The sequence below is a fragment of the Pimephales promelas genome, chromosome 15, assembly GCF_988280905.1.
Source record: "Pimephales promelas chromosome 15, fPimPro1.hap1.1, whole genome shotgun sequence".
Taxonomy (NCBI): Eukaryota; Metazoa; Chordata; class Actinopteri; order Cypriniformes; family Leuciscidae; genus Pimephales; species Pimephales promelas.
The window spans coordinates 20271684-20497677 of record NC_142783.1 but is presented as its reverse complement, the minus strand read 5'-3'; the positions used below and the strand labels follow the sequence as shown (position 1 = coordinate 20497677).

At 37.5% G+C, this 225994-nt stretch overlaps 3 protein-coding genes and 2 long non-coding RNA genes across 13 annotated transcripts; 1 reads left to right on the top strand and 4 right to left on the bottom strand.

Moving 5' to 3' along the window:
• Positions 1-4933: 4933 nt before the first annotated feature.
• Positions 4934-10445, bottom strand: LOC148973559 (uncharacterized). The gene is made up of 3 exons (XR_016146681.1): positions 10350-10445; positions 10159-10257; positions 4934-5053 (listed from the first exon to the last, which is right to left on the bottom strand). It is a non-coding gene; the product is annotated as an uncharacterized LOC148973559 (long non-coding RNA).
• Positions 5023-15185, top strand: LOC120477784 (uncharacterized). 3 transcript variants are annotated; one of them, XM_039669630.2, is made up of 5 exons: positions 5023-5113; positions 9875-9936; positions 10174-10267; positions 10377-10510; positions 10619-15185. In XM_039669630.2, the coding sequence occupies exons 2-5, from the start codon at positions 9931-9933 to the stop codon at positions 14645-14647; spliced, it is 4263 nt and encodes a 1420-aa protein (XP_039525564.2). In that variant the 5' UTR covers positions 5023-5113; positions 9875-9930; the 3' UTR covers positions 14648-15185. The 3 variants fall into 3 exon arrangements, with proteins under 3 accessions (XP_039525564.2, XP_088976452.1, XP_088976451.1); XM_089120326.1 differs by lacking the exon at positions 5023-5113 and adding an exon at positions 9630-9773; XM_089120325.1 differs by lacking the exons at positions 5023-5113; positions 9875-9936 and having other exon boundaries at positions 10144-10267.
• A 540-nt stretch (positions 15186-15725) lies between these two features.
• edaradd (EDAR associated via death domain) lies at positions 15726-25701 on the bottom strand. Of its 2 annotated transcripts, none has more exons than XM_039669650.2 (6): positions 25367-25701; positions 21119-21177; positions 20517-20568; positions 20220-20290; positions 19764-19815; positions 15726-17533 (listed from the first exon to the last, which is right to left on the bottom strand). In XM_039669650.2, the coding sequence occupies exons 1-6, from the start codon at positions 25422-25424 to the stop codon at positions 17157-17159; spliced, it is 669 nt and encodes a 222-aa protein (XP_039525584.1). In that variant the 5' UTR covers positions 25425-25701; the 3' UTR covers positions 15726-17156. The 2 variants fall into 2 exon arrangements, with proteins under 2 accessions (XP_039525584.1, XP_039525593.1); XM_039669659.2 differs by having other exon boundaries at positions 20526-20568; positions 25367-25685.
• Positions 25702-35606: 9905 nt separating this feature from the next.
• On the bottom strand, positions 35607-130524 carry slc8a1b (solute carrier family 8 member 1b). Of its 3 annotated transcripts, none has more exons than XM_039669679.2 (7): positions 130148-130524; positions 127039-128885; positions 57394-57506; positions 52713-52858; positions 51729-51828; positions 45396-45671; positions 35607-40225 (listed from the first exon to the last, which is right to left on the bottom strand). In XM_039669679.2, the coding sequence occupies exons 2-7, from the start codon at positions 128856-128858 to the stop codon at positions 39849-39851; spliced, it is 2832 nt and encodes a 943-aa protein (XP_039525613.2). In that variant the 5' UTR covers positions 128859-128885; positions 130148-130524; the 3' UTR covers positions 35607-39848. The 3 variants fall into 3 exon arrangements, with proteins under 3 accessions (XP_039525613.2, XP_039525623.2, XP_039525649.2); XM_039669689.2 differs by having other exon boundaries at positions 127039-128882; XM_039669715.2 differs by lacking the exon at positions 57394-57506 and adding an exon at positions 57729-57835 and having other exon boundaries at positions 130148-130523.
• Positions 130525-172185: 41661 nt separating this feature from the next.
• Positions 172186-176021, bottom strand: LOC120494789 (uncharacterized). Of its 4 annotated transcripts, none has more exons than XR_016146679.1 (4): positions 175277-176021; positions 174597-174667; positions 174000-174366; positions 172193-172492 (listed from the first exon to the last, which is right to left on the bottom strand). It is a non-coding gene; the product is annotated as an uncharacterized LOC120494789 (long non-coding RNA). The 4 variants fall into 4 exon arrangements; XR_016146678.1 differs by having other exon boundaries at positions 172202-172492; positions 174000-174072; positions 175277-176014; XR_016146680.1 differs by having other exon boundaries at positions 172186-172492; positions 174000-174667; positions 175120-176021.
• Between the last annotated feature and the right edge of the window lie 49973 nt (positions 176022-225994).

Genomic DNA, 225994 nt, shown 5'->3' with positions numbered 1-225994 from the left:
ATTAAGTTTAAATATTTGCCAAGTTCCCCTTTAATGAAAGATCTTGTTCCATGAAGATGTTTTGTAAATGTCCTACTGTAAATATATAAAACATTTATTTTTGTGAGTGAATCCAACAAAATCGCGAACATAAAAGGGCAACTTTAAAGGTGATTTTTCTCAATGTTTCAATGTTTTTGAAACCCTTAGTTTCCAGATTTTCAAATAGTTTTATCTTGCCCAAATATCCAGTGAGCTGCAGCTCTCTGACCTCTGGCATCAACAAGGCATTTTTCACCCAGAGGAGAATAGAATGGCCAGACTGGTTCAAGCTGATAGAAAGGCAACAGTAGCTCAAAACACGTTCAACCTAGAAGCAGATGGGCTACAGCAGCAGAAGACCACACCGGGTGTGCTAAAGAACTGCAAACTGAGGCTACAATTCATGTGTTCACCAAAATTGGACAATAAGATTGGATAAACGTTGCCTGGTCTGATTAGTCTCGATTTGTGCTGCGACATTTAGATGGTTGGGTCAGAATTTGGCATAAACAACAGGAAATCATGGATCTAACCTATCAATGGTTCAGGCTGCTGATGATATAATGGTGTGAGGGATATTTTCTTGGCACACTTTCAGCACTTATCACCCTTCCTGTGTGTTGCTGGCCATGTTCAGCAGGATAATGTGCCATTTCTCAAAGCTCAAATCATGATGGTTTCTTGAAATTTGAAAATGACATTTCACTGTCCTCAACAGTGTATAGTATACTTTTAGCCCTGATGAAGGCCTGAAATGCGTTGGCAAATAAAGAAAAAGACTGAACCGTGAGTTCTAGCATTGGACCGGAGGTACGTGTTCACTTCTACACAACATTCCCGAATCAGGCTAATGTTTAAAATGTCATTTATAATGCTGCTATTGCTAAACACAATACATCATTTAAACCGTAGTAAAAATGAAAATAGTGGTCATTTTTATTACTTAAATAAATAAAACATACTAAAACAATTCTCCTCAGAAATACTATTTAAGAAGTTAAACTTAAAGTTCACTAAGCTCTTAGTGGAAGAAACACAGTTATTGTCCAGCTGGAGAAAGTTTGCTTTGCTCTCGAGTTCTACAAGTGCCCTTGAGAGACACTGCTACCACTCCACCATTCGCACATCCTGTCCGCTGGATATGTGTTAAAATGATGATCTTTTTATGCTTCTCTTCGACTTAAGTTGTGCAGTTGCATTGGGTTTCAAATACCTGCATGAGAATGTGGAGTGGTGGCATTCCGCTGAAGTGTGTTCACCATGCTCAATCCCTGCCGCACCTAGTTTACAAGGATATTACACATTGCCAAGAGCACTGACTCAATGGCCATGCATGTCACTCGGAACCAACAGGAATGTCAGACATGTCTGAATTACCCTAAATTGAATAGACCCTTAATTTGTATATGGATGTCCCTAATGCATAATCTATTCTGCAGCCTGCAGACTTTGTATTATTTTCACAGTGAGTCTTACATTGATTTAGACAGTAACTATAAGTATAGCGCCTTTAAAAAAATCTGCTTAAATATTTAAGTTCAATTACCATTCTTTCAGCATTCCTCCACCTCCCTCAGACCACATCTATTTTATCTCACTTCTGCTATACTCTAATATTGAATAATACATATTCTCATAGCCCAGAAGTATATAAAGGATGGTATGCCAAACGTGTTTACTTTTATCCCTCTTGAGGATTATATGAAATTTGTGTTTCTGGGAGACACTTACTTCTCTATTTGTTGACAAAATAATCATATTTTGCAGATCATGCAAGTGGCTATTAAATGCAACAGCCATTTTGTTATCCTGGCATTGGTAGCTACTAAACGACCTTCTTAAAATCAGGAAAACTATGTAAAAATCCTGACCAATTTCTTTAAAATGATTTGCATGTCATTAATGTGATATAAAATATAACCATATGTACTTAATAATGTAAAAAAATAATAAATTAAACCTGTTATGTTGTAGAGCTCATAACATGGAAAATGTAGAAAGAGGAACCTACTCCCAAATCTAATCGTAACCCATGTTACTTTGTATTACTCAGTACATTGAAAGTACTGTAAAAATAAAGTTCAGACAAATAGTGCTACCAAAGTTTCAAGAAACATTTGTGAATAATTATAAAATACATAAAATGAAATATTTCAAGAAATGGCAATGTTTATTTAAAAATGTGTTATCTAAAAAAAAGTAATCTACATCATGATATTAAATTATGGTCAGAACTTTTCGTAAATAAAATAAACAAAAGCATCTGTGGCATCTTAGTGTTTTTTAAACGATGTAAGTACCGGTATGTCACAACCAGATCAGTGGTATCTGGAGCATTCAGTACAGTGCAGATGGTATGTGCAATGACAAAAATGTGTTTTTCACCATTCAAACTAACAGTTGCCCGACCACATTTTGTAGCACCACAGCGAAAGCAGCCAAAAAATAAACTAAACAATTCACCTCTCAACTAGGGCCATACTGAGTAAAGTGCTCTTTTTGTGCTCCCCTAGATTGCCTTTGGCCGTACTGATTCAGACACCTGTTTGAAGTGTGAAGCAACTTTCATTGTTGAGTTTTTGCTTCCATTGCTGTGAGGTTCTTCCTTAATTAATGGTGAGGCCTTAACACGTTTACAGCTCGAGGAGAGCTTTTGTTTCCCGCTTTCTGGTGAATCTATTTCATTACAGAGATACAATGAGAGAGGCAAGTTCATACCTGATGCCCAGACGCTAAGACTTGGATGTAACTCGAATAAATAAAAGTCAAAGACTCAGCTCCAAAGTCATCCCTTAAGGCGAAAGTACTGCTCTTGCCACAACATGTGCACAAGCTCAATGCCACAGTCAAGCTTCATGCATTAGCCTACGCTAAGCACACAAGGTGCTTTCCTCTCTCTAACACTCTCTTTTGAGGTTCGGTAATACATCTGTGGCTGTTCATGCCAGTGCAGTCAACAGGAGCTTTGCTGAGTACACAGAGAAAACAGGTCATGCACGGGTGAATCTTCAGTTAGATGCACTTTTGGCTATTCTTGAAATCTTTCAAAATGAAACTTCTGCAAATGTTTCACAATGTGTGGAATTTTTATTGCGTGTGATGACAATGTCATTTTTAGTTTTTTTTTTTTAAGAAAAGGATTAGGACGTTAGGAAGTCCATGAACTTTAAACTTAAAAGAAAAAAGAAAAAATTTATTCCTGTTAAATCAGTTTGGTAATGACACTAATAAACTACTCTCTGATCATGATGTAAGATTTTTTTTTTTTTAAATTAATGTCATTTCTTCCATTTTCCTTTTCATTTCTATTATTAAAAAAACTAATGAAAAATGTGTTTGGTGTGATGCTATAATGACAGGAATATTGGGGACAGCAACTCTAAGTCATAAAAAAATATTACAAATAGCACACATAAATACTAAATTAACTAATATATAATTTTTAAAATAGTGAATAAAAGTGTAAATTTTGCATAAACAAACTTTTTTTTAAAATGTATAGTCCAAAAGTCTAAAAACTGTAAATGTAAAATAGTAAATAATGACATAGTAATGTTTAAAGGTATTATAATAGTCAAAAATAAAAGGCAGATAATCAATTAAAGCCTTTACTGTTTATATATATATATATATATATATATATAACTTTATTTCCCTATATGGAAATAAAGTCAAGGCTGTTTATAGAGTGAACGCATCCAATTTCATTCCATTCATAAACTTTCATACACTGTAAGCATTCACAATTGCTGAACAGTTTAGTGTCCATACATATCTGCATTGACATATAGTCTTTTCTTGAAAGCTGTGTTCTGTTATGAATAGTGGCTAGGATGAAGGGATCTATTTGTGTTGCCAAGAGCTTGTGGTTGCAAGGTGGGTGACTAATACTAATACTTTTCAAAGCATGCTTAATATATTACTTATCACTTAGAAATGTGGATGTACTACAGTGAACTGAAACAAAAAAAGAACTCTTACAATAAAATCTTTATCGTATTCCAGAACGACAAATGCATTGCATTAATTATGTCTGTTTCATTGGACATCTTTTTCAAACTTTCAGTACTATTCAACAAGACATCGGTTTCCTGTTGGAGGTTTGTGGGTTAATTTAACTGAATATGCCTCAGTAGTGCTGAGAAATCTGAACAATCACTTCCGAAATACTTTTCAATCTGGGTTAAAGGGATAGTTCCCCTAACATTCTGTCATCATTTATTATTATTATTATTTTGAAGAATGTCTACTTTTCTGTCAATACAATGCAAGTCAGTCAGAACCAATGTTCAAGTTTTTTTTTTAAATATCTTCTTTAATATCACACAGAAAAAAGAAAGATTTTTTTTATTTCAATGTGAACAATCCCTTAACTGAAACTTTCAAAACTTCCAGCTGAAACCTTTCTGTAGCCCTATGCATTCAAATGCATTTTTAAGAAAGAACTGTGTGAAGGGAGTAGGGTGTGTGGCTCAAGACTGAGAGGCCAAACCCTTGCAAACACAACAGTTTTCTTGGAATATTTCACTTTTGACAAAACACACTTAAATCATTTTTTTTCTTTCTCAGGGAATGTTTATGTTAGGTTTTTAATGATCTGACTGAAACCAGGGCTGTAGCTATACCCACGATTTGACATTTGGTCCCCTCAAATATTACATATTTGATCACATCCTCAACTAAAACATAGTTCAACTCAGCATATATATTTCAAATATGAGATTGTCTATTATATGACATTAACAAATGCAGGTTTTTCCTTTGTCTACCTGATCAAAGTTCTCCATGACGCAGAAGACCCCCCCAAAAAAACATCACAATTGATTCGAAACATACAAGAACATTTAAGCGCATAATGCCACAAAATTACATCTAAACAAACAACCCTAGGCATCACTTTAAAACTTACTCTCTGTACCTGTAGTTTCGGTGTGTGTGGTTGTCATGCTGATGTTGCAGAACCTGTTTGGCGGCTCCAAAAGCATAAATCTGATGGAAACCCCATGACAGAGAGGATGAGAGCCACATTCACCTGGAGAGTAGAGGTGTCAACATTAGAGATACATAGCTAAAGATACATGAACGACTTTAGGTAAGTGTCTCACTCCCCACTTTTCGGTTCATTGCTGCTCATGTAAAACAGACAGAATCAGAAAGAACATCATTGTGTAATTTATCATCCTGCTCATGTTTTTGTGTTCAGGCATCTTTGCCTTTAATGTAAACTGATGGATTATTTACTATGGGGGAAAAAAAAATTGAATATTGAAGCAGCGCCTTTAATAAGTGTTTGCTGTGGCCTTTGCCCAGGTTGTTATAAATGTGAGTCGATTGAGGTTTTTGTGATTAACACTAGCTTAGAAACTAAGAGCATTCACAAAAATTTCAACAGGAGAAACATTGTTATTTTGCTGAAATGTTTAGCACTTATTCATCCTGCATCATGTGCAGGCTATATAATTATAAGTATTATGATAACAAATATAGCTTTTTAGCATCAGTTTTTTTTTTTTACAGAAACAACACATTATATGATTTCCTTTGCTGATTAAACTCAAGGCTTTACTGAGTAATTATCATTCTGATCTTGAGACTAAAAATCTAAAGACCACATAGCCATTCCAATCATCCACTCTGAATAATGTGCTTTAGACAAATCAGATAAAATTGGAAAACAGACTTTTAGCAGATTTCATCTTAAAAGTGTGCACGTGCACAAAAGTTTTCAGATTTATAAAGCCATGCATATGCCAGAACCTGTGCAAAATTCCTTTATAAAAACCAGTCAGTGGAAATACATGCTTCTCCACCCCGTCTATTACCATATAGCCATGCATGGAGCAATGCCTAGTTTTAATTCGCGTTTTTATACCATCGCATTTTGGCTTTTGTAACTCACTGTATTGTGGAATGGACATTACGTCCTTGGCCTGTCTCCGGTTGGTCCAAAATGCGTCAGCAAGACTTTTATTGGGGCTCCGTAAATTCACTCGCATTAGCGCTGTGTTAGCATCATTGCATTGGCTGTCTGTGCGGTTTAGAGTGGAGTTTTAAACCCTAGTCTTTGTTTTTAAGTATCGATCTAAACTTCTATCCCTACATAACCCTTCTCGAGCTCTTCGCTCCGATAGTCATAGATTGCTCACTGTTCCCATGAGCCAGATTAAAACAAAAGAGGAGGACGTGCCTTTGCTGTTGAGGGCCCTAAACTCTGGAACAGGTTACCAGTTCACAGATTACAGATTTTTAATCTTTGCTCAAAACTCATTCTTTTTTCATTGCCTTTAATGTTCCTTATTTTTGCATTTGACGTCAGTTTGATTTTCTTTTGCTATTTAGTTTGAAAATTGTCTCTGATTTTATTTGTGAAATTCGTTGTCTCCTTCTTTTATTTTATCCGATGTTGTAAAGCACATTGGTCAGCTGCTGCTGTTTTAATGGTGCATTATCAATAAACCAAACTTGAAACTTACTATGCATATAATTTCCATATGCATGTTCCCATCCACATGATACCATGTTCGTCGTACAAGACATCAGGAAAACATGAGCTACATGAGATAAATGCCATTTGTGCGGTCAAATAACATTGTTTTTTGTTATTTTGTTTTTTGTTTTGTTTTTTATCTTGTAATATATGTGGAAAATTGTGTACGCACATTCCAATGCCTTTTTTGAGCATGCGTAACGTCTATACATCAGGCCCCTGGTATTTATCTCCTCATCTTTCTTTCATCTGAACAAACTGGTTCTCCTCATTCTCCACAGTCCATCCATTCCTAAAGCATTCCTGACAAAAACCACACGCACACAAAAGCATACAAAATCTGTGAAAGGGGTCATGAACTGGCTTTTTAAATTTTATTATATTGTCGTCTAAGGTCAACTTTTCGCTTGGTTTTTGCATTCAAAAACATCAAAATGAATAAGTAATAGGCTATTTTGTGCCCTATTTTTGAGCCTAACTGAAAAACACTCGTTTTTTATGGGCGTCTCGCACTTCGGAAGTAAACGCCCACTGCTGTGAGTGGATAACAGTTTTGCATATTATAATGAGTTTCAACTCACCCGTCGGTCCACTTGGGGGAAATTTAGAAAACGTCCAATGTTGTAAAATGGCAACCGGAATGATTCGCTTATACATGTTTGACCCAGAGTCTGTGTGTTGCACAATTCCTGTCAGATCCAATATAGATGGCACAGCACCGTTCTTTACTCTTAATCGGTCTGTAAATCCAGTCTTGTTTACAAAACAACAGTGGTGGTAAGTGCCAAAGTAAAAATACTTCGTTACTTTACTTAAGTAGTTTTTTCGGGGATCTAACAAGGACGTTTTACGATGTACTTTACTTGAGTATGTTTTATTTATAAGCTCTTTGCCAGCATACGCTCACATAGCAGTCAGTTCGCCATTGACCGCAGAAACAGGTGAAGGTACAGCTGTCGCTGCCAGCAACGATCCCAAGGTTTCCGACAGGGATCACCCATGGCCATATATCAATGATATGTTCGAATTCACTGAAGTCAAGGGAGATTTATATCGGCTGAAATGTCGTCTTTGCCAGCCACCGATGAATAAAATTTCAGCATTCAAAACTTCATCATCAAATCTGAGAAAAAAGCATTGAGTTGAGTTGACGTTAAAGCAGCACTAAAGAAAATTACCTTTTTACCTTAAAATAATGTTTCCAAAATTGTTTCAGCGGTTCATCAAGACGTAACAGCGTGAAAGGCACTTCTGCCTTCGCTTTGTGGTCCCATATCTGCTAGAACCACATTATATAAGTTTGCCAGATCAGGTCGAATTTCTGTAGTTCGAATGAGAACTATAAATTTGACTTTACGGCAAGCGTTACAATTGGACAACGTTCACTCTAAAGCGGGTTCTGGATACACAGTGGATAAACAGGACGCGCCAGAAGGCTGCGGTAGGCTACATTTACGACAGCGATAGCGGACTATGCCGCTTCCAACCTGTAGGGCGACCGGAGAGGAAAAGTTCTTTAGTGTTGCTTATGTTACTATTATTAGCCAATTGATTTCATATTGAAACAGCTAACAAAATGCCTTGTAAACAGCTAGCTCACAAATTCTTAATTGTATTATTATCATTTGTTCAAATAAAACATTGCATATCACTCCCAAAACAATTGATCTGCTTAATTCTTGATAATTACAGTTAATTTGAATATTTACTTTTTACTTTCGGTACTTTTTAGTACGTTTGAAATGGGATACTTTTGTACTTTTACTCAAGTGATGTTTGAATGGAGGACTTTCTACTTTTACTGGAGTAATTAATTTTTTTATTTAGATATTTATACTTTTACTCGAGTATAACTTTTGAGTACTTTTACCACCCCTGCAAAACAATCCTCAGTGAAATGAAGCAAACAGATGGACAATGTTTTACCTCATCAGCTGGAACGTCATGAAAAATAAAGTTTATCCATGCAGTTCTATTGGAATCCAGAGGAAGCATATGCAGCGACTGTCTTCCACAACCAGGCACTGCACAATATTTTGTATTGCTCGTTAGCTTTTTCATCCGGTTTGTCATCACGAGGTACCTATGTTATTTAGCTAGCTATGCGTGTAGTTATGTGAATTGTTGTTTCTAATGTATTAATATATAATTTTGGAAATTTAAATTTAAATTAAAATTTTTTGAAAAAAAAAAAAAAAAAAGCTATGCGTGTAGTACGCCAATCGGTGGGCGGGCTTTGCTGAGGCTGGTGTCAATAAAAGCTTTTATTGGACTAACAAGGACGTTTTCAGTTCTGATTCTGAACCTTACAAGATTTTCTTACAATATGATGACCTCTTAGATGTCAAAAGCTCAACGAAAATTTGATTTCTCAGTTCATCACCCATTTAAAGACAATACCATGTTAAAAAGCATTTTATTTTGAGTAATAGGAGATTAGACTAGCTGTGTTTTACACTCTGAAATCTGAAAACTTTGGCCTGTAGATTATATATTTTGCAGGACTATGTTAGTGTGAGATTGAATATGTCATGATTGTCATAAAGTCACATGACATGTGCCCATGTGATTGGCTGCCAGGTTGCAAACCTGGCTTTGACTTTACATGGCAAAGGGAGCATTTTTTTTTTTGTATCTTGTCTTTAAGAAATGTGGTTTGCCAACAACATGGAAAAGTATCTTCCTGTTATACACATTTTAACAAACATTCTAACTATGAGGTGAAGTCTAGTCTCGTTGAACATCTGATTAACTAGAACTGCATTACAGCTGATTACATCTTTTGGAAAAACTGGAGGTGGTTCCTAACTTTTCACTGCCACTTCCTCTTTCCCTTCTTCAAAGCGCAATGTTTGTTGTTTTTTAGTAAATATTAAAATAATTTATTGATAAAAAATGCAACTATCAACTATTTTTCATATTTTAAAAACCTGTAACAGTGGTGCTTCATATTATCTTTATTCCCAGTCAATATGCAAGGCTACTGAAAATGATGCAATATAGATGTAACAAGTGTCTAAAGGAGTGTGGGAAGGGGTTAAAGATGCTGCAAGGAAGTGCACACTTATGTCCATTTATAGAGTAACGATGTCATGAATTTGGTGTGTAATAGCTGGTTTGTTCTGAATCAGCAGAGGGTTCTCTTGCTTTGAGGTGTGAGATAGCCTCAAATTCCGATAAGTCACTGTAGCCTACTTCCTTTATATGTTCCTAAAAATACTAAAATAAAATGCTTGGTTGAATGACTTTAGGTCAGTCATTTCAGGTGAAAATTTTTAATTTTAAATGATATCTTCAATTGAATGCTCGCTCGCATAACACCATTCCCGAATGATAACATTGTCTTGTTCTTTTTTGTTTTGACAGATCTCCTGAAAACTGGTTTTCGTGACATGTCCAGTTGTATTTAAAGGAGCGAAGACATGATGGTAAGTACCCAGTCTCCAAAATAGCAATTTAGAGGTGCAATATTATCCCTTTTACCTAGATTTGTTTAGCCATGTCTGATTCAATGGTTAAGTCTGCTGGATGTTTCAGCATGGCTAATAATCATTTACAGCACCTTAAATTACATTTTTCCTGAAGCATATAATATTAAGTGTGTTTATGAGATTATAAACAAAGCATTTTAATATATGGTAGTAAGTTACCTTGTTCATGTGCAGAATGGAGAAACAAAGAGTGTAACTCTGGAGGGCACAGAGAAAGGAGGTGCCATCATCACAGGAAAAACAAATCCAGAAATGAACCTGCAGAAAGGTAAATAACTCACATAAAGTGAGCATGTATCCAATATGTTGCCTCAATCATACAAGTAAACTTCATAGATTCTGTAACATACCTTATCCGCTCTTTTTGTTTCTTCCAGGACATGAGCTTGTTTCTGCAACAATTCATCTGGAGCACCTTAGTAAAGATGATGTGCTAAAACTGATCAAAATCATTGAGCCCTATGACAACAACCTTGAACTTAAGACAACAAAAGACTTAAAATCAGGAGTGGTAAGCAATCTTGTGAATTAAAAAAAGAGAGAGAAAAAAAATCAAGCTAAATCACTGAAGCTATCATGTCTTCATCTCATCATATCTTCATCTCTTTTTCCTCTTTAGTCCCTTGGTGATCTCCAATTGAACAGTGAGGCAGGATTTCAAGCACCAGGTGTTCAGGTTAATGGACTGAATGGACAGATAAATGCCCCAAGCCTCAAGGGTGCCATCTCAAACCCAACAGTAAATGCAGAAATGCCACAGATTGATCTAAAGAATGCCACACCAAACTTCAGCCGCCCAGCGTTCAAAATGCCAACTTTTGGCATGTCTGCACCAAATCTCGAAGGAGCAGGTCTGGATGGCAGATTAGAAGCACCTGATGTCAGTGTCTCCACCCCTAGTATAAACACGCCGGATGTTTCTATTAATGTGGATAAACCTGAATTGAAAACCAAAACGTACAGGTTCAAAAAGCCCAACTTCAATCTACATGCTAAAAAACCAAAGGTTGATGGCGATGTGAATTTAACCACCCCAGACCTTAACACTGACCTAAAAACCCCTAAGCTAAGTCTGTCAGCCCCAAAGATTAATGGAGAAATGAACACCCCTGAAGTAGACATGACCTGTGATCCAAACCTTGACATCGAAACACCAAAAGTAAATGTTGAACCTCCATCTGGCAAGTTTAAATTTCCCAAATTAAAGAAAGCAAAACCTATGAAAGTAAAAGTACCAGAGGCAAGTGTTGATGCAAATCTAAACACACCAATAGATGCCAATGTATCAATACCCGATTTGAGTCTCTCAGCACCAAAGATAGATACAAACACAAATGTTAATGTAAAAGCACCTGATATAGATGTTAAAGCTCCATCTGGAAAGCACAAGTTCTCAACTATTAAAATGCCAAAGCTAAACTTACATAAATCAAAGATGAAAACTCCAGAGATAAATGCAGGGATACAAGCATCAGACTTAAACATGTCGGCTCCTCGGGTAGATATGAATCTGCCAAAAGCTGAACTGGAAGGACCGAATCTAGATGTCAAGGCACCAAAGCTCAACCTCTCTGCACCGGATCTAGACATTAAAACTCCAGCTGTTGATGTGCAGGCACCAGATATTGACATAGAAGCTCCATCTGGAAAGCTTAAGATGCCGCATGCTAAACTGCCTAAAATAAACCTATCTGGGCCAAAATTGAAAGGTCCAGATGTAGACCTCAATGCAGAGGGAGATCTCCAAGCACCGAACCTCAACCTCTCTGCACCGGATCTAGACATTAAAACTCCAGCTGTTGATGTGCAGGCACCAGATATTGATATTGACGCTCCATCTGGAAAGCTAAAGAAGCCATATTTTAAACTGCCTAAAATAAACCTATCTGGGGCAAAAATGAAAGGTCCAGATGTAGACCTAAATGCACAGGGAGGTCTCCAAGCACCAAACCTTAACCTCTCTGCACCAGATCTAGACATTAAAACTCCAGCTGTTGATGTCGATGGCCTCAATGCAGAGGGAGGTCTCCAAGCACCAAAGCTCAATCTCTCTGGACCGGATCTAGACATTAAAACTCCAGCTGTTGATGTGCAGGCACCAGATATTGACATTGAAGCTCCATCTGGAAAGCTAAAGAAGCCACATTTTAAACTGCCTAAAATAAACCTATCTGGGCCAAAAATGAAAGGTCCAGATGTAGACCTCAATGCAGAGGGAGATCTCCAAGCACCAAACCTCAACCTCTCTGCACCGGATCTAGACATTAAAACTCCAGCTGTTGATGTGCAGGCACCAGATCTTGACATTGAAGCTCCATCTGGAAAGTTAAAGAAGCCACATTTTAAACTGCCTAAAATAAATCTATCTGGGCCAAAAATGAAAGGTCCAGATGTAGACATCAATGCAGAGGGAGATCTCCAAGCACCAAACCTTAACCTCTCTGCACCAGATCTAGACATTAAAACTCCAGCTGTTGATGTCGATGGCCTCAATGCAGAGGGAGGTCTCCAAGCACCAAAGCTCAATCTCTCTGCACCAGATCTAGACATTAAAACTCCAGCTGTTGATGTGCAGGCACCAGATATTGATATTGACGCTCCATCTGGAAAGCTAAAGAAGCCACATTTTAAACTGCCTAAAATAAACCTATCTGGGTCAAAAATGAAAGGTCCAGATGTAGACCTCAATGCACAGGGAGATCTCCAAGCACCGGACCTAGACGTGAAAGCTCCAGATCTCAGTCTTTCAGCACCCAAAGTGGAGGGCAAATTTAGTGCTCCAGATGTGGATCTGAACTTGCCAGATGCCAATATCGAAAGTCCAAATGTAGATCTCAAAGCCCCGGACATTGACTTAAATGCTCCTAAAATAGACATTGATCCCCCCTCTGGCAAAATCAAGCTACCTCACATGAAGTTTCCCAAGTTTGGTATTTCAGGACCTCGGGTTAAAACACCAAAATTAGATGCACCTGATGTAGATGTGAACATCCCTACAACAGAACTCAAAGGGCCTAATGTAGATGTTAAAACACCTGATCTTAGTCTTTCCACACCTAAAGTTGAAGGTGACATTTCTGCTTCCTCTTTAGACTTTGGTTTGCCAAAAGCCAATTTAAAAGCTCCAAGTGCGACCATTGGGGGGAATCTAGAGTCACCAGATCTTCCCACTCCACATGTAGACTTAAACTTGCCAAAAGCGGAGCTTGAAGGACCCGATGCGAACCTAAAAATCCCAGACGTTGACATTAATGGCACATCTGGAAAATTTAAGATGCCACATTTCAATTTGCCAAAACTGAATATGCCTGAGCCAAAAGTAAAAGGGCCTGAGCTGGATACTAACGCAGATCAAGATCTCTCGGTTCCCAAACTTGAAGGAAAATTAAATGCACTTGGTGCTGACCTAAACCTGCCCGATGTAAATGCAACTTTACCAAAAGCTGAAGTCAGTGTTCCCAGTGTAGATGTCAATTCCCCAGACTTAAAGACTCCATCTGGAAAGCTGAAACTGATTACAATCAAGAAACCAAAAGTTGACCTTTCTGGTCCTAAAGTGAAGAGTCCTGGGATTGACTTAAATGCAGAATCCCCTGATCTCAGCATCTCATCTCCAACAGTTGATACAGATGTCAAAGTCCCAGATGCTGATATGAAGCTTGATGTAGATGTACCCACAGCAGACGTTGACTTCACTGCTCCAAAAGGAAAGCTGAAATTCCCAACATTCAAAAAGTTTAACCTGTCTAACCCAAAAGTCAAATCTCCTGATGTTGACATTGATGCTGATCTAAGTGGGCCCGATCTAAACCTATCTGCACCTGGGATTGGTACTCCTGATGTTGACATGAGCCTACCCAATGCTGGGGTTGATGTAGATGTTCCCACAGCAGATGTCGACTTAACTGCTCCAAAAGGAAAGCTGAAATTCCCAACATTCAAAAAGTTGAACCTGTCTAGCCTGAGAGTCAAATCTCCTGATGTTGACATTGATGCTGATGTAAGTACACCAGATCTAAAGCTATCTGCACCCGAGGTTTGCAGTCCTGATGTTGACTTGAGTCTACCAAATGCTGGGGTTGATGTAGATGTTCCAGGCATCACTGCTGAAGCTGAGGGCTCCAAACGTGGGATAAAATGGCCCTTCAAATGGCACAAATCAAAGAATGGGGATATAAACATCAAAGCACAAGAAGTAGATGGTCCCACTTCAGAAATAAAATTTGACAAAAATATACCCATCTTCAAGCCTCACAGCTTGCCAGCCAGCAACATTGACAAAATCTTGAAAGAACTCAATAGAGCAGTTGACTACAATACTGACCCAGCAGAAACCAGTACTGACGAGGCTGCCTCGGTCACATCAGTCCAGACAAATCTGAAAGCTTCATCTCCATCTGTTGGGGTCAATGAACAGACAGTAGCTGTAGATATCCTGGAAAGGCTGAGGTTGTCTAATGCACGTACCTCAAGCCCAGATTTAAGCATATCTCCAGAACCAAGCAGCCCTACAAAAGTGAACAGAGGAACATTTAAAGTCACAAAGCCTGATGCTGATAAGGACTATCCAGTAGTTGATACTACTAGCAAGGACGATGACGACAAGATGACCATCAGCTTGAACAACATGCTTGGTTTATCAAATTAAACTTCAAGTAAAACCTCGTTAGTGTGGTTCCATATTCACTGCATATGAAACCAATGGATATGTAAAATAATGAGCCCGATCTCTTGAAAGTTCGCATCTATAGCGCGAATGTAATTTCTTGTGCCATTTATACGGCAAAACTAGTTTTTGCGTGTATATGGTACACGTTTTTCGCGTGCATATGATACGCACTTTTTGGTGTATAATAAGTACAAACTCCCCACCGCCCTTCCCCCTAAACCTACCCAGGGGTTTTTCAGTGTGTAGCATATGCACGCAAAAACCATTTTTGGCGTATAAATGCCACGAGAAATGACAATCGTGGTATAGATACGCACTTTCATGAGACTGTGTTGAAAATAATATGTAAAAGAAAAAAAAAATTACAACTGTTTACTTTAAAAATGAGTATTAATGGAGAAGCATTAAAGAATTTGACAGAGATGTAATTATTTTTATATTCAGTTAAATACATAATTGTATAATAAACTCTTTAAATGTTTAATGATTGTATTGTCTCAAAATGTATGTATTGTGCATGTATGTAATGTATGTGCATGTATGTATTATCATATATATATATATATATATATATATATATATATTTTTTGTTTACACCTCTTTCCATTATTTTTATAATTTTACAAAGTATTGAGAATAAAAAAAAACACCAAACAAGTCTACATGATCTTACATCTATTAAAAAACAAATAAAAGAATTGTGGCATTCTATCTTTTTAATTAACCATGTGCCTACCATATATTCAAAAGGCACAATTCTCTTAAAGTACTTTAATAAAGTTTATCATTTGAACAAAACATGGCTAATTTATTTTAATGCTTACATCCGATTTGATTATGTCACACTGTTATGTGTGATGCTTATAATATAAACTTTAAAAAAAAAAGAAACTCTAAGGATATGAAAAATGGATGCAGTACAGCAGTAAAACATCTACAATTATTTGTTTAGTTTTCGCCACTTCTGACATCAACTATGCCTTTAGTTCATAACGTATTGTTGATGAAAAAAACATTTTGTACCTATTGACAAACATAATTTTAACAAATATTTAGATACCGTGTGTATAAATGTTTTATTTATTTTTTACAGAGAACCTCTGATACACACAAACAGATGTGGCTTTAAAATTCAGACAAGAAATTAAAAGCTAGGTAGAGTACAGAGCACAAAACCAAACACTTCTTAAAGACAAAGAGAATCTTGTTTAGAAGAGGTAATGTTGTCAAAACCTTCCTTACTACCTGCATTGTGACTGATATTTGACCATGAATTCTGAAAACGCAAAAAGTAGCATTTTTTTTAAACTATCAAATATTTTCGATATTTACCAAATTTAAACCAGCTCAGACTGTAAGTTCCATCAACTTCCAGATCCATGGTTCTCTGCAGTTTTACTGCAATTTTACTGCTCCTTTCTCAGAGACATTCTAAATCTTTTTTAAAGACTCTAAATAGGGCAAAAAAATAATTTAAGTGCCGTTCATACCAACCGCGATACTAAATTCAAGTGCTCAGTAAGCAGTGCAATGTGAATTTGTTTTATATGTAACTTAAATCTAAATTTTTAATCTTTAACCGACTACACACGAGCAGAACGAATTTTAGTGTACCGTAAATAGTCAGAAAAACTTTTCTTACATCTTGCATTCAATTCAACAAATGGTTAACAAACAAAGCCAATATTCAAAGCACACCATCCTGTACCATATACCTGTAGCTAGGACAATAATTAAATCAATCCCAAGGTTAAACTTTTTTTTTTTACCTCATCAAATCTCATCTTTTATGCTGTTTTGCTTTTTACAGACTTGAATCAACTCCAAAATAGCTGTAATCTATATGTGATTTGGCATCAATCAAAAATGATGAACCTCTAACCTCATATTTTCCTGGGATATAAATGCCTAATTGCAATAGTAACTTAATAGGAAGCTGAACTACAGCTGAAATGAAGGAGATTCAGTTTTTGTGTCCTGACCAGCCACACATTTGTGAGTATTTCATAGGCTATTACTAAAATGCAGGCAAGACTAAAGGTGAGAAACCATCTCAAATGACTCAACATCACAAATGTTATTACGGACACTTCATAAAACCACCAACAGTGGCACAACACACAGATGGCTGTTTCTATTAAAAAATAAATTAAACAGTGTATGACTGGATTGACAGAGACTTTCCAGTCACACCTGAGTGGTCTTTCCATTTCCTCCTTAAGTGCTGAGGCGTCACTGCTTATATTTGTTGCTCACCCTTCAATCGCATAGCTAATATATGTATTTCAAACATGTGAACCAATCTGTGACACTTGGAGTGATGAAATCAAACTAAACTAAGTCCAGTGTACAACCTTGTAAACACTGTCTATGCACCACCACTGTTCAGTAGTGTGTGTTCTGACCTGCCGTCCATCCCTGCAGTCATGGATTTCAGATTCGACGAACAAATTTCATTCATTAGGGTCCAGTTATTATTAAGTCCCAGCTAATGAGCCTTCTGCCAGCGCGAGGGCCAGTCGTTCTCCAACCACCTCTGGAGCAATCGGAGCACATCGATGCGCTGGTAAAGTTGGCAAAGTTCGGTGAGCTCCGTGACAGGTTTTTGGTTGTAGCGCAGGAGGAACTCTTGAGTGGGACTCTGGTAGGTGGCGCCGTGCGTGCGCTGCTCTAGAAGCGTGAGCTCGTCGTAGCTCATCCCCCAGCGGCTTGCAAAGTTCTTCCAGTTTTTGACAGTGCAGTGAGTTGGATCCAGCTTCAGCCTTAGGGTGTACAGAAGGTCTTCGTCGTCCATCAGGTCACTGATTTTGGGTGGAGGGGCAGAACACAAACATTCCTTGCAGGACTTGTGTTCTTTACTAAAGTCTAGAGAGTGGGGAAAGACAAGCAGACATTATGGGATATATCTAAAATGTTAATTCAACAGTAACAATACTTATATCTACATTAGTTAATGAACTACAATGAACAATATTTCTACTTCATTTATTAAAATGAGACAATGCTAATTTCAACATTTACTAATTTATCTTTAAAATCAAATCAAAGGTTGCATTTATTAACATTAATTAATGCACTGTGAACTAACATGAACATACAATATATTTTTACATACAGTAACAATAACACATGAATGCTTTTAAAACATATGTTAACCAATGCATTTACCAATGTTACCAAATGAGACCTATTGTAAAGTGTTACCATTATGTATAATATCTAAAATAATCTTTAAATAATTTTGATGCACGATTTCAGTTTCTACTGAATTCTAAATTTATTGTTGAAACTTTAGTGTGAATGAATGTGTTACACCAGCGATTCCCAAACTGTGGTCCGCGGACCACTAGTGGTCCGTGAGGGTACTGCAGGTGGTCCGTGAAAAGGCAAAATAAAATCTAAAATATTTTACCAAGAAATTCCCATTAAAAAGAATATGTAGGCCTATATTTATATAAAATGTAAATTAAATTGTCAAGCTATTGTGTGATTACTAAAATAGGCTAGTGGCACTCGGCCTTGGCGTTCAAGCTCCTTGTCGTCAGAACCACAACACCGGATCGGTGGATAGCAACAGGTTAGGTGAGCATTTATTTAGTTGTTTGTTTTTTAATATAGGTCTATATTAGACAGACGATACAAAGAGGAAGGGAAAGATGTGGAGGGTGACAAAGGAGGATATTACGTTCATATCGGGCTGGCAAATAGACTCCAATGGCTTTTATTGACAACTTTATTTTTTAACCTGGAATAACATTAGGCCTACTGTGTTTTCTTTAAATGTGTAATGTTATAGGGCAGAAGCAAATATGTTCTCATTATCAAATCACATGCATAGCTTTTATAGGCAGTTTAGGCCTTTTATAAAACGAAATGTTTATAAATGGAATGAATAAGGCCTATTATTATTTTAATTTCCAGTTCTCGTTAGTTTACATAGTGAAATGTTTTGCGGATGTGCTGTTAAGTGGACAAACTCAAGCCTACTTTTTGAGGACTTGTAGAACTCTGAAGATTAACGTTAGTAATCCCCTAAAATCGTGTACTTATTATTGTATAGATTTGATACTCCATTGCTATGGAAATAAGCCTGTTGTTCAAATGTACCTAAATATATTATGTAATATAATATGTAATATCATAATATGTGTATTATGAGGTGGTCCGTGAAAATTCTTGATTACAAATAGTGGTCCACACACACAAAAAGTTTGAAAACCCCTGTGTTACACAAACAGTCGATTACTACACAGGAAAGCAACGTACATTGTAACCAAATCAGCAGATTTTAGAGATTTTTTTAATTGGCTAATTGTGCATGCTCATTTGCTTGAATTAATTTAGATTTACCTTTACCTCATCATCTAATGCTCACTTAAAGCTAATCTTTAAAATCCCCCTGTAGTCAATAATTTGATCCCTTAAAACTCATCTTTGATATTTATTCCTGAAAAAAAAAAAAAAAAAATTCTTCATGCCTTACTCTTTGACGTGATTGGTTAAAAGGTAGTTTGTGACATCAGAAACAGCGATTTTTGAGATTTTTTCCTGTCTTTGTTTCATTGCAGTTTTAGGGAGAAAATACTCAGCAATGCTGTTGACTTATGAATTTGCACATGGCTTGTAAAACATTACATAGAAATATAAACAACTTTAAAAGCTTGATTTTCACCATAAACCACGGGGACTTTAAAAGGAGCACTATGTAAATTTTGCGGAAGAACTTGGTAGCCGGCACTATTTCTCTCCGTTTATGTACTGTATAGGACGAGTAACGCAGGTACTGGCCTACTCCGAAGAGGTTGTTTGTTGTCCTGCCCGGTCTAAATATAAACCCACATATAAACCCAGTCTGAATATAAACACTTAATAAAGGTTTACCGTAGTGTTTCAGGATAAGATAAAAACATGGTTTGGAATATACATTCATGTTGTACTTGCTCATTAGGTAAATTATGAACAACAACAACAAAAAAGGTACATACTGTATTTTGAAACAATTTCTTAAACACTGTTCATTTTACAAATTTGTTACACTATATATGTTGTGATCACTTGTAGCATATAAAACTAATAATCTACCATTGATTCATACCTGATGAAACAGATGCCGATGGAATAAATTCTGTACAGTCATTTTCCACAGGCTGGGTGAAAAAGAATAGATGTTAAGGCTTATGTATAAAATGAAGGCTCTATTATCACACTTAGCACAAATACATTAAAATAAGGGCTACAGAACAAGTGAACTCACACCCCTGAAGAACACTCAACTGAAACATATGAAACAAGTAGGGGGAACAACCGCACAGTCCCGATAAGTGGAATAAAATGTAGCCTTTGGCATTTACACAAAAACCACACTTCTTACACAGCCCACATCACACAACGGTTCAAGAATCAGTACACCACACAGTGTGTAGTTTGCATCTATAAATAAGGATGTTGTCAGAAATGAGTACGTGACTTCAGCAAATAATGATAGCAAGCGATCAGACCCAACTATATGCAAAGAAATGATATCAGGCAACTGAAAGAACACATGACTCACCTGTCGTATTCGGCCCACCGCTGACGTCAGATAACCAGGGGGAAGAGAGCTGAGCTGTAGGGTTACAGGATCTGTAGAGAACAAGAAGTCAAATTTCTATGAATAAATATGCTGATCTTTTATTAACAAACAAAAATTCCAATTGAACATGATTAAATGGAAAGTGTGGAGGCTCCTTAAAAGGTCACCACTCTGAATACCTGAACTGAGATCAGCAGAATTGATTCAATAAGCAGACACAAAATAAACATTCAGTGTATGACAGAAGCAGCAACAATAGAAATAAACAATAAATACCTCTGATACCTTGTGGATCAGTGACCTGAACAGGGTAATTTGACCTTAGAGACTGAAACACAGAAAAGAAAACATCAGCAAAGACCCCCCAGAGGTCAAACTTGCATCACACACATCTGAATCAAGACCTTAGAGGTAAACAATACACCTTTGTTTCTCTTTCTACATGTTGGGACACATTTGAAGAGAGGAGGTGCGTACAGTGGAAATTAAACTTTCAGATGTGTGGATAAACGAGCAGAGAACATGCTAGAACAAACCTCGGAGGGCGTCACACAACAAGGCAAGAGTGTGGGTTTCAAACCTGCTGCTCCCATCCAATGCTACTTTGATATCATGTATGAAAATCATGTCTAACCTACATAATCAGTGGCATTTGATCACAATATGAAAGACGACAATGTTTAGAACTCGTGTAGTCTGTCATAACAAACCAAATCTAAACACTACATATGATTCAACCGTGTCAGTGCAGTGGGTATTACCCAACGTCATCAATCCATAACATTCCACCCAAATCTTTTTTTAGAGTAAAGTAAGACTTTTACAAAAAAAAAATCTAAGGCTTGTTTTTGACAAAAAACAAACAAACATAGGCCTACCATCTCTGTAATGAATGTGCTGGGGTCAGTGTCCTCCACCGGTTCAGAAGCCACTCTCCCTGCAAAAATCCCAAAGGTCAAACACGCATCACATCGACATTGGCCCGTCAGTGTCGCATGTTAGACATGATCACACTGAACAACAACCCATTTTCCATTTGTGAATATAAATAAACAGAATTTGTGCTAATATATATTTGGCACGAAAGAACAGATTCAGGTTGAGACAAACAGTGATGATGCAAGAACAAAATGTGATCAGTGGCGAAAATCATAAATTCCATATATCTAATTTTCAAAAATGAAAAGAACCCGTTATTGTTTTGTCGCAAAGGCTCCTTTAGTACACAAGTTACTTGCCGGATTCCACAAAGCCGAGCAGCAGCAGATCACAAACACTCCTGAAAAATAAGAATTACGGAACCAACAAACAGCATAAAGAAAATGAGAAGACTGCTAGTAAAAATGACTAAGTGACAGTAAGAGGAAGGAAGTGTGAGAAATGCGTGTCAGTTTGTGAAAGCCTCTGTGCATGTGCAATTCAGTGGCAACGCTGTCATGTGGCAGATTCAAACAGACAGACAGACAATGATGATGCCATTCAATGTGATCGCCCCAATTTGCTATGCCAAAACAACGCTGAGCTTGCCTTGAATGCTACAGCAAGTAGCAACAGTCAACTAACCAAATTTTGAATGGTGCTTGCCATATTAAATATTGATTAGCTTTGTACAGTCAAGAAATGGTTTCATTTTAATGTCTGGGGGGAATTGTGTTTGTACTACCGGTATATTTTTAGAGTTTAAGCCATCATGAAGTAAAATTCATTCTACATATTATTTAAAGTATGTTATTGATCTTATTGTGAAAGATTTATCCATGCAGGCATTCTAGTTTTACCTTTTTTTAACCTGTGTAATGACAGTTTCCTCTGGTGACATGAAGGACTACTCTAATCATTTGGTCTGGAAAAGCCCCTCCCCTTTCTTGAGGCCCAACTTAGCCCCTGCTGCGATGATCTTGATCTGAATGATTATTATTAGGCTACTTTTATTATTAAACTAATATTACAATTAATTTGGCCCGCAATTATTTCATTGCGCATGACCGTAAAACCAACGAGTTGAGTTGCAATAAAAATACAATTTTGATTACTAAATTGACTCATTCAAAAAAATACCTTGTCAAATAATTTAAGACGGTATATAATTAAGTTATACAAAACAAAACATTTTGTAGAATATTTTATATTTCACTTTCTATATAAAGTGAATAATTGGCTGGGGTTGAGAGACTTAATAACTTGCACTTTCATGATTTAAAATGCAAATCAGAGCCTGACCGATTAAGGATTTTGAAGGCCGATACGATACAAATATTTTTTGGTTTTAAAATCCGGTATTCCGATATATCGGCCAATATATATATTTTTTTTACAGAAACACGCAACAAAACATTAACAGATTTCCCTAACATTAGTTACTTGTAGTTATTTATGAGTTTTAACTAAAATAATATGATAATGCATTTTAAAAAGAAACTTGTTTCTTTTATTGTCACAACAGAACAGACTGATGATAGTGGCATTAGCAAGCTTTATGGTTAACTAGTCTATGATGAGCCATAATTTAGCAATGGATAATGTCATACTGCAAATTGTAAAACATACATTTTCAATATAACAGGCAAGGAGAGATGATGCGTCTCATTGCTATAACTGTCACGCGCTTTTAAAGAAATACTTCAGTCACATTGTCAAAAGTTAAAAGGACAGTCAGTCAACTACACTATAACAACTTAACGTAACTACTACTAGCTAATTCCGTTTCACTCTCGGCTTATTTAACAGCAGCAAAACTGGACATGATAGTCACAAATTTTGTCATGCTTATTTGAGTTAAGAGAACTGATGGGGATGTTCTTATAATTGTAATTCAAGCAATGTATGTCTCGCGACCAACTCAACGAGTGTTGCCAAAAGGAACGGTGTAGAGTGCCCTCTGGTGGACAAACTATACAACTCCAACACTCATGACATGGTTCAAGCGTGTTTCGTCCGTTTTTATTTTATTTTTGAAATATTCATTTATCGGCCATTATAACTGCAGATACCGATAGTTTGGAAAATGCCTACTATCGGCCGATAATATCGGCCTGACGATATATTGGTCTGGCTCTAATGCAAATATTTCCAATATTGTGACGTGACATTGTTCTTTAGCAACAAATGCTTGCAATTGAGCAATTGTTAAGGGGGTCCTCTCAGACTTGTAGTTCGAACAAGTTCAGTATTCCTTCAAATGAAGACAAACGCTGAAATGCAAACCATGATAATACGCAAACCAGCAATAATTAAACATACTTTATGTATTTAACACAAATATACTTTATGCATTTAATCTCACTTTATTAACCAGTGTATTTGCTGCTGACTTTTGACGATCCATGAATTAAGCATAATAATCAGATTACAATAACATTTGGGTTTAATTTTTGTTTTTATTTCTGAATTAAGTTTGGAATTTTCTTCTCATGCACACTATACTTCTGTGATCTAAACTGAAAGGTTTGTTTGAGCCCTATTTTTTACAGTCTATGGTTTGAGCTGAGCTCTCTACTGTACAGGCGTGCTTTTGCATTATTCATTTCACTTTTGGCATGAAAGGTTTATATATATATATATTAAAAAACAAAAAGAAAAACAAACAAGCCAGCGAGCCCAGTTGAGAAAAAGTAACATAATACATTACATTAATTTTTTAGGAAGTAACGTAATATTGTAATGCATTACTTTAAAAAGTAACTTCCGCCAACACTGACCCAGTATGATGCTAGCCCTGAAGTGATGACCATTGGGTCAATAATAGGCACTTGAAATAGTCCAAGCTCCTGCAAAATAAGTAGGCCTATCTAAAGCACTATTTTTACTTTTATCATTCTTCTCTTTTTCAAGATAAAGCATAATAGAATGCAACTTATTATACAGAGTTATGTTAAAGGGACAGTAGACACAACTTCAGACAGAAAAAAATTCTGTTTCCTAAGGTTGGTGAGGGAAAAGATCGATCATGTAGACTGGCTATCACCCCAGTGTCTCGCCTACACCAGACAGTGTGCGTTCATGACCACTGTCGCTGCTTCACACGAAAGACAGGCAAACACAATTCAGAGGAATAAAGAGGTTCCCAAAAATGGTAGGAAATAATATAAAGGGTATTTTTCTAAGAAATCCATCAGCTGAAACAGGATGCCGGGTGTCAGATGTGAAACGCACTTTTAATGTAACGATGGTGACTGCAGAAAGTACATGCAGGGGGGAAAAAAAACAAGAAACAAACTCTGATGTAAGCATCAAACCGGAAAGAGTACCTAGCACCTTGAGCTGATAATATCTCTGGAAAGATATTCACTTATTCTGCCCCACTAACAAAAATACCCAACACTAATAATAATAATAATAAAAAAGCTTATGCGAAGTTATTTGATATCAGTATGTGCTACAAATGTGTTTCATCCTTCACAGAGGTGGAGAGAGAAACTAAAACTCATGGACAGATCTATCTAACGCACAGGTGCCACATTTAGCCCCAGTCATACTGTAGACGAATCCAAACCTGTGCAGCCTGCATCTATTCATGAGTGTTTCTGCTCAGCCAGGGAATGCAGAGAGCGTGTAGCTGCTTGCTCGGGATGCACTTGAACAGATAAAATGTAAACCACATCATAATATAATCCTGCAGGGCAAAACCCTCTGCACAGATCTTCTTATGAATGGCCACCCATACACTAGCAGAAGCAACACAAACAAATACTGTAGTATAAACCCGGTCACCTCTACATACAAAGAAGAAAAGCCTTTAAAAATCCAAACAGCAAGTTTTAGTAACTAAAACAAACAAATAATTAAAATTAAACACGGCATCCGTATTGCTGAAGTCACGCCATAGCTGTAGCATGATAAAGTCCACCTGGGTTGCACTTGATGCGTCCTCCTTTTACTGTATATAACCTAACTTACTGCAAATGCATTTGTCTACTTAAAACAACCAAAGACCTTAGTACTTATAGTATCGTTTGCTACAGCATTAATAAGAAAAACTGAAACCAAGTACTGTAGGCCTACTTAAAGACCGCGAAAAAAACAAGAGAGAGAAAAAACAAGCGTCCATCACTTTGCCACTCGTAAGCACATGTTTTCTCCAGAAACAAAGAAAGATTAGTAAAAATCAATCACGAAGATTTACTTACCAAATGGCTCGCTAAACGCCTTCAAACTCGTCATGTTCACTGCGATTGTTTCAAACATAGGAAAAGTTCGCTGAGGACCTTTACACGATAACTGGATGAAAATGTTTCGGGACAACACTGGTGTTTCCTTCACCTGTGACTGAGCGTGTTGCGCGTGCTATCCTGGCAGATAGGATCTACACAAAAGCCTTCAAACTACCCGAGCCAACTTTTCTTGAACAGCAGCATAACAGACATCTAGCACTTGTGTAATGACGTGAGCTATAGGAGAGCGCTTGAGCATGTCTCTCCCACTCAAGGAAATTGCGTCTGTGCGCGAGCATTTACGACACAGATAACGCTATTTCTCACCTCTGCCGAGGAAAACAAACGTGAAATTTCCCATAGCTAAGGTCATGAGTTTTTTTTTAAATTCCCACAATGTACTTGCTTTGTATAACAGTAGCCTATCTGCCAAATGTAAACAATGCATTGGTAATGAATATTTTTACAAGGTTTATCAATATCTCAAGTGCCACGACGAGGATATAAAGATCGGATCAATGAAATGCAATTAAAATATAATTACCTTTTTATTTTTATTTTTTTTGTAAGTAAAAATAAAATAATTTCTTTGCAAAATGACTTCTCAAACGCCTCGCCTAAACTTTCAAAAAAATATTTGAGTTAACTGGGATAATTTGTGAATAAACTTTTTAATACTAACTTTTTTATTTTTAACTTAATTTGGAAAAGGGGAAAAAAACAAACAATAGGAGCTAGGCTAAAACGAGCCCGCGAACATGTAACAGACAAAATACAGTTTCTTTCAGTTATGACAGCTAGCCTACTTACATTTTATTGCTATTACTATAGGCCTAAATTTGTCTGTCAATTTAAACTCGTTGCATGGCCTAACTTGCTGGGTGTATTACCAAAAATAACCTCTGACCCATTATGTGTAATACAGCGGTTGGAAAAACCTTCCTCAAAAATAGGCCTACTAGTTTCAGTTTGTGCGTATAGCCTACTTTTTTAATTATACTTTTGAGGACAAATCTCCTCACATACAGTGGAATATTTAATGACAACAGACTTGTGAGGACATTTTACTCTAAAAGGCAATATAAATTGGCCAAAACAAAATATCAAATATCATTAACCAGATAAATCAATGGAAGTCTATGCAACATCTTCACTAATAGTGTAAAAAAACATCTGTGTGTGGTTCAGGTAAACCCTATGTTTTGGGGATAAAATATCCCCACAAAGATGGCAATATCCGAAATCTTTTTTGGTCTCCACGAGGAAAACCACTTCAAATCATATGAAATTAGGTATTTTGAAAATGTAACAATGCAGAAAGTTTTCAATGATTGGTAGGTTTAGGGGTGGGGTTAGAATACACAGTTTGTACAGTATAAAAATCATTATGTCAATGGAATGTTCCCATAAAACACGAAAACCCAACGTGTGTGTCTGTGTATTCCAGAATGTCACCACTGTGGGTCGCTATAACCCCATGGTAAATAAAAATAAAAACATTACTTGCCTTATACAGTAATAATAATAATTTCTGCTAAGAATGATAGAGGGAATTGCTGGGCTCTTGGTTGATTATCTGCAAGGATAACATTTTACAAAAGTACCCAGAGAACAAACAGGTTTGACTAATCAATCAGAGTGATTGATTTGAACTAAATAAAATTAAAAGTAGGGTTTTAGAGAAGTGCACATGCTATGGTCACCCATGTTGCATGTTATTTTTCAAATTGTATTTACATTCACATTTGGAGCTCTGCCCATTTTAGGAGAAGCTAATTCAAATGAAAATGTGTGGCAGGAGAATAGTGATCTATTTACAGAATAGTGTCAGAAAGGAATAGTGTTCTTCACATGAAGAAAAGTGACAATAGTGCAATGGTGTTCCATTTACAAGATATGACAGATCACAGACGGCTCTGTCATACAGACAGGTCACAGACATGTTCTTACATGTAGAATAGTGCAAAGCCTAATAGCATTCAACTTATAGAATAGCAAGTAGAGCAAAATAGTATAGGGAACGAGCACAATATGTTTTGCATTTAGAATAGTGCATACTAGTGCTCTATATACAGAATAGTGACAAAGCAAGATCATACTTTGTGCTTAAAGAGCATCTCCGCAATAATGAGTAAACAACATTTCCCTGATTCCCCAAGCTCATTTATGACACAGTTTGGTTATTCCATCTCTTTCCTCCCCTCATCCTCTATAAATGTTAATGTTGGCTTCACTTCATTGAGGTGAAGTATTAGATGTATCCATGTAGAAAGAGGACATTAATACACTTCTTGGAAAGCACCAACCAGAATGATTAGCTGCTCGCTATGTACTAAATGCTCCATTGTTTAAAATGGCAGGCCATTGTGTAATATACAGCCATGCAATGGCCTGTTTTCATTCTTGAAATGGTCCGTTAAACAGCAGAGGGTTTGAGAAGAGGGACAACCTAAATGAAAAGCGAGTGGCTACTGTTAATCATAATCAAATTTAGCACTTCGTCTGGGCTAATTACTACTGAAAAATGAACATTATCTCCAATCATTTCTTATTCATGTGTATTTTCTTAATCATTTTTCATTCATTGAATAATGAGGGAGAGTTACTGCAGAGAGTTACTCATTGAGAGTCGAACCTGCAAACTTCGGGTTAAAAGTCTGACTCTCTAACCAAATTATTACAGTGACATATATGACAGAAAAAAGAAAAACGTGTCTGTTTTTCTGGCCTTTGTGTTTTTTCAGTGTCAAGTCTCTGGTCTTACATATTCAGTGCTGTGAGATGATGTAATATCTATCTATAAGTTAAGTGTGTGTGTATGTTTGTCTGTCTAATAAACATTCTGACATCAGAGAGGGTTGTGCTTTAAAAATTGTGTTTTAAAAATAAACATTCTGTCAGCTAAACATTAAGTCAGCTACACTGTTTACTTCTGAATATTAATAAACAAAAGACTCATGATGAAAAAAAAAACCACCACAAAAAATGTTCGATATATAAACTATCATCCACATAAGGCGTGACACGGTATCAAGTATCAATATCAACTTTTGAATATATATACTGTATATGAACTTTAGGCTATAGCCTAGGCCATTGCTTTTAATAAGGCTACACTCTAAAAAATGCTGGGTTGTTTTAACCCAATTTTGGGTCAAATATGGACAAACCCGAAATGTTGGGTTAAAAATGTAATGTAAAAATTTAACCCAACGGCTGGGTTAGTCCATATTTGACCCATAGTTGGGTTAAAACAACCCAGCATTTTTTAGAGTGTATTATTATTATTAATACTATTATTATCCTTCTTATGTGCAAATAGCATTACTGTAATAGCCAACATCTTGCTCTTTTGTCTCATCTTTCTTTCTTTCTTTTTTTGTAGCCTAACTTATAAAATGTATCCAAAAGTTTGTTGGATAGCTTTTCCTAATTAGTCAGTGGCTATATACAGGGCAGGCTATATACTGAAGACATACTGGCATACGGTCTCTGGCGCTGATTTCTGAAACTTGTTTGACTCTTGCTAATGTCCTCTTTCATGATGTCCAGGATGTCTTGAAACTGTTGTTGATTAATTCGAAAATATGAATAAAATTCAAAAGACGACAACTCTCTAACCAGAGTGACGGATTCTGCCAAATCCTCTCGTCTTTTAAGGTTATCGTGCACCCAAAAGCGCCTGTTTTTCTTTTGATATTTTTTTGTAATGTAAAGCAGCAGCAGGTCATCCATTTTCGCTACTTTGGTGTGGACGCATATATAGTTATCTTTATACTGCTTAGAATAAAAACCGTTGTCGGTCGTTGATGTGGACGCATATATTATCTTTATAGTTATTGTACTTGGTGTGAACGGGCCTTAAAACTGCATCATCGTTTGAGAATACCTCCGTTTTCACAGACCACACTACAACGAGAAAATGTAGTTTTTTTAAATAGTATCCACTTTGGAGAGCAAAATCTTTCCAAAAAAGATGCGTCTTTGTTGACTGAAACGCCACCTCAGTGTGGCCAGAAGGCCAAAACGGAGAGAAAAGGATGCAATTTCACACGAAAACATATTTGTGTGGACAAGGCCTAAGACGCACTCAAAGCTGAGATATCCCCTGGAATGAAATAAAAAATGTGTTAATGTTTTTATTATATTACAGCATAAGTAGATAAGGACACTTGTTTCTGCTATACCATTTGCAATTAAAATTCCTTTGAGGTGCCTCCACAGCTTCCGTAAAATTGTCTCAGTAACAAGCGAAATCCTTTTCCACTGTAGAAAGAGGAAAACCTTGTCTAATACGTATTAAAACACAATCGACACTTCTCTCCTAAATTAGTCTAGCACAGAACACATAGCAGGAAAAAAACCAAACAAAATAGAATATTTGTTACAAGTGCTTAAGAATGCAACATAACAGGAGGAAACCTTACTGCTTTGTTTCAAAGAATGATTTAATCTATTCAGAATGAGTAAAGAGTCTTTTGTAAGTTTGTATGTGATTTGGTTGAGCACAAGTCACTGTGGCAGGCCCTCTAACGTAACTCTCGACAGGGCTCAAAGACCACTGCCCTGCCATTTACGTGACATTTAAAAACTCTTTATGCGATCTGACGCTCCGGTCTGAATGATAACTGTTTAGAAATGCACACATTCAAGCACATCATTAGTGAACATCATCTCTGCTGATTCATTTGAATGCCAAACAATAGTAGAAAAGCTCTTCAAAGCAACAAGATAATAGTAAATGACAGAGAAAAGAGAATGACTATAATAAAATGTGTCTGCTCGCTAGCAGACGCTCTGTCTCATAAAGAGCGTTTTGGTCTGAAAACAGCTGATTATGTCTGATTCTGACATAATTGCTTCCCATCAGACCATTTTAAACTTTAATGAAAAGCATTTAGGCAGACTGTGTGGATGTGTGCGTGTTTATGAATATTTTGAATATTCTGCCTCTCATACAACAGCGCTTGGCCTAAATAAGAAAAAGACTAGGTTTTTAAGAGAGCAGAAACACAGCAGATGCTAATTTTTGTTGGATGATTGATGAATCTGCGTTCCGCAGTGTCCTATCTACGTTACACTGCAGTGCATTACACACCGGCTAAAGCTGACGGCAATCCCGGGCACAGCCTCGGGGGCTTCCTATGTTTTCACATGATGCACCGTGGGTTTCAACTAGATGTTCTTCTCAAACGAAAGGCTGCAAAACTCGGCTAGCACGTCATCAAGAGCCTCGATAACACAGCAGACTACTTCCATGAAGGCATACAATCAGTTGTCACGCTACTATATATCTCCCAATAATATGTTTTAGTAAGATGATATTTAAAGGTACTCTATGTAACTTTTTTGTCCAAAATACATCATCAGTGCTTCTTCCAAAATGTGTTTTTGTCTGATTCACTATTAAGCCTATTTGAAGTGTTGCTCCGGCTACTTTGACGTGTGAAAGGTTGATATGGAAATTGCTAAATATCGAACCTCTGGGGAATCACCGTTTAAAAAAGAAACCGCTGAACAGAGGAGAGACAACTGGCAACATGACAGAGTTCGTAATAAAACAAGAACCAACATTGGCTTGGCTTTTCATATAATGAAATACAATGATAATTGAGAGACAAGTGTTCCTCTAGAGCCTGATTTAGCAAATTTGATACTCACATTTTCACATGATTTTTCTTAAAAATTATATATGGATAATCAAGGAAACCTAAGTTGCATCAGTCCATTAATTCTTCATCTATCAAGTTATTCTTACGTTTCTAAAAATCAGTATAGATTTAACAGCAAACAGACATGTGTACCACAATGTATTTAGAATTATTCTAAATTATAAGTACAGTATAAACTATTAGTCAGATAGATGGCATGTAATACAGTAGGCTTTATAGGGTTAATTTACAGCAACAGAAAGGAAAACTTTGGTAACACTTCATTTTGATGGTCCCTTTTGAAAATTCTGTTGACTATAAGCAACATTGCAATTACATGTCAACTAACTCTCATAAGAGTATTAGTAAACTGTCTGCTTAATATCCAACAGACATTCTACTGACTATAAATAACTTTGCAACTACATGTCAACTTATTTTAACCCTACCAGTCTACTAATACTCTACTGACACTAATGAGAGTTAGACATAGACTGTATATAGGTGCAATATAGTCAACAGAATGTTCAAAAGGGACCATCAAAATAAAGTAAAACATGATTTTTTTTTGTCTTGAATTTCAGAATGCTCAGTTATACTAGCTCAGTGCTGACTCAGTTGTGGCAGTTTTTTTGTGAATTGTAAAGATTGTGGGTGATTGGTTATAACTTTATTAGTGGCATGAGAGAATTCGAATGAAATTTTTCTGAAAGCCATTTTCCACCAGAGAAGGTGAGTCCAAGTACAGTCCCGCTAGAACTCATTACCTGGACTACAAATGGAATCCGAGTTATGGAGTGCTTTGTGTTCACAAAGAGCACAAAGAGCTTTTCAAGATGAAATTCATGGACTGGCCCATGGTCACCCGATAAATAGAAGAGAATAACAGAAGGAAAAAAAAGATTGTGCAGTTCTGCAAATCTTTGCAGTTTGATAGGTGCTAAAAAAACACCAGTGCATTCAAGGTACTATATGTGCTGTGCATCCAGCTAATATTTGATTAACAAAAGGATCCCCATTAATCATCATATAGCTCTGTCCTCTTTCTCATTCATATTTAGAGAATCAGTTCATTGACATTTTTTTGTAAAAAAACTTCACTAATCAAATCATTTTCTAATTAATTTTATGCAGTCTTGCCTTTTTTGTTGAAGCTAAATATAAATCCTTTAAATGTTGTTTGTTGTTTGGTGGTGTTTGTTTTTTGTATTGTAAAATCTTATTACAAATGGTGTTTGTTTTTTGTATTGTAAAATCTTATCATCCCTAAAATGTGTTTCTGTGCCAGGTAAATACCATCTTAACGTTGCATGATCTTGTTGGTTATAAATTTGTATTGTCCCCTTAAATGTGTTATTATTTTAATAAAATTTAAAAGATTTACTCAAAGAAACAAATAGCCATAGGGCCTAATTCCTATTATTTTAATAAATTTTAATTATTTTAATTATAATAATAATTTTAATTATTTAAAAAAAAATTAAATATATATATATATATATATATATATATATATATATGAAGTGTTCAGATGCAAAAGCCTCTAAGTGCCATTTGAAATTTTCTTCTAAAATGATAATTTCTATCAAGCTTGTATATTTAAGTTCAGTAATTTCACTTAAATGGCAATGAAGATTACCTATTAATTGTCATTTAAGTGAAATTACTGAACTTAAATATACAAGCTTGATAAAAATGATCATTCTAGAAGAAAATTTCAAATGGCATTTAGAGGCTTTTGCATCTGAACTCTTCATATATTTTGCAAACACTCAAAGCCTACATTCAAAAAAATGCTGGGTTGTTTCTGTAAACAAATTGTTGGGTTGATTGTGCTGGGTCAGAATGCTGGGTTGTTTGTGGCACTGTAAACACATTCTTACTGTAGGTTGCTCATGCTGGGTCAAATGAGTTGTAACGGGGTCATTCACAAATAAACAGCTGGTTGGGTTATTTTGTAACCCTGCGGTTTTTAGAGTATATTTCCATGAGGTGTGAGTTGCTGAAATGCTGTCACATTAATAAAAACTGCCGTGATATTTAAAGGTTAGCGGTCCATTGTCAGTAGTGATGCATAATGAACACATATCAAAGTTACTTTCAAACCAAGCAGCTTTCTGTTTGTCAGCGGTGAATACGCTACTTGAACATGAGCTTAATCTGAGAGAGGAACTTTTTCGCTCACACTAAACTCCAGATGGTGCGCATTTCTATCAAAATGACTAAATTTTGCTGGAAAATGTTAAATATATAACATACTGAGAGCACCATGAGGTAGGGTAGGAAATGTTTTTCATGAACTCTTTTTTTATACTGTTTGAAATGGTTAAAAACTGGTAAAGGTCCCACCAGGTCGATTCTATTTATTCTATCATCCCTGCACTGATTAACTATTAAGTCCTGCAACGATAACAAAGTATTGCTACTGAACTATAAGGCCCTAAATGGTTCAGCTCCTGATTTAACCGATCTTATATCACAATCCATCACGCTCTTTAAGGTCACAAAACTCTGTAATGTTTTCATCTGTCTCCTAAACTCTGGTATAGCCTTCCTGAAAATGTTCGGGGCTCAGACTCACTCTCCCAGTTTTAAATTAACCCTAGATTAAGTCTATTTAGTCAAGCATTCATAATGCATCTCATTACATTGTACTCCAATTATGTCAGATCAAAAGCATGACTAACTGCTTTAAGGGTTATGAACAGGAGCAATGCTAACTATTTTTCATTTCCACCTCAGGATACCAGTCGCCGAATGAACTTTTGCTGCTTTCATGCAATGTTGTAACCGTAATTACGAGATGACAAGCCGTGGCGTTTTATTCGGAGCTGTTCACATCCTCAGACTCGGATTTATGCAATTCTACATTTACATTACATTTACATTTATTCATTTAGCTGACGCTTTTATCTAGCCTGGCAAGCCAGACCTACATCAAGATGTTAGGGTCTGGGAACTTATCATTGACAGGGCTCAATCCGAGGGGCGGGATAAACAGTTTTCTTTCAAATTCTCTCTGCACTCAATTGGATAGCGCTACAGCCAATCAGAGCAAAGAAGAAGGTGATGTAGTCAGCGGAGCAAGTTGATATATTAAAGGGATACTCCACTTTTTTTGGAAATAGGCTCATTTTACAACTCCCCCAGAGTTAAACAGTTGTGTTTTACCGTTTTCGAATGAATTCAGACGATTTTCTGATATTTAGAAGAATATCTGTAACCAGACTGTTTCTGGTCTCATTGTCTACCATATATATTTTTTCCTACTATGGAAGTCAATGAGACCAGAAACTGTCTGGTTACTGATATTCTTCTCAATATCAGAAAATCAGCTGAATTCAATGGAAAACGGTAAAACTCAACTGTTTGACTCTGGGGGAGTTGTAAAATGAGCCTATTTCCAAAAAAAGTGGAGTATCCCTTTAAACTTTTACCGTATCCAGTCCATAGCTGTCAACATTGAACATTGAAAATAAGGGAGATTTCCCAGAATCCGTCCCCAAAATAAGGGATTTTTTTGTTTTTTACATGACCCACAAACTTTAAAAATAAAACACTAATCATTAAAAGTCTAAAGAGTTTATAACTAGCCTACATATGTGTGAGAGAGAAATAGACAGTATGTGTGTGTGTGTGTGTATGAGAGAGAAAGAGACAGTGTGTCATTAAAAAAATAATATCATAGAGAATGTTTAAATACTAATATCAGCTTACGAGGGAAACGGAGGCAGTGGTGCTTCGGAGTGCTGGAAATGATTCGGGAGTGGTCCGTGCACCTTTAGCGATCAGAGCGCGCGCTGACACGGAGTAAAGCATTTATACTCGACGACACAGCACGAGTGCGGCAAAAATGACAAGTTGATCATTTCGCCATAGCTTTTTATCCGAGGATGAACGACTTCAAACCGAATATGTCCGAGCTTGCTCTGATCGTCTCAACTCGGTCGTCATTATGTTAAGCCCGCCCGCCGACTCTATACACCATGTGATTGGCCCGGCCAGAGTTGGGTTTTTCCAGCTAAAACGTCTATGGGGAGTTGCTAGACCACACTTTGCTGCAAAATAATTTTTGCTGCCACTAGGGTGCGTCTAGATTTCTAGACTATAGCTTTTATCCAAAGCGACTTACAATTGCTATATATGTATGTCAGAGGTCGCACGTCTCTGGAGCAACTAGGGGTTAAGTGTCAACTAGGGGTTAAGTGCAACACTTTCAAAGTCAGCACTTTTAAGTTGTTTAAATTCATTATTATTGCAATGTTATTTTCTTTGAGACAGGAGGTATTTTAACGCCAGACTATGCTCTGGTTGTGAGCTTTCATATGTTTTGAAGGAAGCGTGGCTTTAGAGACACTCTGAAGGGAAAGTGGGTTGATGGATCTTATGATTTCGAAGCTAGCTTGCTATTGCTAGCCTCTCCAAAGTTGCCTAGCCTACCTTTAAATATAAGTTCAGTAGTGCTGTCAGTTTCAAATTAGTGTCCACAACACCATTACCGACAACAGCTTTTAAGTGTGTGTGTATTCAGAAACATAATCATAAAAATAGACACACTGCAGCCATTTAGCTCTAAACAGGATATCCCAAACTTTATTTCCTGTGTAGAGGTGTACTAGGGGAGCAATCACAGTTAGTGGACGTCCATCTTATTAGATTGAGTGCAACACAAAAATAAATCAAAACAAACCAAAAAAAATCTCATATTTAATTATTCAGATCGAAATTAAAACAACCTAACGATTGAAACAAAACAGCGTGAAATAAAGCGAAAAGTGAGAAAGAAGAGAGAAGAGAAAGAGCGTGAGGAGGAAAATAGAGTCAAGCTCATGACAAGAGGACTGTGTAAGACACACTATGCCACAAGGCCACACACACTTGCATTAACATGACTCTCAGCGTTGGCTTGTACACACACAATGATTTGAGCCCCTACAAGACAGATAAGAGAAGCCTTCATTTAAATCTGCTATTACGTTACAAACAATACATTCAGTCCTGCTTTGGCATGAGAGCTTTCTGCCATGTTGTTTACACTGCAAAAAAAAAAAAAAAAATCTGTTTTGTCCTGGTTTCCTGTAAAAATATCCTCAACACTATTTGACATGTTAAATATTCAATTGTTATTTTCTCTTCTTCTGAAAGCTAAACCTCTTTAAATTGTGTATGCTTGAAACAACAAACGATTATTTGAGATATAGATATTCTCTTATATCAGACATGCAAATGTATCTCGTTTAATGGATTTTTAGATATTTCTACTGGAAAACAAGACAAAACGACTAGTTAAGGACAATATTCTTTGCTGTATAAGTGGATTTGCAAACCTTTATACATGCTATAAATTTATACATGATAAATAAGTGAAATGTAGACATTTACACATATCCTCATTGATCATGAATACCACATAGACTGCCATTGTTTACAAAATACAGCCTACAGAATTTCACTGGACACATTAATGCAAGATGTAAGTGAGGCCTTGGATTGGAGAGTTAGAGGAGAGAGAGAATGGGAGGGGAGGAAATAATATTATTTAAAGATTAGTATTAAACCCCTGAAAGGCTAGAGACCATCTGAGCAGTGAGGAAGAGAGAGGGGTTTAGGAATGTAAGACATACACAAGGCAAACCCTGACACTTCACACACATTCTCCTAATGTTTTACAGACATTTTCCAGATGGTTCACTGATTTTTGCAAGATGCTATACAGACTCGGAGCAGATAAATGGCGGATATGTTCCCTTAATTCTTACAGATATCACACACACACACACACACACACTGCTCAGCAAATAAACAAGAACAAAACAAGCTCTATGCAACAATCAATCCAAAAGGCAATATTTGTCATTCTGAAGTTCTTAAGGGTCTCAAATAAATACATTGTATTCTCTCTGTGATAATGGCAGAGCGGTGACTCTGCCTTCATTCAACTGTACAGTATATACATACACACCTGAACGCTTCAACGACAAAATATCTCATACCGTTAAATAATACATCCACTGCAACATCCTTGACATATTGCTTCCTTTGTTTGTACATGTGCTCCTGTACCAAACGACAGATACTGCCTTTTTAATAAACATGAGCAAGTAAAAAAAAAAAAAAAAAAAAGAAACATTCAAATGAAACTTACGGACAGGAAAACCAACCGAACAAGCAAACGAAACAAAAGTCTGAATATCTATACTGCTTTCAAACCTCTGTCGACTACGTTAATGAAGGGGATTCTGCGTACTATATACAGACAGGTTAGCATCCATGCATTGTCAACACGAAGCACATTAACATTCCAAATATGGACATGGCAAACAAGGGGGCGGGGCTAGGTTTCACACACACGGGGGAGGGGGTTTTCAATACAGCCACACCCTGATTTACAGACTGCAGAGCACAGATGTACAATTGCTGACCCTTGCTCTGCCAAAGCAAATACATATACAGTATAAACCGGACAGACCATGTACACTTTGAACGCCCCGTTCGGAGAGACGCACCTGCGGTCGGTTGGTGTGACGGCCAGCGAGCAGCACGTACGGCGAGTCATTGAAAATCTTCACGGCAGAACTTGGTATGGCTGTAATTCACATGGTTTCACCGACTCCAACTTCATTTGTTTATTGGTTGGTTAAATAGATAATAGGCTTCAGGAAAAAGTCTTTTTTTTTAATCAATGTCGTTTTTTTTCCTTCATTGTTTGTAGTGTCTTTCTTGTGGATCTTAGTATTAGCAAGCAACAGCGGACCATCTTCACCAGGGACTGAAGGTCATCATCGAAGCGAAGGTTTCCTATAGAAATGCCCTAAAGCTGGTACAATATTGTTTCCTTTCATTAGAAATGTAAAACCAAATAAAACACACGCAACGAAAAAGATAAACAGCTATTCAAGCTATTTTTTTTCTTCTCTTTCAAAATCAAGCCACTGAAACTACAAACCCCCAACACAGAATTCCGTTAAAAACGCTCTTTCGTCACAGGAAAAGGTGTTCAGATGCAGTAAAAGAGCTGTAGGCTGGATCCCTTCAGTACAAACACCTATAAGAAATGTCACCAAGGCCTCTTTATCCTTGCAAGGACATTTTTTTTTTTTTTTGGTGTGGGTAAAAAATGTACGATTCGAAATACAAAACCCACTTCAGGGGCTGTGTGGCACACTGCAGTTCTCCATTACAAAGATTTTCCCTTTGGCAAATTTGGCGCAAAATACACAATTATCTACGTCAGATCTACTCCGGAAGCGTGATTTTATTTTCACTTAGAACCACTAACATTGGAAATCAAACTTTTGGAAAGGACAGTGAAAAAACTCCTGCAATTGCGTTTTGAAAATTTAAAACGAGCTCCTTTTTTTCAGTTTGTTTGTGTTAGACCATGCTATCCTATAAGAAGTTTAAAGTCAAATTCAGATTAGTTCTACAATTTCTGCTTTTAAAATAGACCTACGTCTAAAATCGTGACTACTCTACGAGATTTGCCTTACAGCTCCGTATGCAGCGAATCTACAAAGTACAAAGAAGTAATCTCAGCAGGGTTGGAGGGAAAGCGTGCCCTCGTAAACTCCACATAGATGAGTGACAGATGAGTGTATGGGACATTGAGGCATTTAGCAAAGTTACTAAGCAAAAGTCTTCCAATTTTACATGCTTGTTAATTGTGTCCGAGAACAAAAATCACCAAAAATATGGCCACTGGTTTTGCGTTTTTTTCTCGTAGTGCGTGTCCATAAATGTATGCGCGTTGGTTTGGACGGAAAGTAACAGTCATAATTGTAAACTCTTAATGTGATGTTGGCAAAAGCATGTCACATGCTGATTATCTCACTACACTGACCTCACATACTTTCCATTGATTGCATAAATTAATAATCTAATCTTTAACGAACCGCGGTATGTTCATATTAGAGAATTCAGGATGTTCCTTAACCCGAGCTCATTCAAATAGCACTTTACGGTCTTTGAGAACGTCAGATCAAGGCTTGAATCGAAGTCTTGCACCAGTGCAGCTCTTGTTTCTGAAGCTTTAGCGCCAGGAGAGATTGGAGCTGGCATACTGCACTGACTTTATTGTTATTCTCTTTCTAAATTGAAATGAACTGCACCGGTGCAAGAGATGGATTAAAAACTGGCCTTCACAACAATAAGTTACACAGAGCTGCTCTTGAACACGACGAAAGCCGTTTAGAAGGATGCCCAAGCCGTAAACGAAAGGCAAAATTTCAACCCTTTCGGTTAGGACTGCTCAGATTACATAATCTGTAAACACATAAAGTGGTGTCTCTGAAAATTCACCCAAGTAAATTTACCGCTCGGTCCACATTGAGATAACAAACCTATAACACACAGCCACATTAACCCTTAGTTCCATGGCACTATGAAGGGAGCTTACAGATTCCACGGTCCCACGTGGCTTTTACACTGGTTTGGGTTAAAAAAGCACAACTACAGTAGTTAAAGGTAGCAATAGTAGCTTTCATAGTCTAGATTTAATGTTTGAACACTGTGGTCAAACCCCGTCCAATCAGATGCAGTCATTTAGCACACACAACAAACAGAGGAAAGAAGAGGATGAAGGAGTGGCGTGTGGAGAGAACAGAACAACAGGCCGATGGTCTGCGGAAAACGATTCTCCACATGAACCCGAAAGCGAGTCCACCGCTGTTGCCTTCTTTAGTCTTTTCCCTTTATTTGAACCTTTAGTCTTTGTGTATTTTCCACAGAATGCATGAACGTGTGTGTCACTGTGTGAAGGTGTGTAGTTCTGAGAGTGTATGCATGTGTGAGCGCGTGTACGTGTGTGTTTAGAAGCCCTTGATGTGGCAGTAAGCCTCAAGAGAGGAGAACAGGATGTAGAGGAGCCAGAGGCTGACGAAAAGCATGGTGGTCAGCACTTTCGCAGTCCGCGGACCCCCCAGCTCACCGCCGATGTCGGGCCGACGGCGGTACATGAGCACCGCCACACAGATGAAGGCGAAAATGGTGAAGAGGGTGACGGAGAAGGCCAGGCTACCCGGCTCCACCTTGAAATCGCGACCCTTTGAGTTGTGGTAGATGGCGGCGATGGACCAGGCCACTCCGATGCCCAAGAAGACGTTCACAGCATTGCTGCCGGTCACGTTTCCGATGGACGCGTCGGCGTACTGATCCTGTGTCGCTGCTACTTTACTGGCAAAGGTGTCTGAGAGGAAGATGATGAGGAAGGCAGGATAGGGGGGGAAAAAGGAGATAGATGGGGAAAGAAAGATTTTATTACAGTAAAATATCTTGATTATGTTGATTCATTAACATTCTGAGGGATTAAATAATAATAACTTAAAGGGATAGTTCACTCAAAAATGAAAATTACGTCATTAATTACTCACCCCCATGCTGTACCAACCCAGTAAGACCTTTGTTCGTCTTCGGAACACAAACGAAGATATTTTTGATTAAGTTTGAGAGGTGGATCACTGCTACATACACTCCTAAAGGATTGAAACTTGATGGCCCAGAAAGTCATTGAAGAAAATTTTTAAATATTCCAAGTTCAACTTTAAGTTTATCAAGCGACGCAAATACTTTTTGTGCGAAAAAACAAACAAAAATAACGACTTTATTCGAATATTCCTTTTCTTCCTTGTAGGCCTGAGACGAGAGTTCAAGAGATTTCCACGACGCATGCGCGAGAACTACGTTATTTTTCTACTACTTCTTGTTCAGTTATCGCGCATGCGTCGTGGAAATCTCTTGAACTCTCGTCTCAGGCCTACAAGGAAGAAAAGGAATAGTCGAATAAAGTCGTTATTTTTATTTGTTTCACAAAAAAAAAAAGTATTCTCGTCGCTTGATAAACTTAAAGTTGAGCAACTGTAGTCACATGGAATATTTAAAAATGTTCTTCAATGACTTTCTGGCCCGTCAAGTTTCAATCCTTTAGGAGCCTATGTAGCAGTGATCCACCACTAAAAATTCATCAAAAATATTAATTTTCATTTTTGGGTGAACTGTCCCTTTAAATAAGTCAATAAACAAGTATAAATAAACAATACCAATTTTTTATGTTTTAGAAGGAGTCTCTTCCGCTCACCAAGGCTGCATTTATTTGATCCAAAATACAGCAAAAACACTAATATTGTGAAATAGTTTTACAATTTAAAAGAATTTTTTTCTATTTAAATATCTTTTAAAATGTAATGTATTCCTGTGATGCCAAAAATTTTCATCATTACTCCAGTCTTCAGTGTCACATGATCCTTCAGAAATCATTCTAATATGCTGAGTTCTGCTCAAGAAACATTTATTATTGATATCAATTCTGTATTGTCAGTAAACTTTTTCCCTCAATTCTTTGATGAATAAAAAGTTCAAATGAACAACATTTATCTGAAATATAATAAGCTATAAATAATAAATAAAAAATACAATCTATTTATTTACTTTACTTGTTTCGAAATATTTAGTTAATTTATTTTGGACCAAAAGTAAATAAATCATAAATCTAATGAGAATTCTAATTGAGTGAGGTTTATACTTAAAACAAGAACAAAAAAACAAAAACAAAACTCAAGACAAGAAGTATTTTTTATATGAGTAATTCATCTTGTTCGTCAAAATATGTTTAAAAAACATTCCAGGAAACAAAATGATTATTATTGTTACTATTTTGCAGAGCACAAACAAGCATAAACGCATAGTACCCATCTCCTCTCTCACTCATCTCTCCTTTTTTGGTGAGAATTTTTAAATGTTGTAATAACAGCCTGGTTAACCTCTGATCTGAGTTGAAATCAGTGAGCATTTAAACAGTGTGGTGTTTCTCGGTCGCTATATTTCTCTGACAGCGGAAAAACCGTTCTTTCTGTCTGGGAAGGCCTCTGCACATAGTATACACTGCATTTCCTTTTTTAATTTTCATCTCTCTCTTTCGTTATGCTAATGTAGTTCATAACACATGACCCTGCTGAACTGCTTTTGTTATTACTCTTTGCTGCCTGTGGTCACAAAGAGCCATTTCCCTAATTTAAAGGTCTCAATATCCTGCGGATACACACTCTAATATTTACACATTCTACAATTATATTCACACACAGATTATGATCAAGTAAAGACATTTATAATGTTACAAAATCGACTATTTCTAATCTATTTCTAATCGACCTCGCTGTTTTTAAACTTTTTTTATTCGCCTAAGAATTGTCGTGTTGAAGCTTTTCGAACAGCTCAAAGTTGTCATCTGGTAATTGCGGTAATTTCGACGTGACATGACTGCAGCACTCAGCGTCTGTCTAAAAGTGAAGGTTAGAAACGTTCGGTGGAAGAACAGTAATCATTTAAGGGCTTAAAAGGCCAAAATTGACGCTGCAGTATCTCAAGACAGTATTATAAAGTCAAAGCTGGGTTTTACCGTAAAATACTTGACTCTGAAATAACATTTTCCTTCTCGTTATTCATCACTCTACTGTTATGTTGTTGTAAACAACAGCATGAACGGAGCCGTTTCCATGGCATTAGCAAGGAAATTCTCAGTTAAGGCTCAGCTAACACCCAGTCTGGTGTAAAGTCCTGCCAACGAGCCTGGCATGTGCGGACGACAACTGCCGCTAATGTGGGTGTCATGGCAATGCATAGCTTCATCCCAGAAAGACGCTTGGGAGCAGTTAATCATTACGGAGTTAAATGGATCAGCGTTTCCAGACTGTAACAGACTTTGAAACTGTTATAAACCTCATATGCTTACATTTGCACATGGACACAAACTTGACAGAACGACCACACATATCAAATGAGTTACTTTTTCTCATGTGGCTCATGTATTTCTGTGCTGGGAAATAAAAAGTGGACTAAATAATATTTAATCTAACGAGAGAAAAATCACTTTAATTAACCTATTATCGCCACACATTAGCGTGATTGCATTCAGAGGATGCACGTCACTCATCAAACCCATTCATTTTAAATTCATCAAGCAAGTTAATTAAAGATACTCTAACTATATGCTGAATCTAAAAGCTTTGTTTTCTGTTCTAAAGCATTGGTGAACGCTGCCTTATCAGTCGGCGTATGTCCCTCGCCTAGGTTCTGGTCGCACGCTTGGTTAATTGGAAGTTCAGTTGTTTTCTCTGTACTACTGGCTTTTATTTCTCACTTCTGATTGACACATTTGTCATTTTGTCAAACTTAGCAGAAAACAAATCAATGGATATGGTTGTAAACTCTTCAGTGGAACATTTTTTTTGTGCCTCATCTACCTTACCATTGACTTGATTATTGACCTGTAACTAGTAAAGAGTGCAAGTATGATGTCTGAGTATGGTGTCTGAACCAGCATTTGTGATTTCATTAATCAAACTTAGTATCACAGTGTTTTAGCTTTAGCCCCTCAAACAAACTTTTCTCTAACCCTAAGAGAATGACAGTTTCCTGTTAGCAAGTGATTTTAGCTGATAGGGTACAACGTAAATGATTTTAGCTGATAGGGTAAAATGTGTCTAAAATGTGCTTAAATTAAATTTTCTCCTAAAACAAAACCCACTACAGTACTTTTCTCTAAACATCTGTAGTACTTCCACGAGTGCTGCCACTATATATATATATATATATATATATATATATACACACACACACACACAGTATATGACAAATACTGATTGAGTAATACAGTTCATGTAAAAAACAGTGTACCATTTTAGATTTTTATTTCAATCACGTTTAGTGTTTCATCAATCTATTTTAATATAAATATTATTCTGGAAATAAATCCATTCATCTGCTCTACTTCTGCTGCAAAATGCAAAATTTGGGCAAGTTACAGGTGTATTGATTATAACCATAGTATTAGAAAATGAAATAGGCCTATCGATAACACTGCTAGATTATAATTTTTAAAAGAGAACATTTTAAAGGAATATGATTGTTTTAAATCCAATCATAGTGAATTATGTCGGCATTTCCACGTGAGCTGCATCAGCTGAAGCTGCAGAGTGAATCAACAGCACTAAAGTAACTAAAGCGCTTTGCCATATAAATTAATAATAAACTCGACCAAATCCTTCCTATAAGAAATGCAAATGCACCATTGAAATTGATATATATATATATATATATGAAGAGTTCAGATGCAAAAGCCTCTAAATGCCATTTGAAATTTTCTTCTAAAATGATCATTCTTATCAAGCTTGTATATTTAAGTTCAGTGATTTCACTTAAATGGCAATAAAGATTACCTATTAATTGTCATTTAAATGAAATTACTGAACTTAAATATACAAGCTTGATAAGAATGATCATTTTAGAAGAAAATTTCAAATGGCATTTAGAGGCTTTTGCATCTGAACTCTTCATATATATATATATATATATATATATATATATATATATATATATATATATACTGTATACAGTATGTAGGCCAACCCAAAAATGAAAATTCTGCCATCATTTACTCATCCTCATGTCGTTCCAAACCTTTATGACTTTCTTTCTTCTGTGAAACCGAAACAAAGATATTCTGAAAATGTCTGTGGGGTTTATTTTGTTTCTTTCTTTTTTTTTGTCCACACAATGAAAGTCAGTGGAGCCCAGTGTTGTTTTGGACCCCATTGACTTAAATTGTATGGACAAAAAAACATTATTCAAAGTATCTTCTCTTATGTTTGGAACAACATGATAGTGAATAAGGACAAAACTATAATTTTTGGGTGAAATATCCCTTTAAGGATGTTTCGGAAAATGACTGATTAAGAAAAAGTTGCCCTTTTGTGTGTATGACATTGTCAATGTATAATGACTTTTACTGGAAAGAAAGATGCAAATGTGAGAAAATGATTTTCTGCAGTGAGATGAAAAGAGCAAAAGGGCGAGAAATGGAGGATGAAAAGAAAAAATGGAGTGAGTGAGGTAAAGAGGGAGAAGAACAGCATTAGAAAGAGAGAGAGAGAGAGAGAGAAAGATGGGAATGCTTTTGCTTTCTGCTCTCTCAGCATTTTCTCTACGAGTAGCCCAGTGTGTCTGGAATACTAAACACAGTGAACATGCCCTGCACTTCCAGGAGACACAATCTATTTAACGTCTGTGTGTGAGAGTCTCCTCTGTACATAAATATTGAGCTGTTTGTGTGTTTTTCCTGTTTTAAATAACAGTTATCATGACTGATGAAAGTAATATAAGGGGGTTCAATGTAGCATGGAGCTTTATTCTGCATAATTATATGATATATCAATCATAGCCCTGTGCACACATGGATGCACACGCACACATTCTCCTCATTCTGAGATAAATGGCTGTATGTAAACATAAACATGGGTGGCTGAAACACAAAAATCAGAGGTAAGTTTTTTCTTTCCCGTCTCCCACTTCCCTCTCTCTCTCACCTGGCACTGAAGTGCCCAGCGCAACAAACACCACGGCCGTGACGGAGTCTTTGAGCCCAATGGTGCAGCCGAAGTGGGATGCTAGATCTCCGATGAAAGCCGTCAGGAGGCCGATCATGACGATTGACACCACGAAACATGCCCACCCGTTCCAATAGTCGGTGGGCGGGACGAAGGCGAAGAGAACTTTCCAGAAGACGGTGAGGAAATGCATGACGTAATCGAAGCAGGAGGGGAGCTTCTCCTCTCCGCATTCTTCATCATCATCATCCTCACCTGCAGGAAGACAAGATAATGACCTTATACAAGGTGAATAAACATATTCAAGTTTTGCCCCATGACTCATCCTGTACCATTTGTGCTAAAACAAGCAAGACATATCAAGGATTTACATTGAAGGAGGAATCTGGGATACTATTTATAATATAAATAACCAGAATGTCACATTTTGACTTGGGCTAATAAGGGTGGGGTTTAAGGGGTTCCCCCTCGGTTAAAAACGATAGATAAAGCCTCCACACACACAGCCTTTTATCCATATGTAGAGCACACAGCATGTGTGTGTGTGTTCAGTGAGGTTCTGTTTGATATTCTGTTGGTGCAGCGTTTCCTTGAGAGCGTAAAGAGAGCAGCTTACACACGCCCACACACTGCTCTCTGACAGGTGAGGCTGTTCCTTTAAAGTGTGATTAGATGCTACAGGATGTTCAGGGATCTCGTCTATTCACAGCAGCAGGTGAAAGCAAACGGATTTAAGCCTTTTGGCAGTGGATTTCGTCATTGTTTCGCTAAGACTTTCTATTCACAGGCTAAAACCTGATTACACACTGTGATTTAACGGATGATTGATCAAGTAGATCGTTAGATTGGGATACATTCGTTGAGACAGAACATTCATATATGATCATTTAAAATATGCAAAAATGTGTGTATGTTGGACTGTTTCATTACAGCCCAAGAGTATTAGGTCACAATGATGTTTGCTGTCACTGCAGTACATGCGTGTATATATGGACACATCTGTGGCAAAAAGACAGAGAAGGTCAACATGATGCTTTATGTGCTGTCCACGAGTGAGTCTGAAGGGTGTAAATGATTTTCAGATTGCTTTCAGACAACAGTAATACATGCATACATGACTATGCCATTGACAAATGGCATTTAAAAAACAAACAAACATGATTAATGTTCTATATTGTATACTCACTGTCTATTATTGTAGCTTTTAATTGTATATTTTTAGTTTTCATTTTAGTTTAATTTGTATTAATTTAGTTTAGTGTGCCTATATACTTTTGTTTAGTTTAAAAGAAATTCTATATATCTTTAATTTGAGTTTTAGTAATTTTAATAAGTTAAAATTTTAAATTTTTATTTAATATTTTACTTCTATATTTATATGACCCAAACTGACCTAAACCCTTAAATATATATATATATATATATATATATATATATATATATGCTAGATCTCCGATGAAAGCCGTCTAATTTAACAAAACCATTATAAGTGAAAGAGGTAAGGGGATATATATATATATATATATATATATATATATACATGCCATTATCCCCTTCCCTCCTTTACTTATAATGGTTTTGTTAATTATAATTTATTTATAAAAAAAATTCTTCATGAATAATTTTCCCAATTAATGACATCCCCAATTGTCCCAAAGAAAGGTTGGATCATAATGTAGCTCAATTCTGTGTCCTTTTTTGTGCCCAGTCCATAGATAAGTAAACCCTTACACCCACAGTTCTGATGTTGTGTTGACTCTCTTTATCTTTCCATATAAATTATCTCGCTGTGCAGCAGCGAGTCTGACATTTAGCAAAGCTTTTAAACTTTAAACTCTTCAATATTACTGCCATTAACTGCAGACCTTTTCCGCTTCTTTGTATCTGTGTGCATTTGTGTATTGTGTATATTTACGTGTGTACATCTGCATGTCCTGATAAAAAGTCATGGAAAAATCTCTGTTCCTTCCTCCGCGGCATTAGGAAAAAAAGTATCCAGTGTTCCATTTGTCATCAGTCAATGACATCTGTAAGGAACCAATGGGCTCTATGCACAGCGGTACATCCGGTGAAGGTCTAAGGATGCTGGATAACTTCCGCCGATCGTAAAGTCCAATGCTATACCGAGAATTTATTTTGGTTTTTATACTCTATATACTAAAGAAACGTTAGTCACAAAAAACAGACAAAACAGACACCCCTCATTTTATTTATGCGTCTTTGTTTATTATATTAAATAAGCATAACTATAAAATTACATCTAAACGTATTAAATTTTCGTTTCAAAGACGGGAGGAGAGTAAATTTTGAAGACTCTGCCATAATCTTGTTTTCCTCGGTTTTCCTTTGCTTTAAATCTCCCCAACCGGAAACTGAAGAGTAGCATTGTGTCGAATGCGGAACTTATTCGTGCATATTGCCTATTAATGCAAATTTGATGTTAGATAGGATGATTGCATTGCTTTTTTTCCAGTATGAAAGTAAATAGTGCTGCCAAGATCCAAAAATGAAAAAACAAAACAAAATTATTGTATAAATAGTCTATATGACTTAGGCATTTGAAAACGCACATTTAAATTCGCTGCACTGTGATTTATTAAAGGCACACAAGAACTATGAACATGTATAGTAGCATTATTTATTGAAAACCTGGCCTGACACATCTTGACACACCAAATTTGAAAATATGTAAGAAAATATGTGAATTTGTATGACAATTTGAGAGGTGTAGTGGAGGATAAAAACTACAAATATATATATATATATATATATATATATATATATATATATATATATATATATATGAAATAACTAAATGTTGTATGAAAAGACTTGGTCTGACAGCAGTTGTGTAATACTGGTGATTACAGATTACAGGTCAGATCTAAAAGAACACACACACACACACACACACACGCTTTTAACCTTGCTTTGCCCCAGAGCACAAATTGGCACACTGATAGGTGTTCATGTGTGAATCACTAAGTCACCAACACCTGATCCACACAAACACACACACACAAACACATGGCTAGCAGCAGCAGCAGCAGCAGCAGCCTCTCATCAGTGATCATCAGTCACTCTTAGTCCGTGCTGCGAGTGCTAATTACTTCAGAGAAAACAAACCCAAAAAATAAATAAATCCCTCTCTTGTTTTTCTCTTTCTCCACCTTCATCTTCATTTCTGTCCTTTGCACAAATAACGAAGACTCCTTCGCACGGCTGTAAGTGTCTCGTGACACTTACGTGAGGTGAGGATGTAAAATGGAATTTCCCAAGTAGCACAGTTGCCACCAGGGGGCGCTTTACAGCAGAGATATATTACTGTATGCTCTTAAAAATAGGTTCTTTATTGGCATTGATGGTTCCATGAAGAACCTTTAACATCCATTTAACAAAAGTTCATTTATAGTGGAAATAGTGGATCACCTCTTCTCTCACAGTGTCTCAAATGGATAAATAAAGGATTCAGTCTATCTAAATCCTGCCTTTCCGCAAGCCTACCCTGATTGGTCAGACGGTCAAGCCTGTTGTGATTGGTCTACCGCTCACAGCGCGTGTTGGAAACAAAATGCATATCTGAATTTCAGCTTCCTCAGCGCTTGTATTCTTGTATACATACATAGTGATACGAACAGTAACAATGGTGTCGGTTTTTCGTATCAGTTCAAGCCTCAGTTCGAGTCTCAGTCCTCATTGGATTCGCAATGCTCAACACAAACCAACTCTCAACAACTTTTTGGCAAAGTCCATGTGGGCTGACATGTGGCTTTTACTGAGGATTGGCTTTATCCAGGCCTGATTGGTGGAGTGCTGCAGAGATGGGTTTTCTTCTGGAAGGTTCTCCTCTCTCCACAGAGAAACGCTGGAGTTCTGTCAGAATGACTGTTGAGTTCTTGCTCTCTCCCTGACCAATGCCCTTCTCCCTCAAGCGGCCAGCTCTAGGAAGAGTCCTGGTGGTTCCAAACTTCTTCCATTTCTGGATGATGGAGGCCACTGTGCTCAGTGGGACCTTCAATGCTACAGAAATTGTGCCTGTGCCTCAATACAATCCTGTCTCGGAGGTCTACATACAATTTCTTGGACTTCATGTCTTGATCTGTGCTCTGACATGTAGCCTACTGTTAAATTTGGGACCTTATATAGACAGGTGTGTGCATTTCCAGGTGGACTCCAATCAAATTGTAGAAACATCTCAAGGATGATCAGTGGAAATAGGATGTACCTGAACTCAATTTTGAGTGTCATGGCAAAGCCTGTAAATATTTATGTATGTTTTTTCGTATTTAACTTTTGATAAATTTGCAAAGACTTTAAAAAAAAACTTCTTTTATGTTGTCATTATGTGGTATTGTTTATAGAATTTTAAGGAAAATAATGAATTTAATCCATTTTGGAATAAGACTGTTACATAACAAATTGTGGAAAAAAGTGAAGCGCTGTGAATACTTTCCAGGTGCACTATAAATGTTTACTGAAGGTTTCTTTAGGGAATACAAAATGGTTTTTCTATGGCATTGCTACAAAACCCTCTTTTGGAACATACATGTACCATACATGGCCATATGTTCAGTACAATCACACACACTTACAAACAGTGAACAAAAAAAATCATTCTCCTGAACAAGGTCAGACTAAATCACAGGAAATAAAACTTTGGCAAACTAGTACTTGGTACAACGAATACTGTACGGAAATATGCTAAAAAATATTTTAGTGTCAACATAGTACCAACGTATCAGTGCATTTGACATTTCAAGTGAAAAAAAAAAGTTTATTTGATGTAATCTATTAGGGCTGTCAGTTAAATGTGTTATTAATTGCATTAACGCAAACCCATTTTAACGGCGTGCGATTAACAGTCTTTTTGGCCTAGCACGCTTCATCATTTTTTTCACATACTTTTGAAACAGGACGCGACATGTGCGCGCCAGGGCTATGAAACCCATTCATTTCAATGGCTTGCGCCGTGCAAGGACGTTTTGAAAGCGCAAGCGGATCTAACTAGACCGGAAACAAAACAACAGGCACAACACACACAATTGTTTTGGCTTGGGCTTTTTTCCCATCGGTCATCCCCAGGGTGTATACCATCACGTAGGCTATACCATGACTTCTCCCGCCTTCGACTCTGCCCTGAAGCCTCATCCTGGCTGGTCACTGGCTCTACATCTACACATTGCCTTTAGAATATTAGGTATTTAAAAAAAAATATGTATTGCATATTATATACTGTTTTTTTAATTAATTTATTTTATAAAAAATATGTATATTTTAAAACTTTTAAAAATGAATACGTTAATACGTTCTATTTCGAATAAATTTTGCTTATAAAAACTAAATGTAGCCTTAATGAGCATAAGTACCACATATTAAGTAAAACTAAATAAAAATAATAAAAATAAACATAATTTCTAGTTTTTCTACTTTTTATTACCTTTAGATATGTACCTTTCATGAATCCTTCTTATTTAAATAATAATTTGCATTAAATTTGCTAACTATTTTATTTCAAGATTATATACAATGCGGCAAAACATTACTGCAACACGTATGGTCTTTTCTGCTTTCAATTGTGCTTTGTAGGGCTATCAGTTAAACACGTAATTAACGGCGTTAACGCAAACCCATTTTAACGTCAGCATTTCTTTCACCCTTTTATTGACGGGCAGTGTTACATTGTGTGAGAGATTATTTGCTCCAAATGAGAATGTTAGTGTGAAATTGAACACAGTATACATGTACGTTTTGTTTTCAATAATAATAATTAAAAAAAAACATTTGCACAAAGCAAGCCGATCCACTTTTCCATGTTGATAAGACATTAAAATTAGAAAAAAAAGAATGGGACAAAAAGAAATCAAGAGACATTTAGAATAGATAAAAATGTGCGATTAATTGCAAGTTAACTATGACATTAATGCGATTAATCGCGGTTAAATCTTTTAAACGTTTGACAGCACTACAATCTATATAACCCATGGATGTCTAATCCTGGAACCCTGCAGAGCCTAGATTTAAACTTAATTAAACACACTTGAACCAGTTAAGCGAGCTCTTCAGGATTACTAGAAACTTCCAGGCAGGGGTATTGATACTGAAGCGGAGCTCTACAGGAAGATGGCCCTCAAGGAGCAGGATTGATCACCCTTGATATAACCCAGTTGAAAACAAAGTGCTAAACAGTGGCATTTAACTAATGCAGGGACTTCTGGCAACACTTATAAACGATTAACATTTCGAACAAATTATTCTTTTTTAATGAATCGCTAAATCTGACCTGCTGTTGCTCTTCACAACCCAAATACTCACCAGCACTGACTGTGATGGCCTCAATAAACTGGTCCCTCCAGCTGTTGGTGCCAACCAGAAGAGCCAAGTTTGTCTTTTTAATCAGCTTATCAACAGTGTTCTATAGAGAAGAGAGAGACACAGCAAACAAAGAAAATGTACGGCTTCATTACTGTCCAGTGCAACTGAGAACAAGAATAAACAAACATACACACACTTCAGACGGGGCGGGCCACAATCCATCGAGTGCTTCTGACTGCTCTCTGGTCTGCCCCGCTGTGAAGTGTGTGTGGGATCGGAGTGTGTGCATGTCTCAGCATGGCTAGTGCGTGTGGGCTGAAGTGCAGGCGTGTGCATGTGTTTCGTCCTGAAGTGTGTGGAGGCGACCGATGAGATGTCAATGTTTAAGATCCTCGACCTTCCCTGACAGAACGAGAGTGTTTCTATAAGGAACTAGAAGGAAACTTGTTTCTACAGAAAAACAGGCATCTACAGACTTGCAGTCGGATGTATTTTTAATTCACGCTGTATGCAACCTATAAAGTAAGTGATAAATGTAGGTTATCGTATACTAGCAACTATTATCAATGAAAATCATCCACAAATCATAAAAAATCCAAAGTTTACAAAGTATACTGCAGTAGAGATCTTACCGGGAGATCTGTTTTGTATTCATATGATAATTGGCTATTGGTAGATTTATGACAGTATTGTTACTTAACCTCAAGTTGTTAAAAACCTGTATGACTGACTTTGTTCTGCACAACACAACAGAAGATAATTGGACACTCGTGAATTTCAATGAATAGAGGGATAAACATGTAGACATTCTTCAATTATCTTCTTTTGTGTTTCACAAAAGAAAAAAGTCATACAAGTTTACAACCACATGAAGTTGAGTAAATGATGACAGAACTGTCATTTTTGGTGGAAGTATCCCTTGGTTGATTTAATGGGATTATGAATTAATGAAGAAAGTGGGAACTGTGTAGCAAAATAACTCACCTTGAATTCATAAGATTCCTCGATGATAACCTCTAGTTTGGGGTGATCTCCGAGCATTGGCTTCCCCATTTCAGCGATGCGTCGCTCCTCATCATCTTCCCCTGTCAGAGGCTCCTCCTCTTCCTTCCCCGCCTCTTTCTCCACCTCTGAAAACAAAAGCACAAGTCAGAGAGAAACAAACCCACCTTATATTTCTTTGTGGATCAATAGGTTTCTGTGGCTAAACTGGATTGTGTAACAAGAATTTGGCTCTGCTGGGGAAAATCCTTTAAAAAGTCAAAATCTCAGATCTTCGTTGGTAAATTTAGAAAACAGGGTACATTTAATAAATCATACATTTATAACAGAACACATACAGACCACTGTGACACTGTATATATGAGAGCTGTGTCAGGGGCAGGATTTTTCCTTCATTTGTTTCAGCGATGAAGCTTCTATGGGCCCTGGGTAAGTTACTGTGAGACATACACAGAGCCCTGATCATGTGACTGGGTTTAGCCCAATCAATCACCCACATTCACACACACACAATGAAATGAGAGGGTCAAAAGAAAAGAAGCAGATGCATATCGACATGGGGGTATGATGAGATTTGGAAATTAAGTAACAATAGAGACATGCACATGCTGATGTGGACAGAAAAGGAAAAGGGCGGGAAAGGAGAAAATGACAATCCTTTGGGCAGCAACATGGTAATTAACTCCTATCACATACATTCTCTTTTCAATTTCTCTTTCTGTCTCATATTTATTTCATATTTCCTTTCAGTTCACAAGCTCAGCTGGCATTACCATAACAACTCAGCAATAGTCATAAAACAATGTTATGATGACAACATTCCCAAGCTCAAAACAAACATGAGCCTCATAGGCAGAAATGGCAGCATAAACGAATTAAATATCTAATGGAACAAATAAATCACAAGCCACAAATGAACCCAGAGGCATTAGTGGAGGATTCCAGCATAAGATTCACTGTCAGATTAATGGCAGAGCAACTCGCTCCTGTAGCCTAAACAGCCTCTCTCTCTCTCGATATTTTATGTTCATCCGTTCCAGTGTAATCCGTTCATCTTTATTCTCAGACGGCAAGTTCTCCTTTTTAGCGAATAACTTGCTTTTCCACACTTTTCTGCCAGTTGATTTGTGAGATAACAAAATACACACATCACCATCTCTTTCAGTTTCTGTCCCTCTGAATGCAGATCATTTTTCCACACTGTGTTTAGTCTTACATGTTATTTCACTATCTCCTCGGTTTTAGGATGTAACAGTCTCTCAATCATTTTTTCTCGCAAACGGTAGTTCTATTTTGTTTGTAGTATCTGTAAAGAAGACACAATAAATTGAAAATAAGAACTGATTGGTCAAATTGTATTGGCCCTGTTTGAAGTAGTAAGTCAATACAAAATTGATAGCGTATAATGGACTGACCAATAACTAGTTAAAGAAAATTGAAGAGGAACAGGCAGAACAATAATTGGGTCTTACAAATATCAATAATTGGGTCAGAGAGGTTTGAGTGATGTCATGCTTAAATTATGCTGTCACTCACATTAAATATTAAAATTCCAACTATACAGAACACAAATATAAGAGCTAATTTTACCGAAATACAACAATATTAAAGGGCATGGAATGTAATTTACTATGAAAAAATAATTAAATATAAAATTTTTTGATATTACTATAGATTGGTATTTTAATATACCAATCTTTAAAATGTAATAATTTATAAAATAAATACAAATAAAAATGAAGAGATTTCTTATGCGAGGTGGGAAAAGTTCCAGAACTATTTTTTCTAATTATTTTTAACCAGCTGGTAATCAAAGTAATACATTTACTATTTCAGGCCCACTGTAGATCTGTGTCCATCACTGAGATGTGTAGCGTGGCAACCACAGAAAAAGAAAAAAAAAAGCTAAAAGATGTGGCACATCTCAGAAGTAAAAGTAAAGACAAATTAAAAACTAATTAGTCACATTGAGATTTTGTGAGTAGCTTCAGTAATTGAATGAGATGCTGCAAATTTTTCATATTCTGTCAATAGATGTGACACAACATTAAGATGGAGTCAGGTTCATGTAATGTGATATTGATTTAATTGGCTGATGTTCTCTCTCTCTTGTTTTGTCCTTGAAAACAGAGCTATCATTTTCAGTCTACAGCTTGTACACACGCACACGTACACACACACACACCCCTTTCATTCTCATCCAGCCATCTCTTTACTGTCCTTTATTTTTCTAGCATCTCTTCTTTCTTTCATAATAAGTAATCTCTTTTCTATTATCTTCAAGTATGAAGGTTTTTAATCATCCAAGGTACTCTCAAATGCCTTACAAACAAAGCTAATCGAATGCAAATGGACTCGATTATTAATTATTTTGAAAACGTTTCACCACTCATCTGAGTGTGTTAATCACTGATGAAGTCATATGGTGGTGTAGCAAAACATCATCAAAAATGCATAACCAAATCCAGCTGCATTTCATTGAATTCTACCTGATGTTCCTCTCTCTAATTTGCTCCTATTTTCCATGTTTTGACCTTTGGATCCCTTTTAATGCATCTTATATCACTTAAGCTAAAATACATCATAAACCAAAATCATTAAATATATTTTTTATATTTTTAATATGCATATGATAAAAACAAATCGAAACACATCAAAATACTGAAGTGCTGGGAAACTGAACCGCTCTGCTTCCTGGAAAAGAAATGTTTATCTAAATGTGAGATGAAACACACTCAAACAACCTTGGCTTTGAAGACAGCTCACAATCTCATGCTCGGAGTCTTTTCCAGCTCCCCTAATCTCTCCTCATGATTTACAGCACCGGATCTGAACTCATTTGCTAGCGTGCTTTAACATTTCCTTTGTGTCTAGTTATGAGATTATTGCAAGGAAACGAAATGAAACAATTCGCTTTGAAGCTTGCTTTCTTTCTGAAGTATATTGAAAACACCCTATATGGTAAAATATAAAAAGATTGTGTAAGAGCAGATGATGATCACTATATAAATAAAAGGGTCATATCATTAAAATGTAAGTGCCCTTTCTAAATAAACGTTTTGTGTAGTATATGAACAAACTGCAAGCTTCAGACTATAAAGACCATATACTAGTATTCAAAAATTTTGGGTCAATAAGATTATTTTTTTTTTTAAAGAAATTAATTAAGGCTGTCAAACGATTAATTGCATCCAAAATAAAAGTTTGTGTTAACATAATATATGTGGGTGGACTGTGTATAATTATTTTGTATATATATATAAATACAGAAGTATTAATTTTAGGGCTGTCAAACGATTAATCGCGATTAATCGCATCCAAATTAAAAGTTTGTGTTTACATAATATATGTGGGTGGATTGTGTATAATTATTTTGTATATATATATATATGAAGAGTTCAGATGCAAAAGCCTCTAAATGCCATTTGAAATTTTCATCTTTAATGATGATTTTTATCAAACTTGTATATTTAAGTTCAGTAATTTCACTTAAATAACAATTAATAGGTAATTATCATTGCCATTTAAGTGAAATTACTGAACTTAAATATACAAGTTTGATAAAAAATCATCATTAAAGAAGAAAATTTCAAATGGCATTTAGAGGCTTTTGCATCTGAACTCTTCATATATAAATAGACACATGCATGTATATTTAAGAAAAATGTATAAATATATAAAATATTTATACATAATATAATTTATATTTAATTTTATATACAGTATACACATGAAAATATTTCTTAAACATATACAAGCATGTGTGTGTATTTATATATATAAAATTCTTATACAGTGTCCACCCACATATATTATGTAAACACAGACTTTTATTTTGGAAGCGATTAATCACGATTAATCGTTTGAAAGCCCTAAAATTAATACTTTTATTCAGCAAGCATGAGCATATGAGACTGAAGACTGCTGAAATGGCTGCTGAAAATTCTGCTTTGTTATTAGAGGAATAAATTACATTGTAACATTTCACAATATTTATGATTTATTGTATTAAAAAAAAAAAAAAAAACCCTGTGCCTTGGAGAGTTCTTTCAAAAACAACCTGATACCAATCTTTTGAGCAGTGGTGCATATTGAAATAAAACTGCAGATACGGCTTGTTCTAAAATCTTAATATGTTAATATGCATTTGACCGCCCACATTTAAACATTAACAGGGCTTAATGTTTTATTATTAACAGGGCTTAATTTATATTCTTGCTACTTAACCTTTTCAGATACTATTACTGGCACATAACTAAAGACAAGAGTAAGATATGAAGGAAATCTAGCAAAACGTTGTTCTGATCCTGGCAAGGTCATTGCTAAAATAAAAAAAAATGACAGGTGAGTTGGTGTTCCCTCACTGGACGTATCAGGGCCGATTAGCCGCTACATGATGAATGTTGAAAACTGAGTCTTTACTATGTTTTTGCTGTAAAAACAAGCATGTTTTAATGCATATGACCCCTTTAAAGTATATGTATAATGTATGTGTGTTATTATGCGAGTAGTTGCATAATCAGCGAAAGCAAAGAAAAGTCATTAGATTAGTAAAACAGCAAACAGACACCAGGAGAGAGAGAGAGAGACAGAGAGGGTGAGACTCTGCCCAGAGGGAGAGAAGAGTAAAAAGCGAAGGAGACACTGTGAGAGGGAAAGAAACCTCTGTATACTGTCCATCCTCTCCTTCTCCAAAGTGGCGTCTGTAGCTCTACGCAAAAGCTGCATTGCTTATCGTATTCCTCTCGATTGAGAACCCTGACTGCTATCGTCTTCCTGCAGAAACAAGACAACAGGAGGGGGTTGGAATAATGCATGCATGATACACAAACACACACACACGCACACACGGGGACTGGGCTGCAGGGCTGTCGATGGTGTAGCTTGGCCTGTAGTTGATCTCGATGATGATCCAGAGGACTGGTGTTCAGTGTGTGTGTGTAAGTGTGTGTGTGCTGTATGTGTGGTTCCTCGCCAGACTCAGGCCACGCCCCCCACCTTCCTTCTCATTGGTCTCTACGAGCTGAGGGTCTCCGATCTCCAGGAAGAAGCTCTTGTTCTTCTCGTATTCTTCGTCATCAATTATCCTGACTTTTATTGTTTTGCTGGAAGGGGAGAGAAAGAAAAAGAAGGGGAGGAAGAAAAGAGTGAGGAAAAGACAGGCCAAGAGAAAAAGAAGAAAGAAAGATAAACGGCATGCAGTCATGCAGAGGCAGACCGTCAGAATAAGAGGATGATGCAAGAGAGACAGATAGAGAGAGAGCAGCCTCATCAATTCTGACTGTGTCTAAATACACTCACAACCACAGATACAATCAATATTCCCTCTTATTTTTGTACTTGAAAAATTATTCAATTAAATGATCGCTGTTTCTCAATTCCAAGAACGCAAATAACAGACTTGCCTTCTCGTGGAGACTGGTCTTGCCAGGCTACCTCGAAAGAACGAACTTAGAAGGACGCAAGGACACAGAACGCATCCTTTTGTGAACTGAGATGTGCTGCGATCTTGTTGCTCAACTGACCGTCACAGCATATTATAAGCCAAATTACAATAAATGCAACATAACATAAACAAAAATGCTTCACGAAACAAATTCCGCTTCGCGTCAGTGTCCTGGATCAGCCTGTCGGGTTGCTCTACATTATCCCTTACATAATGTATGTTCATTCATTCAACAACATTTTCTGGGTTTTCTCAAGTTTTTTTCTCACTTTTTTTCCCGTCATCTGTACTGGAGCAACACCCGGCTCGGCATGCTCAGAGGAAACATTGAATACAAACCTCCACCTCCAGGCTAACATCATCATCATCATCATCATCAGAACCATAAACAAAATCTTTCATGCACAGATTTAGACCACTTGCTTCCATGCTTGCACAACCTTTCTCCAAGAGTAACCCCAGCGCAGAACATTACAACCAGAAAATCTCCACAGCAAATCATGGTGTACATTGTTTAACATATATATATATATATATATATATATATATATTTTTTTTTTTTACCAGAAAAATTTATTTATGAAAGTCCGAAGACAGGACTGCTAGGATAATCGCATCCAAAATGAAAGTTTGAGTTTACATAATATATGTGTGTGTAGTGTGTATAATTAATTTGTATATATAAATACACACACATGAATGTATATAATTAAGAAATATTTGCATGTATATACTTTATATATATTTATGCATAATTAATATTATATATAAATACAAATATTTCATCTATAAATAATTTTTTTTTTCTTAAATATGCATGCATGTGTGTGTATTTATATATAAAAAATTATTATACACAGTGCACCCACATATATTATGTAAACACAAACTTTCATTTTGGATGTGATTAATCGCGATTAATCGTTGCCCATCCCTGGCAATAAGTGGAACGGGAATTTTAGAATAACACAAGAGTCATTTATTATACTATTACGCTATATTCAACAACAACAACAACAACAACTCGTTCTGTGTCATGCCATTATACAATTTCTACATCATTGCACATGGACAGAACTTTCCAGTTTCGTTTTTCAACCCCAGCAAGTGTTTACGTGTCCTCTTGAACAGAAGAGAAAAAGGTTTTAACCAATTTCAGCCAGATTTGGCCAATTAATTCTGATTGGTGTGGTTACATGTGACTTTTCCAATTGTGCTACTAGTCCAATTACAAATATATTATCCATATAAACACAGCTAATGAAGAAAAGGCATGAGAAAATGAAGCAAGAAAGACAGAAGTGTCCTCAAATGCTGGCAAATGCTTCAGGGAAGACTGATAAACACAAACACTATCTTTCTGTCTTGCAATTTTATGTTTCTTCATTGGTTGTCACAGAAACAGTGTTAGACAGTTTCCAGATCTGCACTGTATGATGCAGTAAGCTGTTCATGTGTGGGAATGGCCCTCTCCACTCCTCATTTGAATGTGGGTTAGGTTCAGCTGAGGTCACAACTCACGGCAGTGCGCTCACGCTACATCAATTAGTCATAGAACTGCTTTTACACGCACACAAAGGTTTTAAAAATCACAGCGCATGCCGGTTTTATTATGCGTGCATGCGTGTGGTGTTTTCCTATTTATTCTTTGTATGTTTTGTTCTTGTCAAGTGATTTTGACATCCATCATCTAATCTCATTACCCACCTAAATTCTCCCTCTCTCATTTCAAATGATGCATCATATTTATAACTGTATTGGACAATGTTTATTATATCTGACAGAAAACAAAGTGATCTTTTAAGTGTGTGTGGTGTAGATGAGATGTTAATTAGAAGTGTTCTTGAGCTCTGTGAATAGTGCAGATGTTTTGAGATGGTCCTCACTGCAGAACACAAAATCCACATTACATATACCTAAACCTACCCATCCCCACCCCTTGGTCCCTAACCCCACCCCTAATCCCACCCATCTCCACCCCTTAGATCTGGATCCAACTCCGCCCCCTGGATCTCGTGTACTGCAATTAGATGCAACTGGAAGTTTTTATCATTCAACAAAACCAAGACAACAGATTCACAAGCAGTCAACACATCAGAACTCAGTGCAAACATGTTAACAGTTTAAGCTCTGGGTGAGACAAACTGTGACCATGTGACACAAAAACACCTGCTAAACCCACTGGCAGAATATCTACACTTTTCACAACCATGTTGTCTACACCGCTTTTCAGTGGCGGAACAAATCAACTGCTGTTGAAGAATCTTAAGCATGAAAGCAAAATAAATTATATTCACAAGCAAGTGACTCTAATGAGCCAATTCACAAACAACACTTAAAATAATGAACCGATCGTTCTATAACAAATCAGTCAAAAAGACTCAAATAATGTATTGGTCTTGAGTCAGTCTGACTAATCATTCACTTCATTGACTTACTGAGTCACAAAACATCTTTATCTTTAGGTTGTTCAAATGACATGTAGGTAAAGAATAATATTAAACTACTATTTAAATATTTATTTTGCCCTCTAACCTTGAATCTAACTTTCAAACTAATCTGTCTGCATTTTAAAGGGGTGATGAACTGAGAAATCAAATTTTCCTTGAGCTTTTGACATCTAAGAGGTCATCATATTATAAGAATATCCTGTAAGTTTCAGAACTGAAAACGTCCTTGTTAGTCCAATAAAAGCTTTTATTGACACAGCCTCTAAAAACGACTCGTTTTTAAAAGTGGGGAACTATGACGACAAAGAGGATAAAACACCACCCCCACAGAAGATGATCAACGCCTGCTTCACCACGGCAGGTTTAGCCCCGCCCACCGATTCGCGCATTACACACATAAGTATCATACATGTACATGCTTACCTCGTGATGACAAACTGGATCGCTACCGAGCAATACAGAATATTGTGCAGTGCCTGGTTGTGCAAGACAGTCGCTGCATAAGCTTCCTGTGTATTCCAATAGGACTGCATGGATAAAATTTATTTTTAATGACGTTCCAGCTGATGAGGTAAAACATCGTCGTCTGTTCGCTTCATTTCACTGAGGATTGTTTTGTCAACAAGACTGGATCTGCAGACCGATTAAGAGTAAAGAACGGTGGTGTGCCGTCTATATTGGATCTGACAGGAATATTGTGCAACACACGGACTCTTGGTCGAACATGTATGGGCAAATCCGGTTGCCATTTGACAACATAGGACGTTTTCCCCCACGTACACCGACGGGTGAGTGAAACTCATTATAATATGCAAAACTGTTCTCCACTCGCAGCAGTGGGTGTTTACTTCCAAGTCTTCAGTGCGACACGCCCATAAAAACCGACTGTTTTTTAGGTAGGCTCACAACCAGGGTACAAAATAGCCTATTACTTGTTCATTTTGATGTTTTTGAATGCAAAAACCAAGCGAACATTATAAGTTGACCTCAGACAACAATATAATAACATTTAAAAAGCCAGTTCATGACCCCTTTAATGTACTTCAAGACATTATACGTTTATTAAGCAATTTCCTCATGTAAACCATTGGCTCGTTAACTTAATGTAAGGTTTCTCAGCTTTTACTATTCTCATGGGCCTGACCTGACACACCACACACACACAAAACTTGACACGATCGACGTGAAGACTCACACACTGAAGCCTCTTGTATTCAGTATAGCATTTCTCTCCTAGCTTGCCGTTACAGTAGATGACAGTGGCTTTATGCGTGAGTACGTTCCCCTCTGAGAGCGCTGTCTCTCTTCAGCAGCTCAAATTTGAGCCTGCAGGAAATCAAAGCATGTTTTAGATTAAGCCAAACGGGCAGGGGCTTGTGGGAGACGCTCAAGGTCTTGAATCTCTGATCAGGGCGTTATATAAAGCTGGTCCAATTCAAGACTGTCCAGAAACCAAGCACTGCAACATGAGACATCACACATGTATCTCACTTATTTAAGACACAGTTGGGAACAATGTAGCAGATACATAAATGATATGACACTATCTGATCATTAATATACCTGCATTGCAGTAGCTTTGATCAGAAGAGATCCTGACACACACACTTGGCACAATCTCTTTCACACGGCTCCTTAAAATACATATATGGCTCATAAAGCTCATCAACCACTTCCTGCTTGAAATGATCTTCAGGTCGATGCTTCTAGAGGATTCGCATATAATAATAATAATAATAAAACTTTATTTTATATAGTGCCTTTAAAAGTAGTATCTCAAAGCACTTTACATAAAAAATAATGGAATTAGAAAGATACACAACAGTCTAGGCAATAAAAACTAAACAAGCAATAAAATAAAAGGCAAATATAATAACAATCACAGTGATCACACTATAGGTTTCAAACGTTTCAATACGTTTCAAACCATTGGTGGGACAGTGAGGAAGCTTAAACTCACACACTCTTGCTGCAGTGCTTGCAGATAATCGCCCGTCGCTGGTGCATTACAGTGCGTCAGTGACTGCGGTTGATGTGGACATATATCTCTGGGTCCGATCCATGTTCAGGTACCAGTTTTAGGTCATTGCAGCAGGACTGGAATGAGATCCAGACCTATTAGCTTAATTTATATGCCAAACCCACACACAAACAGTTTGACTTACATTAGAGTCCAGAAACATTTGCCAGCAATTAGATCTGTGCTTAGCAACCGCAAAAAGAGCCAGAATAGAGCCACTTTTCAACAGCGATTTACCAAAGGCCACATTACATCGAATGTGTGTAAGAAAGAGAGAGAGAGAGAGGGAGAGGGTGAAGTAATGCAACCTCTTTAAAATTCAGATCATGTCTACTCCTTAACACAAGGAGGAGCCACATCAAATCAATATGAGCTGACTTTTGTATGTGTGTGTGCCCGTGTGTGGAGGCATATGGGTGTGAGCATGTTTAGAATGAATGAATATATGGTATTTACTCTTTTTCTTGTGCCATTGGGAGAATCAGTAAGAATGAATTCCTGTCATGCAAATCATAGACTGTACATGTCATGATTGTAGTCTGTGTTTCTGTCTTGTTCCATGTTTAGCAGCTCCCTGTTATGTTTAATGTTTATTAGTCTCTCCAGGTGTTTTCTATTAGCCACACCCTCTTGTTATCTAATTTAGCCAGTCTGCCTCCGTATTTAAGCCCCGTGTCTAGTTTCAGTCTTTTGGTTTGTCAGGTTTACCAAACTGAGGTTTGTCAGTTCTTAACGTTGTTTGTTTTGTTCCTCCTGAGTCTGTATTTGTGTAGTTTTTAGTTTATTTAATAAGAGAATGCTGCATGTGGATCCTGCTTCCTCCTCTGCTTCAACCAACCGTGACAGTATACAGCCTTATAACACTGAGATACAGACACCTGAATCAGCTCCTTAAAACACCAGAGCACCTAACTATCCACCTTATTCTGCTCTAAACAATGTGCGCTGCTATAACAACGACTCCGGTTACCAACTTCCGGTTCGTTTCTGGTCTATGCGTTTTTGCTCTGTGTTTCAGATTGTGTAATGTCCCCACATCGCTAAATTAAATCGAAAAAAAAAAAACAATCATCCAATGTAATGTGATCTGATCAAGTTATTTTTTATTAACGCACAGATAAAAACAAAATGAACTTTTTTCTTTTCTTCATAACTTCCAAAGGATAGCTGATGCATGACTGCACGATCTCCCAAATCCAGCAATGAACATCCGACAGTTTCTATCACACAACTACTGCAGATAAGCTTAGGCTGATTAGCTTGACTCTTCTCTACCTCTGCTTTCAAAGATGTATAGTCTATATTTCTTAGTTCTCAGGCCTGTGAGGCAAGTAGGCTACATTATACGCAGAGTTTCGGTTCATTTATGAGACCAAAGTCCAGTTTGCGTGCAGGGGCGCCTCTGTCATGATCATCTATTCTCATTAATTGAATGAAACATTGAAACATTAATTGAAATTAAGATACAATAAATAAAAAACGAAATTCACTTAAAAAAAAAGACTTTGTGGTTTCTCTTTAAGATCGGAAAGTTTTAAAGTCACTTTCAGAGCGGTCATTTGCGTAATGGAGAACTCTCACTTCCGTAACATTGTTTTTTTTTGCTCATAAATGCGAACACAAAAAATAAAATAAAAATAATATTTTATGTTCTGTGGAGGCCGACCCTTCTTCATCGGTTAGTAGGCTATTACATTTGTTTTGCGCAGTGTAATTCATAGAATTACTAAAACATAGATTTGTTGTGTTATGTGTATTTCGCTCATATTAAATATAAAACGCATGTGTAGACTGATATTTTTCTAATGTCTGGACTAAAGTGCTGGCATTCTACGTTAACAAATACTTACATACTACAACCGGAAGTAGAAAACTATTTAGTCAGTTGAACCCGCTATGAATCATGGGAAATAGAGCGGGCGCAGAAAAAGGTGGATACTGTGTACTGTACGAATATACAGGCTTAACTCTTTTCTACATCATTTGAGGAATCATTGTTTCCAGGATCAATAAAAAAAGTACAAAAACAAAATAGTTGGTAATTTCAACAGGCAAATAATTGACATGTCTCGTTTGCATTACAAGGGTGCATGTTTGAGGTAAAATGATAATGACTTCATTTAAATATGCCTCGTGCAGGTATTGTCCGTTTAAATTGGATTGCAAATAGTAAATATAGCTGCGAGCAGCGATGAAGGGCCCAAGCCGGTGGCACCGCAACCCCGGTTCCTTAGTTACCTAAAATCACCAGGGTGGCCATGCCACTGGCTTTGGTCCTTCATCGCGGATCACAGCTATATATATATATATATATATATATATATATATATATATACTGTATATATACATATATATATGAAGCCGGTGGCACCGCCACCCTGGTGCCTTTAGGTTTATTGTGCACGACATGCAAAATGTAACCCTGCTTTGACTGATGCAAGCTCTACAGCACAGTTTATAGTAAGAAAGAATATAGTAAGAAAGAAAAGTAAGCTGTTACTCTGAGATGGTTTGGGAAACAAACATTCATCATGTCGCATTGGTTTTAGTTACTTGTCCTCGAACAGAGCCCTAATCTGTTTATATTTCAGTTACACATTCTACATTGATTAAAAAAGAAAAATCAAATGTGTTTTTAATTCATACAGAAATAAAATATTTATAATTCAGCTGAGAATAAAGTTAGTTCAAATTTTAAGAAAAACAAATATATGATCTGAAATATAGCACATTCATTTTTAAATTCATTCAGGTTCAATGACCAAAAATACAATCTTAATTTAATTTAAAGCAAATAATAAATCTAAAATATATGGGTTATATGCATATTTTGTAAAAAAAGAAAAAAAAAGAAAGAAAGATATATATCCCAAAACACAAGGCCTTAAACTTTAACAAGGGTGCAACTCTTATCACTACAACAAACATAGTCACACACACAAGTCAAGTCACTTACATTTTAGATGCAATATTGACTTTTTAGATGCAATATTGACTTTCAGCAGAGAAAATAGTTAAACAAAGATCACAGCGACCCATCGCGCATCTCAAAGCAATGTGTTTTCTCATTACTGAATGATTCAGCATTTTGAATCCATGACTCGTTCATTAAGACGGTCATCTGGCGACACCTTATGGTGATTTAGGGTTATGTTTAAAAGTATCGTTCTTTACAGCGATTTTTAATTGACTCCTGTTAAACCAATCTCGTAACATTATTGTGTAACCGATTTAATTTGCTCAGCCTTACCTAGGGTAACAGCCCTATAGTGTCTTATTATTCTAAATTATTGAATTTATTGATCAAATTTACTAATGAAAAATTAAGCATACATTTATTAAGACTAGGCTGCCCTGCAGATATTAGGCTACAATATGCAGATTTAAATATACCATTTATCAAATAATCTGTTTATTTTTAGGTTACACATTACATTGTTTAAAAAATAAAAATCAAATGTGACCCGCTCTGGCGAAATGAGTCGGAAGTTGCAACCTTCCATTTTAAGATATGGGCCGATTATGTGGAAAAACCATGAAATAACAAAATATATTTATATATATATATATATATATATATATATATATATATATATATATATATATTTTGCTAATTTCAAAGAACAGACATTCAAAAATAATCTCACAGGGTTTCGTAGTCGAGATAATTGAGTAAAGGTATTTAAATAACGATTAAAGTTGTCAAAGCTTTAAATTAGCTGAAATAAACATTGCTCTTCTCAACTCCCCTCGTCACCTCTGAGCATTTCCCGGGTATCCCCTGAAACGTTGAACTCACTGGAGGCTTCTAACCTAAACTGCGTGAGTATATTTATCTGCAAGAAGAATATAGCCTATGTAAGGCTGTAACGATCGCGACACTCAGATCCACGAACCTGTGTCGCGGTGTGAGAAGACAGAATCACGACACCGACACGTCCCTTCAACTCCCGAAGTTATCCTTCACGTCCAGACCCAATGCTAGCTACAACATCTTTAAATTACTATTAGTATTATTTGAAGTTAACATTATAAAATACGTAGACTTACACCACAAAACTTAAATTATTACTAAATTTTTTAAAATTGGGCAATTTCAGCATTATAGAGGAGATCCAATTCCCAGATAATTAAATATTTTAATAAATTGGCCTATGTGAACCACACTGCACAAACCAAAAGTAATACTCACCGGATGAAGAAGGGTTGACTCTCTCCAGAACATAAAATCTTTATTTTATTTTCCGTGTTCGCATTTATGAGGAAAAACAATCCGAACGTGACCGTTCTCTGGAAGCAGCACTAAAACTTTCACATAGCTTAAACATGCAAGCACAAAGCCTTTCTTTAAAGTAAATTTCGTTTTAAAATAATTATCTTAATTTAAATCAATGTTTCATCAACCAATTACTAGGATTTAATAATAAGAAATAAATTGCAGACAATAGGCTAGGCCTAATCACGACGCGGAGACGCGCGGCACGTGAACTGAAGCTTGTCTCATGAACCGAAAGTCAGCGTATAAGGTATCCTCACAGACATATATTGAAATGTCTACTTTTAAACACAACCATTCAAAATGAAAGAAAACAGACTGCTCTCTGCTTATGTGGGCTAATCCGTATGAAAACTGAATTTCTCTCTGACTCCTCTTCAATCTTTCTGATTTTAGAACATTTTTGTAAAAGTGACTTTTTAATTATTTATTTCAAAAAAATAAAAAATAAGTTGAGTTTCAGCCTCGTTAAATTGCATTTATATATGTTAATCTATTTGGTCAAATTAAGCTATATAAAATAAATAGTTTATCCCTTAAAATGCTATGGATTTTGAAAGATATCAAAAAAAAAAAAAAAAAAAAACGGGCATAAAAACTTTAAAAGCGATTTTCTTAGGTTTTCAATTGGAAAAAAAGGGCAGACGACCAGAATTCAAATCTGTATATCTTTACAACCAAGGTATGACCAAGGTATCATTTGAAAGCCTCTTTCCATTAATATCAAAATCTCAATTTTTAAATTTGGGTCACTGTGACTAATTTTGCTGGATCAGGTCGGTCACAAATGTGTTTTTTATTGTAGTATTATTTTATACAGAAATACATTATAATTATATATAATATACAAAATATAACCGTGGGCGCGATTAAACAGTGTTACAATAAAACTCAACATTGTGTTTTTTAAAAATAAATTCAAATAATACAAATCCCGAAATTGCGCTAATTTTAAAATTAAACTAAAACTCATGGCTGCACAAGCATTCATAACTGTGCGCGCCAACAGCGAGGAACCAGCAGAACAGAGTGAACGTTCATTCTGTTTAGTTCAATCCTACTTAATAGGAATTTATTTAAAATGTTTGCTCTACTCCACAACATTAATGTCTTATGCGGATATCTGTATTTTGACTTTCGGTTTTAAGTAAGCGATTTAAAAGTTCCCGAGTCCCAGCGGAGTCACACGTTGATTAACCGGTGGGAATATACACAATAGGCCTAACTGATATTGAACACAAGAGGGCAGTATAGCACTACGTATGACTCAGATTATTTTTTCTTCTTCTGAATTGTACAACCATTATGGCTGTTTTTGAACGTAAACATAATTCTTAAATGAAAAAAGGGAAAAACTGGTTTAATTATAATATTTGTATAATTTAATTTAGAAACAAATGATGTATAATTACATTTTTAGAAGATATGAGGCTTTTAGTGTTTACTGTTTACTTTTTTGACATTACTTTAATCTTTTGCCAAAGTTGCACATGCCTACTGGCTAATAAATGTGATGTATCTGTCGAGCTATCTGTATCTATCTGTTTCAAGCAATTTCAAGCATGCTAAGAGTCCCAAAAGTATCAAAAAAGAATGTTAAAGTTTGATTTGTTGCCACAGCAACAGTATCAAAGATATCAAGAATCCATTCACAGGTCTACATCTGCTGTATTTTTACATTATACAGATGAAGTTTGAAGCAAATCGGTTAAAAATAAGAGGGTGATATCAAAGCATTTTGAAAGTAACACACTTCCTGCTGCCAGTTGGTGGCGCTATAACTTTGACTCACAATAGTCACATCCATGTAATCAGCCTCTTACAGTGAACACACTGCTGAAGTTTCATCAAGATCAGTTAATGTATGCTGAAGTTATAACACACTTCCTGTTTCACGTTTCTCGCCATAATTTTGTTTCCTTGCCACGGCCAAACCGTTCGAGATATTAAAAATCCCCTCGCAAACTTTCATCCTCAATGCCTTGACTTCATGCTGACCGAGTTTCGTGCCGTGTGTTTGAATTCTCTAGGAGGAGTATTGCACATTCCATTGCGAGCGTTTTACAAACAAACCTCAATAGCTGACTTCCTGTTTGGCTGGGGTAAAAAGTAAGAGCGTGAGGTATAGATGAAACGATGAGATCAACATGTGTACCGAGTTTCATATTATTACATGCAAGCGTGTTTGATTTATGGACCAAGTGTTCGGACCCCGTTCCAGGGGGCGCTGTCTAGCCCCCCTGCCACACCCAGGTACCATCTTCAGCCCGGCTCTGATGGCTGTGGGATCTGACCTGTGTGCAAAGTTTCAAGAGTTTTCAAACCCGTTAAGGGCCCCAAAAGCCGCTAAGAGTCTCAAAATCATAAAAAAAAAGAATTTTAAAGTTTGATGCGTTGCCACGGCAACAGTATCAAAGATATCAAGTATCCATTCACAGGTCTTCATCTGCTATGTATTTACATTATACAGATTAAGTTTGAAGCACATCGAGTAAAAATAAAAGGGTGAGTTCAAAGCATTTTGAAAGTGACACACTTCCTGCTACCAGTTGGTGGCGCTATAACTTTGACTCACAATAGTCACATCCATGTGATCGTCCTCTTACAGCGAACACACTGCTGAAGTTTCATCAAGATCAGTTAATGTATGCTGAAGTTATAACACACTTCCTGTTTCACGTTTCTCGCCATAATTTCGTTTCCTCGCCATGGCCAAACCGTTCGAGATATCAAAAATCCCCTCGCAAACTTTCATCGTCAATGCCTTGACTTCATGCTGACCGAGTTTCGTGCCGTGTGTTTGAATTCTCTAGGAGTAGTACTTCAAATTCCATTGCGAGTGTTTTATGAACAACCCTAAATAACCGACTTCCTGTTGGGCTGGGGTAAAAAGTAAGAGCGTGAGGTATATATGAACGATGAGATCAACATGTGTACCGAGTTTCATATTATTACATACAAGCGTGTTTGAGTTATGGACCAAGTTTTCGGACCCCGTTCCAGGGGGCGCTGTCTAGTCCCCCTGCCACGCCCGGGTACCATCTTCAGCCCGGCCCTGATGGCCGCGGGTTCTGACCCGTGTGCTAAGTTTCAAGAGTTTTTGAGCATGTTAAGGGCCCCAAAAGTGCCCGAATAGTCGTATAAATAATAATAATAATAATAATAATAATAATAATAATCCTAAGGAAAACAATAGGGCCTTCGCCCTTTCAGGGCTTGGGCCCTAATTATAATAATAAAAAAAAATATATGTTTGCATATAGTTAAGATATCAATAATACATCATGCACGTACTCAGATTTCATGAGAGAAATGAACATAGAAACCATTAAACTATGGAAATGTTAAACTGAGAGCATAAGACTACTGTAAGTGTGTGTTTGTGCATGAGTGTGTGAGTCTCAAAGTCTGAATGAAACCATTTCCAACATGACCAGAAGTGCATGGTAATGCATAAACTAATATAAGCAAATGCAATCTCTCCTTTTGATATATTCTGTACTGCAATCTGGACTCAAGTGTGCATGCAAAATTCTTATGACTGGTTGCATGCTCATTTGTCTAAACACACTTAAGCCTGCATAAAACATGCAGGCGCTCACATGCGCACACACACACAGCAGGTATTGATTATGTCGTAGTGGGGTGAAATGAGAGCTTGCTGCAGAGACCTTCTAGTCAATAATGGAAGTAGAGAGAAAGAAAGAGAGAGAGAGGGCAAGACAAGAGTGTATATACCTTAATATAAGTATTACAGGGCACTAAAACACAAACATCATCTTCTATGTGATTTTCAGTACTTTAATGATTTGAATTTGTTGAATTTACAAGCCGATTTGTGAGTGCTTAAAACATTTTCAAGCCGTTTGATAAAACACGGCACAATAAAGCATCAGAATTTGCTCATTGTTCTTTTACAAAGTGTAATTATTACATAATTGGATGCTTCATAACATACAATTACATTTCTTTTGAAAATGCTGTTTCGTCACTAATGCTGAAGTTTTAAAAGGGACCTTTGTTGGGCAGAAAGTAACATTTTGTACTTTAGTGTAAAACAAGTGTACACCCTTAGAAAAAAAAGGTTCTATATAAGCCTTTATCACACTTCTGCATTCGAAAAGCTTCAAATAGGAGCATACAAAAACGTACACTGCAGCCTGTATCAATGGCAGGAAACGGGATTATGGTGATTTCGGCCTATGTCAAATTCATTCACCAGATACTTCTTCCAGACGTGAATTAATTCATACGTGTGTGATATTCTATTCAACCTAGTTTTAAAATAAAACAGTGGTCAAAAACAGTATAAAAGCTGGAGTCTTGATCTGGGGGCATCTGCGACCCTTGAACGTAAAGGGGTTCATTTAGAAGGGGGTACTACAACTAAATGATTTTCCTTTTTTAGTTCTGTTCACTTTTCCTGCTCTCAGAATTCTAGGTCCTGGGTCAAGGTGAATCCAAACTGAACCAAAGAATTTTTGTTCTTGACACAATTTCTCAAGTCTGAACTGTCACAAGAGACAGAAATGAGAAGAAGACCCAATTTCAGAACCACAGCACTTCAAAACCTCCATTGCTTCTGTCTGCTGCTATCTGGCTCACCCCGCCCCTCTCTCTCGCTTTCTCTCTCTCTTTTCTCAGTGTCTTCCTCTCTCGGGTGACTTTTGATGGGCAGGTCTTAAGTGAGACAGTTAATTAGATTAATGGTAACTGCCTATGTGCCTCAGGAGACTAAAATATGCTTGTGTGTGTGTGTGTGAATATGTATGTGCTCTGATGAAGTGAAAACTTTTTAAATTCCTTAGTGATAAAAGCATTTTAATATTCATGAGCTTTGTTTGGCTAATCATTAATAATATATTAATTGAAAGAGCTGCAGTGTGTTCAGATGGGAGGGTGGAGACACAGTCTAACATAGCAGTATGAGTTGAGAGTCCTTACAAATGGCAGAACAACAAACATGCCTTTAAGTATGTATGCACACACACACGCACACAAGTCAGAGAGTGGAACAAAAAGCTGCAATAAAATTGGCCTTCATAGCGTCTCTTGTTTTCTCTCTGTTCATTTACAGCCCTATGCGGGTCTCTCCATCTCTCTCTGAGCAATTTTCTCCAACAGAAGAGCTTAAATCAAGGGCTGCTGGAAATGCAACATCCCTGTCTGCCGGTTGTCTGTAATGAACAAAAGCTGGATGTGTGTGTCTGTACGTGTCTCAGAGGCCTTCAATCTAGTCCACCTATCTAGAAACACAACCAAAACATTCAGACCTGTCCTGTTTCTAAACAGGTCTACAGTTTCTAAAGAGGCAACTGGTGATGTTTTGTTATTAGGATGTTGCTAGGTGGTTGCTAGGCTGTTAGCTTATTCAATCAGAGCAGATAGATATACAGAAATACATGTCACACACTCATAGTTCTTTCCTCCGCTGGGCTCTCTGGATGCCCATATAAGGATATATTTCTCAGCACTGACCCCTTGACCTCTCCTCCTCTAAAGATCCCACATACATCAGCTCTACTGTCACTGTAGCAACAGTGTGTGAGTCCAGTAGCTACTCTACATATAAGTGGAGATCTGTGGCGGCTCCCGGATTTTATTTTCTTGGATGTGCTAAGGGACGCTTAAAGCCCAGAACACACCAAGCCGACGCCGACGAACTAACGCTGATAAAAGCCGACTGTGTTGTCGCCTCTCGTCCGCTCTCATCGGGGTAAAAAGCTGCACTTTAACACACCGAGAGAACTAAAGGCGACTTTTTAGCTAGAATGTGCGTTCTGCGCCTACGTGTAAAGAGATAACTGTCTATTTCTATATTAGTCTATATTCGTCATTCAAAAGGGAAACCCAACGCTGTTTTGAATATCAATCCCGCTAAACGCTTTCTTTATTCCACTCCGCTCATGTTAATATTGAAATATTCAATATTACGAAGGAACACTCAGGAAAGATGACGTCGCATAAGAACAGCCTTCTATTTTTACAGTTTTGACTTGTTTGCTTGCCGTTTTGCTTTTAGAATCAGAGTTCTCTCTTTCCCTGACGGCCCGACGCCAATTCAACATGTCGAATCGGGCGAAACAAAGCCGACAAGGACTACTTTCAGCCGACGGCACGGAACCGTGCAGAACACACCAAGGAAACTAAGTCGGCTGACGCACAAAAACTGCCCGACGGCCGACCGTCGGCTCAACGCATTCTCATCCTTTAGCGTCATATAGAACGCTATATGACAAAACGGCGCTATACTACGCACATGGCACCTGTTATCATTAATATAACACACGCTGTGATGGTTAGGTTTAGGTGTGGGGTAGGGTAGTCTCATATTATGCGAAAGGATTTATGACGCCTTGGGTTTGCGTGAATATTAACGATAAAGGGTGCGTAGTATAGTGCCGTTTTGTCAATATAGCGCTCTATGTGATGCTAAAGGATGAGAAAGGGCTGGTCGGCTTGGTGTTTTCTGGACTTAACAGCTCAGTGGGGCTGCCAAGATTTTTTTTTAGAAGTGCATCAATAACTTCAATACCCTACATTTATAGCATTTTATTTAATTTTCCACTATATATTTACAAGATCGCATTGTGAAGTGTGCAGTTATTAAGTACGTAATCAAATTCGCTGAACATCTTTATTATTACATTACCTTTTTACCATTAACGTGTCGTACCTGACCGAGACCTAATTGATTCCTCCCCCATCAGGCCTATTGTTTATACATATAGGAAAAATAAAACATTTATTAAACTTCTTTTTACTTTTTGTTTTTTATTTTTAATTGATAAAGAAAAAAAAATGGCAGTGCTATGCACATTTCTGGCGAAGCTATGGTCCCAGCATGCTCTGCCACTGATGGAGATGCTATGTGTGTGTGTGTGTGTGTGTGTGTGTGTGTTTGATCCTCCTTGTATGTCTCTGGATCAGGTTGTATATGGATTTTCAGAGGTTTCCAATTCTGTTTTATGCTTTATTGCACACACATACTCCCACTTCTTTGATGGCAGGCAAACATCCAAGCGAGACAAAAAAGTCATTATATATTTATTTACTAGAGGTCAAATAACAGCAATCTCTCTCTAGTGAATCTTTCTCTCATTCTAGCATTCAGTCTGGATTTCTTTTCTGGGAAGAGCAGCCATATCCACTTTTTCTCAGATTACCGTCTAGTACGGAGTTGCATATTCCACACAAATGTTTCTCGCTTACACACACACACACACAACTGGCAGCTACTGGACACTCAGTAGAGACACGGCTAACCAGAGAGGCTGAGTTCAAGACAAACTGACAGCACACAAATCAGAGAGAGCAGAGCCCCATCCCACCAGATCATTATCCACCTAATTTCCGAACAATTCAGCATGGATCGGGAGCAGATGAGACCCATCAGCTCCAGCCAGCAGCCCCTCAGATGAGTCACAGAGACCCCGTTCCACCCTGCTGCTCCTGTTAGCACCAAAGACACCCAGCAGCTTGTTTAGATGATCCACAAATGTGGCGATTACACCTCTGCCACAGGAAGTAATGACTGTGTGAACTGGGGTAAAGATAAATGAACTGATTTGTAGGACGGGTGGAAGGCAAGTACAACTGCTTAAGAGAAAATTCTACTCATTAGGGTGTTAATAATGACGAACAGGAACAGTCTGACAGGCTTGGAAAACCTGAGGCCATTTGCACTGTTCTACTGATAGTGCCAATAATGCAATTCAGAGAGGCATCGGTCTTAGTGCATTAGCATAAACAGGTTTCTACAAATTCTCCAATCACACTTTCCACCTACTGACAGTTCAGTAGTCCCACCTCAAACCAAGAGAAGCACCACAGAGCTAAATATTTATACTTTTCTAGAAGACAACCTACAAATGGCTTACTGAAAACACTAAATTAGGACGAGTGAAAGTATATTAAAAAAAAAAAACCCATCTGAAATCATGTAATCTCTGCCATTTATTAATTTGACAAGCCTTCTTTTGTGGACTCATTCTTTGTATTTTTACTTGATATGTGACAATTTGAAATGTCATTCATATGCATTACTGTTCAAAAGGCAATATACATTTAAAAAAAAGGAATGAATAACTATAATAATATATTAATGCAATGATTATATTAATCTTTTTTTTTGTCACAGACATACTGTATAATGATTTCAAATCAATGCTGTTTTTATCTTTCTATTCATCAAATTATATTTAAAAAAAATTAATCATGGTTTCCAAAAATTTTCCATCATTAAGAAATGTTTCATAAGAAGCAAATCAGTATATTAGAATGATTTCTGAAGGATCATGTGACCCTGAAGACTGGAGTAATGATGCTGAAAATTCAGCTTTGCCATGACAGAAAAGAAACCAGAAACAAACTAGATTTAACATCATCTAAAATTAATTTTATTCCGATAATACAAACTTATATATATTTGTGTGTTTTTAGTTTGGAGGTAACTGTTCTCCTTCCTTCTAACTTGAGTATGAGAGCTGAGATCAACAAACCTCTTACAACGCCTCCGTCTCACGGGTTTTCAGCATTACTGATGTCAAAGGTCACACAGTGAGAGCCGCAGAGGGAGAACATACTGTACTCATCACCCCATTGTATATGCAAATAACCTCCACCATGGTAATTAAAATCTCCATATAATGAAGTCATGCTTGGGCAGGAACATAGAGCAAAGGGAGGGAGAGAGTTATAAGAAAGAAAAAACATAGAGAAAAGAAACTGCAAAAGAAAAATACTTATAAATCCCGAGGAAACTTGTGGTAATGTATGTTAAAAATGAACCTATACAGTATATGTATGACATCAAAGTGAGACAGCATGTTTCGGGCAGGTGGATCTGGAAAAGGCTTACAGGACTAAACTCAGGTAGGGTAAACTTGTGAACCAGAGATTTTCAGAGATTTAAAATCATCGTGCCCTTGAGCGAAACGCTTCACTCCAAGTTGCAGTCCACTGACATAACTTTCCTGTTCAGCAGCATGTGGCTGCGATATACGTTAGGTAGTTATGTTTCGGTCCACCGCAGCTTCACAGTGATAGCATGAAAATAATACAACACAGATCAATAATATTGTTGAATATTAAATACTGTTGAATATTAAATGTTTAAGTGAACGAATATGGTATAACACTGATTTGTAAGTCTTCTTAAATGTGTTCCTGCCCTCAAAGATTAACTAGGCTATATCAGTCATCAGAGATAAAACAAATAGTCTTCATAGACAAGCTTTTAATCGATTGGTAAAAGTCACTGAACGAATCAACCGCTTCTCTGTACCAAGTTTGCATAGAGAGGCACTGAATCAGACATCTTGTTTGAGAACAAACCAGGCATGTCAATTGTGAATGAGTATCTGTTGACCCGACCGACTATAAACCAATGGGATTAGAATGTTGTTCATTCAGTTCAGCAAAGCATAAGCAGGCAGGTGAAAAGTCTAGCACTACGCCAAGTTTTATAGGTGTACACACAGCATTATCCTCAATTTATGAATGTGTAAAAATGAGTTATGACATCTACAATTTTAACTGCGAGGAGCCTACTTGAAATGCATTGCTATGGTGCCCAGTGTAATACAACATCTCAATGGCTCTTTTTAAACACAGCATATTACTGAATCTCATAAATCATTTTTAGGCTATTGCTATCATTTCTCTTAAGCTTGATAAAAGGCCAAAAGTTGACAAAACGGAAATAAAAACAATACATTGGCTTTGAAAGCAGACATGGTGGCATTATTTCTCGTGTCTCTTAATAGATCGTCTAGAGGGGCCATTTTTAATGAAAAATAATATGATTTTTTTGAACGAATCACAAATGAATGACTCTTTTCACTCATAATATTTTAAGACATTCATTGGTTTGGACCTACTGGAGTCACTGTAATGAATCTCAGAACAAATCTGAGCAATTATTTTCGCTGAATGGATCCAAAATTTGACAGACATGAATCAAAACCCTAGCACTAATATTAAATAGCTTCAAAGTGAAAATCAATGGAAATTGCATGGAATTGCTCTTTCAAAATGTAGAAAAGGCTAATTTTGTCAATAGACCATTTTGCAAGATGTAAACAAAACTGGTCCAGAAGCCCTTCCTGTTTCAGTTTTTTAACACTACATAAAAGCTGGGATAAAATACAACCAACAGAAAATATAAAAGTGAATCAAAAAGTGAAACAAACATCTTTAAGATTTCTTTACATGTGAAATAAAGAAAACAGTTACAAACTGAAACAGGAAGTGTTTCTGGACCAGTGTTGTTTACATCTTGCAAAATGGTCTATATAATATTTGGAAAGGTGTCACCAAGGAGGTCTAAAATACTTGGAGAGATTTATTTTGCAATAATGTTATTTCATCAGAATACATGGCTACATTCCAATGGCAGTCAATAGAAAACTGTCGTTCTAGCATCTACCAGAAGGGACAAACTACAAAAAGATCTGCTATGGATACTGGCCATGAACTTAGTGACTGTAATGTGCTTTTGGTAAAGATTCTACAAGAAATTATACTTCGGAATAGACACTACAACATTTAATGAATTATTAATACACTCCTCCCTCCATCGTTTTCTCTACAAAGTCCAGTGAACAAATCAAACCTTTTATAGAACTCTGAGATTTAGCACTGTCAATCAAATAACAGTCAATTCCATTCTAATACATGGATGTCATTGAGCTGTTTGTTCCTGAAGGTTCAGTGAAGTCATGGCAACTGATTTTCTGAGGTCATGGGGAAAACTTAAAAATGTCGCCATTCCAAGCTTTCAATGGAAAACTTGTAATCGGTTCTCTACAAGCATGTTTCAAAATCATTTTTCTTTGCTTCTCTTTCTTCCATCACTCTTTCACTGTATGCATCTTTCGAGTCTGCATCTGTTACTGTACCGCCCCCCCCCACACACACATACAGCTATTACTCATAGAGCAACACACACACAGACACAAATACACAATGCTATTACTCATAGAAACACACACACACACACACACACACACACACACACACACACACACACACACACACACACACACACACACACACACACACACACACACACACACACACACACACACACACACACACACACACACAAATGCATTATAAAAGCTTGTCAGTTTTTTTCATTTCAAAAGGTTGTCTGTAAAGCCAAAGAAGAAGCTCTCAAGAGACAAAAACTAGAAGAAAAAAATAACAGTGGAGGACAGATGACAAAAAACAGACCTGTATTTCAATGGCAACTGCAAAAAGACATTGTTTCCAACCTGTATCTGCTCGAACACTCACATACAGAGTACATTCACACACATCCAGCAGTTGGACAAAATAATGTAAACACCAGTGACATAATTTTACCCCAAAATGTACATTCTGTCATTTAACTTCTTGTTCCCTACTTGCATGCTTTTCTTTAGAAGGAGATGTAAGGCAAAATGTTAGGGCTACATTTTCTTTTCTTTTAACGAAAAATAAATGGGGACCAAGGCTGTTGTGCTTTCAAAATGTAAAAGTATTCACTAAAATTTGAAGAAAGCTATTTGAGCAAACTTCAATTTTACACAGACCAGCAGAACAAGCTTGTATCGTTTTTTCTTTTTTTAATTCTTCTGTTCAAAGATGCTGATGGGTCAAGGATAGACGGATAGACAGTTCAATAAATGAACAGATTGAAATATTGATTTGTGTAACGATCACTTACATCCAAGCTCCAACATGGCTGTGTCTTTGAGTTTCACAAAACCTCCATTTTAAAGGTCAAATTGCAGTGATGCGCACCAGTGTCAGGTGCCTGAAGCTTATCACTTTCTCTTTCTCTTCCTCTTCCTCTCTCTCTATGCAGAATGAATGATAGCTCCAGAAATGTTTACAAGTCAGGTAAATCATGACCTTTGACACTCTATTCAACACCTGTTTTTTATCCACTTGCATGCTGATCTAGCGGCACCAGCCCATGGAATAAGGCAAAATAAAAATGTGAGAGAGAAAGAAAGAAAGAAAGAAAGAAAGAGAGGGAGCGAGGGGTACTGTAATAACCGTAGGAGGTAGAAGGCTTCACAGGAGCAGACTTTCAAAGAGGTAGAAAGAAGGGATAAAGAAGAAAGGCGGAATAACGTTAAAAGGAAAGTGCTCTGCAGGAAAATGAAGCCTCTGAAGCTGTTTGGGACTTTTCTATTGAGCTCCACCGAAGGTTCAATCAATCCTCCAGAAAGCTTTTGGTTCACATATATCCCACCAGGCTACAAATTTATCACGTGTGCGTATGGACCTGTAACCTGTAGAAGTGCATTGATATGACGCGTTTTCAGGACACATTTGGAAAAGAAAGGCGTATGTTTTTTTTTTTTTTTTTACGCTTGTACTCTAAACTCAGATCTGGTTTTACATAAACACTCTCCAGTTGGCTGCATAGCTATTCTACTTGGGTTACCATTGGCCAACCATAGCGAGAATAACATAAACATGTACAGACACCCAAACACACACACTTATGGGCACACAATTATGGATGAAGAACTTAAACACCCCAAAAAGCCAGGCTGTAGCTAAAACAGGCCAGTCATCATCACCCCGGCAACCATCCGCACGGACAAAACAAAACAAAACAAAATCAGCAATGACACTTTCAATGAATGATAAATGGCAAAAAGGGATAAAGAGAAGTGAAGTGTGCGTTTCACTCTTTTCCAAGTGTGTTTGAGTTAAGCCACTGTCTGAGATGATTGACAGATGACACTGGTCAGCTTTCCGGTGGCAACATCCCCTTACTTGCATACGACCAGCTGTGTGTTTATGGTCCAGGAGTGATAATAATGCTCTGGCACACAAACCCCTTGAGGACTGATTAGCGTCTCTCTCTGTCCATCTCACTGTCCTCAGTCAAACATCCTTAAGGACTCATTAGTTTCTACTTCTGTCACCCCACATCCATCCAAGACCACGGCTGCATCCTAAATCGCATACTTCTACAGCGTACTACACAGTTCGAATGATATTATATTTTCATATCACAGACCAATTAGTCGCAAGCTCTGTGCTTTTGCATACAAGCATTAACACTTGGGTTGGGTATCGTGTATTTATATTCTGTTGCAACGCATTCTCACCCCAAGGCGTCACCTTTGACCATGCTTCAATATTTGACGTTTTAGGCGCCCTTTAGCGTCACTTACATGACGCGATCCTACGGCGTCATCTAACTGACGCTAAAGGAAAGCGTCTGTTAGAGGACGCGGTTAGGTTTAGGTGTGGGGTGGGGGTAGGGTACACGCGATCCTAGGGCGTCATCTTACTGACGCTAAAGGGCGCCTAAAGCGTCAGATATTGAAGCATGTCCAAATGCTTCCCAAGGCGTCAGTTAAGTGACGCCTTGGGGGTGAGAATGGGCTGTCTGTTACTGTACAGCTGAATACCATGAACAAAAATCAGCACCCTATAATACATGAACTGGTGAAAAAAAAAGAAAAGAAACTAGACTGAATAATATGTTTAAAACCGTATTAAAAACAAGTAAACAGTCAGTGGTAAAATAAGCAAATACCAATAGCACTAATAAATACAACTGAACAAAGTTAATTCTTATTAAAGTTATAAAAGTTATTCAGTCAAGAGAAGTGAGTATTTTCTCTTTAGCTGTGTCCGAAACTGCTCCCTACCCACTATATAGTGCACTATCGGGTGTCGGCCATTTTGTAGTAGTGTCCGATTTCTGAGAAAATGACATCATTCCATACATTCGTTCAATACTTTTATCCATAATCCACTCTGAATTCGAGAGTACATTCAATGTATGAATTTGATGTACTGTACACTTGCTGAAACACTATTTCCCACAATCCAATTCAGAGAGAACTGAGCGTGCATGAAAGTGCAGGGCGAGCGAGTTTAACCTTTTTTTTTAATCATTACTTGAATAAAACATTATGAATTTTAAAATTAAACGAAATGATATTAATAAGGTAAATTATATATTCTTTTTTTATTAAAATAGATTATTTAATAGATTTAATTTAATATTTTTTACTAACAGCCAGGTATTTTAATAATTTGTGGCATTGTTGTTAACGCGGTAAACTCGGAAGAGATGATAATTGGGTGAATGATTTAAAAATATTCGTTAATCATCTGTAGGTAGCATTTTCATTCTAATGTAATAATCATAACGGTGCATTTCATCGACCACGTCATCTGGGAACGTGAGAGTTTCCAACAATTTCAATCGATGAAACTACAAAGCTGACACGGAGCTACAGAAAAAAATGTAAACCCATGCGAAAACAAGGATCACGCAATGCTGATGTTGTTAACATTAACAATTTGAGAACAAAGTATAATTTGCAGGGTTTGACATGATATGGTAAGCGGTCGTTAGATTTAATTAGTTTCCCCCCTTAGTTGGTCAGAACAAAAGCGGATGTTACATGTTCAGATGACATTTTCCCGTGAAAATTCTTATGTTGGTCATAGTAGAATCTGTGATTCTGAATGCCAGTATCCACACCGGCGCATTCTCCTCAAAACATTGGATTCATCCACAATTTGTTGTGCCGAGGCACAACTTACGTAATGTTGATAATTCCGCGAATAACTGCAATTGCAGATTTCAAACAGAGATGGCGACAAAGAAGAAAAACTAGACTGCACTAGACTTGTATTTCAAATGCTGTTCTTTTGAAATTTCTATTCATCAAAGAATCCTAAAAATGCAACACAACTGTTTTCAACATTGATAATAAGAAATATTTCTTGAGCAGTAAATCAGTATATTAAAATGATTTCTGAAGGATCATGTGACACTGAAGACTAGAATAACGATGCTGAAAAGATGCTTTTGCATCACAGGAATACATTACATTTTAAAATATTTCAAAATAGAAAATCGTTATTTTAAATTGCAATAATATTTCACAATGTTTTACTTAATTTTGATCATATAAATGTAGCCTTGGTGAGCATAAAAGTCTTCTTTCAAAAACATTTAAAAAATATAAAACATTGAAAGAGTAACGTCACAAATTCTTTCTCTTGCGAATGGGAAAAGAATTGTTGGTAATATTAGTCGGACAGCACATACAGACCAATTCTAATGGCATCTACACAAATCTGGCATTTTCAAATGATTTGAGACACACTTATCATAATCTTGCATATTATACAGTAATGATAGCGTGCGAATTGTACAAAACCACTGTACATGCACACATGACGGCTACAAGCAGACCTCAAGCCACTTTTTAAGGGCAAAATATGTTCAAATTCACAAACATTATGCTTCACGGACTGAGAAAAAAACTGCACGTATCCCACTTGGATGCAGAGAGCCGTGAATTCACCTCCTCACCTCCACCTTCCAGTCTGAATGAGAATTAGCTCTGACAGCTGGTTGTGGGGGCGCGTGGAACAACTGCACACTCACAGACTGTTTCCTTTCAAACCTGAAATGCTACAGCCACACGCTGAGCATAGAACTGCCATCTGTCACGTTTGGCGTTTTTTACTGTGGCTAATTATTTCAAAACTAGCTTGTTAGTCCACTTGATAGATACAATGTAATGTTTTCCCAGCATTTGTTTTTTGGATACATGATGTCTTGTTTAGTTACATGAAGGTTATCTGAGATTTGAGGCTAGTTAATAAATCTGAGCGACATTTTACAAACATCCGATTCAAGCATCTCATTTGCACTGGGATATAAAGCTAAAGAAATGTTTGATTTTTGTCTTTTGACAACAATATATGTATGTTTTTTTCACTAAATGAACAAAATAATGGTGTATGTACACTTAACATATACATTAATAAATAAACTACTAAAGTAAAACATGAAAAATATCTTATGGAGATTTCTGAGAACATTTTTGAGAAACAAATGGTTGCATCAGAATTTAGGCTAGATGTGATTCATTAAAGGTGCTAAATGTAACTTTTGTTCTAAAATGAATCCTTTTTTTATTGTTTGTGTGTGAAGGGGTTGTAATCACACATTACAATGATCCACTTGTCGGGTTTTGCCATTACCTCTGAAGGCCAGTATTCCTATTTCTATGTGAAGTCTCCGGGTCGGATTTTCGCCGAAATCCATCAGATGTGACGAGCATGCGCGCTAGTCAGACCAAACGTGAATCGGATCGACTCAGGACGATAACATGGATCAACGTCGGCAGAGCGTTTGAATTATGGAGAGACCTCCGCAATTTATATTCTGATAAATTACAAGATTTCAGATATGCTGAAATAAATAATAGCAAACTGTAATGAAATAGCAAGGTAAACTACAACAGTAGTTAAACTAAGTACATGAGACATGAAATGAATACTGTAGTGACGCAGATGGTTTCAGTTGTCTGCTTCTGACGCGTGCTTATGTCTTGAATCATATAAATAAATGTCCATACCTTCAGAATCAATTTCAGATAAGCCAAATCCTTTTATTGTCCACTTGGCATTGCAAACAACAAAATAAATGAAAATAAAACACTAAACAAAAATTTCTAATTCAAACATACTGTTAGGCATGAGGACAATCCAACTCTCCACATAGCACAGCACGGTCAAAAAGTTTGTTGACCTTCCAGCAGCGCACCTGTAACTCATTATCAACTGACTTAAATATACTAAAAATACTAATACGCCCTCTAGTGTCACAAACAAAAAATACACTTCAAAAATAATGGCTCCAACAAATACAAAAGACTGTTCCAGGATAACAAAAAGTAGGTGCTTTAGGATGTAGCTTTTATTTTATGTACTAGATTTACCGTCTAACATCACTCATCCCACTACTTTCATATTGTTTATAATACACATTTCTAGATACGTTCAGTACAGTAATGTTACTTCCTACGATCTTACTGTTACAATGAAATTGTTCAGTCTAGTTCACTGACCGTTTTCGTTCATATTCATATCATACATTCACCTATGTTGACATTGCTGATTGTGAAAGATACACTAATAGTTAGTGAAATTTCACTGGAAAATGTCATCTGAAAAAGTAACATCCACATTGAATGATCGCTTATATCACGTCAAACCCTGCAAATTATACTTTGTTATCAAATTGACCATGTTAAGAACGTCAGCATTGTGTGGCTAGATTTAATGTGTATTAGGGCTACCTGTAGTTCAGTTCACTTATCTGTGCAGTCTAATTTCTAATTGTCATACCAACAAATTAATGTTCCTTAGAACTGGTACTCTATAAAATACAAAAACACGTATCTGTAATCAGATGCATATTTATCCTTGTTTTCGCATCGACTGTTAGCAGTCTCTTTTTTTCTGTAGCCAGTCTAAAGTCTTTTGCATTTTACAGCGGGTGAATCTGTTGTCACTGATGATTGTCATTTGAACCTTTCTGGATCCGCCATCAAATTAATAAATTGAATTATATCAAGAGATATAAAAGGCTATAAAAGCTCCAACATCCTCCCACACAATATATCCTAGCCGAGACTCCTTCTTTATGTGTACAGATGTGACGTAATGAGGGTGTTGAAGTACTGTACGACCGACGTACAGTAAAGTTAATAATTCTGCGAATAACTGCAATTGCAGATTTTGAACAGAGATGGCGACAAAGAGGAAAAACTGCGGACTGCCGCTTTAAAAACAAATAATACAAGCTTACTGCTGTGAATCGAGCTAAAGCAAGCAGATAGTTTTGAACACTGGCTGGTTATGTACTTGCTCAATTTTATTTTTGATAATTTTTAACCAAAAAAAAAAAAAGTTACGAATTGGAGCTTTACTGAAAAAAAGCAATTAAGCCCATTAGAAATATTCAAAAAGTTTCTTAATCTTTTATCACCAGCAAAATCGCTATCATAAATATTCAACATATTATCATGCATCCCTAATGCTCACATCACTACTGCTGTATTCTAACTAAAAGGCCAAAGATTCTCAAACAGCTGTGATGAGCAGTAAGAAACACAGTAGATGTGTGTGTTTCATTAGGCCAAAATGCTTCTCTTTTCCGCTTGGTTACAGAGGCCAGGCCACAATTATCCTCCACTCATTTCTCCATCTGTTCTTACAATACACCACATCTCTCCTTCATTCTGCTCTTTTCTACAAAATGAGCCACTGAAGCAGTATGTATGTTGAAGTGTGCGTGCAGTTTAATCAGTGCATATATGCATGACAGATGACTGAGAAAGAGAGAGGGGGAGGAGGAAGAAAACATGCACAACAGTTCCCTTTTTTTTTGCCGACAAAAACGAATAACAAGATGTAAATTAAAATAGCTCAGTTTAGTTACTTATCCTCTATGGCAGATGGGCTTGTACTCATAAATACCCGTGGTGAAAACACAAAACAAATAACAGTACTTTTTGATTCGACATGGGCGCTGAGCGAGCAGAATCTGTTGTGCTTCAAACGAAAATCCCAATTTGTAGCTCTGCCTTTGAGATCAAAGCTTCCCATTCACAAAATTTCCTGATTCTGTGTCTATTGTAAAACTTTAATGTTTCTCCAATACAGGGAACAGAGTTCAATACACACACAGTGGTGTCCAAACGTCTGAAATCATTCTGTATTTTTCTAATATATTGTTTTTCTTTACAAATTAAAAATCTGCATGGCAATTTGAGTGAGACAATTAACATACAATTCCAAATGTGTGTTTTAATGGCAAAAGCACATTTAAGCTGCATGACCTCCTCAATTTTGTGTAAAACCTGCTGACTAGTGACCTAGAAATAGTGCAGGATCAATTTTTCAAATTAGAAATGCTACAGTAAGTCCCACATTTCCAAAGTACTCGCAGCCAAGACATTCATAATGTTACATAAACAATAAGAAATGTTTCTTGAGCAGAAATCAACACATTCGAATGATTTCTGAAGGATCATGTGACATTGAAGAGTAATGATGCTTAAAGTTCAGCTTTGCATCACAATAAATTACATTTTAAAATATAGAGAAACAGTTATTCTGAATTGTAATAGAATTTCCCAAAACTGATTTCTCTGTATGTTTGATTAAATAAATGTAGCTTAGGTGAGGATAAGAGGCTTCTTCCAAAAAAACATCATAATTTACATATACACAATTAATTCTATTGCCTAAAGCTCTTTTAAAAAGAGAGAGTGTTAGTAAACTAAAGAACCATGACTGAACTATAATGTTTGCATGTGTGTGGTTCCTGGGCCCACTTGCAAAAAGGAAATGGGGTTAACCTTTGGCCTCATCTGAAAATGACAGCAAAAATATGTGGAAACTGACATCTTGTAGACCTTTGACCTGAGATATTGCTCACTGTTCTAGTGTTCTATGCAGTGTTGTAGTACTCGAGACTCGGACTCGGTCTCGAGACCATATTTTAATGGTCTTGGTCTCGTCATGGACTCGTGTCCATTTGGACTCGGAATTGACTCGTACTCGAACATTTTTTTTTTAGGACTCGGACTTATTCCCGAGTCCACTCGAGTTCAATTAAAAATATTTTTCATGATTATTAATGTATGTGAATAAAATATTTCTTTAAATTGATTGACACGCCCAGTGATTGGTGATTTTCTAGTGCGCAACTGCGCATGACAAATTGTAATAAAATTACTTTTAACACCACCTACTATGTGGCCGTTTTACCCTAAACTGGTAAAAACGTTTAACCCTAAATCATATTTTTTAAACTCTAAGTAAATTCAGTAAAAAAAAAAAAAGGATTTCTCTAAATAAATAAAAGTAAATTAGGTAATCAACCCTCACTGGTCTCGGTCTCGACTCGGACTCGACCGTCTCTGGTCTCGGACTCGACTCGGACTCGACTCTCTATGGACTCGGTCTTGACTCGGACTCGACTCTCTCTGGTCTCGGTGTCGACTCGGACTCGAGTGAGGTGGTCTCGACTACAACACTGGTTCTATGCCTATTGAGTTCACCCAAGATGAGGAAATCTTTCAACCACTTACAGTATTACAGTCACTTATGGTCAATATCTATTTATTTCCCCTTTACTGCTGTTAGTTGGGCCTCTTTTCAATCCAAACAGTCCCATAGTTGACAGGACTTTCAATTTCCCGGGAGCTAGAGAAGTGCCTTGCTCCAAGCCACAATGATGATTGGGAAAACTGTGACCCACTTTCTTTGTCACCCTTAGTTGGGCTGTAAACCCGCAATAGTTGAGTTGTTGCAGTCCAGATTTTCAACCATTCAAGTAACAGCTCTGTCATTTGCTCTCCCTCATGTACTGTAGTTCCAAACTCATATGACACACCATATATAAATAGATGTGAATGAAAACAAGGCTGTGAGGGATACGAGTCCAGTCTGTTCAATAGGTTGTACAGTCGTGTACCTTGTGGTACAGTATACTCATGGGCTGTGAAAATTAGATGTGACATATTCAAACTTGGCATAAGAATTGCATTGTGCCAAGTCTGACATCACCGAGTGTGTTTTAAAATAGACAAAAATGAGCTCATTCTACTGTATAAACAACGCAAAAAAAAAAAAAAAAACAAGTGTAGGTTTAAAATCAGTGCTGCTAACTTCTTTTTGGCTTTGATGTCAAAATTGCACATTAAATGGAGTACAATATTGTAGAAAGGTTTAGAGAATAGTAGTTAATGTAAAATTAACAAATATATAATTAATAAAAATAACTGTTCAAAATTAATAAATGTATCATTTCATTCTGCTTTCTAAAGACAGTTTGGAAATCCTCACAAATTATTTTATCCCATTGACAGCAATAGTTTTATGCATCTCTTCAAAAGTACGTATGTTTTAATAGAGGATTTTTGGCTTCACATGGGTTTTCAAACTTGGGTAGAGTTCAGAGAAAACACATAAAAAAGTATAAAACAATAATATATCTTTTTTTAATTAGTATTTTTTGTAAAGAGTCAGCTGGTGTTGACGTGCAGAGTAACATCAGGATAAAGGGCAATATTTTGATGTGACCTAACAGATTGCTGTGTTGTAACATTCTACATACATAATTTAAGGCGGGCATACACTGTGCGATTTCAGCAAGGTACCTACTCACACTCAACGAGTAAATCGCATGCGATGCAAAGCCAAAGTTCAGGATTTATGTGCTCACACTGTACGGTCCGATCGTCAAGCTGCGACTTCACTGCTCACACTATACGTGTAATATCTGCGATAACCCCCTGGATTGCGCCTATACGTGTGTGTATCCAGGGATATTGTCAAAACAAGCATCTGCTAGTATCAAGATGATTTAGCATTTTCAATTTATGCATTTAATTATTATTAGTATTATTGTATCATCATTATTAGAGGAGGCCTATAGGCTAATTTTATTATTAAATTGATCCGCTATTATAATTAATTTGCCACGCAATATTTTCACAGCACACAACCAACGTGCTGTGAGGATAATAAAATATTACATAATCTTACTCCTCATTAAAAATTGTCTAAAACATTTAGGTCAATTACAATGAATTATAGGCATATAAAATAACTATTAACAGTCTATAATATGTCCTAACATTGCCATAATTAATCATCAATGAAAATTAAAAACAGGTTTATTTTCAAAAACATTGTTTGACAAATTAATAAAAGAGGTGTTACATCGCAGGTGGCTTGGAAGACGTGGGTAATATTATCCATTTTGCAACACGAACTGGAGGAAAGCAACAGTATTTGTTGCTAGTTTGAACCACAGAACTTAAAGCTCTCCCTCTTTTCGTTTTTATTTTAATTTTATTTTTGCTGCAGATGAAATGGTTAAAGGAACACTCCGACTTTTTGGGACTTTAGCCTATTCACCTTACCCCCCAGAGTTAGATAAGTCCATACATACCTTTTTCATCTCCGTGCGTGCTATAAGTCTGTTTGACGCACCCACCGCTAGCCTAGCTTAGCACAAAGACTCGATGTGACTGGTTGCAGCTTACATACTGATCCAAATGAGTGGCAAAATAACGCAAACGTTTTCCTATTTATATGTTGTGATTTGTATAGTCACATAATGTACAAATAACAAAGTCAAATGAGACACAGACATCTTTTAACCGTATAAAACCTGGGAACTATTCTCTGAAGGCGAAGCACTGCTACTTTGACGGCGTAATAACCGCATCACTGGAGACAAGCCGTGGTGAGGAGCGGAGAGTTCGCTCGGTGTTTGGGTAATGGGCTATATGCACGCATAAGTTCCGCATTTGACGCAAGGATGCTCGTCCATTTCCGGTTGTGTAGATTAAAGCGGAGGAAAACCGGAGAAAACGGGATTATGGCAGAGTCTTCAATATTTACTGTCCTCCCGTCTTTGAAACGAAACGTACATACGTTTAGATGTAATTTTATATATAGTTATGTTTATTTAATATAATTTTAAAAAGAAGCATAAACACAACGAGGGGTGTCTGTTTTATCTGTTTTTGTGACTAACGTTTCTTTATTATAACCATGGAGTATAAAATTCAATATAAATTCTCGGTATTGCATTGGACTCTACGATCGGCGGAAGTTATCGAGCATCCCTAATGCTTCACCGGAAATACCGACGTGCATAGAGCCCATAGAGTCAGCAATTTATAAATTGTAAAAGCGTAGTTTAGAGTCATGGGTTTTCGCTCTATTTTAAATAGCTGCGACTGTAAACAGGGGAGGTAATACTGTTTCACAGAATTCCAACTAAAAACGCTGACTGGATGAAGAAATGGCTAACTTACTCTGGATATTTATCCAAACACACCTAAGATTATCAAGGGACATTATGTTTGCTCGGTACATTTCAATGAGGACGACTATTTTGAAAAAATGGAATTTGCCACACGGACCATAATAATGTGCTGAAGGATACGGCCATCCCATCTATAGCACAGACAGGACAAGTGGATCACCTGCGGCAGAGGTAAGTGTTCCGTTATGTTTTTAGATGACCTACTGTAACAGTGCCTTTAGCCAGATCTAATGTAACGTTAGTGACACTATTATATGATTAGGGTATGAATATGTTTTTATCTTGATGCGGTGCGGACGCGCTTGGGGAAAAAAAACGAGCGCGTTCACCGCGTTGAACTTGCACCCTGCGCGCGGCGCGCCTAGTAGCCTAAATTTGAAATAACCATGGAAATAACGAACTTGAGCGTGCAAAAGGGTACGATAGGCTGTGAGTTCATTGTGCAAAAACAATTTGTGCTATTACTTTCCCCTTATTCTATCCTATATGCAATACTGTATATATAGGCTACTGTTGAATACATTTGGTTCAGCTAATAAATTGCATTTAAAATATATTGATTCCTGTAATAATAATAATTTATTCATGTGATATTTATAAATCTGGGTGCGTTTTTGGTTGGAAATCAATGAAACATGGTACTGTATTACCTGGTCTCCCCTGTTTATTGTCACAGCTCATACAATAAAGCAAACACCCATGATAAACTATGCTTTTCTATCTAACGTTAGTAATTGCTGACTCTTTATTCCAACGCTGAGCGAAGCGAACTCTCTGCTCCTCGTCACGGTGCGTCTCAGGTGATTGTTATCACTCTGCCCAAGTAGCAGGCTTCCCCTTCAGAAAATATAGTATTTATACGGTCAAAAGATGTCTGTGTCTCATATGGCCTTGATATTTGCACACTCTGTGACTATACAAATCACAACATGTAAATAGGAAAACGTTTGCGTTATTTTGTCACTCATTTGGATTAGTATGAAAGCTGCAACCATTCACATCCAGTCTTTGTGCTAAGCTAGGCTAGCGGTGGGTGCGTCAAACAGACTTATAGCACGCACGGAGATGAAAAAGGTATGTATGGACTTATCTAACTCTGGGGGGTAAGGTGAATAGGCTAAAGTCCCAAAAAGTCGGAGTGTTCCTTTAAACTGCTGTTTTCGCGCAGGTGCAGTGAGGGAAAAACACGGAGTTTAGGGCAATCGGTTCGTAGCTTTGCTTCAACTGTGCGATATAGTCACGAGGAGCGACCAAAATTTCTGACATGCCAGAAATTCATCCGACCATCCGATTGTCGATCGTGAGAGGTTAATCGCCTCTCGTTTCTCCCTGTACACAGCACGACAAACGACGCACGACAAAGCTGAAAATCGGTCCGACAGGAAAAAGAGTCGCACAAGTCAGAATTCGGCTCAAAATCGGACGAAAATCGCACAGTGTATGCCCGCCTTTAAGTAACAGCAGAAAGGACCTTATACAAGTTTGGAACAACATGGGTGACAGAATTTCTATTTTTTTTTTGGAGCACTGTCCCTTTAAACGATGACTACTACTCTGTCTGGTGCTCTGGGTAAATTTACACTAGACTCTCTGGGAACCAAAAGACGAAGCTTGACTGTCACAAACAAGACACACATGAAAACACATGCTTGTGTGTGAGGGGGAGGGCTGTATGTACACATTTTTTATTTATCATATTATCATATCATATGGCTTTAATAATAATCTGAATGATCTAATCATGCAAACTGTTACTTTAATGTACATATAATAAACAGACAGATAAAAAGAATGAAGATGCAAAGCAGACAGGCTGCGGTGTACCTTTCCATATTAACCAACACACACACAGACGACGGCTCTCTTATGTTCACACACGACTGATTTATAGCTGAGAGTGACACATTTATTAGATGTTATCGCCTGTATATCAACTCTGACTGCATTACGAGGAACCACTGGATGTTAGAAAGGTTAATGTCAGGTCAAAGGACCTGAAGTGACCTACATTCAATCTGAGATCAGAGCCACTAAAAAGAACAAGTGAAGGCAATGCATACTTTCACAAAAATCGCAGGTTTTATAATATTCAATTCTTGGAACTGTATGACTCAAGAGTTTCAGAAGCATTAGCAAGCATTAGCATGGCTGCAAAAGGCGATAAGAAGCGGAGATCAGGCTGATTGTATAGAAACACAATCACTCTGTTTGGATTTGTTCTCTTCTGATGACTCTCCCTCTCAATCTCTCGCCGTGTCTCAGGCGGCATGGTAAAAAGACCTTTTGGAGCATTCAATTCACTCCTTTGTGGCTGCTGTCAGCATTTTAATTGAACCAGGCAGAGATGAACAATACCACAGAGAGTTATGGAGTGTGTGTGTGTGTGTGTAGAGGCGGGGCGGGGGAAAAGAAACGTTTAGTAAGACAGAGAGAGCTACTTGCTGTGATTCGGCTTGAATTTGTCTACTAAAACAAACCAACAGCTGGAGTCACTTTTGAAAATCTCTCATGTATTTTGATTGGATGGTTGGATTTATAGTGCTACTCTTACAGAATTGATTGAATGAGGAAATTCAAGGGTTAGTAAACTTTTCTTCCGTAGAACCCAAAGTGAGATGTTTAGCAGAATGTCCAGGCTGCTTTTTTCTTACATGAAATGGGGATAGCTTTGGAAAGTTGATGAACTGAAATAATTAACATTTTTTTGGTGAACTATCTCTTTAATAAAAGAGCAAACCATCTCCATTAAAGGGAACGTACACCCCAAAATGAACATTTTATCATAATTAACTAATAAGTTGTTCTAAACCTGTAATGGCGCGTTTCTTCTGTTGAACACAAAAGAACATGTTTGGGTGACGGTAGTCATTGACAAAACAAATTCTATGGAAGTCACTGGCTATACCATCAACTGTCTGGTTACCAAGATTCTATTAATTATCTTCTTTTGTGTTCAACAGAAGAAACTCATTTAGTAATTAGTCTGAAATTTGTAAACATTTTTGGGTTTAACTATCCACATGACACATGATCCGTCTGAAATCATTCTAATTTGGAGCTCAAGAAACTTCTTTTTATTATCAATGTTGAAAAAAAGTTTTTGACAACAGCTTTTATGTGAAATAGATTTTTTTTTAACATTACAAATGTCTTCACTGTCTTTTTGTAACATAACACATTAGGGGTGTAACGATACCCTCATGTCAAGATTCGATACATATTACGATACTTAACGATACGGTATTATTGCGATACTACTCCAAGACATGGTAAAAGGTTAACAAAAAATGTACTGTTGATTAAAATGCTAAATTTGATATTACATTGTGGGTTTAAATAAATAGGTTTGGACTCGGTGCTTGTAACCCAAGGACAATGGTGACACCAGGATAAAAATATATTTATAATAATGTCAGCCACTTTTTACTGGTAACATTAGACATTTGGCATTATCAGGACCCACAAATATTCCCACATTGCATTATTATACCTAATAATCAACATTACATATAGTAGTTTAATGTAGTACTTACACTAAAACTCTGAAAACTTGAATTTCTTACACAGTAATTATTTTGGGGGGGTTATCCACGATACATATTGTCACTATACGTATTGTTGCATTTTTGTATTGCGATTGTGGTACAATATATTGTTGCACCCCTATTACACATGTCTTCACTGTCTCCTTTAATCAGTTTAATGCATCCTTTGTTTAAAAGTATTAATTTCTTTTAAAAGTAGAAAAAAATCTTACTAACCCCCAATTTTTTAACAACATTGTACAAATATTTACGATACTATACATTATTAATGGGTCTGACTAGAAAATATAGGTGGTCCGTGGCATCAAACATTGAATGAGTTAACGAATAAATATTTACCCAGGCTCACATTCTGAACATAGCTCAAACTAAATAACAGGGTCAGATCGTGATCTGGTAGGCAGCTGGATTATTCTCAGTATAATGGGATTATATGAAGCTGGTGTGCGATTATGACAGATAAGGATGTGACTCTGAGCTCTGCTCTAGTGCAGCCAGATTAGGGATTAACCAGAGACAAGATGCTCTCATTCTAGCCCATAATATCCAGGAGGACTCTGTGCTCTCTCTCTCTCTCTCCCTCTCCCTCTCTCTTTGACCTTTTCATTTCATCTCTTATTTTTCTTCTCTGGCTCCAACAGTGGAGCTCCAGGCACAGAGTACCCATGAAATTAAACCAGTATATCATCTCAAACACCCACACCCACACACTCAACATTTCCTCATTTAACACTGAAATGGTTGTGGAATGATATGGAGCGTCTACCTCGTTGACTGAGTGTGTGTCAGTGTGACGTTAATGTTTGAAGTCATTGATCAAGTTCATCCCAGAATCCATCAAGCAGTCAGGCACTTTAAAGTTCCACTAAACCGGATGGCACGGCTACTCTCTCAGGGCCTCACGCACACACACACACTGCTCACACGGCATCCGGAGTGAGTCCACAGACACCCCTGTCAATTTAAAACACATGGTGGATATGAGAAAAGAGAGAATCAAGGACAACAAAATCCCCACAATGTCACTTGGCAAAACGACGTTCCGTTCATCGCTGTCACGCATGTCATTCTGCCGTCCCTGTATTCCCTGGCGACAACCCCTCAGACTTCCTCAGATGCTGAGATTTCCCACAAGGCTCGTCGGTGTGACAGCACCAATGACAGCGGAGAGGCTGAGTGGGAGGAGCTGTCACACTGCATGACAGCTCTGAGCCAATCACGGCCCAGCTGAAGCTCAGAGAGGGCTGGGACTGTCAAATCAAACACTACTAGTTAAATTCCATGTGTTTGTGGGCTGTTGTACTTACGTGATCTACATGGCGGATCCGTGTTGTTCTCTATGTGTTAGTATGGGTACGTCCTCTTTGGCTTTGAATGAATTATAACAGTGCGCGAGTTTATCAAAGCCACACGACTTAAGCTCGTCGACTGTGATCTTTTGAGTTGTAGCAGTCAACAACGCAGTGCTGGTATGCATACTTGCTGCTAGTTTGTACACTTGTGAGACATGTATTCAAGTGTGTATACAGTCGCAATAAACCAAAGCGCAAAATTGAACATTTAGAAGCAGGAAAGAAAGTAAAACTAAAAATATTGCCAAAATCTGATAAAACTTTTCGGTAACGCTTCCTTTTACAGTACAGTAGCCTACTTACAGTGTACTTACCTAGAAAGTACTGGCTAATATAAGGTAAGTATATGGAACAGGGGTAGGTTCAGGGTTAGTACTAGTTATTACCCAGTAATTGTAGTTACTAAAATAAGTACATAGTATTTACATGGGTAACTGGACTGTAAAAGGAAGCGTTGCCAACTTTTCTTTGGGAACATCTAATGAGGCTCTGAAATGTAACAGTATGAAAGTAAAAGTAAAGAATGAAAGTAAAAAAATATTTATATTAGATAAAATAAAATGTCTTTTAGGGGTTAAGTTTTGTTGGGCTAGGAATAGTCTGTAATTAAACACCTTTCTATAAAACAACTGAAGTCTGGAATCGCCTGAGATAAACAGAGATGGATGTTTCTGGGACTTTCCTCCTCAGACTCGAAGCTAAATCTCCTCAGACATCACAAACAAAAGCACAGTACGAAACATTAATAACATGACCAACAGATCAGTCTACCTCTGTCTAACTAATCACGTTGAGAGGACAACCTATCAGGGCTGTTCTTTGTAGTCCCGCCTCCTTTCTCCATGGCAACGGCCAATAGGTTCTGTTTTCTGGTTAATTGACTTTTTGAGAGCAGAGGCAGGAACATCAGTCTCTTTAATGGGGAAAAAAATAACTTCAAGAAATTAAGTCTCTCTAACACACACACAGAGACACACAGACACACACCTCAAAACCAATACATCATTCCTACTAAACAGACACACACCACACACACACTTCTAAACCAATCCATCATTTCTACTAAATTATAAAACCCAGGCACACAAAACAAAAATCACATCTAATAGCACAAAACAAAAACATACATAGATATGTAAAAGTGTGACTAACACTGTATCAACAGAGACCAAAGTTATCCAAAAAAATCCACTTCCTCCCCCCACTTGTCTTTCTCTTCACGCTTTTCTGTCTTGCGGTCACATCTTCGGTTCCGGCATGTGCGTGTGTTGGTTGGACTTGTGTTCTATGTTCTCATGTTTCATGAATAACTGAGCTAACAGATCCTTAATTTTATTTAATTTAATTAACAGCCTACATAACGTTTGGCAGAATAAACAAGACAGAAACAGGGTGCTGACCACGAAATCTCAGTACTTACTGCATATTTGACATTTTATGTTTGATTACATTTGTCAACTGCATGTTTTTAATCTCATCTTTGGAACGTGATTACAATTTATTTTCATGGGAGATGTAGTTTAACACGAACCAACCAAACTATGCTTACTAAATAAGTAAATAAAACTAAAATGTTAACTAAATGAATAAAACTATGCTAAATAACAAACTAAATAAAAATACACTAGCACGCCAATAAACAAATAAATCCATGCAAGCCATGTAACTTAAAGGGATAGTTCACTTTGAAATTATTTTTTTGATATGTTTTAGCTTACCTCAAGGGCATGCAAGATGTAAGTGTCTTTGTTTCCACAGTATTTTCAATGTTGATATTTTTCGGTCAAACCGTTTTTGTCTGTCAGTCATATAATGGAGGTTTATGGGGTTCAGCTCAAAGAGCATGCACAGAGAAGTCCAAATTAAACATGATTTAATGACTCGTAAATGTAAGTACACATTGATGGCCTAAGACACGAAACGAGCGGTTTGTGTGAGAAAACGAACAGTATTTATATATCGTTTTTACCTCTTGTAATCACAGTCACGTCCAAGTGATCTCTCGCGCGTGTACGTCACTCATTGTTTACTCAGAGATTTCAGAAGTGTTATCTTTCACTGTGAAGATCTAAACATATTTAGATATACAGGAAATTGCAATGGAAGACTATTTCGATTTATTAACAGACAACGTTGATTTTTTTTTTCGCAACCGTGAAAAGTGTCAATCACAATAATTTTGATATTTGTCTATAATGTGAGCAAACTTTGGTACAATCTACTGAGGGTTTGTTAATATACAGAGCAGTTTTGTAATATTTTTTAAAAATCTTTATATAATGTTATTTTGTATTTTTAGTAGACTATATTTACAATTTTAGAAACTTTTCACAACTAATAACCTTTACGATCAGCAGAGTTTGTGAGCATATTGTCTTCCACATTGGGCAATTTGACCCCATCCAATTAAATGCCATGGTGGCTCCTGAAATTGAGGTAAAAATTGTCCACTTACATAGTCCACTTTACAGTAAATGATCCCGAGAAGACCTTCGACTGATGGATGGTGTTGAGTCATTTCTTATCAGTGTCGGGGAAAGTTACTTTGAGAAGTAATGCATAAAAATATTGCATTACTCCCTTAAAAGTAACTAAGTACTTGCATTACTTAGTTACTTTTTAGGAAACATAATGCGTTATGTTATTTGTGCATTTTTCCCACCAGGGCTGGGCTTGTTTTATCTTTTTAAAACAAAAAGGTTTTATTTTTGGGCAAATGTAATGGCCCTTTCACAACAAAATGTAATAAGGCTGAAGGAAATCCAAATTCATACATATACAGTAGAGGGCGCAGCTCAAACAAACCTTTCAGCTGTGCTGAATAGTGAATCCGTTTTGTGCAAGTAAATGGGTATGTAAATACTGGATGAGGAAATGCATGCTCACATTTAGTCTAGAATTACAACAAGCTTGTACAATAAGTGTTCACACAGATTTCTCTCAACATGGGGACAAGAGAGCTGTCAGACAATAAATGGGAAAACAAAGTAACTTGCATTACCTATTTGAAAAAGTAACAGATATTTTGTTGTAAATTTAAAGTAATACGTTCCTTAGTTACTTGAAAAAGTAATCTGATTACGTAACTCGAGTTACATTTACCTACAGTAACCCAAACCCATCAATCCTCTACAGTACACAACCAGATGAACTCGTAAAACTACAAACAGTTAATGCAGTACAAAAATAGATGAAACAATCAATATTTCTGCAAAACTTTATATGGGTTTGTGTGTGTGAATATAGTTATTCTGATCATTTCTCATGGGGGATTCTTTAAGTTCCCAACATTAGATTCGTCTCGCTCTCAGAGAACCTGCTCTGATATTTTGCCAGTTTTGCATTTACAGAAAACCTCACAAACATGCACATCATCCTCCCGACATGAACCCACATACAGAGTCTGAAAGTTCACTAGAGGGAGAGGAATGAAAAGAAGTCTACAAATAGATAACTGGAGGATACAGAGAGAGAGAGAGAGTTTGCCTGATATGGACAAAACAGCAATGCCTCAACCCCATTTTTATGTGATGTGGGTTAGGGGTCAGGGGGGACTGCGTGTGTTTTCTCTGCTGGTCTTTCAGAGCAGGGTTTCATTTCTGAGGCAACCATCTGGATCAAACAGTATCAGATGCTACAGGACAACATACACGTTTGCTTCTCATCTGTCCACATGCCTAAATGCTTCTCTTTTTCCTCATGACACTGTATCCATCCATCTCTCCGGCTGCTACTCTCACTCTTACTGGATATACTCTCTCGCCCTTCCTCTCTCAGAGCGTTTTAACAGTCTCGTTATATCTACCTGCTCCTACATCACCAGATTAAATTTGACATTAAAACTCTGACACACACACACACACACACACACATATTGAGATGTATGAGATGTATGATTTGATAGATGCCGTTTTGGGGAACCACTAAAATGAGGTTAGCAATGGTTTAGCGTCTCGCATACTGTACGTTTAAAATGTAGGAGGCATTTGCGTGCATATATATATATATATATATATATATATATGAAGAGTTCAGATGCAAAAGCCTCTAAGTGCCATTTGAAATTTTCTTCTAGAATGATCATTTTTATCAAGCTTGTATATTTAAGTTCAGTGATTTCACTTAAATGGCAATGATAATTGCCTATTAATTGTTATTTAAGTGAAATTACTGAACTTAAATATACAAGTTTGATAAAAATCATCATTAAAGAAGAAAATTTCAAATGGCATTTAGAGGCTTTTGCATCTGAAGTTCAGATGCAAAAGCCTCTAAGTGCCATTTGAAATTTTCTTCTAAAATTATCATTTTTATCAAGCTTGTATATTTAAGTTCAGTAATTTCACTTAAATTGCAATGAAGATTACCTATTATTTGTCATTTAAGTGAAATTACTGAACTTAAATACACAAGCTTGATAAAAACAATGTTATATATATTTTGTTGATTTGTGTACTTATATTATCCCGAATGTTTCAAAAATGTTTTCAAAATAAGCTGTTTTAACCGTGTGTCACCTATCAATGACATCATACCTGCGTTACCCTCGATTTTTTGGTTTTATTTTGTAGAAACCATGGAAACTCCAAAGACGCTTTAAAAACAATCCTGTTTTTTTTTATTATTGGTTCCACAAAAAAAAAAAAAAAAAACATTAAGCAGCACAACTGTTTTCAACAATGAAAATAATAAATAGGAAGGAATAAATGACATTTTAAACAGTAGAAACAGTAACACATAGAAATATTTCTTCACAATAGTACAGTTTTAATGTATTTTCAAACAAATAAATGCAGATATTTTGGGATTTTTTTCCTTAGTTTGTTTTATATATGTACTGTATATATTGCAATTGACACTGGATCCCATGTTTCATAAGACAAAAACACTGGGCAGAGAAAGGACACACACATTGGCTCTGGGGGTCTTGTTGCTCGGGTGACATTGCCCCTTTATTTCAACTCATGCACTGTGGGCAGGACCAGACAAAGACGTTTCACAGGGGGGTTGTGTGTGTGTGTGTGTTGTACACAAAAAGGACTGAAGTCATGGAAAAAATGTTGAAGTTTACGTAGCTATTCAAAACAAGAAGCTGTGCCAACAAGAGACAGAGACGCAGAGCGAGACAGAGAGAGATTAATCATGGTTAGTAATCTTTAAACATTTAGCAATTTCAGTGTGTTGTTTTGCTGCTCAGCAATAATCTTTGGATCAATACTAAATTCACAACACAAAAACATACAACATTTTTTTTTTTTTACTGCTGTACTAAAAGAAACTGTGAGAACTGTAAGTGTGTGTGTGTGTGTTTAGGGGATGTCTGGGCATTCCTGGGGGATTCCGACATTTTCCATTCCCTCTCAGAATGTCCCAGACTCTTTTCCATGAAACCAGAGCAACGGCTAATTCAGCTACCAGCACAAATGTAATCAGTCCCTGAAACACAAATCTAATGAATGCATCAACATTATTTATTTATCAAATAAATCTTTCTGCACTGAGGGATGTCACTGAATAACAACTAAAATGTCCTTTCCCTGGCCCTTAAATAACTAAATACACTTAAAAAAGTATTACTAAAAAATTAATTCGTACACAGTGTCTATATAGTTTTAGCACCCAATTCATTAAAATAGATATAAATCAGGTAACATGGCAACAAATAGTACATTGTGAGATTTCAAGAGATTTCAAGAGATTTCCACGACACATGCACGAGAACTACGTTATTTTTCTACTACTTCTTGTTCAGTTCTCGCGCATGTGTCGTGGAAATCTCTACGTTTCAGGCCTAAAAGGAAGAAAAGGAATAGTCAAATAAAGTCGCCATTTTTGTTGGGTTTTTTTCGCACAAAAATTATTCTCGTCGCTTGAAATTCTTATAGTTGAGCCACTGTAGTCACATGGAATAGTTTCAAGGTTCAATCACTTAGTGGTAGTAATATAGCTCTCAAATTTAATCAAAAATATTTTCATTTGTGTTCCGAAGACAATTTATGGTCTTACGGGGTTGGTACAGCATGGGGGTGAGTAATTAATGACTTAATTTTTATTTTTGGGTGAATAACCCTTTAATTCGCGAGTTGAGCAACAGAAAGCTGCCTGTTTTAAAAGTGACTTCTGCATGAGCTCATTCATGCATAACTACACTATTTTTTTGCCTGCAAAATTTTGCTGAGGAAAACTGATGGAGACATGCATGAATTGGTTAACTTGCTTAACCATAATGTTTAAAAACACAGCTTGACCACCTTAACAGCACGAAAAACGTACAGTAATTCTCCCAGGACCCCTTTGAATAGAGCCAAGCTGCTCATCTCACTGCCTGCCAAAATAAGCCCAACAGAACGGACAACAGCAATCTTACACATTCTGACTTCCTGTCAATTAGACATCATTTCGACGGCAGCGATCGGCCTCCCGGCCCACCCACCAGAACGCTTTGCTTCTGGAGACAGACGGATGAGGCATGTGTGTGTCATAGATCAAAGCAGAAATAAGGGTGCAAAAATAAATTTAGGCGTGTTTTTTCAATGAACTCAAGTCTCTCACTGAACAACTCAACCCTGCTGTCCGTATACTGTGCGTCATGTCAGAGCGTCACGTCATATCATTTTCATGTGTGGCGCCTCAGAGGGGGCGTTTAACTGATCTGAATCAGTCCGACAGACTAACCAAGCCTGGTATAATTAAGGCCGGCTTAATTCTAAACCAGTTCAGTTGGCGCGAATGAACATCTTTTGCGGTAGTCAGAGTTCCAGGAGAAGTCTTTTGTCAAAAGCTTGTCTGACACACAGTTAAGTAATAAGAGACTACATTTTTTAAATATACTGATAAACTATTAATGGGATGAGTTCAGTGGAGTGGGTTACAACTCTTCTGCGGTTTAATTGGCTTTAGAATATGAGAGAGAAACAGGGGAATTTTACACTGACTGATATGTCTGTACATATGTGTGTGTGTGTGTGTGTGTAAGGGCTTGGAAAAGACAGTTGCTTAAGCAGAACACCAGAGGATTCTGGGACGTGAGTTGTGCCTTGGGTAACATCATTGCAGAGAGCTGCAGTGACGCACTCCAAAAGATCACACATACTCGCACACACACCGGGAGCGGTTATTAGGAGATAACGTGCTGCAATATGCCAACAACGATTCAAATGCTGGCAATTTACGTCAATCTTGCTCACCTCCTTCAGTGTCACCTGCAATCTTTCTTGTTTTTTTATTTAACTAGCCCTCCCTCGCCATTTTCTCAGTGAAACGGCATCCAAATAGTGCAAAGAGAAGCCAAATATCATCAGGAGATCCAGAAAGACCCATTCTCCATCCAAAACACTGCAATGACCTTGACTGCTGATCTGAAAAATGTTGAGGTAGAGAATCCAGGCATGTTTTACATGGTTTCTTGAGGTTTAGAGCTGGTCTTGCTTAGCTAGAATAGCAGATGGCTTAATTAGAAGACCATCTTGGTTAACCTAATTAGAGGCAATTAAAGGGATACTCCACTTTTTTTGAAAATACGCTCATTTTACAACTCCCCCAGAGTTAAACTGTTGAGTTTTACCTTCTTTGAATCCATTCAGCCGATCTCTGGTTCTGGCGATACCACTTTTAGCATAGCTTAGCATCATTGAAGTGCGCAAGACCATTAGCATTTCTCCCAAAACAATTACCAAAGTGTTTAAAACTTGACTCTTCTGTAGTTACATCGTGCACTAAGACAGAAGGAAAATGTAAAGTTGCGATTTTCTAGGCTGATATGACTAAGAACTACAGTATACTCTCATTCCTGCGTAATAATCAGGAAACTTCACTGTCGTACCATGAGTAAGCAGGCGTAATGTTATGACGCAGCACCTGAAAATAGTGCCCAGCTTCCAACGTGACCGGGACTAAGTTTGTGCCAGCTGCACTCATAGTACGGCAGTGAAGTTTCTTGATTATTAAGAAGGAATGAGAGAATAGTTCCCTGCATATCAGCCTAGAAAATCGTCCCGTCTGTTTTAGTGCACGATGCAACTATAGAAAAGTCAAGTTTTAAATAGGAAAAATATCGAAACACTTTGGTAATTTTTTTGGGAGAAATGCTAATGGTCTTGTGCACTTCAATGATGTATGCTAAGCTATGCTAAAAGTGGTACCGCGAGAACCGGAGATCGGCTGAATGGATTCAAAAACGGTAAAACTCAACAGTTTAACTCGGGAATTGTAAAATGAAAAAAAAAGTGGAGTATCCATTTAAACCACCTTGACTAAAGCCAGGAATACACTAAACTAACAGATTTTCAAAACACTAGGCATAATACACTTGCCAACTGAGCATCACACACTACCAGACTACAAGTCATTCTGAACAAAAACAAACTCACAAAGAAACCTTGAACCTTGCTGCTAGGAGACGCGAGGCAGATTAAAACAATGTGTGTTCTAAAATCAGCTGGCAACCAGATAGAATCATGGACTGAAGCTAAAAAACTGTGCCCACTATGCAATTTACAACCAAATCTGTCAACTTTGACTGGTCAAAATATATGAGGCTCTGACTTTCAACAACTAGTCTGGAAATCAGGGGGGGAAATCTGTGTATTACAGCCTTAATGGGGCCTAACTATTTTCCAAAATATGCCCTTGTAAACTATCTCAGTCCAGTTAGAGCTAGAAGGACACCTTGACTAAACCGGTAGAGATACAGTATAAGAGCTGGATTAACATAACTAATGTTTGCTTGACCCTTTTGGATAGAACCAGGGCTTTTCGCCTGGCCAGCAGGAGTCTTTTACATTCAGAATCAAAGACATAAAATCCACTAACAGTAGCAGCACTAATAACCTAAAACGAAGATGGATATGCTAATTCTCCTTCTCTCTTTCTTTATCCGCTCACTCCTACTAGTTTCTTTTCTTCTCCCCCTGTTCCCCCCTGCTGTGGCCTGCTCTTACTGCAGTTCACACTCATTACTGTGGGAGCTGTAAATCCGTTTGCTGTTTTCTCACTCGAGAAGGAAGGAGAGACAGAAAGGAAGGAATGATGGAAGGACTGATGACTGAGTCAACTTCAGTAACCACAGATGGGAAAATGTGCCTAAATTTAAAAAGCAGCAACATTTGTGTGACATTTTAAAGTCAAAATGGCATTCTCAGTGGATTTTCTTCTGCAATTTCTGAGTATTTCTGAGTGGAATGGGAAATTCAACAAGGAAAATATTACAGGGTGTGATTTGGTTTTATTATAAGTATTTTTATTTATTTATTAAATGTGATGCGATCTGGGAAAACCCGTCAGATGTCGCGCTGGTACGTTTTCAGTAAAGTCTAAATATAGATTGAATGTCAGTTTTTTTTTATCAAAATTGGGTTTTTATTAAATTATTATTCTATAACATCTTGTTTATCATCTCTGAATATATCTTGGGATAAAATAGCAATTTATAATGTCCAAATTCTATACAATTTTGTCATATTAAATTAAAACCCAAACACTATGACACCATAAGATGATGGCAACATTAATCTAAATGTAAAGGGGAAATGAGCATGCACATTTAAATATTCAATATCAGCTGATATATCCAATGTGGCTAAATTAAAGAAAAGTATTATTTCTCGGCCAATAACCAATAGCGTACCAATATACTGTGCATCTCTATGCATAAAAAAACTTTAATATATTTAAAACAAGATATATAAAACAAGACAACAAATTAGTGATTACATGTTTGATAACATTTGATAATATTTTTGTTTAAAAGTAAAAAGCAACACTACAATATTTTCCCTTTGATTATCTTTAGTTATTGCATCAAAGGTAAAGTCACATTTAACTTGTAGTTCAAGTCTAAAGCCTCAACAAAATAAAGCTGGTCTGAGCCTCAGCTAACAGAACTGGACAAGATCTCAGACTACAGGAACCATCGGGAAGGACGCACACAGATACACACACTTATCAGTGTGTCTGTCCTCTTAGTGGACTGGACAACCTGCCCTCAGCAAAAAGAGAAAGAGAGAACAATAGAGATGAAGCAAGGAGAGAGAGAGAGAAAGAGAGAGGGGGGATATCTATGTCATTGTATGCTTTTTGACTCAGAGCAGTTTGAGTGACGGAAGGTCTCAACCCATCATGACAATATTCAGATCCCACACACACAAGACCCGGAGCACAGTGTGTGTGTGTGTGTGTGTGGCGGGTGGCTGTCCTTGCCTGTCCTGGCCACACCCTGCAGGGAATGAGTTATAAAAGGAGCAGAGCTGGCTACACACGCACAACAAACACAATTTCTCACCCTCGGAGTGTTGCTCTTTTTGTGTTACACCATCCCCAGGGTGACAATGACACAATAAACACCCTAACCTTAAATCTGTCCTCAACCTAAACCCATTATTTAAGCTCTGTCCTAACCTCTGATCCTAACCATTTCCTCATTCCCAGCCTCATCCTTCACCCTAACCCTGAACTTTAATATTTCACTGAGTCAATTCCAAACCACCCCCAAACCTTAAATCTAACTTTAATCCAAATCCTTTAAGAAAACCCAAAATTTCTCTAACTCTAATCCCAATTTCCTCCACACTTTATTTTATTTATTTTATTTAATAGGGACAAAGCATGTTAATGAACATAAGTACAAAGTACAAAATGCAAACAAGCCGGATTATAGCAATATTGCTAATTTCCGTCCGTAGTCCCTAGGCAGGTACACACAATAACAGACACTCAGTACAAGACTCCACTAAAACACAATAAATAAAAAACACATCATGATAAATTACTAAGAAAAATGTTTACACACTTCATAAGCCACTTCTTAAGATGTTCCTTAAAGAAGAACATTGTCGTATTGACTGTGGCAAACTATTAAAATATTTACTCCCCATCACTGATAAGACTTTCTGGGCAAAAGATGTTCGCCTATTTGGTACTTCCCAGTCCCCTCTACTGACAGACCTGGTACCAATACCACAATCTATCCTCTGTTTAATAAACTCCTTCAATGGTGGTGGTGCAAGGCCATGCCAGACTTTCCCTTGAATTTCAATACAGAATCTTATCATGACCTCTTGGTTTAGTTCAACCCTTAAAGTTACTGATCAAAGAAAATATGCTTGCCATAACTGATCAATCATACCTTGGCTATGGTTGCAATCCAAAGACAAGCTTTTGCTAATTAGGGCCAGAGCACCAATGGCGTGAGGACCCTAAACCTAACCTTTATGGAATTGCTCTGTTTATTTCTAATGTAATTCTCATAGTTGACATTGTTAAATAAAACTAAAACAAACCTGGTAATCTAAATAACTTAAAAAAACATAAATGAAAATTTGAAATGTTGAAATAGGCCAACTAAAATTCCCCCAAAAACACCCAAAATAAAAAAAAAGCAAAATAGAAATATAAAACAATTATAAACATGACAAAAGCACATAAAACTTCTAAAACAAACTAACATTAAAGTAACTAATATATACAAATAATTTAAAAATTAAATTAAGAAATAGTACAATAGTAAACAAATAATACTAAAACAACACTGGTAAGTCTACGGAAGACCTGTGTGAATAGTTTTGAATGTGATTTTTTTAAAATTGGTAAAACATTTAAGATTTCAAAGATTTAAATTTCTTGATATAAAGTATACTTCACTTTTTACATGTATGTGAGAATCAGCAAATCAGCGATTTTATCATTAGAAGAGTATGCGCCACACAACGCCAGACTTTTGTGACCGGTCGCAGATGCACATTTAATTTTTTTGCAGTCCGACAACCTCGCCTTGAGGGTGTCGATTCACAAGGTAGTCGAAGAAAACCGCATTAAAAAGAACACAACGGAACGCATGCAAGCTACAGTGACAATGGAGGCAATAGACGAGAGATTGTGCGAAAAGGTTAGGAAGTACCCTCCTACGTATATGTACAGTACAACTCTAACAAGAATACAAAGATATTTCCAAATTTGTAACCCGTGGAGAGAGATTGTTCAAAACTGCGCGTCCATCAAAAGTAGTAAGAAGTTTGCAAGGCAGGGAGTTTGACTGTGCGAATGTGATACTTTCTGATTTAAACTGATTTTATCACTTATAATCGATTTCAAATGAGCCATTTCTATATCAATTTCTATCTCAGTCAAATGACTGTGATAAAAATTTGTTTATATTTTGTAGTCTCTTCAGTTTTTAATATAGCATAATGTAACAATTTCTTTCAATTTCGGTAAACCATATAGTTCAAAATATCTTCTTTTCTGTTCAGCGGAAGACTGAAATAGATTTTTTTTTTTTTGGGGGGGGGGGGGGGTGAACTATCCCTTTAAACAGATAGCATCTCTGTATCACACTACTCCTATTTCCCCTTCAACAGCTTACCGGAAGGATCCAATTTAATACCAAAATGTTCATTATAAACATCACTGCAGCTATTGTAGGGCTACAACAACTCAAGATAATAGAGTTAGCTAAAGATAGCACTTTATTAGCAGTTACAATGAAGCTGAAGGAACAGGGAGCTATAAAGGAAGTGGCAATGTCCCTGTTGTTCTAATATCTTATTCACCCAAAACAACTGCTGATAAACTCATGACTCTATACTTCATCATTTGCACAACTCATAAAACCCTCATATTCTGTTCAAATAATCACATTTTTTAACAATCCCCCCTGAACATCCACATTAGACTCAGAAGTTTAATAGGAGATATTACTGCTGATTTAGCGATGCGGCACAAGTTAGTTCGGCCAGCGGACGCTTAAAATTAATGAAAGCACTTTTTAAGTCTAATGGCGTTATTGAACAGTAAAAGGATGCAGCAGCTCTTTCCTGTAATTATACAGCAGCACTGATGGTCGTCTGGACTCAGATCAGTAATGGAAGTAAGATTTAGAGCCACCCCGTATTCAGTCTGATTAATGAACCATATCAGACTTTATTGATAGAGACCATACTTTTTTTTTGCATAAAGCTTTTCAAAAACTGTCCTAGCAGAGATCTGGAAAGAAGTATCTCTCTTTCTCCCTGTGTGTGTCTATGTAAAACGGTTATTTGTATTAGTCTGCCGTGCTTTTGCAGGTGATTGAGTAAATGCTATAAATTTGATGCATGCTCATTTTGTGTGCATCTGTATCTGAAAAGTTATAAAGCTGTAAAGGAACAGTGTCTGTGCTCCTCAACTCCCCCAAAGCCCAATTTCAGCTGCAAGTAAGATCAAATCCACAATCCCTGCAGCCAAGACCAGCATTACTGGTCCTCATGGAATGGTGGTGTGCTGGTTAGTCCCCTATAGTGTTGAACGTACCAACAAGATTGTTCAAAAATGCAACACTGCAACCTGCATCTGCTCAAAATTATGCAAATGTACAGTTGAACTTCTGTTCACTGTGTAAGCCATTTTATGTTTTTTTGTGTGTATGTGGGTGAAATTTATATTTTTGATCAGCAATGCTGCATTAAATTTATTGAAAGACTTTTACAATGTTTCAATGTTTCAAATGAGTTGTCCTTTTGTTCTTTTGAATAGCGCTAAATAAAAAATATTAAGCAGCATAACAGACTTTTATAATAAGAGCATGAATATACAGTAGGCAACTTAATTTGATTAATCAAACTACATGGTAAACTAGCATCACCACAACTAACTTGCCCTTCAGTTCTACCAATTCACCAGCAGCAAAAAAAAAAAAAAAAAACGCCTTGAGTCATCATACTATAAGTCACAAACAAAACTATAATATTCAAGTAAAAGCACAGCTCAACTGAAGCACTTGCTCACCCATGCACAATTGACACCTGATTTATTCTATGTGACAGAATATGATTGATTATATTGATTGAATATAACTGAAGATCAATGATACAATTAGAAGTGACTTGAACATCAGCCAGGGCAAACAATAGTTAGCGCCCCAACAGACGCTCTCTAGAAGCAGAAAAGTATCGGTTGCCTTGTTCAGTTAGCTTGCTCACTCTTAGCTGGTCAGTTTTTATGGTTGAACTTTTATGGTTATGGTGGTTTCAGGCTCTTATCGGTATAGTGTTTCCATGATACATCTAATACATTAAAGATGATTTCAATGCAGTCACACATGTTTGTTTTTCCATCACTGTGGGAGCTTTCTAATGACTTTTACTGCTTTTATTTGGAGATTCATACAGTTCCACAGTCTCTCCTTAACCTGATCTTCACAGAAAATTACATTTTCAAAAGACATTTAGTATCTTGAAATTCATTCTGTTCTGTAATTATGATCAACATCAACTGTCCACTCGATTTATATGAAACAGTCTTGAACCCCCACAGTGTCTCTCTCTTTTTCATGGTCTATGTGTCTGTAAGCTGTGTGTGTGTGTGTTTTCAGTTCATGCATGTGTGCTTCAAATCCTGAGGGGCTGGGTTGTCTGCCCAGATAACCGAATCTACCCTTCAACCCGTTTTATTATTTATGTTCTCTCTCATTTCTCTCTCTCCCTCAAAAAATGGAAAAGCAGAAGGGGGGAATAAGGTGTGAATGAATGAAAGAGTGAAAAATATAAGACCAGCAATAGAAAATAAAAGAGAGAGTGTGTGAGAGAGAGAGAGAGATAGTCCCTGGGATATCTATTTGCTTGCAGTCATTCATTTTAAGTGTGGAAGTGGAATAAAGTGTCCTCTGGCTTCCCGGCATGCATCACCAAATCCTGTAAGTCTTCAGCAAGAGCTCCACTCTTTTTTAAAATCATAAACACACTTTGACACAAAGAATTCTCGGTAAAGAAATTCATATCGTTACACAACACAATTGTTTAAGTTTTAAACAGGATTCAAATTTGGGTGGCCAACTGACTTCTGGGTAACACAGCTCTGACATAAATGATTTGCTAACATGGTGTCCTAATGTGACAAGGCTCAATGTGACACGTTTTAAGCAAAAAGGCAAATTGGGTGTCCAGGCTGAACTTCACATCCAATCCGAAGATATTTTGTTTTTAAATGTACAATAAAGTGCAACATTCACCACCCACTTTTTCAGTGGCCTTAGTTCCCGAAGTATTTTTCCCATTATTTTCCTCCATAGAGAAAAGTTCTGCGGTTCCATTACCCTTCAAATTGCGCAAATTGAAAATTCGAATTGAAAAGATACGCCGTCCAATGGAAATTTCACAAAAACTCAGTTTTTACACTTATTTGAGGTGGTTTTTCAGACAATTTGAAAAAGGATTATTTGGCAAAAAATAATGGCTAGTGGGGTGGCTGTGTTAGGCTTAATCCATCCATTGCCATGATTTTTGGAATGACTTGTCGTGTGAGAGAAATGTTTTTCAGATGCATAGCATCGGTTAACGGAAACGCAGTGATTTCGCAATCGTTTTTTTTTTTATTTGAGCAAATCTGTAATGGAAACCAGGCTAATGAAAAGTTCTAAGGCATGAACCAAATCCACCAGCACTGAGATCATGAACCACATCTCCACTTTGGTTTTACTGTAGATTTATATTAGTATAAAATGCATTATATTTTCACATTTGGTTACATAATTTGCTAATGCCTTTTTGAAGTTCGCTGGTTTTGGTGTGGTTACTCTTTAACAACAACTTTTCTGATTGGTGGATCTGTGGTGAAAATCCAACTTTTAATGTTTATATTTCTATGTAATGTTTTTAATATGCTTTAAGACAAGCCATGTGCAAATTCACAAGTCAACACCATTGCTGAGTATTTTCTCCATAAAACTGCAATGAAACAAAGACAGTCTCAAAAACGCAGGTTGAAATCGCTGTATCTGACGTCACAAACTACCTTTTAAACAATCACGTCAACGAGTGGGTCTGGTGTGAGTGAATGGAGGCGGGGCTAATTTGCATATTCATAGAACCGCGTATACTAAATGAGGCAAACATTCAAGCTATTTTAGGGATGAAGAAATTTTTTTTCAAGGAAAAAAAAATGTTTAAATATGTAATTTTGGTGATCAAAGATGCGTTTTAAGGGATAAAATTATTGACTACGGGGGACTTTAAAGACTTTCCTTTTTTGGAAAGGAACTTTCTTCTATGTCTTCTACTGACGCGTCTTGAATGGTTATACATTGCTATTAAAAAAATTGGGGTCCCAGGTTGGTAAGATTTTTTTTTATATTTAAGATTTTATGCTTACCAATGCTGCATTTATTAAAACATTATTACAATTTAACATTAGTGTTTTCTATTTAAATATGTTTTTAAATGAATTTTCAACAGTCATTCTCCCAGTCATCAGTGTCACATGATCCTTCAGAAATAATTCTAATATTTGGTGACTTTTTACTATCAATGTTGAAAACAGTTGTGCAGCTTAATATTTTTTGAGGAAACCATAATACATGTTTCTGAAAGTTCAGAATTTATTTGAAATCTTTTATAACATTACAAATGTCACTTTTGATCAATTAAATGCATCCTTGCTGAATAAAACTATTAATTTAATAAACAAACAAAAGATCATACTAACACCAAACTTTTGAAATGTAGTGCAGGGAGAATGTTTTACACAGACAACAAAAAACTGTCATAACCTGCTCTTGATGTTGGAGGTAGCGCTGAAACACACCCCTGCACCCCGTAGAGTGCATCCTCTCTGCGCTTTCATAATTACCTTGCGTTCTATCAGAGAATGTTTGGCATTTATCGCACTTTTCTGTGCACAGCATGATATCCTCTCTCGCTCTTTCTCACTCTAATCTAAGAAACTTGGCTGCACCTGTCGGGGCTCTTATATAACACTACAATATGATACAACATCACTAGCACAAAACAACTGAAAGCATACAAACATCTAATGTGTAGTAGATTAACGGTGTCATGGCAAGACAAAAAAACAGATCCAACGTTACAGGATCAGGAGATGGTGCATCTAAGACAAAAACCAGGGGAACACGTGTGTGTTGCCAGGGGCCTGAGGAGACATCTATAAATACGATTGTGAACCAGGCCAGAGTGGAAATAGGGAAATGAAGCAGGACAACCTCCACTGAGCCAGGACTAGAAAAGAAAGATTAAGACAAAGACACGAATAACAAAAAGAGAGAGAGATGGACTGCTTTATATAAGACACGACATCTATTCATGGAAAAAATACATCGCAAATGAGACATCTTTAATATCGCAATTGATTCTCAAAGACACAGTCGGGCCACAGCCCCTCCATTTTTATAGTGTAAGAAAATGTTATCTTGACTTGACATCGTGTTCTTCCAAAAACAACATGCCCCCCACTGCTGCTCTCAAATGTCATTAAAAAGAAAAAGTTAAGTCATACAGGTTTAGAACGACTGTAATGGGGGTTTTGTTTTTGGGTCACTTGAAAAAAAAAAAAAAGTCATTTAAATTTTACAAGTTTTGAAAAAAACATTCACTTAGCAATAACATTTCATCTAGGTAAACTAATAGACACAAACTGTACCAAGTTGCAAGCAAAAGCTGGCATTTTGGTAGAACTAAAAAGCTCGTAACGATTACAAAACAGAATGATAGACACTTTGTGCTCCCAGAATGCTCGAACAACTAACCTACTCCCCTCTCTCTCTCTCGCTCTCTCTCTCATTCACACCGCCACTGGACAATCAGTACCAAGAGACACTAACAAGATGGCAGACAGACCACAGTGGCACCATGACATGTTTCGACTCTGCGACTCACAGATTGTGACTTTGTGTGTGTGCGTTGACTGAAGGACAGGCTGATTGCAGTGTCTTCATGTTAACCTTTCAGACAACAGAATAAGTGGTGTTATAAGAGCCTTTCCTGCTTCTGTAACAAGCCACCCACATCAGTGTGAAGTGACAGTACATTAAGTTTTTTACTTTGCTGCTGTTCTGATTACCATAGGAGAGTACATCTCAAAAATATGACATGTCATGGAAGAACGACATAGATGTAGAGAATATGCTACGCTATCTCACGACCAATTCGACGAATGATTAAAAAGTGTCTAATTCGTACGACCTCACTTGTACGAATTCATACGATTTGTCTAAACCCACGTGATGGGTAGGTTTAGGGGCAGGGTAAGGGGTAGGTCATTCGTACGAATTCATACGAATTGGCCAATTCGTAAAATATGTACGATTTAGCAAAATCGTACTAATTCGTACGAGTGAGGTCGTATGAATTGTTACGAATTAGCCACTTTTTAATCATTCGCCGAATTCATACGATTTGGTCGTGAGATCCGGTTGGAATATGTCATTCAGAGAGATCAGACAACCTCTGTGTATTACTGCCAATCATACTGTATATGGGGCATATATTTGAATTTGAACCATGTGTGTGTGTGTGTATTTGTGTGTGTGATAGAGATACACACAAACACACATTTCCAATGGTAGATGTTTAATGATATTCTATCAATAGAGGGTGAATCTTTCTCTCTAATCCTTTTAGTAAACTCTACCAAAGCCATATGAACGGTGAATGGAGAGAAAAGAAAGAGAGAGAGAAAGGGTGGATGAATAATGCAATAGCACAGCACTGCCTCTTGTGTTCTCTAGACATCAAATGAAGGAATCAACATACACCTCCATGACTGCATGCACGCATACACACAGCTATTTAAATGAGGAAATACCACAGATTTTCTTTTAAAGGGAAAGTGTGTCATTTTTACTAACAGCTAAAGTAAAAACTGTTTAAAAACACTAAACCCCCAAATATAGCTACAGTGCTTAGCATAAGTGAACACACCCATGGTTAAGTTGACTAAAAAGATAAATAAAAAAAAATAATGTCTTGGCGCTGTGGCGTGAGATGGCTCTGGCACTGCTCAAGAGAAGCAGCAGCGCTGATCTCTCTTCCGGCATCTGAAAGTGTGTTAAAAGATTATCGAATCCGGAACATGTCACATTGATTCGCTCAATCAGCGTTTCAACCGTGGAAAGACGTCAGTTAAACAGCTTGTAATCAATTTCATGTATCGTCATATTTACCCCAGAAAACCCACATAAAGTTAGTCAGCTAGAATTTTTTTTTTTAGCATGTTAGCATTTTTTTTAGCATTTTGCTAAATATGAAGAGTTCAGATGCAAAAGCCTCTAAATGCCATTTGAAATTTTCTTCTTTAATGATGATTTTTATCAAACTTGTATATTTAAGTTCAGTAATTTCACTTAAATGGCAATTGTTATTTAAGTGAAATTACTGAACTTAAATATACAAGTTTGATAAAAATCATCATTAAAGAAGAAAATTTCAAATGGCATTTAGAGGCTTTTGCATCTGAACTCTTCATATATACACCATATTACATTTGCATTATAATGTTAATGTTCTTCGATATTTAATGCATATTTGAATATATCGGGCAAGTTTTATGACAGCCACCATTTAAATGCTTAAATTTCATATAATCTTCTTATTATAAAAATAAATAAAGTGTGTAATTTAAGTGTTTGTATAGCTACAAAACAGTTAATTATTACCTTCATATTAGGCTAATGAAGCCTAGTAGGCTTTAACTAAACTCCCATAGTTTACAGCATTAGTTCAGAGATTTGATTTCCTTGAGAAAATTTGCCATATATTGTATATTGTATCCAAAATAATCAATATTGAATCAAATCGGAATCGAAATCGAATCGAATTACACGCTTGTGAATCGAAATCGAATCGAATTGTGAAATTTGTGTCAATAGCCAGCTGTGTCGCGCAGTTGTTCGTGACTTCTCTTATTAAGCAGCATTTTTTTTCCGATGTAAACTCTAGAAATAGACCAATCCAAAACAACTGTTTAACAGCAAACATGTTGAAGATTAGCAAATGAGCTGTCGATTTATTCAATTATAAGCAATTTCCTCCCAAAAAGAATTCTATTCAATGTAGTGAAACACCTACTCCATCGATATCGATTAGAAAAAACTCCCTATTTTCTCATTTCCTTGAATACCGCAGCGTCAACAGGTATTATTTTTCGGCTGAAGTCGAAGGCTAGCCTTCAAGTGGCATCGCCAGAAACTTCCAGGTAGATGTGTTGAGGCAAGCTGGATCTAAACTCTGCAGGACAGTGGCCCTCCAGGAGCAGGTTTGGACACTCCTGTTCTAGGGGAATTCACAAAAATATGAATGAATTATGAAAATTAGGTAACAATAAACAACATAAATCATTATGGTGTAAATCACTCCACCATTGTGATCCAGACTCCTGAATGACAATATCTTAATTTAAATACTCTCAGTGCACATTTTACGCATGGATTACAGGGAGTGAGTGAATAAGATGCTGTTTTTTTGTTTTTTAAATGAAAAGCGGTTAGCTGTCCAGTTAACTTGCTCCATGTGGATTTTTAGTGTGTGCATGTACACAAACATCCATTCTTAAACCAGTGTACACATACAGTACATCTCAAAACACAGAGATAATATACTTCCAAAAAAGAAAATTCATTTGACAACAGTAAAACACCTCGCACAGGAAGACAAGACTCTGACATTGGACAGAATATAATACATCACATGAAAAGAGTTCGATTCATTTAAACGGTGTGTGTGCGTGTGATTGATTTCTCCCTCAGTGCAGTTCTGATAACTAGGATGAGTGTTATTATCTCTGCCTCCCAGTAACTGGACCAAGCCAATCCATGAAGTCTTTTGTGTTGCAAAGAAGAAAAAAAAATCTCAGCACGTCTCCATCTGCCGGCTTTGAAAACTATGCATCCTGAAGAGGGGAAGCATGCACAACTCAACGACATAAACGAGGTTGGAGCCGTGGGATAGCTGGGCGTCCGAGAGTGCCAAATTCCTGTCAGCGGATTACAGACAAAACTGCCCTAATAACATGACTCAACAGGATTAGGAGATTATCAGATGTCACCTGTCTCACCTCTTTTTCTATTCCTCCTTTACTCTTCTATATGAGTGATTCTTCACTTATAGTGAACTAGGAACTCCTATGAAAAATCAGAGCCACGCTTAAAGAGTTAGTTCACCCAAAAATGAAAAGTCTGTCAGTATTTACTCACCCTCATGTTGTTCCAAACCTCTATGTGTTTATTTGTTCTGCTGAACACAAAGGAAGATATTTAGAATAATGTTTTAATCAAACAGATCTCATTCCCCATTGACTACCATAGTATGTATGTATTTTTTCCTACTATGGTAGTCAATGGGGAATGAGATCTGTTTGATTAAAACATTCTTCCAAATATCTTCCTTTGTGTACAGCAGAACAAATAAACACATAGAGGTTTGGAACAACATGAGGGTGCGTAAATACTGACAGAATTTTCATTTTTGGGTGAACTAACTCTTTAAGGAAAAAAAAAAACTTTAGATAGTTGTAAAGGATAGATTATAATAGCATTTAACTTTTTATTGCGTCACTTCAATTGCCTTTTCCTAATTTTTAAAGAGGTTCGATTAAAGTTTTTCAAGGTTAACATAGACAGAATGCCTCTATTCTGGGCCTTGCTAGACTTTTCAACTCCCACTCTATAAAAAATGTAAACTGTATGCACAAAAATAATAAGCATAATTGATTGATTATGGTACAAAAATGTTTTTTAATTGCCAAATTAGCATTTTATAATGATTTCTGAAGGAAATGTCATAAGAAATATCACTGCTGTCATAACATTATCACCATCACACCGATCCAAAAATTCTTGCGATCTCACATTATACCAAAAATCCACTTTCAAGGCCATCAGATTTTTAGACAAAAATATAATTTTGACACATTTAAAGTCCACATAGAGGCATGGAATAACAAAATAACCTCAGTATGTATTGCTGGACTGTGTATTTTTGACATTTCCAAAAGACTTAAAAGTTGAAATCCAAAAAAGAAAAAGTAAAGTGTAATATCACATGAATAAGAATGAAAACAAATAAGAACATTCTTTCTCTCTTTCTATTTCTGCTTTCTCTCTCTGTCCATTTTTGCCGGTCTTCTTCAATAATGAGGATGGATTGCTGCTTCTACTCGTTTCAACATCATGAATCTAAAGCTCAGCTCATTACCGAACCTAAGACATTTAATAACCTCCTTTTCAGAGAGCTAATAAGCATTAATGCTTATTCATTCGCTCCAGGCCCCAGTGTGAATTGACATTCAGCAAATCACAAGTGTCGGACAGAGGAATAGCCCTCACTTTCAGCCCAACTTGGGGAACCTCACTATAAAAAGTGTCGCATCCAACTGTGCCTGGATTTGTTCGGAAAGAAACGGGACCTGCAGGCCACCGTAGATTAGTGAGGGAAGTTTTAATCCTGTGAAAAAGTCACAGGAAAAAGATCAGCAGCTTAAAAGTTCCACTGCAGAATCCGAAAGGCCAGCTCCAAAGAAGTATGATAGCTAAAACTTTGTGAATTTAAGTATGTGTGTGTGTGTGTGTGTCATAATTCTAGTAAAGGTGTGTAAAATTGATCTAATCCAGGGGGATCAGCACCAGGATTGTCCTGCTCCACTAATCTTTAAAGAGAACCATGCCAATGTTTCCACCCGCACCAGCTCATTTATACAGCACCCCTCTCTGACTCCATCTCAGCTCTATTTTCTCCCCTCCAAGTTTCTCTTTCCTCATTTGTGACCTGAAGAATGGCAGCCACTCCATCACATCTGTTGCTAAGTGATGATTTTTTTCCAAGTTCAGCTCTTTCTCTTTCCCATATACATATAGACAAACACACTAGCTCATTGCTCCTGACTGAGCCATATTGCACAGCTCTGGATTTAAGGGGGTCATTTCTCACACTTTCGTGGCATTTTATACATTTTTTTCTCTGAAGTCAACATTCAATGTTTACTAAAGGTTTCTAGCACCATAATTTAGTATTTTATGACCATTTTCCACCCGCTCACTACCTCAAGCTGCTTTTTGTACTGTACATTCAAGACTTTTATGTGCAAAGGGCTTCTGTTATGATTGGCTAACCTCTTAGCATGTAACAATAATTCAATTATTAACATATTAAGGACATCTGTCATTTTACTGATCCGGATGGGTTGGTATTAATGCCCAATTCGCCCAAAAAGGAGAACTGTATAAATAATTTACACACCTTCATGTCATTCCAAACCTATATGGTTTTCTTCTGTGAAAAAAAGCAAGGATTTTTGTTTTCATAAAAGAATTTTCATTATATATATATATATATATATATATATATATATATATATTAGGGCTGTGCAAAAGTTAATTGCGATTAATCGCATCCAAAATAAAAGTCTGTGTTTACATAATATATTTGTGTGTGCTGTATATAATTATTTTGTATATATAAATACACACACTCATGCATGTATATATTTAAGAAAATGTGTTAATCTATATTATATAAATATAAATATTTTATATATGAATATGTATTTATAAATGTATACAGAATTTAAGCGCAAATAATTCTTAAATATATACATGCATGCATAGGTATTTATATATACAAAATAATTATATACAGCGCACACAAATATATTATGTAAACACAGACTTTTATTTTGGATGCGATTAATCGCAATTAACTTTTGCACAGCCCTAATATATATATATATATATATATATATATATATATATATTCAGAATTTTCATAATATATATATATATATATATATATATATATATATATATAAAATGAAAATTCTGAATTCTTTCATGAACGCAAAAATCTTAATATGTTAATATATATATATATATATATATATATATATTCAGAATTTTCATAATATATATGTATATATATATATATATATATATATATATATATATAAAATGAAAATTCTGAATTCTTTCATGAACGCAAAAATCTTAATATGTTAATATATATATATATATATATATACACACACACACATTTGTATATATATATATATATATATATATATATATATTAGTATTTTTAGTATTAGTACAGTGCCGTATTAAAGTTTGTTCTTTACATAGATGAGAGTGTTATTTTAATTAGAAAGTTAATTCTGTAATGAAGATGCACTAGGCAGTCTGACAACAAATTTTCAACTTTCAACACCGATCAAAGTAATTGAGTAATAAAAAAAAATTACTACTATCACAGACATTCCTATCCTATATTCAGAGGTGAGTAAGCCAGAAAACAGTAATTTCAGCAGGTGAAAAACAAACATGTTCGAATGAAATCAAAAAATATGCATAGGCCTACAGTATGAATTAACTGGTCCATACTAACTTTATTGTATGTTTATGCAGTACATCAAACTCTGCAATTTCACCAGAGCAAGTAAAAGCCTATTTTCCATAATTTTCACCCTTTAACCATTTCCTTTTTAATCCAGACACATTCATTCTGAGTGACTGGATGAAGGAGTGATTTAATTCCTCTTGTTCAGGCCTGAGTCTGCAGACTTTTTCCACATTCTCTGCACCTATTTAGGGCAAATATCTGCAGGATTCTGTACTATAATGCAGCTGAGAGAATTGTGCTTATATTGGTAACTGAAAAAAATGATCAAATTAGCCTAAATATTTTATACACAAACAAAATGGAAACTGGCACATGAGTGAATAACGGGCGTTCCGCTTCATGTGGAAATCTGCGCAGGCCTGGTCGTGTATAAACATAAAACTTCTAAACAGGGCTCAGGTAGAATAGAGAAAGAAACACACATAAAGTGTTGTAATGGGTCCTATTCTATCTACTCTATGTCCAAACACTATATGAAACTACTTTTGTAGACCAATTATCTCCTAGCACAGGAAACCGAATTTTAATAATGTGCTTTGGTTCTATCAGTGGCGCTACCAATAATATTCTTCTGTAATATTTTACGTCAGAAAGGAGGAACTCTTAAGGGGAAATTAAAGACACACACAGTTCTCTGGTTACAGTAAATAGTAATAGCAGTGTTTTGGCAGAACCCACCCTCACCTGTTAGCTCAGCGCCCGCCAGGGAAGCTGAAATACAACAAACATTCCACCGCCTTCTCTGCTTCTCATTTTCTCTTCCATTCTCGTTTCTCCAATCCCCTATTACCTTCTTACTCGCCTCTGTGAGAATGAACTGACACCAGTGTGACCCATAACACTCTTACTTTTCTCTTAGACACATAACACATACAGTACAATTAACTGAAAAACAAGTGTGAAAAAAATAAATAAAAACATGATAATGAAAAAGACATGACAAAGCAGAAGAGTATTTAGTGGGGGGAAATATAATATAATGTATAATATAATACATTTAGCTTGTGTACGGTACATTAACCTAAAGCATATTAATTTAATTTATGGTACACCCACACTATATATCTCCAGAAGTGGCTTTTACTGTATTACCTAGGGATAGTTTTGTTCAAATCCCTAAGCCCTAAATATTAAGAGTGATAGAACGCAAGCAAGAAGGGAAGAAATCAAGACACAAAGCGCTGACAAAGCTGAAAGGGGACTGGAGTGAGTGAGACAGGGACAGTGTGTCAGGGTGTTCATTAGTGAGGCTTGACAGTTCTCGGGGTGAGTGAGGGTTCAGGATATCTGACAGAAACACTCCCTTTCCACCTGCACAGGAAGCTTGTGTGCTAATTGAAACATCACTGTTAATAACCCTTTCATTACAGACACAGTCTCTGCCCAGAATGCAACATTTTTCATGCTACTGTCAGAGAGAGAGAGAGAGAGAGAGAGAGAGAGAGAGAGAGATGCCAACAGACAGCAGGAGAGAGACTAAGAAAAACAGACAAAGATTTGAGGAGGCCAATTGGGGTTCATTATTGGGTAATATTGGGGTTCATTATTAATATTTAATGGATTGCTATTACACACAGTAACTTATTACAAGCTTTACACATCATTCAGAACCGTAATCAGCTGCACTCATTGCTTTTAAATATCATATTAGATTTAAAATGAGTGATTGACCCTTACAGGTGAAGTTTTCTTTGCTCCAAAAGTTTATGGAAATAATATAAAAATATTAATAAGTTTAACTGAATAATTGAATTCTTTATTGTCAATAAGGAGACAGCAAATATCCTTTAAAATACATTTAAAGAGTGCTAATAAGTGTGTAGAAGCATGTCTAGTGTGTGAATGGATGCATTTCTGCAATGTGTTAAAACTCAGTCAAATCAGTATTTTGTGTAGTTATATGATTATGCAATCCAGTATCATGGACTCGCTCTCTCGTTTCATACAAACGTATCTGCTGTTTTGTGACTATTGTTTTGTACACTGTTGGACACAAACAGTTTCGATTTAATTTGAAACAGTTTAATCTGAAATCAATATCTATCTCCATTATTATTTATGTGGTGAAATGCAGTGCAATGAATGTGGTATGACTGTATACCGTATCTCTTAAATGTCCTTAAATGTCCGAGCAACTACTTTCTCCAATTATCTTTGTGATTAAAGACCTAATAAAATATTTCAACTATTTCGTGTCTAATTTTTTTACTTATGTGGCAAGTAGCCGTGTAATAAGTGCAATGATGTACATCCAGCCGGTTGTTATGAGACCTTATCACCCAGTCGGGGGTTTATTCAGAGATAACAACCCACTGTATGTACATTATCCCTTACAAAAACAATGTACTGTATATATATATATATATATATATATATATATATATATATATAGTATATATATAATTTTTGTCACATGTGGATTTTCTTTTTTGCAAGTTAAAGGTCTCACAGGGTGTACAAATTTGGTGCTCAGACCCACACACCTAAACAAAGGAAGTAGCATTGGGCTATTTTTGACTGGGCACTGGCTAGTTTTGTTGTGCGGACCTGGCATATCCTGTGAATATAAATATTTGATCTGTGTAGCATTAAAAGTCTAAGCAAATGGTATGTGAAATCTCTCTAAAATCGAACCAAATTTAACCAAAATATCATGAGATATTAAACATGGGGTCAGGGGCTGCGGGTCATCCCATTCACCACTGTGTACGTAAGCTTGTGTCTAACTGCCTGTGGCGTGTTTGTGTTGTGTGAATGTAATAGTTATGCTGTTTCCTGCAGCTGTTATAGGCTCTAATGAGACAGAGCAGATTAACACTTCAAAACTGACCATGTCTCTCGCTTTCACTTTCTCATTTTACCCATCTATAATTCTCTATCCTTGAATCGATTGCTCTCTTCATCTTTCTCTTTCTTTTTCTTAACTTATTGTCAAAAATAAGCACTTGCCAAGCACCAAATGGCTTCGACAGGTAAATAAACTTAGATTTTGTCATTTAGGGGCTGTTTACACGACACCATTTTCAACTAAAAACGTAAAACTTTTTACGCGTTTTGGCCGTTCATTTACACGACATTGGCGTTTTGGGAGACTGAAAACGCAAACTTTCAAAAACAGGTTTCAAAATGCACGTTTTTGAATTCAGTCTTCTTGTAAACAATAAAAACTTGAATCTGTGAAAATGATGACGTCATGCGTATTTTGTGTTCAATCTATAGTGTTTCAGCGCCATCTAATGGCCTGGCAGCAAAATACAGCATTTTTTGTCGTTTTTGTGAATCCGTGTGAATGGGGATCGTTTTGACAATGATGTCATCTGTACGGGGAAAACTCAAAAGGAACAAAGTCACCGTTTTAAGCATAGCGTTGTCGTGTAAACATACCCTTTAGCCAGTTTAACCCTATTAGATTAGATGGAAGTCAAACTGCAAGAATGACCTACATGGATGTACCATATTGTTCAAAATAAAAAATGTTTTTTTCTTGGAAATACATCTGAAAAAATAGGGTCGTTTTGTATTCAGGGTCTAAACGTTTCCATGTCAACAATACACCCACAACAAAAGGCCAAATACATGTAAATACGAGTCAAACAACTCTCATTAAGTAGCCAAGAAATTCAGTGTCAGACTATAATGTTAGAAGATGGCCATCCCAAAAAGACAAAGAAAAGCTTACCGCCTGGAAGGAACTGACAGGCAAGTGTGTCAGTATGTAGCCGAAAAAGAAAAAAAATCCAGCTGAAGGCACTTAAAATCGCCAAAGAGCTGAACATACCCACCCATCATTTCTTATTTCAGCTATGTACTGAGTCTGACGTACTTGCCTGTCAATATCCTTGAGGCGGCCTCTTTGATGTGGCGTAGGAATGATGAAGTGTAATGGATTAGCAATTGCCCTCTGACTTCAGGGAGAAACTGCTGTCTTTGCAACACTATTTGAAGGAAAAAAAAACATTTATATCCAATCTAGTTTAGATAGGTTACAGATAATGCGGATCAAACACCTTTTTGAAACGCCTGAATCTGTCACTATACATAAAAAGGTGTGAAATTTTACTAAATGAGAACCTCAGGTTATTTTATGGCAGCTGTATCATAAAGTGCTTAAAATATGAAACATTTGAAATTATTTTCATCAAGTAACATTTTCAGGTGCTGTTTAGCACCAATACGCAAGGAAAAAACAATTAAATAATTATAAAATTCTAGCCTATATTTTCTATTTCTATATAATACATCATTTATATATATATATATATATATATACTGTATATATATATACTGTATATATATATATATATATATATATATATATATATATATATATATATATATATACACACATATGCACTTATTGCACAATATAAATTCAATATAAATTCATATAAATTATTTCAAAACCTAGCGAGCTGTCCACAGCACTTTTTAGACATAGGGCCCTATTTTAACGATCAGAAATGCAAGTGTAAAAGCGCAAAGCGCAAGTAACTTGTGGGCGGGTCCCGGCGCTGTTGCTATTTTCCCAGCAGGATAAATGCCTCTTGCACCTGGCGCAAATCTAAAAGGGGTTGGTCTGATGTAACTTCGTTATTCATAGGTGTGGTTTGGGCGTAACGTGAAATAAACAAATCAGAGCGTCATCCAACGTACCCTTTAAGAGCAGGTGCGCATGTTGCATGACAGATTCTAATTTTAACGGCGGGTTTACCAGGCGTGCGCCAGAAGCGTTCACAGCCGATGAGGCCGACGTTCTTGTCAGGGCAGTGAAAGACAGAAGTGACGTTGTATGGGGATGGGAGAAACCCTCGCACATCATCGTCGGTTAAACATTATATACGCATGTTTCTTGCCACTATCAAACAGGTCTTAGACTTCAGTACTACAATTAGCCTTAAAAAAATGAATGGGTAATAAGGTTTTTTTCATAATCATAAAGCACAATGATTTCCCTCATGTTTAATATTTTTCCTTGTTATAATGTATGATTTGCAAACATAAAAACTGCTGCATCTGTGTTGATGAGAGAATCAAAGTGTATGCTCATTGTGCACCCGCTACATTATGGCCAAGCATGTGCGCTTAAAATAGCATTATGAACAACGTGCAACGCGCCACTGACTTTAGACCAGGTTTTTTCTGGTCAGTGGCGCAGTTGTTTTCTGGAAGTGTAAAATAGCACCAGGGAATGTTTGCACCGAAACACGCCTCCTTTTTGCACCGATCCGCCCAGGGAGCGCAAGTTCATTTCCTAGTTTACCGACGTGCGTCATTTGAGGAAAAAATCCCGCTTTGCGCGCGTGCAAAATAGGAATGACACATGCGTTTCTGTATAAAGTAATTTGCGCCGGGTGCAAGATAGAGCCCATAGTCTGTGATGCCTAAAATGCGCATCTCAAAATGTTTTTTAAACACAGCCACTCTCTCATATTTCTCTCCCCCTTATGTTTTCCTTCAGTTATTCCTTCTTTCATCTCATTCAGAGTCTGTCCAGTGGGACGGTCTGATGATTAAGTTGTCAGATACAGATACAGATGTCATTTGTCACACCGTTTTATAACAGTGTATTTACACACACATAATCCCATAAACACGACTGCTTTAAGAACATCTAACCAATGGCTGCTTCAAAATGACATAGGCTACATCCACATACACACATAAAACTGGATGACTCTCCTTGCCACACAGTGCCCTGGCATTTTAAGAGCACAAATGTCAAAATGCCAGTTAACAATGTACAGTACTCTGAATCTGTGTGCACTGTGACTGTGGGCTATATCTTTTGTTTGGCCGGGGATTAGGTGGAAATTAATACAGGAAACCCAGGGTTGTGGAAATTTCAGAATGAAAAATTATCCCTCGATCCATCTATCAAAATATATTTGTTTGAACTTTCAAACAAGGCTCCGTCAAGCCATTGATTAAAATTGTCTTGAAAATCTTTGCTTTTCTACGTAAAAATACAATTTCAAATAATTCTGTTTGCTACAATTCAAATGAAATAAAAATCAAGGAACTCAATTAGAAAGTAAAAGTCCTTAAATGCACAAAAAAAGACAATTTACCACTACCCTGCTTTATGTAGAACTCATAAGTAGACTTGTACAATTTTCAACTTGTAAAATCTGCAGGACTGCAGTACAACAGCTGGAATAATCAATAAGCCAAATATTTCATAAACAAACATGCAAGGATCAAGGGATTTGTAGAACTTTGTGATTGACGAGTGCTCTAGCTCTGTGGAAATCTGTTTATCAGTTAACGCCAGCGCTCCTGATCCTCGGAAGAATCCAATGGGAGTAAAGAAACTACAAGCCTGCAAGGAGCTCCAACTTTAGTTCTGTGTTTCTCTTACAAACTGTGACACTGAAATTAGGGTGGAGTTTGCCTCTGGCTCTGAGATGTAGATCATCTATTTTCTCATTCCCTTTTACTTTTTTCTTTTCTCTCTTTTCCAGAGCAATCCATTCTGCCTTGCTTCTGGGTTGTGTTCAAGGGCATTGCAGCATGGTGTTTCTCAGCCTTGTCTCCTTCTATGAGATCTGGCCAAGACTTCTTAACATCCCATGATACCACTGAAACACAACCATTAGACCCAGAAGGCACTGAACTGATATTTACCCCACGAGATGAGTTTCAATCTAGATGATCTACTGTGTGACAGTGAGACCACACAATTCTGTGTAGAGAATAAAAAGTTGTGTTTCCACAAGCAGATCTATGATGTTAACAGTTTGGCAGTACAGGGAGAGTTTGGCAGTCCATTCATCTTTCACTGATATGTTTCTGAGCATAGTCAAATACTGTTTGGAGCAAATAATAAAAATTCACAGAGCTGTATTTAGTAAACAGTTCCAAAAGGGCTCAGAAAGTGCGATGAATCCCAGTCCAGCACAGTGAGGTAACCCTGCATTCCAACCTTGTTCCACACTCATATTCCAGAATGCTGAGATAATGTTCTAATTATACGTTCTGGAATTTTTTTTAAGATCCGAAGGAAATCAAGACATCGGAGTTCTCGAATGTGAGTTGAGCTGAAAGACTAAGGCAGCCACAATCCTGTCTACAGCACAGGGCACGACACACCCCCTATCCCTTCATCATTTCATTACAGGAGTGTTATTAAAATCCACTTAAAGGCGCGCACAGCTTTGCTTTATGGAAAGTATGCAACAGGCCAACAGGCCCCTGAAAGTCTGACCCTCAACATCTGCTTTGAATCTGGTTAAAATATACACTGGCCTGTTACAATCGGTCACTGTGCTTGCCTAACGTCTTTTATACCAGGACAGATGGACAGTTTTCTGTTTTACTGAGCATCTTATGCAGATGTGCTGATTTTTCAATTTCAATAACCTTTGCTCAGGTGCAGGAGACATGTTAAAGATAGCTTTGAGGCTTCCCTCTCATGTCAAGCAAAAGCTTGTCAGCAAACAACAAAGCACTCACTCTATGATCTGCAGCTTAGTTGTTGTCAATGTCAGAACGGCAAATCTATGGGATTTCTAGGGCAATAAACCTGAACAAACACTGTTGAAAAAAACATAGCTGGTATACTGATCTTTGATGGTTTAAGTTGCTGGTCTAACAGCCTGGACAAGACGGTGTGCTGCTGGGTGGCCTGATTAAAAAGTGCCCCAAACCCCTCTAATTCAGCCAACAAAACTGCCTGACCAGGATGGGAGACCAAATCAGACCAGCTTAGGTTGTTTTAAGATGTTTTTTTTTTTTTTTCAACAGGGAATATAGTCATGACAAGCTACGGGCAGCATGCATCATCTCCAGAAAGGGAAAAATTGAGTCAAAGGCTATAGTGAAAAGCAAAAAGAAGCCTCATTAAACATTACACACACTACAAAAAGCGGTCAATCAATACAATAATTAATAAATAACCAGGAAACCAAACAGTCAAACATCTGCCAGACAGGATATTACAATCATTATAATCATCATTCACACTGACTCAAAGGGATCAGGCTTTGAGGCTAAAATCTAAAGAGAGAGAATTGTGAATGAAAGACACACGAAAAGATGGAGAAGAGGAGAAGATGAGAAGTGTATCTGGGGATTTTCTTTTTGATGACATCCTCCATCGGCTGCTTTTTGCACACTGATATCATAGTGGCATCAAAATGATGTCACAGAGCAAAATACTTAGCATCAAGCATGCCACTCCATCAGGCACATACAATTCAAAAATATCTTACATGCATGGCATTCCTGTTCTGACAAGGCACTATACTAACGCAATTGAAATCAAGATTTTAAATAAAAAAAATGCAAAAATTCTAAAATGGTTCTTCTTAACAGGGATATTTTAGGAGTGACTCATCAGGACAAGAACCCAAACACATTTGACAGTAAATATGAGACTATGACTTACAAGATTTCGTCGTTCTGGAACTCCAGAACACCATGGGAGTCTTCAAAGTCCTCTCCTCCTCCACGGGCAGTTCCCTCAACGGTTTTATACGGCACCGACACCACCCCACGGGCGCCAGACGTGCGCAGGACCTTCACTTCCATGACGCCCACACTCTCACTAACGTGGGCGACTGGCTCTTCGAATGTGAAGATTCCAGCATGGTCATCGTCAAAGATGGTGACGCTTGCTGTGGAGGGCACACCGAGTGTTGCGATGGTGTCCACGTGATTGGCCTCTGTAGTCTCTGGCTCATCAGCCTCATGAAGCACACGGACATTGCTGATGTGGATAAGGAAGTTCTCGTCCTCTTCAAAGATGTCATCGTCAATAATTCCAACTCGGATCTCCTTCTGCGTCTCACCTGGCTTGAAAACGACAGTGCCTTCGGTGAATTCGTAGTCTGAGCCAGCATTCGCGGTTCCATCTTCCGTACGGAATTCCACCGACACGGTCTGGTTGAGATCGCCTCCCCGCCTAACCACATTGACCGCCACAGTTCCGCAGTTTTCCAGGCACTGGTAAGAGGCAGGGTCAAAAAAGATCTTAGAAATGGGGTCATTCTCTCCAGTGTCACTGCGCACCTCTTGCATGCTCACTGCTTTACGAGCCTGGTCCGCCGCATGCTTCTTTAGAATGTTACCTGCTCCGGTCATCAAGCGGGTCGCCTGGCATCGGTAGAACGCACGGCTCTTCTGCTGCTGGCTGAGCACCTGGTAATTAGCAAGTTCAATCAACTGCTCCACTTCTTTATCGGGATGTTTCTGCTTCAGTTCCTTCAGGATCTTTGCCATCTCACGCCTAGCTTCCTCCTCATCTAGGTCTTTGTCCTCCAGTTCCAAAGCCAGAGTTCCATCCAAGAAGTCCACTGCGTGAGAGTTCAGCATCTTCCCATCCATTTCGATATCCACCTTGGATGGCAGAGGACGGTCCCCCTCCGTCTCTATGATCATGCCGCGGTGCTTGCCAGCTCGGTAGCGCTTGTAAACATACTTGTAAAACAGGAGCCGGCGGTCAGCAATCCAAGCGAAGACCACACAAATCGGAAAGAAGAAAAGAGTGAGGAGACCCTCCCACACCTGGACGATGCCCGGTGAGATTACAGCCAAGATCAGGTACAGCCACAAGTAGGCGAAGATGCTCCAAGTGGCGGTGACGAAGAAAACTCGCAGGTGTTTCACTTTGCGAAGCTCTCCGTCGGGCACCACGTAGACACAGATTCCAATAATGACGAACATGTTGAAAGCTGCACTGCCGACTATGGTGGAGGGTCCGAGGTCACCAGCTTCAAAGTTATGGCCGCACACTTCAATGACCGAGAGCAGAATCTCAGGGGCAGATGACCCCAGAGCCATGAGGGTGAGGTTGGACACAGTTTCATTCCAGATGCGTACAGTTGTCGTGGTCGTTTCACCATTTGGTTTCTTAATGGTGATCTCCTTCTCCTGAGAGGTGATTACCTCAATGGATGCCATGAAGCGGTCAGCAACAATGGAAACTCCCAGAAACATGTATACCAGTGCCACAAAGTAAACCGTGGCACGGGCTACCTTGTCCCCAAAGGAAGGGTTTGGAGGTTCCCACACTGGAAGGATGACTCCAGGTGCACATCTGACAGTCCCACCACAGGACAAAGACTTGTTGGCAGGAGAACTATGATCCTGGCTCTGGTCCGGAGCATGTTCTGCTGTCACATGGTGGACGTTAAAGAGCAGTATCACCAAGACGACAAGACACTGAAAGCTCAGGAAGAGGCGAGGGGAGGTCTCATGAAGCCTCATCGTTCTTTACTCTGTGACAAACTTCTGCTATAATAGAAAGAGAACAGGAGAAAGAAGAGAAAATGGAGAAAAATAAAACCACTGATCACCAACAAGCAACAACATACGTGGTGTCAAAAATGGCTGTTATATTATAAGGTGTCTGACACTGATTCAAGTCTGACATTTTAGGAACGTTTTAACAGTATTTGCTAAAAAGCCTGTTCCAGAATTGTTAGGTAAAAAAATATTCTGGAGAATCTGGACTTGATTATTCATTTGTCAAATTTGTTTATCAATTTAATCTCCAGGTTCATTTCTACAAAATGCATGAACAAGTCCAGATGCTCCCTTAAGCCTAGTGCTGAATGACAATCCATTCTGCAAGCTGTTTCTGTTAGTTCAGAGCGCAGATTAAATAAAATAATAATAATAATCTAGTGAAGTTTAGGTTGGGACGCTGGTGCTTGACTACAAGCAAGCAGACCTAAATTCAAACGATCCCTGCAAAATCCATTTTCAGAAAAAGGGTGGCAATCAACCTTTGAGGCAAGAAGATGAAACACTTGCTCATGGTGCAAAACACATGCATGGTCATTGGACACACACCCACAGTGTCACACACTAATATCTGCAGTCATCAATGGGGAGAGTGAACAGCAAAATCTTGCAGACCTTACTCACACATTCATATGAAATAAACCACTTAATTATTTAATCAATGCATTTCAGTAGCTTTAAGTATCGTTTAACCTCGGTTTACTGATCTGAAATGCAAAAGAACCGAATACAGAGCGCTTTAATTCAGCACTGCGCTCAGATCTCGTTCACTCTCATTCATATACCGCAACCTACTGCTCTCATTCAGCACCTCTACACTATCCACTGATGAAACATCTGTTATCCCACATCCCAGGCGTCGAAGACATGCCTAATTTCTTATCAGGGATAACAATTCCTTATTGCTCGGACAAAACGGTTGCCTCAATGGCTTTTTTCCCCCCCCGCCATGTGCTCAAAAGCGCAGAGACTATCGAGACCGGATCATGTTTAATACAACTTTCACGTGCACATCAGAATCCCGTAAAACGAGGTGCAGGCGAACAGCCGGTTAAATCATCATCCGCGTGCCACTGCGGACCGCGCCGGACGGGCACGAGAGCGCACCTCTGTATCAAATGGGTCACTCTCCGTAAACATGAATGTTACTCGGTTTGTCTCTAGCCCCCTATTAACCCTCGTGCAACGATACAGATACCATTAATCTCCATGCAATCACATCATATAAATATAGGCTAAGGTGCTCTTACCGTAACGGTACTCCGTAAAGATGCAAGTCTGAGGGAAAGCGGTAGGAGTGTTAACGACAGTGCGTGTCGGAAGCAGTCAGTAGTATCCCAGCTCGCATTAGTTTAGGTTTTTATATATGATGTGGAGAAAAGATTAGAGACCCACGCGAGTATTATGCACTCTCCGATTTCCATACACGCGTTTGTTTTTCCCCAAACAGACCCGTAGCGATCAAATATCTGATGCTTTATCAGCAAATCTATGAGAGCTGAAATGTGCGTGCGAGTTCTTCCTCATTCTTCCCTCTCTCGGCTGGTTCAGTCTGTGTGTGACTGTGCGTGAGTGAGTGTGTGAGCGAGCGTGTGTGCGCGTGCAGCGGATCCTCGCGCTCTGACTGGGATACGCGCAACGTTCAAGAAGAGATGAGAGCGGAGATTCTGTTTTAACGTTTGTGTTGTTCTTCCCTCCCTTTGTTTCATTCTCTCATATACATTTATGACCGCAAATGTGTCCGTTTTGCTGGTGATTATGATTAATGAATGAATATCATCCACAAACAAGGACTGTGACCACGTGATACAATACCGGTTCACACGCATCACACACTCGACATCTTGTTCATTCTCTACTGCAACCTCTCAAGTCGTAGGCCTAGGCTGCTACACCATTCCACGATTAACCTTTTTTGTCTGTAGCCAACAGAGAAATCCAATTCATTTTGCGAATCGGTTCCAGTTTGTTTAATCTGTAATATTTCTATTAAAATAACCATTTCATATATATTAATTATATTTGAATCCAACATTTTAAGCCCAACGAGGCTACAGCCAAAATACTTTTACTATCCGCTCACCGTTTTTCAAATTAGCCTACGAAAAAGATTTTTTTTTTCGTATTTCGTATACAATTTAGAAACGATTAGTGAACCATTAAGCGAATCAGTTGAGTCTGATTTGTGAACGGATAATTTAGGCCAAATTTTAAACCTGGAAAAGATCAGACTCAAAAGAATGAGTCGTTAAATCGGAAAAAGCGAATGAATAGTCTATATTTTAATTTAAAATAAAAAATTAACTTAACATTTTTATATAGCTTATGAAACGGGCAGATTTGCACACTGGTCTTCTTTTTTTGTTGCGCCACTGTCAGAAGCTGCAGTCCGTAGCTTTTTTGGGGTTAAAAATGATCCAAAATACATTTGAGAAAATACATAACCAGCCAGTGTTCAAAACTCTGCTTGCCGTAGCTCGATTTAAAACGGTAAGCTTGTTGTAATAATGTTTTTGATTTCAGTGGTACTGGTGGATTTCCGCGGGAGATTCGAGCATGTCTTTTCATTATGTCACTTCTGTATACACATCTGTACACAAAGGAGTCATCTTGGCTAGTATAAGCTATATTGCGAGTGAGGATGGTGGAGGTGGAGTGAGATTTATAGCCTTTTCTCACAGCACTTGATATAATTAAACTTATCAGAAAGGATCCAGAATGGTTCAAATGAGTGACAACAGATTCACCCGCTGTAAAATGCAAAAGACTTTGTTCGGACTTCGGAGTGGCTATACAGAAAAAAAAGAGACTGCAACTGGACCCATGCGAAAACAAGGATACGTATCGGATGGACGCAATGCTGACGATGTTAACATTAACAATTTGAGAACAAAATATAATTTGCACGGTTTTGCGAGATATGAAAAATTATAAGCGAGATTTAATCAGCGCGATGTGCAATGTCAGAACCAGAACAAATGTTTCTTACTAGTTCAAATGACTTTTTCTGGCGAAAATTCTTATGTTGGTCATACTTAATCGGTGAATCTGAATGCCAGTATCCACATCGGCGTGGTGACTGACAGCCTCACACTCTTCTCAAACATTGTGTTCATCTACAAAGGCAGCAAATACACCTTTTACCGCCGCGGCAAAACTGCGGCGGTAAAAAACACATTCTGGTTGTCTACCTACTGTACGCAGTGCGGTGTCGAGGCACAACTCACGTAAAGTTGATAAATTTTAAGTTGATAAAATGACTGCAATTGCAGATTTCAAACAGAGATGGCGACAGAGGAAAAAACACCGGACTTCAGCTTAAAATATTAACGTTGCAAGTAGCATTGCAGGTTCAAAAGAAACAAATTAATAAACAGTGTGAAGTTCCCATGACTTTGATTTTTATACAGTATAGTACAAGCTATATTCTATTCCCCTACACCTATTACAGAAAACTTTCTGCATTTTTACATTATCAAATAAGCATAATTTAGTATGTTTTTTAAATCATTTACCTTGCGGTGGATGCTGGCTGGTCGCCATAAGGTGATCTCAGATTTTACTATCCTTGTGGCGACCTGCAGGCCTACACACACACACACACAAGCAGATGCTTTAATCTCTAATTTACATCTTAATTGCATCGTTTCATTAAAAACTAAGCAGATTCCTTTGATCTTCATCCTTTCTAAACAAAGCTATCTAACTCTTTAAATTATTCCATGCCATTCCTAAAAAAAAACACATCCAACTTCATGTTACCTTTATCACATGTTTTTTATTTTACTTATTTTTTATATTAAATGTGTGATCTAGAAACAAAATAGCAGGTCATTAAATATCGGATAAAAAAAGTGTAGCATTTTTACAGTAATCTGTCTACAGCGCTACTTTTTTGGTTTGGCTGCAGTAACACATTGTGCCAATAGAGGCACCATATTAGATATGAGCAGCATGAAACTGCAGCACAGGTAAGTGTGGTCTTTCTTTAACGAATTTCTCATCTAATATTTTTTCTTACTCTAACACACTATATTAATGTAATTAATTGTATCTTGTAGAATCAGACTTGTGCAAATATTTGCTTGTGATCTTTTGTTTGAAACAATGTTTTATAAGGTCACATCTGACACCCATCAGAGCTCAGTGACAGTGATGCGATCTAAACTACACACTGCCACACACATGCAAAAGTTGAATTTCTTATTCTGTCCTTGCAGCTCCTTCATGGATGGAGTAGGGGACGTCGAGTTTTGCCACTAATGTAAAAATAAAGTTATAGTAGTTGTTTTTTCCCTCAATAAATCTAAAAGGTGAGTTAAAAAAGAAGCAGCAGCTGTTTTGCCTTTGCTCAGGTGCGGTACAGCATGGCCTAGTTCTTGTTCATTTTGGCCAGAGGGAGATGCATGTGCCTCTCTCTCTCTCTCTCTCTCTCTCTCTCTCTCTCTCTCTCTACTCATCCCTCATTCACCCTCACAGTCTTTCTCTTCCTCCATCGATCCAGCAGTTTATTGCCAGTTTAAGAAAACCTGATATGAAGAGTTTAGATGCAAAAGCCTCTAAGTGCCATTTGAAATTTTCTTCTATAATGATCATTTTTATCAAGCTTATATATTCAAGTTCAGTAATTTCACTTAAATGACAATTAATAGGTAATCTTCATTGCAATTTAAGTGAAATTACTGAACTTAAACATACAAGCTTGATAAAAATGATAATTCTACTGTAGAAGAAAATTTCAAATGGCACTTAGAGGCTTTTGCATCTGAACTCTTCATATGTAAAAATAGTCAAAGTCAGTTTAAATGTCTCTTTCACACAGACAAACACAAAAAACATAATAGATGGTATTCTATAAGAATGGTAATTACACTACCTTATGCCTTAACACAAACCTGTTGATATTACTAGATATATCTGAAGTAAAACATGATTTATTGAGCTATAGTACAGAGCACTTCAGATGTCCTCTAAATTAAGTTTGACATTTCACCAGTGGCGTAACTTTGCTATAAAAACGGAACGAATATAGAGTCTCCATAACGGATTAAAGCGTGTGTCCGTTTGAAGACTGTGCACGGCAGCGCAATCCATGAGAACACTGTATCCATGCCACTGATCGCAGCGGCAACGAGCACTTTGATCACTTGCTTTCAAAAACAACACATTTCAGCGCTAGATTGCCTCTTGTTTAACAAACGAATTAAATGAATGCTCTGTTAGTTAACTAGAGATGTTTTATTTATTTGTATCATTTACATCCATGCCGTTTCAAAAGTGGTGGGGACATGTCCCACCCATAAATTACACCAATGCATTTCACTACATTTCTGATGACATTTTTACAAATTTGCCACTTTCAGGGGAGATCACACTACACTTTTCATTCCAGTGGTGCGAGACCAGAAACATATGGTCATACTGAAGAAATTTCAGTGCATTCCAAAGTTTCATTCCATTTCTGATTTGTGAATTCGTACTTGAAGACATGTGACCATTAGAAGTTCAATACGGCATCTCTTAGTTGAAAGAAAATAAAATTCAAGTTTAAGGTTGCCCTTATAATGTTCGTATGTTTTTTAGATCAAAAATAGTCATAATTTAGTTAAAAGGTATTTTTCCTAGACTGATTTTAGCCACTGATTGGAACACTCTTTTTGAAGGGGCGTGTCTGCTGTGGGATTCAGTGTAACCGGCCACTGCTGTGATTGGCTGACATGCTTGCATATGAAATAGCTACATATTACATGTGAAACTCTCGCGAATACTTTTACTACAGCTATTATACGTTTTTACAGCTATCGAGATTAACGAATCGTGAGAAGTTTTTAAAGTATTTAGATCTTTTCCCATCACATAAAATGTTGCCGTGATGAGCATTGAGCAAGCAGACGACAGTCTGTTGATCGCGAGAATGAAGATCTTATCACTGTAATGCAGTTTCTGCACTCTCTCTAATGCTTTCACCAATGCAAACACGATGATGTACAGTGTAACGTGCGTCATTGATTTCATAACGAGTTGTCCAGATAAACTCGCGCTGTGTGGAAAGATTGTTCTTTGATCGCTTTCTATATAATATGTTCACAATTTAAATGAGATTATTTTCATCCTACTAAAAGAAACAATGTGCAGTTGATATTTTAGTCACTGGCTTGACTTACTTATGCATAAACAGTATTGAACGATGTTGAGAGAGAGATTAACTGAAGAACTATTAGGCTAAATTACACATCAGAAATTGTTGCTTGGTAGCTCGATCGATTTATTTTCAGAGTTCATCGAGGCCAGTTCTGTATTGAGGAAACGGTAGTCAGCGAAATGTTTGGACCAAACAAAACTTTGGGAAGCTGTGTCGGCTGAAACCCATTGTTTCTTCAGAGGCTCGGATGAAGGAACCAAAAAAAATTTTGTGGTAATTTGTACATTTGAACACTGATCAACTGCCATGCTTTGCTCGTTTGCAATCCATGATAACTCTCGAGGAAAAACTCAAATCTTGTTTGTACTTCCTAGCTCATTTTCTCATGGGCGAGCCAAATTCTCTGGGTGGGCAAAGCAGAGAAAGGGAAGGTTACCTTTCCTCGGTATGACATCATACAGAGGAGATTCAAGGTCAACCCGTCAACCAGCTTTCATTTTCTCAAAGGCAGACAGAGAAAGATAGCAAAAGCTCGGTTTACAGGCTAGGGGAACTCATTAATGTTAAAACACCTCAGAAAGTGAAAATTTCATGTCAGAGGACCTTTAAAAGCGCAATATTGTGTTCCAATTAAGTGGAGCAGATTGTAGCCTATATTTTTACAGTTTGGATCTATTATTATTTGTTACATGTTGAATTTATGTTTTAAAAAATTCTGTAATTGTATAATTCTGTTTTTGACCCCACAGTGATCTTTGCAAAAAGCTTACTCATGGGCCGTGTGTCCACCAAAGCGTTTCCCACGCAATTAAACGGGGTGGGGCTATGTTCAGAAATATTTCCGGTCTCTCTGATAACATCTTAACTCTCAGCTGTCTTCTTCACTCTCCTTCTCTTACCTTTTCCACAGAGCAGTTCTTTATCACTTCATCTGACTCAGAGCTAATGTGACACAAAACCTGTTTTTCTTCTGACTGTTGGTGAAATGTTAACTGTGAAAATGGTTTGTTTGTGTACACGTGCATCGTCTTTTCCTCATGGATGCTAAAACATATATAACACTAGTATTATGTCTGGCTGGTATTGTTAGACATTTACATTTATGTAAATATGCTCCTTAAACAACAAAAAAATTATTAAACCAAGAAATTCTAATATATTAGAGAGAGACCTTGCCATGGGAGAATGATAATTCGGTTATACTTTTGTATGCTATTTGCCTCTCTCTCTAGAAATACCCCAGTCACTCGTACACAAAGCACTGCAAAATTTTCTGACACTCTCTTGACAGGACGGTGTTGGATTCCTCTTTTCGGATCATTTGAAAGGTCTAACGGTTTAATGTCAATCAAAGGTGTCTGTTTTACAACATAGAAGCTCCAGCAGCAGTAATATTATGTGTTTGGAGAGTGCAAATGAGAATATACGCAAAATCAAATGCACTACATAAGAATGAACATAAAATTTCAATTTGTTCTTCACATCAAGCAATTGTTCCATATTGAGTGGAAACCGCCAAACATTGAGCTTATAAACTCCTGTTGTTTTCTACTGTAAAATAACAATGCATGTTTTGGGGAGTACATGATGCTAGAATATCCCTACATTTGCTAGTGAGTCTGTTAGTGTGTGTTTGAGGTTCAGTGGGTCTGGTTTCGCCTTCAGGGTCAATGTGTGCTGCTCTTTTTAAGACCAAACCGAGTCGGCAGGGCAGAGCGCCAGAGGTCATGACAGCAGTCACCACACTGGACTCTGCTTATTTCAGACACATTCACATGCTTCTCGGTATATCTGTGTGATGTGTGAATAATCATAACATGGATTCTTTTCCATCACAAATTATATTCTTATTCCCTAATTATCCCCACCATCCCAATGACCAAAAATCAGAAAGATTACAGCACACGCTAGCACCTACAAAGATGCGCCTGCTGTACACCTGCTGCTGTTCAAACATTTGGGGTCAATACGATTTGGATTTTTTTTTTTGTCTGTTTTACCAAAGCTCATTTTTAAATCAAAAATAGAAAAGTAATATTGTGAAATCAAATCCTTCAGTGATCCATCAGAAATCATTGTAATATGCTGGTTTGGTCCTTACAAGAAACATTTGTAATTATTATTGTCAATGCAGAAAACAGATGTGCTGCTGGTAACACTTTACAATAAGGTTCATTAGTTAACATTAGTTAACTACATTAGTTAGCATGAACAGCACTTATACAGCATTTTTTAATCTTTGTAAACGTTAATTTCAATATTAAAATCTTGTTAACATTAGTTAATGCGCTGTGAACAAACATGAACAAACAATGAACAGCTTTATTATCATTAACTAACATCAACGAAGATTAACAAATACTGTAACAAATGTATTGCTCATGGTTAGTTCATGTTAGTTAATACATTAACTAATGTTAAATAATGAACCTTATTGTAAAGTGTTACCATTATTCTTTGATGAATAAAACGTTTAGTGAAATATGAGAAAAGGCCTGATTTCACAGAAAGGTCTTTGATTATTACTTGGTTAAATTAGGATGTTTAAGTAGACTTCATAAATGAGCCCAACTGGTGTGCATCTTGAGACTAAACATGGCATTGACATTTTATAAAATAAGTCAGTGCAAGTAGCTTTCAGTTAAAACAGCTCAAACACGCAATTTAGTCTGGAGTCTAGACTATAGGCTTACGGTCTGTGAAACTGCAGGCAAAAATACTTCGGGACATTTTTTTCCAGACAGTGATATTATATATTGGTGTGCACAAATTGCATCTGTTTTCATACATATATTTGAATGTTTTGCTTTAGAGCCAATTAGATAATGGAGGCCAACAGCTATGGACACGTCCCAGAACCAACTTAATTAGGCTATTTGCCATGTGATTCGCATCCAAACAGTTTATAAAACTTTCATTGCTGCCATTTCATTAAAACGTGACAGATTTTTTAAGTTAGCTGTGATAGTGCCAATACTTGAGTAGGAATTGAGTTTGTTCAAGCACGCCCAAAGACAAGCCAGAAACACAAACCAAACCGATCCAGCAGGAGTGTACTCAGCTGCAAGCAATTTGAGCTCCGATCAGCTGTGGAGTCATGGGATTTAGTATTACTCCAATTACTGGGTCATTGTGTGTGTGTGCCTAACATCTGTACTTGATCCCCTGCTGTGACTGTGAGGCTTTTTGCCAATATGTTCCATTAAGACTAACAGTAACGATTAATCACTGCTGATGTATTTGACCGCATACTGAGTCAGATCATCATAACTATGTGTAATGTCTTAAAAACTGCAAAGACCCCCAAGATGTCTTTGGAGTGTCAGAACACCCGGTTGAAACCTGAACAATACACCGGGCTGTTGTGATACGGTAGAAAGTGTTTCCTACTACCTTTAAATAACCCCCAAAAAATATTTCAGGCTAAATTATTAAACTTCAGTTCATTCGGTACATGTCCAACAAAATATTTAGGCAAGTATTGTACATATAACATTTGTATGTGTGTTTAGAGCAAGGTACTTCTCTGTACACCTCGACATCTTTTCCAAACGGGCCTTCTCTTATCACAGTCAATTTGATCATTGTATGGGGAAATCTGTTAAAACACTTGCAGCTACAAATGCCATGATAACCCTGCATTTAACTCAACACTGAAAAAATATATTAATTATTAATCTTATTTTTGTCTTGTTTTCCAAATAAGAATATAAACAGATATATACACACACACACATTGCTACAAATGCACTTCTTTCGGATCTTATATGTAATGTCACTGTAAATAATCCCTACCCATGGAATATGCAAAAAAAAAAAAAAAAAAAAATGGCCGAGGCCTGCATTAGAGAAGTGTTCCTAGTAGGGGTGGCACGGTACATGAAAAAACACCCGAACCGTTCGGTTCGCTTGTCTCGGTTCGGAGCGTGTGTGCGTCTCACGGTTCGACGCATGCGCAATGTACCCTCGTGCCCGTATGTGACGTGTGTTTTCTTTTCGCGCGACATAAGCTTGTTGGACTTGGACCGGCGCTGCACAGAGCGACCGGTGAATAACATCAAACTAGAGCGGGAACGACGGCTCCGTCACTCACTTTCGCGGTATTTGATGTCATTACCGATCGCTCTGTACGCCGGTTCAAGTTAGTAAACAAGCCAGTAAAAGTGGAGTATGGAGCGCTGCAGGTCACGGCACGCGGAGAAATGGCAAGTGGGAGAGATGAGGGAGTTGGAGGATGCGCGAGCGTCCTATAAGTCTATGGTATAAGTCCGGTGTGTGGGAACATTTTGGATTTCATGTTATGATATTTTAATATAACGTTACAGTGGCACTTTATGTTTAGATAAGAGCTCCAGTCATATGTTTCCAAATCCTGCACTTTAGTTTCAAGTGAAAAAAAGGTACCCTCACTTTTTGGGAATAGAAGCATTGTTGATACTGTTTTTTGTGTTGAGGTTGAACTTATGTTTCACTTTATGTTTATGGCCTTTGCTATTGCTATAGCTAATTATAGGCAATGAGGTTTCATGTATATTGACTTATTCATAAAAGACAGTGTAGTTCCTCTTTTTTCTTTTAAAAGATAGAATTTTGGTAAGAGCTACAAAAGTTGTCAGTTGATAAATGCAAGTTAATTTCTTTGTGTATAAGATTTGTGTGATAAAAATGCACAAGTTCTTGTTGAGATAGTGATACACATTCTCCTTTTTTTGCCAAATAAACGAAAAGCATGTCAATGTCTTCTCTCTTGCTTTATCAAAATCTCACCTAGCTTTCCTCTGAGATAGTCCCAAAAGTCAAAGAGTCAAATTCAGTTTGTGCATGATTGCATGAATATAATTTTTTTTTTTTATACTGTATCCAAAAGTGTGGATAATTAAGCTATATATCACATGCTGAAGTACATTTCTGGAGTGTTAAAGATTAAAAGAAAAAAAAATAACAAGAACCGTACAGAACCGAAAACCGTGACACTAAAACCGTGATACAAACCGAACCGTCGGTTTCGTGAACCGTGCCACCCCTAGTTCCTAGGTGGACGAACTTAGAAAAAAGTGGTTCAATTAATAACACTGTTCCTGAACATCATATCCCAATGTTTATCTGTGTGCTGCACATTTTACGGAAGACAGCTTCCAGAACCTAAGAGAGTACAATGCCAGACACGCACAAAAGCTCCATCTGAAACATGGAGCAATTCCTTTGTCGGAACAATCAATTTATGGATCAAAACCTGTAAGTACGTTTTATTGTTCAGTTAATAGTTTCAATTAAAAGGTTTATGTTGTTGCTAGGCAAAGCTGTTTGGCTCCGCTAGCCTGCTAACATTAGTGTAGATGTTGTGTTTAGCTATGGGACTCTTGCTTTTGTAAGCTCTCGATGTTGTAAGACTGTTCACAGGTAGGAACTTGCCACTCTGCAACATCCTGTAAAATCTGTGCTTTCAAACAGCGCAGTCTCATTCCCAAGACATCATATAACTGACGTTTTGGGACGTTTTTTGACCATACGTCAACATCCGCCTTTTTAGGGTACCCTTAAACATCGGTTAGATGGCGTTATCGGATCCTAACCCTACCCCAGACCTAAACCTACCCCTAAACCTAACCCGTCACCTAACTGACGTTAAAGGTAAAGCGTCAGTTGTATGACGGCCCGGGATCGTCATGTAACCGACGTTTAAGGGTACCCTAAAAAGGATGTTGACGTATGGTCAAAAGACATCCCAAGACGTCAGTTATATGACGTCTTGAGATGAGACTGTGTTATTTGAAACGTTCTGCATGAGCCTCTTGTTTGCAAACACTCTTAGGGTCTGAATCGGGCTCAAAATGGAATGGCAATAATGTAGAATACGAGAAAAAAAATAGCCTAAGCGTTTTTGAAGAATCAAGCATAAGAACCTACTCTAGTACACATACAAAAGGCCATAATATGACCCCTTTAATATCTTACACAGTTTTGTTAATTTTGTTTAAAGATGTTTTAGATCAGTTTTTTTTAAATACTGCTTTTAGTTTACAAAAAGTTTAAAGGTGAGATTGCGATTAGTGCGTCTAAACTGAAATTAAATCAAATCCATGAGCCTAAAATTATTGTTAGCTAGACCCTATTTCTGACAAGCTAGTCCAAACAGTCTGTGATAAGGGTGTACATGTGGTATCAAGACAAAATTGTATGACTCAGAAAGAAAATATACCAGTTTTGGGATATTTTCTTCATAAGCATACAGTAACTTAGTCATCACTGCTGAAGTTAATATGCAATAAATATGCAATTCCCAGAATCTCTTGATATCTTTACACACTGATATATCTTCTGGTTTCAAACAGTAACCATAAAGCCTGATTTATGTCTCTGTATTGTTTGTTAATTTAATAGTAGATAATAATCAGCCTTCTGTTTAAAATGAGAAACATGCAGACAAACAGATGCAACACATACGCAATCTTGAGCCATGCAGTACAATGCAGCAGATAGAATACATCCAACACTTTGGTAATGGTGTAGAGCAAAGGCTAATTGGGGCATGCTAACCAGCCAAACAATGACCCCTCAGGACTGAGTTAGCTACATGACCTCCTGCCACCACCACTGATGACTTCCCTGTCCTCTGTGAGACAGAAACACAAAGCACCTGCTCAGAAAACAGACAGGATGTGAGAGAACATGTTCGTCTGCTTTTATTTGAGCTAATTGGCTATCAGCAATGTTGAGGGATGTGCATAAGAAATATTTTTTAGATATTTTCAAATAAGTATTGTGTAAAAATTCTGGTTCATTCATTTACTGATAGATAAAACTGTACACCACTCTCTTCACCATAATGTATTCACATACACCTACACAGTCCACATGACTCAACAAAATTAGATCACTTTCACTGCAATCAACAAAGCTGTCTACATTGCGAACAGGGCCATGCAAGGACCAACATATGTTCAAAGTATACAAATTTGGGTGGAGCCTGTTCATCTAGACGTGAAAAACACAACATGCATACACAACCATTAAAAATTTGGGGGTCAGTAAGACGTTTTTATTTTTTTGAAATGCATTTATACTCTTACTTATCAAAGACGCCTTTAACTGATCCAGAAAAGGTAAAGACATTTAAAATGTTATAAAAGATTTCTATTTCAAACAAACGCTGTTCTTTTGGATTTTCTTTTCATCAAAGAATCCTGAATAAAAGAAAATCCACAAAAATATTAAGCAGCACAACTGTTTTCAATGTTGATAATAATAATAAATGTTTCTTGAGCATCAAATCAGCATATAAGAATGGTTTCTGAAGGATTGAAGCGATACTGAAAATAAGAGTATGCTGAAAATTCAGCTTTGCCATCACAGAGATAAATGACATTTTAAAATGTAATAACATAGAAAACTGATTGATAAAAATAAAATACCGTCAAAACTGTAATATTGTAAAAATGTTATTACAATATTAGTTTTTACTATATTTTTTATTAAGTAAATGCAGCCTTGGTCAGCATAAGAGACTTAAAACTAGATGCCCACTTTGTTTGCATAATGAAAACAGCCGGTAATGCAAACGCAACATTATTTCTCATTAAAAGTAACAAAATGTAACAGTTTTTAAAATAATTCTGTTCACATTTTAAATTTAATCCATGAGTGAGATAAAAGTAAATATATTTGTATCACCCCCACCAGAGAGATGAAACTCATTTACACGCATGCAAATAATCCCATAATCGGGCAGCAACTTTATAATAGACAATCCATCAAACTAACTGTCTCATTGACAGTCTGTATGTGTGTGTGTGTGTGTGTGTGTGTACGCGAAGAAAGAAAGAAAAGACTGGGAGTAACTGGGACAGAACTCAAAGCCAGCTGCGGTCTGTCATGTGCAGAAGGGATCAGACATGAATAGAGAGGAAGATGGGATGAAGGGAGAGATTTCTGTCCAATTGTCTGTGTGTGTAAATGTGAATAAAGTGCAGGGGGTTGTTGAGCAGGAAGGTTTGAGTGGGCATGCAGGACCACAGGAGCTGTCAGCACACGTTGCACCGCTATTTCATATTTATATAAGAACGTTTTAAGGGTCTTGGGCTCGGATACTTAAAAGGTAATTACCATAATTATCAGAAACCCTCTCGTTTAGCCTGACATGGGGAGTCATTCAATTGAGGTACAGTGCTCACCAGAAACCTAGCACATTTCTTGGAAAAATTGAGTTGTTTTCTGCCCTGTGATGTATATTTAAGTTCACTTAAGTTCTCATTCTCGAGGGGTAGAACTTGATTTTGTCTATCTGGAATTGATTGGATCGTTGGTGCTATTGCTGTGATCTCGTGTGAATGACAGGTCGTCCCGTCCTCACACCAATAAACACGTCATTAGTAACACAGTCTCATCCCAAGACGTCATCCAACTGAGGCTTTTGACCATACAGTACGTCAACATCCGACGTTTTAACGTCAGTTAGATGACGCTATCTAATCCTAACCCTACCCCAGACCTAAACCTACCCGCATCATCTAACTGACGTTAAAGGTAAAGCGTCAGTTGGATGACGCCCTAGGATCGTCATCTAACTGACGTTAAAGGGTACCCTAAAACGTAGGATGTTGACGTACAGTATGGTCAAAAGCGTCAGTTGGATGACGTCTTGGGATGAGACTGTGAAGAGAAGTCACTGCAAGAAGTAAGAAGTTACTTTGATTAAAGATCAAGATTGCATAAATTAATTAAAAAATAATAATGAAAAAAATAAAATAAAATAAGAATGGTCAATTTGATTTCATGGTGACTTTAAAGTAAAGCTTAGCCCAGCATGGTGCAGTCAGGTAACTTCTATTAGACACAGTGTGGGCCTAATGCTGATATTCAACAGAAATCAAAGACTGCTATTTAATATAGTCTACATTCTGTGGTTATTCAAATGAAGGCAGACACTGAATAGATCTCTTATCAGGAGTGTTATAATTGCATCTGACGTTTTTGTTCTTAACCTGCGTCGGCCTCTCTTAGAGAGAAACCGTAGCCTACGCTTTCACCTCCTTGTGAATAACATGCCGTCATTAGCATAGCGATTATGAGCATGAGCTCTGGTAGACTTTCTTTAGCCGTCAATCAAATAAACTCTTATTTTAAATCTGAGATTCTACAGGTGCCAGATGACGTTTTCTATGAAAAGTGAGTTGTTAAAAAAAAATACAGAGATTCAGTATTTTAGTTATGGTGGGGTCTGACCCCTAATTAAGTCTTTGAAACCTTCAAAGAAAGTCAAAACAAAAGATTTAACGAAGCCATGTGATATTCATTTTGCTTACCAGTACCTGCATTTCAACAGTGTTTTCAAACAACGTATTAGCAAAAAAGTCTGCACCCGAATGCACTATTAGACACCCGCAAACAGAAATCGCGTTTGTCTGTAGTTACTATAGCAACAGTACAGTCCGCTGCTCAAACCCTGGCAATTAGCATCAATATCTAATACGCATCCTTTTTTTTTTTATTTAATTGGGTATTTTAGACGTTTTTTTTTTTCTCATTTATACCTAAAACCGAAAAACAAACTATGGCTTAAGCCTAGTCCCAAATGCATGTTTGAGCTGTTTAAACTGAAAGCAAGTTGCACTGGCATTTACGTCAGTGCTGTTATTGTCTCAAGATGCACACCAATGGCACCATTCTCTTCCCAAACTTGATCAATACCACCCCTCACAATAAAAATTCATCAACCAATTAAAAAACAAGCTCAGAAATCTCAAAAATATGTGCAGATGTTCAAAGCATGCCACATGGACATTTCAACTCTTGTTATTCACTCATAAATACAGGTACTTTCCAGATGGTCCTCACCAGTTCTAAGTGTCTTCCAATCAGTTCAAAGGAATGGAAAATTAGGCTAGCAGCTCTTCTGATTTTACAAATCACACAAGCACATATTCTCATGCATATCCATGCTCACTCTCGGCTATAAACTATGCAGAATGAGAAGTTAAGGAAGCAGAAATGACAATGCTCACAGCTCATCAGCATCTCTACAGCTCTGCCCTGTCACAATTCAGTGGAGGCCGACAGCTAACCTTTTCCCTGGAAACAGGTTTCTTCAGTTACCTTTTCCCTAGTTTCCCTGAGTTAGGATTTAGTAAGAAAAACACAAACTACAGTTACATCTTACACAATGGTGTTTTTCGTCTTCTTCAGCGAGTATCTCTTTGTTGACACAAACAGTCTTTTTAAAGGGCTAACACATCAAAGTTTCCTCGTGGACATTTGCCTCCCTGTGATTGCGAGTAAGGGGGTCACAGCTTGTGTCTGCAGCTGTGATTTCAGAAGAAACAGCACCATGCTGATCAGGGCATCAAGGCAACACCTTTCACATCAGGAGACAGGAGAAAGCAGGGAAAAATGACACTCTTCATGAAGATACTCTGTAGGGATGCATCGACATTAACATTCTGGCTGATATGAATAAACAGATCAGTCTTCTGTTATGTTATGGCTCATTACTAATAAATGGGATATTAGAATTTGTTATTTATAGTCAAAATATAGTCAAATTTGCTAAAGAGGTAACACTTTATAATAGCGTCTTATTTGTTAACATTAAAATGATAAATGTATTTTTACCACATTTATTAAGCTTCGTTAATGTTAGTTTTATAAAAAAATATATAATTTTAGTTCAGAGCATTGACTAATGTTAACAGATACAAATTTTGATTTTGCAATAGTAAATGTTACGATTAATTAATGAATAGATAGAAGTATTTTTAGTAAGTATTCTTAGTTTGTTACCGCTGAATATACTATTTAAAAGCATTATTAAACTATAAGTGTTTAATATTAACTCGAAGCGAGATTTAGATGACGCCAAACAATCTAAAGGACTGTTGGCTGTTCATTTACATGACAATGCCGTTTTTTTCCAAAGTACAAGTTTTTGAAAACGGCCTCCGTGTAAACAACAAAAACGCCAATAGCTGAAAACGATGACGTCATGCACATGCATATTACGTGTTCAATCTATAGTGTTTCATTGCCATCTATAACGGCCTGGCAGCAGAATAGCATTTTTTGTCGTTTTCACAGATCCGTGTGAATGGGGATCGTTTTGACAATGGTGTCGTCTGCACGCGGAAAACTAAAAGGAGAAACTTCTCAGTTTTAAGCATATCGTTGTCACGTAAACGTCCCCTAAGATGAGCATGTGCAGTTAAATATCCAATCTAAATCTATGCTAAATGTTGAAACATTACAACAATGCATCCCTAATGTTCAACTTTATCTGTTTTGATAAGCAACTAAATCTAACTTTTGCCAATGTCTCACTGGAAATGTTTAGTCGTATATTTTAAGAGGTAATGTGAATGAGGCTGTTTTTTCACTTGCTGAAAATGTCTGTCTTCTCATCTCAGGCAACATTTTAATATATTCACACAGAGCTTGCCTCCACTTTAAAGTGCTAATCGTGTCCTGCTTTCAGCTTCAGTAAAATAAACTACAGCAAGAAATACAGCAAATGTGGAAATTAGCTTTCTGAGGCAATACTGGGAATGGGGAGGGGAACATATTTTAAAATGCAAAATATTACTTCCATTTGGAGTAAAATACGCTATTTATGTAACACTCGGTTGCACAGAAACCAAAGTAATTCACATTAATATGGGACACCCGAAAACCTGCTAAGGTTACTGTTACTGGGCCCAAAATGGACATGATTGAGAGGTTATGCTAATGAAGTTAATGGAAAGATTTTCAGTGAGTCGAAATGAATCAAGCGTGTCGAGTTCCTTTCTATACACACTTTATATTATACCTGAATTTCCAAGCTGCTCTTTTCCATTCAATTAAAGTGAATGGTCACCACAGCTGTCAAGATCGATTTAAGGCAAAACTAAAAAAAAAAAAATCTACCTACTTAAAATTAAAAATATATATATATTTTAGTTGCTGCCATAATTTTTTCACGTATAATCAAATATGTAGAGTTGAATCTCGTATAACTTAAAGAATAAAGTTGAAATTGGTTCAATTACTTTAAGGAGTACATTGGAGATTTTGAATGAATACATTATTGATATGAATACAAAATGAAAAAAAAAAAAAACAATCATTCCATTTCTTAAAGCTATTGTGTGACTTTAGAACTGAGTGCATGAGTCACATGGGCCACTTATGATTCATGTGCTTTTTTATATCCTTTTTGGAGGTTGACAGTCGTTGGTCACCATTCACTTTCATTTCATGAGAATGAACAGCTCAGACACGTTTCCTTTGGCATTCTAAAGAAGAGAGAAAGTTACACAGGTTTGTAAGGACGTGAGGGTTTGTAAATGATCAAACAACTAACTAAAGCGGTATCTAAACTAATATTTAGCTTTACATGCGAATTTCAGAATTACCAAAATAGCAGAAACATGCACACATGCATATTTAAACAAAACATGCCAGTTTCTACTATGCATTTGAGTCCACAGAGTTAGAGTTCCTCTTTAACTTTATAAAGAAGCAGTAAACAGAAGTTACACAGTCAGCGCTCGGCTACTGCAGTGAGACACAGAGCCGAGCTCATTTTAATGAAGCCAGTGAAAGACATGAATAAAGACTCCCGCAGCAATACGGTGCTTTTCTTTAGTTCTTTCTTTCTTTACAGGAACAGTGATGCAAACGGAGAATGAACTAAATACTGTACAACATAACAAACAATAATGTTCTCTTCAGGCCTTGAAATTACCTGACGGGCAGCAGCTGACTGGACAGACACAATGTCACTCAAAGTGCAAATATTGCTGTATTAATGGAAAATGAATGACACGTTTTGAGTGTAAAATGTGTGTGAAATGAGTGTGTTCTCACCTGCCATGTTCAGGAGAGCTCTGCAGGTTCCCTCCTCACAGCACTGGAAAATGCCTGATCAGATGCGAGTACCGGTTAGTCACTGGAAAATACTGAATCACCTGCTTAGGTAATATTTCACAAATGGAGTGCGTCTAGAAGGGGGAAGTGTGTGTGCATGTGGTGATGAAATCATGTAGGCCTATTTAGTATCTCACAGGGCACTCGTATTGTATTTAAAAAAATCACCTGTGTACCGTATGTGTGTGTGTAGTTTTAATGTGTCACGGTCAACAGTTTCCATCTAGCTGTAGAGTCCAAACTTGGTGACCTTTAAGGTTTTAAACATGATGGATGTATCACAGGGAGCTGCTGTAATGCATTTTCCTTTGCTTTCGAAGCCTTGCAGAATTCACTGTGGGCTCAATCTTTTGAGGCCACTATATTTCTCCCTTCCAGTGTCTGTAATGGTTTTATTGAGTGAAACACATTCATTGAGCGACTCAGAAAAAAGCAGCAGTAGAGCATTGTCTGAAGTGTAATGCATGTTGTCCTTCAGCTAATATCAATGTTCTCATCTGTTTGTGAGTGACTTGGGCATTAAATGCATTAGTTAATCTCGAAGAGGAGTTACACTAGCAAATGGTGATCTATCTATCCGTACATCTATTTTTCTATATACTGTAGATAATTGCATATAGAAAATTTTATACAGAACTCATGAATAATAAAGGAACTGAGTAAATACTAGGTTGTGTCATGTGCCCATACAAAGAAGATAAAATTACACACACACTGCGGCAATCAAATTTCAAACTATTACCACGGCAAACACGTCACACTTCCCACAATTACATTATTACACATTTTATAATCACCGCAGCAATAATACAACTGCTTTCAGAGAGTTGTTCCACCACAGACATACGGCAAAGTGCACATTTACGGTGGCCAAAGAAAGAGGAAGAAAAGAGATCTGGAGTATTTTGGAGTTCTTCTGCTTTGGTTTATATCTCTATAATGACTGATGACAAAGTGGAGGTCAGGCCTTTTATGAGAACAGCCTTAATAACACACCCTGATGCACAAGCAAATGAAAGCCATCTGTGGCTTTCAGCTAGTCAGAAATCTTACTGTATTTTCTCCATGTCTATTTTAGAATCAGAATTAACAATTATGGCATGAATGCTAACGCAACAACATTAAAGCAAATGATGAATGAATAAATACACACACACATGCATATTTTGTATAAACAGAAGAAGCTGATTAAGTAAATAAAGAGATGAGAGGAAATAATTTAAGGGACAAGATACAAATAAGGTGGTATTATACAAAATGATAATAATATATTTAGCAGTTTCCTGTATGTCTTTCAAAAACACATTGGTGTAATATTTGGACTCCTATTTACTTTACACTGGTGTTATGCAATGTAGTTGAAATACCCACAGATCACATCTTACACATCATTTCTGAGGTCATCCAATTTTTCTAGCTCATTCATTCTTTTCCATTCGCCCATCCTTCCATTGCTTTCTTCCAAGTCTCCCTCTGATCAAAACAACTGTCAGCCTCCTCCGGGCATGACCACAGAGTAGTGTGAGCATTAACTATAATCTCTGTGTGCAGCTGTGCGCTGTGTGTGTGTGTGTGTGTGTCAGGTGCAGTGCAGAGCATTAAACTCACAGCCTGTGTCTGATGGGGTTCACCTTGACTTCTCTTAGACTCCTGACGGCTGTTTGGCCGCTATTAACCGGCTGTGTGTAGAGGGCAGAAGACGACAAGCTCTATCTATGGGAATTCATTGATTTGGTTCATAAGCCTTCAGGGGGTTTAAATGCTCAGGCTGTGATCTTTAAATATGCGTGTTTATGCGTTAAGCCACACAATGGAATACTGAAGTGTTAAACACTTAAGTGAAAGAGACAGGCCCATTGTAAGTGTGTGTGTGTAGCCTAGGAGAATTACTTGGGGCACTAATAAAACAATTATTTTAACTGATGTATACATTTACATATTTAGACATACAAGCACAACAAATTCTTGAGCTATGGGACGAAAAAGGCAACAGGACTGAAAATGGGCAAATTAAAGGGGGCATAATGAAAATCTAACATTTTACGTGTTTAAGTGCTATAATCGGGTCCTCTGTGCATCTACCAACCCAGAAAACATGAAAAGTTACAAGCCAGTAACTTTGTTTTGATAAGTCTTTCTCTGCAAGCATGTAAAAATAGGCCAATCAGATTTCTCTCCCCTTCTGATGTAGGAAGGGGATCTTATTATAATATTACCACTCCTTAAGCTGCATGTTTCAACCCACGACACCGCCATTTGTTTGTTTTGTTTTTTTGCAAGCAACAACAGTGTAACCAGTTCTAACGCAATGGAAAAAGTTCAAGCAAAGCATGCCATTTCTCACTCAGGCTTCATCCATGTGGTATTTTTTACCAAAAAATGCCACAGCTGTCTGATAAAGACCTCTGGGTACTGTGTAAACATGTCAGTACATTTAAGTCAATGAGATAAATCAATGTAACTCCCCAACAACTACATAAATGTATCCACCAACCAATCAGAAACATCCAGTCTAAAGGTTGCAAACTCTTCCTGAATCTCTCCGTAGTCCGTAAGGCTGCACTCCACTACTGGTTATTTCTAAAAATTTTGGATGAGTGAAAAATTCACATGTTTTTAAGTCAGATCCAAAACATAAACTTTTAAATCTGCAGTTTCCTCTAAACATGTGCACAATGTGACAAACATAAGACTTTTTATTTAAGTGTATATTTAATGAGGTAAAAAGTTAAGCTGTAATAAGGGGACAGGTTTCACATTGGCTATCTTTGAGAGTGTATTAACACACTGGTAAGTTACATGTAAGAAACGCAAAGAGTGTTTCACGTAATACTTGGAGGTGTGACTGGTAGATGCCTGAGGCATTCAAATATCCAGTTTGAGTGGTTAGCCAGTTTGTGACCTTGGTTCCCATAAACATAGCTGTACGGTAAGACCCTGTTTCTCGGAGAACCCTGACCCCTCCCACTCCTCTCCACGGTTACTGTTACCATGTGACACAGCGAGTAATCCATATCACTCACTAAAATGTAACACCTTTAGGGAGTGAAAGGATCCAACTGAGAGAGAAAGCGAGATGAAGCCAAAGACATTAAGGTTTCCAAGCACCTGAAAAGCTCCTGTCATGTACATTATTCCAGCTTGTTTTCTGAATAACTGTCTTCTGCTGTCTGCCCCAATGGCCTCTACTCTAACAAAGCACTCATAGATCAGTTTTACTTGGACACTTCGGCCCCGGTGAGATTCAACACAAAATAGTGACAATGGACAAGGATGAATAGAGACAGAGTTTCCAACATTGGATGATCTCTTTTCTTCTCCAAATGAGTGAGTTTGTGTCCTGTCTCTAATCCAGGGGCTGCCCAAACTGATTTAATGTGTCCATCCATCTCTTCTGAAGTGAAGGACATTAATCCTTTTTATTGACCCTCTTCTTTGGTCCTCACAATATTTAATTAGATTCAGTGGTTCAAGCAATCAGACATTCTGGTTCCTTTTGTGCGACAGAAAATCTTCAACTTCTGCCCGTTCACCTTTCACCGAGTTACCCAGACTGAAGTTGGTTGTCTCAACACTCTTAAAATAAAAGGTTCAATTGGATTTGAAATAAAACCCTAGGGTTTTAAAGAATGCTTTATGCCAAAAAGATTCTATAAGGAGAGATGTCTAAATACTCTTGATGTTCACCTTTAATGGGGTATTAAAAAAAAGTGCAAAGTGAGATATTTCAATTATATTGTTATAATTTTGATGAACATGGCTTACAGCTTATGAAAACCCCAAATTCAAAATTAGAATATTGTGAAAAAGTTCAGACCTGTAAGCCAAAATCATCAAAATTATAACCAATACAGGCTTGAAATATCTCACTTTGCATGTAATGAGTCTATAATATATATTAGTAGCACCTTTTAAGTTGAATTACTGGAATAAATGAACTTTTGCATGATATTCTTCGATTTTTTTTCAAGTTTCACCTGTAAAAGTCTTCTCTACTGACTGACTCACGCACGCACTCAATTTCATCTATTGGCGAAACAATGTATATAACTTCTGTTGGTGTTTGCGGTCAAGGACTATATTTTCAGCGGAAAGGAAGCTTTTAGTAAATTTACTTCATGAAAGTTGCATCTATACATATTGTGTGTTTTATAAAAGCAATAAAGTACTCGAGGCTAGTGCTGTATTATGAATAAAGCACTCCGCAAACAACGCCCTTCAGCCATGACTTACAGTATTCACGATACAGCACAGCCTCTTGTAGGCTACCTTATTGCTTACTACTGTAGAACCTTCAATTCTAATGGTACGTTTACACGATAACGATGTGCTTAAAAACTGAGACGTTTTTTTCTTTGTACAGATAACAAAGTTATCCAAACGATCCGTTCACATGCATCCGCAAAAATAAAATGTCACTTTGTAAAGACAACTGATTTTACCAGTGCACTTGAGCCGAATAGAACGCAAAAGCATAGACACAAATTACATAATTCATCAATTTACAGAAATTACATCATCGACCATTTTATCATTTTGTCAGATTTTCATTCTAAGATGTTAATCTTGATAATACCGTATTATTATTTTGTATTCTGGGCAAATGTCATCTTTACAAAGCCAAAAACATTCACTGTAATTAAAATTTTATAATGTTCTCCTCTGATATAAAGTCCCTTTTTTCTTCCTTTAAGAAAATGTCAAAACCTTTAAACACAAAGGCTTTGAAAACATACATCATCCTTGAGTCTGTTGTAAGGAACCTTTAAATTTTCATGATGAGAAAATGTTATATTGAGTTGATTTGTGTAATTTGTATAACCACTAATGAGGTCCATATGTAACACATGTTCCTGATTCCGCATTTTATACTGGTTCTTGCTACTAACCATCAAGTCAAAATCGTAAATCCTACTTCCAGTCCCTTTATAACATGCAAACTCAATCAAAGGTTAGCTCATTATGACATGGACAAATGACCATTCGCAAGACCTGCTCACTTGCTACGTCTGATAAGCCATGGCACTCTCACACCACACATCGCTGTAAAAAATACATTGCGGAGCAAAGAGGACACTGGCAACGCACCGACAAACAGGACACACCAGGTTACTTTGTAAATGAAACAGTCTCTCAACTTCCATATTTTGTCATTTTTTTAAAGAAATCTAAACAATAACCATTTTGTGGCTCTTTAATGTGTCGTGACAGATATGGCTGTATCATCTCAGTTTAAGCTGCTCGTGAACTGATCAACTCTTCCTTATAGGTATTTTTTAGCATCAAATAAACATGAATGAACATCAGAAGGAATGTTGTTTTAACCACGTAAAGACGTCAGTACATACCGTTTTTCAAGATAAAGTCCACTGACATCAATCTACTCTCCCTAACTCTCCTGACTGCTTTGTCAGACAAAATGGGGGATTTGGCAGATTTGGCTGTCAATCAAACTCCTCCCAGCGAAGAGTGAATTAGGGATGCACCTATATGAACATTTTGGCCAGTACCGATAATTGTTTAGATTTGAAAGCCATAACCGATATATTGCCTGATAAATCTAAATCCACATTTTTCTGTATTTTTTAAAAGCCCGATTACAACAAACAAAAGTCTCACCATTAACAATGTCCCAAGCGGACAGACTTTTTGCAATTAAAAATTAACAATTAATTTTCCTTTTTGAAGAGATTCCAATCATATTTCAAGCTATTCAAAACCATCATGGCGAACAACGTGCATCTGAGGTGTCAAATATTCCATTATTTATCAGCTTTAATTTTATCGGTAACTGCCACATTTTCTTATCGGGTCAATAGCACTAATATAATAACATTAAAAAATGAACATATATAGATTGATATGATGACATATATCATGCATCTCTAAAAACAATATAAATAATTATTATATTTTAATAATTATTCATATTTAATATTGTTACAGTAATATGACTATTACCAAAATCAGCTTGCAATAAAGACAATCTTATGAATTATTCCGAATATTAAAATATTTTCTCAAAATGTTTAAAGATTGTTGGTTTTAAAAGTCCTTATGAAGGTCTCAAGAATCATTTCAGACAAAAACTTTGGGGAAAAAATGCTGCAAATAAAGATTGCAGGCTGTCAGAAACCACTTTACAAAAATGCCTGCTACGATAACTGTTTGAACATAAAAACAGATAGAAAGACAGTAATCGTAGGGACCTGGTGCTTCTCTCTGTTGCTTATGGCATTAAAAGGCTTGGATGTGTGCAAGACGACTTGAAATGATGTGCTTTCTGAAAGATCTTATGACCTGTCACCAAATGTAAACAGCATTCTGTGAACACACAGAGGACCCTACAATTGTCACTAAGCCTGTCCAACAGAACTTCAGAAGTATGATGATTGGTTTCATAACTATACCGTTTATTGTCAACTATCCCTTCAGCTCTTCCCACTCTCTTTTCCTGCTTCCTCTTTTTTTATCCTTTTTTTTTGTGGTTGTTTCATGCTGATCTCTCGCCAGGCCTCTGGCTCGATTTAAACCGGGAAAGTGAACAGAAGCGTTTTTCATACGTATGCTCAGCGGAAACAGTGCTTCTATATTTAAAGGATTTATGAGCCGTGCGCTTTCTCAGAACGTCACAATATCACAGCCAGACAAAAAGCTGTGACCGACAGGATCACTCGACTACATTAAAAGTACATTATACAGACATCATGCCCGTCACACTCAATTACATACACACGGGCATATAAATTACGCAACTGTCCGCCTGGAAGCAAAGACAGATTTTTAATACACCAAATTTAACTACGATCTCTGCAATCCCCATCCATATACATGTACGCACGAAGAAAAAAAAAGATGTGTACTCACAAACCCAATCAATCAATCAAGTTCAACCAATCAAATCACTAGACTGTGTGATTTGATTGGTTGAACTTGATTGATTGATTGATTGATTGGGTTTGTCAATCAACCAACCAATCAATCTGTCTGTCGGTCTGTTTATCACATAACCTACATACTGTATACTTTCTGTCTGTCTATCCAGTCCATTTTAGTCCAGCTTTCTCTACTCATTTTCGAAAAGGGACCCCAATTAAGCAGATTCCAGCGAGATTGGATTTGAGCTTTAGTGGGCTGATTTTTACAGAGCCAAATCAAAAATACCTAAAATCCAAGGCCCTGTTTACACGAGAACGATTCCGGGTGAAAACGTAAAAATATTTTATCGGATGTGCCTTTCGTTTACACGGCGACGGCGTTTTTGAGGCTTAAAAATGCAAAAAAAGTGAAACCACCCCCTAGAGTGGAAATCTTAAAAACGCTCCACCGCCATGTTCCCGTGTGAACGGTAAAAACGCAAAAGTCTGCTTGACAGTGAAGGTTGTACGCAGACGCGTGGACTTGGTGTTGTTGTAGTATGCACTCCTAGCCGCCTGCATACTACATTGAATTTCACACACTTTTGCGTCACCATTTGCACGCGGATTTCCCACACAAAACGCTCGTCTAAACAGAATAAAAAGTGATGACGCAACGCCACTTTTGCGTTTTCTCTTCAGAATTGTTTCCATGTAAACATAGCCTAAATGCAGTCATAAAATACCGGATTGTATATTTCTTCAGTTTAAAAGAAAGCAATTGGTGATTCTGTATTTCATTCTCAGTACTGATTTTTTTAAAAGGTAATCATGAATGAAGAAACCCTTGCTGGGCCTGTATGGGTACCGAAGACAAAAAAGTTTGAGAAACACGGTTCAATTCAATCAATTTCTATACATTTCTAATCCATTTTCATTTCTACAGACACACTAGCTATATCTGACAGCTGTTGCGTTCTTACAGGGACTCATTTCTGCCTCAGATGTGCAGGAGATCAGATAGCAGCGCTCAGCTATTTGTAAACCTGTATTACTGTTGCCCTCATAGGACTCAAAGACTTTCCGTAGTGTTCCCGTTTAAAATGTAGTGAACAGCAGAGTTTTTCCTGGATTCAGGTGCTGAGGGTGGGGTTTCCTTATCAAGCTGGCAGACCTCTGTTACGTTTGTTGTTCCATGGGGGTTGTCATCACTAATAAGTGATCTTTATCATAGTGTAGATCTACACACTCAGCATGGGCAGGGAGGCAGAAACGGCAGCAAATATGTAGGCACAAGTTGACACAAATGCACAAACACACACACACACAGCTGTCAGCCCACATCACTCAGTGCGCCTCTCCATCATTTCAGATGCAATCCAACAACACAGGATTCAGTATCCCAGCAACAAGCATCATAATCACTCAACTCTCTCCATCACTCCTATGACTTCCTCTCTCTCTCTTTCTCTTTCTCTCCCCATGCATGACTCACTCTTGCTATCTCACTCTTGTTTTCTCTCTTTATTCCTTTCTAACTCTATATGTAACTGTTAATTTTCATATATCTGTTCTATCCACGGCAAAAGTATTTTCCAGAAATAATAATCTGAACAACATAAATTTACTCCAGAAGCAAAACTGTGATTAGTTCACAGGGATAGTTCATACAAAGATTAAAATCAGTCATACGATGCTTTGTGTAACAAAAAAGCGGATTTTCCTTATGTTTGTCATTCACTTTCATTATCTAACAAAGAATGGTCACGATATCGTTCAAAAACTTGGCTTGATTTAATTATTTTCCTAATGGGTGTCAATGTATGCGTTTCTTGCATTTTATTTTCTAATCCTTTTATTTGCATTTTATTCTATTAATATTATTCAATACTTTTTTACTTTTTTTGTGTCAGATATTCATACAATTCTTTGTCCAGCAAGGATGCATTAAATTGATCAAAAGTGACCGTAAAGACTTGTACATTGTAAAAGTTCTATTTGAACTATTCATTCATCAGAGAATGAAAAAAAAATATTAAATTCTTGCAAACATATCATTGATTAAAATAAGAAATGTTTCTTAAGCACCACATCAACATATAAGAATGATTTCTGAAGAATCAAGTGACGCTGAGGACTGGAGTAATCCTGCTGAAATTTCAGCTTTGCATTACAGGAATAAATAATAAAAAAAAAAATCTTACCAATCTCCAACTTTTAAACATTAGTAAAAAAAGCTTTACTTTTGTGTTCCTTGAAAACAAGTACATTTTTTGTGTCGGCAATCAAAAATATTTTTGAAAATTACTCAGTGTTACTGAATGCAGCGGGCAGGTCTATTCTACTGTGAGACTCTGCAAAGTGTGTGCGCGCGTGTTCTTTCCTCCTAGTTCTGTCTCCAGATCTGCCAGCTGCACTTCAAAACAGCTTCAGTCTGTTTAGACTGTGAGAAGAACATGACTTGAAAAAATGTCACACAAATATTTCTGATTTTCTGACCAAAAGCCCATTTTCCCTTTTGTTTTTAGAGTTATCTCTTCCTCAATGTCTTTATCAACTCTCCTTTAACCTGTATTCCCTCATCTCTCACTCCCTCACTTACACATGCTAACCGACTGAACACATAATTTACTAAACTGATTTGATGCGAATCAATATACCAATGGTTATTTTACATGAATGTAATTGCATTTGGGAAAATTGTACTTTCCAACGAATAGAGACAGCAGTGATTAAATCAGCAAGACAAAAGTATATTAAAGACCAAAACAATATTTTCATTTCCAACTCACTGCACCAATTCTGTTGAATAGCCCGGCAGTAAAGCTAAAGACTGTTTACTGGAACTCTTACACAGAGTCCATTTACACAAAATAACCACTGGAGCAAGAGGCCATAGTAGCAGTATATGCTGACTGATGTCCACTCAGCATGGCAATGAAAGCTAGACTCATGTTTAAGACGGAAAGATTTGGACTGGGATGTGTCAAAAATGTAAAAAGAGAAAATATAGGACGCATAAGGTGCAACTGTACCATGTCAAATTCAGTGGGTATAATGAAAACAGATACAAGTTAAATTGGGTTGAGCAGCTGTGAGCAAATTACAGTGAATTAATTCAACTTACATAATCTGTCACTGCAGAAACGGCAGCATGCAAATGCCAAGAACAGCTTACATGTGAGAAAAACTGTAACGTCACAACAAAAGCACATGGACGTTTAGTTGTCTTAAAGACACAGAGACATTATTTTAGAATAATCGTTTATATGATATATTTTAGATCATGCACAGTAATAATATTATATTAATAAAATTAAGCAAAATATTAATAAATACCAATAGCCTGGTTTTCCCCATCCTGCCTTGAGAGCAGCGCAATTTTATTCACGCTGCTTGGCAGTCTGGAAACCATGAAACAGATTTTCGCCTCAGCGACAGCGAGGGGACCAATCACAGAACGGGAGGGAGCAGCAAACCGATGACGACGTCTATAAGACACACCGAAGCAGTTTGTTTATATTGATGGATCAAACATGGCAGCAGACACAAAGTTACCTTTCAATGCAGCCTAAGTTACATACGCCATCGGGTACACAAATCTCTGACCCAACGTCTTCTTCCTCGTCGAATTTCTGTCGCTCTACATACGTCATCTGGTAGAACTGAAACAGTTGGCTATGAGCTACAAGCGCATTTGATGACATTCGTAGTACCCAATAAACGGCACTGGGCATTCGTAAACCACGCCTCAAATATGAGACAATGTGGTTTCCAGACCACGTCTCAATCTCAATGAGACGAGGTCTGACGTTAGCCAGGCTAAAATAACAATACATTTATTTATAATTTTTCATGACACCATTTATATCAAACTATCATCCATTCTTTTCACTATTAGGTTTGAGAAGTCCCTCATCGAGATCATTTGAACAGTCTTTCCCTAAAGTAATTGCAAAAAGTCTCCCTGACTAAGACCTTTTTGAGCATTCTTTCCAAGCGCAAATCCAATGATGTCTTTTATTCTAGTGAAAAATGCCACCCAACTCCTCAGCTGTGGAAATGGAAAATAAATGACTTACTTCAGAGACAGCATACTTCATTACACTTCTTACCTTAGTCTTCTCCAAATGGTCCATAGGCGCTTTTTTCCTGAAAGTTGGTATTTCTTGACCCCCATACTTCAAGCAGAGGCAGAGCACAGAAGACCTTCAGAGAAAGTGTGTAACTTTAACATTTTGTCTGAGTAAAAGCAAAAAGTTTCTCTGGAAACATTGACATCCATTAAAGGGGTCATACTTTTTCAAGTTGATTGTACTGAAATGTGTGTTGGCAGTGCCTGTACACAAACACCATATAATGATAAAAATATATCCGGTGTTTTTGTTTTAATCTCCTTATGTTCTCCCCTGCCTCAAATTGAGCCGTTCGTTTTTGTGACGTCAATAAAACGAACACCCCTCCCACGATTGTTGGTTGACAGCAGCGTTTCAACACACCCTGAGCGAGCCAATGGCGTTTAAGCGATCATTTTGATGTTCCTAAATCCGAATAACTGAAGACAGTGGCTGAGTTCTGTTTTCGAAGGGAATATTTCCCATGAGCAACATCAATGCTTTCATGTTTGCATCATTCGCGAATCTTTTCTCACCAGTCTGCTTTATAAACTAGGATCATTATAAAGCTGTTTTTGCTAGGAAGCTGCTCCTGAAAAAAAATAATCGCTAGCAATTATTTAGGTCCCTGCTGCACCTCCAGAAGAAGTGAGTGTAAAATGGAATATTTTATATTAATCTTTGCAAATCGCTTGCACGCTTCACGATGAATGTGGCTAAGGTTTACGCTCAGGGTACATTTACAGCATGTTTTCTATGTATGACATTCTCAATTCAATTTAACATTCTCAATTTAAACAACGCGTTATGGTTATTGTGTTATTTATTACAAACTGAGTACGTATACATCAGTAAACATTAGGGCTGCAACAACTAATCGATAAAATCGATTATAATCGATTATGAAAATCGTTGTCAACGAATGTCATTATCGATTAATTGGTCTGATTACGTCACAGGGATTGTTTACATGTTACATGCGCTTCATGAGGCACACACGCAGTCTCTCTCCCTCGCCGGTCTGTGCGCAACACGGACGGTTTGGAGCACATTATCTTCTGTCTCGCATGCGCACTCTTGATTCCGTGAGTTTGAACTAATTTGCGGGCATCAGGAAACCGCTATCAATATGCAGCATACACGAAAATCATTCACCTTTCGGCAAATTCGCCGTTTTGAAACCAAAATAGGTGAGCTGCGTTAATCGTGTATACTTTATGAAGCCATACTGTAGTATAATGTGAGATAGAAATGTATATTTAAGTCATTAAATTCAAGTTAACGTAAGCTTTTCCCTCCACTGCGGCTGTCAGTCATTCTCTATTCGGTGTTCAAACAGCGCGTCGCGTTACAACAGTTAACATGATGAAACTCTTTCCAAGATGATTCAATGTTATTATTATAATTGATCCATAGATAAAGGTCTATGGTTTCGTAATATAATGACTATCTTGCTAGACTTTTATTGCTGTAACTTAATCACTTTCTACTGAGTGTCTGTTCGATCACAACACAAGAGTAGACTCGGCGCACTATAATTGTTCTTCACGTGCACAGTAGCCTAACTGAAATTTAAAACTGTTAAGAGAAAAGGCTTAATAAACTATTGCAAAGATACTGTATAATACACAGTCAATATTGCTTCCTCACTAAACAGCTGTGCATCTGATTTTTACGATGTTTTTCATGAATGTATAACAACAATACAAAGAGCAATGTGTAACGTTTTACCAGAGATAGTGCTACACTTATTGTCTCTTATTTTTTCCCCACTAAGGAATGTTTTTTTCACTAAATTTTCAGATTTTATAAAATTATTGTGCACTTGTGATTTTTCTAGGCTAAGTTTTTCTGATTTATCCACTAATCTAGTTTACAAAAGCATTTTTGTCATAGGTTATGGTCATAAATATTTTTTTTATTTGTTGTTTTTCTATATAATGAAGTTGTCTGTATTAAGAAGATTGTTTAACACACAAAAGAGTGTGGTTTTTAGGGTTTTATTTAGTTATAATAAACAAAAAAATGAAATAAATTTTTTATCCGATTAATCGATTAATCGAAAAAATAATCGTCCGATTAATCGATTATCAAAATAATCGTTAGTTGCAGCCCTAGTAAACATATAGCGTTCGTACTTCTCAGGGTAGTTACTCTACCCTGGCTGCCAGTACACAAAGATAGATCAAAGTGACATTACGTTAACCAACCATTCAGAAACGTCCTGTTCGAGCCTTAATTGTTGAACTTCTTTGCGGCTGTCATCTTGTTCCAGGTGCGACTACGGTTCAAACTGATACAGTTGCACAGATGTGTCCTCAGAGACTCCCTCTGCCATTCTCTCTCCAAAATATACCCTCAACTGTTGTCAAGGCAACACTCCACGTGCGCTGGGTCAAAACAGTCAAAACGCCTGAACAAAGAACAAAGGGGCGGAGTCAGCAAAGCTCATTATCATTTAAAGGCATATGCACTGAAAGGGCGTGCTGAAAACAGACTTGTTTTTGACCAGGTTAAATTAGTGTTTACTTACAATCCTAATGAGTATTTTGTATAAAGTACAGTATATCACAAACTTTTCATTTAGACCCTAAAGAATTAAATTAAATTGAAAGAAAATGGCATTATATGACCACTTTTAGGCAGACGTTATGCGTCTTCTAAGCCCTGTGCTCTGGCATTCTGGGTAATAACAGGCCTTGGGTGCTTATTATTGCCTTTTGGCATCTGTTATCTGAACAAATCACAGTCATAGTCTTGCTGTGCAGTGTGCACAGAACAGCTTCAAAGAAAAGTTTGCTACAATGCGCCGTAAGAATAAGAACTGATTTTAGAAACCTGGATAAAGGTAACAAAGTCATTTGAAAGTGCTCTGTGGTTCCCAAACTCATTATTTTACAAAAGTTGCCCTGGTAAAGATAATTTAAGAATGCATTTTATTACCCAGCCGTCTGGTAGGTTTTTACAAGACCTGACATTTCAAAGTCAAACAGTCTTGATTTTTAGACCACGCGGATCTATTAGAAACTGGATGTGGTGCATTACAGAACACAGCTCACTATTCTTTTTTAATCAGTCACAAATACCAAGTTGATTCAAACAGACAGCACTAAACAGGCTATACTGTATGTGCTCATCTCTTCTGTGGGCTGGTCTGATCTCATTTACCATCAACATGATGCAATGGGTGGTGCCCGGTTTCCATCCCTCTTCAAAAAACATGCAATGAGATACTTATTAAAGTTGTTCCAACCATTTCTGAATATCTTTCTTATGCCTTTCTTTCTTCTGCAGAACGCAAAAGTTGATATTTTGAAGAATGAGTAATCAAACGGTCGAATTACCCCATTGACAATACTATGGGAAAACATACTATGGAAGTCAATGGGAACCAGAAACTGTTAAGCTACTGACATTCTTCAAAATGTCTTTTGCGTTCAGCAGAAAAAAGAAAGGCGTATGGGTTTGGAACAACTTGATGTTGAGAAAATTACAGAAATTTCATTTTTGGGTGAACTATTCTTTTAAGCTCATGAAATATTCTTCTCTTTTAAGCCTTATGCAGTTCCTAAGGTATTCTGAGTGTTTTATAAATGAAGTTGTCAGTGTGTTGTGTGTGTTTGTAATGTATAGTGGTCACCTCAAAGTCTATGATATTAGATATGGCAAGACAGGTAGCACCTTCAATATTAGGACATATTCAGACACATAGTTTGTTCACATAAGAGTCACTAATACAGATTTTCAGAGTAAAAGGAGACATATTGGTTATATGCATGCAGTTGATAGCTTATTTTATTGAATATCGCAAATATCAGATATTGAATTGATAATGCTCATTCATTTCCCATATTTTTGCATTTAATATATATTTTAAAATTTTCTGATTATCTTTGCTATCATCCAACACTCATTTAAAGACAAACTCGGCATGGACATTTTCTATTTGTCCATACGTTTATTTTTATAAACATTTTTTGTCAAAAATCATCAAAATATAAACTCAATCTCTGGCGAAATAACAGATGTTTCTGCCAAACTTCTCGAATCATTTCATCTAATTTTTTATAAGTAATAAGGTTGTCATGGTAAAATTTAAGCATTTAAAATGATTGATTTTACCTTTTATCGTTTCATTTTTAATGTATTTAGATAAAATAGTAACAATAAAATAATTACTTGCAAATCCTCAACCCTAAGTATGAGCAACAGCAATGTTGATGGCCTTAGGAAACACCACAATTGGTGTCATAGCCCCTCCCCTCACACCTGATTGGCTGAAAAGGATTTACTCTACTCAAGGAGACTTGCAGGTTCTCAAAAGTAAGCCAATTTGAATTTCAGATGGCCAGTGGATCCAGAGATCTGTCAGCAGCTGGGACAGCAGTCCAATCTGTCACACCTCTCTCTCTCTCTCTCTCTCTTCCTCCCTCAGCTCACTCCAGACAGAGTGTTACACTTGCATTAATACATACAACCCTAACCTTCCTCCAGTTCCATCGCTACACTGTCTTCAAAGAGAAATGGGTTTGCCTGCCATATTGATCTGGTCACCCTTACAAAAGCAGAGCACTTTTGTTTCTCTTCTCTCTCTTCCCCCGTCATGAAAACCTGAGATGCAACGAAAGAGCTGAGAGCCGTGTACCTTGAACGGGAGAATAAAGCCTTTAAACATCTTTGGGCTCTTTGCGGGTTTGTCTTTTGAATGAAAGCTACAGATTAAAGACTGTGGAGTTTACACACGGGTCTCCAAGGCAACAACACAAATTTGATCTTGCTTTTAGCTTGTCACCTCACAAAAGCAGATCAAGAATGTTCACTGTCAGAATCTCAAAATCTCCTGTTGAATGTTTAACAAAGGAATTGGATACAAGAAAATGTGAGTGCCTGCAAACTTACATCAGAAATGCTAGAGTGTTGCTATATTCAGAGTGGTTTTTAGCACATTTTTAATGTTGTTGCTAGGGTATTCCGGGGTGTCGCTAGGTAGTTGCATACTGGTCAAGTTGGAATGAATCAAAATTTGGAAACCTTTATGTTATGTAAAAAAATCAGTTTCTTATTATTTCTTTTTGACAGGCACATAAAAAATAAAAACGTTTTAAAAAATTGATTTGTCGTCAGCTTCTTACAGAAGGGTTATTTAACTAACTATGAACAAATCTGGACAATCTATTTGGTGAACATACTAAACAGATTCATTAAAAAAAATCATTGAAATTAAAACTGTAGCACAAATGTGAGATTCACTGGAAAATGTTCTTGTGAACCAGGTGCTCACAGTCCAGTCACTGTCACTCCCCTGTTCATCAGAGACTGTGGGATATTTATGAATGTGCTTATGTGCGTGTTTGCAAACACGCTCCAATGCTTTGTGAGTGCTAATTACAACAACCTCCCACAACAGTGTTAACACGTCCATTGAAAACAGAGCGAGTGAAGGAGTGAGAGAGTTTAAACAAGAGGACAAGCGAGATTCTTCTATTCAAACACACACAGTTGGTCAGGAGGTCAGGTGAGTCCTGGAGGCAAGGCATAATCTGCCCACTGTCCTGTGGGTGATAGAGCAAAAAATGTCCAAAAAAAACAAAAAAAAAACCTTCATCTTTGAGTGTTGACTCCCACAGATAGCGATGTACATTATGGCCTTGACAGCATGTTAAATAGAGTTAAAAAAAAAACATTAAGCGGATGAATCCACAATGGAAATTCAACATTAAAAGATTGTTATGAGGGATTTTAGAGTTATACAAATCTGCCAGGGGCGGCTCGCCCATAGAGGGCGCTGGGGCGCCGCCCTCCCTCCGACCTGTTTGTCTGTTTTTTTAATATATATTATAATTTATTATTTTGAAAAATAATCTGTGTTAATTATATGCTAATAATGGTTTTACTTTGAAAAGTGTTTTGAACTCACCAGAATGATATTTGCATTCACTTTCGTTACTTTTATCATGTTGGTGTAGTAGTATAGCCAATAGGCTGTCTTCTCAGGGCGCCAGTTCGCTCAGCCCCACAGTGCTGGAATTTAAGCCAATGGTTCCCCGGTTGCTATGCAAAAAAGTTTATATTTCGCCAATCAGCGCCGTCAAATTTTATGGTTTGGGGGCGCTGAAAATATCGCCCACAGTATCAGATTAGGGGAGTGCACCGTGCACGCGCACCACGGGACATTTTTTTTACCTCAGATGAGAGCAGAATGGCAGCGCCAGTGACGTCGAGTGGAAATAATGTAAAGTTAGTCGTGGGAATTGATCTGTCTGTCTCTGTCACTCACTTACTCACACACACATAAACACTGTTTCACACACATTTGATATTAAAATAGTTATAGGAATATTAATACCTGTGTGTTTGCTTTGTTTTTGATGTTTTTAAGTTCTGAGCTAGATTACTGTGTTTCATACTAGTTAAAATCAACTTTCTTCTCATACTTGGGTGTTACAATCAAGAACGTTGTCCCACCCTCTTTTTCAGAGCCTTTTCTCTCTCTCTTTCTCTAGCATCAACACATTGTTATCCATTATCCAATTGTCAAAAATATATAGTCTACAGCTGGGGATTGATTAAACTAGATTGTTGTATTACCTATTATTTTTTGTATTACCTATATTATAATTTATCAATATTATGCGTTTGCACTTTTTCTGTCAGCACACAGAGCATAATAAACATGCAACTTGTTCATTATCATTAACTGTCAAACTGTTATTATTATTATTGTATTATTTGACCATTGGTATTGACTGGTTTAAGTTATTTTATTGGTATAGGTAAGGGCATGGCCTAAGGCCTAAAATGCACCAGAATGCAGGAAATCACATCTACTAAATTCAAAATTTTCTGGGGGAGAACCCCCAAACCCCCCTCGTATTCAGCCCCCCCTACTATAATTTTCACCAGCCGCCACTGAAATCTGCACATCAACATTTAGCTGAGATAATATTTGCACTTGTTCCATTCCCAAACCTATGAAGACAGCATGTTAAGACAACGTAGGCATGCTACCAACAACAAAACAAAAAAAGCTGTCACAAAAATAATTAAGGGGATTCAAGATACCTAATTGAGGTCTCTTGAATAACGGGATACCAGAATGCATTGCATTGAACTTAAAAACTCTCATGGCAAACACTTTAAAAACACTTTCTCTCATGGCAACTTTAGAGTAATAAAAATAGATTGTTTTACGCAATATTTGTTTGAGTATCTGAAAAAAAATAAAGACCGAAAATAATAAAATACTTCTTCCAAATATGAACAATTCCTTCAAGTCCTTTCAAACGTTCTTTCTTCAATGGAAAACTAAAGAACATATTTTGCAAAATGCCTTTTTTTCTTATTCTCCATTTGATTGGCACTATCGAGCTCCAAAAAGTACCATAAAAAACCCATCCAAAAGACATTCTTACAATTTAGTTCCTATTTTCCAGGCCTTCTAAAGTCATACAATTTCTCTGCATGAAAAGACTGATATTAGCATTGTTGTGGGCCAAAAACTCCTTTTTCAAACATGGAGCTTCAAGATATTTTTTGTATACCCTTTACTTTTTTTAATAATTCATTTTGATTTGAAACCATTGTATTAGGTTTCTTATTCGAACAAGATTGTATGGTGCTAAACTGACTTGAAAACGTTACGTTTAGAACTTAATGTTTTCATTTCAACTGACTGTACAAATCATTTCAGTCTATTATTCGCACAAACCTATTGCATTTACAGATTACTTGGAATAGCACATCAAACATACAGTATGGACTACCGCTGCCTTTTTTGTGAATCAATTTAATTGTATGGAAAATAGCAGGTCATTCTACAAAGCTTTTCCTTATTCACCTTATCCTTTTGACACAAGCCCTTACAATACTTCAACACATGCACATCTCATGTTACTCAGCTCATGTTTAGTGAGATGTCTTTAACTCAATGCTCCACCTAAACACCTGTCCTCCAGAGAACACCTCGACACAATGGAAAGGTTGCAAGTCCAATCCCAGTCATGGATGACACAGGGGGAAAAAAGCTCTTTTAAATCGCAAAAGTCCTTGAGCAAATCCTTTTAACCTCAGGAGAACTGTCCTTATAATAAGTACATAAAGGAAAGAAAATGAGGTTGAGCTGGTGCAACTCTGTGGTGCAAGCACAAAGGTTGCAAGCTCAATCCTCTACGTAGGTGACTGTGTGCAGACTCCGAGATACATTTCAAAACAAAGAACATCAAGGATTCCACAAACAAGAACACATTTTCAAAATACCAACACTGTCAGAAGATTCACCACAAACAAAGCAACGTCATACTAACAAGCTAAAAGCCTACTAACCAAACAAGTTTGTAATTCAACAAGTCAGAATTTCCAAATTATTATTTGGAGTAGGGCAACAGAACCCATTCTGAAGTTAAAATTAAAACTCAAGCTGTTTTCAACTCCGTCTTTGCCTAGATGCAAGTAGTCATACAAAAATTATGTGAAATGATCACGCAATATGTGGGAAATGCACAAATGAATAAACTAAGACTATCAAAGTTAGTGTGTTAAAGGCATAGTTCACTTTAAAATTATTTTTTGGTATGTTTTAGCTGACCTCAAGGGCATCCAAGATGTAGGTGTCTTTGTTCCCGCTGTAGTTTCAAAGGCAAGCATTTGAGCTTATAAAACAAACTTTTTTTTTCAAATGACTGATGATTTCGCTTGATAAGACCCATCAATTGTGATGTTTTTAGGTCGAACCGTTCTTGTCTGTTAGTCATATAATGCAAGTCTATGGTCACCACCTCAAAGAGCATGCACAGTAGTCCAAACTAAACATGATTTAATGACTCTAAATGCAAGTACACACGTAAGACACGAAACGAGCGGTTTGTGTGAGAAAAGAGTATTTATATATATAAATTTTTTTGCCTCTTATAAACCATGTTTTACCTCCAAGTGATCTGAGGGTGCAGGCGCTTCAGTCAGCGTAAGTGCTGGAAGTGATTGAGCATTTAAATATATATATATATATATCTTTAAAAGAGTAGTTCACTTAAAAAAAAAAAAAAAACTTTAGCTGATAATTTACTCACCCCCATGTCATCCAAGATATTCATGTCATTCTTTCTTCAGTCGAAAAGAAATGAAGGTTTTTGATGAAAACATTCCAGGATTTTTCTCCATATAATGCACTTTACTGGGCACCAAATGGTTCAAGGTCCAAAAGACAGTATCAGTGCAAACTGCAAACTGTTTAAAGGGCTTTAAACAATTCCAGACGATGAATAAGGGTCTTATCAAGTGAAACAATCACTCATTTAAAAAAAAAGTTTAAGTTTTATAAGCTCAAATGGTCGCTTTGCTCTGTTCTGTGATGCACGTTTGTGACTCTCCTGTTCGAAATCGTTCATCAAAATGAACAAATCTTATTGCGAGTCATTTGGTTCATTCAACGAATGAAAATTGACTCAGAAAAAGATTTGTTCATTTTGATGAACGAGTCACACAGAGCAAGGCAAGCATTTGAGCTTATAAAACAAACTTTTTTTTTCAAATGACTGATGATTTCGCTTGATAAGAACCTTATTCATCGTCTGGAATCGTTTAAAGCCCTTTCAACAGTTTGCAGTTTGCACTGAAACTGTCTTTTGGACCTTGGACCATTTGGTTCCCATTGAAGTCCATTATATGGAGAAAAATCCTGGAATGTTTTCCTCAAAAAATCTTTAAAAAAATCTTTCTTTTCGACTGAAGAAAGAATGACATGGATATCTTGGATGACATGGGAGTAAGTTATCTGCAAACGTTTTTTTTTAAAAGTGAACGACTCTTTGAAGTTACATGCTTGAAAAATACAGAATCTGTTTGTGTGCAAATGAGATGAGATGAGATGAGTAAAGCACACTTCTGCATCCACACAAACGCCCAACCAATTACATAGTCATGCTCAGGACCCCGTTCCATGCAAACTGACACTCTTTCCTTCCTATTTTTAAGTTGTAAACCCACAGTGTGACAGTGTACATGCTTGAAAATGGATAATTGTTTTTTTCATCATTACTCTAGCCTAAGCAGTACAATTACAAGGCTGGGTCGACAAGTCAGCGTGTTGATTAGAATTGCAGCATGTTGATTAGTCAACAACAAGGCATCAGATAGCCTACCTAATGGGTGTTGAGCTCAAGGTTGTTAATGGTAATGACAAATGTAAGCACAACGATTATCCTTAGCATAATTGACTAATTGCGGTGGTAATGTAGAAGCTAAGTTATGTTTTGTATTTAGATAAAAGTGCAAAATCAATCAAGTAAAGCTGACATTTAAATTCTTGAGGAAAGTAACATGGATGACATCTGTTTTTTGACTCATTGTTTGATCGGACAGGCAAATGTTATAACAAAAAATAGATTCTCATCAGCGGATAGTGACTAACGTTATGCGTGGATGAAGTAAGAAAGATTGTGTAGCCTACTTTAGTAAACTTAAGGATAGTCTAAAAAGAATAATACATTTTTACATGGGGGACTTGGCCATGTTACTTTATTCGACACTGACACCGAATAAATAATCAGGTCTGACTAATGGCACCGGTAGCTTTATACAGGACACCCACATCCACGACTTTGATGACAACCGACAAAACCAACAACAACAACAACCACCAACATAAACAAAACATTCACGGACTAAACACTTATTTACAATTGTGCTCAAGATACTCCACACAGACGGTAAAATAATAGGTAAAGGTAGCCTACCGGTATGTGAGTTAGGTCTTTTACATGGATTTTACAACTTACTTCTCGCTTCGTCAGTCACATTCGATCTTTTTACTCCAGATTCTTCGCTCATTTCTAATTGCAGACCAGCGAACCTGTTCAAAAGCTTTCTCAAAACTCATGACACGTGGTGCCAACCGAATCTTTGATTAAGTAGGTGGAAGTGGTGTGTTCGACGAGCCCGTTCTCATCCTAAAGCGCCATATAGGACGCTTAAATATCCAACGCACATGGCACCCTTTAACGTGAAATGAGACGCAGATATATTTGGGCAGAAGGCGCCCCCTAGTGGTCTAAACCATACCCTACACCATACCTAAACTTAACCATTATTTATATATATATATATATATATATATATATATATATATATATATATATATATATATATATATATATATATATATATATAGGCCTAAGTAAAACAAAATCACAAAAAAATGTAGCTTCTGGAGTAGTCTGAAACATTCAAAAAAAATATTTTCCTGCTTGTTTACTTATTTACTTAATTGAAATGATCCAAAAACACAATTCTTGAACAAAGCTTCTTGTCAGAGCTTAATTTTATTGTACAATGAAATTAAATTTGTAGGTGATCAATGGTGTATTCAAATTGGTAGGTGATCAATGGTCCACCTTTTTACGGTATCATTACCATTCTATTGAAATTAGCATATTTTAACAAGTTCATACATTTAGGTTAGCAAAATGCCACACCTAAAATAACTAGAAATATCACTAAACTATCTTCCTCTGATACAGTAGGACAAAAATTCAGAAAATGGAGCTAATAGATTTTGCCAGATGTGTCCCATTCATAACCTTAAAAAAAACATGCACACCCTCATGTACTCACACTCAAAAGCTTGTGTGCACAGACAGCAGTTTTTGACTGAGGGAACTAAGGGACCAAGGGGCCTGCTGTCCACTTGGGAGACACTCAGACGTGAGACACGATGCAAGAGAAAAAACGGGAGAGCTTTTGTCGCCTCCTGAAGAATTATCAGAAGATACATGGATAGGGGCAGCTTGAGGCCTAAATTACATCAAATGCACACTTGTATGCATCTGACTATATTTGTGTCTGAGAGAGCAAGATTGTAGCCTATACTTTCATCCTACAGCACTGTATCTTAGTCGTATGACACTCTGATGTGACTCCGGAGTGTCCTGGAATAACACAACGGCAATCTTGATAGCATCAACTGCTTTCAGGGCCTGGAGGTCAGCTCTTGCATTACAGGCCTCATAAAGAGCACATGAGTTTTACTAAAGGTGACAGGACCTCTGTTGGATCAGGATTTCATGACCTCCCAAACAAAGACATTAGTCAGTGGTAAGACGACAGGAAAATACAAGCAAACTTGTCTGTTTATGCCCCGCTGATCACATGCTGCACAAATCCATCCTGACAGGATGACTAATCAAACACACGCATAAACTGTATGCACACTGTCCAGACAGTAAAAGTTGCTTGGGGAAAAAAATTGTTTTAAAAAACCCTAACAAGATAAACTTACTACATAATTTGAGTAAATTAATGAGAATCTCCATTTATAGTTCAAGCTTTATTTTAGCACATTTACACCAGACACTAGGCTGACCAAAGTGCTTTACAGAACAAAATTTAAAAAAAAAGATAACATGCATAACAAATAAAACAAAAAAATAAGAGCATCATAGCTAAGAGTACCCAGCAAACAAGCTTCTTTGGGGCCCGAATGGGGCCCTTGCGGGCAGCCCACTGTGGGCCCAGATACCGGCGTGAAATGCGGGGCACGTGTGGGCCCCACACTTCGGGACCCAGGTGGGGCCCCAGTGGGACAGCCCACAAGTGTGGGCTGACTGTGGGCAGGCCCACAGTAAGTAGAGTGGACCCCATTGGGGCCAGTTGTGGGCCCACGGTAAACCCTTATAGGGGCCGATGTGGGGCCATTGCGGGCAGCCCACTGTGGGCCCAGATACCGGCGTGAAATGCGGGGCACGTGTGGGCCCCACACTTCAGGACCCAGGTGGGGCCCCAGTGGGACAGCCCACAAGTGTGGGCTGACTGTGGGCAGGCCCACAGTAAGTAGAGTGGACCCCATTGGGGCCAGTTGTGGGCCCACGACAAACCCTTATAGGGGCCCATGTGGGGGCCATTGTGGGCTGCCCACTGTGGGCCCAGATACCGGCGTGAAATGCGGGGCACGTGTGGGCCCCACACTTCGGGACCCAGGTGGGGCCCCAGTGGGACAGCCCAAAAGTGTGGGCTGACTATGGGCAGGCCCACGGTAAGTAGAGTGGGCCCCCATTGGGGCCAGTTGTGGGCCCACAGTGGGCTGCCTGCAATGGCCCCAAATGGGCCCCTATAAGGGTTTGCTGTGGGCCCACAACTGGCTCCAATCGGGGCCCACTCTACTTACCGTGGGCCAGCCCAAAGTGTGGGCTGACTTTGGGCTGGCCCACACAAATTATAGAAGGCTGGATGTGGCCACACTGTGGGTGCAGTTGCAAAGTTTCAGCACACAGAGTAGGTACACCCATATTACTATATGCAGTACAATTGCACTTGTTAGCAGCAATAAATCGAGGGTCATGTTTTTTTCCCCAAATAATTTATTTATATTTAATAATAATTATAATTAATGATAATACAGTTTAAAACGGCAATAACCACAGAAAACAGGGGATTGAAAATTAAAAATCAATCCCCCCAGGGGCAACAGTTGGTATTTCTGCAGTTCTGGCCCTTCCTTGCCGTCCCCATCTCTGTCCCAGGGATTACGGAGCCATGTCTTCATAGAGGCTTCCACATCACATGCAGTGGCTTGACTGCTTTTTGTCACAGCATCTAAGTGAGAAAGGATCAATTGAAATACAAATGTTAAAAACAAAATAAGGGTTGTACTGTTGAGCCATTTCAACCTAAGAAAGTTTTCAACCTGCACTTTGAATGAGGAAACGTCTTCTGATTGTTCCAGGTGCTATTTATAAATGCTCAACTAAGAGAATGACTGAATAGGTCAATGAGAGAGCTGCGGTTTATAATAACATTTAGTTGTAAGTCATTTTGGTTGGTTAATGATGAACTAAGCTTTTACAAAACATTCATAAATGATTAGCAATTGATATACTAACATTTTATGTATGTTTTGTTAATTCTGTTACAAGTCATTTACAAGTGATCAGTAAATGATTAACTTATTTTTTATGAAACATGATTATGCATTTCATAAATGTTTAAGTGATGTTAATTATTGTATGTTTTGTAGATTCAGTTATAAATAATTTACAATTGTTTAGTTAATGATTAACTAATCATTTAGAAAACATTAACATGCGTTTAATAAATGTTCAATAAAGGTTTTTATTTTCTCCCTACTTATTAAAATTTAAATTTAAAATTACAAACAACCACCAGCCTGAATAACATGTTGTATGAAGACTGTTTAAAATACCCCTCCTAATCCTCACAGAATTTGCAAGACAGAACTGATAACACCTGGGCTTATCGATACTGCGGTCTTCCTTAAAAAAAGCTTGTAATTATTTTTTTTGTACTCGTAATGATTTGTCATTACAAGTGCACAGCTATGTGAGTGGTGTTATTAAGAGTGACCACGGTTAATAGATATGAAAGATATTAATAAAAATGATGTTAATTCAGCCAGCGCACATACCTCTATTTGCTTCCTGTTTTCGGGCGAAGCCCACAGTAGTCGATTGTCGAGTTCACGCGCGCGATCATAAGTGAATATCATCTCAAACCTCTGTGTGTTCAACATCTGATTCAGATGAACTATTCATTTGAGCTGATATTCTCAGAACACCACACAGTGGTAGGTTTGAGACGATATAAATGAACTCACGTGTGAGATCGACTACTGTGGGCATCGACAGAAAACAGGAAGCAAATAGAGGTATGTGCGCTGGCTGAATTAACATCATTTTTATTAATATCTTTCATATCTACTGCAGTCAGATTGACCGTGGTCACTCTTAATAACACCACTCACATGGATGTACACTCGTAATGACAAATCAAGGATGTTAAGAGGCTAAAAGCAGGTTTAGACCATGCCCCATTGAAGTCAGCAGGGTGCAAATTTTAAAAAGATGATAACACAGTGTAGGCAACACCAATTTTTGTCTGTACTGACAGCACTCCAAATGTACAAAAAAAAATAGCTCAATGTTAAAATTGACCGGAGTTTTCCTTTAATTTGGCCCCAGGGCCCGTTTAATGTTTAATACCGGGTTTTGGTTACTATACCAACGTATGGGTGAGTTCTTATGGATGAAGGCCTGTTGTGTTCGGTCTCTTGGTTTGTGGTAGTGGCAGCTATTGTGAAACTCACCTTTGTCATGTACTGGGTGTGGATGGCATCAAGATCTGGTCCTGAAGAATCACAGGCTCAAATGATATCTCATCTGGTAACAAGAGCATAGTAACTTTAGAAACTCTAATGATATCTTTACCCCCTGATATTGCATTGTGGATTTAAATTCAAACATTTAAAGGCTAAGAATATGAGCCATGAGTAAACTGGCCAGATATCTGTGAAAAATAACTTGCGTGCCTAAAGTTGTCGACCCCCTGAATTCAGCATTAAAAAGTTAAAAGAACTTTAGTATTTATCATTAAAAAAAATTACATGAAAATAAATAAATACCTTAGCGCTGGACAGTATGGTGTCTCATTGGCCAACATAATTAAAAACACACCTAGAGAATATACCAATGACCATGATATCCTGTTATCATAATAGTTTAATTATTATAACTTATGACCATTATAACATTATATTATTTTGCCAGCTATTATTTAGCCTACAGGCTTCTCAAGGACAATATCACTTAAAAAAAACTGAGGTTAATGAGTGTGAGACTTCATTAAAAAGCATAAATCCTACAGACCCCAAACTTTTGAACAGTATGATTGAAGTTTTGCTTACTAGTCGAGTTCATAGCCGTGGAGGTTGTCTTGGGACAGGGCTGTAGCAGGACATCATGATGATTTTCTAGACTAGAAAATAACATGCAATGTGTCACAGAGCCAACAATGTTACATAGGATTTGCAATAGAACAAAGGGTTTATTACAAGGAATCAAGCTAGAGATGCAATGCAGAAAAGAGAAAAAGAATATATATAAAATCTTAACGTAATATATTGTGCAAGAAATGCATATGAAATTATTATCATGAAACAATAATTCCTCCTTTGTTGTGGAGTTTTTTTTCTGTCCCTTCTGAAATCACTTTTATTATCAATCTTTGTAAGTGACGTCACTGATCAACAGTACGTTACAGTGTGAATTCTTTCAGGCTAACGTTAGCTAGCAATTAGCTAATTTCCAATAACCCATTGACAAATTACCAGCAAAACAAAAACTGTAATCAACACAAAGATGTGGTTAAAACCCCAAACTTATGTAAAACAAGAGCTAACGTTAACTTAACTTAACGTTTAACGTTACCTATTCTGAAAACAGTTGAGATGCTAACGGACTTTTTCGAAGACTCAAAACCTTTTCTACAAAGTAAATATTCAACAGAAGCGTATCAATTATACGTAAGAAAGGTGTCAGGAACGTTTGTATGTATTATTTGTGTGATTTTGTTAACCAAACTTACCTGAAAGCAGTGGAAAAACAGGGAGACGCTATTTTTTGCTGTTTGTCAGTTGAAGAGGTTTCCTCGTTTCCATGGTTTCCATCTGCTCGCGTGCGCTCCTGTCTTTGAATCGGACAACTTTGAATGCGACTCGCACGCGCACGCGCGTTGAAATCATATCAATTCAAAAGGCACGCAGCATTTAAACATCTAGAATTATAACATGTAACAATTTAAAATATCATTCATTTTATATCATGAATTTAAAAATCATTATGTAGTTCTATGACCAATGTAATATTATTTTTTTCATTAGAATATGAAAGCACTAAAATGCTTTATATAAATGAAAGTTGGTAATGAAATTACGTCCAGTGACGTCGCAGTTTCGTTTGTGTCTGATTGGGCTCAGTCGTTACATCAGTGATGTAGGCCCATTTATTAGTATCAATAATATTTGTTATATATCAATAGTATAAATAATATAATATTATGATAAATATCCATCACTGATGAATACCAAAACATATCTGTAAACCATTGTATTGTTTTTATTGTGACAAATAAGTTAATTTTATTTAATAAATATGGTAACACTTTCTGTGCAGTCCATACTTATAATGAATTATAGCACCATTTCTACTTATTTATGAGCAATATTACAATTCTATAAATATATTTATAAAGACTCATTAAGACCTACCGCATTACAATATATAGTTACATCTATATTTTTTTATAATTCCTTATAAGTCAAAAATTTGTTTTTAAATGCACATAGTTTGATTAAGCTTCTAATATTAAACCTTCTAATGTTAAAACATTTGACTGTTAAACAACTTAACTTTGCATGGGCTAACTGCCTGGGGCCCCATGTGGGTTTTCTGTGGGCAAACCCACAGTGGGTTGCCAACAGTAAACCCTCATGGGGGCCCCATAGTGAAAAACAGCTGTGGGCCCCGTATGGGCTAACCCACTGGGGGCCTGTGTGGGTTTTCTGTGGGCAAACCCACAGTGGGTTGCCCACAGTAAACCCTCATGGGGGCCCAAATGGGCAAAACTGCTATGGGCCCCGCATGGGCTAACCCACTGCGAGCCCGTGTGGGTTTTCTGTGGGCAAACCCACAGTGGGTTGCCCACAGTAAACCCTCATGGGTGCCCAAATGGGCAAATCTGCTATGGGCCCCGCATGGGCTAACCCACTGCGAGCCCGTGTGGGTTTTCTGTGGGCAAACCCACAGTGGGTTGCCCACAGTAAACCCTCATGGGTGCCCAAATGGGCAAATCTGCTATGGGCCCCGCATGGGCTAACCCACTGCGAGCCCATGTGGGTTTTCTGTGGGCAAACCCACAGTGGGTTGCCCACAGTAAACCCTCATGGGGGCCCAAATGGGCAAAACTGCTATGGGCCCCACATGGGCTAACCCACTAGGGGCCCTTGAGGGGTTTCTGTGGGAAAGCCCACTGTGGGCTTGCCCTCAGCAAGCCCACATGGGGCCCCAAAGGGTTTGCCCTTGCCCACACTGTCCCACAGAAAACCCACACTTACCCACAGTGGGCCCGCATTGGCATGTTTGCTGGGTATAAAACAGTATCAGACTTCTATATAAATAAGAAAAAACAATTGAAGAAAAAAAATCAACATAGGCTACAGTACTAAATGAAGTTTTGTTAATAACTAAGTTCGGGAGGAGCACGTTCAGATAATTAACACGAGTGGACGGCAATCAGCAATCAGCAACCAATGATAAGAGGGTATATATAGACTCAGCAGTCTTACCTCGATCCATTGGCAGTTTGCAGCATCCCTCCTCCACCCCTTCTCCACACTCCTAGTCCTGCACACTCCTCTTTCTAAAAAATCACTTGCATACGGGGGGAGTACTCTGGGTTCGGGCAGAATTCCGAGCACGGAGCCCTCCCTCCGGACAGCACGCCAAATACGCATTGAATCTTACTCACTCAAAATTATATGTAAGTGTGAACTCGTGAAAGAAAACAGGTTTTTAAAAGAGACTTGAAAGCAGTGAAGGGGAATGTTCAAGAGCAGGGGTGTCGAACTCATTTTTGCTGTGGGCCACTTCAGCATTATGGCTGGATTTCTCAGACCTACATATCTGCATATCTGAGTTAATCAATGTTTTGGCACTAATCAGTTCAATTAAATTGTTCACTCATAAAGACAGTCACTTGTCGCCACCTACTGGCTTATATGCAACTAATGCCGAGTTCAGACTGCATGATTTTAGCCACGATTTTGGCTCGCCGACAGGTTTTGAGAAATCGCCGACAAATGCCCGAAATCACAGGCAAATCGGCGCTCGTTCACGCGAGTGACAATCACGCAGTGTGAATGAACAAAGACGCGAACTGAGAGAATCACCGACAAGTCGCCGACGCCCGTGAGATATTTGGCATGCTAAATATCTGGACCTGTCGGCGATTCAAAATCCTGCTGTGTGAAAAGTGTTTTGACTGAAAACTCCATCGGCGATCACCGGCAGCCAGTGAGAGAGCAAGATACAGAGCAGCAGGGAGTTCGGGGAGGAGTTATAGATCACATATCAACATGATATGGCATTGTTTCAACAAAAAAAGCTTCTTCTCGGTCTATTTGGACACAATAAATGGAAGAAAAATTAGTAGAAATTTGGCAGGAGCACTCGTGTCTGTTTCACCAGCTGTACCACAACCGGGTCAAAAAAAAGTCTCACGTGAGAACTCCGGTCTTGCACGTGTGATGTCGCGCGTTATTTCCTTTTCATATCTCACGCGTGTTTGTTGTGAAATGTAGTTTGCGTGCAGCGTGCTAGACAGAGTCTGTCGGCGATTTTTCTAAAGTCATGCAGTGTGAAACCTTCTGTCGCCGATCCATCGTCCAGTGTGAACACAGCAGCGACTGAATGCTGGCCAAGATAGTCATGCAGTGTGAAAAGAGCAGCGACCCGACTACTTTGAAAATCGTGCAGTCTGAAAGAGCCATAAGTCGCACAAACACAGAAGCGGAATGATACAAACGGTGGAAAGGTTGATACAATAATATCAATATATTCTTCATTCAGTTCTATGCAGCAGAATCAGATTTATTTTTTCACCAATTGTCAAAATAAAGAAGGCTACAAGGCTATTTTTATCAGAGCATATGAGCAGATTGCAGGATGAGCCTGAGGTTAGGCGAATGTGAATGGTAGAGTCATTTTACCAGCGTTCCTATACACAGACACACCATGTTACAGCACAGTGGTGCTATTGCAATTGCAAACAAGTCGACAAGAAATTTCCAGTCGACACTTTACACGTTTTAACGGACTTTGCCTTTCCGGTGAGTGGGAGCAACTGAGCAGAGCCAACGCATTCTCATAAACGACGCTTTTGCCAAAGCATAGACATCCAAACGTACATGGCACCCTTTAGTGTCAATATAGAGTATGGGTAGTTTTAGGTCTGGGGTAGGGTTAGGGTTAGACCACTAGGAGGCGCCTTTTGCCCCATATGCGTTGGATGCTTTGGCAAACGCGTCGTATATGACGCCTTGGGATGAGAACGGGCTGGCAGAGCGCACAACACATACAGGAAGGTTGCAGCGGAATTGAGAAGAACACGCTGCGAACACAGAGCGGGGAGCACATTGCGCGCGTGTGCACACAGCGGAACCATAGACCGCTAAAAAGAGCGGAACACGCTTCGAAGTTGTGTTCTCCGCAATAAGCAGAGCCGCTCGCAGTCACAAAACATGCTGATCCGGAGTGAAACCAGATCGCAGAACACGGAGGGGAACATTTAAAAACTGTTTTAAATTTCATTTTCCGCCAACATTTCGGTGCATCCCGAATTTTAAGCCAATCAATTGGATGGGCATAAATATAACGCAATATAAAGAATTGCAGTCTTTATTGCAAGGAATTGCAAGGAAATTTTGGGCAAGCCATGACTTAACTGTCATAAGAATAGAGCCTAGAGGTAACATGTAGAGAACATAGGGGAGCCAAAATAGAGCCCTGTGGTCAAAAGACGTCCCAAGACGTCAGTTATATGGCTTCTTGGGATGAGACTGTGTTAGATGGGGCCACACAAAAGGATGGTAACTGAGTACATTCACTCTAAACAATGCTGGGTTGTTTTAAACCAAATTTGGGTCAAATGAATATGGACAAACCCAAATGTTGGGTTAAAAATGTAATTTCAGATTTTAACCCAAATTCAACTTTTACATTCAACTGTAATTTTTTTTAAATTGCATTTTTAACCCAACATTTGGGTTTGTCCATATTTGACCCAATTTTGGGTTGAAACTCGGCATTTCTTTCTTGCATACACAGCTCATTTACAAATTATTTTTGTAGCGTTTTGTTGCAGATACCTTGGTTACAGATCATACCCATTTCGTAGTAATTACATATAGCGACGCATATTTGGTTTGTTTGCAATTTATTTCCAATTTGTTTTAAACCATAAACTACTAGTTTGGGTGCACACTTTCATATTGGTTTGTTGTTAATGTCTACTTCTTTTGAGTTTAAGTTACTTGCGTGGGAAGAGCGGAGGTTTGATGCTGTCTGGGATGCTGCGCTCCGGTGAAAGTCCGTTCCAATAAAGGTCGGCTGGTGTCAAGTGCTGTCATTTTGTTCGGTTGGGCGAATCCATGCCTCTAATTAGCTGGGGGGGTGCAGGAGAAATTCTACTTACTTACTTAAACTTTTATTTGTCCCCGTAGGGCGATTTGTTTTGCAGCAAGACATAGACACAGGACAAACACAGATACAAGACAGAGAATACATAAAGTACTTAATGTTACAGGCTCTGGTTGTACAACAGAGAATTGAGAATAAAAATAGGCCTAAGTGCTATAGAATAAAGTGCTCTATTTCTAAAATGGGTCTCCAGTTCGACAGCCACATATTAAAAAGAAACATCTGATACTGTTCATCATAAAAAACAATATAACAACACAGAAGGACTGTGTCATTTCCATGACAATCACCATTTCATTGACAACATCATCAACGTCAATACTATACATATTTCATTAAGTCTTATCTACTCCCCCGGGCTGAGTTTAGAAGAGAGATGGCGGTTGGAACGAATGAGTGCCTGTAGACTATCTATTGCTCTTTACGGGGGGTAATCTAAACTGAGAACCAAGGTAAGATCTGAAACTCTAAATGAAGGGGGTGAGAGCTATCAGAAATAACTGATTTGGCCTTCCTAACTGTCTGTTATACAGGTCATTAACCTATTTATTTTTTTATTATTTTTACTATTTCAATTCTGAAGAAAGATCCTAAAATCAGTTTTGGGATGTCCCTTTGAGTCCCTTCGTCATATACATTTCATTTCATTTTTAAATAAAAGGTTCAAGAAAGAGGCAAAAGAAGTGCTAAGAGAACAAAACAGAAATAAAGTGCTTTCATAAAAACACTACTTTTTTGATCTGTGCAGCCCAGTGAGAGTCTGCATGACAGATTTTGAAGCTATAATTTAATAAAGTTAGATAGCGCTAGGGCAAATATTAGTTCTACAGTCTCACCGTTTCCCCCGGAGAGTGGGGGTATTGATTCCTTTAAGTGTTCATGCAGGTGTGGAACTGTGTCTAATCAAAGCATTCACCCCTTTATCCATCCTCTCGTTTTTTAACCGTTTCTTTTAATGCCTGGTGCAAATAGCTCTGAGAAAGAATGCTGTGATTATTTTGCGTGGGTGTGAGTGATTCTCCGTCATTACGGCTTGATATTTTCATCTACATGTGCAGTACATCCATGCGAACTGTCTTGGGACCCTGCTGCAATTACTGCAGTGCTTTGCTGCATTTTGAGCAGTGAACAAATGATTCCTTGAGCCTCAGCGCCTTTGAGAGAGAGAGAGAATACAATATCAAAAATACTGTCATTGCAGAGTGCAATGGTATATTTATGGAAATTTGTGCTTTCAAATTTGATTCAGGGATCTGAGCCCATTGTCGCAGGGGTAAACAAGCCATTTCCACCAAAATGAGGTCTTCAAACTCCTGATTTTATCAGTTCATGCCCCTCCATTCATCACTAATGCATTTCTTTTAACCATAACGGAAGATTATGCCACTCTTGGTAATTGCTTTGTAGTGGATTGAGCTTCTAATTCATTAGAGTCTCAACTGTTGTTCTTCAATTAGCAGTTTAATGGCAGAATCCCCTCTGACTGACTACTGGTCAGAGGAAAACTAAAGACACAAGAAAATTAGATTTGGGAAAGGCAGTGAGGGTGATGATGGACATGCACACATACATTATTTTCGTAAAGAGTGCATGCAGCTGTCGAAGGGTATGGCTGATCAAGTGGTGATATTACCTCTAATGGTTTGTGATCATGTTTTTTAAGAAAGTGTGTGTGTGTGTGTGTGTGTGTTTGTAGGAGAAAGATAGAAAATCTCATAAATAGAAGTGTCTGGCCTCACTTCGTATACTCTCTTGGTAGGTTGCACCACTTCAGCTTCTGATAGCTGGACTACTTGTGCTGTTCCACACATTTTGGCCCAATCTTCCTCAGTCTCTCTCTCTCTCTCTCTCTCTCTCTCTCTCTCACACACACACACACGTAATCCCTGACCACTAATGGAATTCTAGAAACCTTCACACTGTAATGTACATTCCTGCAGATGTCAGGAGTGATAAACAGGCTTGATGCTCCAGAGAGAAGGAGAGAGAGAGAGAGAGAGAGAGAGAGAGAGAGAGGGGGGGGGTTAATCGATCTCCTTAACTGATCATGGGGAATGATGAATCTTGAGGTGGTCCTTGGAGAGACTGTGTGCTCGTCGTCTACCTTATGGCCATTGCAGTGCAGACAAAGAGAAAAGCAGGGAACTGCAGAAGAAAGGCAAGGAAATGAAATCTGTTGGACAGATTTATGAACATCCAACATCAGTACACTGTCAATCAATAAACCACTGAGAAGGAAGACTGTGCAACCTACATATCCAGAAGCAATGACACGAAAAAAACAAGCTATTCTCACACACACATTTTTTTTGTGGAACATTTTCTTACTCAGGCATTTTCCAGAAATATAAACATCCTTAAAAGCAACATAATGCATTAGATTTGCACACACACATACTTGGGCACAGGTGGCTGTAGTGAAGATTGTCATCAGGCTGATATATCACCACACCTTTGTCTACCTGCTCTTAAGCTGTTCGGGGTCATTAAACACAAATTGCCCGCAGGGAAAACCCCACCCACCATCAGACCACATCTGATGGCACTGCGGTGCAGCATGTGCTGTCAAAAAACCCCACTCCTAATCAGCATTATTGTCTTAATTTCCAAGACAAAATATCTGAACATCCTTAAAAAACATTCACTTGACAAGTAAAAAAAAAGGCTTTCTCTGCCCATTTGCCAAAATAGTTTTTTCTTGGTTTTCTAATTCTTAATATCACACAGCCAGTGAATGTATCTTGATTTAAGGATATTTCCATATTTTTATTGAACAAGATGGTCTTTTTTGTTGTTTTGTTTTTGCGATGTGCTGGATATGGAGATTGTGTTGGAGAGCTCTTCGTTACATCCTGCAGAGCCGAGAGCTGCGCCACCATCCATCTCTGTTCCCTGCATTCTGTCTGCGTCTGCATGGAGATATTTCTCATGATAATTAGTCATGCAGCCACACTTGCACATCGTTGGATGCCTTCCACAGCAAATGTCATCATCCGACATGTTGTCGCTCTGCTGTCACCTCATATCAGATTCAGCAGACTGGCTTGAAAGCTGCAGACCTAGAACAGAGGCTGGGGGTGTCTCCAAGTGAGTGACGTCAGCTCTCTCATAGACTGCGGTCCCGTGTGTCCTGCATGAGTGCGTGTGGGTTGTCCAGCAGCTGGACGCTCTGTTGGCCCAGGTCCAGTGAGAAGCTGCCGGGGCTCTTCTGCTCAGAATCAGCCTGATGTCAGAGATCCATGACTGCACCGCCCTCAGGTTGGATGTGGCTGCAGTCTTGGGTGGATATTCAAAACTTAATTACAAAGTTTGTTTAAAGTAGTAACATATTGCAGACTTGTTCTAGAAAGTGTGACTATTTAATTTACATTAGAAAGAGGAAATGATATGATGGAGGGGAAGGAACAGGATCAGCAAATGCAAGCTTGTTGTGAATTTGCATACCAAAAAAATCATTATATGAATGTCCCTCATTCATCATTTAATGTCCCACAATAAGTAGACACATCCAGGGCCATATGAATTCTGTTTTATTTTTGTCCTTAAATCAGTTTTCTATTTGATATTATTTGTATTTTTATTTTTACAATTACATATGAAAATATTAAAATAATATTGCTTGAATTCACAGCAGAATGAATAAAAACATGGGTGAAATCATTTGTGATTACCTGTGGCAATAATTAATTATTTATATGTGCTAAAACATAAAAAGAGGGAGGTTGGATGGGAACATATATTTATAGAAAATATTTATATTATATTATAATATTATTTACAATGTAAATATTTATATTTATAAAATATAAATATAATAATAAACAGTTGAGGCCTGTGACTGTTGTATAATAACATAACTACATAAATACAATGAAATCAGAAACATTTTCAGAACTTTTTCTCTATTTTTCAGGTGGATGGATCATAAGATCATAGATAACAATCTTGTTTAAAGACAAATTCAAGGCATTCAAGTCACAACACAGAATACACAGAACAGTGGAAAGCTGTTTTCAGTGTAAACACTCACATTCTCTTGCAATCTACACTCCACATATACAGGCACTCTCTTAGTATGTTCTTTATATTGTTTGTGACACAAACAATCATGCAGGCCTGAGACCCACAGGGTAAGAGGACACACATGCAGCTGGAAAATGTGTATGCTTAGACTTTGCAGATGTATTTTTTGCTTGCACTAAAGCCAGGTGTCTCCCCTACTCTAATAATGCTGACAGGAAAAATAAATACACAAAAGGGTGAATAATGGTAAAGTAGAACAATGGGTAAAGTGGGACAGTTAAGCTTAATAATTTCTGTCTTGGATATGTTTTTTATTACTAAAAATCAACACTGAGCTCATCATTAGCAAGTGTGTGATAAAAAAATAATCACACACTTCACATACGGCCTGTATATCATATTAACAACCTTGCAGTGAACCGTGTTGCTAAGTAAATTGACATGGCATTCTGAGGTAAATAATGATAAGGTTATAAAAAAAACTAAAAAACTCATGGATCATTTGTAATTGTCATAATGATTTCCACACGAGAGCAGATGTTAAAACTTAATGCTGATTTGTACTTGGCTTTCGCCAAGATAAGCACAAACTAAGACGTAGCTCTACAGTAACCTACAGTATGCTTCTCCATCCATTTACGCTTCTTTCCATATGGTGGTGTGACTCCCCTTCTGTCCGGCGTTAACGGCTGCAGTGTACTTGCCGCGTCAGCACACAGGACGGCTGAAACTACAGTGTGGTCTCTTCAGTGGACCAGCACCAAAACCTGGATTGAGCCGAGTAGGGGACATCTCTAGGGTCTTCAAGTGGGCACCTTCCGTCCTCAGTGTTTCATCGACTAACCCACTACACCTCAAGAGGGATTGACAGTGACTCTGGCGTCCCTGAGTGACCTCCCTTCGTCCCCCACTCAACTCAGCCCAGCTTACTTACCTTTACATCCCTCCTGCTGATGAGGTTGCTCCTTCCTTGTAGTTCGCATGTGACCTGACCACAATCTGACAATCTCACAAAAGCCAGTGGAGAAATGATGCATCCTGTGGCAGGTGTCCCAGTCATTGTGTGTTTGATGAAGAGTCATTCATCCTGTGTTTAATGTTTATTTCAGTTTTATTGTGCATAGTATAATAGAGCTCTTAAGCTATTTAGAATAGTATATTAGGGGCTATGACATTTGGATCATAATAAAAAAGTATGCAGAACATAAATGATCAGCAAGTGTCTAACTTTACCAGTATTCACCCTACATTAATATCAAGACCCTGCACACAATAGCTTTAAATTAGTCTTAAAAGGTTCATACTGGCCACTAACCTTCAGATAAATCAGCTTTCTTTGCTCTCTAGTACGCAACAGTGCATAACGTCAGGATGAGCCATGGCTTTAGAAGGTTAAACCAATCATTGTCAGGCTTTATCATCTGATATACTGCTGTTTTAGAGTAGCCTACTCTGTAAAACTTGCACTCTCTCTCCAGTTCGCCTCCAGAGAATTAGTATTTATTTGATTTAGAGAAATTCTGTTCATCTGGTCTGATGGATTTTTAAACCACAATCACACAGCAAATATTTTGGTTCCTGACATATTACTCATACTATTTTCACAATTATATTAGTATAGCCTATACACATGCACATTTCTGTATGCAGGACATAAAGAAAAATACAACAGCACTGAACTTAAAAAAGATGCTTCACTAAAAAATGACTCACCCTTATGAAACCTGCATTTCTTTCTTCCATGGAACACAAACAACACAAACGTTTTTGTTTTGTTTTGGACCCCCATTTCACTGTGTGGAGGAACATTCTTCAAAATATATTCTTATGTGCTCTGCAGAAAGAAAATTTGATAGATTTTGAACAACATGAGCTGGGTATTGGGTAAACAACTTATCCTTGCATATTTTTTTTTTTTTTTACAAAATACACAAAACATGGTTTATAAGGTAAGAGATGACCCCACTATAGCTTCAGTTTTTAACTTGATCATAGTTGGCATAAAATCTAATCTCAACACATTTAATGGATTGCTATACTCTTCTTAATTTTGTAATTTCATTTGAATATTAACATTTGTGAGATTTAGTTAGTCAAAACTACATTTCTGCCCCTGGATAACTTTGATCTGTCACATTGTCGTACACTGAATATCAAAAGTTTTTGTTTGTAAAATTGTATCTAAATTTACAATTTAAAATAAAATACACATTCTTTTTGAGTGAGGGATCTTCCTCCATCGTACCCTACTATTCAGTATGCAGTAAACAGTGCACTGGCATTCCATTTAGAACATATCATGGTTTTGGAATCTTTTTTCATTGACTTCCTCTTCACTTATGCTTCACATCTGATCTTCCCTCCAGTAATGAAACACGCTCTGCAGTGCATGATGCCACCATCTGTCACTCATGCAGAAATGTGCACACACATGCATTCTCATCACCAAGACATAGAGACGTCTGAATAGTCACAGCAGTTAGGTGCAGGGAAAGGTCACATCATTCACTGCATATCCAGAGTTATGTTCAATCTGCAGTTAAAATAAGAAAATGAGTGACCACTCTCAATGAATCTGCTTATTAAGTCGACCCAAGCTAAAGAGTCATTTCTCACTATTAAAAAAGCTTCTTCAGTGGTTCATTTCACACAAGGTTTCACCTAGAGATATATAACCAATCTTGAGACCCCAAATCAAATTTATTATACTATTGCACTTGGTATGCTTACTAATCAATTTAATTGCATTATCATGAGGCTTACACTATCTTTCAAAAGTCTGGGGTTGGGACAGTAATTGAAGTGTGTTATCCTCTCTAAGGCTGCATTTATTTAATTAAAATTACAGTAAAAACCGTGATGTTGTCATTGTGAAATATTACTACAATTTAAAATAACTGTTTACTTCAAAAGAACAGCATGTATTTGAACTGTAGCCTATTTCTTTTTAACATCAGTGTCTTTGCAGTCAATTTTGATCAGTTTTTAATGCAACCTTGCTGTATAGAAACATATAAAAATAAGGTAGGCCTACATCCAGAATCATAATGCATGAAACAGGCAATGGGTCAAACAATCCAAATAAGCAACAGGGCAGAAAACAGGCAAAAAGTATAAACCAGAAAACGGACAAAGGATCAAAAAAAACAAGACACAGGAAACCAGGATAATGTTCAGAAATGAAGTGTAACAAGACACTTCACATAATTGTCCTGTTATCACTAAAGCTGCTTTTATACAATCAGTATTGTATGAAGTGACAAACAAATAATAGTGACTTTGATTATTGCATTGGTTATATAGTTTTTTAGAGATTAAAAAGTTCTTGATGTTATCTTCAGATTGATCTTTTGAAAGCACCATTGAAGAAACGAAAAGTTAATTGCTGAACTTCTTCTCTTATGGAACATTATTGTTCTTATTCTGAACTTTTATTTTTTAAGGGTGGTCCACTGGTTCAAACAATGTTTTATGAATGTTTTTTTTTCTTTTATACAGTACATCCTGAAGCATGCACGACTGAACTACACCTAGAAGAGGTGTAAATATGAAATGAAACCCCTGAACCTTCATTTTCCATTATCCATCAATAATATAGAGTAGAACAGAATCTTGATTTAAAACCAAGCTATAGGAGCCAATGGAATTCATAACTTCACTGTAAAAAAAAACAAAAAACAAAAAAAAACAAAAAACAATCTGTTAAATTTACGGTTAAAACTGGCAGCTGTGGTTACCGGAGTTTTCCTGTTAAAAAGAAGGTATCAATATTTTAGGTTTTACAAACTTTTTACTATATGTAATTTTTACAGCAATAAACCGTATTTCATTATCTGCTATATTGTTAATTTACTAATATTTTGAAGTATTAATACCTTGTTTGTTCTATTGTAATACACTGACAGCCAACAGTCACAGCAGTAATGAGAGTCAAATGATCAATCAAAGCTTATCATAAGCAACTCTTCCACAGGAATATTAATACTAGAAGCTGCACTGTGTCATTCACAAAAACATTAAAACACCATCATGGTAACATGTTGAAATTTAAAAAATGCAATAATCATTAATTTAACAACATTAAATGTAACATGAAACCTAATGCACATACTGATTAGAAAAAAAACCTAAGAAAATTATGAAGAAAAAGTGTCACGCATGGAATTGTGGGAATGTCAATTTACATTTATTCACTGTAAATTATATAATGACTTGATTTTTTCACTTCCAAATACTGTAAATCTAACAGTATTTTACAGCACAATTACATTAAATGTACCATTATATGTACCATGACATGTATATATATATATATATAGCACAGTTATTTACCGTATATAAGGAAACTCTATGTCAACGAATTAACAGTTTTTCACTGTTACATTTTTATCGTCTTTTACCGTTAAAATCACGATCATTTATTACAGTGTATGTCTTTCATGCAATGTTGCTCTAGGACCCCATCATTATCTTATCAAAAGGGACTCATGTTATCCCTAGAGCAACCTGAAATCCCCCTGAAGCGACCCAAAGGGCACAATGGTTAATGGCTCCTTTCAGGGATCAATCCAGAAATTGCATTAACCTTATGGCCTGCACAGTCTGATGATGACTAGCTATACCGTTTTTATTTTCAGCATGGCAAGATATCACCTGCAGCTCACATTTCACTCATGTGAGCTGGTAATAATGCAGAGGTTGATGGAACGGTTGCACAGTTTCCGTCCCCCATGTGATACATGAGATGACCCATCACTAGTTTCATTCTGCTGACAGCTACGAGCAAATGGGACTCAAGCATGGATGCAGTAAACAATGAATAATCAGGGTGGCCTATTAACTGATGAGAATGATACCGTTAAACACACACACACACTTTCCATTGACTGCTGTTGTTTTTATACTGAGATAATGTTGTTTCAACAGGTTTAAAAAAATAATTTGGGGGTCAGTATTTATTTATTTTTTTAGAAATGAATACTCTTAATCAGTAAGCATGCATTAAAAAAGTTTTCAAACTTCAATTAAATGCTGTTTTTTTGATAAATAACAATCATCTAATCATCAAATAAAAATGAATCATGGTTACGTGATAAATATTAACCAACAAAACTGTGTTCAATATTGATAATAAAAATAATAATACATGTTTCTTGAGCTGCAAATGAGAATAATTTCTGAAGGATGTGACACTGGAGTAATGATGCTGAAAATTCAGATTTGCATCACAAGAATACATTTAAAAAAAGATTCAAACTGTAATAATTTTTAACCGTAGTTATTCTGTTGTATACACCAATCAATATATTCAAAGTAGAGATTGATTTCTGTAGGGCATTCAGATCAAAAACGAATTATGCTGCTCAACCGTCCTCCCCGTCTTTTTCTGCTGAACTTGAAAGTGTGAAACGAGAATTATTAAGTGTTTTTGAAGAGCTCTCTTGCACTAAATCCTTTCACAGTATCTGTCAGACTGTAATCTCTATCCCCCCCATCCGCCGAATATAAGGTTAGCCTGCAGAGGGTGTGGCCAATTGTCTGCAGGAGCTATTTATTGAGTCTGGCAATTTATCCAGGGCGAGATAGCTTTCTGCAGTCCTACAGGAGGTGTTTTCTCTGCAGAGGCTTGGAGGCGGGTAAGTAGCCTATAGCATTAGAAAGGTGGAGCAGATGTCTTGTTGAATCGAGAGGAGGTTTAAACTGTTCTAGATTAATGGATGAAGGCTGGTGAGCTGGGACCAATGTTGCTGATTGGAATCACTGTAGGGGGGGAAATCCTCATTCATTACTGAAACTAGGGATGTACAAATATTATGATATGGGCGAGAACCGATAAATGGCAGGTTTACAAAATTCTATATCATTTTGTGTATATAAATTAATAAATACTCTAAAAATGAAAACCAATCATTTTAATTTAGTTGACATTCAATGGTGTTATTATTATATTTTAAGATTAACTTTTATTAGATGATAGCAAAGGTTTTATAAAACCTAAAAATGGAGGAAATGAAAATGGTGAATTACTGGACGACTAAGGAATGGTGAGCATGAAAAATTATTCTGGCAAGTGAACATATATCAAATGCAGACAAAAAAAAAAGAAATAAAAAAAAACACTGAGAACCGATAAATGGCAGATGTGAAAAAAAAATGTAATTCTATACTACTTTGAATGTACGTAATACACTAAAAATCAAGGCTAAAATTGAATTATAATGTAATATTTTAATGTACAGTGTGAAATTGATATAAATTTTGAGATTTGCTAATGAATAGTAGTGGTGTTATTTAATCATTAATGTTTGTTAAGATTGTTCAACTTTACATGAGTGTAATTACAACTCTACAACTCCCGCTTGTCTGCAAGGTCCGCTTTAAAGCTTTCTCCATTTGGCACGGTCGGCATCCTAGGGGACATAGGCACGTTGAGTGTAATTACAATAACCATTAGATATTTCTGACTGGAATCCAATAAAAAACAATTAAAAGAAATTAAAAAATAAATAAATAAAAAGCTTTATGGTTCCAATATCATCATGCCTGTCTAACTCTAACATGCTGCTTAATGAGCAAAAGTTAATTAGAAAATAATGAAGTGAAATAAATAAATACAACACATTCTCATCCCAAGACGTCATCTAACTGACGCTTTTGACCATACGTCAACATCCTACGTTTTAGGGCACCCTTTAACATCAGTGAGATGACACTATCCTTGGGCGTCATCTAACTGATGCTTCACCTTTAGCGTCAGTTAGATGACGCGGGTAGGTTTAGGTCTGGGGTAGGGTAAGGGTTAGATAGCGTCATCTAACTGACGTTAAAGGGTACCCTAAAACGTCGGATGTTGACGTATGGTCAAAAGCGTCAGTTAGATAACGTCTTGGGATGAGAATGGACTGAAAAATACAGTTGTATCACCTTCAGTTGATGCGGCCCTAACCACTTTTGTACTGCACTCCTCCTTGCATAAACAAGCAATTAGTTCTGACATCTTAATGCTGGGCTGGTGAATGTTTGATTGTGCTTTCATCAACACCAGATTCATCCAGGTACTTCTCTCATTAAAGGGATACTCCACCTAAAAATGAAAATTCTGTCATCATTTACTCACCCTTAAGTTGTTGCAAACCTGTATGAGTTTCTTTCTGCTGAACACAAAGGAAGATATTTTGAAGAAAGATTGGAACCAAAAAGTTGTTTGGCACCATTGACTTTAGTAGAAAAAAAGTCAATGGTGCCAAAGTTCCAATCGTTCTTCAAAATATCTTCCTTTGTGTTCAGCAGAAGAAAGAAACTCATACAGGTTTGCAACAACTTGAGGGTGAGTAAATGATGACAGAATTTTCATTTTTGGGTGGAGTATCCCTTTAAATGGCCTTGTCATAATTATTGAATGTAATTACGGTATTTTGAAGGTATGGATTTTCAGCTCATCCCAACATCTCAGGTCAATACACTAGACGGGTGGCCAGTCCCTCACAAGGAAACCTGTTTGAAACATAATTGTTCATTTATTGGTGCTATAGTGCTGCAAAAATGACATACTTGAACTTTAATGAAATGGTCTTTGGGTCAGAACATAACAAGAGGTATTCATTATTTCCTTCCTGGTGAAGTGGAAACGGGCTAAATTAACCAGTCCACTCAGAGGAAGAGAGGACAGCTCAGGAGGTAATGAGGTCATGCATATGGGGTCATGGTACTCACAGATGGGCAGATTTAGATTGACTTAAAATCATTTTATTTCAGCCCTCAGTCAACATTTTATAGCTGGGGGAAGCATGAAAACCACCTTAAATGCTGATTTAATTACAATCCCGTTCTTATCTTTCCCAAAAATGTGCAGTAATACAGACTTGCAAATGCAGAACCACACACACAAAAATGAATGTTATATCAGGTGTAAGTGAGTGTATGCTACTTGTGTGTGTGAACATGCGACAGAGAGATGTGAAATGTTTTCAAGCACAACTACAGCTGTCTCAACATCTGTCTGGGCTCATTAAAAGCTGAGAAAAGCAACTCTCTCTATTTTTCTTTCACTGTGGGGAACCCTGTACACTGCCTGTTTAAAGTAAAGTAAAACATGTTGACATACTGTAGCATGGACCTACATGCAAAGAGGCCGCAGTTTTTGCCAAAAGATATTTCTCTTTATCGCCACCTGGAGGAAGGAGCACAACAGTATTTGATTTGTTAAAATTCTTAAATACTAATTTAATAACAAATCTCAAAATTAATATCCATTTTCATACTGTACATTTTAATGTGATGCCTACATTCACTTATTGCAGATGATTGATTTTATTTTTTAATGTTTTATTCATTTAACACATCGGACACCCTGCTCTGGCTAGTGGGGTACAAATCAAAGTTGTTATTTACATAGCAGGAAAACCCAAGTGAATTTTTTAAATCTCCAGAGCCCTTTTACCCCTTGGGGACAATAATGCTGTCACACAGAGGCACAGTCGGTGTCACATCACTGCACTCAAATTTTCCCAGTCAAGCCAATGCAGTATGTCTGTTGAATTGGTCAGTGCCGAGGATAGCGAGGTTTATAGGGTGAATCCTTCGAGAATAAGAACCAATCTAAGTAATCCAGCGACATGATGGGATTCTTACCCACCATATGGAACTTTATCCTTGCATTGAATGTTTAAAATTCAAAATCAAATGTCTGCAAATGACTGGCACTGCAACATAGTAACATATTATTTCATACAACTGCCTTAATTTTTGATTTAACAGGAAAGGTTTTAATTAATGTGCTCCTACGTAATTATTCAATTACTCAGACCACTATAAATTGCTCTTAAAGACTCACTTAGTGTTCATTTATGAGTCTAGAGCACTTGCATAAACAATGCATACTTAGGGTCTTCAGGGTTGCTGAACTGTTATTAATAAAAGCTAAGAGTCTCTATAGTCTATAATAAATAATCCGTTTAGTCATCATCTGAGTTGCAATCATTTAGAAAGAGAAGATGAAAGAAAGATTTTGAAATAGAAATATACACTGATATACTATATTTATGGAATGCATATGTGCAAAATAAATAAAATTTGCATGCATGCAATAACAGGATGAGTAATTTGACCAATTGTACAGTATATAACTGTCGAACGATGGAAATTAAACAATGAAATGTGCTCGACTCGGTAAACCTATAAGAATGAAATAAGTAATTTTAAACAAAAATGTATTAAAAATGCTAAATAACTAATTGTTTATGCAATATCTGGAAACTATTTTATTGAAAGGTTCAGCGGAGCATGCTGTTTGGCATGCTATTTCTAAAAAAAAAGAAAAGAAAAGAAAAGACTGCATAAGGTACATTCTGCACTATGCAGTAAGCAAGCATGCTATTCTAAACAGCCGGTAGAGTAACACCATTACACCATGTCTATTCTGAGATGATGGACAAAGAAAGGAATACCCCTGGATGTGTGTCTCTATGGGTGTGTAGCCAGACAAATGACTCAGGAGTCTCAAACAGGCCTGCTGGATGACTGAATGTGTGTGTACGTGAAAGGGGAGTTTGATGTCAGCGCTGCAGGTGATATAATGCAGGCAATCCTGTTAAGTGCAAAGTCAAAGATTCCATTTAGAAAATGAGATGCAACACCACAGATAAGCCAATTGAAATGACACAGCCTTGGCACTGTGGTCAGTAGCATCTTCCCTCATGCAACCTTTTGTTTCAACGTCTATAACTCATTGATTTTTTTTTTTTGCGACGGGCATGTGCCTCAACCATTAATATTATCTTTACATATTATCTGCAGCACATTAAAGTAGTTTCATCAACAATTTACAGGTAAACTGCATAAAACAATGTCAAGTACATGTATAGGCTACGAAGAGGAGCTAACAAAAAACATCTTTTTAATTTTTGTGCATGAATTTTCTAATTTAATTTGCTCATCTAATTTATATAGTTAGCTTTGGATCAGATAACTGGATGTGTCCACTGGCATTTCAATTAATTCTCTATATCACTTTTACCTTTCTTAGCAAATTTTTGCAGGTGTACATGATATAAATGATCTAAATATACATATATATATATATATATATATATATATATATATATATATATATATATATATATATTTCACAACAGGTTCGAGTTTGTGAATGTGACTGCACCTTTATGGTGCCCATTGTAGGGCTGACAGTTAGATGTTGAAGCATGGTCAAAATTGTCAGTTAGATGATGCCTTGGGATGAGAATGCGTTGGTATACATACAAACAAAACTGTAACAGTCACAACTGATGTTTAAATATTGAACAACCTTTCAAAAAACACAGTAAACCCAAATAATTGCAAATGAACAAAATAATATGTGGCTTTGCAGTTATATCTCTGAGGGCACAGTGGTTAAGCGATGGGCCGTCCCACCATAAATTCATTCCATGGTGATTTTAAATGTATCTTTGGGATCAATTCACATTCTCATTCCAGGATCACATTTTATAAAATGATGTAAACATATTTACTGCTGAGCTGAATATCTTCTCAACCATGTTTATGTATTAAGTTGATTTATGCTGCCTAGAATCTTGACCCTCTGGCCCATTGCAACTGAAGCAACGAAAAAACATGGAACTGGTCCATAATGAGTCAAAAGCTTGATGCTTCATAAATCATTCATAAGCCAAGATTCAGCTCTTTTTTAGTTTTGCATGTTTTTCTTATCAGAACAAATCTCAAGGGTAATCTGTCCACACACACGGTTTCGCTGCTCTTCAGGCGTAATGATCTTTATACAGAACAAACTGAAATCTATCCCCTAATCCTAAACCTACCCATCAAAGAAAACTTGCGTTTTTACATTTTCAACTAAGCTTCGTTTAGTATGTTTATTAATCAATTTCCCTTGTGGAGACTGCTGGCTGGTCCCCACGATATAGGTGATTACAGGTTTTATCCTTGTGGTAAAATGTAATATGTAATATAACCCCCCCCCCCCAGACACACACACACACACACATACAGAAAAGCACTGCCTTAGAAAAGCATCAGCCATTTTTAAATGGATTTCATCAGGAGGGCATAATGCATTTTGCCTTCTCAAATTGCCATAATATGTGAAAAATAAACCATTACTGCAACATATTGCTACTTGTTATCCATATATTGTATGGATCTCATCTCGTCTGAAAATGAATATATTTCTGTGGTGAATGATGAATTGTGGATATTTTACTTACAGGAGAGAGAAAAAAGTGTCAACTTGGGATTTTTTAAGCAAGATATGAAGAGTTCAGATGCAAAAGCCTCTAAATGCCATTTGAAATTTTCTTCTTTAATGATGATTTTTATCAAACTTGTATATTTAAGTTCAGTAATTTCACTTAAATAACAATTAATTGGTAATTATCATTGCCATTTAAGTGAAATTACAAATTTAAATGTACAAGTTTGATAAAAATCATCATTAAATTTCAAATGGCATTTAGAGGCTTTTGCATCTGAACTCTTCATATTATGCTTGAAAAAATAAAATAAAAAAGTATATCACAAACTCAGTGGTCATTCATTTCTATCATTTACAACAAGAATGTGTAAAAGCAGTAAAACGAAAGAGACTAGATATATTTTAGTAGCATACAAATTTTGTTTTTATCAAGGCCATATAATTTTTTAGACACGGCAAACCTAAATATGGGAAATCATGATGAATGAGATGAAATATTTGAATCAAAGTGGTCAAGGATGTACCAAAAAAAATAAATAAATACTTGTTTAGCAACCGACTCATTGCTACTAGAAGACGTTTGATTTCATGGCTGAACCACTATGCAAGATAGCAGAAGATGCAATAGTGTCTAAATCAGCATTTGGCCTAAAACATTTGATAGCTGAGAGCTGAAGTGACATTAGCATGAAAGCACTAGAATGATGTAATTTGCTGCTTTAGCTACTTGGCCTGACACCAGCTCTGCTCTCTTCAGCTTTACATTAAATCTATTAGAGCAGAACATGATTAAACTACAAAATCCACAATGTGCGCACTCTATTTGCCCAAGTATTCCCTTGGTGGTTGAGATAAGAAGGGACAGAAAATGAATTAAGAGGGAAAAAAGACAATAGGACAGTACTGAGATAGCAGTCTGTGCTAATTTGGAGCTAGCATGTCATGCTTCATCCTAGCTAGCCTAACTAAAAAGTAGGCCTAGTGATGGATTGGAAGATATAATACTTACAACTGTACTAAATGGTTACTATAAGTGTTGGGGTAACGAATTACAAGTAATGTGAGTAATCATATTACTTTTGTCAAGTAACTAGTAAAGAAATGCATTACATATAAATCTACAAAAAAAATTTATCTGAGTTACTTTTTCAAACAAGTTATTTTGTTTTCCCATTTAAAGTCCTACATAAATAAATGTCACATGACTAGAGTGCCGAATCACAGATCATTTTTGTACTGAGCTAATGATATTTTCTCCGCCAATAGCCTACAGCTAAATCCACTATCATACTCTTACACTAAACAGAACCCTCACAGAACCTTTCTGCACTTTTACATGTTGACAATATTATTTTAATATGTTTATAAAGCCATAGGTGATTTCAGGTTTTGCTATCATCGTGGGGGACATTTGGTCCCCACAATGGGTATACACTCATACCCGTAATGGTTAAAGGAACCTTGTTTGCTGACAAAGAATAGTTGGTTTTCTCAAAAAAATTAAGAGCCTGCCCTTGAGCACAGCACTTTAACCTCTGGAAATCACTGTGGATTTCAAACACATGCTAACTACTTCCTAATAAGCACACAGCATCTGTGGAGAAGAATGTGACTGATTCATTTAACAGGGCTTCTGTCATTTTGCAGTCCCAGAGGACACAACAGTGAGCGCACTTGCTGCGCCAACACATTAAAACTACTAGCTATGTGTACATGCAGCTTAATAATCTGTTAGTGGTCCAATTGATGGCTCAATTAAAATGTCAAATTGAGAAAAAAAATATCAATTTGACTTTAATGTGAGTAAAATTGTTATCCAGCTGAAGGTCTGTGACTGAGATTTACAGTCAGATTCAAAAATACATAGCCTAATGCATGCACAGTATCTTGTACATATTTCATTAGGTTGGATAATATAAAATGTGCAGTTGTTCCAAAATAGAAGAGATTAGATATTCTAAAAACATAATATTTGATATCCCAAAACAACTAGACCCCAGTGCAGGCAGTGCACATCGAGAACAGATTGCATTTAATATGGCAGTGCTTTTACTTTTCTGATAACATGGCAAATTTGTGTGCCTTTGTAACACAGTCTGCACTGAGCTATTCTATTCTTCCTTGTTTTTTATTTCAAAATGACCAAAGGAAAAAATGTGTATTAAACCACTTTTCTAAACGTTACAAAAAAGATGACAGTGCACAGCCAGCTCCTTTAACAAATGTTTACATCTCATTGAAACACGCACAAAATAATGCAGAAAAATGTGAATGTACATGTAATGCACATTTTATAAATATGTTCTCTGAAGTCCTAAGGCATCCCTTTTCCAGTTGGTTTGGACAATATTTGCTGACAGTTCATAACTGGAAGTTGAGAAAAAATGCAGACCATGTAGGCTACTATGCCTCTAAAACAGTGGCCAAATGACAATTTATGGAGAAAAGAATGTTTCCTTTAAGATACTTTAAGGTTCTGAGTGTTTAAGACTCAAATATAAGAACTCAGGTTCTGAAATTTCTTACGCAGGTTTTTAACCAAACTATCCTGACTGTTCTCCACTTTTTCAAAAGAGCATGGTGGGTGACCCAGACAGCAAACTGACATTGAATCAACGTGGAAACGACGTCTCTCATGACATTGAAACAACGTTGATTTGCTCATCGAATTAACGTTGAACCAACGTCAGACGCGGCATTCTTCAAAGCTAAATGAAATCGAAAATTGGTTTGCTTTCATAACGTTGAAACAACGCGTTTATTTCAAGTTGATTTTCCGTTAGTTTTGAAAGAATGACGCATCTGACGTTGGTTCAACGTTAATTCGATGAGCAAAACAATGTCAGATCAACGTTGTTTCGATGTCATATTTCCACGTTGATTCAATGTCAGTTTGCTATCTGGGGACCTCCATCCATCCTTGCACTAAAGTTTTGCTCTTTACTGTTCGACATTGCAAGTTCAGATTGTGAAACAGCATCACATTTTAGTTGATTCGCATTACTATACTCACCTCTTGCTGCCCTTTCACAACAATTAGGTTGGGCAGGGTCAAAAAAGCCGTCCGGTTGCTCAATGCATTGGCAATTGAGGACTTCCAGGAGAACAGAGGCTAGAAGGTGGACTAGTAGTCTTACAGTCTGGGATAATGTCCAGCTCATTCAAGAGAACCATTTGTGGCGGTGCTTGTGCAGGTGTGATTGTGCATGCGTGTGTGTGCCTCCTAGTTATATTAGCACTCTGAGATACTGCTTATCCAATCTCTTCATCTGCTTTTTAAGTAGGACACCGAGGTGCTTCTCTTGTGGGGAGTCGAATTCTCTCTTCCTGCTCCTCTGTTCTTTCTGATGACTGCAGCAGAATCAAAGTTTAAACATGTTCTGGTTTAATTCCAGCATTTTAGACCGACCTGATCTTTAAGCCCCATTTTTCGCATAGCTTGAAGCTACAACATCAAAGAGCCGTTGCCTCCATCTGAGCTCTGCTTTAGCAACGTCCAATAACGCCTTCACAGTTGTCATCTGCCTCTCTCTCTCTTTTTCTTCAGTCTCTCTCTCTCTCTGTCAACCATTTTGGACCAATTGAGTGCACGCCTATCCTCCTGTTATCTGGTCAAATTGAACCCTGTGAGAAACACCTACTGGCTTTCCGAAGTCTGCCCAGTCCTGCCGTGATTCAGGGGACAGACAGGTCTTCCCCTCTGAGCAGCGAGTGATCAATGGAGGTTCTCGAGTGTCTGAAATGCCTACCAGATTACAGGTTTCGAAGCAGTGCAGAGACAGGAGTGACAGCTGGAATCTCAGACTTGAGGGAAAGAGATGTCCAGAGAGCAGAAGGAAAAAGCCGATATTAAATGTCTCCTCTGTTTTCCTTTCCTTCCTTGCGCTGTCTTTAACTTCCCGAGTTTTCTTTCCTCATTCAATCTATCCTCTACGGGTTTCCTTCCCTCATGTCTATTCCTACGTACTTCCATTCCTCTATTTAATCCTTCCTTTCCTCTCTTCTCTTTTCATCTGACAGTCTGTACATAGATTCCATCCATCATCCTGAATCTGGGTGACAGAGCTCCGCTGGGCCATGGCAGGGCTCTTAGTGGATGGTGACGGGGAGCAATTGCCCTAACCTTGAAGAGCACCGCGGTAACTGTGAGTCTTTACATCCCACAGCACGCGGTTTAACGCTGAGGTCACCTTGGAGACAGGAAGAGGAAGGGTGTGCGACAAAAAGAATCTGGGAGAATCATAAACACAGTTGCGAGGAATCAGGTACCGCTTGACAAAAAGTTGAAATTACCTGTGGAATATTACAGAGTGAAAAATGATAATGTTAGCTGCATGAGACCCACTATCTTGGTGAAGCTCATATATTTTTCCTTGGCAATTACCTTAGAACAAAGCTTAGGGTACAGGTTGCTGTGAACAATAGGCTATTTGGCATTTAGCGGACACTTTTCACCCTAGTGTCTCAGTGTGCCAGAACTGTCTGACTCAAGCTTTCAGGAATTAAATGCCTTGCTAAACAGCTCAATGTTTAGACAGTTGTTTCTGTTGCACTTCGAATCACAGGATGCCTCCCTGCTGGGATTGATTCTGCAATCTTTTGCCAGTCAGTCGCTGTTCCTAAAATAAATAAAATCATAAAAAAAACACAGCTGGGCACTTTGTTGTGATACTGGTCTCCAGAATGGAATTTCGTTGGAGATTTTCTCGGTCCAACAGAAAGCACTGGTTTTGCTGGGGAATAGCATGTCTTTGTGGGTCTACCAGCACCAACTACCATAAACCACCCTAGAAATTTAGAAAATATTGATTTAATTTTAGAAAAACTATACCAGCAGGTTTTGACACTGTAACCCTGGGTTCCAACTGTAATTTGACTAACATGATATCATTACTTAATAATGTCAATTATCAAAGCGTGTTTCTTTTTCGGTGGCCAGTGTGTGGAGGTGAGCAGAGAAGATTGATGTTTCTGCTGCAGTGGTGCAGTCCTGCTCACTCACCACAGGCATGAAATCACAGCAGGTGGCTGCACTTTCTGCCAGACTTCAGAGTGGCCAAGTGCCAACGTTAATGGAGGAGAGACCTTCTATTGTATGCTTTTTAACTTAAGACATCAGTGAGTGTCTTTGAGTGTATGAATGTGTGTTTGTAGATATGCGTCTAACTAAGGCCCCGTCCACACTGCGTTTTCATTTAAAAACGAAGACCTTTTGCTACTGTACGTTTGCACCTCCCGTCCAGACTAAAACGGGAAAAACGAAGACCTAAAATGGAGAAGTTTAGAAACGCTGCAGCTCCGTTTTGCGTTTTGAATCTCCGGAGGGTGTTTTAGTGAAGACGGGACAAAATGGAGAACTTTAGAAAAGATGACGCAGAGGCTCACGCTCGGCTCTATGGCTGGGTGTCATCAGTCATGACTTGTCCTTCCCTAAATCGTCAGCCACCCATCACATGACCCGTTTTCTGTTTACATCGTGCACGTGCATGGCCAGTGTTGGTGAATGGTCACGTGATCCGCGTTTTCAGTCGTTTTAATGTGGACCGAGATCAATTCTAATACGCAGATAAAACGCTGGTGTGGACGGAGATCGTATTTGTTTTAATTCTCCATTTTTAATGCAGTAGTGTGGATGGGGCCTAAGAACAATTAATATATAAAATTCTGGTGCTGTTTACTCAAAGTGATTTGTCAGCTGTGAAATGAGCTAAAATCATATGCAAATACTTGTCAGTCTTAATTGAAGGCTCTCGATAATCGATTAAACTGTTTCTACAGATACAATAAGAATGTTGATAACACAAAACCATCTTTAAATTGGTAATTTGAAATGGCACCAGAGTGCACCTTGTTGAATTTTTTGACGTACTGTATATGACAGTTATAATTTATTGTATTTGAAAAGGCCCACTCCTGAAACTTCATAAAAGTCAAGAGTACCTAAAAATCAATATTTAATTATTACACTTAGGTTTCCAACACACACACACACACACACACACACACACCTCAACAGACTCAAAACAACATCTCAACAGACATACTTCATTGATAATATATGGTCAAAGGGATAATTTAACCACAATTTTTTTTTAAAACTATTTACTTACCCTCATCCATCCAAGATGCAGATGTCTTTTCTTCTTCAGTAACAGCAGAGAAGACTTGAAGCTGAAACCATTGTCCTAGGTGATTCATATAATGCAAGTCAATAGCTACTGTCACTTTGAGAGCCAAAACAACATACAGGCAAAACAAAATTGCATCACTATCTCACAACCAATTCGTACGAATGTGACGCATGATTAAATAGTGGCTAATTCGTACTAATTCGTACGACCTCACTTGTACTAATTCGTACAATTTGTCTAAACCCACGTGATGGTTAGGTTTAGTGGCGGGGTAAGGGGTAGGTCATTCGTACGAATTCATACGAATTGGCCAATTCGTTAAATATGTACGATTTAGCAAAATCTTATTAATTCGTACGAGTGAGGTCGTATGAATTGTTATGAATTAGCCACTTTTTAATCATTCGTCGAATTCGTACGACTTGGTCGTGAGATCGGGTTGGTGGTTCCTGAAGATTTCGTGAGGTCTTCTTAAGTAAAAATGCTCTGTTCAAAAACTGAACATTATTTGCAACAAAATTACTTATAGTCCTGAGTGCATTCATGACAGTATGGAGCGTGATCTTCTTTTCACATTATGACGCATACTGTTGTACTGAAGAAAAAAAGTTAACTATATCTGGGTGGCCTGAGGGTGAGTAAATTAAAGAGGTTCCATACGCCTCCATTGAAACACTGCAAACTGGAACATGAATTTACACTGTATAAACAATCAACAAACAATAACACAATCATTCTGCTTTGGACCTTTTAGAGAATTACATCCTTTCATCAAGGTCAAACACACAATCTCTCCATTTTGGTGTCTTTTACTTCCTGAGCAGGACGAGACCAGTGCAGTACGTGCAACAACATCTTCAGGAGACTCGAGAGACGAGCAAAGTGGGTGGAATATCACAGACAAGCACAAGACAGACAGCCAATATGGATTCCCTGATTTCATTTCCTCTCCTGCTGGTGTTCTCCCTTTCTGCTCAACCCATCCTGCCCAATCGTTTAGACTCTATCACACCATCTCTATCAATCTGAAGGGGGGAACCTCTTCACAGGAGTAATTTTAACAGCCCCTTTGTGTGGTTCTGTGGAGATGAGACTGAATAGGGATAAACAAATGTGTTCTTTTATAGATTTGACTGTGGTTTTAAATCAGCTGATGTTTTAAGATTCAGAGAAAAAATCTTCTACATGGCAGAACCAAGAGTTATTATTATTATTTTTTTAGCCATTTGGACTGAATCTGGAATTAGATAACTCTTCTGAGATGTCTTCTGTTCTTTTAATTGAAATTTGTTATTCCAAAATGCTCATCCATTTTCTGCTCTCAAATTGCTCATTAATTCCAGCTTCTGAACCAGAACAATTGACATTACAAAAAAAAGTATGTTTGTATCCCCATAAATGTTGTAATACCTACATATAAACAATGAAACTAGCCTAATGTTCAAGTTTAATACAATTTTCTGATCTAGTATTCTATTTTAATGACAGTCTCATTCAGTATTCCAGTTCTGATCCAATATTTCATCTAAAGGGCCATTTCTGGTCAAGTATTTCATATTAATGTCTTTCTGTGATTCAGTATTCCAGATGTACAAAGTCTCACATGACTGGTGTAGAATATTCATTAGCTGTTGATAAATGACATTGCTGTAATAATGTCCTCCCAGCTACAATGACTCGCTTATTAGCAACACTGCACGCAAATAAGTGTGTGTGTGCAACTCTAAATAGCAGTTGATAGTCGAGTATCTGCTGTGAGATTAGAGTATGTGTCTATCTCTTGTTCCATCTCTCTGTATCTCTTTTTAACTCAGTCCTCAGATCTCTCTCTATCTCCTGCTTGACTGACATCTTATGTCAGTTTCCAGGGCCTGAAGCCAGAGAGCAGAACTGTATGAGTCACTTTGAACGGAGCAACCATGCATTTACACACCCACACAAATATGTTTGATTTTTATCATGGTGAAGACTTTCTATTGACTTTTATTCTTTTAATTTTGAGCTAATGATGTTTTCTATTCTTAAACTCTGACATAAAACGTTCTGCATTTCTTCATTAAGACACTATTTAGTATGTCTGGATGATCTTATTTTTTTTTTTGTTATTTATTTTTTTCCTCAAATTGTTTTTTTTTTTAATTTTTTTTAATGAATATTCTGTTAAATTCTGGAGATAAATATGTGCCCAGTAGGCTATAGCTAAGTAAACCCACACAAAAAATAACAGCCTCTCTCAGACACTTCATTTTCCTGAAGACACAAGCAGTCACCATTCTCACTTTTCCAGACAGATATTTTTTTCTGCCAAAAACTAAACACTTTCTCACAACTGCTTTTTGTGAATCATATGGAAAAAATAAGTTTTATTGGCAAAATTGCCAAAAAATACAACCCAGGTATATGAACTGCTGTATAAAATAAATAAGAGATTACAGAAAATGCAAATTATTCGGTCAAAATCATAAAAAATGAGTGTAAATATGGTATTGTGGCAAGAAACTATAAACATATTGAGTGTTGTACATAATGAAATTTGGGCGCACACAAATCAACACATAATGTATTTTGCAATGTAATGTGGCTAAGTGTTACCTGTTGGAAAGGAAAGACCAATCATAATTCAAAATGGAATGCAAAAAGCATGAGATCCCGCCCTCCCTTCAGAGCTTCTCCAAAGCCACACCTCCTTAAAAAGTCTGCAAAGTGTCATTCACATTACATTACCTCATGTCTCAAAGCCTCAAAGCAGATAACATTACAATAATAATGAATGTAAACAACTTACAGAGATCTTATTTGTACCACCTGACTGCTGCAGATTCATTTTGGCATTGATAGTGTTCCCAGAGAAATGCAAAAATCTGTAAAAAAAAAAAAAAAAAGACATGAACAGTAGCCAAGTGTTAAGGGTTGTTATCTTGTAATTACCGTTATGACATGGCGTGATCACAGCATAATCTCGTTGTTTTGGTTCAGGAGGACCTGTAAAATGTGGCTGTTGTTGCAGCGCTCTGTGACTGTTTCTTACAACCCTGCAGCCTAATAAAAAAGGAGGTATGTAAATACATGTTGACGGGCAGGTTGGAACCAGGAAAAGTGTTTAAAAAATTTCCTATGCCCCACCTTTAAGTTTGCTTTTTGAGCTGAATTGCGGAAAAAATAAGTAGATGAAAAAGTAGTGACCGGAATTCAAATACAGCACTGTCTTGCAAGATCTATAATAAATGAAAATAGAAAAATTACAAAAGAAAAAACAGCAAAATACGCAGAGAAAAGAGACATAAGAGGGCCTTGAAAAACCTAGACACTAGTTTGTGTAAAAGAAAGTGTAATTGTCAAGAGATGATCTTTTACCCTGGTCATATAGATTAGAAGCTTTTGCACAAATAAACAGGCATGCGGCTATAAGCAAGCCAAGTCAGCACTTCCACTAACATAATGTCCTCCCTGGAAAAGCTAACCACAGGAAATAGATTTCTGACTGCACTAGGTAGTGTGCTGCATACAAACAGACCTCATCATCTAGGGCTCTCTGTGTGTGTTTGTGTATATTATATGTATATTCAATTTTTTTTCAAATAATCTATGTAACCAGTTGACATTTAGTTTTTAAGCATACATCTATTATAATGTTAAGAAGCAAGGGTAAAATACCTTAATTCAGATTTCAATCATAATATCTCTAATAACTTGAGTCAAATTATATATTTTGTTTCTGATCAAAAAGTCAAAACATTCATTAGGAATTATTTTTCTTTCCCAGCGTGAAATACTCATATAAGGTGGACCAATTGTGACTCCATGTGGACACTTTTTTTGAGGGACACATGATGACAGAAGACCGAATCCAAACCAACTGAAATCTTTCATTGGATGAAATGAGGAAGCAGAACTTTCCATCCACCCACAAACACACACACAGATTCACTGATTTCATCTGCCCTGGCGCTGCCTTTAATGCATTTTTACAACTGATCTTTTCACATCATTATATCAAAAGCATTAAAATCACCATAAATGAACACACGGTTATGCAGAAAATGGCTCGCCCGGATGAGATTTCTCCTCAATAGCTGTGCCGTGGACTCTGTAAATGAAGGTCTGACGGGGAGGGACTCGCTTTGCCTCATTCGTGAGGGGAGTGTTAAAAACGCTATAAAGTTGGTAATGGAATGAAGGGAGCATAAGAAAAATAAATGGAGGGTGAGAAGGAGAAGGAGTGAATGCCAGTACTCTTGGGGTGTGACGGGTGAGATATGAAGGTTGTTATTCGTGTCTGTAAGGCATAGATGGTCAGTTTCATTAAAAGCGGTGAGGCATTGAGGTTACATAGCCATGAAAATAGGAAAGATACTGATCATACACAAACACAGTTAAGATGCAGAAGAAAAAATAAGCAGTGACAGAATTAAAACATGATGTACTGTCTGACATCAGATGATACAAAAACATAGATAAAGAGTTCAGAATACTCGCTGGGAAAACAACAACAACAACAACCTGAAAACTGATGTAAGGAGTGTGTGGATCAAAAGACATTACAAATGTCTTTTCAGAACACTTACTAGTCGCATTCATTTGGAAAACACTTGACGATGAAGCGTAGGACATGTAGAGTGTGTGTGCGTGTCTGTTTAGGGTTGATGAGCAATGTGATTCCTGTTGCATGCTGTCATCTAATATTATTTCATAAGCTGTCTGACACACACACACACACACACACATAATAAAGAAAATGTGGCAATGAGGAGTTAAATTTTCCTCTAACTTCTGTCCATCTCTGAAATGAGAATGTGTGTGTGACCAATCATTACTTAACCATGATATTTTTAATATGACATTTATTAAATACGCATCACTTCCTTCAATATGCATTTGAGTCCTGTGTGAACTAAATCAAACGCTGTCAACTGACATGATATAAAGTAATCTATATATCTCACAAAGTGAGTATACCCCTCACAGAGCAAACATTTTAGTATATCTTCTCAAGGATAGAAATGAAACTTGGATATATTTTGGAGTAGTCAGTGTGCTGCTTGTATAGGAGTACTGTATTTACTGTCCTCTGAAAATAACTCAACATACACCCATTATTGTCAAAATAGCTGGCAACAAAAGTGAGTACACCCTAAGTGGTAATAGCTACCATGCAAAGCCACTGTCCTATTCATAATGTTCGTGTATTTGCCTGCTTGACAGGACCATACAAATGTGTGTATCTAGTATTAGAGCAGTTAAAATTTGTGCTTTGAGTAAAATTCTCTCATACTGTCCAATGGATGTTCCTCATGGCAAAGAACCATTTAAGGATATGAGAATTACAATTGCCCTCCACAAAGTTGACCAAGGCTTTAAGAATATTGGTAACACCCTGAAACTGAGTTACAGTACAACCCAGGCCGTCAGGGTCATACAGAGGTTGTCCAAGACGGCAAGGGTCAATCAAAGAGGTTGAGTCATTGTACTGTGCGTCAGGTGCAGAAGCTGGCTTTAAAAAAAAACAGACACATGATCATGCCAGTATTGCTTTAGAGGTTGCAGAAGCGGAAGGTCAGCTTGTCAATGATCAGACCATAAGCCGTACACTGTAACAAGTCTGTTTGCATGGCCGTCATCCCAGAAGGAAGCCTCTTCTGAAGCTGGCTCACAAGAAAGCCTGCAAACATTTTGCCGAAAGCAACCTATCCAAGAGTTACTGGAACCATGTCCTGTGGTCTGATGATGAGACTAAGATAAACTTGTGTGGCTCAGATGGTCTCCAGCATGTGTGGCGACGCCCTGGTAAGGAGAACCAAGAAAAATGTGTCTTGCCTACAGTCAAGCATGGTGGTGGTAGGATCGTGGTCTGGGTCTGCATGATTGCTGCTGGTACTGGGGAGCTGAGCTTCATTGAGGGAAACATGTATTCCAACATGTACTGTGACATTCGGAAGCAGAACATGATGCCCTCCCTTCAGAAACTGGGCCGAACGGGATGATAACAATGATATTATGGTCAAGGATGTAATGGAATGATGGAGTTGTCAAGTATGTCTCCAGGCCTGAAACCTATTGAGCACCTGTGTGGCATCCTCAAGCGGAAGGTGAAGCGCCATGTGTCTAACAGCCAGCAGCTCCATGATGTCATTATGGAGGAGTGAAAGAGGATCCCAGCAACAAGCTTTAGCTTTGGTGAACTCCATACCCAGTTTTGACATGTTCACTTAGGGTGTACTCACTTTTGTTGCCAGCTATTTGGACAATAATGGTTGTATGTTGAGTTATTTTCAGAGGACAGTAAATATATACTGCTATACAAGCAGCACGACTACTCTAAAATATATCCAAGTTCCATTTCTATTTTATGGTCCCTTGAGAAGATATACTAAACTGAACACTAAACACTTCTGCATAGCTTATTTATTTATATATTAGACACCTTTAAATAGGGGTGTTAAATATTATTGTGATGGTTTAGAAGGGGATATTTTTTCATGTTTTAACTTTAATTTGTAATTAATTCAAAATAATTAAATGAAGATTACAAGAATAATATAGTAGGCTAACTTGTGGCCATTAGATGACAGTAAATGTAATTTAAATGTAAAAACATGGGAAATGTGCATACAATATCCTGGTCAATATAGGCACACCGTGTATCCATTGAATGCATTATTATTTTATTATATTGTGCATCCCTATTTGCTTTGCATGTCTTTCTTATTAGATCATAATTTAATCAACCTGCTACAATCATGTTTTCTCATAACAGAAAATTAAGCATTGTGTTATGCTTCTTTTGGCACTTTATTCAAATTTGTTTCTAACTGCTCTGAAATTATCACTGAAAGCACTTGAGCTGAAGTCTCTGTTCAGTGGGTTTCTATACAACTCTTTCTCACTCTTCAACTTGTGAGTGATGAATGGGTCTGTTTACCAATCACTGTAAACAGTGGAGCGAAGGAGAGCGATGATGAGCAAAAAGAGAGATATAGAGAGAGACTGAAAGAGTGTCTTTGTGAACTATCACAAAACAAAACCATCAATCATACTCTGAACGCTCACTCACTCACACAGACACTAAAGTTATGGCAGATGAATGACTATCCTTATCGATTAATGACAGTGTTTTTATGTTAAACTTCATTTTGCAAATTACAGCTTTACATTCTTTTAGCTTTAAAAATCACAATCTGATTGTTTGCATCTGAGATCTCCATAGTGCATCTACCCCGGTTCACTTCAGGGATTATGTTAAAAGGAAGATGCTCAGTATTTGGAAAGCTCTCAGTATTTTGCAGAGACCAAATCCCAAATCCAATAACCAACATCAAATAACGGTATACAGCAGTAAAACAGAAAAACAAAAATAGAAGAAACTCAACACCAGTACAGACAGCACAGGGGAGAAGAGCAGAACAGCTGCAATAATACTAACATGGGCCATTGGAATTAACCCTATTTTCAATGGGTCAGGCTGAGAAAGGAGACGAGAAATATAAACATCCTCCTCTATCTTAGTTTTAGCTAATACATTGACACAATTATAGCAAGCTAATACAAGAGACTACAAGTCTTGCTCTTTGTCAATAAAATTGTTCATGTCTACAGTGAATAGCTGAGTGTTTCAAACTGTGACATCACTACATGATGAGTAAATAATAATCACTTCATTCTGTATGCTGCGTATCATAGAAGTTTAAAGAAATTAATATACTTTTATTCAGAAATGATGCATTAAATTGATCAAAAGTGACAGTAAAGACATTATAATGTTACAAAATATTTCTATTCATTTTTTCAGCATTTTCCATAAATAAATGCTGTTCTTTTGAAATTCTGTTCATCAGAGATTCCTGAAAAAAGAAATGTATCAAGGTTCCACCCTGTTCAGCCATTTTTGTAGTTTGATTAGAGATATACGATTATATAGCGTCACAGAACATTTTTATTCACACGTTAACAAAATGTCAACAACGGAAGACTTGTCCATCAAGCCTTACATGTTCGAGCCAGAGCGAGCGATTTGAAAAAGACGACGACGAACCTGCAGAACAACGTCTTCATAAGGATGTATTGCAATGGTATGTAACTGTATTGTTTTATAAGTGAAAGTCGATTATTTCTCTTATTAAAACATGCACTCTAACAAGATAAATGACTACAGTCTAATCTTACCACTAAAAATCTGAATTGATAATATGATACGTTTGGAAAAGCATCAGAAAACACGGCAGCTAAATGACCATTGATGAAACTCAAGAACAATAATACTGCAGACGTGTAACATTACTTCAAAACAAAAACAAAGAAGGACAAAAGTACTACTAAACCATGACCACCATATGTTTTAAGAAAGTTAAGTACTTTATTTTTATTAACAATATTTACAGCTTATCGAAATGCTCTGTTCGGCTCTGTTCGAAGTCGATTGGCAAACCCTTCTTTATACTGGCGGAGGTTGTTGAAGTTGGAATCTTTGAAGTGTTTTGCACACACAAAAAATGACTTAACCCACATATGTGGGTACATTTCCTTGATAAAGCTCAACCGGGCACTTCAAAGAGGTTCGTATGCTGGGGGATGGTGTAATGAAGCGTGTGGGTCACTAAATCTATCAACCGAACATTTTGACTTACCCTAACTTCTGCATCCTTGAGCTTGGACTACAAAGTCGGAACAAGAAATAAAAATGGCGGATTGCTCGAAGTGTTGGGCCGGTATTCAATGTCCTTATTTGTCAGTTCCGCTGCAAACACTGTGACGTAATTGTTCAAAATACGTCATAGAGAACAGAAAAATCGGAACAGGTTGAAAAATATGACCAAAACAGAATATAAAGATATAAACGAAGCACCTGAAGAGAATAATTTAAACTTTTCTGTTCTCCAAATATCCAACAAAATCCATTTAGGAGCTAAAAAAAAGTGGATTTAGCATGATATGTCCCCTTTAATAATATTTCACAATGTTACTGTTTAACTGTATTTTTGATTGGTGAAAAATCTTCCCAACCTCAAACGTTTAACATTATATGTACTGTACAAATGTAAATGTGTCAGTAGCTGAACTATGACAGATTTATGAGTCAAAGCTCTTTGCACCTGGAGATGACTTTAAAGTGTGTCTAATCCCCTCAGGGTTAGCGCACTGCTAATCAGAGTCTCAGAATGTATGAGTAGGCGCTAACACTTTAAAACTGCCACACAGTAGCAAAGGTTAGCCCTAAATACAGACTAAATTTGATTTTAAAAGAATGAACTGTCAGTCACAGCTTTAAAGAGGCATCTAGAAATGTTAAGTGTTTCCTCTTAAACCAAAGGACACACACACACACACACACACACAACACACACATTTTGAATCTTTGCTTTTCTCTCTCTCTTGTTTGGGCACATTCGCTCCAGACACTCATCTTTTCTCTCAGCAGGATATCTCAACAAAGACTGATTCTTATAAGAAGGGCGGTCAAGAGTTTTCAGCAGCAACAAGGAGGACAGGAAAAATGAGAACTGAAGAGAGTGAAAATGATGGAGAATTATACTCCCACATTGCTACACTTCAGTCACTTAGGAGAATCAACACTTCTGTTCCAAAACCTAGTGCCTATAGGGAGCCATCATGGGGGTATTCATTTTTTCACTGCATTTACGGAAGTGCAAAAGCCTTCCAAGAAACATCGGAAATGGATGAAAATCCTTAGGAGGAGGTTTTTTGTGGACTGGAATTGAGTATGAAACTACAAAGCATCTTTTATCTTCCATTTTGTTAAATTACGCAGTAAAGTGATTAAACACTGCAAAGAATTGAGGCACATTCGTATCACAGTTAACTGAAAAGATAGAGGCCTAATTTGAAAGTGATTACAGCTGATAACACTGGTAATTGAACAGAGTTGCTCCTAACATTTCTACAACACACTCAATATAGTAAGATGAACGCTCTTTATTGTCACCCAGAAGGAAAAAAAAAAACGTTTTATCTTAAGATTTCAGTAAAATGCCACTTAAAATCATAAACACACAGGATTTCAATAGATGAATATATGGGAGTATAGAAGTTTGTCTGATTATGTGGCAACATTAGCTAAAGAAGGATTGGTCAGTAAGGTTATTAAAATAGCCTTTCATATAGCCATTGATGTATCTGTGACCGATGGACCATGGAGAATTCAATTACATTATTTCCATGACGATACATTTTTGACAGAAAATCTTTGTTTCTCTCTCGTCTCGGTTCAGTGATGTTGTGCCATTGTAAAACTGCAGCTAAACTCAATTGATTTGGTTTCTCAGCGCATAAATATCGATGTTCGCCATGACTTTTCATTTAAAAACTCGCTCAGTGACCCTTAACTTATCCTGTAAGCAATAATATGTCCTGCAAGCAATTATATGTGATGTAGCATAAAGCTGTTTAAATTCATCTCTTCAGCTTTTTCACAGTCTGTAATTTTAGTTTGAAGCTTTCAGTGTGTGACATAAACAACCCAATGGCTTTCATTGCTGTCTGCCTATATATCAACCACACAATGCATACATCGCACAATCAGGGGTCAAATTTAGCAAGAGCTTATAGCAAATATAAGGCTGTGCAAAACATATCTGAAATGCCCAGCTGCTTTGTTGTGGTCCCTGGGTACTGAACAGCTTCTAGCTTCTGGTAGCTTCATCTCTGGGAAAACAGCACAGCAGAAATCTGCTGCCTCAAGAGGAGCTCAATCTCAGAGATGAGCGGTTCAGAGCTGCATGGCCTAGAGTCTTTAGAGTGAACTTCAAAACAGGAAAGAAAAGGAAGGGAATAAGGAAGGAAGACCAGTTTCACATCCTTTGTCAACAACCTCCATTTAATATTCATTAAAGACCTTTCACATGACTACATCAAGGCTTTAACAAATCTCTTAATGCCTTTGAGCCATAAAACTCAATGTAAAGATCCACTTCTCTCTTTTCTGAGGCTTGTGCTTGACGCTTCTGAGTTCAATAAAGGGCATCTGTCTCCTTGTAACCGAAGTAGCGGCAAATCATTACTTCCATATTGTGAGTATACATTTGAGTGCAACGAATTATCGAAAATAAAAAAATGTAGGGCGGGAACTTAGTTCTATTCATCGGTTGTTGATTGGATGGAGGCAGTGTTTCGCTGGTCATGTGATCTCAACATATCTGCCACGAAATAGTGTACATTTATTTAAGGGGATAGAATTTGAAATAAAAGCAAGAAAGCTATTTGAATAGTAACCAACGGCTGTTGCCAACATCATTTACTGTACTTAGAAATCTGCCATTTCACACTGCTGTCATTAAACAAACACAGTAATAAAGCTTACAACTACAAAACTTACGAAATACAAAATGGGAAATGCATGCAAAAAAGTAGGAAATACACAAAAGTAGGCCTGCCTACTGTAGATTTCACATTGTTAATAGCATAGCGCTACTGACATGTTGTATAACCAATGGACCTAAACAAGGGTTTTAAACTTTGCCAGCTAGGGTTTACACCAGATTTTTGAAAATGTCTTTTTCGTTTCAGCGTTTTCAGTGTGGACATGGCCTAAGACTATTACAAAGTTATAAACATTTAAAAGTACAATAGCTGCAGTTGTTATTTCACTATGCGAAACTGTGTATGTCTTTACCAGCAAACAAAACCCTTAAAAGTTTGTAACATTCAAGAAATATCACACAACACAAGAGTCATGTTGTATTCTAATATTTAGATTCCGGGGCTCATATCGCTTTTCTACAACATTTAATATTCATACAAAAGTTCATTTTGAGTAACTTTCAACGTTTCTGCGCATTTCAAAGCAAAAACTTGAATGACATTTTTTTTTTAATGTGTTTTGAAGGAATTTGAGTGAATGATTGAACGACTCACTCATTGGGTGGGTGCTTCTCAAAAAGAAGGCTGCGATCCAGACAAGGATTGAATGAAATGATTGAACAAACATTTTATGGCCCTACTCCTTCCACAGACCATATTTATTTATAAATATACATTTAGACTGCTTACTGTAATATAGGGATTACTGTTGGGATAGGAGGAGACTTTCAATCAGCATACCAAAAAAACATTTGCACCCTATTGCACCTTTAACACCAGGTGAATACCACTAAATCTGCCATTTAGTTGTATATTACTTCATAAAAAAAAACATTCACATTATGTTATTTTTAACACCAACAGAAATAAAATAAAATATAAAAAACCCTGAAACTTATTTTTTCTTCTGCTAGTGTCCAAGGGAAATTTTTAGTTTTTAATTTTTAATTTAACTTGATATAATAAACATAAACATACATTTTTAAAAACTATAAATAATGGGTGGGAAAAAAATATACAATTACTAAAACTTTAAATAAAATTATAATAAATTACAAAAAATTAAAATATTAATTATGCTATCGTATCAGTGATATTAAAATAAAAAACAAATTCCTCATGTATGCATTATGGGACTTCCTGTGTGGTACAATCTGAATCTAGAGTCTAGATTGTGTTTGTGTGTTTGTGTGTTTGTGTGTGTGTGTGTGTGTGTGTGTGTGTGTGTGTGTGTGTGTGTGTGTGTGTGTGTGTGTGTGTGTGTGTGTGTGTGTGTGTGTGCGTGTGTGTGTGTGTGTGTGTGTGTGTGTGGATGGAAGGTCCTCATCCAGTGATATGAATTGAAGTCTGTCTCAGTGGCGACATGCTTGATGGCCGTTGCTTTTAATTTGGCACCTTGTTTGTGGCTCTGATTGATAAATGGAAGTGACTAGACTAGAGCAAATGCACACATCTATTAGAGGACGAGCATCACACCACTCTCCAATTTCTCTCTCAGATATACACAAACATATCGCCCTTCTCGCACTTTCCATTCCATCTCCGTTTATCTCTCCCACTCAAACATCCCTTCTTCTCTCTGTCTGTTGAAAGGTGAATGCTAATGAAAAGTGTGTGTATGAGTGTAATAAACAATAGAGTATGTTTGTCTGCTAATTCATTTCCATGGTAACTAAGTGATAGAGATTACCACAAACACTTACGCAGTTACCAGGTGTTTCTTGGCAGAATAACTGTACACTTCAAAAATATTTTATATTAGCCTATATATTTTTTCTCTATATGAATTTACTTGTGAAGCAAAAGCTCATATATCAAAACTTATTTGCAGAGACCATCTTGGTTTTCAAATTGTAATTATTTGTATTTATTTAATGCATAAATGTATCACAATTAAGTGTGGTCTACGATTAACATAGTATACTTAAACTATTTGCCAACAGACTAGAGTAAGAAAAATACAAATTAATTCAAGATAAATTATACTGCACTAATACTTAATTAATTAAGCTAATTTTTGTTTTGAGGTTTGGCTAAGTAAAAAAAGCATGCTCATTCCTAAGAATATTAAGATGCTTGCAAATTAGCAACACATTTACTAACATAAATGGTTCATTATGCAATTATGTTTCTTAAGTGTATTATATTATGCAAATTACAAAGTTTCATAATATTGTGACTTCACATTAGACCGATAGTTATAGCTGCTAATGGGTCAATTGAGCTATAACAAATTCATATTTCAGGACACTCCTGGTCACCATGCAATAACCTACAGTAATATAATCTTCACCTTTGTATCTGCTCATTCATATACATATCGCATTAGCATTGTTTGTGCATTAACAATTAAAGACTGAGGAGAAAATGCATTAAAATGTACATTAATTTGAAGAATTGACAGGTGCTGTATATATTTGCAGCAGGATAATATCTGGCTTAATGTATTTAAATTCACTGTAATGACAGTGTTGAATAATGCATGAATTTTATTCAGCTGGTTGACATATGTGCTGAATAATAAAGTAAATATTTCACGCAGGGATTAAGGTGAAAAACGATAGAATTTGGAAAGGGAAATAAGAAAATTATTTTCCACCTAATGCAATTAAACAGTCATGAAGATGCATATCCGAAGTGACTTGCACACGCTATTTCTCACGCATACTCCCCCTCTTTCTCTCTCTCTCTCTCTCTCTCTCTCTCTCTCTCACACACACACACACACACACACACACACACACACACACACACACACACACACACACACACACACACACACACACACACACACACACACACACACACACACACACACAGCTTTCAGTCACATTGCTCTAGAGATTCATTCATAAAGGTGCACAAACACACATATAATCTCAGAGGAGTTGTTGTGGGATCTTTGCTCCGCCTGATGCAGCACTCGTTTAGTTAATTGTGCTCAATGTTAATGCTGAACCATTTTTATGTGACGCTAAATTATTAAGCTTCATTCAAAATTCATAAAACCTAATAACTTCTGAATGCAAGCCTGAATAATGGAGGGGGGAATCGTTTCAAGCACATTTTTTTTTTTCCAGCTACAACTTTGTCTGGGCCCCAGTATTAAAATAGACAAGTACAGAGAGAGGAAAAGAAAGAGAAAGAGGTGCACAATATTATATCAGTCAACAGTGGATATTGCTTGGGTGTTAACTGTTAAGTTTATTCAATATGTTGTCATTTGAGATGTTTTACAATGGAAGAGAGTGATTGGATTGAAGAATTGGGGGGAACAGTTGATGGAAGCTTGGAGAAAGTGGGATGGCATAAGCAGTGTGGAGAGAGAAATGAGGGACACACTCCTCATCTGCTCCAGGCTGTGTGCCACATGCTGAATTACTGTGATTTATATGCCGATATATCCTACAAATCCATCTCTCTCTAAAATTCACACCTCCATCCGCCATTCCTTTAGTCTTGATGTTTTCTCCTCCCCTCTCCTCCCTCATGCAATCTCTTTCCATGTTTAGGAACCAGGGAGGAGCAAAAACAATGTTTGTCATGCAAATTAATAATTTACAGTGTAGCGTCTGAAGGTAAGACCTTAAATCACCTACAGTACAGTACTTGGTGATAATATAAGGGCCTTCTAATATTATTTAGGTAACACTTTACTTGAAGGGGTGTGCATAAGACTAACATGATACATGTCATGAATATGAAGGAGGTTTTATGCATGTTGTGACGATCACCAGTTGGAGTGCCCCAGAGAATCACCAGAGGGCACTCCACATCAGAACTGATCACTCCCACCAGAACTCAATTTCCCATAATGCCTCATCCCTGTGACTGATTACACACACACCTGCACCTCATCAGACTCTCCATATAAGCCACACACAAACATTGATTCAGTGCGAAGTATTACATTGCCACTGCCTGTAATTTCTGAGCGTGTTACCCTGTTTCTTGTTTCTCTGGTTTCGATCCTGGTTTGTTTCCTGACTTCTGCCTGTTTGCTGCCTGCCCCGATCTTCTGCCTGTTACCTGACGACTCTCTGCGCTCACTCTCTGATATCCCCGTTTTGCTGTTTCCTGACCCCTGCCTGTTTGACCATTCTTAAATTAAAGCTGCATTTGGATCTTCATCTCATCTCGTCTCCAGCTTCGTAACAGAATACTTCGCCACTTCAGATCCAGCAGCCGAGAGAGAACCGAGATCCACCATGGACCCACTTATTAGTCTCTTCCGCCTCAGCCAAGGTAATTGTTCTATAGAGGAATATGTTGAGGAATTTTGTGAGCTATGCCATGGGGTAGACTTGGACGATTCAGTTTTAAAAGATGCTTTCCGATATGGACTTAAGGACATAATAAATTATCTCATGCCTGATAATACCCCTCAATGGACTTTATGTCAGTATATTGAATTCGCCCTGAGGATTAGCGGCTCATCATTTACTGTGGGCTTTGAGGATAAGGCCGAGGGGGTGTTCCTAGAGACCGTTCAGTCAGAGACCGTTCAGCCAGAGACCGTCCAGCCAGAGCTTCACCACAACATGCCTGAGCTTCATGCCGAGCCTGCGCTCACCGTCAGCCCTGCCGAGCCTGCGCTCACCGTCAGCCCTGCCGAGCCTGCGCTCACCGTCAGCCCTGCCGAGCCTGCGCTCACCGTCAGCCCTGCCGAGCCAGAGACGCTTCACGTCAGCCCTGCCGAGCCAGAGACGCTTCACGTCACTTCTGCCGAGCCAGTGTCTATGGACAAGATGGCCGTTTCAGAGACTGTTCACGTTCCTTCTGCCAATCTAGAGATTGTTCAAGTCACCACCTCCAAGCCAGTGTCTAAGGACAAGATGGCCACCTCTGACCCAGTGTCTGAGGACAAGATGGCCGCCTCCGAGCCAGTGTCTACGGACAAGATGGCTGCCTCCAAGCCAGTGTCTAAAGACAAGATGGCCACCTTCGAGCCAGTGTCTACGGACAAGATGGCTGATTCAGAGACTGCTCACGTCACCGCATCCGAGCCAGTGTCTAAAGACGAGATGTCCGCCTCCAAGCCAGTGTCTATGGACAAGATGGCTGATTCAGAGACTGTTCACATTACTTATGCCAATCCAGAGACTTTTCACGTCATTGCCTCCGAGCTAGTGTCTAAGGACAAAATGGCTGCCTCCGAGCCAGTGTCCGTTTCTGTGTTTGTGTCTGTCCCAATGTCTGTGTTTGTTCCAGAGCCAGTGTCGGTTCCTGTTCCGGAGTCGGTGCCGGTTCCTATTACTCCCTGTTCTTCACCGCCGTGGCCGCCTGAGAGATCTTCACCGCCGTGGCCGCCTGAGGGATCTTCACCGCCGTGGCCGCCTGAGGGATCTTCACCGCCGTGGCCGCCTGAGGGATCTTCACCGCCGTGGCCGCCTGAGGGATCTTCACCGCCGGGGCCTCCTGAAGGGTGTTCACCGCCGTGGCCACCTGGGGGGTCTTCACCGCCGTGGTCGCCTGAGGGATCTTCACCGCTGTGGATGCCCGAGGGTCCCACAGTTCCGCCCTGGTCACGTCCACAGCCTGCTCTGCCCTGGTCATGCCCACAGTTTGCCGCGCCTTGGACGCCTGAGGGTCCGACAGCTCCGCCCTGGCCTTCGCCTCGTCCAGCTCCGCCCTGGTCTTCGCCTGCACAGCCTGCTCCGCCCAGGTCGCCTGCACAGCCTGCTCCGCCCAGGTCGCCTGCACAGCCTGCTCCGCTCTGGTCGCCTGCTCAGCCTAATACGCTCTGGTCGCCTGCACCTCTTCTGCTCCACGGACCTGGCCCTCCATCCCACCCCCAGATCCGCCTTCGCTCCACCGCCCACCTGGACAGTTTTGTTTGTTTTGAGCGTCTGGAAGCCACTCTTTGGGGTGGGGCTATGTGACGATCACCAGTTGGAGTGCCCCAGAGAATCACCAGAGGGCACTCCACATCAGAACTGATCACTCCCACCAGAACTCAATTTCCCATAATGCCTCATCCCTGTGACTGATTACACACACACCTGCACCTCATCAGACTCTCCATATAAGCCACACACAAACATTGATTCAGTGCGAAGTATTACATTGCCACTGCCTGTAATTTCTGAGCGTGTTACCCTGTTTCTTGTTTCTCTGGTTTCGATCCTGGTTTGTTTCCTGACTTCTGCCTGTTTGCTGCCTGCCCCGATCTTCTGCCTGTTACCTGACGACTCTCTGCGCTCACTCTCTGATATCCCCGTTTTGCTGTTTCCTGACCCCTGCCTGTTTGACCATTCTTAAATTAAAGCTGCATTTGGATCTTCATCTCATCTCGTCTCCAGCTTCGTAACACATGTTTATGACAACTGTCATTTAGTGGCATTCGCTCATTTATGACATTTTTAATGCAAATATGACATTGTTTGAGATGTCTTTGTTATGACACCTTGACATAAACCAATAGGCTACATCATAACCTGTCAGTGTCTTTGTCATGACAACTTGACATTACTAAGTCAACACAACCTGTCATAAACATGACATAGCGGATTCATGATCAAACTTAAGAAACCACTTAGCTTTGTGGATTAACATAACATTAAACTGTCAGGTGATTGGTTTTGACATTGGCTGTGTGAAGCCATTATAACTTTTTAATGACAAATTAAATTTTTACCACTGTTGAGGTTACGAAAAATATTCATGATACAGTTATAATGGCCTCATGACAGCCAATGTCAAAACCAACCACATGACAGTTTAACTTTAATGTCAAGGTAAAGACACTGACAGGTTATGATGTATTGGTTTATGTCAAGATGTCATAACAAAGACATCTTAAGCATATTTGCATTCAATATGTCATTATTAAGCGAAAGACACTTGTCATAAACAAGCACAAACCCTATTTTACGTTCATGACATATGTCATGTCATGGTTATGAAGGTGTTATGCCAGTCTTATGCACACCCCATCAAGTGTTACCAAAATAATTCGTTCAAATGATTTGGGGGGAAAGCTCAAAAAGCTATTTAAAAAAAAATATTGACAAATATCGTAATGAAAAATGCTAAATGGTTTCTGCGAGAGTTAGGCCTGAAAATATAATAGCAATAGGATAAACTCTTAAAATTAAAGGTTCTTTATTGGAATCTATAAAACGGTTAGTTCCAATACTTGATTGATTCACATTGGAACATTGTTGCTGTTCACGGTCAGGGACTACTTTTTTCTAGCGGAAGGAAGGCTTTTAGTGATTTTACTCAATGAAAGTTGCATTTATACATATTTTTGTTTATTTTTATATTTTTAATGTGTGGTAACCGTTTTATAAAAGCAATATGGTAGTCGAGGCTGTGCTGTATCGTGAATAAGTAATGGATGAAGGGGTTGCAGGCACTCTGCTCCGCTTCGCGTCAGCCTATAACAACGCCCTTCAGCCGTTACTTATTCACGATACAGTACAGCCTCTCGTACCTTACCCACAGCTTTGATGAAGAACCTTTACCATCCATGGAACCTTTTCAGGTTCTTTATAGCAGAACATGGTTCTTTTAAGAACTGTTCACTGAAAACTTCTTTGGGAAACCCAAAATGGTTACTATATGGCATCGCTGTGAAAACCCCTTTTGGAACCTTTATTTTTCAGACACAAAAGAAAATGGAAAATCCCCACCATGACAGAAAAACATACACCTGAATGTGTGCACACTACAGGCCAGGGTCACCTCCTCTCCTGTTTCATTTATCTCAATGATGTCAATTCAAATCTGCTGTTAATGTAATGGTCTGCCTTCCTCCACTCTTGTCTGTTAGTTGGCTTAATTCATACCTAGAACTTTAAATTGGTTTGAATAGAAACAGAAAGAGCTCTGTATGCAAAATCTAATTCACTTTCACTGATAATCAATTCTATGTGTAAACTTCTCAAACTCAAAATGCTCAAAGTTTATTTCTTCCAATATTCCCTCGGGCAACCTCTTTTGGAGGTCAAGCTTTCCACTTAAAACTCCCACCAATTAAAGTTACATCTGACCTCATAAATGTTTCATTGGACACTGAATCTTTTTAATTATTCATGTGCCTTGTGCAATTTTCTCAAACTCTTTTTTAATTATTCAGAACTATGTACTATTTTAGTGCATTTTTGTTAATTTCACATTTGTTTGAGGCATTTAAGTCATGATGAAGTCGATTAGGGAATCTTACAGGTTGATAGGTGATCAAATACTTATGTCATGCAATAAAATGTAAATGAATTACTTCAAAATCATATGTGATTTTCTGGATTTTTGTTTTAGATTTCGTCACTCACAGTTGAAGAGGTCCTAACATGAAAATGACAGACTTCTACATGTTTTGTAAGTGGGAAAACTGCAAAATCGGCAATGTATCAAATACTTGTTCTCCCCACTGTGTATCACTTAAATTGTAATTAATATGTTTGTGTAGTAAAAAATAAAAATGTAAAGTTCTACTGACTTCAAAAATTTGAAGTAACCAATTGTCACAGTGTCTGGTTGGTGTACCCCTGGTATCCACTAGAGGTCCTCTTCCCCACGGTGTCATCCTTTCATGAACTCCATTCCCCACAATCCTTGTCTGTACCAATCACTGTTCATTGCACTCAGCTGTTTCTCGTCATCGTTGTAGCCTACCCAGCTGTTCCTCGTTATTCATTGTGAGTTCTTTGTTAAATACCTTGTCTGTTTTTGTGTTTGTTATGGAGTCCTTGTTATTCGTCACACCACTTCTGAGTCCTGTGTTCTTGCTGGTTTTTGTTCTGTTTTTTGTGTATGGATTGTTTATATGGATTTTGACCCTTGGCTGGACTGTTGTGAGTACGGATTACCCTTTACTAAAGATACTGCTTTTGGATCGATCCTTTTTTTTCTGTTTGTGGTATCTTGACAGAAGGACTCGTGGAGGCTGCACAGAAGGAAGTGGTCGAGAGGAATCGTGACACCATTCTCCACTCTGGTGATATCCTGCCCAGAGCTCCATCCGCCGCTGATTCCACCCAGCCCAGAGCTCTGATGTTTCCATCCAGCCCAGAGCGTCCACGTTGCCATCAGAAACGGCGGAGGAGGAAGACCTCCAGCCTCCCCAAGAGCCCCCCTTGGTGTCCACTGTTCCTGAGCCAGTGTCTGCTGTTCCTGAGCCGGAGCTGGTGTCGTCTACTCCAGAGCCAGTGTCTGTTCCTAAGCCTGTGCCGGTGTCTGTTCCTGAGCCTGTGCTGGTGTCTGCTGTTCCTGAGCTGGTGTCAGCTGTTCCTGAGCTGGAGCCGGTGTCGTCTACTCCAGAGCCGGTGTCTGTTCCTAAGCCTGTGCTGGTGTCTGCCGTTCCTGAGCTGGTGTCTGCTGTTCCTGAGCATGTGCCGGTGCCGTCTACTCCAGAGCTGGTGTCTGTTCCTGAGCCTGTGCTGGTGTCTGCCGTTCCTGAACTGGTATCTGCTGTTCCTGAGCCTGTGCCGGTGTCGTCTACTCCAGAGCCGGTGTCTGCCGTTCCTGAGCTGGTGTCTGCCGTTCCTGAGCCGGAGCTGGTGTTGTCTACTCCAGAGCCGGTGTCTGCCGTTCCTGAGCTGGTGTCTGCCGTTCCTGAGCCGGAGCTGGTGTTGTCTACTCCAGAGCCGGTGTCTGTTCCTGAGCCTGTGCCGGGGTCAGCTGTTCCTGTGCCGGAGCCGGTGTCTGTTCCTCCGCAATGGCCGCCTGATGGGTTGTCTGCTTTACCTTGGCTGCCCGAGGGGTCTTTCCCCCTTGCCTGGACTGTTGTGAGTACTTTAATAAAGATACTGCTTTTGGATTGATCCTTGTTTCCTGTGTGTGGTATCGTGACACTAATTACCTAATTTGTTTGAGTTATGCCAACTTATTAGGGTTCCAGGGAACAGAATTAAACTATAAAACAATGACTATTTGTCATTTTTGGAAACTTACAGAGGAAAACAACTGTTTTGTTCTTTGTTTTTACAATTCCCTTGTTCCATTATAAGCAACTGAACATTGTTTCTGCATGTTTATGGGCTATTGAGTTTGTTATGGTTGTTTTTCTCTGCAGTTGGAAATAAGTCAGTCTATTGCAGAGGACCAACGTCTCCTTCTTTGTCCTTTTCTCTATGCACACAATTACAGCTGTTCCATAAATTGATATTCTCAAGACAAGTCTGAGATGCACTTTGTGGTAAGCACAATCTGTATTACTAAGAATAACATAAAATAAATACATGAGCATAGCACTCAAGCATCTATATTTGTGTGTAGGAAATTGGAAAGCTCCAAAGGCCAAAAAACTCACTGAGAATGAAAATGTCGTTTTTTTATTTACACCAAGACGCCCTAGCTCTTTCAAGGATGTTCTTTTCCATGGCAGCCTTATAGAATTTATGCTGATGAGAGCAGCTCTGCAAAAGGCCCATCAATATCGTGCTAGAACACATTCTCAAACACTACGATACTTTCGCCTAGAAATATCTCCTCTCCTCTCCTCTGAAGGCCAACCTGGAAATTCACAGGTTGTATATTTCTTTTACAAGTGACAGGAAAAAGCCACAAATGATCATAAATGCAGACGGCGAAAAGCATTAAGCAGTAAAAGACCCATTCCTGCAATTCCTCTATTTCCAATTGAGTTTAACTTAACAAATTTTAATTAAATGCCACCATCTTAACGATGATGTTGTAATGTGTCTCATCAGTGTGATTAGATCAGCCTATAATTTATGGATGTTTGTTAGATGTGTTGCTGTCATGTGACTAAATCTCTCTAGAATAGATTTATCAAATCACTTCATTTGATCCTCTCTATCTGGTCTGTAGTTTGTCTCCTTGAATCTGATTGCTGCTCACTGGTAAAGTGTAATTTTAAAGATTGCATGGACCTACAGGTGTGAGAACACGCTTTTGGCCTTCATCTCAGATAATTATGTAGCCTAGAGGCCGCCAATTACATTAGGTGGCACTGGTGAGTATGTGATTGCAGACCCAGGTCCCTGCAGAGAAGCTTAACCACAAGAGCCACTACCTGAAAACACACTGGGTTATATGTAAATGAAAATACCAAAAAAAAAAAAACAAAAAAAAAAAAAAACAAAGAGGGTTACAAATGCCTAAAAGAAATGCATGCGCAGGGTACGATTTGTGAAAGAGTAAATCAGATTGCAAGTGTAAAATAAATTTGCCTTAATTATCCTTATAAATTATCCTTAAGTTCGTATTTATTGTCAACGCAATGCAGGAGAGGGTAGCCCATATTAGACTGAGTAAATGTACTCATTGGCTGTCCTGCGGCAAATGCAGCAGCCTATCGGTGAGCCCAGCATCACAGCCCGCCAAAGTGGGAGTGGCCAACGTATATAAAAGGGCTGAACTCTGGTTTTCACTGACTGAAGCGAATAAGCTTGTGGCGCGAGCATGGCAGGTTAAGCAATACTCGTTCCCTCTTCTAGAGAGAACTGAAGTTAGGTAACCGAGTACGTTCTTTATGAGGGGTTCTCTCGTATTGCGTATGTTGCTTACACTACGGGAACCCATTGTCAACCCCATGATCGCCAAGCATCCGTTGCATGAAACCCGGGGAGACCTGTGGAACAAAATGTAATATACTATGGAAGTCAATGAGACCAGAAACTGTCTGGTTAATGATATTCTTCTAAATATCATAAAATCGCCTGAATGGATTAGAAAATGGTAAAACCTAACTGTTTAACTCTGGGGGAGTTGTAAAATGAGCCTATTTCCAAAAGAAGTGGAGTATCCCTTTAAAGAACGCGATTGTAGGGCGATAGTAGGTCCATTAAATACATAGGAGCTAAACCATTTAGGGCTTTATAGGTCAGCAGTAGTGCTTTGCAATTGATACAGAACTTAGGTAACCAGTGTAGAGATGATAAAATTGTAACTGTAACTGTAGCTTGCTTATTGAGGATGCAGGACAACCAGATAATAAAGCATTACAGTAATCTAGCCTTGAAGTCATGAATGCATGAACCAACTTTTCTGCATCAGAAACAGATAGCATGTTATAGCTTTGCTATGTTTCTAAGATGGAAAAAACATGAAACAAGAATATTGCTTTGCAAGAATTTATTTACCAAATTTATCTCATCATTTGTATTTCAACAAAACTTCACTTGTAACTAGACTTCAATCATAAACTTAATTTTTCTTCATTTTACATTTCTTATTTTCTTTTAGAAACCAAGTATGCCTAAAAAAGAAAAGTTTTCAACCTGACCTCCAACCTCAGATGTGCTAAAGCTTCTAAAAGTCAGGACCAAAACTCATACAGAGTGTGATTGGCCATAAATAAGACATATCGGTACACTGATTTGACATAACATTGAAGCATTGTTGCACCAAAACTCTGAATGGATTTTACACTTCTATAAAAGAAATGTTCTTGGGTGCTGATTTGTGGTTGTAGTCTGTTGGAGAGATGAAAGCAATCAAAATCACAGGTTGGTTTATTATTGGCTACTCGCCTCCACCCCAACCAATCGCATCTCCTTCCACCCGTATAATCCATAAAGATTATTCCACTTCTGCAGATTTAATGATTAATAAACATTCACAGCATGCTGACAGAGCCCTTCCAGAGGCTCCTTAATCTGTTTCCTGTCGCACTGACGACAGCTCGGGCTGTCACACAGGAAATTGGAAAAGCTTGTCTTTGGATGCATCCAGGAACACCACACAAAAATTTTAGACAGCATTTATCAGCCCGACAGCTCTGCAAACTCTCGTTCTCTCCTTTTCTTTCTACTGCTATTTCCCATCAGCTGCCTTTCTCTGACAGCCTGGTTCACACTGTCACTTCCACTGAAGCAAGTCTGCATGTTCTGTATGGCTTCTCTCCCCCAATCATGCCTCTCCTTTCTGTTGTCTTGTGCCTTCCCTCTCTCCTGCTGAATTGAATGAGTGGTTCTACACCCTCTGTACCCCTTGCTCTTCTCGCTCTCTCTCTGAGTACGTCTCAGTCAGCTCCCTAGTTCAGTACTATGCCTACTAGTGAGCCATTTGCATGGCTGTCCCAAGAATAATGTTTTAAAACACTGAAATGTCCCTCAAGTTGCCAGAGAACAATCACAAGTGGAAATTACGACAAAGCCTTTTTTCTTTTTCTTTTTTTACATTGCGATTACTATATATATATATATATATATATATATATATATATATATATATATATATATATACAGTATATATATATATATTCTTCCTTATGTGCATTACAGATAACCAATCCCGCAAAAGCATAAAATAATTAGAGCAGTGTTTTTTTTAGTAGTGTAGTTTTTTCAATAGTTATAGTTTGATATCTGTTTTCACTTTAAAATATGGCTATACATTAATTTTTATTTATTAGTTTTAGTTTATTTATTAGTTTTATTTATTTTAGTAATTCAAGTTAAAC

What these genes read in the sequence shown, in the direction of transcription:
- LOC120477784 (XM_089120325.1), top strand. Translation starts at nt 10,144, where the DNA reads ATGGTAGTAAGTTACCTTGTTCATGTGCAGAATGGAGAAACAAAGAGT. An exon ending in AGAAATGAACCTGCAGAAAG is followed by an intron (nt 10,268 to 10,376) that starts GTAAATAACTCA and finishes TGTTTCTTCCAG; the next exon opens with GACATGAGCTTGTTTCTGCA. An exon ending in AAGACTTAAAATCAGGAGTG is followed by an intron (nt 10,511 to 10,618) that starts GTAAGCAATCTT and finishes TTTCCTCTTTAG; the next exon opens with TCCCTTGGTGATCTCCAATT.
- edaradd (XM_039669650.2), bottom strand. Translation starts at nt 25,424, where the DNA reads ATGTTTGAAACAATCGCAGTGAACATGACGAGTTTGAAGGCGTTTAGC. An exon ending in TGATCCACAAGGTATCAGAG is followed by an intron (nt 20,291 to 20,516) that starts GTATTTATTGTT and finishes TGTTCTCTACAG; the next exon opens with ATCCTGTAACCCTACAGCTC. An exon ending in ATCGGCATCTGTTTCATCAG is followed by an intron (nt 17,534 to 19,763) that starts GTATGAATCAAT and finishes CCCACTCTCTAG; the next exon opens with ACTTTAGTAAAGAACACAAG.
- slc8a1b (XM_039669679.2), bottom strand. Translation starts at nt 128,858, where the DNA reads ATGAGGCTTCATGAGACCTCCCCTCGCCTCTTCCTGAGCTTTCAGTGT. An exon ending in TTCCAGAACGACGAAATCTT is followed by an intron (nt 57,507 to 127,038) that starts GTAAGTCATAGT and finishes TTGTTTCTGCAG; the next exon opens with GAAGACGATAGCAGTCAGGG. An exon ending in AGGATGGACAGTATACAGAG is followed by an intron (nt 52,859 to 57,393) that starts GTTTCTTTCCCT and finishes TTTTGTTTTCAG; the next exon opens with AGGTGGAGAAAGAGGCGGGG.